We start from the raw sequence: 264,558 nt of genomic DNA on the forward strand, positions 1-264,558 counted from the left end.
AGAGAAGCAATAATAAGCCCCTTGATTAACTAATTTGAATATCTTTGGAGAACAAATTCTGAAATTTCTTTCTATTTTCTTTCCCGCTATTGTCACACCACATGGCACATCTGCTGGGGAAAGGGGGATAGAAATGGCAGTGGGCGTCATGTGTGAGCTGGCTCCTTGTCTGGGGTCCTGGGAGGAGGGGACTAGACGTGTGGGGGTAGCCAGCCAGCCAGCCTGAAGATCTCATGATGGCTGGAAGGTAGTCACCTCTGCCCCCCACCATTGGGTAATTGGGGGGAGTGGCTCCAGCAGGTCAGACGGGGCCGGGGGGACGCATCTGAGAAACAGCGCAGATCCTCCTGAAGACCTTCCGGGGCCAGCTGGGCTGGGGCTGTCCCAGGGTGGAGCAGACAGTGAGAGAGACCTGCATTCTGGTTCTAGCCTTGAGGTCCTCCCCACCCTCTCTTGGAGCTGGTTTATAAACAATGGGGGTGATGAATCTGGAATGCCAAGGACCCTCATTTCCAGAGAGTGCCAGTGGCCATGTAGCTCTTGTGGTCAAAACGAGGCTCTGGCTCAAATCCAGCCGTGCCATCTCAGCTGTGTGACCTCGGGCAAACGACTTAACCTCTCTGTGCCTCACTGTGCTCCTCTGTATAAGGGAAAGTAGAGCAGTGCCCACCCCAGAGGGTTGTTTTAGCCCACGGCCAGGTACATCATAAGCGCACTGTAAATGGAAGCCAATACTGTTTTATTCCCTCCATCCTGTGTAATTAGCCGGTTAGGCTGGTGTCTGCAAACTGGCAGCCCAGGGTCCAAATCTCCAGTAAATCTGTTTTGTTTGGCTACATTGTTGATTTTTTCCCCTAAATTTGTGGTCACCAATTAAAAACTGAGAGATTTTCAAATTAAAAATCTGGATTTGGACTTTTCTGTAGAATCAGGCCCTCTGACCCCAGTGGGCCCACAAGCCTGTGGGGCACGGAGCCAGCCAGAACTGAGTATTGCTGTCCCCTTTTAAGGGGACACTTGCCTCCCATTCTCCATGCCTCAGCCTTGACATATCACCTGCCAGGGCCTGGCTTCCGCCTGTAAGCCCCGGGAGGTCTGCCGGGAACACGGCCGCCCAGACCCCTGATGGCAGCGCTTAAAGCACAATCGAGTGGATGTGCGTTCAGTGAGAGTCCGCCCCCCGCAGCGGCCGCTCTGAGGCCCAGTGCACAGGCCGCATACCACCCCGTGGCCGGTACCCACGACCACTGGTCTGATGAATGAGACATCTCATTCAGACAAGACCTTCTTTATATTTAGTTTGAAGCTGTTCAAAAAAATAGAAAAAAAAATAAACCCTGTCTGAAACCACCTTTAAAATTCCTCCCTCCTTCCCCCACCCAACAACTTTTTTCCCTCCCTTGACTGTTCCGTTGCTTAAAAATGGCTTAGCCGATTTGGGTTATTTTTAGAACTATGCCTGGCATGTTGGCTGACAACCTGTATTCTAAGTTTCAACCTGATACAGAAAAGACAGAGTTTATAAACCCCTGGGGGAGAAAAAAAGAAAAAGAAAAAACGCAAAATACTGCTTCAGAATAGAAATCATCTGAAACTGACCCCATGGTTCCCGGCCAGCAGGGCGTCAGGTGACGCAAGGGACGGGCACCAGCCACCAGCTTGCGATTTCAAGGGCACAGAATGAAGTTTGTTCTTCTGGGCTTTCACCAGCGTCTCTGGGAGAACTGGGTCCAGTATTCTGGGGACTGGGAGAGGAGGGACAGACGAGACACCGGCTGAACTCTGGTCCCGCCACACTCTCTCTCCTTGAACCAGAAGTACCTGCTCGGAGCCCTCAGTTTCGCCCTCTGTGACACGGGGCTGCTGGGAACCACTTCGGGTAAAATGCTGACCACAGAGCCTGATGCCCAGGGACACCCAGCCACTCGTCCATAGAGGTTTGTTAGTGTTGTTACGGTCCGGCGGAAGGACAGAGCGCTCTGGGAAGGAAGCTAGCGTGAGCTGTGTGGGCTGTAAGTGGCCACTGAGCATAGCTTTCCCTGCCTCCTGTTTCTTTGGAGATTTTTTAGAACAGCTTTATTGAGGTATCATTTACATGTGATAAAATCTGCCTCTTGTACATGAACAAGCCACTGTTTTTAGTAGTTCCGGGGTTGTGTGACCATCTCCACAATCCAGCTGTAGAACATTATCATCACCCCACAAAGATCTTTGGGGCCCACTCACCGTTGCCTCCTGATTCCGCTCCCAGTCCCAGGACACCACAGATCTACCGTGTAGGTCTGTAGATTCCCTGGTCATTTCACGTAAATGGGATGATACGATACATGCTCTTTTGTGTCAGCTTCTGTCACGTGCTGTTATGTTTCCAGGGTTCATCCATGTTGTCACAGGTCTGAGTATTTTTGTCCTGTTTTTATTGCTAAATAATATTACATTATGTAGAGAGACCGCATTTTGTTTATTCATCCGCAGGTGGGCACCCGGGGTGTCTCCCTTTGGGGCTCACGTGAAGAGTGCTGCTGTGAGCGTACGTGTACAGGTCCCGGTAGGAACACAGACTTCCGGTTCTCTTGGGTAGAGGAGTGGAAGCGCTCCGTCCTAAGGCAAAGCTACATTTACCTGTGGAAGTAACTGCCGAACTCCCTTCCAAGGTGGCGGCGCCAGTTTTCATTCCCACCAGCGGTGTCGGCCGCTCCAGGGCTCCACAGCCTGGCCGGCGTCTTAGTCACGTCTCCTGGAGACGGGCGCATGCCTCTGTGGCCCGGCTTTGGTCAGGGTTTGGTCTGGGACCTCTGGGAGCTGCCTGGGCTTGAAGCGGTGAGTGGCAGGCGGGGGCACGGGACGCGTGGTACAGAACCGCACGTCTCGGGCGTGGTGAAGCGGTGCTGCGCTGTTGAACGTCCCGTGGAGATGGGAATGCTGTGTACCTGAGCCGCGTGGCAGGGGAGCTGTTGGCGGCTGAGGAACTGGGTTGGTCGTTGTATTTCGTTTTCATTAATTTAGATGCATTAAATTTCAATAACCACACAAGGCAGGCGTTTACCTTATTGGACAGTACAGTTCTACAAGTTCAAGATCCCTGTTCAGTGTGTTCAGGGTCCTTGATGACTCTTTCTGAGGATTGATCAGAACTCAGCTCTTCTCATTACAGAGAGCTGGGGTACCCCCAGGGCTTGGGGGCTACAGGTCTGCATGTGTCCCAGGATATTAGGTATAGATAGTACACAACGCCTCAGGATGGAGAGGGAAGGACCATAAGTTGCAATTCTGGGGATTTAGGTCGCAATATGTTGTGACCTGGGATGGGCGACCCATTCTCTCTGAGCTTCTGTTTACTCATCTGACAAAGGGCTTAGTGACATCACTTTCCAAGGTTGTTGTAAGGCCCAGAGAAGAACTGTCGGTCCCCTAACACAGTGTCTGTCACTTAGGACATGCAGAGCAGTATCAGCTTCTGTTATTATCCGTATTATTGTTACTCTGCCTGGTCTCCGGAAGTGTATAAGTGCCAGGGAACCCCAGCAACACGGGCAGAGACCTTGTCTGCTGCCCCTGCTGGATCCCCGGCGCCTGGAACTGCCCCCGGCACCCAGCAGGAACTCAAATAAGTGCTTCTTTGATGAATGAATGAATGAATGAATGAATGATTCCTTGATGTGCTTCCCCTCCCCCTTTTAACAGAGGAAGGTGAAGAGCACAGAGAGTAGTTGTCCAGCTGGACCAAATGCATTAGCCCTAACAGGGTGCACAAGGGATCCCCAGCCCCTCACCCGACACCCACCAGAGTGGGGGCTACTTCATTTTCTTGGTGCCACAAGGTTTTACATTCTGAGAACTCTGGAATATAAAACAGCAATCAAGGGCAGGAGGAAGGGATCGGATGTGGCTCCTGGTTTGTGGCAAGATAATTAGGTGTTTGATTGGCATCCTCTCTCAAGGACAGCCTCCGGCAGCAGGCCCAGGGTTGTTTTCCTGCCTGGTGCTGGCATGTGGGCTTGGGGCCCTGGTGGTGGGGCAGAGCCCTGAGGTGCGGACAGCTGGAGGGGGCGGGGGTTTGGGACACAAGTTGGCTCACCCAACTTTTATTTGTTCATTTAATCATACACTCATTCATTCAGCATGTATTGAGCACTCAAGGTGTGTCGAGCATTGAAGATGGGTGACGTCAGTGACCCCAACAAAGTCTCTGTCCTCTGGAGCTGACCTTGCAGGGGGCAGGCAGGGAACTTGCAATAAACAGAAAGAAACTCTATAAACATGGTAAGAGACAGGCAGAGAGAGTAACAGGTGTGACAGGAAAGGGCACTTGTTGTTTTAAACAGGATGTTAGGACAGACCTCTGTGAGGAGGCCACAGACTGAGACTCGGGAGAGACAAGGGGCAAACCTGCTGACTTCGGGGAAGGGGACGGGGGCAGGGGACACATTTCAGGAGGAGGGAGTTGCCGGTGCAAAGGCCCTGTGGAAGGAGTGTGCCTGCTTGATGTCTTCAGGAGCCAGCAAAGACCCTGTGTAGCTGGAGAGTCAGCGAGAAAGGAGTAGAAGAAAGTGAGGCCAGAGATTAATCATGTGGAGCTCTGATGCCCTGTGAGCTCTTGAGCCTTGATGCTGAGTCAGGTGGGAATCACTGAAAGGTTTGAGCAGAGGAGGGACAGGATGTGACTTGGGTTTCATAACAGCCCTCTGGCTGCTTCGTGGGGAAGGGACTAGAAAGTGAGGGTGGCAGTGGGAAACCCAATAAAGAGGCTCCTGTGTCACCCAGACAAGTGATGACAGTGGTCTGGCCCAGGGTGGCAGCAGTAGAGAGGATAAAAAATGGTTGGATTAAGCTCACAGCATGTGCTGATGAGAACAATGTCCCCACTTCAGTTTGGGGTCTCAGGACTGGCAGTGGCCCCAGTCCAAGCACCAGACTTGGGCCCGGTGCATCCCACCCTTCCAGACACCTCTTGCCGCCTGGGCCCCTGCCAGCCGCAGGTCTCCCATTCCTGCCCGCACTGCTGAGAGTGAGGGGTTGCCATGGCCCCAGTTAACAGGGCCGGATCCTAGATGCAGAGGCCGAGGGTCTGCCCAGGCTCATGGAGCCGGCAAGTGAGAGCATCAGGCCTCTGACCTGCGCTTTCTGCCAAATGCCGGCCTTTGGCCTGCCTCCAACCAAAAGCAAACTGCGGCCTGGGTTTTCTGGAAGCCAGAGCTGGGGGAGCTTCTAGCCTGATGGACCACAGCCGTGCTGGTCCGTGTGCTCTGTGAGACCAAACACTTTATGTGGGCAGGACCCGAGTCTGGCTTGTTCTGGCAACATTGTAGGCACTGAAAGAATAATAGAGTGAATGAATGGATGGATGGATAGGTGGGTGGGTGGATGGATGGACGGACAGACGGATAGACTGGCCAGTCCCAGTCATGCTCCTGCTTTTCAGGACGCATGAGTCCTTGTTGAGAACAGACAGGTCCTGGAAAGGTGGCCCCATTAGTATCTGGAAGAAAGAATCCAGAAAGACATAGGTTCAAATCCCAATGTAACTTTCCAGCTCTGTGACCTTGGTGAGTCACTTTGTGTCTGCAGGTACTGTGTGTAAAATGGTACCTACATCATAGGATCGTTCACTTGCTCCCTCAACAGACGTTCTAGAGAACTCACCGCAAGCCAGGTATTTTTGGGAGAATTAAATAAACTTTTGTTTGCCAGTTAGCATGGACAGAACATATATAATAAGCTCTACGGGACAGTTATATGAAGTTGGCTAAGAAGTTGTTGGCAGTCTCACCCACACCCCCAGGCCTCAAAGTAGGGCTCCTTGACCTGAGTGTGAACTGTGTCACCCTGGCCCAGCTGATGGAATGCAGTAAAGCCAGCTTGGCTGGGAACTGTGTCTCATAGACACCGCCCCTTGCCCTGGCCTCAGATAATTGGCCCAATACATCTCGGCATCTGAAATTTACATACGGCAGCACCGGGAGTGATGGATGGCTCTGCAGCCCGGGCTGCCTCTCAAGGCGGCTCAGTTATCCATCTCCGCGGGCTGCGGAACCATCCGTCTTGTCTTGCCTCCTTGCTCGTGGTGGGCCAGCATGTGCCCTCTAGCCCAGGTCATCCCTCCAGCCCCTCCCAGAGGCGGCCTCTGAGGCCCATCTGAAGGCAGCGCTTGTGCTGTGCCTCACAGCATCCTCTGAAATCCCCTCCCCGGTGTTTGCCTGGTATTCTAATGGCAGAGCCCTGAGTGGCTCCATGGACCCGAGATGCAGAATGGGACATCTGGTGCCCCACAGGGGCCCCCACCTTGCCGCTGCCACAAAGGATGGCTCATGCTTCTGTCTACTGACAGTCATTCCTTCACTGCTGTGCAATGAGTGCCTCCAGTGCGCCCGGCATTCGGTTAGAACAGCTATGGCTGGGAACAAGACAGGCGCAGTCCCCACTCAGAGGGCCTGTGCTGGACACTGTGCCAAGCTCTTCACCTACTTACAATCTGGTTCGCAAGGAATCCTCTTAATAACACATTGAGGCTGAGTCACTTGTCCAAGGTCATGTTGCAAAGTGAAATGTGAAAGCTAGAATGTGGACACAGGCCTGTGGTCTCTGAACCATGTCATTGTTCCCAGACAGACCAGGCTCTTTCAGGGCTTCTGATACATAGCATTTATTCACTCATTCATTTGACCAACAGACATTTCTAGAGTGCCTGCTATGTATCAGGAACTGTTCTAGGCACTGAGTATATAAGGAGGGAAGGACCAGACTCTCTGCCTTGCTGTCATGGAGTTTCCATTATCACATATAAAATAAGTGAGTAAGACGCATAGGTGTTTGGTGGTGTTACGTATTAAAAAGAAGAAAGCTAAAGACAGGAATAGGAAGACCAGCTAGAAGCTGTTGCGGTTTTCCAGTCACTCTGCCTGGGCTGCCTGGCTTCTTCATCTGACACACTCATCCTTCTAGACCCAGGTCAGATGTTCCCCGAATCACAGGAAATCACGATGCTCTCTGTGTTCCTTTCCTACTTTACTTATACTTTTCATATTTTACTTAGACACCCAGCGTTAGAGTTCACCTGTCTGTCTTCTCCACTGCACTGTGAACTCCCCAAGGACAAGGAGTGAGTTGGTTGATTTCTATATATCAATACCTAGCACTGTCCTGGCACGGAATTTGGACTCAGTAATTAGTTGGATGGATAGCTGGATGGATGGATGGATGATGGGTGGATGGGTGGATGGATGGGTGGATGGATGGGTGGATGCATGGATGATGGGTGGATGGATGGATGATGGGTGGATGATGGATGGATGGTGGATGGTTGGATGGATGGTGGATGGATGGATGGATGGGTGGATGAATGGATGATGGGTGGATGATGGGTGGATGATGGATGGATGGTGGATGGATGGATGGATGGTGGATGGATGGATGATGGATGGGTGATGGGTGGATGGGTGTGTGGGTGGATGGGTAGGTGAATGGATGGTTGGGTGGATGAGGGTTCAACACCTCTGGTTGCATCTCCCTACAGTAGAGAGAAAGCAGAGTTCTGCGTTTGTGTTTGGGGAAGTTGGTGATTGTATTAGAAACCATAACCACTGCTCATCCTGGTCTGCCACACTTATACTGAAACTTCAACTGCCACTTCACCCACGAATCCTTACAGGGAATAATATACATAAAATGCTTAGTATAGTCCATAAATATTAGTATACGAGGTCTGTCCAGAAGGTATCCAGCCATGTAAATGAAAAAGAGACACTTAAAGAAGATACAAGAAACACTGTACACAGGACAATGACACCTCAGTCCCCTTCAAAGTAGGCACCTTGGGACCTCACACAGTCCTCCCAGTCACCATTAGCCGCCATCAGCTATTCTGTCGTATTTTCCTGAATCTCATCCACAGTCTGAAATCTCTTCCCTTTCAAAGGTGATCTTAGTTTTGGGAAAAGCCAGAAGTCGCAGGGCACCAACCCTGGGCTGTAGAGGGGCTGAGTCACCTGGGTGAACTGATGTTTCGCCATGAAGAGGCACATTATCGTGGCGAAGCTGCCAGTCACCAGCCATCCATAGCTGTGGCCTTCTGAAGCATCTACATAGTTTCCATGGAGGAATGTTCAAGCTTAACGTAAAATCTGATGCAGATTGGTTTCTTTACTCGCTCAGTCACTTTGACTGCAATGGCCACACAGTACACGTGCTGTCTCAACAGTGTCTGCCACCCCCCTGACTAGTACAGTGAAGTCATCACTGTTCACATGTGCGCATTCCAGTCCCCTCTCCTCGGCTGCTGGGTTATAGCTATGTCACGCAAACTGTTCTCATATTAACAATCGCTGGACTTTCTCCGGACAGACTTCACTGTATATATAATAGACACTCAGAAATGTTATCTTTGAGGTCTTGTTTTCTATAAGGAACTTCAGTGTAAGATTTCACCTGAAGGAAAGGTTCTAAGGATTTAAAAAATAAAATCTGAGGGCAAATATCAGGAAGGGTTAACAGGGGCACAAAGGAGATGCCCAGGATTGGAGGGGAGGGTCCAAGAAGCCTTCCTGGAAAAGGGGACATTTAAGTGAAGACAAAAGGATGGCTAAGGTCAACTGAAAAGCAGAATGAGATCATCTGGATGAGGGATCAAGTCTGTGGGGCCATGGAGTTGGGACACCTCGGTGCATCTGGGTTTCTACAAGGAATTCAGTCTGGTTGGGAAGGAACCGAGGAGAGGAGAGAATGGGAGGGGCTGGAAGGGACCCGGTGATGCCTAAATCGAAGTGTGGGAATTGTCCTAGGGCAGTGGAGAGCCCTAAGTGAGTTTTAAGCAGGGGAGGGACATGCTGAGGAAGAGCTGTTTGCCCTTATGAATCCCTTCAAACCTTGGAAACACCTGAGGTCCTCGCTTCCCCAATCCCTGACAATAATGCATTCTTTTTAGAAGGTCTCTCCTCAGAGTTGGTATTAAGGGGATGTATCTGAGTGTGGGGGTGCCTTCGGAGCTGAGGAGAGTGTGGACATACGTTTGGGGGACTGACACGCATACGCACAACTCGGGTTGTGTCGTATGTGTGTCTCCCCAATAAGAACACAGCCTCTAGCTCAAAACTTTGTACATAGTTGACGCTTTGGGATCAGGTGTTAAATTTCTTTCAAAATTATGTATTCTTGTAGGAGTCCCAATTCCTCCTGGTTGGGGAGACAGTTGAACTAAGATGGTTTAACTTGCCTCCCCATTGATAGCCAACAGTTTTCCTTTCCCACCCAAAACCCACCCTCCCCTCTGAAGAAATCCAACCTCTTAATCAGCTGTGAGGCGTGAGCAGGTAGCCTAAGTTGTCTGCTCCTGTTATGTCATCTTTAAAATGGGAGAATCACCCTGGCTGCTGTGGCTCAGTGGATTGAGCGTCGGCCTGTGAACCAAGTGTCTCTGGTTCGATTCCCAGTCGGGGCACATGACTAGGTTGCAGGTCAGGTCCCCAGTTGGGGGCACGAGTGAGAGGCAACCACACAGTGATGTTTCTCTCCCTCTCTTTCTCCTTTCCCCTCTCTCTAAAAATAAATAAACAAACAATTTTTTAAAAAAAGAATGCATCCAATAGCTCCCATTTAAAAAAAAAAATGGGAGAATCAGATTCGATTAGTGTTTGCTGAAGTGTGGGGCATGCACCCCCTGACCGGACATGAGGTGATTGTTAGCAGTAAGCAGATTGGCTGTAGGAAGGACTGACGTGCATCAGAAGGATCCTTGGGTTACACTGCCCACTGCCCTTCCGTTCTTTCTCATTCTGACACCAGCAGAGTCTCCCTTTGGTGCCACACCACTGTCAGCGCCTCTCCAGCACTTGGTCACCAGCCTTCTTTTCCAACAATGACAGGCATCAGTGCTTTGTTTTCACCGTACTTTTATTTTAACAGCGACAGTCTGTTTGTGGCATAGGATTCTCTAGTCATCAAAACGTTTCCTTTTCAAACGCACTTATTTAGGTTTAAAAAAGGAGGGGTTCTTTATATAAAGATCAAGAACAGACAAAACTTCTCTTTGATGCTCGGGTAAGGAGAACGGTTGCCTGTAAGCAGTACTCACTAGAAGCGGGTGTGAGGGACCCTGTGGAGGTGCTAGGAGTATGAGCGTTCTGTACCTCGATCTGGGCAGCGGTTACAAGGACGTGCACATTTTATCTGAAAATTGAACTTAAAGCTTTACATGTCTCAATCAAAAAGAAATAGAGTCGTCTTGAAGATATAAATATTAAGTAAATAGAAATTCATGGGGACTATCAGTCTGGCAAAATATACGCAGAGGGGTGTGTGTGGTTGAAGTTAGGCCAGCGATGGACTGGGCGACTCAGAGGCTCCCGCTGGCTCAGATGTCCTGAGACTCTGGTGCCTTGGAGGTCTGAGTCCCGAGGTTGTCCAACTTGTCCAACACCCAGAGTGAGGGGCATTGTCCAGGCACTGGGCGCTCACAGCAGGCTAGGCCGCTGCCATCAGAAGAGCCCTTCCTTGCCCCCCCAGCTTTTCCCTGCTGCTCCTGGCCCTGGTGCAGCTCAATCCCAGCTTCCTTTCTCTCTGCACATTGGCCCGAGCCTCAGCTGCATCCATCATCTGCTTCAAGCTCATTAAAATTATTTCTTTTTAGTTGCAAATGGGCTGTTTATGATGATCATTATTTGAATGGTCTGCGCCGGGCTCCGGGCTGTCTGTCTGCTGCTGATGGCCGGTTAATCAGATGAGTCTCCACCCCGCCTGGGCCTGGCCCGAAGTCTGGGGCTGTGTTAATCATGGCTCCCTGGGGCTGGGGCTGGGGGTAGGGGGCTGGGCTGGGAGAGGATCCTGAATTCTGCTTGATCATCAAAGGAGAGGCTGGCTGAGTATGTGCACGGTGGTTCAGACATTCAGTTTTAAAACTTCAGACCAGTTCTGGTTTATGTGGATGAGAGGGTTTTTGTTCGTTTGTTTTTGTTTTTCCTGTTCCTTCAAAATACAGTGCTGTGAGCTTTTTTATTTTAAATGTGTTTATTTTTAAAGATTTGTCAATTCTGTCACTGGCTCACTTGTCTTTGTTGGTGTTCAAATATCCTATCTTTTAGGATGGGAGAGAGTGGTTTTTAATGCCTTTGCTTGATACAGTAAAACTTGGCAATATCCTGTCGGTCTTACAGGTTTTTTTTTTCTTTTTTGGTGAGATTTTTACTGACCTGTGAAATGTAAAACTGTTAGAATCACTCATCTAGTGTGGTGTTGACGGAGCTTTCAGTTTATCTAAATAGAAGATTAATATCAGCCAACCTTGATTGAGCACTTGGTACTGTGCTTGACACTTTTCACTTTCACAGCATTTAAAATGAGCTCCCTGAACACCCCCCCAGCTCGTGGGGAAGTGGAGTAGAAGCCCTATGAAGAGTAGGGCATCACAATTTTGCCTTTATAATCCACCAAGGAGCTGATTCACACCTGAATGATTAGAATAGACTAATTTATTTCTTAGGCCCTGATTGAATCACCTAACAGACACATTAATGTGCTTGTTACATGAGATAATGTTTGCAAGGAGCTTACCATGGTGCCCAATACATGTAAGCACCCAGTAAATGATAGTTGTGATCATTATTATTGTTGTTGTTAGTGAGCTTACCATAGAAATGCGGCAAGAATTTAGGGTTGAAGAATGAGCACATTTAGACAAAGTTGAAAAGAACATTGGTCATAGGTCATATCGTCTGCGCCTCTAGGGCCGGGTAGGAAAGATGCCAAGATCTGGGCTTACTCGGGGCCAGGGCTGGGGCCCTGCTGCTATTTCCCAGGCTCATCTTGCCCCTCCTCTGTCTGAAATGTGGACGCAGCAGACGGATTCACACCCACCAGCAGCCTTGGAGGTTTGGGTGGAGGGAGCCGGTGTAGCCATGTCAGGCAGTTGGGCTTACCCTGCTCTGAGATTTCCATTCAGAGCCTGGTTTGGATGTTCTGAATGAGAGGTCCACATCCAGCCCCCACCAGATATATTGGTTGCTGTGGTGCAGGGAGGGACAGTGTCCCAGAGATGAGAACATGGTGTCACATGTGTGATAATCCCAAACCAAGTGATGTCCACTCAACACCCAGTTCTGACTGACCTCCATCAATGTAAAAGTCACATCTTTGTCTTTAGAATGGACAAGGAAAATGAATAACTGTGAGCACTCTGCCACAACCAAACTGACCGTGACACTCCAGGTTCTTCTCTCCTGCCAGGTGAGGGCTTCTGTCCACCTGGCCACACCACCTCGTTGGTGTTCGTCTCCCTTTTCTTTGTCCTGTTGCTGAAATTACAGATCTCTTCTCAGTCATTCCATTTTTTGGTTGTGGTTGTTTGTAGTTTATTGGAAACATTATCTTTAAATGATGAGAAATCAAAAATCTCCGTTTTTTCCTTCCTTCTCTCATTTTGGCAGATTGTTAGAAACTGTCTCTGTTTCTCTCTCCCATGGCACCTTGTTCCTCACCTGGCTCAAAGTTCCATGGGGCATTTGGACCCTAAGCTCCCGCTCCCTCAGGTTGGTGTCCCCACTACGGAAGTGCAGAATTGGTTTCAGAACCTTGGAGAGCGCCACAGGCCCTTATTTCCGTGCCACTCCGTTTTAATCGCTACCTTTGTCCCAGGACCTTCTCCCTTCTAGTCTCCCAAATCTCCAAAGAGGTTAGACATTTATCCAAAAATATAAATTCTCTCCTTGACTTCTCCCTAAGGCTCCATAGACAGGTACACTTATCTTGGGTTTGGGGTAGGCTTTCCAGCTTCCAATGGATGTGAGTTTTATGGTGCTTTGGCGAACTGCTATTGAGCAGATTTACCTACTCTCAGACATGATATAAGACAATTACTGTGCATTTCGTCTCTTGGAGGGAAAAAGATTTGCAGCGTTTAATAGTACTTTTATTTCATTATCTAACGGTGAAAGTGTTTCATTGTGTGTGCGAGATGAATGCATATTAGCGATGACAAATGGGGTCTTTCAGCACGGTGCTGGGCCTCATCATACATATGTTAGATTAAAGAGTTCACCCTAGAAATACACTCTTGCATCTGCGTGTGTGTTTTTAATAAATCTGATTGCAGAAATTTATTGCATCACCGGATTTAGGAAATTATAGGGCTTGATTGCTGCAGATATAATCGGGTGATAAATACAGAAATGCTCTGCGAGTTATGGTCCAGGAAAAAAGCCCATCTTGGGATGTTGCAAGAAAGCAGCAGACACATAAACAGGGTTTCTTGAATTATGCAAATGAAATCCATGACAACTCCCGGTGAATTGTACTCCCCTTGTGAAACCACCACCGTTGAAGTGGAGAAAGCCACAAAAGGAGTGATCAAATATACATGTGCGGCCCGCAGACATTGTCTGTGATGTGTGTGAGCCGGAGCGTCCCACTCCGTCCTTCACTCTTTTTCCCTCAACGGTGTGTCCCGTGAAAACCTGGTCTGACGCCTTCATGGCGCATAAGCAAGGCGCCTCCTAATTCATTCCTTCTGAATCCAGGAGTCTTCAGTGAAATACTTCTTACACTCGAAGTGAACCTTACATGATTTACTGCAGGATACACAAAAGGTCAGCTTGCTGCTTATTGGCACCTTCATTTTTCCAAAATCTACTGAAATTAAAAAGCCATCTATATCTTAAAAGGCGTATTTATGAACCCTTAAGAGTACGTAAGTCATCGTTGGAGCCGTTCCCACCTCTGATACATGAAAGCTGTCGACAGCACTAACTCGCGCTATGATACGCCCATACAATATGTCGCGCTTTACTATTTTGACACGGTTGGGAGATGTTTTTCTACAGTTACTGACAAGCTTATGCCATCAGTCCTTTGGAAATTTAAGAGGTGGGGCGAGGGGGTGGGAAAGAGATGGGGAAAGCAGCTCCACCCGACTTTATGGGGGATTATTGATCTGGCCCGACTTCAGACTAGCAAAAAGAGCTGTCCTGGGTTTTTTCTTTTTTTTCTTTTTCGGTTGCTTTCCCAGTTTTGTAAATTATTCATTTGTGCCAGGAGTTAATATCTTGTCTTTTCTCAGCTTTGTAAGTTAAGAAAACTTGTTCGGAATGCTGTTTTGTATGATGATTAAAAAGAAAAAGGAGGGGAAAAAATCTTTTTCTTTTCTCTCTCTCTTTCTCTCTCTCTTTCTTTTATTGTTCCAGAAGGAGCTTAATTCCGTCGCTTCTGAGCTGTCTGCACGGCAGGAGGAGAGTGAACATTCTCATAAACATTTAATTGAACTCCGCCGGGAATTTAAGAAAAATGTACCTGAGGTACAGTATATTTGCTGTTTCAGAATTAACTCAGTAGGAATGCAGATTTTTCTCTGTTCAAACTGTATTTTTGAAACTATAGATGTAAGTGATTAACAGGAAGAGAAGCTGATTAGCCTCAGAGAAAAATTACAGCCCCCAGCCTTCCAGGGTTTTGGGGTTTCGAGCAGGCTGCTTCTCCACTGAAGTCATCATTTTCGGGGGCTCTATAAAACATCCATTTTCTCCCACGTTCCTATAAGTCCAATGCTTGGCCTTGATGGCAAAAGCTGTTTGTCTAGAGTTCTTGGTTTTATTTTGCTTTTCCCTTGGCGTCTGAGAGATGACAGCCATAGCCACCCCTGCGGTCCTTCCCTCCAGCTCTGAAACTGCCTCCCACCCCCAGGTGCTGCCTCATTCTTCCCTCCCACCCCTTCCCTGACGCTCCAGCCACCAGCTTTTGTCTTTCCCGGCTGCCAGGAGGGTGGGCCGGATAATGACCTGCCCCAGCAATGTAAGGGCCCCCCAGGAGAAGGGACTAGAAAGGACTTGTTTCCATTCTTTACAGGGTGAATGTGTGAATTCCTTTCCCTCCTCTAGCAGGCCTCCTGTTGCTTCTCAATTTTTTTTTTTTTTTTTTTTAGTGCTAAAGTAGACACAAATAGGAGAAATAAAGCCTTCTGACTCCATGTGATGTTGGCAGTTGGGTGGGACCTCAGGGCCATTATGAGAAACAGAGACCCCCAGCCACCCCCAAAGCAAACGGTGCTCTGAGCAGCAGAGGTTAGTTGAGTTGTCTGTCCACACCGCCCCCCTCCCCAGGTGGCCTGGATTCTGGAGGGGGCTAGAGCAGGATCCAGCATTCTGGGGGTTTCAGACCTGGAGGTGTTAGTTCCGCTCTGCCTGTTGGAATCTTCCAGGGGTCCTGCTGCCATGTGGCTGAGGGCGGAGGGGTCCATGGAGAGAGAGAGAGGAGGCAGGCCTACCCAGGAGGCGGGCCCTGTGGGCAGTCTCTTACCTGTGAAATCCTCCTCACTCAAGTCCTGAAAATCTTTGGTTCCTCAAGGCAAGAGCAGGAAGTAGGATCTAGCTAGACCGTGGCCACGGAGCAGGTCTGGAAGGCATCTCGGGTTTGAGGGCTTAGGGAAGGGCAGGAGTCTCAGATCTGCCTTCCGTGTCGTGCTTCCTAAAGGCCAGACCCAATCCTGAGCTTGACTCCGGGAGCTAAGACTGGTCAAGCTGAGCGCCTTTCCCTTCCCTATTAGAGCAGAGCCTAGCTTGGTATTTAAATTGATGTCTCTGCCCAGAACGAGTACCAGAAGCTCTGCCTCTGCCTCTGCAGCCCCCGGGAAGCAGAGATGAAAGGGCCCCAGATCTTCGCAGCTTCCCGTCTTGCCCCCCTTCCCCGAGCCCAGGTGAGGAGGGGAATCCAGGCCAGGTTTTAAGCCTCGAGTTTGGCTTACATAATTTTAATACTGCATAATTATGCAATTATGTAATTAGGAAGAATAAGTTTTCCATTCCTATTATAGTCCTGCCTCGGAAAATTTTCATTTTTGGAACTAGTCTCCCCTGACAGGGAGAGTCATGCCAGGGCTTTACTTAAGAACACCATCCCGCTGCCGCCCAGCTCAAAGCCTACTGGGGCCTTTGCCCATCTTCCCCCAGGGGTTCAGCAGGCAGGGCATCAGCCCAAAGCCCTGCTGGGGCCTCACTCCAACTCACATCCCCTAAACTCGCTTGAGTGTGGGGGTTGTGGGAGGAGCCTCTTCGGGGAACCGGTTGGCACACATCAGATTTCAGCCGTGCCACTCGGGACCCTGAGCGAGCCAGCCCCCGTTGGGGCCTTGGGCTCCTTTTCTGTAAATTCAGGGGACTGGGGAGTCGGTTCCTGAGTCCCTTCAGGCACTGTCATTCCTGAACCTGAGCCAGAGGTTTCCTGCCCCAGTGTTTTATTGGTCTACAAATTTTACAGTAAGTTACCCATGATGAGCATCTCAAGATATTTTACCCCCAAACCTGGGTCTCCAGCATCTTTGAGACTACTTGGTAGATCCAGCCACACAGAGGCTCCGTGCCCATGTGACAGTCACCACACACCGCTGAGCAACTGCCTCCCGCATTAGACTTGTGTTCCCTCCAGAGACTTGCCACGGGACCTCGCAGCCCGCCTCCCTGTCTGACTCCCTGTCTGACGGCACTTGGGTTCACAACCCTTGACCTGCATTGTCTTTTCCATTGCTCAGCCCTTGTGCCTGTGGCTTCTTGGGACCAAATCCCCGAGGTCCCCATGCACTGTCCATGTCCCCTCTGAAGATGCCCAGCATCCGTCTGTGCATCCGCGGCTCTGAGAAGCCCTAGGCACAGCCTGTCAGTGAGGAGGGGAACCCAGGACCCAGAATAGAGGGGAAGCCATGCAACCTTATTCTTTACCTGAGCATAGGTATCCTTCTGCCCATCTCTTTTCTTTCCTGCTTCTCTCTGCTCCCCCTCCGCCCATGCTCTCAAGTGCCCCCAGCTCCTCCTCCCAGGGGATTTCTCGTGGGCCGTGGCTGACAGTGGTCAGGCAGGTCACCAGCGGGTCTCACAGGAAACTGGAGCACTTAGGGTTGGGATCTTCTAAAAGCCTCTCTCCTGCACTGCACTCTGGGGAGAACTCATGGGAGTCTATCAGGGGAGCCCTCAGGGCTGGGAATCTCAAGGTCACTTGTGAAAAGCAGGGAGTTAGGTTCCGGAAAGAGGAGGCTCCCTGCTAAGGCAGCCCATTGCCATAGAGGTCATCAGACCTTCCCAGGGCCCTTCCTGAGCTGGGTGCCGCGAAGGGTGACCCAGCCAAGTTGCCAGTAGCCACGTGTCCTGCGGAGGAAGGAGAGGTGAATACGCTGTGACATTGCCGAAGAGCTGGGTGGGGGAGCAGAGAGGCAGCCTGAAGGAGACAGCCCCCGGGCAGCACCGAAGGGACAGCAGGTTTCCATGAAGGGACTTTGGTGCCATAACGCTGGGCATGGAGGACTGGGGCCACCTCTCCAGTCCCCGCTCCAAAGAGTATGTCCGTGGCGGGCCACCAGTCACACAGGTACTTTGCATCAAAGAGCATTCATTCCGGGATCAGATCTGTTTGGGAAAAATGCTGCTTCCTCTGTCCCTCCTCCAGAAAGCCCCAATGTGCGCTACAGTAAAGGCTCCAGAGCGTCCTGCAGGGAGGAAAGCTGATGTTGACATGATATGCCCCCTTGCGTGTGTGTGTCTGCGTGTAGCTGTACATGTGAGGAACACTGACAAAAAGCCATTGAGTGCCGGGGCCACGGGACACATTCGGGAAATGCCGAACTAGGGGACAACAGTGAGCTACAGTCAGGGGTCCCGTGGTTGTCCCAGCTGGCACTGTGGTGAACTCTTCACTGATCTCTTTTTCAGGAAATCAGGGAGATGGTGGCTCCTGTATTAAAAAGCTTCCAAGCGGAGGTAAGACCCAAGGCCCGTGGCATATCCCAAACCCAGTTCCCTGTCCTACCCAACCTGGGGTTGCCGGAGGAGGCCAGCAGCCTCTGAAAGCTCGGGAGGAGCTTCTCCACCCTGTTCCCTCTAGATCAGCCAGTGGGGCTGTGACAGGCATGGGTTCTCTGCTGTGTTGGATGGGACTGCTGTGCCCCGTCCCAGGGAAGCCCTCTCCTCCTAGACCATGCCCAGCCTCCCCCCAGCTCTGTTACGTACAGTATCTGTGACCGGAGGCGGGCCGCCTCACCTGTCAGGCTGCTTTCTCATTTTTGGAGGTTTGTACGTGCTACACTTTACTCTCCCTGGGCCTTCTCCCCTGCTTTGATTCTCTCAGACAGCCTTGCAGATCAGTCCAAACACTTACCAGCCTGTCCTGAAATCCTCTCCACCAACCTGTCCTCTACGTGTACAATCAACACTGTTCCTACGCTCTCCTGCCCGCCCGTGAGGCCCCAGGTCACCCGGCACCAACTGAACTGTCCTCGGCCAACTTCACTGCCTTCTTGGAGGCTGGGCCTCCTGCATTTCTCCTCTTGGCTTGACTTTGTGACCAAGATTCTGAGAATGGCCGCTTGTCTGGTTGGCACAAGAGGTGGCTAGGAAAACAGTGAAGTTACACTGAGGTAGGAGAGGCCACTCCTCACACGCCCCACCTGCCCCGGGAGGCCTGGGCCTTCTCCTCGCTCGCCTGCAGAGACGCGTTTTCAGTCTGCTGTCCGCCAAGCGCCCCATTACTTTAGAGCTGTCTCGTTGGAACTGCATAAGCACATGCGGCGATATTAAAGTAAACAGTAACTGGATTTACACAAATGTCGCTGATTTCCATATTTTTCATCCCTTCATTTTATTACCGAGTTGACTGGTATGCTTATTTATTTATAGGGCCATTCAGTATTGATTCATTTGGTTGTGAGGTGCCTGAGCTGGAAGGGAGGGAAAAAAAAATAGAAAGACTAATAATGTTGGGAATGTGTTGTCGTAGCTTTGTGTGTTTTTAAGAAGGGGCCCCCATCTGCTAACGCCTGCTCCCATGAAGGGCACTCGGCACACAAGCCCCTCTCAGGCAGCTGATCCCTCTGCTCAGCCCGAAGACAGGCAGTGAGTGTTTTGTACAGAGCGTTACCTTGGTTGTTCCATTGCTTGGGTTGGTGTGGTGGAACTTCTCTTAGCCACTTTGAGCCTCAGTTTCCATATCTGTTAAATGGGCATAAGGACACCACAGATTTTTTAAATTTATTTTTTCATGTTGTTTTGAGAGTGAACTGAGCTATGATATAATGGAGGGGACGGGTTTCATGTAATGCCTGGAGTGAAGAGCACAGACTCCAGAGTCAACCTGGGTTCGAATCCTGCCTCTTCCAGTTACTGGCTGTTTGGTCTTGAGCAACTTGCTTGACTTCTCTGTGCCTGTGTTTCAAAATCTGTAAAACTGGGTGATAATTATACCTACTTCATACGGTTGTGATTGAGGAAGAACATAGTTAATGCCAATGGCGCACTTAGAAAATCGCCTTGAGTGTTAGAAGTCTTGGTTGTTCTGTTATTCCTATTATCACTGAACTCCATCGTAGGCTTATTTAGCCTTCACTATACCAGGGCTGGACTCTGCCTCTTTCTTAAGTGCTCAAGGCTTTTTATGCAAAAGAAGGAGCCTTTCTGTCCCTTAGGAAATAGAGATGACTTATATCATCTTTTCAATAGAAGTAAAAGTTAAACATTAGGTTTGGTTGATGTTCCAGAGAAGATCCAAGTGCAAGGTGGTGGGAAGCAAATGCAGACGCTACTTAGACTGGTCTGGCTTCAATCTCAACCCTGCTGCTTGTGCTGGCTGTGTGACCTGGGGGAAGTTTCATAACCTCTCTGGGCTACAGCTCTCCTTCTCTGGCAAACGTGGCTCACAGTAAGGATTTAAAGAACCGAGTAGAGGCAGTTGACAGGGTGTCTGGCATGCAGCTGATACTCAGTAAGTGTTGGGGGAGAGACAACGCTGCATTCTCATTTCCAAACCTGTTCAGCATGTTGAATAGACAGTTGTAATAGCTGGGGATCTTCAAAGAACTTCATTAATTTTCTTAAGATGGCTTCCCATTGTCCCTTTAATGTACCAGAAAGACTGCATTTGTCTGGAGTTTGGTTTCTGAACCCTGCTTTCCTCCTGATCTGCTGACTAACCCACTGCAGCAGCCATTGCCTCCCCGCACCTCTGGGGAGACACACCGCCAGAGAACGGCGTTGTTAATGAAAAGCGTCCCCTGCATCCGCACGGATGGCACACGCACAGCCCGTTCATGGTCCAAATTTGATTTTCACTTTAACTTTTTTAGTGAGGGCTCACCCTTTATGCCACTTCCCTCTCATGATCCGCCAGGCTCCAGACTCAGAGCTGAGGATTCCCAAGTGAGTATTAATCATGGCCCAAGAATATCCCCCGAGGCAAACCCCATCCCTAGTCACATAAACCAGCCCATAAAATGCCAACGGGCTGGATGGCTATCCTACCAGCATTCCATCTTCCCCAGTGCAGGCCTCTTTTTGAAATGTAACATGTTCAAGTTCATCCCTCAATTTCACTCTCCCCGCCCTGGTGTATACAGAATCTGGGTCTTTGATTTCCTTATTTTTTAGTCTGTGTGTGTGTGCTGGTGGGAAGGGGGCGGAGAGGAAGTGAATTTGTCCCGCTGTGAATCAAGGAAGCCTTTCCTCTCTGCCTTGATTGCTTACAGGCCAGCCGTGATTCCCCCTGCTCAGGGAAACAAAGAGCCAAAGAAGGTGGCTTAATGGGGACAGCTTGAAATGGCCAAAGTTTGAATATCCTTGCTCACAGAGAAAAGAGCAAGACGAAAGCCCCGCTAATTACAAAAGTTGCTTTATGAAAGATAATTCAAAGCAATAATTTAGCAAACATAATCAAGTCGCACAGATGGGGTTGTTGATGGATGGATTGCAACATGCAATTAGCAGTTCTCGCAGTTACATATCATTAACCCTCCGAGCACAAAAATTATTTTCTCATTATTAGTTGAAAAGGTAAAATTAAGCTGACTAGACAGTAAAGGAACAAACTGCAATTAATTACCTTCATTTATTACAGTCATTATTTTAAACTTATTTTTACTTGAAGAGAGAGATGAAAACATCTAAATTAAAAGTTGTGTTACGCGAAACCAGAGGTGAAACTTTTCTGAGGAGCGTGTGCAGCGGCCCAGCCAGGAAGTTGGCAGGGCCGCCACCAGGTTTTTTCTCTTGTTTCCTTCTTGCACCGTGAAGGCCTGTGTGGCCCGCATGACAGCAAACCCTTTGGGTTGAGTTGGAAAAGACACATTCACCTGGGCCTGACCAAAACACAGCAGTTTGGGATCCAAGGGTTCTGACCCCCCAGGGGAGGCGAGAGAGCGTGGTGGTCAGGAACCTGGGTCTGAGCTCCGCCCTAACATTGCTTCTCTGACTCTGGCAAGTGACTGCCTGTCTCTGAGCCACTGTGTCCTCGTCTGTAAGTTGTGGCAGCTCGCGGGATTGCAGGAGATTCTGGGACATTTCTCTGTCCAGTGGCCGGTGGTGGGTGGGTATGGTGGCCTGGGCCGAGAGGGAAGCTCTGGTGGTGTGACCACCTTCTAGGGGCTTCGAGAGGAGGCCAAAACACTAGTTACTCATCATCACTTGAGTCCAAGCAATCATTTATTCACTCAACAAGCATTTATGGAGCCCCTCCTACAGAGCAGGGGGTGTTCTAGATGCTGTGCCTAGTGAAGGTCACAACCTGTTGTCAACTTGACCCCTTTCCATGTGGGGGAGGACAATCATTTGTGCCCTCCCGGGAGGGCCACCCTTTTACCTGGCACCTTGCAGGTCCACTCAATACGTACTCATGAGACGCCTACCGTGTGCCGGGCTCAGGTGAGGGCTGTGGAAGGTCCACAGCTGGTGGGACACCATCCCCACCCTCAGAGAGCACCCCTGGAGTTCATCCCTGTGACTGAAACAACTCCCAGGAATCACCTCAAGAGCTTGTGTGAGGCCTGTAGGTTTCCTCCCAGAAGTTGCCCTTGTTGGCTGAGTTTCACATCTGTCCCCGTGACGGCTGCCCAGCGGCTCCCACCCGCGCACATCTGCATCATGTCCTGGCACTCTGCCATCAAGAGATGGAGCTGGGTCTCCATCCTTTGAATCTGGGCTTGTGTCCACTTCAATCGAATGTGGCGGAAGTGAGCCTGCACCACCACCAGAGGCCTTAGCTGGCCTGGCAGCTCCACACCCTGCTTCTTCCAGCCCAGCCTTCCGTAAGAGGTGCAACTACCCTGCCACCACTCTGCTGGGAGCAGCGCAGCCCACAGGGAGAGCCCTGGTGGGTGAGAGAGGAGCACCCAGGAGCCAGACACAGGTCAGGGAGCGTGCTGGCCATGGAACCCCACGGAGCCATCAGGTTGCTGCAGCCCGGGCAACCCAAAGATAGAGGAGACAAAGTCGTCCCGAGCCTCTGTGCTGTGGGTAGCTCCTCACACTGCAGTAAAGCTCCAGAACACCCCAGTTTTCAGCCGGCTGGTTCTTCCTTCTCCTTCCCACTTCTCCTTTGCTCTCTCTCCCTCTCTCCTCTCCCCTCCTTTCTCTTCCTCCTTCCCCTCCCTCTTCTTCCTCACCCCGGCCCGTCTCTCGCAGCCTTGAGGCAGAGCTCAGCCTTCTCAAACATTCTCTCCCTGCGCCAAGTTGTTAGTCTTCCATCTCTGAGCAGAGTGCAGCCTCCTCCCCTCCTCGTTCCCGAGGCAGAGTGACAGGTGTCCCTTTGGCAGAAGCCAGTGCCCACGGATACAACGTCCTCAGCTCAGGCCTGGCCTTGCCCTCCCTGGGCCCAGGTAGGGAGTGTCAGCAGTTCTGAGGCTTTTGTCTCTTCTCCTTTGTATTCCTTCTGACGGGAGCAGGTGCATCTCTGAGACAAACCCCAGTGGCTAAAGGGGGCTGAGAGTAGACTCGGTACAGATTCTGTTTGTGGGGGAGCAGAGAGGCAATGCCGAAATAGGGATTTGGATGAAAGCAGAAGATGGGGTCTCGCTGTCCCCCCTGCAGGTGGGTTAGGCGGCAGAGCGCGGCCCGGTGCCTGCCAGCTTGGCAGCTCCCCACCGCGGGCGTGCCTGTCGGATGAGTGAGTGACTCGGTCAGTCGGCAAACAGAAATGTGTAACCCTAGTTGAAACACTTAGCCCCACCGTGCCGTCTGTAAGGTGAGGTGAGGATACTTCGCCAGCCTGATTCATGTGGGTTTCGGGGTGCCCCTTTGGTCGAAGATGGAAGACATCATGACCGGCTGTGGCCCTAGGCATCCCAGAGTCTTCCCTGCAGACCTCTCCAGCCAGGGGTGCCAAACTCAGTCCGCCCGGAGTCCCTCTCGCGTTCAGGTGAGCAGAGAGCTGCAGATCCCCTTCTTTTGCCCCTGCCCCCCCTGCCAGGGCCCTGATGGTTCACTAGACCCTGGGCAGACCAACAAGAGACAGGAAGAGAGAGCGAAGGCCAGGGTGCCCACGTGCCAGCCCCTGAGTGGGGAGCCCTGAGATTCCTCAGGTGTCCACCTTGTCAGTTCATAAGCAGTCAGGGCTGGCACTGAAGGCGGGCCCTGCCCTTCGTAGAGAAGCCTCCTGAAGGGACTTGTTGCGTGCCTGCTATGTGCTGCGCACTCTCTGGTGATGGTTTCATGTGTTCCTCACCATATTGCTCTCTGGGAAAAGGTCTGTCATCATCCCCTTTTTTCAGATGAGGAAACTGAGACTCAGAGGTGAGGGCTGGCATCTCTCCAGGGCCCGGGTCTGTCCCTGAGGCAGGGGAGGACTCAGGCCCAGGAGGGTGGACAAATCCCTGCGGGCGGAAACCCAAGGCCAGCGCTGCCCGCACCTGCCGCCTCTCCCCTCAGCCCGCAGGCGACCCAGCTCACCCACCGCCTGCGGTTTGCACCTGCTGTGCGCGCTGCCTGGAGGGCTCCCCTTACCCTCACTGTCTCCTTGCCTGATCAGCTCCTCTCAGATCCTCAGGGAGCGGGGAGTGCTTCCTGACCACCCCTAAACCTGTGGTCAGGCTACCCGGCAGTCAGCCTCGGCCACCTTGCTGTGTCTGCCGTAGGGGAGGGGCACCAGACCGTCCAGAGCACGGTGAGCGCTCTGGCGGTGCCTCCGGGTGAGGTGGGGGCCACGCGGGACTTTAGGGCAGAGGCTGGACAAACTCGAAAGAGGTTTCAACAGAATCCCTCTGGCTGCTAATCGGGTGGCGTGGGGAGGGGTCTCACTTCTCAAAAATGACCGAGAGAGGGAGACTGCACCCGTCCTGCCTCCCACTTGGACCCCCACACCCCCACTTGAGCCTCTTCTCACTGCCCACATTCAGTACGTCAGTTGTCTTCCCCTGCCGCCTTCCCCGGCCCAGACACTGAGGACCCCCCAGCAGTGGTGGGTGGGAAAGGGGGTCCTAACCCGGGACAAGACGCCCAAGGGGTCGGTTCGTGTTCCTGCAGCAAGCTGCCTGAGCAGGGCGTGGAGGGCGTCCTCACGGCCCAGGTTACCTGAGACGAGCATGTGCCTCCCTGTGCGCCCGGGGTCCCCTCCTGCCCTGCCTCTGCCCGCAGGACTCCTACCCTTCCCTTTGAGCTGCAGTTTAATTACAGGGCTTGTCTTTTTCTGCCGTTTCACCTTATTCGCTCTTTGATGCCGTGCTTTTCCCGCCCCCCAGGCCGCCCCTCTCTGTTGCTCCCAGCACTGATATAACCATCCCCTTAGGACCATGTTAGACACGTGCAGTCCCGACCAGCCTGCAGGGCCAGGGGGTGGGGGTGTGTAGTGGCCTCACTGGCCAGTGGGACCCACTGGGGAAGACAAGTGGGGGCAGACGTGGGCTCTGAAGTCACATGGGCACAAGCTCGCATCCTAGCTCATCCCCTTCCCAGCTGTGCAACCCTCTGCAAGTACTTAACTTCTCTGGGTCTCAGTTTCCTTGGCTTCTGTCTCCCTTTGTTTTGAAGTCTAACTTACATACAACATGATATTAGTTTCAGGTATGCAACATAATGACTCAATATTTATACGTACTGCGAAATGATCAGCACAGTAAGTCTAGTTTTCAGTGGAGATAACAGTGCACCCCTCATAGGGCTGGTGTCAGAGCTAGCTGGGTCGATACTGGAAAACCCCAAGAACAGAACCCAGCATGTAGCGGACACTCCTTGAACTTTGGGCGGCATTCCTGGCAGAGGCGCTGGGACCTGCCTCATTGCATTGGTTCCTCCCGAGAGCCCCATGTGGAAGCTTCTGCTCTCGTCCGTTTCTCTGCTGAGGTGACTGGGGCTCAGCACGCTGCACGTGGTGGTGAGCGGGGACTCGGGCCGGGCCCCCGGCCAGTGACATTTATGGAGTGTGTTCTGATGCTTCGTCAGCCTCACCACCTTTCACCAACACGGGAAGGGAGGTGCTGCCGGCACCTTGTTTTACAGGTGAGAAGCCAGAGCTCAGAGAGGTAGAGTGGCTCACCTAAGCTCATGCAGCTCTTCACCAAAGGAGGTGGTGGGAGAACTTCCCTGTGGAGGGCTAAATGGGGCCCCTGGAGGAACCTGGGGCTGCAGAAGTAACTGAGGACATAGATTCTAGACTGAGGGCCTAAACTGGACACTTGCAGGTGGCTAGGGCTGGAGAGGACCTCATCACTCAGCCACACCCGTGCCTTTCAGGGGTTTCTTTGCTGAGTTTTTTTAGCTGGGATCTTCCAGGGAAGCCCAATGCATGCAGGGAACTGGAATGCGAACCCTGGTCTGCACACGCAGCCCAGGACTTGCCGTATAGTAAGTGCTCAATAAACAGGGTGTTGTTTGCAGCTTAAGTCAGAGGCAATGAGAAGGACTTCTGTCCCTCCTGACTGCCTCCTGCGAGCCCGTGTGCGCGTGCACACTCCCTGTACCTCCTCTTGGGTGACTTTGTATGTCAGTGGTACAAGTCTTCTTGGCTCCTGTCACTGGGTCTTGCCCCTCTGGCTTTATCTTGCCCAGCTTGGGGTAAAGCTTAGAATGAGCTAAACGTCCTTCTGAATTCCATGTGCAGAACCCACCAAAGCACGTTGAACCTGTCACGCCATATTACCACCAGATTGGGAACCAGCCGCAGCCCTCTTCCACTCAGTATCATATGCCTTATAAAGTAAATAATTAATGCTTTCCCCCCCAGTTAAGCAGTTATTTGCAGTTGTTCCGGGTATTTCTCATTAGAAATAACATCATCTAAAGAATGATATTGATTGATTTTTTTAATCTTGGAATCATGGACGTGAAGCACATATTTATGTGACATTCCCTTTAACTAGAATTCTCATGCTTTATTTTTATATTATTGATCTTTTTGACACGAATTGCTTTTTGGCCTCGTGCGCACGTTGTAAGCTTTCCGCCTGCAGAGGAATGGGCTGAGCTGGGAAGAGTGATCGTTCCGGCGGCGTGGAGGCACCATTCCCGCACATTTAACAACAATTAGTCTATGCTGACGCCACGGCCGGCTTTCGTGTATGAAAATTTACAAGGCTTTTAATGGACTGCATTATGGAAGGCCATGCGGGGCCAGTTGGTGGGGAGACGAGGCCGCAGGGAGCGCATCCATCTCGCGCCACTGTCGGCCAAGCGTCTCTTAGCTCTGTGTCTGCCTGGGCGTCGGGCGGGGGAGGAGGGCTGGCAAAGGCAAGAACTCGGGCCGCAGCCCCGCTGGTGTCGTGGGGCCTGTGGCCATGCGCGCAGTCACTCATGCACTTATTAACCCGTAGATGTTTGCTGAGCACCAACTATGTGCCAGGATGGTGCCGGGGCTAAGGTGGTAAACATTATTATTTACTCATGTGTTTGAGAAATAGTTGAGCACCTACTGTGTGCCGGGAACTGTGCTGAGCAGTGAAGGTAAGAGAGTGAACATGACTGCTCACTCGTGGGGCTCCTGTGGGAGAGCGGAAAGGGCATAACACACCTTGAGTCACACAGGCCTGGGTTCACGTCCCGGCTCTGTCCTTTGCCAGGGTTTTCAGTGAACCCCAGTTCCCCTGGCTGTAAAATGGGGATGGTAACAGTCCCTGCTCCCTGGGAGGATTCACACAGGTTAAGCGCTTGATGTCATGTAAGCCTCCGGGAGACGGGGCCGTAGGATCCTGATTGTTTAGTGTTGTCGTGCCTGTCCCACCAGCCAGCTCCCCTAGAGCACAAGTGCACACCCCTGCTTTTGTTCCCCTGCTTTTCTTCCCCATCCCACTGACACCTGCTGTGTACCAGGGTGAGTGTCGGCCTCCAGGGATGTGGCAGTGAGCAGCCCCAGGCACTGTTCCTGTCCTCGTGGCACTCACAGCCTAGTGGACACATCCCGTCCGGTACAGTGACAGTTACAGTTACGATTTAGTTTCAGTGGCCAGAATGAGGGGTGAGAAAGATGAAGCCAGCCCACATTTCTAATTCAGAAACTCCTTCTTGAATATGTGTAGACCCCGTGCAGGGCCTGGGGAGACAGCAGGGAACAGGACAGACATGGCCCTGTCCCTGGGGAGGCTGTATGTGCAGTGCTTGGGCGCACAGTCTGAAGCCAGCCTGCCTGGGTTCAAATCCCAGCTCTGCTGCTGAGGCAAGTTATTTTTCTCTGCGTGCCTGGTTTCTTTATGTGTAAAATGGGGCTCCTAGTAGCCCCTAACTCTTAAGGGGAATGTGAGCATTAATGAGGTAGCAGAGGTAAAAGCTTAAGACAATGCCTGGTGCAAAGCAAGTTAGATCCGTGTCAGAGGCTGCGATTACCCTGATTATTATGATTATGATTGTGAAGTCATCCATGGTATATTAACTAGTGAGGGATGTGCTGAATGCTTCCAGGGCAGAAAGCAGTCACACCCAGAAAGAGCCCGTTCCTGCCTTCCCTCTGACCTAGCTTAGACTGCATGACCCCCGCAGGTCCTTGCCAAGGCGGAGAGCCTGAAGCCCATCCCCAAATGTAGGTACTGGGGAAGGAACCTTCTTGGATGTGGGTGTTCTGGGTGAGGCGGGCCCTCCATCATTCAGTATCACAGTCAGACCCTCCCTGTGCCCTGACTGGCACAGTGAGGCCCAGAGGGGGTGAGAAACCCACCTAGGGTCACACAGCCAGGAGAAGGAAGGACCTGGATGCTATTTAGAGTCAATACAATCCCCAGACCCAGATCACGTGAATGCAAAGGAGCTGGATCTGGAGTCTCAGAAAGCCAGGCCTAAGCCCCGTCACACTCCCTAGCTGTGTGACCTTAGGCCGGTCGCTTTACCTCCAGCCCTAGTCTCCTGTCCTGTGAAATGGGTTCCCGTAATACCCACCTTGTTTATCCGAGGGGCATGGGTGCGGGGAGGCCCCATGATCACCTAGCTGAGCTAGAACTGAAAGGTGAGTTCCCAACTGGGGTCCGTGGGCCAGCGGCATCCACATCACAGTTGAGTAGAAATGCAGTTTTGCTCCCTCACCCCCGAATCTGCAGTTTAATGAGGTCCCCCAGCTATGGGGTGATTTATGTGCACGTGGCAGTTTGAGACGCTACCTTAGACAAGCCTGCTGGCTTTGAAGCCTGGCTGCTCAGTGGAATCTCCTGAGACCTGGGCCCACCCCACAGTGTCTGACAGTCTCAGCCTGTTGTGAGGCCCGGGCATCAGGGTTTGGAAAACTTCTGCTGGTGTTTCTCAGGGTTGAGCCCCTCTGCCCTAGAAGCTCACCATCTGGTGGAGGAGACAGACCCCGAATCAGCCAGAGGTGCGGGGAAATGCTGAGCAGCTGGCTGGGCGGAGAGGGGGGCTGATGTGTAGCATCTGCCGATGGTCATGGTGTAAGTGCCCCCATCGTGGCAGTTTCAGGCTGCCCACGTGGAGCTGAGAAGAAACGGGCAGGGGTAGCACCTGCGGCACGGCCCACACAGACAGGAGAGGTGTAAATACCCACAAAGCAAAGAGAGGAGTGAAATGCAGTCAGATCAGTAGGAAGCGATGAGTGCTGAGTATCTCCCCTCTTTTTCAATTTTTTTTTTTGTGTGTGTGTGGAAAAATACACATAATATAGAATTTACCGTCTTAGCCATTTTTAAGTGGACAGTTCTGTGGAGTTAAGTACGTTCACACTGTTGTACGATCGTCACCGTCCTCCACCTCCAGAACGTTTTTCATCTTCCCAAACTGATACTCTGTACCCCATAAACACCAGCTCCCCACCCCTGGCAACCACCTTTCTGCCTCTTGTCGCTGCGTTTCTGATGGCTCTAAGGACTTCACGTAAGTGAAATCCCATCAGAGTTGTCTTTTGTGATGGACCATTTCGTTCAGTGTAATGTCCTCAAGATTTATCCATGTTGTAGAACCACTATTTTTAATATAATTTATTTATTATAATTACAGGCTTATATGATGTAATTTTTAATAATGACTGTGTTTAGCAACCAGCTTGCAAAATTCCTAAAAATCCAACAATGAGCTTTTGCAAGCTGCTGCAGGCCAGCGCCCAGCATATGACTGGAAGTAATCCTACTCCTGGCACCACGTAAGAACCATGTAAGAACCGAGGTGCAAATGGCAGGCTTTGGGACAGGAATCAGCAAACAACGGCCCTCAGGCCAAAGGAGAGCTTCATGGGAATACAGCCATGCCCACTCACTGACGTGTTGCCTCTGGTTGCTTCCCTGCCGCAACAACAAGGCAGAGAGGCTGCAACAGAACCTGGGTGTCCTGCAAAGCCAGAAATAGTTACTATAAGTATATGGCCTTTTACAGGAGAAGTTTGGTGCCTCCTGCTTTTCTGTGTACAGGGAATGGGACAGATTGAATTGACTTAGTCATTCATTTATTCATTCATTCATTTACCAGTAAATATTTACAGAGCACCTTCTGTATGCCAGACACTTTTCTAGGCCCAGGAGGAAATAAGATAAAGTCTGTTGCCTCCCTGAGCTGACCTTCTAGGAAAAACAGCTGTAATTCAGACACACACACTACAGGTAAATATGTAATTACTGTCTACATCAGGGACTGTGACAGGAAGCTTCATGGGGCTATGAGAGCATCCTGGGATGTCAGGGAGGGCTTCCAGGAGGAAATGACCTGTAAACTGAAGCAAGACTAGGAACATACAAGCCACAGGAAAGGTGGAATGGCATGCCAGGTAATTGCATGCAAGTGCTCTGAGGCCAGAGAGAAGGTGGGAATTGCAAGGGCTAAAAACCAAGGAGAGGTGGCCAGAATCCCCAGGTCCTCACCTGCGCCCAGCCTCTAGCCCCCAAGACCCACCCTCCAAAGACAGAATCATCTTAAGCCAGGCTCACCCCGCCATGCCAGATTACCTCCCCACCCTCAGAGACCACCTCCAAAATTCCCTCCACCATCCTCCTTCCTGGCCCTGGAGCCCACACTGCAACGGACAAAGGTCTCTTATTTCCTCTCTGAGATTTAAAAACTCCAGCCCTGTGATAAAATTATTCCCAGCACAAACACAAAATAATAACATTTAATTAAAATGCATAAAACTAGATATTAGTGGGGGCAAGTAAAGATTAAAGTCAGCCAGATCCTCTGTCCCAGAGCTAAGCGGAGGCCCTGCCCTGAAACAGTTGGTGAGGCCAGGGGACAGGTGTGCTTTTCCATATTTGAGCCACATTCGGGGAAGGAGGAAACTGAGACTCAGGTTAGGACATCAGGATCACACAGCTAAGGAGGAGAAGGGCTGGGATTCCAGCCTGCGAGGGCCCACAGCAGTCAGTGCGGCAGCACCACCAGCACAGCTGGCGTTCGCTTCTCTTGTCACAGTTCCTGCTTGTTGGTGGGGAGGGCAGCGGGGCGGCTGTGCTCCACAGTCATTCAGGCCTCCAGGCGTCTCCCGCCTTCTGCCTCTGCTCTTCACTGTGCCCCAGAGTCCCCTTCGTTCTGTCAGTATGTGAGGAAAGGAGGAAATATTGTGGATCTCATGGGAGGTTCCCGAAGGCCAGACCCGGAAATGGCCACATCCTTTCTGCCCACACTCCCTTGTCCGGAGCTCAGGCACGAGGCCACGCCCAATTTCAAGAGAGGCTGGGATATAGTGTAATGTTGTGTGCCTAGAAGGGGGCACATAACCCTGCCTGCTGCACTTGGATTCCCCGAGGGTTGAAGCACCCACCTCATTAGCTGTTGGGGACGGAGCTGGAACACAGAGCCTTTTACACAGTAGGGTCCATACGTGTTGGACAAGTGAACAGGAGATGGAATTCAAGGGGTCTGCCCAGTCCAGGGGGCAGCAGAGCCAGAGCAAGGAAGGATTTTCATAATTTGGCAGGTTTTATAAAGCTCCTACTGTGTGCCCAGCCCTGTTCAGGACTGGCTAAGAGAAGAAATCAGCTCTGTCTGACAAGGAGGCCAAGTTCACACACCCACTGTTCACTAAGAAAAAGGTAAGATCAGGGAAGACGTCATGGTGGAGGTGAAGTCCCAGCTCAGATAAGACTTGGGCAGGACGGGACATGGAGAGGGATATGTGGTGGTAAGAGCACAGGCCTTGGTGTCAGGCAGACCTGGCTGTGAGCTCCAGTTTGATCAATAGCCAGGTGATCTTGGGCAAGTCACTTCCCCTCTTTTTGAGCCTCGGTTTCGTCATCAGTCAGATGGTACAGGTTTTTCATGAGGATTAAATGGGATAGTTGTGTGTGGAGTGCTCAGCTCAATGCACAGCACACAGAAAGCTTAAAATGAAGACTAATTATTCTTCAATGGGGGTTTTGTGAGCTGTGTCAGTAAACCTATCGCGAGCTGTGATATGTGGGGGTTTGGGGAGAAGACAAGGCCAGGAAACACATTTGGGCAGGACAGAGGGCCTCTGAGTACCAAGTTAAGTCTGAAATTTGTCTTGTGGACAGAGGAGGTGCCACAAGTCTTTATATATGGGGACAGCATGAGCAGCGACTGCCTGTGCTAGAAAGACCCCTCTGGAGCTGTGCGGGGTGGAAAGGGGTCGACTCAGGAGTCAGGATTTGGAGCACTTGAGGTATGCAGCAGTAAAGGTGCCCTGGCCTGAGGAGTAACAAAGAGAGGGAGCACTTTGTAGACCGTTGTGCTCCCAGGTCGCTCATGGTACCTGACATGCAATAGGTGCTGAATAAATATTTATTAAATGAATGTTGACATGGTAATCTTGGCAGACGTTGCTATGGCTCTGGCTGTGTTCCAAACAGCATTCTAAATACTTTACAGACACCAGCTCGTTAATCCCTATGACCACCCTGTAAGGTAAATGTTACTATCAACATTACAAATGAGAGGGATGAGGCACAGAGAAGTTAAGTAACTTACCCAAGGTCACACAGCTAGTAAGCACCAGAGATGAGATTTAAACCCAGGAAGTCTGGCTCCGGAGTCCTTGCCCTTAACCATTATTTATTAAGTGTCTTAGATTTCATATAAATATGACAAGAATCCCACTCATTTCCAGAGAGGTGGCTTTGTTTACAGATGCAGGTGCTAAAGCACAGAAGTGCTTAGACCCTGACCAAGGCCACAGCCAGTTGGTGGTGAGACCCCTCTTCATTCCAGGCTTTCATGCTTACTGCTACACCCTGTGTCCACGGGGTAGGGACACTTTGACAATTTAACCAGTCAATTATAATAATATTTTTCTCTTGGAATATTTAAAAGAAAAAAAAGTTGGCTTGCTAAGGTATAATCATGGCTCAGAGGCCAACCTGACATTAGTTATTAATTAGGCCATTATGCATTCCACAGTGATAATTGCTTTGCTGCAAAGTCACCAAGCATGAAACGGACCCAGCACAGAAATGCAATCTATCAATCCGAGAAGTCGCAGCCCAGTTGTGTGCTCTCTCACCTTGAGCCGGGTGTACGCCATAGTGGGAAACAAAAAAATTCATGATACATTGATAGGCGACAGCGGGGAGGACCCTTCCCGGTCACCCCCTGGAATGAGCGCGTGCTCGGGTGCAGGGCCCGCGTTTAAGCCAAGTTCATCAGCAAAAGTGGCCATTTCTCTGATCTCCCCACTAGTGGAAATCTGTTCATCTTCTTTCCTTTTCCCCCCTCATCTTGTTATTTGGGGGCAGAGGACAGAAACCGTCTCTCTCCATCTGTTCGCCTTGCCTGTTGCTTCTTGCAAAGAGTGGGTAGGGGACCAGCAACTGCCTTGGCTGCCCGGGCCATCGGGAGCAGCGCAGCACCTCTCTCTGTTCTCTCTCCAGCTAGGTTCTGTCTCTGACCTTGGTGCGGGAACAAAAGGAGACCCCCAGCCCCACAATTAGTCTCCAAGAGGGAGGGGTCAGTGCCAAGGGCAGCTGGAGGTTCACCTTAATAAAAATTCCTGGGTGTAAGAAGCAAAAATCTACCCAAGTTAGCCTACACAGGAATTTATTATAATATTAGCCAGGTTGACATTTGTGGGGCATCTGTTATAGGCCAGATGCACAGGTGTGTCATTTAATCCTCACAGCAGTCCTGTGAGGGCAGCATTGGTATTTTCCCCATTTTACAGATGAAGAAACTGAGGCCCAGCAAGGTAAGATGCCTTGCCCAAGGTCCCACAGCTTGGTGTGGGGCTGGGGTTTGAACCCAAGCTTATGAGCACAGCTCTCTTCTGAGACCACCGAAGAGGCCCAGGAGTATGCAGCTGCGCTTCCCAGAGGGTGGACCAGGAACCAGGACTGCCCAGAAGCAAGGAGGCGGCTCTCGCTGCAGGAAGAGAAGTCCCCTCTCTCTAGGCCAGATCAGCGCTGTCATGTGGTAGATGGAGGGTGACCCCCCATAATGGCTATCTCAGCCCCCAGTTTTACCCCACGGTCCCTGAAACTAATAACTCTGTCCAATCAAAATCGGCCAGTCTCAAATTCAAAATCTTGGGATAATGAAGACATTGGCCTCGCTCGAGACCAGTGTCGGCCACGGATGCGGTCAGCCATGGACAGGAAGATGCCTCCGTGCAAATGTCATCCTCTGTGTCCTGTCTCGGGGAGATCACAGGCCTGCAACCTGGCCGTTGGCCCCGTCCAGCTTTGTCCATTCATTCTCCCCACGGCCCTGCCTCCCCCCTCATCTCACCCCTTCGATGGACTACTCCACACGGTGCGATGTCTTCCAGGTTCCTGCAGGTATCTGGGGTTTTGCTCCCAGAGGAGTGATAGATTGATTCTCAGCAAACAGAAGGGGTCAACAGCCATCTACCTCAGGGTCTAGACCTCAACCAGCCCAGTTGCTCATATTTTGCCCAGAATCAAGATAAGGACATTTATGCTGCTGAGAATGGGTTGCTTCCAGCTCTTGCCCACGAGCCAGGCTCTGATGCCATGTTGTTCCATTCTTCCATGTGATTTGCTTATGCCAAGACCTTTCATAACGCCCAGGTTCTCTGCAGAAGGAGACTCGGAGCCATTGAGCCCTCCAGTGGTTGAGTTTATTTCCAGTCCAAACAAGGTGAAGACTTCCCACACCGGGTCAGCTCCTCCGTGGCGCCTCCAACCCATGTTCCAGTGTCTGGCCAGTCCCTTGAGAGGGCAGGTGGAGTGGTCTGCTGCTGTTGTAACTTTGGTCCCCAGAGCTTGGGATGGCCAGCTTCCCTGGACCACCCCTTGGAGCAGCATTCTCCAAGCTTTTTGGCACCAGGGAGCAGTGGGAGACACTTTCTCCACAGTTGGGGGTGGGGGAGGCAGACAAGAGGCGGAGCTCACCAGCTTGGGTTCAGATCCCACCTCTATCACTAGCTGGGCAACCTTGGGCAAACCACCTGGCCTCTAGCTGAGGCTTTGCTGATTGCATCCTTGTGGCATGGTTTACTTGTTCCTCTGTCCCTTGCATCTGCTATGCACTGGCAGTTGGGTCTAGAGGCTTGATCGTATTCAGGTTCCATGTTTCTGAGAGGCCCACTCCTAGGTGGTGCTGGGCACTTCTATGACAAGGTGTATAATGTACCTGCCAGTTAGCTCCAGGATGGGGTAGGGTCAGCTGGAAGCAGGGACCAGCCTGATTCGTGAGAACTGGGTATGGCAGCCTGGGGACACCGAACCCCCCTCGCCGAGCACGTCAGGAAGCCTCAGCCGATGTCCTCTGATAGTTAACGTTCATCATTAATAACGGAAGCAGAAACCAAGAGATTTCATAGCTGTGCGAGGTAATTAAATTACTTACATGAATCTATTCACGCTTGATTATTTCCACATTTCTTACCAAACATATGCCTTTCTCTCATGTGTTGCTGTCCTGGGCTCTCAGCTGGGAGAATGAGGGTTGTGGGGGCTTCGCAAGGGCTGCCTGTGTCTGAGAAAAGAGCAAGGAAAATGGGGTTCCCCGCCCAAGTCCCCTCTCCTGATAAATGGAAGTGCCTTCTCCCAACAGAGCATACGGGACGCAGCGGCATTTCCATTTCCAACCTGAGGTGAGCTGGTTGTGGTCTTTGTTCCCCTATAAATCATGTTTCCAAGTTGTGTTGTATGGGACGGCAGGCGGGGAAGAGGGGAACAGAAAAATTGCTTTCATTAAGTTGATGCTGTTAGTACTCCTGGCAAAGAGAGAATAAGAAAAAAGGGGGGAACATGTGGACTAAAAGGTTTGCTGACATTTTGTGTCACGCGCTAAGGGAAGGGGTTGGCATAGAGAGAAAGGAGCTGGTTCTCCACCACCCAGGCTGCCTTCTGTTTGTGTCCAGGCACCTGGTGGGGTTCCCAAAAGTGGAGAAAAAAGTCAGGGCCAAGGTGACATTTCATAGTCGCCCACAAGGGCCCTGCAGGGTAGCTGAATGAGCAGCACAGACACAGATGAGGCAACAGGGAGGAGTGGGGACTGAGAAAAACTGGGACCGTGTGCCCCCTGAGGAGTGGCCTCTACACAGCCGGGGCAGAGTAGAGCGCGCTGATCTTGTCGGGGCTGAGAACACAAGCTCCGGAGTCGGGATGCCTGTCTCAGATCCCTGCTCTGCCTGACTCTCCTAGCTGTGTGACCTTGGGCAAGTCTCTTGACCTCTCTGTGCCTCTGTTTCCTCATCGGGCAAGTAGAGTTGATAACTGCACCTACCACTTTGTGCCAAAGAAGCTCATACAGCGAATTCCACTGTCAGGGACAGTTGGTAGCTTATAATCGCCGCGGTGGGAGTACTTAGAACACGGAAGTTGGCAAACACAACAAATCGGGCCTTTTCTTTTCCACCAGATAACCAGTTGTTAAACCTGTACCAGCACATCACTGCACCCCCGCCGTGGGGCTTTCCTGAGGACTTTTTAGACTCGGTGTGTGGAGCCTGGCAGGTTGACTCAGAGTTTTCTGTCATCATGGCTTTTGCTGTGAACGCTATTGTTATGCAAGAATATGAGCGCCCTGTGGCCACGTTTTTCAGTTTCTTTTGGGAAAGGCTAGAAATCTCCATTGTTATGTAAAATCTAATTTTTAAATGTTGGCTCAAAATAAACAGTTTTTTAAACCTGGTAGAGGGTGGGGAACCTAAGTGCACGTGAGGACTTGGACCAGGGGCCCAAAGTTTGCAACCTTGGACTTAGAGGGAGGGACAGTGAGTGTTGTCCCATTACACCAGGCCTCTCTAACCTCCCACCTTGCCACATGCCACCTCTCTGCCCACTCTGCTGATCTACACCCTCCTCCTTTTTTGTAAGCCAGTGCCACCTCCTCCTTGAAGCCCTCCTCTAGCCAGGGCCCTGCAGGATAAACCACTCCCTCTTTCATTCTCCCTCCTCAAATGCTGCTTGCCCTCTGCCCTTCCTTGGTCTCTCTTTCTTATTCTAGAACTTATGGTCTGGGGCCATGGTTATTCATCTCAGGATAGTGCTTTGCACATTGAAGGAGATAATAATTAGTAATAGTAAAAATCAACACCTATTTAAGTGTTTCTTTGCCAAGCTGTGTGCTAAGCAATTTTTACGCATATCACTTTTAATTATTATCATATCACTTTTCACCTTTGTCATAATTTTCAGAGAAGGCCAGTGGCTGCCTGAGACCACAAAGAAGTGGGGGGACTGGGAATGGAACCCTGGCACCCAGTTCAGGAAGCCGAGAATCACAGCCGGGAAGGTAGAGGCAGAGGGGTGCCCCATGTCTCTGGCAGCGGCCCTCATGGGGCTGTCTTGAGCCACACTCCACAGAGTCCTCCGAAAAGACCACTGCTATCTTTAACAGCCCGGGCAGGGTTGCTTGCGTGACATTTGGGTGGCTGCCTCTCCATAAAGGCCACGTGTGCTCTTTTAACTCCACTCTCCTGGGCTGGCATTTTGGAGAATGTAGGGGATGCCTCAAGAGGGGAGGCTGTAGCGACCTGGGACCCCTACAGCTCTCCTTCCAAGGGCAAGGACGCCAGAGCATGTGGTCGATAGGACATGGGACAGCCAGAGCTCAGAGGCCAGGTCAGGGCCACCCAGCCAGCGCAGGGGGCAGCTGGTATCATTTGGGCCTGGCCCTCAGACCGCTGGCGGCCCAGTGGTTCAGAGGGCGCTAGTTGCAGGAGGGGGGGATTCTTGGCGTCACTGACTTCCTGCCCACACTCCACGCTCTGGCGATTTGAGTCCAGCCCTCGCAGCCCAGTGGCTTCCACCTGTCACGTCCCCCTTGGGTATTACTGATGTCTAACACTCGTGAGAGCCTTTGCCCAGAAATCCAAGAACCTTTCATGGATTGCCCCACCTTGGCTCACAGTTAACAGTGAACAAAGCATATCTTTTAACTACTGGTGTCTGACATCCAAGCTGGGGAAACTGAGGCACAGAAAGGTCAAGGGTGTTCATTCACTCACCCCACGCACACCCATGAAGTGCAGGCCAGGCGACAGTGTGCCAGCTGCCTTACCTCCGTGCTTTGATCCAAGCAGCTCTTCACATCACAGAACCCGTTTTCCAGCCGAGAAAGCCGAGGCTCTGAAGGCTCAGCCACTTGCCTTGAGTCACACAGCCAGGGGCGCAGGCTGCAGGCCTCGGCCACGCCAACCTGACTCCGAAGCCTGGGTGCTTTCCGGCCTTTCCTTGAATCCCCAGCTGCAGGTGCTCCTGTGGTCTCCCCCGCAACTCTCATCCACTCACCCCTTTCCTTCGGGATCCACCTTTCTCGCTCCACCTGTCCCATCGGGACACACAAAGTGCCAGGCCCCGCTGGGTCCTTCTCAGCTTTGCCTGCAAGTCTCTCATCACCCAGGAAGGTGCAGAATCATCCAGATGCTCTAACCGGCCCCTTTCTCCAAGCCCAGATGGACAAGGAGTTTTAGGGCCCAGCCGTTCGGTATTTGTTGCAGCTTGGAAAGGCGCTTTGCCCGCCACAGGGGGCTACCTGGAAGCGAGAAGTCAGACCAGTTAGAGACACCCCGTCATCACTCCTGTTTTTCATCCGGCCTCGGAAATCGCTATTTGGAGGAAGGAAGGCGCAGGAACTGGTACAACTCAAGGAGAGTAGTGGAGAACAAAGCCCTGGAAAAAAGGGTGTCTGCAAAGGCCTGAGAGAAACGCCAGTGCTTACCGTGGGGCCTGGACAGGCCCACACTGTACTGCAGGTGCAGGGGGTCCTGGGGTGACCTGCCAGCCCCAGCCTCTCTCTACAGGAGGCTGCTCCTGGGCTCCAGGCAGGGGTTGGTAGGATGCAGGCTCAGGGTGGCCAGATCCTCTGATTTTCTAAGATAAGCCAGCAATTTGGATCTCTTCTGGTTTTTAAATGTTGGCTCAATATGGGTGCACATATTTTCACGCTCACAGTGCTTTATGGAGGTACAAATTTACATACGGCAAAATGCGCAAATCTTAAGCATGTAGCTTGGTGAATTTTGATGGCTCAAATATTTTTAAAACACGAGAGGGTCCAAGAAAATATGTCCATGGGATGCATCTGGCCCCGGATCCATTGTTCACAACCCCTAGACTAATGCGCTTTGTGACACCCATGAACGGAATGGACACACACAGGACCGTGTCCTGTGGGGCAGGGGCAGGCTTTTGGTGACAACCCACAGAAAATCCCACTCTCACTGCTGAGAGCACAGGTTCTGGAGCCCAGGGTGTGAATCCTAGCTCGGTCACTTGCTGTGTAGCTTTGGGTAAATTACTTGACCTCTCTGATGTCTTTTTTTCCCACCTAGTAAAATCAGTAAGATAATGATACTGTCCTCACAGAGCTGTTGTATCGATTAAATGAGTTAATGGGATAAACACTTAGGACAGTAACTGAAACATAGTAACTTCTTTACACATTCTTGCTACTGTCTTCATTTTTTTTTTTTAATTAATAGGCTATTTTTTAGAGCAGTTTTAGGTTTAAATAGAATGTGAGCAGAAAACACAGAGCCCCCGTGTATTCCCGCTTCCTTCTCCCCACCACCCTATTGTTGATGTCTTGCATTTTGGTACATTCGTTACCATTGCTGAACCAATATGGATACGTTAGTATTAACTAAAGCCCGTCATTTACATGAGGGGTCATTCTCTGTGTTGTACACCCTGTGGGTTTTGACAAATGCGTCATGTGTATCCACCATCACAGTGTCACTCACAATGGTCTCGCTGTTTTAAATGAGGACTCCTTGTGAGTCCTACCATGGAGAAAAGACCGGCTGTGGCTTAGGACAGCCGCTGGTGGGCTAGCAGGAACGCTGTTCCTCACGCGCCTGTTCGGGACAGCGCAGCAGACTCGGACACAGGAACGGGATATTTCAGGGGTGAGCCTGCGCCTTTTCTAATTTACCCCACGTGGAAGCTACTCTTCCACTTCAGGTGGGGACCCACACAAATTCCAGCTCCCAATTCCCTGCCACACAGCTGGCTCTCAGACCAAAGACACCGTTCACAGCCTACCTCGGCCCCTCCTCTGTGACTTGGGGCCGCTGTGTCAGCCTCTCTGGGCCTCTCACCACGATCCTCTCTGCGCAGGGCCAGCCCCTGGGAGCATGTGGAGATTCAGATGCACTTATTCCTGTGAAAGGTCTTTGTGAATGATAGAAAGCTCTAGAGTAAACTGGAAGCTGCTAAGAGTACAATCAGTTTTACAGAAAACCCGAGCTCTTGTCAAAGTGGGCCTGACCTTCAGCAGCTGAGCCGCAGGAAGCTGGGGGCATGGAGGGGCTCCGTGGCGGTCATCTGTGGCTTGTCCCTCCAGAGTGAGGTAACCAGGAGGTCAGACACGCAGCCAGGGCACCCATTCCTGGGTTGTTTCTGCTCTCATAGCCAGTCGTGTGGAGCCACAGTCGCGGTATCCGCAGCCTCCCAAACAGGAACATGAACACAGGTGCTTCCAGCACCCATGAGCATGGATCGTCCCACTTCGTACACGGGCCCCGCCCCGGGCCGGACGGGAAACAGAATGTCTGTCCTGCCCGCATATATATATATATATAGATATATGCCTTGATAGCTTTTTGGCTCATTATATGAGCGGGTAGCTTTTTTTTTTCCTTCTCCCCAAAGCAAAATTTATTTGTAAGGCATTTTAAAAAGCCTCCTGTCCCTTTTATGCCGGGAGCCCTCGGAAGAGAAGGGAAATTGTGTATTCGCTGCTAAAAAAAGCCCTGGCTTATACAATTTTAACAATAGAAAAATGATCTTTGTGCTTCAGTGCATGGATGCTTAAAGGAAAACAGGCAGTCTGTTCAGGTGGCTGGTGAATTACAAATGAGTGGTTCGCCTTTGTTTTGAGTGACAAGCAATTTAAATGCAGTCTTACATGGAGGCCTGCAAATTCTTTTTCCCAGAAGAGAGCGAGAGAGAGCAAGCAAGAGGAAAAGGAAAATAAAGGAAAAGGAGGAGAAAAAGCTTTCGTTTTGAACTGAGAGATTATATGAGTTGCCACTGAGCGGAGGTGAAAAGTTAGAACTTTATTTGATAATTATAAAATCAGTAGTTTGTGATCGGGCGTAATTGATGATTATACTGTTGCTAATAGCAGGCCTGCCAGCTTGCGTGTGTGGGACATTCCATTTTTGCGCCACTTCCCAGCCGCGAAAGCCAGCCCAGTGTGGGGTGCCGCTCACGAGGTCTCAGGGAACCTGACAGACGTGCACTGGAGGGCCTGTTATTATGTGGGTTCGAACGTGTTCATTAATGCCGGCATTAGAAAGCACTTTGCTCTGTGCCCCATTTGTAGCCTGGAAATAATTACAAAGATTAGAATACAGTTGAACCATGTTTTTCTTCCCTGCTGGTCCGTCCGGCCTGGGGCCTGGGTGGGTCTGCTGGGAGAGAAAGGGCCGGCGCTGTCTTTGATTGAAACCTCAGTGGGCGGTGGGCTGATGTGTGGGGAGGTGAGTGTCTGTCTGTCTGCCTGCTTGGGGAACTTAGAGTCATTGTGCCACTGAGTTGGAAGGGGACTCAAGCCCAGCACCTTCACTTTACAGATGGGGAGACTGAGGCTCAGAAAGGGGCTGTGGCTTGCCCAAAGGTGAACAGGGGTGCAAGGCCGCGGCTGAAACCAGAACCCAGGTCTGCTCACTTCAGGTCAAGTTTTTCCAGTTTCCTTTCCTGCTGTTGGCTTCCCAGGGCCACGTGCCCAGGACCTCTGGGGCAGATCCTGCGGCCTGTCTCCCTCCCCACTGAGTTCCTCCAAAAGAGAGCTTGCAAGAGTCCACCTCAGAGCCTTCAAGATCGCCGCTCCGAGTGGGCTGCATGGAGGGTGTCGTTCTGTCGTGCCTTGCCACAGGTTTTCATTTAAGCTCGCAGTTCCGAAGGGTTAGCGCCTGTCACCTCTTCTCTTCCTTCCTGGGCACACTCGTTCCTTTGTTTGTCCGATCAGTGTGGGTTTCGTGGCCGCTGCTGACCTGTCATGTCCTGGACACTGATGGAGGGGAAAGCCACAGCAGTGGCAGCTCCAGAACGCCCAGTTGTTCACACCCCAGACCGCAGCGTCGCCGTGACTCCTCTCTTCCTCTCACCCTTCCCCACACCCGCTCTGTGTTCCTCAGGAGCCAATCCGGCTGCTCTCTGAGACCTTTACAGTAGCTGCCTCCCTGGCCTTCCTGCTTCCACCCCAGCCCCCAGCTCAGTCCCCAGACAGCCTCCCCAGGGGGCCTGTTAAATGTTTGTCAGATCAGTTCATCCTATGCTCAAACCCCGCCCATGGCTCCTCCAACCCCTCAGGAAAAAAAGGCCAAATCTTCACAGTAGCCTACAAGGTCCCACCCCTGCCCTTGGCCTCCCTGACCCCCTCTCCATCTCTCCCTTCCCGCACCTTCTCCTGCTGTCATACATGGCCTCTTTGCTGTCACTCAAGCCAGCCAAACACACTTTTGCCCCAGGGCCTTTGCACATGCGGTTCTCGCTGGCTACAACGCTCTGCCCCAGAACTCTGCACAACTCCCTCCCACCCCCGCCTTCCCTGGCCCCGCTAGGCAGTGCACGCCCTGGCCAGACGCCTGTCCTCCCTGCTTTATTTTCCTCTCCTGCACCTGGTTGCTTTCTCACATTCTCTGCTATGATTTATTTTATTGCCTTCCTCTGCCTTTAGAGCATCAGCTCTACAAGGGTATGGGTTGGGTCAGTCTTCTAGAAATGCTGAAAGCCTGGTGCCTAGAAGACTCCCATCTTCAGGAGATGCTCAGTAAATACCCACCGAGAAAATGAATTGGACATCTAAGATGTGTCAGGCACTGTGTTAACATGGCGCGTGCACTATTTTATTTCATTTTTTAAAACACCAGTCCCTGCCTCTGGTGCTCCCAGTCTGGTTGGGGAACCGGAACAACATCCAGGTAAAAGGTTAGCCTCAGCACAGGCCGAGAGCTCCCTAAGACTGAGTCTCATTGAAGTGTCCACCCTCTCTCCTCACCCCTGGCCCACCCCCTCCTCTGGCATATGCAGCCCGGAACACACCTGCTCCTCTCAACACAGCAGCCTGAAGGACCATCAGGGAACTGTCGATGGCCCAAGTCCGCTGCCCTCCATGTCTGTCCCTCCCCTCTCCCCCACGGCCTCCTCCTCTCTGTGCTCCCCTCAGTGCCTGGGGACCCCCAGGGCCTCTGCCTCCCCTGCTTTCCACGCCCCCGGCTCGTAGCTCTTACTCTTGTGCCCTCTTCTCTCTGTGAGTTCCCTCGTTCTTCTTGCGCCTTTTTGTTCCCCAGGTGTACCCCCAGATCTGCACATGCCAGAGGGAGAGCCAGGCTTCAGAGGGTGTTAAGGTGCCCCCCACTATCCTGGGCTGATTCCTTTTCTCCCGGATCTCCGTCCTGTGGCCTGGTCCTCAGAGGTGCTGACGCTGAGGTCCTGAGCACCTGCCTCCTCTCGGCTGCCCCTCCGCCTCGAGTTTCTTTGAGAACCCTCATTCAGAACCCCCACCCCCTCTCCCAGAACCACCATGCCCCGCCCTCCCCTAGTCCAGGACCCCGTGGGAAAGGGACGTTGTTATCAGAGTGCGTTCCCCGAAACCCAAGTTTCCAGGTTTATTTTCTGAAGGACAAAGTTCTGTGGCCAAATGCATTTGGGAAGACGCTGGCCTGAGCCTCGGTGAAGGGGCTCTCCTGCAACTCTTGCCCAAGTGTCTGATGCATTGATGTATTTTATACGTGTCCACTCAGAAGGTGCGTGCAGACTCGATCACAGATCCCCCTCTTCCCACCCGCGGGGGCTGTGCAACACACTTCGGGAGGCAGGGGTTTTCCAGTTGCAGGTCTGGGCCCTGGAATGAGAGGGTTCTGGGCTCAGATACCCCCTCTGCCACTAACTAGTTCTTTCCTCTTGGCTAGGCGGCTTGGCTTCCCTGAACCTCAGTGTCCTCCTCTGTAGAATGGAGATGATAAGCGGGCCCATGTCTTAGAGCCATTGGGAAGATTCCAAAGATATGGCACTGAGCACAGAGTAGGGTTCAGTGTCCGGAAGCTCTGACCGTTCCTTGTAGTGACCGCGGCATGGGGCAGTTCTCAGTAGCCAGCAGGTGTCACCACTCTCAGATAGTCATGGAAGCTCAGTCCTGGGGGTGGGGGTGGGGCTCCAAATTTGCCAGTTTTAACCACTTGATAGACAAAAGCCAGGCAGCTAGAACAAGCTTTGGCCTCTTTTCTGGCTTAACTGGTTCTGCACCTGTTTTTCATACAGGGGGGACCAAACACGTTCTCACCCCTTCTATCACAGCAGGCGGTGTAAATGCCGTGTGCTCCGTCAGACGCTAAGCTATTTCTGATGGTGACCTTCTTCGTGTCTGTAGCTGGCCGCCACCTCCTCCTCCTCCTCCCCTTCTCCTTCCTCCTCCTCCCCCAGATGGCCTTCAGAGATCTGCCTGTCACAGCCAGATCTGTCATCCCGGACACTTTTCTCCCGCCCTTCTGCGGGATAGGACCCAGCCGTGGTGCAGAAACACATGGCCTTTTATTTCTGCCGAGCTCACCTGTTGTGGGCACGTGAGTGAAATGCAGACCTTGGAAAAGATATCCTGTGTGGTTGGAAGAAGAATTGTCTGATGGATTAGAAAGCTTTATGCTGACTTTCGTGGGACTCTGCCACACGTTAGCTCATTCCTCTCCCGTAGCTTCTTAGGCAGATGGGAATTTTTCTTCCCATCTGATGGAGGAACAAACTGAGGCCAGCAGATGCTTAATGACATTCAGGCCCCGCATTAAATTGGGCTCTGAACTCTCAGAACCGGCCTTCTGGACACAGACGGGGTCATTGCTCTAAAACGAGGCTGAACGAGGCAGGATGTCCCGGTGGCTGCTGTCTTCCAGGCTCATACTTATCGTGGGAAGCCCTAAACTTAAACCGATTCTAACTGGGTGCCAGTCCAGGATGTTTTCTGATCTCTTGCTTTTGGAAATATGGTCCAGCTCTGACCAGTGTGGCTTGGTTGGTTAGGCAGCATCCTGCAAAGTGGAAGTTCAGCAGTTTGATTCCCGGTCAGGGCACGTGCCTGGGTCGTGGGTTTGGTCCCTGGTCAGGGCACATAGGAGAGGCAACCAATCAATGTTTCTCTCTCACATTGATGTTTCTCTCCCTCTCTTTCTCCCTCCCTTCCCCTTTGTCTAAAAATAATAATAAAATAAAATACTTTTTTAAAAGAAAATATTGTTCAGGCATTTTAGATAACCTCTAAAAAGGGGATCAGCAAACATTTTCTCTAAAGGTCCTGGCAATAAATATTTTCGACTTTATAACCTGGGTGTCTTGCATACCTATTGAATCCAGCCATGGTAGCATGAAAGCAGCCATAAACAATACATAAAAGAATGTCCCTCGCTGTGTTCCAATAAAACTCTATACAGAGGAAGGGCCATAGTTTGCCAACTCTTGAGCTAGACCAGCACTATCCCATTGAAATATAATGCAAGTTACATGTAAATTTAAATTTTCTAATAGGTACATTTTAAAAAGTATAGAGAAACAAGTGAGTTTAATTTTAATAATGTATTTTATTTAACCCGGTACGTCCAAAATGTAATATTATCATGTTTAACAAGGAATTGAAATGTATTGAGCTATTTTACAGTGCATTTTACATTCTAAGACTCGTAAATCCCGTATGTTACACTTTTAGCCCCTCTGATTCTGAAACAGTCACGTTTCAGGTGCTCGGCGGCCACATGTGCTAGTGTCTGCCACGTTGGGCAGCACAGCTGTCGTGGGGAGACCAGACTATAAGGAGACAGTCACGCGTAAGTGATACACCGTTATAAACTGAGAAGCGCCATGAATGGAAAGTAGAGGGAAAGGGAAACAGTAAAGGAATCTCCTGGCACTTGCCCCCGCTTCTGCCCAGAGTTCCCTTTTAGAAGTCTGTGGGACATGCTCCTGCCTCACCCCGGACCTCATCCACCACGTGCCCAGCGTGGGCGCCTGTAGAACGAAGCGTTCAGGCTTTCTGCTGACTGCTCTGACAATCCTGCGTCCAGGGATCCAGAGATGAAGTGCTTTCATTTCTTGTGGCTTTTCTTGGGCTCCAGGTGGGCAGCACACCAGCCTGTGATCTGGTACAGCCGTAGATGATGTCTCAGGATAGCAGCACCCATGTGGGGTCCTAGCGGCCGTCCTTAGTGTCTGGGAGGGCTTGTCTATCCAGGGGAAAGGAGCCGGTGTCTGGATTCAGAGCAGTAATTTGAACCTCCAGACCTGGTGTGGATCTTGCTGTATCACTTATGAACTGGGTAATCGCAGGCAAGTTCCTTAACCTCACTGAGCCTTGGTTTTCTCATCTGTACAATGGAGACCATGACAGCGGCGACCTTCATTGATTAGTCTACAGAGAGAGATGATCATGAGTAGTAAGAGCACCTGGCACATGGTAAACGCTGAATATTACATTTATTGTTATTCTAATTAGCCCATCAGGGATGCCCTCCAACCTGGATTACTTGCCCCCTCCGCATATGACTCTGGAGGCCCCAGTGTCTGAATCACCTCCTCTATCCCATGCGTGGCTCCTCTTGGCTGTAGCTCCCTCTCCCACGTAGCTGTGAGTCCCCAAAGCAGGAACTGTATCTGTTCAGAAAGAATAAAAATCTGCCCACACTTGGTGGTTTTCCCTTTGCCTAGATCTAGAACATTCTTTCTGTCTGACACCTTCTTCCCCTTCTTCAGGAGACAGGTCCTGGTGTTCTGCCCACCAAACTGAGTCAGGCTCCTCCACTGACACACTCTTGAGACCTCTTTGAAGCATTTAGTTCCTGTAATTAATGAATTACCTGGGGAATCCGCTTTAATGTCAGTCTCCACAGTGGGAGTCCTCTAAGGGTGGAGCTTGAGGCTGCACCCCTCATCGCAGAGTTCTCAGCCCATAGTACTTGGCACATAGCGGCGCAGGAAATGTCTGTTGAATGTGTGAGAGACTCTCATTCACTCTGGAAGGCAAAGGATCAGACGCTATTCTCCGAATAACCAAAGAACTAAAGGAGCTTGTAACTGACTTTTAAAATCACTTGCTCAATATCCACCATACATTTCTCTCTACCCCTCTTAAATAATGAGTTCAGTATAGGCCTTGTCAAACCTTCAAGGTGCACTGTTCAATAGAAATGCAGTGTGACCCATGAATATATTTTTACATTTCATAGTACCTACATTTTTTAAAAAGTAAAAGAAAACAGATGACGTAAATAATAGATTTTATTTAACCTATGATACCCAAAATGTTATCACTTTAGCATGTAATCAATATGAAAAATGTCAATGAATTGTTGTAAGTTCTGTGTTTTCATATTGTCTTTAAAATCCGGTGCGTATTTTGAACTCACACCACACCTGGATTTGGACTCATCGTGTTTCAGGTGCTTGGTAGCCACCTGAGGCTCATGGCTGCTGTATTGGAAGCCTCAGAGGAGAATCACTATGTTTTTCTAATTCTTCCCAGAGTGCACTGCTACCTGTGGAGGCAGCACCTCTCTCAGGTGCTCTCCGTAGGAGACCAGAGATGAGCGCAGCTGAGGTTTATCATGCAGCACTGGGCAGAGCCTGTCCCCATAATAGGGGGTTGGTCATACCGAGAGGGGACATATAGGACTTAATGCATGCCAAGAGTTTTGTACAGGACTTTATGTTTAAACCCCCAGTGTGGCCTTTTAATAACAAGAATAATAATAGTAACTTAATAACAGACTGCGTACCCTGTGCTAACCGCTTATATGCATCTTCATATAAGTTCTATTACTTACTCCCATTTTACAGATGAGGACACTGAGGATCAGAGAGGGACAGTGACTTGCCCAAGGTCACACAGCCAGAATGTAGCAGAGGAGCTGGAATGTGAACCTGAGCTTTCTAACACTATACTTTTAACCTTCATTTCTCTTCCCCCATCCCATGTTGGCACAAGAATAAGATGATCAAATCTGCTCGTAGACTCAGCTACCATGGTAACATGTGACTTTTTCCTTTTGTTTCTGAAGGTGGTGGCCCTTAGTAAAAGAAGTCAGGAAGCCGAGGCTGCTTTCTTGAGTGTTTACAAGCAACTAATTGAAGCACCAGGTAAGAAATGCTTTGGCTCCATAATTGAGTAAATAATGAGAAGAAATGGCCATTAGGCCCATTACACAGGGGCCTCCTCATGGTGGGATGTGGGGAGAGGCTGAGACTCCTGGGCAAGGCCGTGCCCTCCATGAGTGGGGACTGTGGGGGTCAGGGCCGCTCTGCCCAGTCTGGTGTGACATGCCCACGCGCCTCGTCCATCTTCTCCCAGCACCTTTCGATGTCAGCCAGGAAACTTAGGGGGGCTCCTGGTGAGCTCTCCCATCTGGACTTTCTCAGGAAGCCAAGAAGTCTGTCTGGCCCGCCAGAGAATAAATGTTGCCCAGTGCTTCCTGCCCGCAGAGCGTGCTGGAGGGAAGACCTCAAAAGTTTCCTCCGCCAACCTCAGGACTTTAATGTAGAACAAAAGTGGAACCCAAAAGAACACATACTCTATGACTCTTATTTACACAAAGCATGAAGGCAGGCGAAAATTAACCTGTCGGCACTAGTCACAGTGGCCAAAACGGGGAAACACCCCAAATGTCCATCAACAGATGATGGGTAAATGAACACTGGTCTGTCCCTTTGATGGAAGACGGTTCAGTCATAAAAGGAGTGAAGGGCCGACACCTGCTACAGAGCAGATCAACCTCAAAAACTTGGCGCTAAATGAAAGAAGCCGAACACAGAAGGCCACAATAGTGTAGGATCCCATTGCTATGAAGTGTCCCAAACGGGCAAATCTGTGGAGACCATAACTGGCGGTTGCCCGGGGCTGGGGGGAGCGGGGAATGGGGACCGAGTGTTTAATGAGCACAGGGTGTCCTTTCGCGGGGAGACAACGTCCTGGGACTAGATGGAGGTGGCAGTTGTGCAACATCGTGAAAGTACTAAATGCCACTGAAGTGTACACTCTGCAGTGGTAGCTTTGGTGTTAGAGGAATTTCACCTCAATTGAAAAAACATTAACCTGTGCTGTTAGGCATTGAGTGGTCACGGTTCCTGGGAGAGGCCTCTGGGGGCTGGAGATGCTGTTTGTTGTTCCACGTCTGTGAAAAGTTTGCTGCTGTAAAAATGGCCCATCCTTTGCCGCCTTCCCGTTTATCGATCAGAAAAGGGAGCCTAGAAGGTGTCGTGATTTGCTTAAGAATAGCGGAGCTGGGCAGAGAGCCCCGTACCCAGACAGCACCCTACTCCTTTCCCGTGTCCTTCCACGCAGCTGCGGGTATCGGTGCTCCGGGGGCTGACTGGGGGTGAGGGTTTATGAAGATCCCACCCCACGCCAAGCCGTGGAGAAAGGCAGTCACTTATATTAGAAACAAAAGCTGTTTGTGGGATCTTCGTGTTGAGGATGGGAAAGTTCCGTGTTTCATCTGTCTTCGGCAACTTTAGACGGTGGAATAGTGTCCTTCCAAAATTCGTGTCCACCCCGAACCTCAGAATGTCACCTTATTTGGAAACAGGGTCTTTGCAGACATGATCAGTGAAGGATCGTGAGAGCCTCCTGGATTTTGGGTTGGTTGGTGGCCACGTCACTTCAGTATCTGCCCGTCTTCACCTGGCCTTCTTTCTTGTCTCTGCGTCCCAGACCTTCCTCTCCTTTCTCTAATACGGCTTCAGGGTCCCTGGATTTAGGGCCCACCCAGATAGTCCAGGATGATCTCATCTCAAGATCTTAATTACATTTGCAAAGACCCTTTTTCCAAATAAGGTCACATCCGCAGGTTCGCGTGTGTTTTGGGGCCCCCGTTCAGCCACTACAGAGGCATCTGCAGCCCCGACCCCCTCTGCCCACGGGCTTTTCTCAGTGAGAAGGCTCGCCGGTGAGACTGGCTGGAGCTGGACAGCGCAGCCCTCAGGACCCCCGGGGACGCGCCCTGCAGCACGAGTGTGTCTGCTGCCCTGTCACCGTTACCCTGGGGAACACACCAGGTGCGTAGCCAGGAGGCCCTGTTTCTTGAAACCTTTTTATTTATAATGTCTCCACCCTCCTCAGAGTTATGTGGGGAATTTTTGGAAAAATATGTCCTCTTATTTCCCACTCTTTTCAGTCTTTCAAGACCCACAGTTCTCAGCAGCAAATGACATTGGAGGGTTGACTCAGTTACAGACCCCAAACCTGCCCCCGAGGAGTCCTCGCGCCAGACCCCTTCCCTGGGCGCCATAGTACCTGACCTGCAGCACTGATGCGGGCTGCGTCTCCGGGCTTAGGGCCAGGCCCTGGTGGGACTCCTGCCCGTACCACCTGCTCACTGGGCGACGGCGGGTGAACTCATTCGCCTCCCTGAGCTTCGTCGCCTCCTCTATAAATTGGGAATACCAGGGGGGCCGGCCTCATGCCGTTCTGGGAGGCTTCAGTGTGCATGGCACATAGTGGTACTTGGCTGAGTGTCAGCCACCCCTTAGGAGAAGTAAAATTCTCCACACCTGGGACTGAGTCATCCTGAATTTGTATACCCAGAACCCAGTACACAGTAGGCGCCTAATAACTGTTTAGTGAATGAATTAGAAATATGACTCAGATGCAGAAAGGGCAGAAGGGTTATTTGAACAAAAAGGTACTTTTTCAACGAGAGCCCTCTGCATGCCGCGTGTTTATTTACTCAGATAGCATTTCCTGAGTGCCTGCTGCGTGCCTGGCCCTCACCAGACCCGGGCACATGACGGGGGCTCACGATGCAGACGAGGGCCCAGCCCTCAGGAAGCTTGCACTGTGGTGCCAGAGGTGACCAGACCGTCCCTCACGTAACCAACCTGTTTCACACACCAAGGGGGACGCCAGCGATTCTAGCGCTTGGGGGTGAGGAGGGACTTACAACCCCTGCTTGGAAAAGAGGCATCATTTCTGGGGTTCACTATGGGACCCTCGTCTTTCTGGAGGTAAAGCCAGGCCTGCAATCACAGGGCCAGGGGTGCAGTGTCAGCCAGGGGCCTTGAGAGCTCCCACAACGGGCAGGAACTTCCCAGAATGTCCTTATGCCCTCTTGTCCTCTCCCCAAAGGGCCGTTCCAAGCCTGGTGCTGACTCCATGCTTCTGATTTCCTGACTTTCTCCCTGGAAATGGAGGGGCAGCAGAAACGTGTGTCCCCAGCTGTCATCGAGTTAGGGAATGAGGAGCCTTAGCTGATGGAGACGTACCCTAGAACAGCCCCTTCAGGGGCTCTAATTCATTCTGAGACATTTAAGAATAACAAAATGTTTTAATGATTTCTTGGGGGAATTAGGAAGACATATTTTTGTTCTCATTAAATTTTATCCTCAGACACAAGAACCAAATGTCAGATGTGTTGTCGGTGCTCAGAGCTCCCCGGCTTGCTGTCCCCCCTGCCCCCTCCCCCTGCAATGGCCCAACCCCCTCTATAAAAATAACACTCCTGGAAAATTTACCAGGATGCGCTCTCCTGCTTTTATATTTCTTGACAGGCAAATTATTTGTTGAAATACTCCCCCCCACCACCTCCGAAGCCACACAAGTCCTGATTCAACATTTTTGTTTTGAATGACTGCTGCCAACACCAGTCTCTGGCAGAGAATGTGCTATAGCCTGATTGCTCAGCAAGTATTTTGATAAGTGTGCAGCCTGGATGTCTGTAATTACGAAAGAAAACCGTAAATCTTTCGGATATTGTTCACACAGATGTGGCGTGAAGTGAGAAAAAAAGCAGTAAAACGTGTTAAAAGCATAATTAATGTCATTGTTGTGGAGGATGATTTGATTTAAACCTTTCTGACTCCTGGATCGGTGGCGGCTGATTTCTTCATCGCGCCCATAGAGTCACGAGGTACCGACCCAAGCTTCGGAAAGCTGACTTGTTAACTAAGTGACTAGTTAACAAAAAAAAAAAAAAAAAGGAAAGGAAAGAAAGAAAAGCAAAATGAGCAGAGAGCAAGTACCAGGGCAGGCTAAGGAGCGTTGCTAAAGAGGCGGGATGAGCGAGGTGAGTGCCCCAGAATGTTCTCTCTGCCTGACGCTGGAGATGGCAGCCCCTGACAGGCATTTCTCTCCCTGCTCCTCCCCTCAGGGGGCAGAAGGCTGGGCAGCACAGGTGTCAGAGCTCTGGCGGCAGACGCAGCTGCTGGGCCTATCAGCTTGGTATTTTTGAGCTGCGTAACCTTGGGGCAGGGGCCTGAACCTCTCTGGGCTCCGGTTTCCGGGTCTTTAGCAGAGAGATACCGATAGGATCCTCTCATAAGCTGAGCTGAGGATTTGCTAGGCTGTGCATGAAAGCGTTTGGAGGGTTTAGTGATCCGTAGCCCGCTGCAAATTTGACATCAGGGTATAGGTGATGGTGTGACAGGGGGTGGCTGCTGGTCTCACAGGGTTCAGCCAGTTGTTAAGGGTGCGAAGTGAGTGGTTTAGCCAGCGGGGTTACTGAGTCTGTGGAATCAGAAAATGCTTGATGATATTTAGGGTTTTTAAATTTTTTCTCTCCGATTATAAAAGTTGCGTGTGCACCGTCAAGTTCAGGAAGGACAGGAAGGTGGAAAGGAGGAGGAAGCACCACCTCCGAGAAAAGCAGTGGGCATGCTCTGTTGTTTCTCTCGCTGACCTTCTCCCCACGGGCTATTTCAAAACAGCCGTGCGTTCTGCAGGTGCCGTTTCGCACCCTGCTCCCCTTCCCCGGCATGAGCGTCCGCGCGTCCCCGTGTGATTGGAGACCCTGAGCCACTCTGGTCCGTCGTGTGCAGCACTCTCCCTGAGCACCCAGCCTGCCGGGGCTGTGCTGCGGTTCACAGGATAAGGAAGGAAACTCAGGAGAGAAAACACATCGCAGCCATGTACTGACGCCAAGCTCAGGATCCGTGGGCAGGCGGGATACGACTTCTTTTTCACCTTGATTTATTTTGCACTCATTTATGTATTGGTTACACTAAATATCTTTTTGTGTGTTGTGAACCACTCATATTTGCTCTTTCGTAAATCACTGGTTCGTGTACCCTTAGTCTGTTTTTCTATCAGAGAGATCTCTTTCTTATGGACTTGTAGATGCTCTTCGTATGTGGGCAGTATTAACCTTCGTCCTGGTAAATGTGTTTCCTGTGTCCTCCCCTGGTTTATCTTTGGTCTCTTAAGTTTGTTTACAGTGTCTCTTGTATATGGTACGTGCCGGCGTTCAAAAAGGAGGGAATCTTACTAAACTTTGCTTTGTGCTTTCTGGATTTCACATCACCTTGTGAAAGCCTCTTCTCAGCTCAAGGTTGTGGGCTTATTTAGTACTTTTATGACTGTAATTTTTAAAAATTTGGCTCTTTGAACCATCTGAAACAAATATCAGTATAGATAGTAGTGAGGGAGGCTAAGAACCAGCGTTTGTCCCAAATGACTGGTTCTACCGCCATCTAGTGGGGAAGCCCGCTCCACAGGTGACAGAGGTAAGGACTTCAGCATAACGGAGCCTGTCGCAGCCTGTCTGTCCCTCCTTCCCTTCCTCCCCGCATTTGCCTCTAATCAGCCGGTGCTGCGGGGGTCAGGAGAACACCGGAGGGAAACAAAAGAGTGTTTAAGCCATAAAAAGGAAGAGTTTAGTGACGGCAGATTTTCCCAAAGGTGATACATAACTTCAGAAGGCCTTGCCCGCCTTTTCGGGCCACGCCTTTGCCAAAGCCATCTCCTCCGTCAGGAGCAACCTTCCCCTGTGGCCACCTGTGTAAATGTTACTCCTCTTGGTAGACATGAGTTGGAGGGCTGTTAAATCTAAGCATCCGGCATGCTAGTACCCAGGAGGTACTCAGTATTAGGCTGAAGGGCCTGCTGCAGGAGGGGCCGCCCCCCCCCCGCCCCCCCCGTTCTGCCATGTTGCTTCCCACAACACACTTGACTTCTCTGAGCCTCGGTTTTCCTTGTAAAACATGGATAATGACCTCACCTAACCCTAAGCCTGTTGGGTGGGTTCGGTGAGAATGGGGAGCACCCAGCATTGTGTGTGGCACAGAGTAGTAGCCCCTGCAATCCTTTCAACAGGTGCTTGCCATCCACTCTGCTCAGCACCAGAGACACCACCCTGAGCCAAGCAGATGGGGTTCCTGCCCAGCTGGAACCCCCTGAGCAGCTCTGTATGTGGGAACTTTATTGTTACCACGGTGGGCATGGGTTTGAGTCCTGGCTCTGCTGCTCCTTGGCTGGATGACCCTGAGTAACTCTCTTTACCTCTCTGAGCCTCTGATTCCCCTTCTGGAAAAGCACTCTTACCTCCTGGTACCTCTGGGAGGATCAAGGAAGGTGAAGAGTGTCTGGCACATAGTAAATGCTCAGTAAACAGTGGCTGTCATTGTTATCGTTGGTGTTATCATTACCCAGTGCCAAGCAGGAAGACCCTCTGCAGTCTCTCCGTCCATTCTTAAGCCAGGAGACCCCACGAAGCAGCCAGCCCTGGCAGTGGCAGGAAGAAAGGGTGGGCAGACACAGAGCCCACCTGCTATAGAAAAATTGAGATTAAAGGATCAAAGTTATTCTCACTGCCGCCTCCATCAATAGCCTGGGCCTCCCACCCACACAGGAGCCCAGAGCTGGGGCCCAGATGGGAGAAGGCTTCTGTCTCTAAGTGTTTTGGAGGGACGCACGCATATTCTGCATATATGTGTTTCTAAACAGCCTCTCGGACAGACTTTATGATTCCAGCTTTCCTAAAAAAGCTCTGAACGCCACTTTCCTTCAGATGGACCCAGTGGGAGGAATGAGACAGCTTCTCCTAGATTCCTGACACCCCCCCCAACCCTGTAGATGCTTAAAAAGAAAAAAACCGAGAGCATGAGTTACTGATGAAAGGTGGAATAGATGGTGTTTTACCCATTTCATCCGATGGTGCCTTCGGAACGCCTGGTGTGGTATTAAAATATGACACATTTGTTGGCAGTATTCTCTAGGGGTTTAGATCCAGTGTAACCAAAATGAATTAGTCATTTTATTAAGCGGCTTATGCATAAAGGGCAGGTGACGGCTGTAGGACAAAGGCACGCTGCCTCCCAGCGGTGTCCCCTCCTGGCACGCCCGTCAGGACCTGTCACCTCCAGTGGTCCCTGTTTGATCTTCCATGTCTGCCAACGTGCTCCGTTAATTCAAGCAATTTGTCGTAGGCAGGCACCTCTGATTTGGGGTCCCCTGTTGGCGGTTTTATTAAGGCTGATCTCAGGTCGTCTGACTCCCTCTGCCCCTGCCCTTGTCTATATATCGATGGTCTGTATGTCACAAGAAGAAAGTGAGGGACATGGAAGTCCCCCTCATGGCTCTGGGCCGCTGCCGGTCTGGGCGGAAAGGTTTCCGGTGGAAGTGCTGAGCCGGGCCGACGCCCGGGCTCCCTGGTCCCGGACACGCTGTTGTGGCTGTTCTGTCACTTCCGACGCCGGGCTGTGAGGCTTGCCAGACGTCGGGGGACACATGGGTCGCTTTGGACACTGGGGACTCAACAGGACCCAGCCCGTCCTCATGTGGGGTCACGTGTCCCAGGGAGCAGCCGCGGTGCGCCTGGCATGGCACTGACCCTGACCACACTGTGTGCCTGGGGTCGCCCTTCTGCTGCCTTCCAGGGGGTGTCTCCGTCAGGGGCCAGAGCGCCTCAAGCGCCTGTGCGTCTCCCCTTTCAAGCCGAGGAGAGCGGGCCTCAGGTGCGAGGTCTCGGCCAGGCAGCGGCGTCTAACCAGATTTAACACCATCAGTTCCCTTGTTTTGTTTTTTTTCTTTGTGTTTATTTTTAGGGTTAAAGCACTTCTATTTATGATACAGAACACTAGTTACCTGAAACAAAACACTTCTTTAAAATAAATTTAAGTTAAAAACGTTGAATCACGTGAGGACACGTGTTAAGCTGGGCACCTTTCAGAGGCAGGCGGGTGCGGCAGAAGCTGTAACGTGAGGCCTCCAGCCCCTGGCATTTGGGCCACTCTGGGTTCCGATCCGGCTCTGCCTTTCTCTAGCGCGGTGACCTTGAGCAAGCGGCTTCCCTTTGCTGGGCCTCAGTTTCCTCCTCTGCCCCAGCCTAGCCAGTGTGGGTGCCCCTTCTGCACCGGGATGTGTGGCCACTGGGCTTTGGGAGATGAAAACCGGAAACTGGTGACGGGAGGGTGCCTGCTCTGAACCCCACCCCCACCCTCACCCCTGGCCGCTGTGCCCAGATTAGCCTCCAGGAAGGGGAGGGGAGCTGGGCCCCAAAGTCACCTGGTCCTCATCTGTAAAACGGGCCAGGTGTCTTGAAGATGGAGCTAAATTATGTTCCTGGGATGGTCACCCCAGAGAGTCTTGCCACCCTCCCTGGTCTGACGGCGCTATTTGTCCTGGTGTTGCCTGTGTCAAGATGATTCTCTCTCATTCCCCCACTGGCTCCTCTCTCCTTGGGGCTCTGCTCCAACATGCCCCTCATACCGCCTTCACGAGGCCTTCCCTGCGCAGGCTCCCCGAGTTAGCTCCGTTTCCCCTAGACACATACGCTTCAGCCACTGTCTCCTCCAGCCCCACAGACTGGATTAGTTTCCTATTGCTGCTGTAACAAATTGCCACAAGCTTAGTAGTTTAAAACAATGCACAGTAATTATCTTTCAGTTCCGGAGGCCCGGAGTCCAGAATAGACTGGGCTGTCGTCAGGGTGTCTGCTCGATTGTGCTCTGTGTGGAAGCTTGGGCGGACGGGGGCGTGGTTGTTCCCATAGCTTTTCCAGCTCCTAGAGGCCACTCACATTTCTTGGCTCCTGGCCCCTTCCCGCACCTTCAGAGCCACGTGGCATCATCGCTTTCTCTGACTAACTGCCTTCTGTCTGCAACCTTAACTCACTCTTCCAGGAAACACAACATACTCACAAGTTCTGAGAGTTAGGATGGGACATCTTGGGCATTATTCTGCCCCCAACAGAGACACCCCAAGGGAGGACTGAGGATTGAAAGCAAGATTCCCCCAGTCCGCCCCCCACAACCATAAGGTTCTCCGAGAACCCTCTTCTAAACACTTTAAAGATCTCTTGTCATTTCTCTCTCTTTCATTTTGCGTTTGTAAGAGTAGCCAGTGACATTTAGCTGATGCATCGAATGGCACCATCAGACAGGTAAGTGGGAAGCCCGTGGACTTGCCAGCCCCCGGGCATTTTGCCTACATGTCATTTGGTCGAATCTGCCAGTCTTCCAGGTGCTAGTGAACTTCTTCCTGCCTGACCCAACCCCAAACAATGTAGCTTAGGACTCTGTGAATGTCTTCCAGATGGGGAGACAAGGAGAGAGCTTACCCATACCCTGTAACACCTAGGAATTCCTCACTGTGTGCTGGCGGAGGGAATCAAGACTAGAAAATGCCCGGGAACGTAAGTGGCCATCGTTGCTGGGTACTTTTCAGAACAGGGACCCTGCTCAACCCACAGTCTGATTTCTCAGTAGCTAGAGAGGATGAACATGCAGGAGGATCAGAGCCCAGGACCTGCTGCTTCCTCTTTTAGATCAGGCTTGTCTCCCTGGACAACAGGTGAAATGGGTGCAACAGGAGGGAAGTGGGCTAGACCTGAGGGAGGACTTCCATCCTATGAGACTTGGAACCTTGGCAGCTCCTCAGTCCTACCTTTCTCACACAGTTTGTACCCAGTCAGTTACCACATGTTATGGGTTGAATTGCAAATGTGACTTTATTTGGAAATAGGGTCTTTGCAAATGTAATCAAGCTAAAAGGAGGTCATTTGGATGGACCCTATAAGAAGAAGAAAGAGCCCTGGCTGGCGTGGCTCAGTGGATTGAGTGCCAGCCTGAGAACTGAGGGGTTGCCGGTTTGATTCCTGGTCAGCGCACATGCCCAGGTTGTGGGCCAGGTCCCCAGTTGGGGACATGAAAGAGGCAACCACACATTAATGTTTCTCTCCCTCTCTTTCTCTGTGTCTCTCTTTAAAAAAAAAGGGTTAATAAATAAAATTTCTTTTAAAAAAAAGAGAAAGATGCAGAGAGGAGAAGGCCATGTGATTAGAGGCAGAGATTGGAGTGATGTCGCTACAAGCCAAGGATGCCAGCGATACTGCAGCCAGGAGAGGCGCATGGGACGCATGGAGGGGGTGTGGCTCTGCCGACACCTTGACTTGGGACATCCAGCTTTTAGAGCCCAGTGTATGAGTTTGCTGGGGCTGCTGGGGCTGCCATACCAAATTACCACAGCCTGGTGGTTTAAAACAATGAAAATTCATTCTGTCAGTTCTGGAGCCTGGAAGCCCCAAATCAAGGGGTTGACAAGGCTGGTTCCTTCTGGAAGCTCTGAGGGAGAGTCTGTCTCAGTCTGATGCTCCGGGAGGCAGATGAGTAGTCACCTGTCGGTTTGGGTCCTTGGGAAGCAGACCCCAGGATAGCGTTAGGTGTGCAGGAGCTTCCTTATGGGGGTGGTGATGCTGATCTGGAACCTGGGAAGGAATGGGGGAGGGGGGCGGGTAGGAGGAGCCACAGCCGGCAACACAGCTCTAAGAGTCTTAACCAGGCTGACAGGGAGCCCCAAAGCAGGAGGTGCTGGTCTCCTCTGGCCACCACAACCAAGTCTCCTGGACGGGGCAAGGGGCTTAAACAGCAGAATGTATTTCTGCCACTTCTGGAGGCTGGAAGTCCAGGATCAAGGCACTGACAGGTGGGTTTCCAGGGAGAGCCCTACGCCTGGCGTGCGGGTGGCTCCCCCTCTGGCTCCGTCCTCACGTGGCCTTTCCTCTGGGCACGGAGAGTGTGCTCTAGTGTCTCTCACATTCTTATGAGGACACCAGTCTTATCAGATCAGGATCCCCCCCCTTATGACTTCATTTAACGCTAATGTACCTCCTTAACGGTCTCATGTCCCAATGCAGTCACATCGGGGATTAGGGATTCGACTTTGGATTTGGGAGGTGACACAATTCAGTCCATTATGCGGGGGTTGCCTGTCCAGCATTGGCAGGAGCGGCCCGCTGCCCCTGGAGTGCTCCGTCGTTGGCTGGGAGCAACCCAAGCGAGTGTGGCCTTTGAGTGAGGGCTACGGGGTCTGGAGGTGCAGCCCCTGGAGACAGATGGTCACCACCTTCTCACAGGAGGATCTCTCTTGAAGGAGGAGCTGGGTGGCATGTTCCAGTGCTGCCACATATAATACGAAGGACAAGGACACACACCCCCAGGGCCTGCTAGTCCCGGGCCGTGGTGGGACTCGGCACGCTCCTGCCACCCCGCACAGCCCCGAGCAGCAGGTCCTCTGACCCCCACGGTACTGATGGGGAAACAGAGCCTCAGGGAGCTGAAGGGACTTTTCCCGGAGGTGTCACAGCCTGGCCCCCAACCTCTTTACCGGAGAGTGGCTTCTGGAATTTGGAAGCTTCACAGCGTTTGCACGTCTTGTGTCAAGTTCAGCCATGAAGGCGTTTAATAATCACCCTCCCTGAGCTTCCGGCCCTAAGGGGTGGGCTCAGGGCCGAAAGCACCCCTTCCAGCAGGACTCCACCTGTATCCGGTGGCATCTGGTGTTGGTTGTGTGCCCAGAACTCAGAGAGGTCTGGTGCTTTGTCCGAGGTAACACAGCAGGCCAGGGGCAAGGCCAAGAACAGAGCCCTCAGTCTTGTGCTCCTAGCCTAAGAGTAAGAGATCCCCCACGCCCTACTTCAGGGCAGCGGGCCCCCAGCAAAGAGTCACCTGGGTTCAAATCCCACTTCTGCCACTTCTGAGCTAGGTGATCTTGGGCACATGGCACCTCTTCTCTGGGCCTTCATCTCCGGTCTGGAAAATGGAGGTCGCAGCATCTACCTTTCCAGGCTTTGCCTTCACACATGCCTCGTGCCTCCGTTTCCCCATCTGTGAAATAGGGATGTGGCGGTTCTTACCTCATGGTGTTGTGGTAAAGAGGGAATGAATTCTAGAATGTTTCGAGTACTTTGGCCATTAGGGTTTGTCATAGCCTGACTGGCTGAGTCATCTGAACCCCTCCCCCCACTCCCTCCCTCCTGCCCGGGAGCCAGGAGGCAGGGTAGTGTGGGAAGAAGAGGCCCGAGGGCCGTCCCAGCTCTGCTACCAACATGTTGGCAGACTTCAGGGAAGTCACTGAACCCCACTTTTCCCCATCTGTGCACTGGGGTGTGGGCTGTTGGACGAGTTAACACGTTAGGTCCCTCCCCGGTGTGACTTTCTGAGCCCAGAGTAGCGTTCAAAGTAGGATTGTTTGATTCTGGAGTTCCCAGGGACTGATGAGAATATGAGACTAGATTCTGTCCCGAGATGTCACGGAGATCACCATGCAGACTGCTGGCCCCCAGGTCACACGAGACCCGAGTGCTGCCTCCTCTCAGCCGCCAGCACTGAGCGAGCCCCGCTGTGTGCAAATCTCTGTACACGTTCTCCTACCCAGTCCTCGCGGCTGCACGGGACATGTGTGGCCCGTTTTACAGGTGAGAAAGTAACGGTTCTGAGAGGCTCCAGATTCTGTGAGCTGCGCCACCCTGCTCTGCCCTGTTCCAGCAAATGAAGGGGGGAGAGGACCTTGGAACCTGCTGAATCTGTGTGGGGTGTCTGCCCAGTCCCACTCCCCCCGCCTCTCCCGGGCCTCTTGAGGTCAGCTGCCCCTGGACAGAGCGCACAAGGCAGCACCGAGTGACCTGCAGGGCCTCCAAGCAGAACAAAATGTCCACCCCCAACCCAGGAATGGCGTCAGTGACATCGCTTGTCACTGGAGTGTAATCTGGCCTGGTCGGGCCCCTGGCCAGCAAGCACTCAAGCCAAAGCTGGACCTTTTCCTCCCCCTTGGAACCAGAGCGAGCCCTCCACGGCGCACTCGGAGCAGCACCCTCCCGTGTTGGTCCGACTTCCCTGACCCTGGCAAGTGCCCGTAGCCTTTTTTCCCCCTTTCTCAAAAACCAGAACACAATAGGAAACGTTTCCTTGAACTTATTAAAAAACCCAGACTTGTAAATTAATTTGTCCGTGTTGTACAAAGGCAGTGCAGATGAACTCATTAGCATGCACACAACAAATAATTATAGATGAATTTTTAGCCAGCCTGCCTAATGCGCTCGCTGGGTTAATTATGTCAATGTATAATTACATCAGCCCGGGGAGACGTAATGGCATCCCCCGCTGAGCAGGCCCTGCCTAATGACGGGGCATAGGGGGAGTGCTGGCAGAGGAAGGCAGCGGCCTTCCTGCGCACCTGCTTACCTCGGCACAAACGGCCCTTGTCCGAGCCTCCCGCCACCTAAACAAACGGGCAGGAGCAGAGGGACCTTGTTCCAGCCAGACCTGAAGGCCCCACGTGGCAGTGCTATCCCGTTCCTTCCATCAGCAAGTATTTATTGGGTTGGACTGGGTGTTCGTCCACAGGGGTCCAGTGAATGAGCAAAAGCAGCTGTGGTCTTGTGCCTGCTTTGCTGGGGGCTTTCGGTCAAGTGTGCATTAATTAGGTGGACTTACAAATCAGTGAAAATCGTAAGTACGGTGAGTGCTGTGGAGGAAGGGTGTTGGCAGCTGGGAGAGCTCATATTGGAGGACTGACTGATCAAGGAAGGCTTTCTGGAAGAAGTGGCATTTGGGGTGCAAAGATAAAGCATTAATTAGCTGAAAGGGCTGGGGGGGGGGCGGTTGCGCAGGGTGTCCCTGGCAGAGGCTGCTGCCTGTACAAGGAAGGGCTCTGGGATGGGAAGGTGCATTTGAGGGACTGAGGGGAAAAAAGTCAGTGCGACTGGAGCCCAGGAAGGCAAGAATAGCAAGGGCTTCCATTTGTTCTGAGCTGACCAAATGCTAGGCACCACGCTGAGCACTTTGCCTGGATCCTCATCACACCCCCATGAGATGGGTACTTTGATAAGGAGGCCGAAACGTTCAAGTCTTTGCCAAGGTCACACAGCAATGCTGAGAAGCAAGTATGGATTAGACCAGGACCCAGGGGTCTGCCTCCAGGGTCCATGCTCTTAATCCTTCTGCCCTCCAGCAGAGAGCAGAGGCCAAGCAGATGCTGGCAGGAGACCCCGGTGGAAGGACCAGGAAAAGTGAGAGCTCTGGTGCTTTTAAAAGGACTGTCCGCCAGACCCAGGCCCCTGGATCTGGAGTGAGGAGGCCCTGGCTTTCCTGGGCCCCACGAACCCTCGCCAGCAGCTGCTGAGGTTGGAACGTCCACATCACTGGACAGCAGAGGAAGAGTCAGACTCAAATCTCCCCTCCACTCTTCAGCAAGTTACCTGGCTTTTTTGAGCCTCAGTTTCCTCATCTGTGAAAAGGAGTTGGATCCAGGCCAGCCTCCAGGGGATGCTGGGAGCCTCGTGGAACCTGTTCCAGCAGACGCCCACCTCTGGCGCTATCCAGGGGTTCTCAGTGCCTGCCCGGGCGGGAGTTTGGCAAAGGCACCTGGAAGAAGAGGCGCTGGGTTCTGGATCTGAAGAATGGAGGTGCTTGCTACGTGACAGTGGGAGAGGGAACAGAATTCCAGGCAGCAGGACCTGCACATTCCTCAGTTTTTAGCTCCTGGGAAATAGGGAGGCATCTAATATCCAGCTCTGCATTTCCAGAAAAGCCATTATTTAATCAGCCCTGTGTGTCAGAAACGACATCTGTTAGTCCAGGTCCACTGAGAAGCATCCAAGGATTCTCCGTGCAAGGGTGCTACTGGGAAAACGCGGGTGAAGGGAAATAGGAGACCTGGGTGGAAGCATCCGGACCACAGGCAGCCTAAGGAGGCCCTGGGCAAGGCCTTGGGGGAGTCCTGTGCCCCCAGAGCAGTCCCACGTCCCCAGGAGCAGGTCTGCGTCTGTCTTCGCCACCTGGGCAGGCTGGCCTCAGGCTGATGCATTTCAGAGCCCGTGGGGCTCGGTGACATTTCCCGTGGCTGGAGGCATGCAAGGCAGTCCCGTGGCCACCACAGATGGCATTGTGGAAGTTGGGAAGTGCAATTATGGTGACAGTTAGTATTGTTATTGCTGTTCCCAGCTGTGCAGGACACCCACCCCCGTGGGGACAGCACATGCTCCCCTGTGCCAGCGCCTGGAAAAGCCTGCTCCCTCATAAAGCAGAAAACCCATGTTGCTGCCCTAAGCCATCGGAGCAGCTCCAGGGAGCTCCTGTGGATTGTCTCCCACATCCCACCCCAGCTCCCCGTGGAGAGACCTTCCAGGCCCCGTGGCCTCATCCTGGCCATCCCACAGCCACCAGGCACCCCCACCCCCACCTCTGTCCTCCTCTCTCTCTGCAGACCCCGTGCCTGTATTTGAGACGACGCGCAGCCTAGGCGACAGACTGCAGCCCCCCAGCTTCGACCCCAGCGGGCCACCGCGGCGAGACCTCCACCCTTCGTGGAAGAGGCACCCTGATTTCCTCAGCCCTAAAGGTACTGATAAGGCCTTCACAGGACGCCCACAATAAACAGCTGGTCTGTGGGTCTGTGGCAGCCAGACTCTGCCATGGGGCTGGGGGTAGGGGGTGTGCAGGGAACTTGCTTTTTGTCATTTTAGGTACAGGATGGGTTAAGGGACATGTCTGCTGACACAGACCCGGCCCAAATCCCAGAGGCTTCATGTATTTGAAGGGGAATTGCAAGGGCTGCTCTACACAGTCACTCAGGGACTCAGGCTGTGGTGCTCCTGCCATCTTCAACATGTGACATCCAGTGTCGCAGTGAACACTGACAACCAGCCAGCAGGCAGAGAAGGAACGTGGGGGGTCCTACCAAAGCTTATGGGGTCCAGCCACATCCCACTAGCCAAAAAGTCGTGTGCGGTACCTGCTGCAAAGGAGGCTGGGAAATGTGGCCTGGCTGTGTGCCAGGAGGCTGTGGCGAGCATAGCACTGCCTCAGCCCCTGATGAGACAAGAAACCAGTAGAACTAAAAATAAGTTTAGGTGCATGTACATTGTGATTGAAATGTTTAAAAACCAGAGAATGATGAACAAAATTCAGCATGGTGGTTCCGTCTGGTAGGTGAAGTAGGAGATCGCTGTGGGCAGGGGGCAAATATGCAGTGAAAGCTGTTGGTGACCATTGAATTCCATGTTCACTGAGCTGCCAGACACTGTCCTAGGCACTGGGGACCCAGCCAGGAGCAAAACAGACAGAAATCCCTTCCCTCGTGGTGCTGACCATCTATCGTCAGCCAATAAATTAGTAAAATACATAGGATTTCAGGTGGTGAGAAAGGCTTTGGGGAAATAATCAGTGAAAAGGGGAAGAGTCAGGTGTAGGGATCCTTGACTAAGGGGTGAATGAGTAGGACTTAACTCTTACCTGGAAGATTACTCAGTGGTATGTGAAAGCAGCCACAGGAATATCTAAATGAGTCGGTGTGGCTGTGTTCCAATAAAACTTCATTTGTAAAACAGGTGGTGGGCCAGATTTGGCTTATTGGGGAGATAAAATGGACTTAGGCCAGTCAAATGAAAGCTGGATGCAGAGTCACTTCTCCGGAAATGTCCACTCTCCCTCCTTGCCCATTTCACAGCTCCCTCCCTATGTGCCTGGTCCTGGAAGGGGTCTTCTGGGGAAGACTTACGGTGAATAAAATATAGCACTTCGCTGACTCTGTTCCTGTACCCAGAATGCCCTTCCAGCCATTCCTCCCCGGCAAGCCAGGACTTGGCAGTTCTTCAGCCCCAGCTCACATGGAGGCACCTCTGTGGTTCCCCAGCAAGACTGTCACTTCTCCCTTTGAGGTTCCTCTGGAATTGGGTCATCCCTCTATAAGAATAATAGTTATCGAAACTGTTGCCTTTTGAGAGCATTTGCTCCGTGTCATGTGCCCTTCATACAGCATCCTGCTGTCTCCTGGTTCAACCTGAGGTGTCACCAGCTCCATTTTACAGATGGGGAAACTAAGTCTCAGAGGCAGCGGGTGGCCAAATGGGGATTCACACCAAGGGCTCTTGACCTCAGCCCTAGGCTGCGTCTCTCTTGAGGACACAGGACATTCTGCATCATGATGGTCAAACCTTGTCTTTTTGTTCACCGCCATGACTCAGCACCTGGAAGATTCCCAGTGTGTGTGCGTGTGTGTGTGCAGGTAAGAGAGAACTAGGCAGGTCCTGACCCCTGTGTTGGCCCTGCAAACCGCCCGGCTCTGCACTTCCCCCCTGTGCCAGCTCACAGCAGCTTAATAACCAGGACAGAGCTTCACCGAGTCACTGGGATCTAAGGTCAGGAACCCAGATTTTGGAATTCTTGAACCAGCCGCTCTCCACGGCTGGGCCCTGTGCACGCCTCCCCCCACCCCCTAACAAATGCAGGGCCAAAGGCACGCACTAATCCCTGCGATGGGTAGGCGCGCCTGGCGTGGGCCCGGCCCGGGTCCCTGCCTGAGGCAGGCGCTGATTGCGCGGCCACACGTGTGCTGGCGGTGGAGGGGGAGTGCAGCAGGTCCTCAGTCAGCTAAACCTAGTTATCCTGTGACCCGGCAATCCTGCTCCTGTCCCAAGGAGTTGGAAATAGGGGCGTAAACAAAAGCATGTGCACCGGGGTGAATTAGCAGCACTACTCACAATGGCCAAACAGTGGAAACAATCCAAATGGCCATCAGCTGATGAGCGGAAAAGCAAATGTGGCCTCTCCAAAAGATGGACTACTGCTCCGCTGTCAAAAGGGAGACGCGGGCTACAGCCCGAGTGGGCCTTGCAAACATCATAGGTGAAAGAAGCCAGTCACAAAAGGGTGTATGTTATGATTGTATTTGTATGAAATGTCCAGAACACATAAATCCACAGAGACGGAAAGCAAGACCAGTGGTTGCCAGGGACGGGAGGAGGGGGCAGGGGAGTGACCGCTTAATGGAGACAGGTTTTCTTTTAGGTGGTGACAGTGCTCTGGAATTAGTGCATATTGTGAGTATACTAAATGTCACTGGGTTGTGCACTTTAAAAAGGGTGGATTTTATGTTTTGTGTATTTTACCATGACTTGAAATAAAAATAAGGAGGATGAGGAGGCAGGGACAATCTGAGAGGGCAAAAAAGCCCCCGGGTGTGCTGTGCGGGGCTGGCAGGATGGGACCTTGACTTCTGTGCTCACACCCTCGCGGTGGCTGCTACCTGCTGGCCTCAGGGACACAGGCCCTGCCAGCTGCGCGCTCTCCAACGCCGAGTTTGGGAAATTGATTTTTCTCACAGCACTTCTGATCCATCTGGTTTGCAGAAAGTGGCTCTGGCTGTCACATGGCTCTCAGCAATGGGTATTTTTCCGTCTGTTCCTTCCTCCAGAGCAGAGAGAGGGGGCGTCTCCAGCTGGGCCCACGCTGACCGAGGGGAGCCGCCTCCAGGGCATTCCCAGCAAAGCCCTCCTGACAGAAACTTTGCTGCAGAGAAATGAGGCAGAGAAACAAAAGTGAGTGGGGGAGGGGCGGGCGGGCTCCTGCTGCCCCACCTGGCTGGGAGGAGGGAAGGGAAGTCACCCCGGTGCAGACTGGAGGTGGAGGCGCAGGCCTGCGTCTGAGCCCTGCCTGCGCAGCTCAGTGGCCAGCCCTGGGCAGGTGGCGTCGCCTCTCCGGGCTTCCGTTCCCCATCTGGAAAAGGAGGCTGATGGTGGTGTATCAGAGTTCTGCCAAGACACAGAACCAGTAGGGTTTTTTAAAGTTAATTCAGAGATGTAGTTCAAGGACTTAAATCACACAATTGGGGCCAGCAAGTCTGAAGAGGTGGAGCTGTCGGCAGGCTGGAAACCCTCAGGCAGGACTTCTTCCTCAGTTTTATTCTTAGGAACTTCAGCTGATTAGATGAGGCCCACCACACTATTGAGAATACAGCAGTCCCTCTCTATATCGCGGATTTTTTGCTATATCGCAGGATTTTGCGATACTGTACAGTAAATACTAAAATAAATGTAAGGTTCCTACTTCCTGGATTTTTACCTATCACAGGGGGTCTAGAACGTAATACCCGTGATAAGTGAGGGATCACAGTATCCTCCTTTACTACTGTCAACCGATTGTAGATGTTAACTACACCTAAAAGATACTTCACAGCAACACCTGCACTCGTGTGTGATTGGATAACTGGGTGTGGTAGCGCAACCACGTAGACATAGAACTCTTGACCGTCACAGGGGGTATCAACGCCTAGTCGGCCCCAGGAGTGAAACGAGGTGACTCCCGCACATGTGTAGCGGGGCGCCCACACAGAGGAATGTGTGTCAGCAAACAGTTGTCTTCACAGTTGGTGCAGTGGTAACAATATCGGGATCCTTGGGGTCCTCCTAGGGCAGTTGTAGGTAGTCGTTGCATGTATCCTTCCGTTTACTCTCTAGTTCATTCATTCCACATATTTATGGGGTCACCTCCTATGTGCCAGTCACTGTTCTAGAGACACAGCAGTGAATAAAATGTACAAAACACTGCTCTCCTAGAATTTACTTTCTTCTAGTGAGGAAGACACAAATGAATAATATAAATAGAATAAATGGTGTATTAGATGATGGTGGCAGGGGTTGTGAGGATAACAAAGCAGGGCAGCGTAGGCAGAGGGCTGACGCTGTGCATAGAACGCTGGAAGAGGCCTCAGTGGAAAGGAGGCGAGGGGCTGAGCCTTGTGGGAGACAGGGAAGGGTGTAACAAGCAGAGGGAATAGCTTGTGCAAAGGGCCTGAGGCAGGAGCATGGCTGGTGTGCTTCAGCAGCAGGGAGACAGATGCAGCTGGGGTGGAGTGAGTGAGGGGGCAGAGGCAGGACATGAGAGCCCAGGGAGAGGGGCCCCTCCCTCAAGTCTCTGAACCTGATGACAGAAGGCCCAAGCTTTGCCTCAGCCCTCCACCAGTCCAGGTAGTGCCCCTCTTTCTCTGCTTACATTACACCTGAGCTGGGCCCCAATGGGCCGGATGGGCATCCCGGACTCCTGCCAAAGGGAGGGTAAAGTGCGGCCTGGAGGCAGTAAGGGTACCTGATGGTATTGAGAAACACGCTGATCTCAGCACCCACTGAGGCAGATCCCTCAGAAACCCCTCGTCCTAGACCAGGAGACAGGCCCGGAGAGGCGAGGCTGCTGGCTGTAGCAGGCCCCCCAGAAATGCAGCCAGAAACTTCACAGGGCCAGCCATAATGGGACCACATGTCAGCAAAACAGCAGGGCAGCCAAGTGCCTGACTGTCGAGTTTGAGTAATGTGTTGTGTTGTGTGGAAGACAGAGGTGCAGGTTACAGGGAGTGGGCAAGGGGATAGGAGACCGGGGTTTGGCCGGGCGAGATTCGCCCATGCAGACAGGAGTGGAGCTGGCACTAGCAGGTGTGGTCTCTCCGCAGGGGCCTTCAAGAAGTACAAATCACTTTGGCAGCCAGACTGGGGGAGGCAGAGGAAAAGATCAAGGTCCTACATTCAGGTATGTATGTGGCACGTGGCCCTGGCTCTCGCCCGGCACCCTGGCCCTGTCAGACCAGGAAGGGGAGGAGAAGGGGGCACTACACCGTGAACACAGGCTCAGGTGTTTTAGAATCAAGATGGCAAGAAAGGCGTTTGGGAAGGGGAAGGACAGGCCTACACTACCCAGCAGGCCATACTACTGTGGAGGGAAAAGTTTCAGGTAGAATTAAAATAGGGGTGGCAAACAGAGCCTTCAGTGGCCCAGCACATAACCAAGCTGGTCAGGTTAGGGGAACAGTAGGGAAGGGTGGGGTCTGGGGCAAACTGGAGAAGCCAGCCTTTTCTAAAGAAGTGGCCACTGCTGAGCACCAGCCAGGTACTGCCTTATAGCCCCGTGTGGCCAATCCCTTCAATTTCCCCGAGAAATCAGAAATGTGGAATTGTATGAGAAATCCCTTATTTATTATAATACTCATTCATATACTTGTATCTGTTGAATTTGTTATTTCTCCCCATCTTCCTCACCTGGCAGGGCCAGACCTGGGGTGGTTGAACTGTGGGTGGATGGTCCTACCCTGGTCCTGGAGTGACCCAGGGGTGCTGGAGGGCTCATACCTAGGCCATGGGACACACAGCCCCCCGACCGGGGCCCTCTGAGATTCATAGAGTAATCTCATCGGCCCTCCCCACCGCAGCCACTCCACAGGCTTCCCACCAGCTTGAAGCTCCTCTAGGGCCAGGAAACACTACCTGTCACCAGTTCTAACCAAAAAAAAAAAGATCTTCCTTTACTACCCTGGACCTCATTCTGCCTTCCAGGCCCTGCAGGAGTGGGCTCCACCTCCCTGGGGGTGGGCAGCCTCACCCTGGCTCTTTGCTTTTTCCCAGCGTTGAAGGCCACACAGACGGAGCTGCTAGAGCTGCGGCGGAAATACGACGAGGAGGCAGCATCCAAGTAAGCGGGCACCTGCTGACCCTCCCAGACGGGCCGCCTCCTTCTGGCTCTGCCCGAGGCAGCCATTTCATTAAGCACCCTCTGCTCCCCACCCCCAAGGGCATATAGCTATTCACTGGTCACTGCTGTGCCACTTATGCACCACAGACTCTAAATGACATTCTGGGTCGCAGGCTAGGCAGGGTCTACTGGGCAGGGGCCTGTGCCTCACCCCAGCCTCCTGGGATAAATACATTCATTCGCAGAGACTACTGAGCATGTACTGTGTGCCCAACAGCATTCTGGGCACATGGGGAATGCTGTGAAGGGAAGAACTGGGAAGAGCAACAGGCAATAATGGGCGGGGGGGGGCGTTGGTCCTGTTAACCCAGGGTAGTCAGGGAGGACTTCCCTGAGGAGGTGACTTGCAGAGTGAGACCTGAAAAGTGAGCAGGAGGTGGCCACGTGAAGAACACTGGAAAGGGTGCTCTGAGCAGTTGGGAGAGCCTGTGCAGAGGAGGACCCTGAGCAAGCATGAAGCACATGTGGCTTTTAGTCACCACATGCTCCCCGACAGGTCTCCTGTGGCCCCCACCCCCTGCCCCAATGCTACAGGGAGGAAAGCTGCAGAATAAAGAATAACCACCATGGAGTAGTTGAGAGAAAGCTCCTAGGATCACGCTTCAGAGCCAGGTTTTGAAGCACAAGCCTGTTCTCTGGAGGCAGGCACCCCAGGCAGAAGGCACAGCAGGGGCGAGGTGGGAGGTGTAGCTCTGTGGCAGCCTCAGTGAGCGGACCCCCGAGAGAGATGAGAGGCCCCATTCCCAGTTCCCCACGGCCGGGTTCTCCTCCCGCGGCCTGGGTTCTCCGCAGGAGGGGCAGAAGGCAGCCTCCTCAGTCCTCCATTTCAAGACCCTTGGGTTCAAGCAGGGGCTCAGGGCCCCAGGATGGACAGGGGCGCTGGTAGAAGCCAGAATCCCTTCCTCAGGGCCTCTTCTTTCTGTCTCAGGGCAGATGAAGTCGGCCTGATCATGACCAACCTGGAGAAAGCTAATCAGGTGAGGGGGCATGTGCTGGGGGCCGTTCCGCACGCGGTGGGGTCTCGGGCCTGGAGGAGGAGGTTCCGCTCAGCGGGTATTTATTGAATTCCAGGCCATGCAGAGTGCCAGGGCTGAGAGATGTCTGGGACCCCAAGCTCCCGGAGGAGGGAGAGCGGGGTACAGACAGAACACCCAGAAATAGGATGATCTGGGCAGTGATGGTCAGGGAGGGGCTCCTGACCCAGCCTTGGGGGTCAGGGAAGACGCCTGGAGGGAGGGCCGTGGAGCTGGGGCCTGACAGATCAGTCCAGACTGTAAATGGCATCCCAGGACAGGACATGTCTTGGGCAAAGGCTGGGGGGCGGCCTGCACAGCAGGTGGGAGAACTCCAGGTGTCTTTGGACAGCAGGAGGGAGTCAGAGCAGTGTCCAGTCATCCCAGCTGACAGGTGTCTGTGTCCAGGCCAAGTTGGGACACAGGTCTGTCCCAGCCAGACTGAGTGACCAGGGGCTGGTGCCGAGGGACAGGCCTGGGGCTGCTTCTCTCCCTCCCTCCCCACCTGGGGTCTCCTCCAGCCTCCCACTTGACCCCAGCCGTGTCAGCCAAGCACTGCATGGCCCCAGCTGTCCCTGGGGCCTTATCTCTGAGTCCCAGCCTGAGTTCTTGCAGGCCCTTTGGTCTCCCTCAGTCTCAGTTTTCATGTTTATAAACGGAGTCTCTTCTCCTGCCTTCCTCTGGCTACAAGGGTATAACCATCTGGTGGGCAGAGCCGGGCAGGACTCGGAAAGGCAGCGAAGCCTGGCCACATGGCCCAGTCTGAGATCCTATGGCCCACCACATCTCTGCAGCAGCGGGGGTCACGGCCAGGAGGGGCCAGCCGTTGACAGGGGTCACTCCCCTGGGGGCAGCTGAGGACGGCCCCAGGAGGAGGACACCCACGGGGTTCTGAAGCCCCTGCGCTGTCTCTGGGCAGGCACCCCAGCCTCTGCAGAGGCGGGGCCCTGCTGCAGAGGAAACCTGGGCAAGAATAGCACTTTCAGGTTAACTTTTTGAACAGGTAATCCACTTACCTGGTTCAGAACCCCAAAAGTATATGAGGGCATCCCAGAATACCAGTTCCCCACAGTCTCTTTCCAGAGCTCCAATCACAAACCCATGAATGTATTTTACTTTTACCCCTTTTTTTAAACAAAAACAATAGCACACTGCCCACACCCTCGTGACCCTGAGCCTCCACTTCTTAGGGCTCATTCCGTGTTTGGATATAAAGCAGCTCCTTCTGCTGCATGGCTGTGTAGTGTGACACCACGGGATGCACCCAGGGAACAGCAAACTTGCTGCAAAGGTTCAGAGGCCAGATGATGTCCGCTTCGCAGGTCTCTGTCCCATGGCTCTGTTTTGCTGTTCAGAGTGGCAGCGCGGACAGGATGGGAACAAATGAGCACAGCCGTGTGCGGTAAAACGCGACTCACAGAAACCTGCCGAGGGCGGCGGGCTGCAGGCCCCGACTCCCCACTGGTCTAACCAGCCCCCGACTGGTTGGTGGTCCTTTATGGTGTCTCCAGCCTTTTACCACTGTCACCAGTGCTGCAGGGAAGAGCCACGTACAGACGTCACTTCATACGTACCCGAGCCTCTGTCGGGTAGATCCCAGGGTGGGGCTGCTGGGACTCGCATCTGTAATTTGGCAGATGTGGCCCCACTGCCCTCACGGTGTTGTGCTGACTTACACTTCCTCCAGCGGGCAGGAGAGGGCCCATCTCCCTCTAGCCTCGCCAGTACCGTGTGGCGTCAGACTTTTAGATCTTTGCCAGTCAAATAGGCTAAAGAAAAGGGATCTTAGAGTGTTTGTTTGTTTAATCCTCACCCAGGACATGTTTATTGATTTTAGAGAGTGAGTGGAAGGAAGAGAGAGAGAGAGAGAGAGAGAGAGAGAGAGAGAGAGAGAGAGAGAGAGAGAGAGAAGCATCCCGTATGCACCCCTGCTGGGGATCAAACCCACAGCCCAGGTATGTGCCCTGACCGGGAATCAAATCCGTGTATAGGATGATGCTCCAACCAACTGAGCCACCCGGCCAGGGCAGGATCTTACAGTAGTTTAAATAGGAAGCATTTTTTTTTAAAGATTTTATTTATTTTTAGAGAAAGAGGGAGGGAGAGAAAGAGAGAGAGAGAAACATCAATCTGTGGTTGTCTCTCATGCACCCCCCAACCGCGGACCTGGCCCGCAACCCAGGCATGTGCCCTGACTAGGAATCGAACCGGCGACCCTTTGGTTCACAGGCTGGCACTCAATCCACTGAGCCACACCAGCCAGGGCAGGAAGCATTTTTAATGTTATTTTTTCTGATTATAAAACTAAAGCCTGCTCATTATAGAAAGTATGGAGAAGAAAATAAATGTCATCATACTAAGTTTTTAATATCCTGAATGGGAACAAGGGGATTCTGGAGCGGAGCAAATCAATAATATTACTTATGTAGCAATAACCCTGCCAGGTTGCCCCACTTCCTACCTGGGGTGATGAGGTGAAATCCAGAGGTCACCATGTTGGTACTATAGGCAAGGAACCCCTGAAACGGGGATCAGGGTGGTTATGTAGGAGAGGAACCTCTGAGAGCAGGAGATGAATTTATCTTCTGGGCGTCATGATGCACAGAAGGAGGAAGTGTCCTGGGTTTTTAGCGTTTGAAATGCAAATGATTCTCTCGGGGGAAGATAAGACCGGGAGCTGGGAGCTGGAAGCCCAGCTTTACAGCCGAGGGGATGTCTCCAAAGCCTGGGTCTCATCTCCCCCTTGAACTGTAAACACATACCTTCTGGGAGGTAAATCTGTGGCGCTGTCAAGCTCACCAGTCATAAACTGACCTCCTGGGCTTTTTCAGCCCAGATCCCGAGTTTCAGTCAGTCACTTGCTCAGAAAGCCCTAACTGCAGAGACGAAAATATTTTCTCTGCAACCCCATACGCCCAAAACAAAACTGACTTGAACCTTTTCTGGAACAAGGCAGGATACCAATAAGTAAACAAATAAACACATCCATTAAAAAATGAATTAACAAAGTGTGCCCATGGACGTGTGTGGGTCTCCGTCTTTGTAGTGGGCATAGCGTCTTGATTGCCAAGATCAGTGTGTAAGATAAAAATAACCACTGTGGCCTGTGTCCCCAGCTGAGGGTAAAAATAAAGCTGCAGCTGTGTTAATTTTTCAATCAATGGCTCAAGATCTCACATACCCTGTTGATGTTAGTAAACCTAACTAGTTATAGACACATTTATGTGTGTCAGGCACCAAGCTAAGATGCTTAATGAGTTGTTTTACCAAATCACTTACTTAAAAAAAGCAACCCTAGAAGATAGTTGCTTTCATAATCCGCACTTTGCAGATAGACAAACTGAAGCTGGGGACGTGAAATCTCTTGCCCAAGGTCACACAGCCAGGTGGTGACAAAGTACAGATTTCTCTCCAAAGCCACAAGGCTAGGTTGTTGATGCTTAGATGCTTCCTCCCAAGCGTTTTCCCTCAGAAGTGTTTGAAGAGTGACGATCCCCCCATAGAGGCAATTCAATAAACTGCTTCTTCCCAAGTCAGAAGTGTTTCAGCAGACTCTGCGGGGGGGGGGGGGGGTCTCCCCCCCTCCACCCGTTTCACAGAAGGAAAACTGAGACCCAGGGAGGGGGAGGCACTAGCCCAGGGGCCTGCATCTGCTTGTGGGCTGGAAGCCACCTCAGCCAGTGTCCCATCCAGGATTTCAGTGGGAGCTGGGGACAAAGTCGCCCTCTGACCAGAGAGGCCTGAGGTTTGCTTGGCAGGCGGAAGTGGTGCAGAAGTGTGCGAAAACTTCATCCCCATCAAGACAGCCTCTCCCCTCCTGCCCTGGCAGATTGGGAGCATGACCACTCCTCCTGGAGTCCTGAGAACCCTGGGGGAACCAAAAGTCAAGTCAAGCGTCCAAGACCCCGAAAGAAGGAGCCCAGGCTCTCAGCGTCCTGCCTGCCTGGCCTGTGCCTGAGATGATGCAGGGTGACGCTGTGGGGCCAGGGTGACCCCCACTGTGGCCCCTCTCACCTCTTCACCCCGCTCATCCCATTCTCCTCCCCAGAGAGCTGAGGCTGCCCAGCGGGAGGTGGAAAGTCTGCGGGAACAACTCGCCTCTGTCAACAGCTCCATCCGCCTGGCCTGCTGCTCCCCCCAGGGCCCCAGTGGGGTAAGGATGGTGGGAGAGCCAGAGGGAAGGGTCGAGAAAGGCCGTGTTTGTGGGTGTGAATAGGCAGGTTGATCGCGTGCACCTGTGTGGAACTGTGCATGCGGCTGTGTGGGTCTCTCTGCTTACAGCGGGTGTAGCATCTTCATTGCCAAGGTCACTGTGTAGTTAAACGTAATTACTATGACTTGCTTCACCAGCTAAGGGTACAAATGCAGCCCCAGCTCTTTTAACTTTTCAAGCTCAAGCTGTCTTATATCCTGATTAACTGGAAGGCCAGTGCCTTCCTTCGAAGGTCCCCTTAGTCCCAGCTGTCCAGAAACGCCAGGAACCTACTCAGACCAGAGAGGGTCATTCCTGTTGTCAGGTGCCTGCTCTGCAAGAGGGCAGGACGGGGTGTGACGGTGGGTTTGATCCACAGATCTGGAGTGCAGTTTTGGTGATTGCCGCCGGGTGTCACTGTTGGCCACTGGGCTCACACTGCTTGGTGAATGCATGGCATCCTCCTAGACTCAGACCAAAGTGGGGCCACATATCAAGATCTGAGGTTAACGTTCCCAAAAACATCCCGGGTGATTCCAGGGTGGTTTCCCAAACAGCCACATGCTGTGAAGAGCCAATCTTGTCATTAACCCCGGCGTGTCTGTGTTAAGCCTGGTTGGTTAATGCCTCTTTCTTCTCCTGGTTGGCATCCCTTTGGGGTCCTAGGGTCATATTCTGCCAAGGGATTTAGTCAGAACCACCCCAGCCTAGCCCTCTGTCCCTCTCCCCTCAGAAAGCTTTGGGCTTCTTATGAAAATTGGTCCACCTGCTTACAGATCTCTGCATACAAGACATTCAGGTCACAATTCCTTACATGATAACAGGTCTGCTCCAGGGTGAGTTGCTATCTGCACCTGTGAACCTGAAGCGACCGACATGATTTTAACCTCACCTGACACCCTGATGCAGAGGCCCGTATGTCTGTGTCTGCCTCTCTGTTTGAATATTGGGATGTGTGTCTATTTGTGACCTTCGGAAAATGACTATATCTTTCATCTAACTGTATCTCAGTTTCTTCATCTGTACAAGATCTACATGGTAGGATTATTGAGAGGATTACATGTAAAGCACCTAAAATGGTACTTGGCTCAGTCTATGCTTAGTAAATGTTTTATGCTATTATTATTGTTGTTGTTATTGTTATTGTTGTGGTTTGGGTGTGTCTGGGGTTTTGCCCACAAGAGCATATGGTCTCTTTGAGCCCATACATGTCTCTGTGTGTCTGGTGATCTGGTGATGTCCATACAATGTGTCTCCTTGATGCCTGTGTATTTCTGTGTGTGTGCGTGTCAGCATGAGTTTCCAGGCAGGTGTGTGTGGCAGTGTGTGCTATGTGCTATAGGTGTGTCACCCTGTGTCTGTGCCCCGGGAGGCAGTGTGTACGTGTTGTGGGCCTGGATGTCTGCACGACACAGAGCGTGACCGCAAAAGAGAGCCCACACAAATACCTACAAGAAAGTTTGCTGATGGTTTTTAATTAACCCCCGTGGAACCCAGCAAATGCCTGTGCTAATCAGCCACAGGGAACTTCGCTGGTTTGGGGGCGAGCTTTTCTGAGCACAACAGTGGTACTCGATGCTAATTAACGTAATGTGTTAATGGCATCCGCTTCCTTTTTTAATTGTCATTTATCTCCATGGAAGAATACGGCGGTTGGCAGGGGTGGGTTTTTGTTTTGTTTTTATGTTGCTTCTTAGATTCACTTGTAACTGAGCTCAAAAATCTGCCTGACTTCAGGTTCCCTCAAACAGCAACCTCTTCATCTTCATCCAGGACAAAATGACCATTTCCTAGAACCTAGAGAAGCAGTGGGGCTTGGGGTTGGTGGCAGATTGGGAGAAGGAAGGGGCCACAGTCTCAGGTCCAGCCCTGCTGGTCTCGTACTGCCGTTGTGCTGTTCCCTCCGCTGGGAGCACCCTGTTCCCAGCACTTCCTCACCCAGCTATTTCCCTTTTCCGTTGCTGTTCCTATTTAACAAGTGTCTTACTGTACAATATGCATAAGGAAAATGTGCATATCATAAGTGTACAGCACATTGACTCTTTCAGAATGAGCAAACCTCGTAACCAGCATCTAGATCAAGTAAAATGTTCCTGGCCCTCAAGAAGCCCCCTTGTGCCCCACCCAGGGGCTACCCCCTCGGGCTCTAACAGCACAGATGGTTGTGCCCGTGTTTGTATCTGATCCTAATTGAACAGCACACACAACCCTTGGGGCCTGGCTGCTTTTGCTCCATATTATATCGCAGAATCATCCGCGTTGTGTTGGAGTAGCTGTAGATTATTCGTTTTCCTTGCTGTGCAGTACTGCGTGTGGGAATATACCACAGTCTGTCCACAGTCTCTTGCTGATGGACATCCGGAGGTCTCCGGCGGGCTGCCATGAAACTCCCTCCAGGTGTCCTGGTGCACAGAGGCCTGCATGTCCCCTGCACATCCACCAACGAGCGGAAGCGCACGTGTCCCCCTTTAGTGGGTGCTGCCAAGCAGTCTTCCAAATCCCTCACGTGTTCTTGAACTTCATGATGGGCTAGACACATCTCCCTCCAGAAAACCTTCCCTGCTCCCTGCCCCTCCCACCTGTTCAGTTTCAAGACAAGAGGGGAAAGCACCCAGGCTGGCAGGTCCAACCTGAGGACCGGCTCGGAGGCTGGAAGAGGGAAGCCACCGACGTGTCAGAGGGGCCGAGGCATTCTGGGGCGCTCAGCGCAGGGACTCGGGGGAGGGGAGGCCGGCCCTGCTGCCCCCCAAAGCCCTGCTCTGCCCTCAGGATAAGGTGAACTTCGCCCTGTGCTCGGGCCCGCGGCTGGAGGCGGCGCTGGCCTCCAAGGACCGGGAGATCCTGCGGCTGCTGAAGGATGTGCAGCAGCTCCAGAACTCCCTGCAGGAGCTGGAGGAGGCTTCCGCCAACCAGATTGCCGACCTGGAGAGGCAGCTCTCGGCCAAGTCCGAGGCCATCGAGGCAGGTCTTGGGGGCGGAGGTGGGCAGATGCGAGGTGGGTGTGGCACCGCCGGGCAGGACAGCCCAGCCTCACCATCTTCGTTGGCTCCTCTAGAAGCTGGAAGAGAGGCTCCAGGCACAGTCCGACTATGAAGAAATTAAAACAGAGCTGAGGTATGAGGCAGAGTGAGGCTCACAGACCCCCAGCCCTCTTCCCTGGCCGGGGGTCCCTGGGCAGGCGGCAGGGCCCTTGGCAAAGCCCCTCCCCTTCCTCTCACCACACTCCACTTTATGGGGCCCTTGTCTCCTTGCCACTGGTACCTCGGGTGTCCTGCTTGGTCCTTTGCCATCAAGAGCTGCCTGCAGGAGCGCATGAAAGGCAGCCTTGCTGCTGGTGTGGCTGGCGGGAGAGGGGGACGCATCGGTCGCATAAGCTCACGTGGGCCAGCGTGGGAGTCGGATAGCACAGCACCCCTCCCGGGAATGTCAGAGCCGGGTCCCGTGCCCGCTCCTGAAGGCCACTGTCACAGTGAGCCTAGCGTCATGCAGAGTCCGGGGCGGGAGGAGGGCAGTTCTCAATCAGGGAAGATGCCCCACTGGAAGCGCCTCCCCAAGGCCTCTCTTAAAGCCGGGGGCGCGTGGCTGGCCTCACACTCGCCCCACTTCCCCCGGCAGCATCCTGAAAGCCATGAAGCTGGCCTCCAGCACCTGCAGCCTCCCCCAGGTGAGCGCCCTGCCACCCTCCCCGTGGGCGGGCTGCCCCCGAGAGCCTTCCCCAGGCAGGCCCTCTCAGCCTGGCCTCTTGTCTCCTTAGAGCCTGGCCAAGCCCGAGGACTCGCTGCTCATGGCCAAGGAGGCCTTCTTCCCCACCCAGAAATTTCTGCTGGAAAAGCCTGGTCTTTTGGCCAGCTCTGGTAGGCAGGGGATGTTCTTGGGGCTCGGGGGCAGTGAGGGGCAGGGTTGCTGTGGGCCTTTGGCCTCCTCCATGCCCACGGACCACTGCCTTCCACTTAGGCAGGAGGGTGATGGAGAAAAGGGGAGCACGTTGATTGAGCATCTGCTGTGTGCGGGGCACTGAACGGGCACCATCTGCGGCCCCGCCAGCTGGCAGCTGTCCCACAAGAAGGCCACACACACACTCAAGGACATACAGCTTGTTCAGGCCCTCCAGATGCCCCCCAAAGCTCCACTCAGCCCCAGGCCTTCATGAGCAGTAGGATGAGGTCAGGGGTCAGGGAGGGTATTCACATGGCCCCAGCCAAACTCTGCTGCCTCCATTTCCTCATCTGAATAACGGGGCAGTGATGGACCCTACTTCATGGATGAGGCGGGTACAGTTGGGACAGGCGCCCAGGAAGTGGGATCTCCTGCTGGGTGGGATCAATCCAAACTACCCACCCACAGGCAAGGAGCTGGGCCTGTAACGAGTGCTCAGCTAATGTTCTTCATGGCGGGGGGAGGGCTCCCCAGAACAGGTATTGGACCAGGCCTTGAAGGGTAGGGATTTGAGAATGGGGGCGGGGTTGCTGCAGAAACAGTGTCAGTGCTGGACGCCTTTAGCACTTCTGTCTCCCTCTCCTGTCCTCCCCCTCCCTCCCTCTCCCTGTCTCTGAATTTCTGTCTCTGTGTCTGTTTCTCTTTCACTGTCCCTCTGCCTCTGTCTCCTTTGTGTCCCATTATTTCTCCCCGTTTCTGTCTTCCCATCATCATCTGCTTCTTTGTCTCTCGTTCTCTGTCTCTCCTCCCTCCCTCCGTCTGTCTGTCTCTCTCTAGAGGAGGACCCATCCGAGGAAGATTCCATCAAGGACTCTCTGGGCACGGAGCAGTCCTACCCGTCTCCCTCGCAGCTCCCGCCACCACCAGGGCCGGAAGACCCCCTGTCCCCAGGCCCCGGGCAGCCCCTGCTGGGCCCTAGCCTGGGCCCCGATGGCCCTCGGACTTTCTCGCTGTCCCCCTTCCCCAGCCTGGTTTCAGGGGAGAGACTGTCAGGGGACACACTGCTGTCCAAGCACATGGTGCCCCCGGCCGCATTCAAGGGAGAGGCAGGCAGCCTGCTGGTGTTTCCCTCAGCCTTCTATGGCACCAAGCCGCCCGTGGCCCCTGCCACGCCTGCCCCTGGCCCTGAGCCCCCCGGGGGCCTCGAGCCGGCTGACGGGGGCGGGGGCGGCACGGCTGGGGCCGGCGCCGACGAGGAGCAGCTGGACACGGCGGAGATCGCGTTCCAGGTGAAGGAGCAGCTGCTGAAACACAACATCGGGCAGCGGGTGTTCGGCCACTACGTGCTGGGGCTGTCCCAGGGCTCAGTCAGCGAGATCCTGGCCCGGCCCAAGCCCTGGCGCAAGCTCACGGTGAAGGGCAAGGAGCCCTTCATCAAAATGAAGCAGTTCCTGTCGGACGAGCAGAACGTGCTGGCCCTGAGGACCATCCAGGTGCGGCAGCGAGGTGAGTGCCGGCCGCGGGCCTCTCCCATGGCCGGGCCAGGCAAGCGGCTGGCAGGGGTCTGAGACCTCAGGCTCTGGGTTCAGAGCCAGGCTCAGCCGCCTCCCGCTGTGTGACCTGAGGCAAGTGGCTCTGCCTTTCTGTGCCTTACTTTTCCCCTCTGTAAAATAAGGAAACACATCCTCCTTCCCTCCTTCCTGAGGCCTGTGGCTGCCCTGCCCATTTCCCCCTGCCTGGCCCTCATGGGGCAGCTCCATAATGGTGGGAAAAGGCTGGGTCTCAGGAACTGCCCTAGCAGGTACCCCCTGAGCACCTTGAAGTCTCAGTTTACCCATCCATTGAGTGGCCTGGGTGACCACCAACCTGGTTGAACTTGATTTTTAGGCTGATCCATATGAAGGGCCCAAGCTCTGACCTCCCAACACCTGAGTTTGCCCCAGCTCTGCCCTTCATCCCTGGGGTGACCTCAGGGAGCTCTCTTGTGGTTCCTAAGCCTCAGCCTCCCCATCCATCAGCCTTTATACGTGAGTATAAAGCACATGTAACTGCTTGAGAACCGTGCGCTGTGGCCGCAGCTGCCATCATTGTCGTTCTTGCTATTCCTCCAAGCCAGAGGCACTGGTAGGTCCCTAGCCCCGGTCCTGCCACACACACTCACACTCACGGTCTGGCCCTCACTCCCCTGGCGCTGGGAGGAGGGGGCCAGCCATGCACCCCACCCAGCTCCAGGGACTGCCCCCCAACATGCAGGTCCCCATGACAGATGCCTCCTTGCCTCTTCCAGGCAGTATCACCCCAAGAATCCGCACGCCGGAGACGGGCTCGGATGACGCCATCAAGAGCATCCTGGAGCAGGCCAAGAAGGAGATCGAGTCACAGAAGGGCGGTGAGTGTGGCAGGCAAAGGCCTGCGGCCTCTGGAGCCAGCTCTGAGCAGGAGGCGAGTCTCAGCCCCTCCTTTCCTGTCGGGCACCCGGAGGGGCTTCCAGCTTCTTGGCCTCTTTCCCAGTCTGCAGCCAGGCAAGCTCTAGGCCTGGGAAGCGCCAGCTCCATGCTGTGCAGTTTGAAGCTACTAGCCACACATGTCTGTGTCCACTCAGATTAATTAAAATTAAGTAAAATGACAACTTCTTCGGCCACACTAGCAACATCACACAGGTGACACGTGGTGGCCGTGTGGGACAGCACCACTGGGCACGTCGCCATCAGTACACAGCTCTGACAGCACTGGTCAGTGTCCTCACCCCGACTGTCAGTGTCCCCGCCTTGCAAATGCACCTTCTGAGTCCCAAGGGGACACCGGTCCGGCTTCCTCCTGCCTCTCAGGCTGCGCTGTCCACGCCTTCCCAGGGGCTGCAGGATTCACCGCCCGGTACCGCTGTGAGCCACAGACTCAGCGGCTGGAACCAACACAGACGTGTTCTTACGGTTCTGGAGGTCGGGCGGCCGACACCGGCCTCCCAGGGCCAGTTTAGGGGTCGGCAGGGCTGCGTCCCTTCTGCAGCTCCAGGGAAGAGTGCACTTTCTTGTCTCAGGCTCCTCCAGGAGCCCTGTTCCTCACCTTGTGGCCCCTGCCTCCATTGCCAAGTCCATCATCCCAGCCTCTCAAGTCTCTCTCATCCCAACTCCCTCTTGTGAGCACCCTTGGGATTCTGTATGGCCACCCAGATAATTCAGGACCGTGTCCCCATTTCATGCCTCTTAACTTCAATCGCATCTGCAAAGTCCCCTTGCCATGTAAGGTAACATATTCACCAGTCCGGGATGGGGGCGTGGATGTCTTTGAGGGGCTGCCTCTCAGGAGTTTCAGAGCCACAAGCCAACCGCGGGGCATGTCCATCAGGGTCCCCACTGGCATCTCAAACTCAACATGTTTGAAGCGGAACTCATTGTCTTCCCCTGCCCCTCACTCACTCTTCAAAGTCACCCCTCAGGGCTGGCAACCTGTCACAGATGGTGCTAGGAACCCAGGGAGAGGTGAGGGACTATCCTTGACTTCTCACCCGTGGCAGCCAGTCAGCCACCCATCCAGGGGACTCTCACCCTCTTTAGAGTTTTTTAAGGCTTGTCTACCCCCACCCCAATTGCCACCAGCCTGGTGAGCCACCGTTGTCACTTGCTGGGACGGCTGTAATAGTCTCTCCATCAGTCTTGCCAATGACATTCTAGACCCCACTCCACCCAGACACCAGAGAGATCTTTCTAGAACACACACATCATCGTGTCACTACTCAAAATCCTTCCATGGCTCCCTGTGGCCCTTAGGATAAAATCCCAACTCCTCCACAAGGCCTATGGTCTTCGGACCCGCCCTGATCCTTCCACATCTCTTACATGAACTATTTATAACCATTCTCCTCTTCATGCCTTAATGCCGTTCTCATCCCGGACACCTGTCACCTGACTGCCAACTCATACTTGATGACTCAACTTAGAAGTCACCTCCTCCAGGCAGCTCCCCACCCCTGTACAGGTGGATTGGATGCTGCCCTTCCTTGGATCCCCCAGTATTATATATATGCTTGGTGCAATGGAGCCAGATATGCTTTGCTGCAAATTCTGGCCCTGCTGTTTATTAGCTGTGTGACCCTGGGCAAGTTTACTTAGCCTCTCTGTGCCTCTATTTTCTCATCTGTAAAATGAGGACAGTGTTAATAGTTCTTAAGATTGTGTGAGGGTCAAATGAGATCAGGCCTGGTGAGCACTCAGCCTGGGACCTGGCGTATAGAAGGTGCCCCTGAAAGGTTAGCCATTCTTACAGTTAACGTTACCATTATTATGTCTCTATTGTTGCATTTGTTTGTGTTACAAATGACCCTGCTGATGCGGCCGCCCCTCCCACTGGTCTGGGGGCTTCTTGCGGCCAGGGTCCGAGCTGCAGACCGGCACCCAGCACAGCGTAGCTCAACACGGTTATAACACAGTTGCTGACTTAGGACAGGTTTCAGCGCGCCCACTCTCTTTCGCAACATCTGCTGCCCCCTGGTGGTGACTCAGAGCAAATGTCCCGATTCCAGGCCTCTGCGGGCTGCTGGGAGCCACCAAATTCACAAGGGCCCTCCCTCCACCTGGTCCCTGGGAGGGCTTCCCCTGCTAGGACCCTACAATGCCCCTCCCATATAGTCTACTGAGCCCCTCCTGTGTATACACCAATTTCTTCTTGCTCAACTCCTGTAGCAAGAGAGAGGCAGTCATTCCGTGAACTTTTGCTGTGTGCGTGACACAGGTTACAGATGTGGGTGAAACACCATATTGGAGGAAAAACAACCGTGAGAAACAGTCCAATCGAACACTCCCGCTAAACAGACAGGACGAGCCATGCCCACAGTTCCAGAGACCAAAGGAGAGCCCAGGTCTCCTGGCTCCCTGTACAGGGCTCTCTCTCTCGACTGGGGCTTAGAAGCGAGGCAGCAGGGAGATTAAAAGGGCCATGTCACAGCAGAGGGAAATGTTCGCACAAGTGGGCCAGGACTGAGCGTTCTGTGGAGAGCTCAGCAAGTGGAAATAGGCCAAGGTTACGGCCCCGGACCCGACACAAATCGTTACTGAGCAGAGAGCCACTGGCAGCCCCCCCACCCCGGGGGGCGGGGGATGAGTGTGGCTGAGTGCCAACAGGGGAGCTTACTTCTGGGAGTCGAAGGGAATGCCCAGATTGGGCACAAGGATCTTTATACAAGATTTTCCTTCATCATTGTCACAATAGTGACAAACTAGAAACACCCTAAGTGTCCAGCAGGGGTCGGGTAGTAAAGCAGAGACTATCCCTTCAGCAGGGCATGCCGCCCTTAAAAATAAGAATGGAGAGAGAAACATCGATTTGTCATTGCCCTTGTTTATGCATCATTGGCTGATTCTTGTATGTGCCCTGCCAGGGACCAAACCTGCAACCTTGGCGTATCAGTGACAATGCTCTAACCGACTGAGGTACCTGGCCGGGGCAAGAGAACCTTTAATCATAGGGGGAAATAGTCATGTTGACATGAAATGGGGACAAGCCAGGCTACACTCCTGTGCCAAATGTGATCATCCCGTGCATGGAGTTGGAAAACAAACCAAGGAAATACATGAGACTATGTCGTGTACTTTCCTCTGGGAGGGAGATCAGAGGGATCTTTATATTCCCACCTTAACTTCTTGTGCTTCCTTAGCTCCCTACCATGCACATGTATCACTTTGTTTTCATCGAAGTAGGTCACGTAACAGAATTAACCTTCTGAAAGTGAACGATTGGGGGGCATTTACTATATTCACTCAAGATTACGTTAAGATTCATGTGTGGTTTTACACAGTGACTTCCTTTTTAATTGCTGTATAGTATTCCATTGTGTGTCCTTATCACTATTTATTATCTGTTCTCTCCTCCATGGGTATTTGGGTTTGTGCCGTGATTTTGCTGTTAGAATAAATGAAGCAGCCTCTTTTGTGTGCAAGAGTTTGTATTTTTCTTGTCTTTGGACATTTGCATAGATGGATCATAGCATATATAAAAGACACGTGTTTTTTTTACATTACGTTATTCCCGTGAGTACTTTCTGCACATATGCTACATCTTATCACCCACCTGACTTAATGGCTGCCTAATAATCTGCCGTGCAGATGGGCCGTAATTTACTTAACCAATCCCCAGTTGGTGGACACAGAAGTTGCCTCCAACATTTTGCTGGTATAAATACTGATGCTGTGGCCATCTTCACCCCGTAAGCCGTGTCCTGACGAAGGGCTTCTCGCCACCTTGTCATCCACCCCGCAGGTGAACCCAAGAACGCGACAGCCCCACTGAGCATCACCAATGGCACCGCCTCTGCCAGCACCTCAGAAGATGCCATCAAGAACATTCTGGAGCAGGCCCGCCGGGAGATGCAAGCACAGCAGCAGGCCCTGCTGGAGATGGAGGCAGGCCCCCGGGGCCGCTCAGTGCCTCCCTCACCCCCGGAGCGGCCCTCACTGGCGGCCGTGAGCCAGAATGGAGCCCCGACCTACGTCAAGCAGGAGGATGGCGGTGGCGGTGGCGGGGGGACCAGCAGCAGTGCCACACAGACACCCCTCACCGTCCTGTCCCCCGCTGCCTTTGTGCAGAGCATCATCCGGAAGGTCAAGTCAGAGATCGGCGATGCCGGCTACTTTGATCAGCACTGGGCCTCAGACCGCGGCCTGCTCAGCCGCCCCTACACCTCGGTCTCACCCTCCCTCTCCTCCTCCTCCTCCAGCTACTCTGGCCAGCCCAACGGACGGGCCTGGCCCCGTGGGGAGGAGGCCCCCATGGCCCCTGAGGACGAAGCGGCAGGGGGTGAGGATGAGCCCCCCAGGTTGGGCGAGCTCAAGGCCGAGGGGGGCGGCCCCGAGTCAGGCAGTGGAGGGAGGCTGGCCTACTACCCGGCATACGTGCCCCGCACGCTGAAGCCCACTGTGCCGCCCCTGACCCCAGAGCAGTACGAGCTCTACATGTATCGTGAGGTGGACACGCTGGAGCTGACACGCCAGGTCAAGGAGAAGCTAGCCAAGAATGGGATCTGCCAGAGGATCTTCGGGGAGAAGGTGAAGATGGTACAACGGCGTTGGGGGGTAGGAGTGGCAGGAAGCTCAGGGCTGTGGGACCCAGGGAGAGGGGACCACCTGAAGATCCAGCCCCCTGTGCTTGCAGTCTGGAAAGAAGCGTGTATGAGCAAGAACAGGGCAAAAGCAGGATTTGAACCCAAGTCTTTGCAACCCCAGAAGTCCGTTTTTCTATATGTAGCTGGCCCTGGGACCTGTGGGAATCAGGGGCCACGGCAAGGCTGACGTTCAGTTCTGTGGTCGTTAGTTCAGTGAAGCATATTTATCTGGTTGAAAACAACCACTGAGCGAGTCCCGCTCCTCCAGGATACTCCCTCACTCCACTGGTCCAGCCACTAAAGCGGTTAAGGTTCAGCCCAGCCAGGGGTCTCCTGATTGGTTGGTGCCCCTGCAGTACCAGTGGTTAAGTAGTTTTTCAATATCACCTTTGCCCATAGCAGAGGAGCAGACAAACAGGCGAGCCCATAGAAGGGAAAAGTGACCTAAGTGGGAGACACAGGAAGGCTTCCTGGAGGAGGGGGCACTTGAGGGGTCTTAAGGGCTAGGTTGGATTTTTACACGTAGGGAAATCAGGAAGGGTAATGCAGATGGGGGTACAGCCCAGGCACCTGGGAAATGAAGGCAGCCCTGGCCTCACAGGTAACAGAGTGAACAGTGGTGCCTAAGGGCCTTGGGGGGAGAGGGGAGGGGAGGGCCTGTGTCCCTGGGGCCTGCTGACACACCCTTTCTGCCCCACCCATCCCCAGGTGCTGGGCCTGTCACAGGGCAGTGTGAGCGACATGCTGTCCCGGCCGAAGCCGTGGAGCAAGCTGACACAGAAGGGGCGGGAGCCCTTCATCCGCATGCAGCTGTGGCTCTCAGACCAGCTCGGCCAGGCCGTCAGCCAGCAGCCCAGTGCCTCCCAGGGTGAGTGCCCACAGGGCTCTCTCAAGGGGTGCTGCCAGCCCCCAGCACTGCGGAGAGCCCCCACTCTCCCTCGGTGCGGCGGCACGTGCGTCTGCTTCACTGCCCGCATCTGTCTCTCTCTCCAGCCCCCAGTATGGCTCCCTGGGAAGACTGCAGTGCGCTCCTACCTGGTGTCCCTGCCCCCTTTCATCCTTCCTTCAATCGGAGGGATGCGTGGGTCACTGGTTTTAAACCTCTAGGTGGTGCCAGAGCAAATGGAAAACAGTTTGCATTGGAGCCCCACCCTCTGCCGGGTCAGAATAGCTGGTTGACATCTTTTTCCCAAGGGCCCAGCGTGCACCCTCAGAACCCTCCGCGCAGGGCCCTGAGCAGCTGTTGCCCATCCGCTAATGATACGCAGGCAGGTGGAGTTCGGACTTTGCTTCCCTGAGGAAACTGAGGCCCAGAGTTGCCCAAAGCCAAAGAGCCTAGGAGTGGAGAGAAGGGGCAGCGGGGGAGACTCTCCCTGGATGACCATGGGCAGGTGTGCCCACACACCAGTGGGGTGCCCGCCCGGGCCACGAGTGGGCATGACTTCAAGGACAGGACATCGGATCTGCCACTGAGGCCAAAGAAAGAAAGTCACGGACCTCAGTGCAGTCAGTTTGCCTGTCTGTAAGCTGGGGCTCGGTCCATAGGACAAAACCACATCTCAGGATCACAGGGATGTCACCCCTATGTCCAGGATCAGCCAATTTGGGATCAGGTGGGACCGCAGATTCCTTGAGACCCCAGACGTGGTCTGCCAGCACATGGGGCTATGAGGAGCTACTCAGAACCTGGAGGCCCCACTGTGTATCTCTCAGGGTAGGCAGGGGTCCCAACTGGAATTTATTTACTCAACAGACGACCCACCACCTCCTGCCCCCCAATCCCTGAGGACTCACCCATGACTAACCTGAGGTGTCTGCCTTCTGGGAAATCATAGTCAGTGGCTGAGGGGACAGATGTGGGTGTCAGCAGACCTGAGCTCCAGCCCTGACTTTGCCACTAATCACTGTGGGGCCCGGGGCATGTATTTTGAGTCTCTCTGAGCCTCAGGTCCCTCACCTACCTCCTAGACATGTTTCTGGTGACTTGAGATCATGAGCTGAAAACATGTGACACTAGGCTGGGCACGTAGTAAGTGCTCAATAAACGGAAGCTTTATTATCGTCATCATCGTTGTTGTCACCTGGTAAGGGAGGGATCCGGCACAAGGAAGAAATTATAGTGACGCTGGTTATTTTGTAGAGTGTCTCAGTTCGGCTTGGTCTGAGGCTCCCTCGTGATTGGACTCAGGCCGTGCCCTTCGGGTGGGAATATCACTGAAGCGATGCCGTATCCTTCTCAGCACGGTCACACCTCGGTTCTCAAACACCTCCCATCTCGAACAATTTGGTTCTTGACCAAGTTGTTCACAGAAAAAATGCCTCAGCTATCAAACAAAACTTTAGCTCTTGACTCGACAACACTTCCATGCTCGTACCTGTATGATCGGTCACGAGTCTCGGGCAACAAACAAAGAAGATCTGGTTTTCAAACAACTCGCTTCTCAAACAGCCTTCCCAAATGAACTAAGTTCAAGACCCAAGGTTCCACTTCCTGTCGTATCAGGAGGTACCAGTTGTTGATTTGGCCCTTGATTGGGGGTGTTACCTTGGATCCCTTGGTTGAGGTTGTATCTGCCAGCTATCTCTAAGTTGCTATTTTCCCCTTTGTAACTAATAACTATTCTGTGGAGGGATACTTTGCGACTACGTAAACTTTCATCTGCTCGCTTTTCCGTCTGGGATGGTCCCTGCCTGAGATTACTATGGTGGTTGCATGGTGGATTGTTGCCAACCCGTGACTCTACCAGACAAGATTGCCCAGCCCACGTGTGTCTGGGCCAGGTCACAGTAACCGCCTTCCCTGTCTCTCTGTGGCCCACAGCCAGTCCCACCGAACCGAGATCCTCACCATCCCCTCCCCCAAGCCCCACAGAGCCCGAGAAGAGCTCACAGGAACACCTGAGCCTGGCATTGGAGAACAGCAAGGAGAACCAGCAGCCGGAGGGCCGCTCCAGCTCTGCGCTGAGTGGGAAGATGTGCTCGGGCGGCCAGGCCGCGGGGGGCATCCAGGAGATTGTGGCCATGTCCCCTGAGCTGGACACGTACTCCATCACCAAGAGGGTCAAAGAGGTTCTCACCGATAATAACCTAGGTACGGGGTTGTGGGACGGAGGGATGCTGCCTCCCACCCCGGTTGGCTCCCACTCTCCTTGAGAAAAGTGCCCACAGTGAGATCCCAGGGCGCTGGGGTCCAGCCTGCAGGCACCGGTCAGTCCTGGCGCACCTCAGACCCTCTGGGAGGCATCGGACTCTGACCTGGGCTCCCAGAGAATGAAGATTTTTTAAAAAATTCACACCCCCTCAACCTCCCAGTCACAATCCAGTTTTTAGGTATCTCTGACACACTGTCTGAACACATACAAGAGTATATGTACACAAGTTTCTTCTTTTTTCTGTGTAGATGAATTTACACACGTACACATACTATCCTACGGCTTGCTTTTTAAAAACTCACACTGTGGACCCCCTTTCACCTTAGAATAATTAGGCCACCCGCGTTCTTTCTCACTGTTGTCAAGTGTTTTAGGCCACAGATGCCCTGCCTTTCTTACCCGGCTGATGGGCATGGTGGTTGTTTCCGACTTCCTGCTGCCTCTGGAACTCTGTCCCGATGCCTCTCTGTGCCCTGGGGCAGGGGTGCCTGGAGGATAAACGCAGCCGGCCCAGGGTGTGCACACTGGCATTTTGATAGAGGCTATCCATTACTCTCTGACAAGGTGATATTAACTGTCCACATGAAGTTTGCAGACAACTCAGGGGTCCCCTAGGAGGGAAGAACATCTAAAGTGGGAAAGCCTTTGTGGGTAGCTGTCTGCCCCCCAATCTTCTATTTTGCAGAAAGGTCCCCTCTAGACCCACATGGGTGTGGGCTCCCCTCGTGTCTGAGTTCGTGGAGACACCCCGGGTTCTCCGCTCTGCCTCTCCCGTTTCTTGTCTCTCCTGAGAGCACCTCTGCCAGGCCTGGGGTAACAGGCCCCTCCCTGTCCCCAGGGCAGCGGCTGTTTGGGGAGAGCATCCTGGGCCTGACTCAGGGCTCTGTGTCTGACCTGCTGTCCCGGCCCAAACCCTGGCACAAGCTCAGCCTGAAGGGCCGGGAGCCCTTCGTGCGCATGCAGCTGTGGCTCAGTGACCCCCACAACGTGGAGAAGCTGAGGGACATGAAGAAGCTGGAGAAGAAAGGTGAGCGCGGGCCCTCTGGGTCTGGCCTCCCCTTTTCCCATCAGAACCGTATCTAGTTGCAGCCCAGATACACCCAGGCCCCAGTGGCCCAGGCTTAGCCTGGCGTGGGGCCGCAAGGAATAGTGATCCCGCAGAATATGATTGAAAGCAGTTGAAATATTGCTACTTCCCCTGGGGACATTCCAGTCTCCCATCTTGGTGCCCTGCCGCATACCCATAGCTACTTGAAAGTCTTTTGCCAGCCCCACTGCCCATCCCACAGAAGGCCCCCTCTCCGATCCTCCGACCTCTGCATCAGCTCCCTGATGCGCCCATTACCCAGACTGCACAACAACGCAAGACTTGACCCAGCAAACAAGACGCCTTCGGGCGGGGGGCCGGGGGGGACAAAGAGCTTGCCGGGTCTTACATTGTCCAATATTATCTTTTATCCCTGAAAAAATGAGCTGGCGAGTGCCTGCTGTGTGTCCCCCCAATCTCATGCTGTGCATAAGGGATACCTGGACCTTCCTTAAAAAGCCCAGGGTCCAGTTGGGACATGAGGTACAAGGAGTTGAAGGTTGTCATCCAGGGCACCCCAGGGAGTTCATGAGGAGAGAGAGCTGAAGGTCAAGCCAGGCTGTGAGGGACACATGGACCAGGGCCAAGGCTGGGCTGTTGGCACAGATGACTTGGCATTGAAGAGCTTGGCCTGCCACTTCCTGGCTGTGTGACCTTTAGCAAGTGGGTTCCCCTCTCTGTGCCTCGTTGTACTTAATTTGAAACTAGGCATCAGCAGCATCCACCTCAGCATTACTGTGAGGATTAAGTGTGACTCTCATACCTTACATCCTCCATTCTGAAATGGGCTCCCCCACCCCCAGTTTGATGATTTGAGGTTAAGATGCATTTGCTGGGTTCCCTGCCCCTACCCCCAACAAGACCTTAGTGAATTTTAGCGACACTTCCGTGAATCAAGAGAATGCCTCATAGCACCCTTTTTTGAGTACTTCCTGTATGTGAGGGGTCCTGCCAAGCCCTCTACATGTGTTTAGCATTTTGGGTGCTAATGCCAGTCTTCAGAGGCAGGTGTGGCCTCTCAGGCAGGTGTGGGCAGGCGAGAGCCTCAGCGGAGGGGCGGGGAGGGGTGTGGAAGGAGAGCAGCGAGAGAGAACAGGCTGGGCGCGGCCTCCAGGTGTGAGGTGCAAAGGACTCTGAGCAGGGCCAGCTGATGGGAGGTTCAGCGGGGGAGGGAGCTCGGGGCTCCTGCTGCCCTGGGGGTAAGGGGGGGGAGGGGGAGGGGGAGGGGTGGGAGTACTGTCGAGCCTCGTCAGGCCCCTCAGACCTCCCTCCCTCCCCTGCCGCCCCAGCCTACCTGAAGCGCAGGTATGGCCTCATCAGCACCGGCTCAGACAGCGAGTCTCCAGCCACCTGCTCCGAGTGCCCCAGCCCCTGCCTGCAGCCCCAGGACCTGGGTCTCCTGCAAATCAAGAAGCCCCGCGTGGTGCTGGCACCCGAGGAGAAGGAGGCCCTGCGGAAGGCCTACCAGCTGGAGCCCTACCCCTCCCAGCAGACCATCGAGCTCCTCTCCTTCCAGCTCAACCTCAAGACCAACACCGTCATCAACTGGTTCCACAACTACAGGTGGGACGACAGTGGCGGGCCCTCGGGGGTGGGGGTACAGGGTCCTGGCCCAGCTTCCTGAGCAGGAAGTGGCTCTGGTGTCCGTGTGGTGCCAGAGAGGAGAGTCCGTCTGCGTGTTCAGGGGCAGAGAGAAGGCCTCTCGATCCCCCAGGGAGAAAGGGAAGGCGGAGCCTGGAAGGGTGGAACACCTGAAACCTCCCCACAGCCCAGGCACGGGCCTCCCACGGACCGGAGTCCAAGTCCCACCTGGGCTGTGTGTTCTGGGGCAAGTCACTGTGCCTCTCTGAGTCTCATCCCCATTGGGTATATAAGGAACCTCATGCCCGACAATGCTGAGCCAGGGATCAAATGAAACCCTTGAGGCATAAACACAATGTAAAATATTGCTTGTTATCTGGCTTGGAGCCAGAGCCTGCCAAACATCAACTGAAGCAGGTTTTTAAAGCCTCCCAGCCTCCTTCCCTCCCTGGGGGGTCTAGGGACATCCTCACCCTTTTCATTCCCCGCAGGAACTGAGCACTCCACTATTATCCAGGTAGTCACTCAGCCAGGGTCTGAGAAATGGGGTTCAAAGCCAACATCCCTGCCCTTAGGGAGCTTAAAATCACAAACCAGATAATTTCACTGCAACCTAATAAACGCTGTAAAGCAGGAAGGAAGGGGGGGCTGAGGAAAAAGGGAATTCTGCCTCCTGGTGAGGAGTTTATAGAAGAATTAACATTGGAGCTGGGTTTGGAAGGATGAACAGGAGTTTGCCCCAAAGAGCAGAGAGAATCACACTCGCAAAAGAAACCACTCTCAAAAAGTGTCAGTGTAGAGGAGTACATTGTTGCGTTTGGTAAATGTTTATTGAGTGCCTGTCTTACAGACCAGCGGGAAAGGGCTCCATTAAACAGCCCCTCCTGTTAATGTATCAGTAAAAGCTGCGGCGGACTCTGAGAAAGGCCAAGGACAGGGTGCTTTGAGAAAAATTACCACAGTGGCCGTAACAGATTTGGGGATCAGGAATTGCACAGACTAATTTATACTATAGTATGAATGACTATGAGCTTCATATTTATATTTGGTCTACAGTATGGAAATTCTCATGTTGGAGCTTCAGGCATTGAGCCAACCAAAACCACTAGGGCTACTCCCGATCCCAGCAGCTTTTAGCAGGGACTGAGGGAGACGGCAGGGTCCCTGTGCGGGGGACAAGGCCACCTTTGTGGAAGAAGTGGGGACTGAGAGAGGGACATGAACCAGATGATCCCTCACAGTCCCTCTAAGCCCAAGATCCTGGAGTGAGGCCTCATCCCCCACCTGGGCAGGGAGCCAGGGAGGCAGGAAAGTGTAGCCAGACTTCTGGGTTCAAAGCCCAATGAACTGCTTGAACTGGGCGATCTCTGTGCCTCTCTGAGCCTTTACTAATGATATGATTATGTCCCCTCATAAGGTTATTATGAAAAATAAATGAGATAATCAGCAAAAAGTACTTGGCCTGGTGCCTGGTGCATATAAGCACCTGTTATTATGATGATTATAATAATTAGAACGGTTATTATATATCAATAACATGTACTTTATTATTCATATAAGTCGTGGAAGGCTACAGCCTTGGAGAAGCTAAGGAAGCCCTGTTGCTTGATGACCTTGGATGAGTCATTTGACCTCTGTGGACCTCATTTGCTAAATAGGAAAATAATTAATGGGCTTAGACTCATTCCTGGCCCTTCCTGCTCCAAAACGTGACGGATGTGACTAAGTTTCCCTCCCTCAGCAGGGAGACTGTTGAAATGAAGAGAAAATGGGTGCTGGACTAGAATTTGAGGTACCCAGACTCTGACCCCAGCTCAGCCCCCTTGTGTGCCGTGGCGATCTGAACAGTTTCCCTTTCTGGGCTGACGGCTAAGAATCCCTTCAGGAAAGAAGCAGGGAGTTGTTGCCACAAACTAGACCTGAGTTTGACTTTGAGAAACGTACTGTCCAGCAGAAATATGATGCAAGCCACATATGTCATTGAAAATTTTCCAGTAGCCACATTTAAAAAAATAAAAGAAACATAAAATTCATTGTAGTAGTATATTTTATTTAGCCCGATATATACAAATATAACCATTTCAACATTTAATCAATATGAAAACTTTACTAATAAGATCTTTTACTTTTCTCCTTCACTTTTTTTTTCTTTTGTATTAAGCTTTCAAAATCTTACCCTTACATCACACCTTAATTCAGCCTAGCCACATCTCACATGCTCACGAGCCACGTATAGCCAATGGCTACTGTACTGAACGGTGCAGGTTTGGATCATGAGCTTTGGAGTCTGACAGTCCTGAGTTTTAAGTATTCATTCTGCCATTTACTGGCTGTGTGACCTGGGGCAAGTCACACTCAGCATCTCTGAGTTTTCTCCTCTGTGAAATGGGGATAATAATACCACCCACCTAGTAGTGCTCTGGAGAGGACTCACCAAGATGCCGCCTGTGAAGGAGCTTAGTGCCTAGTGAGCCCCCCAGGAAGTGGGTGGGTTCAAAATGACCTCCTTGTGGGGTGCGTCCAGGGTTAGCCGGTTCCCCTCCCACCCCTCGCTCACCGCCGTCTCTGCCCCAGGTCCCGGATGCGCCGGGAGATGTTGGTGGAGGGGACCCAAGATGAACCAGACCTCGACCCCAGTGGGGGTCCTGGCATCCTGCCACCAGGCCACCCCCACTCAGACCCCACCCCGCAGAGCCCCAACTCCGAGGCTGAGGACCAGAAGCCCCCCGTGAAGGAACTGGAGCTTCGGGAGAGCCCCGAGGAGAGCATCACTCCCCTGACCGCCCAGGACAAGGCCCAAGTGCGGATTAAGCAGGAGCAGGCCGAGGACACCACTGAGGGAGAGGCGGGCAGCCAGCTCCAGGACTCGGGGGGGCCGGACAAGGGCCGCGGCTCTCCCCCAGGGATGCATCCTGACCCTCCGGGGACTGATGGGCTCCCAAACGTGGCCCCAGGGCCCCTTCTTCCGAGCGGAACCACCCCAGACTGCCCCTCACTACAGCCGCCACAGGAGAGCAGGGGGGGTGAGCGACTGTACCCGGACCCCCTAAGCTTTAAGTCGGCCTCAGAGTCCTCACGCTGCAGCCTGGAGGTGTCACTGAACTCGCCCTCGGCAGCCTCCTCCCCAGGCCTCATGACATCTGTGTCACCCGTCCCCTCCTCCTCAGCTCCCATCTCCCCGTCCCCACCTGGCGCCCCCCCTGCCAAAGTGCCGAGTGCCAGCCCTACTGCCGACACAGCCGGGGCCTTGCAGCCCAGCGCCAAGGTGAACCCCAACTTGCAACGGCGGCACGAGAAGATGGCCAACCTGAACAGCATCATCTACCGGCTGGAGAGGGCTGCCAATCGGGAGGAGGCTCTGGAGTGGGAGTTCTGAAGGCAGGGGCCAGGGGCACACCCAGGCGGCGGGGCCAGGAGGGAGGAACTCAACCCCTAAGGTGTGGACAGCGATGTTATGCCGTTTACATTTTTGTTGTAATCCTACTCCTGTAAGTTGTGAGTGAGCAGGTGGGGGCCACTGCCTCCTCTCTTTGGCCCCCCCTGCCCCAGGGGGGGCGCCCTCTTCTCCACCCTGGCCTCTCTGCAGGACGCAGAAGCAAAGAAGCGCCACGTTTTCACCTGGAAACTCCAAATTCTTTTAGAAAAATAAATAAATATTTATAGACCTCTTTTAGCTATTTTAATAAAGGATCCTCTGGAATTTATTCCCAGCTGATGCTGTTTTGATATTACAGAGAGTTATAAAATCAGGATGCTGTCACAACTGTCGAGAAGTATACACTGAAGTTGTGTCGTTTTTGCCACTAGATGAGATTAAAAGAAGACGATTGTTCAAAGCCATCCCAAAACACTGTAAGACTGACCAAAACTTCGATGACCTTTGAACCACGGTTTTTTCCCATGTCTCTCTGAGACGTAGCGCGTCGCTGCTGCCCTTCTGGAAACCGTGCCGAGAAGAAAGTCCGAGGGACTCTAAATGAAAGCCTCGCGGCCCTTAGGACGCGTTTCACTCTGGTGGTCTGTCGTGCAACCTTGGTAACCCAGGATGCCCCGTGCTGTTGTAATTGTTGTGGCGATGTGGGCTGTGGCCTGCCATCCCAGCTGAGACGTGACAAGGTGCCAGAGGAGTTGCATACACACCCTCTGGTCAGAAGCCTCTGGCCACAGCGATCAGACGTGCATCTCGTCCATGTGTAGACAAGATGTGTTTCCGGATCCTCTGGAAGGCCAGGCATGGGGGCAGGCGATTGGAGGGTGGCGCTTGAGCCAGAGGGACCCCGTTCCCCAGCCTGAGTCGTGGCCACAGAGCAGAAGCGTCACCGCTGGTTTTCCAGAGCAAGACTGTGGCCGCCATCATTCCACTTATGTGTTTTAAGAAAACAACAGCGTTAGCCACCTCATCAGCACCCAGCGCCCAAAAGTGGGTCCCTCACACGGGAGACCCAGCTCCCCTTCTCGCCACCGCTCTCACGTGGCCCCTTGTGCTGCTTCTGGAAGGTGTCTGCCGCTCCCAGTCCACGCAGAACCCGTAGAAGGGCAGGCTTGCCACAGCGGGACTGGCACAGCCCCGCGCTCCGAGCCTACCCTCCCTCGCCTTCCAACGCATGACCTTTGGGGAGCAGACACTCACCCTCCAGCTCAGAGAAGCCTTTCCTCCAGCGTCTTCATGGTTCCTGGGGGAAGAGTCCCTACTCTGGATGGAACAGCCGCCATATTGGTTGTTGAAGCCCCTGTTTTTATTTCTTGTCCGTTTTCAAACTCTGCAGGAGGGCTGGACGGGGTGGCTCGGCAGCCGGATCCAGGCTGACGCCGAAGAGGTGGCCGCCATCCGTGCCGGCCCCTCACCTGGGGAGCGATGGCTGACGGGCTCCCAGGCTGCTGCGAGCATCCGGAAGTCAGGCCGGTGGGACCCAGTGGCCAGATGGGGACACCCGAGGGCCGCGCCAGCACCTCCACTCCCGTGCACGCAGCCCAGGCTGCCGCCTCCACGACACCAACGAAGAGCAACGCAAACCCTGTCGGAAGGTCTCCTTTTCCGTACACCCAGGCTATGCATCGAAGAGTTTTCCACTGTATACATTTTTATCCAGATGAAGGTATTTTTATATTTTGACAATAGGGAACAGTGACCAATTTTCAGAGTCATCAAACCTGGAACAAACAAAACATCTCTTAGTCACCGTCGTCCTGTCGCAATTAAGACAACCGTGGGGGAATACACCACTTTTGCTGTTGAAACCCACACGCCATTGAAATCCAGGCTTCCACGCAGACTACGCTCCGTACAAAACTAAAGCTGGCTTTTGTGTGACGGGATTTGATTAAGCACTTAGTGTATTGTCTTTTGATGAACATGGAAATCCTGTTGTACTTAAAGCTGGTGGACCCGCGAACAGCTTTGTCAGGGTCACGTCCTATAACGGTAAAAACAGAACACAAACCCACAAAACCGTTTCTATGAGAGATTGATGAACTTTGTTTAAAATTTTAAAAAAAGGAACACGTTCTGTAAATGCGTCGCTCAATACAGAATTGTATAATAATGTCTGGGTGTCCTGCTTGTTTTGTTCTGGAGCTGGGGTTGCAAGTCGGGGGTCAGAGCTGGCCCTCGGAGGTGTTTTACAGAAGGGTGTTTTTAAAAACTGGTTTTTAAAATTAATTTGCTGCCATTAAAATATGGAGAAATGTCATATAATAATTGCAATTACCGGCTTCCCTGGAAAACCAGTAAGATCTGGCCACATCAGACCCACCTTCCAACATGACAACAGCCAGCTGACGGGACACAGGCCCGTGATTTGCCTCGGTGCTCACCTGTGCCATCTGTCTGGGTCCTGGGGACAATCTCTGGGCAGCTGTGCTGTGGGCTCAAGCCAAGGAAGGTGGAAGGCTTGGAATCCATTTTCCACCAGTGAGCGGGGTGGAAATAGGTTAGACTCTGGGGCCTGGGGCCAAGGAGTCAAGGTCATGCCCTGCTCCCAGACCAGAGGCCACAGGCTGTGGCCCCCTTGGGGGGAGGGGCGGTGTGAGTGGCAGGAGCCCCGGCCTCCTGAGACCAGCACAGCATCGCCTCCTTCTCGGCTGCATGACTAGGACCTCGGTTTCCCCATCTGTAAAACAGGGCTGTTGCAGCGACCAGCTCAGAAAGTCATCGGAAGGAATAATCACGCGTGTGAGACATAGAAGTGTGGCACATAAGGACCTGGTGTGACTGCTATCGTGAGTGGGGACTGGGTTCTTTCAACCTGTGAGGATGAGTCTCTCTGTGCATCAGCTGCAGGTTTGTTTTTCCTTAACCAATAATGTCAGAGTCCCCAAAGTCCCCAAAGTGGCATTAAGCATTACTCACCCGTGAGCCAAGGCCACATGGTTTCCTAAGACAGACCTTTCCTCTTTGTCTGGAAACCTTGCGATTGGCCTAGTTTTATGCACATCCTTGCAGTGGGGGTTAAATGATTAATTACCTCCCCCTTGGGAAGGAAAACTAATTGCTCCAAATACAGCAGGACGCCCCTGGGTTGCCTGAGTACCCCATCAAGCTGGGGAGTGTAGCAGCAGATAGGGGCGAGGCCCCCTTGGCCCCGGGGGTCCTGAGCTGGCCATTAAGAGCGACATTGCAGGCAGGCCCAGCCTGGAGTCAGAGCTGGACGGGAGAAGGATGGGAGCCAAGAGCTCAGGATGTAAGGCCAGGCCACCTGGTTTCAACCCCAGCTCCGCCTGTTGGAACCATGTGACCTTGAGCAGATGTCTAAACTGCTCTGTGCCTCAGTTTTCCAAGCTGTAAAGTGGGGAATGATAGTAATAGCACCTTCCCTATAAGGTGGTTATAACAATTCAAATGAAGTAAAGCCAGGGGCTGGCCCTTTGGACCCTCGGTTCACAGCTCTGGAGAAGGTCAGAAATCAGAAATCCCCAAGATGTGGCCCCATGGTGCAGGTGGGGACAGGAGTGGAGGGCGGAGCCGCCTCTGACGCACATAAGCCACCTAAGAACTTGTGGAAGCGGGTGACCCTGGGCTGAGAACTAAAGCTCCATTCTGAGCACCGGCTTTGGTGTTGGCACTGTGTCTGCAGCTGCTGCCCATCTGAAGCAGAAAATGTAGCAAAAACACAGAAATGTGGAGTTTTGAACTAGGAACTGCGGGAGAGGAGGGAGTGGAAAGACCGGGAAGGCGTTACAGCAGGAGGCGGGTGTGTATCGGGACAGCGGAGAGCAGAGAGCTGAGTTGGGGGCAGTTTAGCGACTATTCATCAGGTGATGAGTACTGTGTGCTCAGTGTTTCCATAGTGGAAACACTGGGGCCATGAGAGCATGAGTAATGGGGCCCAGGAAGGCTGCTTGGAGGAGGGGACATCTCAGCTGAGGCCTGCAAGGCAGTAGGAGTTAGAGGAGAAGGGAAAAGAGGAAGAGCAGGTAGCCTGTGGGACAGAGAGACAGGAACATGGAGGAACAAGTCCAAAGGAGGGTGGAATTTGAGGTGGGGGTAGAGGGAAGGAGAGGGACAGGGCCGGATCCTGAAGCCCCTTGGGAAATACGCCTCTTCCTGAGGGAACCAAGTAGCCGTGAAGGTGTGAGGTAGGAAGTTGCTGCGGGCAGACTTGTGCTTTTAGGAGGTTAGCAGGTTTCCTCTGCCTGGGGAGGTGGTGGGCGCGTTCCCCTCTGGCCTACGTGTCAACGTAAGAAATGGCCAGACCTGTAGAGAATTTTTATAAGAGTCTATTTGTGTCACACTGACAACATGGGCCAGGAAACAAGATCTCAAAGGCTCCCAAGAATAACAGTTTTGCAGCTTCTTTTATTGTGCCTTTGAAATTAAGGAGGGAACGTAAGGAAGATTGCATGGAGGTGGGAGAAGGCAAGGCCGGGATCGGATCACAGGAGAGTTAAGATTGTGTGCTCTCTTGAGGGTTGATAGTCTGGTATTTCAAAGATGTATTAACCTGGATGCACAGACAGGGCTGGTTTGAAGCAAAGATAGGCCTTCACTGTAGACGTTACAGGCCTGGGGCGTGACCGCCCACCATGGCCTTCCCAGGCAGGAATTCACGATGGGGTCACCCTGGGAGGTTACATCCCTGCCCTCCTTTCCCTCCTGATGAAGCAACCCGAGTTGCGTCAGTGGTCCTGCGTGCTCAGACGCAGACCTCCGTGGCTCGTGACCACGGGGGCAACTACTAGGGACCACACGAAAGACCAAGCTCTCCATAGGCAAGGAGCAGGGTGTGTGTTGCTCTAGAAACTGGGCTGCCTCTTCAGGTACTCAGGAGGCTGGAATCACCCCACTAAACCCACGAGCAGTGAGTGCTGCTGGGCAGGGAGCGCCACCCCAAGGGACCTTAGCCAAGGCAACGCCTCACTCTGCTGGGTTCCCTGTCTGAGTAGGAGAAAACTGTTGGTCTCTTTAATGGTCTGTGACTTTCACTAGCTTCCAAGGGTTGTTAAAAGCACTGGCTTTGAACTCAACCTGACTCTCTGTCAGATAATCTAGAGCCCTTCAGTGAGACTCGGTTTCCTTATCTGTAAAATGGGTATGATCATAATAGTATCTACCTGTATTTGGTACCTATGGCTGCGTCACAAATAATGCTGAAACTTAGTGGCTTAAAAACAATAAACATCTCTCACAGTCTCTTTGGGTCAGGAATTTCGGAGTGACTTCACCGGATGTTTCTGGCTCCTGGGTCTCTCGTGAGGCTAAGCTGTCAGCTAGGGCTGAGACTGTTCTAGGGCCGGAGAATTTGCCTCCAAGATGGCCTCCTCATGTGGCTGGCAAACGGGTGCTGGCTGCTGGCGGGGCATGGCTGTTCCTGTGGACGTGGGCCTCTCTGCGGGGCTGCTTGAGAGTCCCTCACAACATGGCAGAGGCTGCAGTGTCTGTCTCCTGGAACCCAGAGCTGAAAGCCCAGTTGCTTCCACAGTGGCCTCCCGGCCACATGGTGTTGGCAGGGACTATACAAGGGCGTGGACACCAGGAGGCCAGGATCATTCAAGGCCATCTCAGAAGCTGGTTACCACAATGCCTGATAAGTTTCTTGGAAGATTTCCTATTCAAAATGCAGCTTCCTGGGCCCTGCCCCGACCTACTGACTCAGAACTCCTGGAGCCAGGGCCCAGGGATCCGCATTTTAAGAACTATCTCAGATGACATCACAGTTCTCAGTAAATGGAAGGCAATTCTGATTCATTTCATCGTCTTTGGCCCCATTGGGTGTGTGAGGCCCTGGGAAGGACGCTGGCAGGACGAGAGAATGGGAGAAGGAACAGATAGCCAGGGCGGTCTTCACGTAGTCGGGAACTGCTGGGTTGAATGACAGGGCGATCCTCTTACGGATGTGCGAGCAGTTTCTGGGGCTGGGAGGGGACCCAGGGGAAACCGGGAGAAGTCCAAAGTCCAGAAGCTCAGCTGGGATCCAGGGCATTGCCTGTTATTGATTCATATTCATTCGCTCTCCAAGGCCACCTCAGAGCTAACTTAACCTGTTCCCCCGATTCAAAACTCCCAGAGCCCTGATGGCCCAGCTCGTGTCTCAGGACCAAGTTCTGCCCAAGAAGCTGTAGGCAGGAGGAGAGGATTCCGTGAGCTGAGGGGCGGAGGGTGCAGTGACGGGCAGCTGTGTGCTGGGCCCTGGGTGCAGACCCTGTCCCTGCTCTCCGGGAGTGCCGTCTAGAGGCCTGGGGGCACTGCCCTGGGGTATCTCAGCCCACAGCTAGAGGACCAATGACAACAGGGTCCCGGACAACGAAGAGAGGGCGGTGGCCCCAATGCCCTAGGGCTTTCAGAGCTGTGCCTGGCAAGGGCAGCGGCAGCCACAGCCCCAAGACGGGCAGACCAAGCTAAGACGGCCCTGACCCCTCCGTCAGGAACGGCGACTGTTCTGAAACCCCGAGATAGAAAGCGTTCATGGGTCACCTTTTAAAAAGCCTTCAGCAGAAATCTGCAGCTGGGCTTAAGCAGTTTATTACTTTACGGCCTGGGAAGTTTCAGTTTTAGAAATCGGGACAAAGAGCAGGGCCTTTTGTATAACAAAGTTTGTGTGAGGTGAGGTAAGGTGATCTGGGGACGGACTGGGGAGAGCGGACAGCTGGCACCAGATCTAGCCCCGGAGTAGGGACAAAACAGCCCCTTTTAGGAACATACAAGGTGCGGGGCCAGAAGTACGGGCGAGTGCTACTCTTTTGATATTTGTTCACTCTTCCGAAACAGGAGAGATGGAAGGTTTCCAGCGAAAAGACGAGAAGCAGTGGCCCCTTTACAGTTCCAGGGAATCCCACTGTGGCCCTAATCTTCACCCTGCTGAGCCGGCAACAGCTACAGCCATGCCCCTTAGAGGGGGATAGCTACAGTCATTCAAGGTCATCCATCAGGACGCTGTGGCTGCAAACTACAAAAAAGTCTCCCTTAAAGCTTTAAACAAGGTAGTTTATTACTGGAAATAACCAGCCGTCCAGAGGTGGGGTTGATTGAGAAGTTCAAGGATATTTTCAAGTGTGTGCTGAACTCAGCAGGGGACACTTTCCTTAGCATGCCCTGTTTCACAGGCACAAGACAGCTGCCACAGCTCCAGGCGTTGGACAGAACTTCACTTTTAGGAGACAGTGGCGAGCTCATCATTGTGTCTCTTTAAAAGCAAGTAGCTGCTTCCACTGACACCACATTGGCCAAAATTGGGTTGCAGAGTCATTCTTGAGCAGCTAACGTTAAGCTAATTCCTATAAGTCAAACGGGAGCAGTACAACTGATTGAAGGGTTTTTATTTTTTTGTTTGTTTGTTTTTTAGTCCTCATCCAAGAATATGTTTTTTATTGATTTCAGAGAGAAAGGGGGAGAAAGAGAGAGAGAAACATCATTCGGTTGCCTCCAGTACATGCCCTGACCAGGGATTAAACCTGAAACCTAGGTATGTGCCCTGACTGGGAATCGAACTCTCAACCTTTTGGTGTATGGGACAGTGCTCCAACCAACTGAGCCACTGGGCCAGGGCTGAATTTGATTTATTGTTTAGGGTGGATCGATGTTGGGCAGCTAGCACATAACCTCTGGTCTGGTGGCCCCTTTCAGGTTCTCATCCCCTGCCCCAAGTGCTTCTCAGAATGTTCCTTCTGAACCAAAAGACTGCTCAGGTGAAGACAATTTTCTGTACTTTGTCATGCTCCTGGGACATTCTGGTCCTTAGACATGTGCCCTGAACTCATCCCTGGGTCAAGAGGAGACACATATCAGCAGGTGGACGCACAGCACTTAGCTATTGACCAGCTCGTCAGCCCCTCCCCATTAGGTTGAATTCATGGAAACATTCCAGCCCTGGGAAGCCCAGTGGGTGACCCTCTCCCTCTTGGAGCTAGCCGTCTCTCTCCTGCCACTTCCCCCTTCTGTGCCCTGTGGTGGCTGTGGTCACCAGTGCCACAGGCCATGCTCTGACTCAGCCTGTGTGGGGAGCGACTTCCCCAGTCCCCGTCTGTCAGCTGCAGCCCCAGGAGAATGGAAGGAATTACTCAGCATGCCCTGCGTGCTCACGAGTGGCATGATTCCCGGACCTTGAAATCTTTCATTTCTTGCTCTTGAACTTGTTCTACAGACCAAGGACTGTAGGTTGCTCATTCGAAACCACATTTTCCTCAGTGCACATGATTTTCCCAAGGTGACAAGGAAGACGTGTGACCCAAGCTCTGCTAGTCCATCACGCTGGGTGACCTTGGGTCAGCCCAGTCCCGCCTGTGGTCCCCTATTAGCCCAGCAGACATTCGGGAAGTCTGAGATGGCAGACGGCACGACCCCCACCCCCAGCAGACACCATTGCAATTGCGGGCCCTCCCTCTGAACTAGCACTGGGGCCTGATCCCAGCCGCAGGCCCCGGGCAGCCCCGTGAACTGATCAGTAAGCGCCAGAGTTTGGCTCTTCCGTTTGCCACCCTGGACATTCCTCCCAACAGTCAGGCCTTCCGCCCACAGCTGACTTTCTAATCCTCACCTTTCCCTCTGCCTCCTCCTGCCTCTGGAAAGGATCTGTGCTGTTTCCCCGTATGGCTCTGGAAGGCCCTGCCCCTCCTGCACAGCGTTCCAGAGATCTGTCCCTTCTCTGCCAATTTCCCGCTTCGGGAATGTAGCAGACTTCTTAACCTCTGCAAGCCTCGGCTTCCTCATCTGTAAAAGGGGGCTGGGATGTGCCACAGAGGTAGTGAGGATGTGCCTGGCAGAGCCTTGGCCATGGGGGCACTCACACTGACCACTTGTTCTGCGGGGCCTGTGCCTGGCTCTGCCAGGAACATCAATCCGGGATTTTGTGGGAAAAATGACACAACCAGCCATTACTTGACAAACTTTTATTTTATTTTAGCCTTTACGCCACCCCCTCCCAGGCTGTCTGATATGTCTGTCCCCACCCAACTCTGAAGGCAGCCGACCCCATCTTGTGCTTTGGGGGATGGGGAGTGGGAATGGCGGGGGATTGCCCTGGCCCCCGACGGAGACCGGGGCGCTGTACCTTTAGAGCTTGTAAACCTGCACCAGGGCTGAGGCCAATACCACGCCCACCAGCTGGGTCTAGGGAGCTCCTAGCACCCTGGAGACCCAGAGACTATGGACAAGAGCCACGCCCATACGCATGCACACACACACGGCTCAGGACCCGGGGACAGGAAACATACCAAGGCCCCAGAGGCACCTGCCACAGATCAGGGCTTGCCTGGAGAAGGCAAAGAAGCGGGGGAGATTCTTGAGATGCCTTTGTCCCCAGCCAAGATTCCCTGCCCGCTCCCTGGGGCGGGCATGCCAGCTGTCCTCTCTCACCCCCCGCCCCAGCCAAGCTGAGGGCCAGACACCTTGTCCCTGCCCAGCAGCCAACAAGAAACAGAAGTAATGAAAATGCCAAGCTTTGTTGCTTGGGGAAAAAAACACCTAAGTATCAAAAGTTAAATTAAAACGGGAGCCCCAGTCAACTGAGCCAGCAGTGAGCTGGTGACTGCAGGCAGACAGCATCCCCTTCCTTCCCGAGCCCCAGGGTCTCAAGGACAGCTGGAAGGGGTCTCAGGCCAAGTTTGTCACCAAGAGCGGTCTTCTGGAGAATAAAGGCTGGGGGAAGGTACCCTCAGGAGGTCCCCAGTGTGGGGCACTGAGGACTGTAAACATGACCCAGCCCCCAGAGTCTCCCTGGGGGAAGAGCAGCCACCCACTGGGACACTGGGGGTGCAGAGGGCTGGGCTGTGATGGTGGGAAGGTTCCAGAAGCCAAACCCGGCTTCACAACTGCCTCTTAGTCCCGACGGGATCAGCACCTGGCCCCTTCTGGGCAGGGAGTCAGCTGCGGCCACCCCTCCCTAGTGAAACCTGCTGGAAAGTCAGCTCAGGCCACAGCTGCGAGCCCTACTGGACCGGGTCAGACGAGCTCCCACGAGGCCTCGCCCCAGGAAGGAGGGGGAAGAGCTGGCTCTGGGAGAGGGAGACCGAGCGCGAGGACTGCTGGGAGCAGGCAAGAGCCATCCTGACAGCACAGGCTTGAGGCCAGAGGGTCTCTCCACACCAGGGGCACCACCCCAAGGCCTGGCTGAGGTCCAAGGCAGAGTCCTTCCCGGGCCCCGCCCCAGGCCAGGAGGCCTGGGGACCAGGCAAGCTCACCATACCGGTTACGCATTGAAACCTGCTGCCACCTTCTCACCGGCTGCTCTGGAGGCGGACCCGCAGGCCGGCGGGCGGGCAGCCTGGAGCCGGGCCAGCTCCTCTGGAGCAAAAGGAGGCCCAACCCAGCTGCGTGGCACACCCGAGCCGTGTCGGGGCCCCGTCAGCGACCAGGGCTGACAGGGCACTTGCCTTCCGGCCACAGATCCTTGTCAGGTCCCTGTCACCGAAGCCAGGACCTGATGCCAGCAACAGGCCTTTGCCGGGTGACGGGGCAGGGCCTGGGGCACACTTCCAGCCCTCGGGCTTCTCGGGGCTCAGCCAGACACAAGATTCTCCTTAGAAGCACGCACAATGGCCTCCTCCAAGGCCGAAAGCAGCCGTCGGAGTCCAGCACCTTCTCAGAGCTTCAGTCCCCTGAAAGCAGGGCCCCCAGGGGCCTCCATCTCCCTCGGGGCAGGGCGTGTCAGATCGTCAGGTCGCCTGCGATCGGCGACCGCGGGGCTGGCGTGGGCCCTCCCTCCTGGCGCAGGCCCGCGCCTTTCCGCCACGCCAGCACCCCTCAGGGCTGGGCCCGGCCCCTGAGCCACTGGCTGCGCAGGGCCCTGACCTCCTGCCCGTACCGCTCGTGCAGCTGCGCGAAGGAGGCCGAGTCGAGAGGCCCGTCGGGCGCCGAGGCCCGGCGGCGGGGCGGCAGCGGCGGGGGCTCGGGGCCAGGCCGGGCGCGGGCGGCGGCGCCCGTGGAGGCGGCGGGGGGCTCGGCGCTCCAGACGGCACAGCCGTTCTCCTTGGACAGCAGGGCGCGGGGCCGGCGCGGCGGGGGCTGGCAACCCCCCGCCCGCGCGGCGGCCAGCTGCTGCTCCAGCTCGCGCACCACCAGCCGCAGGTAGTCGAAGCTGGCCCGCGACAGCGCCTTCACCCAGCCCTCCATGGCGGCCTGGCTCTCGGCGGCCAGGACGTAGGTGCGGGCGCGGGCCCCCGCGGGGCGCACGGCGAAGGTGAACTCCTCGGCGGCCTCCACCAGCTCCACCGCGCAGCCCTCCAGGATGATGACGCCCACGGGCTCGCGGCTGGCCCGGTCCTCGAAGTAGAAGAGCATGTTCCCGCGCAGCACGAACCAGCGCCGGTGGTAGGCCGCGTGCCGGCTGCCCTTCTTGTCCAGGAAGCCCGCCTTGTCCACCGGGGCGTCGCAGGTGGCGTAGAAGGCCAGGCTGCGCTCGTTCAGCTTCATGGCGGCGGGGATGGGCCTGCGGGCAGCTCAGGGCCTGTCCCACCCCGGGTCAGCTGTCACTCGCGCGGCCACCACCACGTCACCGGGCACCTTGCCCTGACCGCCCAGCCACCCTCGAGCATCACAGCCCTCGACACCCCTCTTTCACAGATAAGGAAACTGAGGCTCAGAGAGCAAAAGCAGCCTGCACAGCTCTTCAGGAGCACGGCCAGGCCTCACACCCGGTCTGACTCAAACCCTGGCCCCAGTGCCAGAATCATAACCATTCTGTGTCCTTCTCCCCAAAATAATGTGGGGGATTCCTGCGTGCCACGCATTTTATATAGCTTCACTCGTCTTGCAACAAACACTAGTTGGCAGAGAGCAGCCTGACCCCCATTTGACAGAGGAGGGGACAAAGCAGAGGTTGGTCACACGCCCAGGGCCACAAAGCAAGTTGGGTGGAGCTGAAATTCAAACCCAGGCCTCATTTCAGGCCCTGCTGTTTCCATCATCCCTGGGGACCAGGTGGGCTGGCCTTTTGTGGTCCCTTTCAGGTCCCAGCTCTGGGGTTATAACTCAGCTTTGATCTGCCTGTCCATGGAATGACAACATGAACAGAACCTATTTCTAAGGGTTACAGGGACTTCAGTCATCAAACACTTATTAAGCACCCACTGTGTGCCAGGCACTGTTCTAGACACCGGACACTAGCAGTAAACCAGGCGGGGCGGGCAGCTCCTGTGGTGCTGGCACGCTAGTGGCCAGTGAAGAGGGCAGACGATTAACACACAGATAAAATGAGTCTGTAGAAAATCTAATATGAAGAAGGGGGTCAGGAGTGTTTGATTTTAATGGGTTGGGGGTGTCAGGAAAGGCTGTTCTGAGAATAACATTTGAGCAGAGGCCTGAAAGAGGTGAGGGAAGGAACCCCTGGGACAGGCCAGCAGTGGAACAGCAAGTGCAAAGGCCCTGAAGTGGGAACCTGCTTCTGTGCTGGGAGACCATCCAGGAGGCCAGCGAAGCTGGAGCAGAATGAAGAAGGGTGAGGCGGCAGGTGCAGCCAGGCAGACAGAAAAGACTGTGGTGAAATAGTCCAGGACAGGGGCCCAGAGCTTGGCCCACAGTTACAGGGAGGGGGCAGGCAGAAGACTCTAACCATGCACTTGGCTCAGTGATTTTATCTACCTTCCTCAAGGAGTCTATGATGGGGCAACACAGGGCAGGAAGGACTTCTTGGGAGGTGATACGTGGGCCCCTGATGCGATCACACCTCCCTCGAGATTGCCCATGGCTACCGTAAGGACCTACCTCCTGCTCCTGCTTTACAGCCTCACTCTATGTAGGACAGTAGGTACATTTTTCAAGAAACCAAGTATGTGAAATCCCTGGAATGCAGTCAGTGTTCAATTAATGTTCCTTCCCCAGCCTAGGTGATGCCTTACTCAGAAGCTCTCCCAAAGCAGCTCAACATGATCCAGAGTGGAGGGGGTGATTGCTCCCAACTGAATTCACTTCATTTCACCTGCCTAGGCAGTCAAGGATGGCTTCCTGGAAGAGGCACCACAAGCTGTGAGTTTGTAGCTGAGGTCAGCCTATCCTGACCTAGCAGCAGGCCAAAGCCAGAGACCCTGAAGTCTCAGCGTGTTTAATCCCTGTTCTGCCACCCTGAACTATGTGACTTCAGACAGGCTACCCTTCTCTGAGCCTCAGTTTCTTTTTCTGTAAAATGAGACTCATGCATTTCCCCCACAGCCCAACAACTCTGTGGGGACCCCAGCCCCACTTCTCACAGGAGCCACCCACGCCACTTGTTCCATTTCCCTCCTACCTCTCAGGCCACCACTCGCTTCCCTGCCCTCTGCGCAGTCTGCTCTTGGCTTGCCCTTCTCTGGGTTCAAATGTCAGCTCTGTACTGTCCAGGTGTGTGACCTCGGGCAAGCTTTAAGCCTCTCTGGGCCTCTATTTCCACATCTGTAAAACAGGATCATAAAAGCGCCTAAGTCAGTGTTGTGACAGTGACACTGAATTACACAGAAGGCACTAAGCATGGTGCCAGGCACGCAGTACCTGCGCAGCAGTGGCAGCTGTTGACATTCTTCTCGGCCTCCCCAAATGCTCCCCTCAGTGCTCTGTCTTAGCAAATGGCCTTTGGCTTCTCCCTGCACCCCCGCTCTGACCACTGATCAAGTCCACCTGATCTTCCTCCAAACACTTCAGATCAGCGGCCTAATCTCTACCCACTGTCCCCACCGCCATCCCCCATTCGAGGTCCCCATCGTTGCTCGCCTGGACGCTCTGGTGGCCTCACTGGCCTCTCTGCTTCCACCTTTGCCCCCTCCTTGTCCATGTTCTTCATGCTAAGAGCCCAACTCCTTCCAAGGCCCCTCCCCTGGCCCCACGGAATCCCATTCCCCACAGAAGAATCCTGTTGAAAACTAAGGTCCAGCCACAGCCCTCCGCCGCTCTGATGACTCCCTTCTCTTCATCAGAGCCTTCAGTCCCCGCATGGCCTGAAGGTTCCCTTCCCCTCCCTCCGTCCCCCTTGCTCACTCAGCACCGGCCAGCCCCACTCCTTGCTGCTCAAACACAGCAGGCGTGTCCCCACCCCAGGGAAGCAGTCCCTGACCACCCTCTACACCAGAGCCCCCCGTCACTCTCTTGTACCCCAACCTGAAACTGCCTGGGTCGTTTCTGCCCGTTCTAGGAGGGCAGAGGTTTTCTGTCTGAATTCCATTCCGGTGCCTGGCACGTAACTGGCGCTCAGATACCTGTAGGCTGAGTCAAACAGTCACCTTAAACCTCTCAGCAGCTCCTAGAGAAGGTGTCTGTTCCCCGTCACACACTGATAGGTGTGGAAACTCAGACAGAGTCTGAGTCAGGCGGCTCGCCCACAGGTACAGTGCTGTGCCCAGAATCGCATGCTCTAGACAACTGGCCCAAAGAGGCTAATCCTGGGGTCTCCCCACCCCTTTCAGGCCAAAGAAAGAGCCACTTCCCCCACACTCAGCAGCCCTCCTTCCCTCACTGCCCAAAACGGGGCCAGCCAGCTCCTAGGTCACCGGTGACCCAGAAACCCGCTCTGCCCGTGGTCCCTGCTGCTTCCAGCCCCAGCAAGAAGGAGGGCAGAAACGGGAGGGTCACGGGCTCCAGCCTCTGGGAGGACCTGGCCCCAGACGTGCCTCCCACACCCAGTTGCTTCTACCAGGTTCAGAGTCCACTGTCGGCGCTGCTCCTGACTGACAGCCCAAGGCCGGGCAGAAAGTGCTAGGTCCCGAGGCCACACTCTCACCTGGGCCAGTCCAGGCTGGAAGGTCTTGAGAAGGTCCCTTCACTTTTCCAAGCCTCGGTGTCCTCATCTGTCAGGTGGGCTGTGGAAAGGATTCAATGAGCTAAAATGAGGAAAGCCCGCGGGCCAACCAGGAACAAGGCACAAAAAGACCGCCTCTGTGAGCCGGAGTTTTCACCGTCACCTCTAAAATGAGGACATCAACATCCATCCCTCTGGGAAGGGCTGAATACGTTAATCCTGAAGAGCCATTGTGCAAAAACGCTCAGCAGGTACCGAGCAATCAGGAAAGTTATCCGGAGGCCAATAGTTAGCTCCAGGTCCCCCGGGGCACAGCTGGCCGGGAACCCCGGGCTCGGAGAAACGGAGGCATGGCGTTTGGGCACTCGACTTCAGGAGAGACGCCGCCCCCCGGGTCCTGGGGTGGAATCCAGCTGCCACAAGTGTCCCCTAGCAGTGGGCACGGGGGGGGGGGTGGTGGCAGGCAGAGGCAGAAAAACACGCGCCGCTGCCCTGCAGCAGGGCCCCCGGGACGCGCGGACGCCGCGCGCCCTAGCAGCCCTCTGTCCCTTTGTGTGTCGCGTGGGGAGCTCTTGAGTTTCCTGGGGGGCAGCCAGGGTCCCAGACGGGGTGGTCAACGACAAAATGTGGGTGCCAAGTGGAGGGCTTGTTCCCAGAGTTCCCCCAGAAGCAGACGCCCCTTATGGGGCGGGGGGGTCGGCGAGGCGGCCAAGTTCGCCCCGGACCGCCGGGGTCCTTAATGGGAAAACCGCTACTACCGTGGAGTCGCACACAGGCGGAGCCCCAGCAGAGGTCTCTCCCGCCGGCCGCGGGACGCCGAGGCCCACGGCGGCCCGAGCCCGGTCCCGCGTCCCCTCGCAGGTCCCCCCGCCGGGCGGAGCCTTACCTCGCGGCGCGGCCTAGGGCGGCGGCGGCGGGACGGGAGGCGCGGGGCCGGGAGGCAGCCCGGCCATGGCCCGGGACCCGCGCTCTCGGCGGCGGCGGCGGCGCTTTGTCTCCCGGGTGGCCCGGCGGGCGCAGCCGCGGGAGGACAGGGCTCGGCTGGAAGGAGGCGGGGCGGCCGGACCCGAGGCGACCCGCGGGCGCGCCCCTTTAGCCCTCGCGCTCGTCCCGCCCCCGGATTGGCCAGCCTCGGCCCGGCACGCCCCCGGGCTCTCCACGCCCCTCTGGGCTCGGCTCCGAACCACTCTTAAAGGGACCGCGACCGGGGCGCAATCTTGAGTGACGGGTCTCAGGAAAGTGACTGGGTCCCCGAGAGTCAACCCGTTTCCAGGGGTAAGGACTGGGGAGGACTCGCGCGGAAAAAGCAGCGGGGTCCTGTGGGGGGGGGGACCACTCCTAGTTCGGGCGTCCGAGCCCCTCCCCAGCTAGGGGTGCCAGATTTAGGAAATTTAACGCCCAACTAAATTGAAAAAAAAAAATCTTTATGCTGAAATTTTGTGATCTATTGAAAAAAGGAAAAAACTGAAAACAGGACGTTTCAGGCGTACTGACAAAGTCAGTAGAGGACTGTGACCCTAGTTCTTGCCCCAGGGGAAGAGAGAAAGTTCTGGAGGGCCTTAGAGAGATGGCCTAAGTTTCCTTATCTGTGAAACAAAGACAGTCAAGGTGTGTAAAGGTCATGCCACACAGTAGGTGATCTCAGCAAATAGCAATTTCTGTTCTGCACGAAATTACACTGTCCACCTCCCGGACCTGGGTTTACTTCCTGCTCCTGCTGCCTCCTCCCCACCCCTCTCCAGGGCTCAGTCACCCCTCCAGGCCTGGCCTGAAGGCAGGACACAGGTAGGATTCATTCTGCAGCCTTTCAATAAGTGGCTGCTGTGTGCCAGGCACTGTTGCTGAATCAGTCAACAAATCAAACAAATGAGATGAGTTCTCTAAGTGACTCGTGCTAGGAAGACAATTAGCCATGCAGTGGGGTAGACGGACTGTGAACGCGATTCTAGACAACACGGCCAGTCAGGGAAAGCCATGAGGAGCAGGGATCTGGGGGAACTGAAGGAGGAGCCCTGCAGGTGTCTGGGGGAAGGGTGTTCCAGGCAAGACGGAACAGCAGGTGCAAAGGTCCGGAGATGGGACCATCCCAAGCACATTTGAATGAAGAGGCTAGTGGGATTGGAGCCAAGTGAGCAAGGCCAAGAATAGTAGGAAATAAAGTCAGAGAGTCCTGGCAACGCCAGGTTGCTTAGGGCCTAGTGGATCATGGGAAAGATTTTGCATGTAAGAGGTGGAGAGAAATAGCCCTGGCTGGTGTGGCTCAGTGGATTGAGTGCCAGCCTGCGAACCAAAGGGTCTCCAGCTCGATTCCCAGTCAGGGCACAGGCCTGGGTTGCGGAGCAGGTCTCTGGTTCAGGGCTTGAGAGAAGCAACCACACATCAATGTTTCTCTCCCTCTCTTTCTCCCTCCCTTCCCCTCTAAAAGTAAATAAATAAATTTTTAAAAAGAGAGAGAGAGAGGTGGAGAGAAACAAATACCTGGTGGTATCTGATTTAGACCCCTGGCTCTAGCTGTACCTGATGCTGCTTAAATTCCTCCAGCAAGTCGAAATGTCCTCTTCCTCTCGGTCTCAGAGCCCTTCTTGCTGGATTCAAGGGTTGATGGTAGGTAAAAGGAGCAGGTGTTGGAGAACAAGAGCCTAGCTTTTTTATTTTTGTGAGTCTTTTTTTTTTTTCAATTGAGGTAAAATTCACATTAAAAAGAATAACCATTTAAAAGTGAACATAATGTATACAACAGTGACTATAGTTGGGAACACTATATTGAACAATTGAAATTTGTTGAGAAAATAGATCTTAAATAGTCTCTCACACACGCGTGCAAATATATATTCAGTATAAATATGTAAGGTGGCAGATGTGTTAGTTAACTAGATGGAGGAATCTTTTCACAACGTATATATATTTCAAATCATCATGATGTACACTTTAAGAATCTTAAAATTTATTTGTCAATTTTACCTCAATAAAACTAAAAGTAAAAGAGAAAAGGTACAGGCCCTGGCCAGGTCACTCAGCTGGTTAGAGCGTCATCCAGGGTTGCAGGCACGTACAAGAAGCAACCAATGAATGCATACGTAAGTGGAATAAGAAATTGATGTTTCTCTCTCTCTCTCCCCTCTCCTCTCTCTCTCCCCTCTCCTCTCTCTCTCTAAAATCAATAATTTTTTAAAAAAAGATACAGCTCCCAAACTTAAAAAAAATCACCAGTAAAAAAATATAAGTGAACAATCTAGTGGGGTTTAGTACATTCACAATGTAGTGAAACTCCTGCCTGTATCTAGTTCCGGGACATTTCCATCACTCCAAAGGAAAACCCCACATCCACGAGGAGTCACTACCTTCTGTCCATGTGGATTCACCTGTTCTGGACATGTCATACAAATGAACTCACACGACATTTATCCTTTTGCGTCTGGCTTCTCTCACGCAGCATCGCGTTTCCACGGTCCATCCCTGTTACACAGGATGTGTTAGAACCACCTCCCCGCGTGGCTGAGTGCGATTCCGCTGTGTGGAGGGACGGCATTTTGTTTATCTTTTCATCCAGCGATGAGCCTTAGGTTGGTTTCACCTTTTGCCTACTATGAAGAGCCAGGCATCTTTATGGCTGGAACTGTAGAAAAGAGTCAATGATTCATAGGGACTGGAGAGGGGAATTTGAGAACCAGAACTGGGTAGTGGCTACTGTTACCAAATCCTGACGATTTTACTTCAAAATCATGTCTTGAGTTTGCCACTTCTCCATTTCCGCTGCCACTTCCTCATTCCAGGCCACTGATCATATAGCTCACCAGGGGAGCTGCGGTAACCTTTGCTCAGGTCTCCCTTCTGCCACTCCAACCCCCGGATCCCCAAATCCATTCTCCATGGAGGGATCGTAGTAAAACTTAAATCAAGTTTCTTAAATCAGGCACTCCCTTGCTCAAAGCCTTTTCAGACCCACAACCTTGGCATATGGGGCTGATGCTCCAACCGACCAAGCTACCCAGCCAGGGCCAGGATACAAGCTAAAAAGACAGACAAGGACATGCATGTTCATAGCAGCACTATTTGCAGTAGCCAAAAGGTGGAAACAACCCAGATCTCCATCCATGGGTGAAAGGATAAGTAAAACATGGGCACTCCATGCAGTGGAATAGTCGTCGTCGGCAGCCGTCCGTCTCAAGAGACGATGGTGTAGCTTCTTAAGAGTCTATCTGCACCGCCGAGAATGGCTGTGCAGTCCGACTCGGGAGTGACACGGTATCTGTCTCCTCCCGTGTTGAATCAAGTGCGATGACGCTGAAGCTACAGAGCCTGGGCAGGGTAATATGGAGAGTCTGCTGTTGCCCATGCAGCAGACCCCCCCCTCTCTTCGCAGCTGAAGGGTCCAAGGGAAAGACGGAGTCAATACAGCTTGGCTTTCAGGTGCGCCGCAGGAGTTGCCGGTGTTGACTACAACGTCAAACCGCCTTAGGGACTCCGGCTCCGGATTTTCTGTCGGGGTTTACTCCCTTAGCCTTTCCCCTGAAGAGGTATGCCGCAAGGCAGCGGAGGTTTTTTGGAGTCAGAGTTTTCCTTCTCTGATGTACCCTGACTGGAAGATCGAACCAGCGACACTTAGCTCGCAGGCCGACGCTCAATCCACTGAGCTAAACCAGCCAGGGCTAGTGGAATAGTACACAGTCATAAAAGGGATGAAGTGCTGACACCTGCTTCAGTGGGGCTGAATCTCAAAGCCATGGTGCTGACTGAAGCAAGCCAGACACAAAGGCCACATATTGTATGATTCCGTTTATATGAAGTGTCCAGAACAGGTAAATCCTTAGAGACAGATGGCAGACTGGTAGCTGCCAGGCACTAGGAGGAAGGGAAGACAGTAAGTGAATGCTTAATGGGTAGGGGGTTTTACATTTGGGTGATGAAAATGTTTTGGAACTGGAGAGAGGTGGATATTGCATAGCATTGTGAATTCACTTCAAAATGGTTATTTTATGTCATGTGAATTTCACCTCAGTAAATTATTATCTTTTAATGACAGACAAGTGTTCCTGCCCTCCCTCACCAGAGGGAAAAAACAGTGAAGCAACATTCATGCAGTACATTAGATTGACGTTAGGAATCAGAGAGAAATAAAGCAGGGCAGAGTGTGTGCATTGTGAATGAGGGTGATGGAGTAGCCATTTTCACTAGGAGGATCGTACAGAAGGCAGCTTTTGAGTAAAGACCTGAGGGCAAAAGCCATGCAGATATCCAGAGGGAACAGCATTCCTGGCGCAGGGACTAGCAACTGTAAAGGCTCAGAGTCAGGAAGCATGTCAAGGAAGTCAGTGTGGCTGGCACAGAGAGAGCAAAAGGAGAAGAGAGGTGGGAGCAGGGAGCCTTTGGGCTTTTCTCCTAAGGCTGGGGGAAAAGGGGGACCCCACGAAGGAGATGAGGAGGTGCAGACAATGAAGTAGGAGAAAAACCAGGACAGGCCAACTGTAGGCAGCATAACTGGGTTTCGAGACTCTGTGCTAACCTGGGACACCCCTCCCCCCCCACCCCAGCTAGAAGGTAGGTCTGGGAGGGCAGGGAGTTTCATCTGCTTTGTTCGCTGTGGCATCTCCAGTGCCTGGCACTGTGCGTGGCAGATACTAGGTACTGGGTGACTGGGACATGCACGACTCGGGGCCTGAGCCAGTTCCTCCCGGGAAGGTGCCCACAGGACCTGCCATCTTGTATCCAGACCTCGGCCTCCCCACCCTTCCTAATGACCCCCCCCCCCCCACTTTGTTCAGCCACCAGCAGGGAAAGGCAGTGCTCCACCCCGGGGTCTGAGGGAGCATTTCATTCCACAGTGGCTGTTCCACCCCAGAAGTGGCTGGGACCAGCCAGCCCCAAGAAGGAACTGAAACTGTCCTCCACCACAAACACCCAGCCCAGGCCACAGGCTGGGAGGGACGTGGGGGAGGTGAAGTATAGGAAGGACCAGAGTCCCCTGACTTCAGGGTCCCTCCTCTGGTAAATGTTGGGGGAAAACAGGGTCCTGTGCACACCAGCCTGAGGGCCAGGTCCTGTGCGTGAGCGCATTTTGCTGAAGGTGTGGAGGCCAGGAAGGTCTCGCCAGCTCATTCCATAGCATCAAGTGGAGGGTTTGAGAGCCCTGCCTCAAAGGGTGGCATCGCCAACTCCTCTCCTCATCCCCTCCATCATTTATAGGGCCTCTCATCCCCTGTCCCTAAGCCCTTTCCTCTATCTTCTTCTGCAGACCCCCGAATTCCTACATACTTCCTCCCAAGGAGCAATTTAAACTTCCTCTGAGTTTCACCTGGTCCATAATAATAACCAAGATGTATTGCATATCAGCCCATGGTCAAGTTCCTTTCACACAGACCCTTACATTGATCCTCAAACCAAGGCTCAGAGAGGGTGAGTAACATGCCCATGGTCACACAGGAAGGGGCAGAGCTGAGGCTACAACCCAAGTCTATTGGCTATCAAAGACTGTATTCCTAAGCACCTAAGTGTCTCCCCTTCCAGGTACTCACTACCCTGGCAGAACCCACAAACCAATAGCCCCTCCTTTGAGATGAACCACATCCCTTCCTCTGAATGCCGGAATGGCTGCCTTTGGTATATATATTAGGTGGGATATGTTATTCTTCTTCCTGCTACATCAGTTCAGGACCTGAAGGGAGTCAGGGGTGGTGGGCTTGGTCCCTGAGCCACACCCAGGACTGCAGAAGGCCAGGAAGAGGTCTTTCATCTGCCACCTCATAAAGCAAATTGTAACCTTGCTTGGAGCTGAAAATTAATGGATTTAATATGCAGATTTGGGTTCCAATCCCCACTCTGCCGTTTTCAGGCTGTGTGAACTCTCGCAAGTCACTTCACCTGTCCATGCCTTCCTTCCTCATCTGTAAACCTGAAGAAATGACAGTCCTCATGTCAGAAGGATTTCCAGAATACTAGGTAACACTTACTAAGCCTTATTGCATGTTTTGCTTCTCATGACAACACTGAGAAGCGGCACGGATTTTACCACCCCGGTTTTACAGGTAAAGAAACCGAGATGAAGTGGCTTGCCTGAACTTAGCAGCGAGCAAGCGGATTCGAATCCCAGCAGTCTGGCGTGTGAGTCTGCACCTTGCTGCCTCTCCAGGTAATAATGCAAAGCCCCCAGCACAACACCGGCACATAATAACTGTTAGGTGTTCTTACCTTGTCCTGCTTACAAGTTTTGGTTGGAAGTTCAGACATCTTTGAATAATGGAAAAATTTAAAGACAACTAAGTCAGCCCTTAGTGGCTCAGTGGATTTAGTGCTGGCCTGCAAACTGAAAGGTTACAGTTCGATTCCCAGTCAGGGCACAGGCCTGGGTTGTGGGCCAGGTCCCCAGCTGGGGACGTGTGAGAGGCAACCGATCGATGTTTCTCTCACACATCCATCTTTCTCTTCCTCTCTCTCTCTCCCTTCCTTCCTCCCTCCTCTCTCTGAAAATAAATAAATAACATCTTTAAAACAAATGAATAAATAAATAAAAACAAATAAGCACCTGGGAAAATGTGGCACTTGGGGATTCAGAAAATCAAAATATAGGGCCCTTGGGGAAAACTTATAATTTTTAATTAAAAATGCTAATTAAAAACTGAAAAAGTTTTTTGGGGGTATAGCACAGACAAATTAACGAGTAATTGCACCTTAAGGGAGAAGCCGTCTCCCCCTCAGAGGCTTGCTACGGAGGAGGCAGCATCCCCAGGAAACCAGGGCAGGCTCCAGACAGAGGTTTCATTTCAGCTGGTTGTAAAGGATGCGTAGGAGCCGACCAAGCAGAAGAAAGGGAAAGTGAGACCAGTATTAACAAAGGTGTGGAAACACAAATCGGGGAACAAAAAGAAGTTTGGTGAGGCTGGAGTGCAGGGTATTTGGTGGATATTGTCACGAGCTGAGCTCTTTGTGGCTGAGACTGTGAAGAGGCTCGGAATGTCAGGTTGAGGTGTCTGCATTTATTCATAAGGAATGGGAACCATGGGTGATTTAGAGCCAGCGAGAGACATGGCACACAACGGGATTGTGCCTTGGAAATTAAGAATAATAATAGCACTTATTGAGCCCTTAGTTAATTTTCACTACAAGTCTATGAAGTAAGTTCATCCTTTATCCCCATTTTACAGATGAGGAAACCGAGGCTCAGAGCCCCGTCCCTTGCCCCTGGTGCACAGCCAGCACTGAAGGAAGAAGGCCGGTAAACCATCCCCCAAATCTGGGTGTTGGCCTTGGTAGCCATTTGACTGAGGATTAGAGGCATCAGACCTGGAGTGTGGGAGGCTCCCGGGAAGCTTGGGGGGAATCCAGGAGCGAGGGGCTCTAGGCAGGGGGGCGGCAGCGAGGCTGGAAGCTAAGGCTGCCCAGGAAGCCACTCCCAGCCCGCCTCCACCCGCGGCCACCAGGGGGCGCCAGAGCCCGCAGCGCCCGCAGCCTGGGACTCCGGCCAAGCTGGCGCCCTGGAAGCTCGTGCGCCCCACGCTGAACCCGGAGACCGCTGGAGTAACTAGGTTTTCGGTTCTCTGTGGAGCCATTAGGGCCTTTAATTACCGGGATTGGAAGTGAATAATTATCTGCGGGGCCTCAAGCCACTGAGTCACTTCCCCGCAGAAACCGGATTCCCCCAGCGGAAGAGGGGGTGGCTCGCAGCTCCCCGCTGGGCTCGGGGCCTGTGGGTGGGTGTGGGGTGCGCGGCCACCGGGCCAAGGGCACAATTCTGGAACCCGAGTGTAAATCCCTGCCGGGCCGCGCACCAGCCCTGTGATTCCGACGGACCACTTCCCCTCTCTGTGCCTCAGTTTCCTCCTCTGGCAAGTGGAGGGAAATGACATTCTCCCCTTCATGCAGTTGTTGGGAAGATAAGTCGTTAATCCGTGTAAAGCCCTCAAAATAGTGCCTGGTACATAATGGTCTAATAATGATTAATTCTGTTATTGCCATCATCGTTATTATTTGGGTAAAGGGCCGGAGTTCTGCGATCAGACAGACCAGCTGCTTCAGTCCCTTAGCCAGGTGTGACTTTGGACACATCCCTTCACTGCACTGGGCCTCAGATTCCTCATCTGAAAAATGGGGAAATTCATAGCAAACCCCTCCCAGTGGGGAGGTGGGGGGGGGTATAATATTGCCTGTGATGGTCTCAGCTTGGTGCACACTTCTGGAAACAGAGTCCAGATTATAAAAACAGTTCATCCTTTTCTTAGGCAAGGATGGGGGCAATTTTAGACTCAAATGTACTAGGAGGACAGAAAAGGGAATGAGCCCTGGCCTGGTAGCTCAGTCGGTTAGAGCATCATCCTGATACGTAAACGGTGTAGGTTTGATCCCGGGTCAGGGGACATACAAGAAGCAACCGATGAATCCATAAATAAGTGGAACAGCACATCGATGTTTCTCTCTCTCTCAAGTCAAAAAAGGAAAGGAAGAAGGAAAGAAAGAGGAAAAGAAAGAAAAGGGAACCAAAGCTGCAGGAAGCAAGCAAAGGGGCGCAGATAGCATCAGGCACCTGTGCTTGGCAGATGAGTCACCCCCCACCCTCCCCCACACCCCCAAGCCCAGGATTCCAGCCTGGAGAGCTCTGACTGCCCAGGTGGAAGGAGGAAGGGCCCAGTTATGGAATTCTTTTCTGATACCCTTTCCTGAGCCCCCACCCCCAGCCTCAGCTGGACCATTCATGGGTAGGGAAAGGGTTGTTTGGGCAACCCCAGAGCCATCTTGAACTCTTTATTAGTTATGTGCAATGTAATAATTTACTCCCTAACTTAGTGACCTCGAAGTCCAGTCTCATCTCAATCAGTTATGAGACTCAAAGTTCAACCATTCATTCTGAGGCAAATTCCTCTTTTGTGAAATCAAACATGTTATGTGCTTCTAAATACAATGGTGGGGCAGGCATAGGACAGACATCCCCATTCCCAAAGGGAGAAATGGAAAAGAAGAACGGAGCTCTCCGTCCTGAGGCTCTTTGGCTAGATGCTCTGCCCTCCAGGCGCGCTGGGGCTGTGGTCCTGCCTCGGGACCTACTGGGCTGCGGGCGCCCTGTCTCAGGAGTGTCTGTGTCCGGTCATGGCTTTATTAGGCGAGGCCCTGGGAGCAGGATCCCTGGGCTGAAATTGTAAGCAGGTGGCTCTACCAGCCTGGAGGCACGCAGGCTAGCCCCGCCCCCATGACTCTGCGGGTGGCGGGGGATTGCCCAGGTGGGGGCTCTCAGAGGTGCTCGTCTGCCTGGGTCGCGCTGCCCGCAGCTCCTCGGAAATCTAGGTGGAGCAGCCACGCCCCCCACAGTTTTGCGGGGCACAGCACCGGCCGCCGGGGGCCTGAGAGAGCTGTTCCTGGGGCAGCGGACCGGGCGCCTGAGCGGGGCTGCAGCTTCTCCTTTGAAATCCTCCTGCCACGCAAGCCCCTGTATGATGGGCCCGTGGCAAGAGGGAAGCTCTGCTGGTCGCCAGAATGCCCCTGGGGTCGTTCTCCCACCGTCTTGGACACCTTTTCCTGCAGCCAGCCTCTTCTCTTCCTGGGCCCTCCCGGGAGCTGCCCTTAGTGGTTAGTTCACCGCGATACAGGCTTTTTCTAGCATGTACCCCCAAACTCTTGCAGCCCCTACCCATTACCCAGTTCCAAAGCTGCTTCCACCTTTTTAGGCGTTTGTGACAGCAGTACCCCTGCTTCTCGGTACCAGTGTTCTGCCTGAGCCTGTTCCTTCTGCTTTAACAAAATACCACATGAATGGGGTGGCTTGGGAACCCCGGGAACTGATTTCTTACACTTCAAGATCAAGGGGTCAGCAGCCCCTGTGCCTGGTGAGAGCCGGCGCTCCGATTCAGAGATGGTACCTTTCAGCTGTGACCTCACAGGGCAGAGGCAGAGAGGGAGCTCTCTGGGGTCTCTTTCGTAAGGCCACTAACCTCATGCATTAGGACTCTGCCCCCAAGACCCCATCAGCTTTCAAAGGCCCCACCTCCTAACACCATCACCTCCAGGGTTAGGATTTCTACATTAATTTTAGGGGGACAGCAATATTCAGTTCTCTGTGCCAGCCATTGCCCAGCTAAGGGACAGATAGGCACTCAGGCCTCCTCACCAGTGGCCCAGACCTTGTTCCCAGGAGGGAGAGGACCAGTCTTCAGAAGTGTCTAGTAGAGGTGTGGACACCCAGGCCTCCACTCACTGGCTGGGCAAGTCTTGAGTCCCAGGCCTCGGTGCACTCATCTGTAAAATGGGTGTGCGAGTGTAAGGCCCACGGGGCTCCTCTCCCAGCCACCACCTCTCACACCCCTGGAGGGACATACGACTCGGCTCTTATACCCAATTATAGATGAAACCAACGTTCTTTAGCCCTGACCGATGTGGCTCAGTTGGTTGGGTGTCATCCTGCAAAGCAACGGGTCACAAAGAGTCACTGGTTCCATTCCCAGTCAGGGCACATGCCTGGGTTGCGGGTTCAGTCCCTGGTTGGGGTGCATACAAGAAGCAACCAATCAATGTTTCTCTCCCTCTTATTCTCCCTCCCTTCCCCTCTCTCTAAAATAAATAAATAAAATTAAACCAACATTCTTTATTGAGCATGTTTTATGTGGAAGTGCCACCCAAACTCCCCAGCCCTTAACATGAGTTTTCTCATCCAGTTCTCCTTTGACCAATGAGGTCAGCCCTGTGATTGTCCCCATTTTACAGATGAGGAAACGGAGGCTCAGAGAGTCCGAGTGACCAAACAGCTAGGAGGATGCTGAACCCAGAATTCTAACCCTATCTGGATGACTCCAGAGCCTTCATTCTTTTCTTTCTTTTTTATTTTTTAAAAGATTTTATTTACTCATTTTAAGAGAGAGGGAAGGGAGGGAGGAAGAGAGGGAGAGAAGCATCAATATAGGAGAGAAACATTGATTGGTTGCCTCTCATGCACCTCCAACCTGGGACCTGGCCCACAGCCCGGGCAGGTGCCCTGAGCGAGAGTGGAACGGGAAGCCTTTCAGCCTGCGGGCCAACGACCAACCCACTGAGCCACACCAGTCAGGGTGTCTTCCTTCTTAATTAGGGGCCCCCTCAGACAATGGCATCCTGTCTTTGAGGTGCGGTGAGATTCCACTCAGAGCTAATGACTTAACTTTTGAGTGCCTCAGTTTCATTATCATAAAATAGGTAGTAATGATAGTAGTCCCTACCCCAGGGCTGCCGTGAGAATTAAATGAGTTAACACGTAAAGTCCTGAGCTGGGCTGTCCCCTACAGCAGCCACTGGCCACCGGAGGCTATTTACATTTCAGTTCATTAGCATTAAATAAAGTTACAAAGTCGATTTCTCAGTGACACTAGCCACATTTCCAGTGCTCAGTTGTCTCATGTGGCTAATGACCATACCGAACAGCCCAGATAAAACATTTTCACCGTCACAGAAAGTTCCATTTGTCAGTGCTAGTATAGAGGAATGTCTGGCAACAAGCAAGCCTCAGAACCTGTTAATCAGCCCTGGCTGGTGTGGATCAGTGAATCCTGCGCCAGCCTGCCAGCCAAAGGATTGCTAGTTCGATTCCCAGTCAGGGCACATGCCTGGGTTGTGGGCCAGGTCCCCAGCTGGGGGCGCACGAGAGGCAACCACACAGTGATGTTTCTCTACCTCCTTCTCCCTCCCTTCCCAGCCCTGTGAAAATAAATTAAAAAAACCAAAAAACTGTTAATCATAGTATTAACCATCTATCTGTTAATTATTATAATTATAGTGTTATATCTGTCACTGTTAATCCTGTCCTAGCTTATTGTTATTCTTAGATTTATTATTATTCCTGTAACTATTAAGTGCTGTATTGTTAGTCCTAGAACTGTTAACAATGATTATATTCTTATTATAATACATTTATTATTAATATTATTACTAACCTATTGTTACGTTATATCATTATTAATCCTGTAACCATTAGCTTCTGTTATTACTATTAACTCTAGATCTGTTAACTGTTATTATCCTACTTATTATTACTACTGTTGTTATTTTATACTTGTCATTAACCCTGAAATCCTATTATTATTAATTAGACTCATTAACTGTTATATTATTATATTTATTATCAACCCATTTATTATTACTCTTGTACCACTTAACTTCCATTTTGTTATTGTTAATGTGAATTGTTAATGTTACTATTAATGGTATTAGTAAGTATTTATTAATATTGTCATCGACTATTGTTTTGTTATTGTTATTAATCCAGAGAGTCTTCAGCCGCTGGACCTTGGCAGACAGCAGGTGCTTTCACCCGTTGGAAGGAAGGGCGGTCCTTCAGACTGCCTTGCTTGTTTCCAGAGAATTCAAACAAACCTCCTTCTCTGTTGGGGGCCCGGTGCCCTGTGGGGGCAGGAGGAGCCACAATCGGTCAGCCTCCAAGGAGAAGATGAAATCGCTGCTCTGAGCTGTGATGCTCTCAAATCCAGGGCAAAGCAAGAAGATGGAAGGGGTGTTCCTTGTGACACTTTGTCTTTCTAAGGAAAACCAAAACCCAGAAGTGAGACGTCTCTGTTTCTGTCACAGAGAGCACTGGAACAAGAAACTGGACCCTTGGAGGGACGCTGGTGAGAAGAACTTAAGGGAGAAAGAAAACCACGTTGGGCCTCAGAGAAATCCGGCCCCAGAGAAGGCGTGCGCGGTGATTAAAAACGGGAAGAACCACAAGTCTCCATTTAAGTCAGCAGAACTGCTGTCCGGGCAGTGAGAGGGAAAGTGCTTGTGGCTGGCAGATTTCAGCAACCATTTGACAACTGCTGTGTACCTGGCTGCTCTGTTAGCATCACCTGGCAGGTGTTTGACTGCAGGCAAGTAACTACTCTCTCTGAGCCTCAGTTTCCCCAAGTGTTAATAAAGAGACAGTGATATAGGGTGAATGGTTAAGGCTTCCCTGATACCTTTCCCCCCTCCCCACCCACCATCCCTGTCCCACATACTCAGATAAGAGTGTGAACATCACTGGGGCACCTCCTAATGGGTTGCCAACTGCAGACTTTGAAGCTCGAATCCAGAGTTAAACAGGTCCTTCTCACAACACTCCATGGCTCCCTATTGCCCTCAAGAGAATTTCCAAACTTACCACCAGGACCTTCCGGTCTCCATATGATGGACCCACCTTTCCATTTTCCCATCTTTCCCCATCACCACTGCCTTCTTGACTTTCCTCCAACACAGCAAGCTTATTCCCACCTCAGGACCTTCGCATTTGCTGTTCCTTTGGTCTGGAATGCCCTTCCTTCAAACCTTATGCCTGGATGCTTTTTGCAGTGGGATGGGGCGGAGGTGTGGTCTCAGCTCCAATGTCAGCTCCTCAGAGAGGTCCTTCCTGAGCTTCCAGTCTAGGACAGCCTCCTCCCACTCTCCATCCCGTAACTGTTTTGTCATCTTCATGATACATTATCCCATTTATTTATTTATGCTCACCTCCCCCCCCCACCCCGCTCCATGAGGGCAGGGGTATTTGTCTTGTTTCCTGCTGTGTCCCCAGTACCTAGAACAGTGCCTGACGCACAGTAGGCATTTAATACATATTTGTGGAAAGCACATGTTTCTGGCCAGTTCCTTCAAGGTTATGGGGCTCCAAGGACCCATCTGGGTGGAGCCTGGAAATCCCCACCTTCCGAGGAACCCCTTCCTGTAGCTCAAGGGCAGGAGTAGGCTTGCTAGTTTCAGAAAAGACGTGTAGCCGTGTTTTCCCTTGGGCGAAGCCCCATGCTAACTGCTTGAACGCGTTAACTCATTCCGTCCTCGCAGGAACCCCGTGGAGAGGGTACTCGTATTGTTTCCATTTCATAGATGAGGAAATTGAGGTATGGAGAAGCCTAGTCACTTGCCCAAGGCTAGTAAGAGGGGGAGGCCATGGAATAAAGGAGTATGGTGTCTGGGAAGGGGCGGTGTGGCCCCGCAAGCTGGGGGCGTGAGCGAGTGGTTTCTTGTGTGGGAGGGAGGTCAGCGTGGGCATTCTTCTCCCTTCTCCTTGACGGGCTGGCTGGGCCTACGCTCCACCCCGGACTAGGGGGGACCCCATTGTCACTCTCAGCCCATATAAGGCCCATAGAGAAAGTGAAAGTAGTCCGGGGGAGAGCCTAGAGGGAGGCCCAGAAGACAGGGGAGCCAGGAGTCCAGGATAGCTTCCTGGGGTGGGGCGGCGGGCGCTCGGATACAGGCGGGCCCGTCCCAGCACGGGCTGAGGCAAGAGCGGAGCTGAGGGTGGGCACGGAATCCGAATGGGGGTGCTGCAGTCGTGGCGGGTCGGCTCAACAGAGTCGCAGATAGCCGGGGCCAGGTGGGGTTGGGATCCTTCCCCGGGTGATGATGAAAGCTGCGGTCGCTATTGCACTGACCGGCCCGGCGCGCACAGATAAGGCCCTGCAGGAGGGAGTCGGAAGGGGCGCGCCCCCTCGAGGCCAGGCAGCTGAGCCCGGCCATGCCCCGCCCACGCCACGCCCCTCCCCGCCTCATGCCCCGCCTTTCCTCCATCTGGCCCCGCCCCCGCTAGCTGAGACACTCGGTGGTCTGTGGGCGCCATGTGGGTGGGGCCAAAGTTGTCCCGCCCCTTGGGCCTCTCATTCCCTTCTTTAGGCTGCGCGATGCGAAATCGGGTGGGCGAGATGTGGGCGTGGCCTAACAAGGCCCCGCCTGTTTTCGAGCCCGCGTTGGAGATTCTTAAGTCCTGGTCAGCCTGGGAGAAGCAGGGTTGATAGGCGGGGCCAGGTCCGGCCCAGGCCCCCTCTCGCTGAGTCCGGCTCGAGGTCGAACAGGGGCGGAGTTCTTGAGGCCCCGCCCCGCCGTGGCCCCGCCCCAACCCCGCCTCTGCCATGGCCGCCCTCCCCCGCCGGGCTCCGCTAGCCCAGCCGGTTCCTCTTTACATAACGGCGCGGGGCGGCATGGGCTCGGGCCACCGCCTCCGCCCGGCGGCCCGCCCGGACTATCGCGGCCCGCGGTGGCGACGGCGGCAGCAGCAGCAAAGTTTCCCCGGCGGCGGCCCGGGGGCGCATCCCCCCGCAGCTGTCAAGCTCTGGCGGCGGAAATGATGAGACGCTGGCCATTTTCCGAGCCCGGGTTTCCTGCCTGAGCCCCACTTGAGCGAGCCGAGAGCCAGGAGCCGGCGCGCGGAGGGAACGTGCCCGGGGCGGGGGCCCGCCCGCCCCCTCGGGATTTCGGGGGGCCAGGGGCGCGCGACGCCATGGGCCAGCCGGGCCCGGACCCCCTCTCTCTCAGGTAAGCCCGCCTTCCCAGGCGCTCGCGTCCTCCGGAGACGGGGACGAGGAGGCCCGTGTCCAGTTCTGCCCAGTGTCTGCGCACTCTTGCAACAGCCTGAAATATTGTCCTGCAGCTAACTCGCATGGGGGCGTTCCCGGGGTGACCCTTCTTCCGCGCCCGCGACACCCTCCCAGTGACACCCCCACCCACACACGTGCCGGGGATGTAATGGGGGCAGCCGAGGCGGTGAGGGAGCCGCCGGGCGGGGGTATGGTCAACACCGCCAGTCCGCCTCTCAAGGTAGCAGCTCGTGCCTGGGGAGGGAGGGTCGGGGCCGCCGCTCGGCAGCTCGGTGCGTTGAAAGTGAAAGTACGCACACCGAGGCTGTGCGGATGCAAGAGCCCTCCAGCCGCCACTCACTCCCCTCTCTCCCAGGCCAGGCCATGTGGCTCAGAGGGTAGCACCCCGATTTGGGAAGCCCCTCTCCTCACTCCCTGCACTGTGGGGGTGAGCGGGGTCAGGCGCCCCCACGCCACTGAATGTGGAGGTTCACAAGGGTTCGTGCATCCTAGAGCTCAGGTCTCTTGGGCATGGACCCTCACAAGCAGGACCTGGGGCTCCAGGGGAATTTTCCCACCGAAAAAAGGGCTGGGGTGGGGTGCGGGGCCTTGAACTGATATCGGTCAGCAGAGCCGGGAGGGTATTTCAGAGGCCTTTAACGCCCGGTGAAGAAATCCCCTCCCTCCCGTTGGCCGCCGGGGCTTTTGGAATGATGGGGACCGCATTTGAGGAACTGCGTTTGCCTGTCCCGCTGCTTCTTTTTTTCTTTAGTTTCCTCATTTCCCTGTTTCTCTTCCCCATTCCCGGGGCCGCGATGATGTAGGTGAGGAGGTCACTGCCTGCAGCTGGGGGCCTCCAGGGAGGGGCATGGCCAGGCCGGACCTAGTGGGAGGAAGTGAAATTGGGGTGCGGGCAGGGGCTTCAGAGCAGAGGGCCTGGCAATGCAATGTCTGCGGGGCCAAGGTCCAGCTTCGGGGGCAAGAGGGACTGAGATCTGACCCGCACCCCCCCTTGCCTGGGAGGTGAGCATCCCCTGACACCCGCCAGCTGCCAGGCTCAGCTGGGGCCACCCGCCCATTCTGCGTTCCCATTTGTAGTTCAGCCACAGGGCCCCTGCCAGGGAGGTGGGCGCGTGGGTCTCCAGGATTGTGGGCTTGAGCTGTGTCTGGATTTCCCATCACTGACCTGGCTGCCAGAGCGGAAACAGCTCCGGAGGCTCCTCAGAGCCTGTGGGGGCTGGAGACCCGGCCCTGATCCGGGAGGGGGGCTGGGAGGGAGCAAGCAGAGGCTGCCTGGGCGGCCTGGGGTCAGTGAATGAGAGACCAGGGCCTGTTGGGGAAGCTGGAAAGGTTTTTAATACACTTTTTCTGAGCCTTTTCCCACAGCCCCCCTCAGGGAGGGAAAACCCTTCTGAGCCAAGGGGTGAACATTCCTAGAACTTACTGAAGTCCCTGCGGGCCACAGAGGCTGAGGCAGGGAAGGGGCTGGACTGACGTATCAACTGCTGGGGTCTGAGGACCTTCAGGGTCTCAGCAGTGGCAGAGAGGCGTCCCGGAGGCTTAGGTTCGATTCTCTTGTTCCAGTGGAGGATGGGGGCAAGTAACACTGGTGAGCCTCAGTGCCCCATTATGTTAAATGGGGTAATGACAGGTTTGTGGCAGAGACTTAATGAGCTGGTGTTGGAGAAGCACCTGCTGCCTGGCAGAGAAAGGTTCAATTATAGGTGGAGGTGGTGATTTTATCACAGCATCATGGGTGGCGGTGCCATGTGCGTTAATGGGCACCTGAGCACCTCCTGCATAGTCAGCTCTGGGGCTTCCTGAGTCTTGGGGAGTAGAATTCTGAAGACCCAGGCAGGTTGAGCAGATGGTGCTTCCTGGCCGTGAGGCCTTGCTTAACCACGCCCAGCCTCAGTTTTCTCATCTGTCAAATGGGAGTGTATCTACTTCTTAGGGTCCTCGGAACCATAAATGAGTGAATTCACCAAGCGTTTACAACTGTGTGATCGGGGGGAGGAGGAGTAATAATGAGGTTATTTCATACTCTTTGTCATGGATGTTACCTCTGCCCTCTTTTCCTGCCAGGTCCTCCCCGTCCCCACTCTTCTGAACACTGGGCATGAGCCTTCTCTGACAGAACTTTCTAATACAAGTCAAGCTGGAGAGCCGCTCCAGATGCGGAGGCTGCCTGGGCCCAGCAGATGCTGGGTAGGTAGCGCTGCAGCAGTTCAGCCTGTGGGGCCCCGTGGGTGTCTGGGCCCTGCTGTGCCACCCTGGGACACCCTCCCCCTCCTGGATGGACCCTCTCTTTGGGCAGAAGGCAGAAGGGGGCGGGGCTGGAGGCACTCGGAGGGACCTCCCACTGCCAGTCCTAGCACCTGCCCACTTTGAGTGGCAGAGACAGGGCGCATAAAGCACTTAGTGCTGGGCCTGGCACTCAATAATATATATATATATATATATATATATATATATATATATTATTATTTATTAAATGAGAGGCCTTTCCTGTTACGTTCCCAATTCTCCCTGGTAGCAGCACGGGCTTTGAAGCCAAATATGGACTCTGCCAGCTTGTAGCTGGGAGGCCTTGGGCAAGTTACCTGACTTTTCTGGGCCTCACCTGCCCACTGGGGGCCAAGAATTCCAGCCTCTCCAGGGTAATATGAGCCCGTATGTGGGCTCATATTCTAAATGTATGAGCCTGACACAGAGTGTTGGGAATAATTTCTATGGCTCTGTGACTTTACCCCCCTGAGCGACAGGTCTCCTCATACATGGGAGTACAGGTGACTACAGGATAAGGTGGTTTTGAGAAGAGGCAGGTACAGGGCCTGGCATACAATCAGTGCTCAGTAAGTGTGACTGCTGTTAGTGCCCCAGAGGGGGCTGGCACTTAATTGCTAGGTTTCCTGGGAAGAGGGTCTCTGGGGACCCTGGTTGTTCAGCATTTGGGGCTGGGTGGGGCAGGAAGCTGCTTCCATCTGGCAGGCCTCACAGAGTCCAAAGGTGTAATGCAAGTTGCTCGTTCCCAGCTACCCCTCCCTGAGGAAACTGAGGCGGGCAGGCCACCCAAAGGAAGTGACTCAGCTGGGGTCACTAGCTCAGTCAGGCCTAATTGGACCCAGGAGCCCTGCACTCCAGCTCCCTGGCTTCTGGGGGCCTGAGGTCCCTTGGGAACGAACTAGGCAGCTCCCAAGGCCACAGCTGGATACTGCCTGCTTAGGCCCTTAGGCCTGGGTGACCAGCTTTCCTTGGTCAAGGTTCAGGGTCCCCCTGGCCGCCGCTGGCTGCTCAGCCCAGCGTCCTTCCTCCCGGCAGGGACGAGGGGCACTTCCCCAGAACAGCAGGTCCCCCGGCGTCCCCCGGAGTTCCCTGGCCCGTCTAGGCCAGAGACAGGGCAGCTGAGCAGATGGCTGGGAGATTTTTCCTCCCACGCCACCCTGTCAGGGGTCGGCAAGGGGGGCTGGGCTGCAGGCTTCCTTGTGAGCCAGGCCCCGGGCCTCTGGGGGCCAGCCCGGATGTGCGCCCCCACCCTGGCTGGCCAGGGGGAGGCTGCCGCTGCCCCCAGTGTCCCCAGGGAGGCCTGGGAGGAAGTTTGTGCCCTGCTCACCGGTGGCTGACTCACAGGGCGCCTGACGGTGCGGGGTGGGGGGGACTGGCCTTGAGGGACCAGGGGACTGGAAATGTGATTGGGGGAGGTAGACACGAAAGGGCCTTTGGCAAGCAATCTAGCCTTTGCGAGCTGGCACTCTGGTGTCCTGTCACAGGAGGGGCCCAGAGAGGGTGATGAGTGTGGGGAGAGGCACAGGAGTGGGTGGGTTTGAGGGCTCCCCTTCTGAGTTCCCCCAAAACAGCCCCGCTTCCTTTCGTTGGGGTCTCACCCTTCTCCCCTCAACCCAGGAGCAGTTAACAAGAAAAAGTCAACAGGCTGGGACTCAGACGGGGTGGGGTTAGGAGAGTACTGCCCATCCTTGGGGGGATGGTCCCTGTCATTCCCCACCTCCCTGGCTAGGCCTGGGGTGTCAGTCTGGGGGCGGAGGCAGAGGAAGCAGAGGACATTTCCTGTCTGGCAGACTGTGCCGGCCTGATAAATGTCCCTGAGCACTAGGTGACCCAAGAGAGTGTATCAGGGCCTGGCTGACAGCCCAAGGGTCTAGGGCAGACCCTACCTCTCAGCCTCCCTGGGGCCCCAGAGCCTTTGTTTCCTACTTCCCAGGGGCTTCTCCACTGTCTTGCCAGCTTGAATGTGTGAAAGTGCAGTGTGTGTTGGAATCCCCCCAACTCTCTGGGCCTCCTGGGGGAGAGGGTCTCAGCTCCTGGAGAAGTTGGTGCTGTGGGTGGGAAAAGACAGAAATGCTCCCTGTGGCCTGGAGTCAAACCTGGAGGTCTCCCTAGAGGAGGTGTCTCTGAAGGTTTGAGACTTCCTGCCCAAACATCTGTGAGCTGGGGGCAGGGCTGCTGGGGACCTGGGGAAGGGTGGAGGCTATGATTGGCTCATTTTAATGTTATTTACCACAATTTAAAATATCCTCCCCAATCCTCAGTAGGCAGAATTCCCACAGGTGGACAAGGGCCTTCTGTGCACATGGGCCTGATAATTCAAAGGGAAATGGTAGCTTGCCGAGATTACACTACCCAGTGTGATTGGATGGAGGAGAGTGTGAAAGCCCCGATCTCTGGGGCTCTGGGCCCCACAGCTCAGAGCCAGGATTCCCAGCTGTTAAAGAGCCAGAGACCTCCCTGACTTGGTAGAGGCTTAAGGGTCCCTTAGGATGGATGTTCTTGAATTGGGGACACCAAGCAACAGGCTAAGACTTCAAGGCCCTCGCTAGGTCATGCTTAGCAGGCGATCTGGTGGACAGTTGTTCTGAGCTCGGGGTCCTGGGAGGCAGACCCACCCCCACCCTGCCCCTAGACTGGGCACGGAGGAAGCTGCCCCATGTCTGTGTGCTTGCTGTGCAGGTTTGGGAGTGGGGCACCAGGATGGGACCTTCCTGCATCATATCCTCCTTGTCCTCACCCTGCTGGGGGGCTGGGGGGATCCTGGAGCCCTCCCTGACAACTGGGAACTCCCTGTCCCAGTGGCCAGGCTGAGCAGGTGGGGGACCTCTGGATGTGCAGGCCCCTCTCTCTGGAAAGCTGTTCATCCCTCTGGCTGCCCAGGCTCCTGGCTGCTCCAGTCGGGGGGATAGAAGTGCCCAAAGGTCCCCCAACTCCTCAACCGCCTCAGCTGGGGTCTCCTGGGAACCCCCAGGTGATTAATGATTGCTTTCTGCCAAGAGCATTTTAGCCGCTGACCCCAGGGTTGGCATGATCAGATCAACTGCTCTTCTTCCTTGCCTGGCACATGGTAAGCGCCCAATACATGGCTGCCACCTGGGCCGAGGCCCAAGAAGGAGACTCTCTTGCTGCAGCCTGGCTGCCCACAGGGCCAGAAACCTCCCCGGCACCACCGCCTCCCTGGTTCAGGCCACAGCCGGCCATTTCCTGCCTGAAGCAGCCGCCTCTCCCCTGAGAAGGCCTTTTGTTCAGTTCCTGTGATGCCCCCACCCTGCCCACTTGTCCAGACTCTCCCTGTGGTTTCTCCTAGCAGGCAGGCCTGGCCTTCTCCGGAACCCGCCCTCCTCCTTTCTAACAATAATAGTAATAAAGTGGCAACAGCCACTCATTTCTTGAGCCCCGTGCCAAGCACCCCGCAGACATCAGTCCCTAGAATACTAGCAAACACCCAGAGAACATCTGCCCATTTTACTGATGGGGACACTGAGGCTCAGAGAGGGAAGCCCCTCTTCTGTAGCACCTGGCAAGGAGGTGACCCCAGGTGTGGTTGGTAGCTCCACCACGGAGAGCTTATCTGGGTGGGGTAGGGGTCTCAGTGGAACCCCACTGTCTGTTCTCTTAGCCCTTCGGGGTCAGGAGCAGGACCCCAGAGTGTGCCGTTTGCAGTGCATACCGACCCCAGGAGCTCGTTTATTCACACGTCCGGTATTTCCTGGGTGCCTGCTCTGGCCAGTCCCTGGGGGGCGGGGGGCGGCCAGGGATTGGAGGGCCTCTCCGTGCGCTGGCTGCACAGCCTGCTCTGGGGGAGGGAGGTGAGTGGCATGCAGTGGCACTCGTGTTTACTGAGTGGGAGCCAGGCTCTAATCCCAGCTCTGCCCCTCACTGGCCCTGTGACCCCGGTAGCCCACTCCTCCGACACCCCAGTTTTCTCAGCTAGGTATAATGCTGGGACTCTCCCTCCCATGGGGAGTAAACAAGGGGATAAACGCACGGTGCCTGGCACAGAGTGGGCATCACTTCTTTTTTTTAATAAAGATTTTATTTATGTATTTTTAGAGGGGAAGGGAGGGAGACAGAGAGGGAGAGAAACATAGGTGTGTGGCTGCCTCTCACACGACTCCAACCAGGGACCTGACCCGCAACCCAGGCATGTGCCCCGACTGGGAATCGAACTGGCGACCCTTTGGTTCGCAGGCTGGTGCTCAATCCACTGAGCCACACCAGCCAAGGCAACAAGTATCACTTTCTGATTTTATTTTCACCCTGTGGCTATTTTTCTGACCACATGGTGGGTTGGGGACCAAGAACTGAATGAGAGACCTTTATACCTCTTCCTGGATCACACTCATTCCTTCCATAAACACTAAGAGGAGTCTTCCTCGTGGTGTGCATTTGGGCCCCCATAGGCATTTTGGGGGTGCCTTCTGCATAGGGGTCTCCATTCATCCTTAGCTGTGGCACCTCTCTGTGCTTAAGTTTCTCCACCTGTAAAATGGGAGCAGTCATTGGTTTGACCTCCGAGTGCTGTCGTGAAGCTTGGGAGAGTTCATGTTTTATAAGGGTGGTTAGAAAAATGTGTGAGATGCAAGTGCTCAGTACACGTCACTCTTATGGAGAAACTGGAGTGGGGGCCATGGCGAGGGGGGTGGCCAGCCATTGCCTGGGAGTGGGCACAGCTGTTCCGAGAAGGCTCCTGGTAGGGTCTGGCCCTGCAGTTACTTTGAGACTGACACGCAGGGGTGGACAGGGACAGGTGTTCCAGGCAAAGGGACAGGCAGACAGAGGTCCAGGGTGCCCAGGAGGTGGGCTGGCCCGTCAGTGGGTGCTGGCTGCCACGTGTCTGCCGGAAGAGCCCGAGGTTGCAGATTCAGCTGAACTCTTGCATTCATTCGTTCAACGGGCATTTATCGAGCTGCTGTGCGCTAGGAACTGGGGTAGAACGGAGCTCCTAGCCTTGGGGAGCTCAGTCTGGTGAGCAGAGCTGTGGGATGACAGTGTTGCCGAGGACGAGGCCAGGCCGTGATATGGTTGGTGAGCTCAGGGCAGGCTTCTCGTGTGTGACGGGAAGCAGACTGAGAGCAGGCAGGGCTGAGGGGACGCTAATGGAGTTGTCTGGAGGCAGCTGAATAAGAGGGGGCCATTCCCAGAGGGTCCCGCAGGTGGGCAGCAGCCTAGGCCTGGAATCCGAGCTCTAGTCCCCTCGCCTGTGGCCAGGCGCTACGGCAGGGTCACCAACGCATGCCTTCAGCAACGGGGCTTGTGTTCTGAGAGTGTGATGGTCGAGGGCACAGGCGGGCCCCTCTCCCTTCCCTCTGTCTGGCCGCTTTTACTGACTGCCTACTGTGTGCAAAGAGCCTAATGTGCAGAGGTGCCCAGGATGCTGTGATGTGCAGAAATGGCAACTGTGTGCACAGCACCCTCCCAGCTGGGGCAGAGGCACCTACTCTGTGCTGTCCGGGGTGTCCTGCTCTGGTCAGCTGCAGCCTCACCCCTGTGGTCTGGAGATGGTGGGATGGCAGAAAGAACCTCAGTTTCTGGGTTCAGATCTCCCTTTGAGTTCCCTTTTTAGGGAATCCTTACAACCATCTTATGAGGTCAACAGATGAGGAACCCAGGGTTTAAAGAGCTCCAGTCAGGTGTCAAGAGGCCACATGCTGTGTGTGTGTGTGTGTGTGTGTGTGTGTGTGTAATGTAGTCTCAGGAGAGCGGGCATTTCTTTCTGCATTACTGCTGTATCCCCAGGGCCTAGCACAGTGTCTGGCACATGTAGGCAGGCAAATGAGCAGCCATGATTATGTGTCCCCAGTGAGGGCTCGAGCCCAGCCTGGTCCAGTTGGAAGGAAAGCAAATACTGATGGCTACTGAGGTGCTCTGGGGTTCAGCACCGCGGACAGCAGAGGGTGGGGGGCTTCTGCCCTTCAGATGTGCCTGAGGAGGGACCTAAGGGGTGGAACAGAAGAGAGCCCCAGCTGGGGCGCGCGGGCAAGGGTTGGCTGTCCTGACATTCCCCCATCAGAGCAGGAAATATCTTTGTACCTCCTGTGAGTCTCCTCAATGTATTCTTCTTTATTTGTTGTTTTATATTTATTGGCAGCAATACACTGTCATTGTAACATTTAAATAAAAATAAAAGCAGCCTACCCTTATTAAGCTTTTCCTAGTTTCTGAGGCCTTTACGTTAATTAACTTAATCCTCATAACACTCCTGTGAGTCGGGTACAGTCATGGCCCCCACTTTACAGATGGGGACACTAAGGCAGAAATTGAAAAGCTCACCCAAGGCCACACAGCTAGTAAGTGGGGGTGCTGGGATTTGAACTCAAGCTCCAGGGTCTGTGTTCTTTTTTTTTTTTGTAACGGAAGAAAAATCAAAGTTTGAATATATGTGCATGGGGAATTCACAAAAGCATGCCATTCCAAAGACGGCAAGGCCACACTGGGTATACAGGACATCTTGGACAGAAGAGAAGGGGCGTGGGCGGTAAGCGTCAGAAGTGAGAATGGGCGAGTTACAGGTAGTTGAGGAAGGGCCAGACACACCTGGCAGGAACATCCTCCCTGGCAACTCAGAAACCAGGGGACATGGGTGTCTAGCAAACACGCTCTGTGTTGTTAATCGTACTTTCTAGCAATAAGTCGTTACAGTCTTCCTTGGTCTCTTTTCGCCCTGCACCCCAATTCTGACCCCCCCCCCCCCAGAGGTTGCCGCTCTTTCTGGACGAGTTTGCTCCAGCCGCGCCTCTCTCGTCTGCGGGGCTGGAGCGAGTTCTGCACTTACATACATTTATGGACCCATCCAAATTGGCAGTTTGGTTTTGTGTGCATGGAAATAGGACCGCACAGTTTGCGTGGCTCTGTGGTTTGCTCTGTTGGCTTCATGGTGTCCCCTGGGGAGCTCACCGAGGTGGCGGTCTAGATCCCCCACGTCCTTCCCCACTGCTGCGGGATAGTCCAGCCTGCCGGGGCACCACAGTCTCTGACTGATGGGCACTTAGGCTGTGACAAGGAAAAATTCCGAGATGTTCTAAGTTAAAATAACAGCCTGAAAGTGAAAGAGACAGAACAGTTGTAGCCGTGGGCCGGCGCTGACCAATCTGCTCTCCTTCCTTGGTGTCTGTTGAAATTTAGGATTAATTTCCAAGTGGTTATCGAACCTCAGGAGCCTCTGCTTCTAATTTACACATGAAGTTTCCAATGTGCTGCCCACAGGAGCTAACATTTTTTCTTTTTATGTGTGTGTGTGTGTAGGGGGGTGTTTGCCTCAGCTTTGTCTGTCGCTAATGTAAATCCGTTCAGACCAGGCTTAACCTGCCCCCGAGCCCCCACACACTTGACGCGTGAAGCTTTCGGCCACTTCCAGGACCAGGGCCTGTCCCTTTCCTACCTAACCATGCTGCCCCAAGACCAGCCATCCACTTCTTCTTTTTCTTTCTTTCCTTTTTTTTCTTTTCGGCTAGCAATGGCCTAATAAACCCTTTCTTTTCAAAAGACTTTCAGCCACGGAAGTTGAATTTTTTTAACAGTTGTAGCTACCTTTTTCCTATTTTAAATATTGGGGTAGGAACCGTCTAGGGAGGGTCATCCTAAAATTTCTCTCTAATACTTAAAAGTGGAATTACTGGGCCTGAAAGCGGTCCTGCCGGATGGCCCCGTAGCGGAGCCCGCCGCTCGGCTGGGAGGCGCCTATTTCGCCGCCTCTTCGCCAGCACTAGGTGTTAGGAGTGCTTTTCGGGTTTTGCCATTGCGCCCGGTGAATGGCCAGCCCCAGCGGTGGTTTCAAGGGTCAGTTCTCACCCGTGTGCTCACCCTTGTTGCCTGTCCTCACCTGTCTTTCAGCCTGGCCGCTCCACCTCGGTCTCCGCCATGAACGGGCCCGCCCTGCAGCCCTCCGCGGCCCCCTCCACGCCCTCCGCCTCCTCGTCCACGAGCGCGGCCGCGGCCCCGCGGGGCTGGAGCGAGTTCTGCGAGCTGCACGCGGTGGCCACGGCGCGGGAGCTGGCCCGGCAGTACTGGCTCTTCGTCCGCGAGCACCCGCAGCACGCGCCGCTGCGCGCCGAGCTCGTGTCGCTGCGCTTCACCGACCTCTTCCAGCTCTACTTCTGCCGCGAGGTGCGCCAGGGCCGGGCGCCCGGGCCGCCGGCTCGCGACTACCGGGAGGCGGGCCGCGGGCCCCCGGCCAAGGCCGAGGCGCCCCGAGCCGAGGCGGGCCCGGGCCGCGCCGCCCCCGCCCTGCCCAAGGCCCGCAGCTCGGAGGAGCTGGCCCCGCCGCGGCCGCCCGCGCCCTGCGCCCTCCAGCACCTGCGCCACAGCCTGCGCCACATCATCCGCCGCCGCTCGGCCGGGGAGGTGCAGGCGGCGGGCGCGGCGGGGGAGGCCCGGCCCAAGGCCGGCCTGGCCAGGAAGCTCCTGCCCTGGGGCCTGGCTCGGGAGCCGCCGCCCGAGGCCCTCAAGGAGGCGACTCTGCGCTACAGCCTGGCCGACGAGGCCTCCATGGACAGCGGGCCGCGCTGGCAGCGCGGGCGGCTGGCCCTGCGGCGCGCCCGGGGCCCGGACGCCGGCGCGGACCGCGTTCTGGAGCTGTTCGACCCGCCCAAGGTGAGCGCCGCGTCCCGTGCTGGGCTCCGTGGGGGCGTGGGGGCGACAGAGGAGGGCGGGGCGCCTTCTCCAGCGGGGCCGCGGCGAGCCCCGAGGACGCGCACCTTTGCAAAACGGAACTTTTTCTTTGAGAACCCTCTGATGGACGGAGAAGGTGCGAGGCCACTGCGGAGCTGCCTGTGTGCGGCGCCCAGCGGCGCCTGGTGTGGACATTACTCCCTGCCTTCGTCATAGCAAAGGAACCTACGTCGCTCCTGCTCTTAACTAAACTTGGAGGCGCCTCTGGATTCGTTTTCCCCTAATGTCCCATTTCTGATCTAGGGTTCAGTTCCGTCGTTAGGCGCCTCGTGGCTGTGACAGACCCTCAGTCTTTCTTTTCTTGTTTTTGATGACCGGGCCAGTGCTGAGGAGGACCGGCCGGGGACTTTGTAGACTACCCAGGGGCACCGCATGTGGAGTCACCTGGGCTGTGGCAGGTTGGTCCGAGGTCCTTGGAAGCCCGGACCCAGACTGACAGTGACACATAGGAGGTGGCTTTGTAGGGGTTCAAAACCGCTGAGGGGTTCCGCTGTGCGCACACACACACCCATGCTTTGCAGGTGTCCTATTTTCTTTCAAGTTTTAACAGATTTGTCCTTTCCCTTTGCAACCGTTCAATTCCAGCTGTGCAGTTGAGACGGAACCTGGTCCGTCTCTGACTCGGGTGTATCAGGTTGGTGGGACGTTGTGTTTTCAGGAATTCCTTTCTCTCTGTGGTCCTGTTCGGTGCCAGAGAGCGAGCAAAGCAGCCGCGATCCCAGCCCCAGGGTCGCAGCCTCGGTCAGGAGACTGACAGTGATTTGTTCATGTGTTCAACAGACTGAGTGCCTGCTGTGGACCAGGCACCTGCTGGGTGCGGGGGGCACTGGGTGCACGTGGGGCTGTTGACAGAGTAAACCTACAGGTGGGCAGGGAATTGCAAATCCACACTGTGTTCTGGAGGCAGAGCAGGGGGGCCCCAGTGAGGGAACCAAGGGGCCCTAATGGGCGGTCGGGCCGGGGCGTTGTCAGAGTCCTCGTGTGTGAAGTGACCGTCTCTAACTTCACTGCGGCGTCACGTGCACACACTCAAGTGTGGGACATGCACCTGAGGCTCCATGAGTTGTGTGTGTGTAGGGGGCTCCCTGAGTCAGTAACCCCCACCGACATGTCTCTGTTCTTGAACTTCACGTAAGTGGAGTCCGGTGGCACAGGGTTGTAGAGACCGTGCGTGTTCCCGTGTGTGCAGCTGGTCATTGCTTTTCACCGCTGAGTAGCATTTCACTGTGGACACACCACGGTTGGTTTACCCGTCACCGGTCGGGGGACATTTGGGTCACTTCCGCTTTGGCACTGGGATGGATAATGCTGCCGTGAAAGTGGCGTGTCGGTCTGTGTGTGGACAAATGTTGCCGTCGCTCTGAGGGCGAGTCCTAGAAGTGCGTTTGCTAGGTCACACGGGAAGTGCGGGTTCAACTGGATGAGAAACGTCTAAACTTTTCCAGCGGGGCTGCCGGACTGTGGCCGTGAGTCTCACTTCAGCCCTTCTGGTGGGGGGGGGGACCCGTGTCTCCCGCCGCCTCAGACTGGTGCGTTCTCCCGGGGCCCCCGGACGTTAAGCCCCTTCTGCTGCGTTTGCTGGATATCGGGCCGGATGCCCGTGAAGGGCTCGTTGTTGTTACTGAGCTGTGCACTTGTCATTGATCTGCAGGAGTTTTTATATGTTCTGGGTACACCTCCTTTGTATTGTAGACGTCATCTCCCACCCAGTGGGTTGGTTGCTTTTCTCCACCTTTAAAAATGGAGCCTTCTCATGAACAGAAGTTCTCCATTTTAACGAAGCCTGGTTTATCAATTGCATTCCTTTATGGTTAGTAATTTTTGTGTCCTGTTTAAGAAATCCTTGCCTACCCAGGGTCGTGACGCCCTTCCTTGGCTTTTCTTTTAGCAGCGTGATTGTTTGGGTGCCCCCATTTTGAACCATGACCCACCTTGAATGGGTTCCTGCGTACGGGGTGTGAGGCGGGCGTGGGGGGGGGGGCACGATTCTTCGTGTTACGGTGCCATTTGTGGAAGTGCTGCTTTCCTCCGGCACCTGGTGTCCGTCTGTGTGTTCTGGACCCTTCTGTCCCCTTGGCCTGTGTGTCTGTCCTCGTGCCAACACCCCACTGTCTAATTTCCAAGTTTCATAGTGAGTCTTGAGAAGGTAACCGGACTGAGATCTGAACCCCGAGGTAAGACTCTCTGGGTGTCCCAGGCGGAAGGAACAGCGTCCGCAAGGCCCGGAGATGGGGAGAGCGCTTCGCGTGTTTTGAAGAAAGAGTAATAGGTGAAGTCGGTGTGGGGGGAGCGGAGAGAGAGGATGGGCTGTGGGGGCCTCTGTGAGGGCAGGGGTTCCCGTTGGCGTTTTATTCCAAACACAATGGGAAGCCGTTGGGAAAAACACAAGCGCAGACGAAAGCTGGGTTTTCGCGTCACCGCCAAAGCCTGTGGCCAGACACGCTCCCCAGCTGCCTGGCAGTGCGGGGTCCCTACAGAACTTCGCTCTCACCACTGCCGCTGCCTACAGTGAGCGGTCCCGGAACACCGGCTGTCAGGAGTCAGATGGGCCGCGCTGGAATAATGGGCTGGTTCTTTCCCGTCCTGGAGGCCGGGGGCGAGTGCCGTCAGAGTCCTGGGCCTCAGTTTCCTCCTCCGTACAAGGGGCCTATTCATAGCGCCCGCATCGTGCGGCTCATGTGTTAACTGGGAAGAGCATCTGCTGAGAGCCTGGCGGGGGCGGGGAGCGCTCGGTGTTGTCCCTCTGGTTGCCATGGTGATGACTCTGGGGCTGGGAACACAGATTTATAGCCAGTGTTGGTCCGGGTCCCGCCGAGGCTCCTGTTTCTGGGGCTCAGCAGCGGGGGGCTGGCCCTGGGGCAGCCGGGCCCCGGGGGAGGCACCGAGGTGTGTGCGGCTCGCCCCTCTGCCCATGCCGCCCCGGGCACTCTCCTAGGCTGGGCGGCTGCCGTGGAACCTGGAGTGTGGCCTCCCCAGCCCCTCCGCAGCGTCTGGCCCGACTGGGAGCTGGGTCCCAGCTGTGCGTCGGCCCTGGGCCGTCCCCTCCCCACTCAGAACCTCAGTCTACCCACCTGTAAAGTGGGGTCATTCTGAGGGCTGTGGTGGGAGGGGGCTCCTTGTTCCTAGGCGTGCAGGGGGCTGGCGGGGACCCCCAGGGCTATCTCCCAAGGTCCAAGGAGGGGGCGGAGCAGTCAGGGCGGCATCCCTGCAGGCAGACAGGAGGTGGGGTGGCCCTCCCTTCCCCTGCATGCTGGCCTGGGGGTGGGAGGCTGGGGTTTGCTTCCACTAGAGGGGGGTCGTTGAAGGCCCCTGGGCAGGCCGCGTCCTCAGAGATGAGAGAAGGTGGCAGTCTTAAAAGATCTGGGTGAGAGAGTCCCAGGCTGAAAGGCGGCAGGTACGCAGGCCCTGGGGGGAGGGGCCCGGACCAGGAGTCTCTGAGGAACAGCCTGACAGCCAGGGGTGCAGTGGGGCGAGCGAGGTGCGGGGACGTTGGAGGAGTGGCTTTCCCTGCGGCCGGCTGTGTGGGCGTGGGGACCGGGGGAGGCTTTGGGCCCCGAGGGGCTGAGACGCATGCTGCCCAGCCGAGGGAGGGCTGCCTGGGGACTCCCAGCCTCAGAGTGGCCGCAGGAGAGGGGGCGGGGTTCTGCTCCGAGCAGATCCTCTGGTTGCCTCGCTTCCCGTGGCACCTTCCTCCCTCTGCTGCCCCTGGTCCCGAGAGGTCCCCACTCCCTAGGCCCAGCCACCCTCCTGAACCAGCCGCCTCAAGCCGGAGGGTGCAGGGTGCCCGCCCGGCCAGGCCTGGGATGCGCTACCTTGCTCTCGGCCATTGAAAGAAAAATAAGAAGTGGGATTGGTTGCTAATATTTAAAAACACAAAATGGAGAGATTCCACGTAAAAACCCGGATTCCTGGTTTCTCTTACGGAATCGGTGGGTCCGGCAGCAGGGGGCCTGGGGCGCCTGGACACGCGGGAGGAGCCCACCTGGTCCCACCCTCACACGCATGTAGTCCAGCCAGGGAGACAGCCTGGGGGACTGGGTTTGTGACAAAAGGCAACCCAGGCCTCGGACCCCCTCAGCTCCCTGCCGTGCCTGCGGTCGGCCTGGCGGCAGGCCCCGCCACACGGGCAGTGGGTGCTCACGAGAGCCTGGGTGAGCACCTAGCAGCTCCCAGGGTGCCGGCCGTGTGGGCTCAGCCGCCCCAACGCCCACCGCGACCCGTCAGGGTTGACCCCGGCTCTGCGCCGACTTCGCCGACAGGACACTGAAGCAGAAGTGGCGGTGGCGGGGCCGCTGGGGCCTGCGCCTGGAGCCACCCCGAGTGTGGGAAAGGGGAAGCAGAAGGAAAGGGACGTCCGTCCGCTGGAGGCCCGGCGGTTTCCTCGAGGCAAGAGTGTGAGCAGGAGGAAGAGGAGGCGGAGGAGGGCCAGGCAGGAAGCCGCAGGCCGGGCGGCAGCTGCTGCGGCTGCTGCCCCTGCCCCTCTGGGTGGGAAAGGCTCTGCCCTCCCTCTCTGTGTCCCCGTTTTCTCCACGCCGGGGAGCCGGGCCCGGCACCGTCCGTCCCGCAGCAACGCTCGGCTGCTTAGTTATCATCACTTTTGTTAGTTGTTTTTGACGTGACATGTACCACATTTGACAGATGCCATGGAATCACGCCGGCCCGTGTGGTGTGGGGACAATGATGAGGCATCCCACAGGTCAGGAGACTGGGGCACAGGGAAGTAGAGAGACGTGTCCAAGGCCACACAGCTGCGAGGCGGCAGCACTCAGCACCGAGTCCTGTGTCTAGGTCCCCAAACGGGCAGAGACACCACCCCGCCCGCCCCCTTCAGCCTGGTGGCTCCTCATGGGCCACAGCCCTGGTGTCCCAGTGGAGAGACAGGGGCTTCCGAGGCCAGCGGCTCCCCAGCAGCCCCTCTCCCGGGAAAACCAAGGGCAGAGGCTTGTAGGGAGACAATGAGGTTCCGTCCTTGCCTGGCCCTGGCTGCTTTGTGGCCCACGCGGGTCCCTGCCCCTCTCTAAGCTGTGAAACGGGCAACCAGGGGGCTTAATCTTGGCCTCCGGGGCTGGTGGGGGGAGGCAGGAAGGGGTGCTGGTGGGCAGGGCTCCCCTGGGGCTGCCAGCCGCACGCATGGCCCCCCCATCTGGCCCTTATTGGGGTTCCACGTAAGATCGTTTTTGAAAACTGCTTTGCGCTGAGAAGAAGCCCGACCACGCAGAAGCCGCGGGCAGATGCTATCAGCGAGCTTCCTTTCAGCTTGAACCCTGTGAATCCGCAGACTAGAAAGGGCCCCGATTCCAACAGGGCAAGGACGGGGACGATATTCGTTTATTATCGTTTATTAAAGTCCCGGGCATCTCTGGGGGCTGTTCCACGTCCCCTCCTGCTCCGCAGGGTGTGTGTGCCGCTGCCAGCTAGCTTCTTGGAAATTGGTCTCCTATTTTTGTCGGTTTAGGGGACTGGGTCTGGGGACGAGACCGTCACTGTGCAGTCCGGGCTGCAGACCGGTGCCAGGGAAAGGTTCGGTTGACACCTGGGCCTCTCTGAGCCTGTCCCCCAGTCTGGAAAATGGAATGTCAGTCCTTGCCGTGCTGAGTGACTCTGAGTCAAAACAGGCCCAGGGAGGGCCTGGCACGATGTCCCCTCCCTGAGAGGCAGAAGAGGGGGCTTCCTGTGTAGGAAGTGGCCAGAACCAGAGGTGGGTCCCTGGCCGCCCTCCCTGGGATGGGCAGCCACCTGGCTGGCCTCACAGTAGCCTGGCCTGGGCACCAGCTGACAAGCCCGCAAGCAGGGCGGGTGCTGCTGGAAATCCCCCACCCACTTCTTTGTGAATGGAAAGGAAACCAGAACGCACAAGAAGAGATCTCGGGTTCTGGGCGGCCAGCCCTCACGGTTGGGGGGGGAGCTTCCTCCCCCAGGGCAGGAGGGGCCGCTTCAGCTTCCTTTTTGGGGCCCCACACCCTTTTTTCCTACGTCCCCCTGAGCCGGGGAGGAGGCCACCGTGTTCCTCCGGCCACGGACCTCAGCCTCTGGAACCAGTGTGTGCCGGCGTACCCCCGGGGACTCTGGTCCTCACTCACCGGCTGTTGCCTGGGATCGCCCATCACAGGCCGGACCTGAATCCCGGGGCGCGCCGAGCGAGGGGTGGTGGAAGTGCCCCCGCAGCGGCAGAGAGAGAACCTTCTTGGGGAGCCATCTGCACCTGGGGCCCCCCTGCTCTGCCTCATCTCAAAGCTCCGTGTAATCTAGGAAACTAACTTGCCGAGGGCCTCCGAGTTGGAGTTCCTAATATTTTTGGCTTTCTTTTTTCCAGTTAATAAAGCTCATGGAAGAAATTATAGAAAAGTAACTGAAACACCACCCACAACCCCACTACCCAGCGAGAACCAGCGTTTCCATTGTGGGGGGGGGTCTTTGTAATCTCTCTCTTCTAGTCCGTTGACTTTGCCCCCAGATTGCAGCGCTTCCGACGCCCTCTCCCCAGGCTGCGGTGCCAGGCGCCGGCTTTGATGCCGGAAATGCAGGCGGGAGCTTTTGGGCAATACCCCCAGCCCCTGGCACTGACGTGTATCTGCCTGCTTTTTCTCCACTCACGTGTTTTGAGCAGTTTTCTGTTTTCTTAAACATTTTTTCAAGAATGTCTTTAAAATACTGGCTGCCCAGTATTTCATTTATACAGTTAGGCTATGATATATTTATCTGTTATTACCTAGACTCCTATTTTAATAATTTCTAACGTTTTTGCTCAGAGAGCTAGCCCTGTGATGACCCTCGTGTACATAAACCTTGGTGCTCCTCTGATTATTTCCTTAGGCGAAGTTCCTAGAAGGGGCTTGCTGGCCTGCGGGGGCTACAGGAGTTCCTCTAATGCTTAGTGTTACGGAGACGCATTTACATACTATAGAATTAACATGTCTAAAGTGCACAGTGGTCTTTAGTGTATTTGCAGAGTTGTGCAACCATCACTCTGACCTAATTTTAGGACATTTTCCTCATCTCAAAAAGAACTCTGCAGCCCTGGCTGCTGCGGCTCAGTGGATTGAGCGTCGGCCTGCGAACCAAGTGCCGCTGGTTCGATTCCCAGTCAGGGCACACGACTCGGTTGCACGTCAGGTCCCCAGTTGGGGGCGCGAGTGAGAGGCAACCGCACAGTGATGTTTCCCTCCCTCTCTTTCTCCTTTCCCCTCTCTCTAAAAATAAATAAATAAATAATTAAAAAAAAACAACCCTGTGCCCAGTAGCAGGCGTTCCCCAGCCCCAGCCCAGGCAACTGCTCAGCCACTTTGACTCTAGATTTGCCTCTCCGGTTCTTTTCCCATAAATGGAATCAGATGCTATGTGATCCTTTGTGACTGTTTTCTTTGACTTAGGGTAGTGTTTTCAAGGCTCACACTTTTCTAGTCCATTCCTCTCTGGGTGAACGTGCGGCTCCCACATCCGGGCTGGCGGGAGCAGCGCTGCCAAGAGCACCAGCGAGTCACAGCCTTTTTGCCGGAGGAGGGTCGTCCCGCTCTCAGTGTGTAAGAAACGCACCATCCGCGTTCCGCAATAGAACGTGCCGGGCTGGTGTGTGGTCCTGCGTGGGCGTGAGGTCTTGCTGCTCCTGGGTCTGTGGTGGAGTTGCTGGGTGATGTGCTAACTCTGTGTTTAGTATTTGAAGAACTAACCAAGCTGGTTCTCAAAGCGTCGAAACATTTATACTTCCCCGCCCTCAATTTCTCCACCTTCTTGCCAACACTTGTTGCTGTCTGTCCTTCAGATTAGAGCCGTCCTCATCCTCAAGTGTTCCCATCTGTGTTTCCTTGCTGGCTGACGGCCTTGGGCGTCTTTTCATGTGCTCATTAGCCATTCCTAACGCTTCTGAGATCTCCTTTTCTTTCTTTTTTAAATTATATTTTATTGATTATGCTACTACAGTTGTCCTGATTTTTCCTTATTTGCCGCCCTTCACCCAGCCCCCACACTCCCTCAGGCATTCCCCCACATTGCTCATGTCCACGGGTCAGGTGTATAAGTTCTTCGGCTGCTCCATTTCCTATGCTGTACTTTACATCCCCACGGCTATTCTGTACCTACCTATTTCTACTTCTTAATCCCCTCACCTCTTCACCCTCACACCCCCCTTCCTATATGGCAGCCATCGAAACGCTCTCTGCATCCATGATTCTGTCTCTGTTCTTGTTTGCTTAGTTGTTTTTTGTTTAAATTCAATTGTTGATAGATTTGTATTTTTTGCCATTTTATTCATAGTTTTGATCTTTTCCTTAAATAAATCCCTTTAACATTTCATATAATAATGGTTTGTGATGATAAACTCCTTAAGTTTTTTCTGGTCTGGGAAGCTCTTTATCTGCCCTTCGCTTCTAAATGATAGCTTTGCTGCGTAGAGCAATCTTGGCTCTAGGTCCCTGCTTTTCATGACTTTGAATATCTCTTGCCAATCCCTTCTATCTAGCCTGCAAAGTTTCTTTAGAGAAATCAGCTGACAGTCTTATGGGAACTCCCCTGTAGGTAACAGCTTTTCTCTTGCTGCATTTAAGATTCTCTCTTTATCTTTAACCTTTGGCATTTTCATTACACTGTGTCTTAGAGAGTGGGCCTCTTTGCATCCATCTTGTTTGGGACTCTGTGCTTCCTGGACTTGCACGTCAATTTCCTTCATCAAATTAGGGAAGTGATCTTTATTTTTTCAAATAGATTTCCAATTTCTTGCCCTTTCTCTTCTCCTTCTGGCACCCCTATGATGCAAATGTTGGACCTCTTGAAGTTGTCCCAGAGGCTGCTTATACTATCCTCATTTTTTGGATTTTTTCTTCTTGTTATCCTGATTGGTTGTTTTTTTTGCTTCCTTATGTTGCAAATCATTGATTTGATTCTCAGCTTCACCCACTCTACTGTTGTTTCCCTGTAATTGTTCTTTATTTCGATTAGTGTATCCTTTGTTTCTGAGTAGTTTTTTTATGCTGCTGAGGTTCTCACTGAGCTCCTTGAGCATCCTTATAACTGTTACAGAACCCCTGGGCTGCTCCAATTGAAAACAAACCCACGGGCTCTTTAGTTAGGGGTCCCATTGCCTGCCGCCAGAATTACAACTCTTAATAGTTCAGTTGAGTGAAAAGAAAATTTGTTTACTTAACAGTTACACATATCCTTGCCTCCCCGCTACCAAACCTAGCCAGTTTTAGGAAGGTCAGAAACACCGTTTCCCTACTTCCCAAACACAGTTCAGCTTTACCAGCGGCTGCCAATCATTCAATCTGATTGGGGAGGTCCTTTCTGTGCTGTGGTGCCCTTCAGCTCTCAGTACAAAACCGTTGGGATTCTCAGCCTCCTTGCAAACTGTCATCTTTCTGTAAACCGCGTGGACCTCCTCTCCTTCTCCAGAGCACCCCTGCGAACACCCGCCAGCGAGGGAGACAGCCCCAGACCGCGCCATCCCCCAAAAGTGTTCGCAGCTGCCTATATATCCCTGACTGCGTCCTCTGACGCAGTGGGTGTTGCCAACAGTTCTGACCATTCACAGAACCCCACGTAGGCTCTGTGTGCTTTCCATACCGTCCCCTGGTCCAAGACTTCTCCCATCCACCTGAGGCCTTGGAAGCATCCAAGCAATTTTGCGTAATGAAAGACACCAGCCACCAGCCTCAGGCGTGTGGAGGCATTCTGAAAGCTGCTTCCTTCCCATCCCCCAGCCGCAAACTCCGGGGATTTTTGGACTCCTTGTTTCTGTAACATAACTAGCATTTTAAATTGTGTATCTGATAGATTGCTTATCTCCATTTTGTTTAGCTCTTTTTCTGGAGTTTTTATCTGTTCTTTCATTTGGGCCATGTTTCTTTGTCTCCTTATTTTGGCAGCCCCCCTGTGTTTGTTTCTGTGTATTAGGTAGAGCTGCTTTGATTCCCTGTCTTGGTCGTGTGGCCTAATGGAGTAGGTGTCCTGTAGGGTCCAGTGGCACAGCCTCCCCTGTCACCCAAGCTGGGTACTCGAGGGTGAGCCATTTGTGTGGGCTGAGTACACCCTCCTCTTGTAGTTGAGCCTTGGTTGCTGTTGGCAGGTTAAGAGAAGGGATTTACGCAGGCCAGTCAGCTGCAAGGACTGGCTGTGACCACTGACCACCACCCTCCGCCCTCTGTGGAGCATCAGCTGTGCAAGGTCAGGGTGCTGGTGCTCCGACGTGGTCTGTAGCTGTCCAATGGGTGCACAGGCTCTGGGGTTTCCTGGGTGGTGCAGGCCAAGGTGAGCCCCCACCTGTGTTCTGCCCGGGGGCACCCGGCCTGAGCTGTAGAACAACCTGAGATGGCTGCTACCCGTGCTGGGCTTGGAGATTCCCAGGTGAAGCCAAGCTGGGGAGCTAGGCTGCCTGCTGGCAGTCAGGCCTGGGGCCACTTAGCAAGAGGCACGGGGGACGGAGGCTCACTGCGGCCAGCTGGTGCTTGTTTGAGAGGATTCAGGACGTTGTGCAGCAGGAGCCAAGCCCAGCCAGTCATATGGAAAAGCAGCGTGGGTGGGCCCGTAAATTGCGTAGGGCAGAGTCTCTGGGAATCTCCAAGGGGGGCTAAACAGTGTCAGCCAGGTTGATGAAGACTCAGATATGGCAGCAGCTTGCCGGCTCAGTCTGGATGGATGAGGTTTCTTTAATTTTGTAGTTGTCAGACTTCCATTCCACTTAATTTCTGACAGTTGTGAATGATGACTGTCCTATATTTTAGTTTTACTTTTGATGTGGTTGTGGGAAGAGGCGAGCCATGCCTGCCTGGCCGCCATCTTGACTGGAAGTCTCAGTCATCACCCCTCTTTTCTTTTTTTAAAGATTTTATTTATTCATTTTTAGAGAGTGGAGGGAGGGGGAGAGAGAGGGAGAGAAACATTGATGTGTGAGAGAAACATTGACTGGTGGCTCCTTGCACACCCCCAGACCGGGCACCTGGCCTGTAACCCAGGCATACGCCCTGACCGGGAATCGAACCAGCGACCTTTTGGTTCACATGTCTATGGTCAGTCCACTGAGCCACACCAGCCAGGGCTTGAGATCTCTTTTTCCAACAGCTTTCCCGAAAGGTTATACCTACTTATCTTCTCAGCACCGGTGGTGCCGGCACTGGGTGTTGGTTAAAAACCGTGGCGAACTCTTCTAGGTGAAAAGTGGTTATCTTGTCCCCTCTGACGACGAGGGGAACGAGATATAATTCACGTGCCACAAAATGGACTGTGTTAAAGTCACCCCAGAGGAAAACCCTGTACCTATTAGCAGTCCCACTTCCTGTCCCCACACTGTAGCCCCTAGCAACCAGTAATTGACTTTCTGTCCTTACTGCTCTTGACTGTTTCTCTTATGCTTCTTGCTCAGATGCGCTTTGTTTTGTGACTTGCAGGCCACTTACCGTGTGTGCTCGCCTCCTGCCTTGTCTGCCTTCTTCTGGCTGCCTGGCAGGAGTTCTCGGCTCCCTGTCACGTGTTGCAGAGATTTCCCTAGTTTGCCTTCGACTTTTCAGTTTTGATCCTGGGTTTCTTGGCTTATGGAGGTTTTTAAGTCTGGACAGTGAAATACTGTGATCTCTTCCTTCATGGTTTCATCCTTTGCTTTTTCTGCTCAGAAGGGCCTGGGATCAGATAATCACTTAGGTTTTGTTTTTCACTTTTAATTATTTAATCCAGCTGGCTTTTATTCTTTGCGGCTGGTGTGATTCCTTGTTTTTTTGATGTCAGTGAGAGGCTGTGTTTAAGGCACATCACGCAGTAACTGCTCACCAAACGCAGGCTAAAGGCAGAACAGCCAGGCCAGACTGAGCTCGGAAAGGCAGAGAGTGTCAGTGTGGCGGCCGCAGCTGTGACCTCCTGGCCGGCTTCTGGGGCTCCTGGCCCATTGTTTCTGTCAACTCAGCCTGAGACGCGCCGACTCTGAGCCTCCTGGCGTCCCGGCGCCCCCTGCGCCCCAGAGGCCCTTGCTGTCACCTCTTCTTCTGAATCATCATTCTTCGAAGGCAGCCGGTGGCCACCGTCCAGGGCTTTTGGGGATCTTGGTGGTGACAAGCCCCCCGCTTCTCCAGCTCACCCCCCCCACCCCACCGAGGCCAGTGACAGAGGTTATTTGTTGTTTTTTAACCACAACTTTTTCCACCCTCTGCAGGCTCAGAGCAGATGGTGGGTCTGGCCGGGCTGCGTGCTGGGTGGAGGGGCTTCCCCATTCTGGTCGGGCTCGGCAGCAGGGCTGGAGGGCGGGCACCCTGCTCAGGTCCCTGGGGGCTGAGCAGCTCTGGCACCCCTCTGGCCCTATGACACCCACCGTGCTTACCTGCAGGCTTCTGTGGGCCCACCTGTTTTTCTGGGGTGTGGGGTCCACAGAGCCCACAGGAAGGGCAAGGGGGCAGTACCAGGTTTGACACTGGGCACGTCCTGTCCCTGCTCAGGGCCCGGGACATGTGGCATGGCCTCTCAGAGCCATGGCCTCCCCTGCTGTCTGGAGGGGCTGACCACAGCCCAGCCCTCATGGCCTGGAGCGTCCTGGGACTCAGGTGGCCGTGAGTGGCACTAGGAGAGGAAAGCCTGAGCTGGGTAAAGGTGTGGGTGGGGACCCGGCGCACTGGCCTTGGGGCTCTGGCCACATGGGGATGGTGCGAGGCAGGGAGGAGTCCTGGCAGGGACGCCAGGAGCAGGATGTGGTCACTCAAGGTGCGGGCTGGTGGCAGTTGGCTTGCAGCAGGCTGAGGGGATGGGGCCGCTCTGGGCCTGCTGGGTGCTGGCCGGCACTTCCGAGGCCCCGTGCCCACGGTGACGGTCCAGGCCTGCAGGCAGCAGGGGTCATCGAGGCTGGTGGCTGAGCAGCCTGTGACAGCTCCCTCTTCACAGCAGCTCAGCTCCAAGGGCCGGACGGTCGTTTATCATCGTCACCCTAAGCCAAAGGTTCGGCAGGAATGGTGGCCTGTGCGGAGGGGACAAAGGCGGGAGGCGTCAGCTTGCGGCCTGGCTCCCTCCTTCCGGCCCCACGAGGCCCTGTCCCAGGCCGACCCACCCCAGGTGGAGCGGGAATGCGGCCTGGACTTCTGTCACCCTGAGGGGAGATAAGATGAGCCGGTGAAGGTGCCGGTGGGTGATCAGCTCCTTGGTTCGCCTGTTCGGTCAGGCCCGTGGGACTTTCAGGGCTGGCTCCTCTTAAGCCACGGTCACCCCCACCTTGGGTGTGGCCCCCCATGGACAGGCCTCAGAGCGGAAGTGCAGGCTGGCCCTCCCAGCTGGCTCCTCTGTCCCAGGGCGCCACCCGCAGCTCAGGATGGGTTGAGTGGCTGTGGGATCCCAGACTGTGTGTGTGTGTGTGTGTGTGTGTGTGTGTGTGTGTGTGTGTGTAGGGGGAGCTGTCTCTCTGTATGGGGGTCTCTGTCTCGGGGTGTTTGTCTCGGGGGGGGCAGGCCACTCCAGCATCTGAGAGGGGCTTTGTATCCCTGCCACTGTGATTCTGTGTGTGGGGGGTGGTCTCCGTCTCTCTGAGAGGGGCTTTGTGACTGTGTCACTGTGAGTCTGTCTGACGTGGGGGGGGACCCTGATGGGCCTGAGGGGGACCTCCCTGCAGGTGGGGTTTCAGATAGGCCCCCAGCCCGGCAGTCCCAGCATCTCTGGCTAATTACCACCCTCAGCCTCCTTGGGGCCTCAGAGGGTCCAACGCTCGGTCACTCAGGGTGTGCACTGGGGTAGCACCTGCCCAGAGGAGGGAGGTGAGATGATGGGGAGACCCTGTCTGTGAGCAGGCTGGTTACTTTGGGGGGGGGGCTGTGTCTCCAGTTTTCCTGGGGCTCAGGGTAGGTCTCTGTTTCTGGCACTTGGGGGGCTCTCATTTGCCAAGAAAGGAGGGAAGCTGACTTGATTCATGTGGCTTTTCTGGAAGTTTCTCTCATCCCTTTCCTGTTCCTCTGTGGAAACAGCCCAAGGGGGAGATCTGGCCTGTGGGGATGGGGTGGCGGCGGGGAGGCTGGAAGGTGCCTGCCGTTCCGTCTCCGCTTCACAGATGAGTTAACAAAAGCACAGAGAAGTGATGTGATTTGCTCAGGGGTCAGTCACACAGAAAAAGCGAGGGGCCCGGGGGTGGGGGCCTGTGGCTCTGGTCGGGGGCAGAGGAAGGAAGGGACCCGTGACCTGCGTTTCCAACGTTTGTTCAGTCCCTGGAACTGGCTCCCTGCCTGCAGTTTGCCCCCAGTGGAGCCTGGGAACACGGGTAAGATAACTCACCACACCCCACGCCTGCCTCTGCTCCCCAGACATCTGAGTGCTGGGGCCCCAGGCTGCCACCCGGCTACTCCCCATGCATGTGACAGACCCTCTCTAAGGACCTCCTCTGACCCAGACCCAGTGCAGGGCCCCAGCTGGGAACGAGGCCTGGCGCCCCTTCCCCACCCTCAGAGGAACTCCCAGTCAGCCGGTGGGGGCGGCCGCACACCAGGAAATCGTGGCCGGGCCCGATAAGCCCCAGGCGCAGGAATCGCTCCGCCGCGGAGTGACCAGAGAAGGCTCCCTGGAGGAGGGGAGGTGTTCTCGGCTAGGACCTGCAGCAGTGGGAGAGCAGGACCCTGTGGCTAGACAGACTGAGTCCTGGGCCCGAGACCCCTCCTATCCTCCCCCTGCTCATGGGAGGTCAGCAGGGCTCTGTCTGCTGTTACCCACGTCAGCTGGGGCTGCAGCTAGTGCTGCGCCCACGGCCCTGAAGCTTGGGCTCGGTGCCGCCCAGATGCCAACTCGAGGGCCTGGCTGCCGTGGCCAAGGCGTGGGGCTTGACCCTAGACCCCTGGCTGTGTACTGTCCTACTTCCTGTGCCCCCGCTACTCTTCAGGGCCTGCCGTGGCCTGGGGGGGTTCCAGATGCTGGGTGCTCTCTCCTCTCGGCTTTCCCTCAAAGAAAGGCTTCTTCAGTGGCCAGGTGGGCCACAGTGGATGGAACAAGGCCAATGTGAGGGTCCGGCCTGCCCATACCATGGAGCCCCGTGCCAGGCCCTTTGCTGTTCCATGCAGAGGGGGTGGTCAGAGCGGGGTCTGGCCCCACGGGCAGGCTCGCTCCTGTCGAGGGCATCAGCATGAGCTCCCACTTCCCCACTCTGCCTCAGAATAAGCCCAAACTGACGCCCCTGGCCTCCAGACCCCGTGGGGACTTCCGGGCCTCCTGTGACCACCTCACTGTGGGACCCAAAGACACACGTGCTTCCCCACCTCAGGGCATTCGCAAAGGCCATTCCAGGGCCTGGGAAGCCCAGCCCTGTTCTTAATGTAGCCACGGGCACCTTCACCGCTTCCCACCTCTGTCTGGGCCCTCACTGTCTCCTCCTGCTGGGTCTCCAGCGCCCTTGGGACACCAGAAGCTCCACGAGCCCAACACTGGGTGTGTTTTGTTCCCGTTGGGGCACCGGCACCTGGAGCTCAGAGAGGGTTTGGCCAGTCCCTCTGTTGGGGCCTCAAGGGTGTGAATGGGAACAGGCCCCACTCAGGGTGCTTGTGAGAACATAGCGGAGTAGGGTGCAGCCCTAGCCCCTTGGGAAACTCTGGAAGGGCCGTCCCTGGCCCCTGCGTCTCAGCACACAGGGAGCAGCAACAGGCGTCGGTAGTTTCCAGGGAAAGGCAGGAGGGCAAGCAAGGCCTGGAGGAACAGGGAAGGTCTGATCCAGTCAGCGCTCATCCGCCCCTGCAGGCAGAGCCGAGGCTCAAAGCCTCTCGGGTGGAAGCAGTGGGACCCTTAGGTCAGGGAGAGGCCAGGGACCAGGGGAACGCATGGGTGGAGGCAGAGCTGTCCACACCACCCTCCAGAGACGACAAACCTAGAGCCAGAACTTGCTCTGTCTTATGCACAAGTACAGGGAAGCTTCTGCCCAGTTATTAATGTCTACCGCCCTCTGCTCCTTCATGTTCTTTACTTTTTAAAAACAAACTCAGAGGCACCCAGGAAGTTCATTGAATTCTCTGCACAGTCACAGTGAAATATTTTATTTTCATGTAAACGACATTGCTTATTTTCCCTTTATCTTAGGGGTATATATATAGGTCACATTACATGTGAATTTCACCGCGGGATGGTAAAGGGGCGCGTCAGAAGCAGGATCTGTGTATAAGGCTGGGAGAGAGCAGGTCTGTGCCTGGCCTGGCCACTTGCAGAAGGAAGCTGTAGTGGACTCACGCAGGCTTTACCCGCCTCGGCTGGCCTCACCGTACCAGCCCTGCGAGGACAGGGGCTAATAAACAGCTCCACCTTATGGAGGACAAGACTAAGGCAGGAGGGCTGGGCCCCTTAGCCAGGGCTATACAAGAAATGGGAGGGCAGAACCCCGAGGCCCAGAGGGATAAGGGAATTTTAAGGCCCAGATGAGGCTCCCTGCAGAATGCAGGCCCTGCTGTGGGGAGTGTCAGAGCTGGCCTGCGTCTTTGTCTCTGAGCTTCCTAGCAGCCAGAGCGAGGAAATGGGTTCTTCCCATTGGAGTCACAGTGGCCACAGAACGAAGCCAGCTCTTTGAGCGCCGTGAGCTGAGAAGATCTGCTCCCAGGAGTGGATGCAGCGGGCTGTGGCGGTGGTTCTGCTGCGTGCACCACAGCTGCCTAGAGTGGTTCGGCTGTTCTGATCACCCTTTAAGCAGTGCGACGCTGAGGTGGGTCCGGAGCGCAGCTGCTTGCTGGCTCGGCTTGTTCTGTAGGGCAGGTGGACTAGGGCATGTGAGAGAAGGGGGACCTGGAGCCCCCGATGTTCCTGTAGCTGCTGACAGAGCCCCAGGGTTTGGGTTCGCTTCTCTCCATCACGGTTCTTTGTCAGCGCAGCGCTCAGCCTGGACGGCATCCACTGGTCCCTCCACAGAGCGGCCAGTGCTTCCGAGTCCCGTCTTCGCGCTCCCGCTTGCCCCTGCAATCTGGGGAGAGCTTCTCCCCACTCGCGGGCAGCTGGAGTCAGGTCCACTGGTTCAGATCCTAGCCTGGCACCCAGCGCTGTGTGACTGGTGGCAGACAGATGGGCCGAGCGGGGAGCTGGGGAGAGCCCGCACCATGCTCCCCCTGCAGGCAGACGGTGGCCAGGGGGTACGCATCCTCTGTGCAGCGCAGGCCTGGGTGCGGAGGGGGATCCTCTCTGCACCACTGCCCGCCAGGTCAGCAGTTCCTCGGCTGTGGGGGTGGGGCTGGCACGGAGGGCCCCACACTCAGAGTGAAACCAGCGGCTTTGCTGCTTAATCTCTGCGCTCACTGGGGCTGGGACCGGGGCCAGGCCTGGAGCAGAACTGAAAGGGAGACTAGGCCTGTTCCCCTCCTGGCCTGGCCTACTTCCTCTCAGTGATCCCGAGGCCGGGAGCCAGGGGGGAGGGTGCGGGCCAGGCAGGGCTGACTGCAGAGCAGAAGGAAGGAAATAGCCCTCTGTACCTTGCCCACTTTGCAGACAGGAAACAGAGGCTCCGAGGAACTGGCTGGCTGTGACAGCTGCCAGGGCAGAGGCCCCGCTCCCCACGTGCGCCGGGGTGGCCGTGCAGGTACTGTGCGAGGCTGCAGTGCGCCCCACACTGACTCCCCGGCTGAGAAACTGGGGTGCGGGGGACGTGGAGGAGCTGCCAAGGTGAAAAGCGCCGGGGCTGGGACTGCCTAGCTGTGCCACACCTCCGCTGTAACGTCAGTGAGAAGGCGCAGGGAACCCCGAGGACTGTCAGTGGCTCCCAGGGCTGCTGCTGCTGTGCCCGATCACTGGGTCCAGCTACGAGGGCAGGACCGGGACCCCCAAGAGACCTGCCATGGGGGGTGGGCCTGGGCCAGAAGGAACCCCGGTCTGACCAACTCTCTCTTACCAGGCTGCCTGCTGGCTTCCCTGCCGGTGAGGAGGGCTCTGAAAGCAGGCGGCCCGCTCTGGGGTCACAGCTTTGTATCGCAGGTGCCTGTCAAGTATATGCCTGCAGGGACCAGCTCTCACGCCACCTCTAGCAGAGGCAGCTCCTGGCCAAGAGGGGAGACTGGATCCCCCTAGGCTGCCTCTTGTTCCCACTGCCCCACCCTGTGCCGGCTTGTTAGGGCCGGGCCCATGGTGTCCCTGCGTGCGCCTGCCCCCCCCCCCCCCCGCCCTCGGGAGAAGAGCTGCAGGAGGCAGGTGCGCCCAGCTGGGCCTCCTCTGCCTGATCCCCAGCTCGTCTCTGGCTCCTCCCACCACCCTCTCCTTTGGCCTGTGCTGGATGCGTGGTCGCACGATCCCTGGAGAAACCATCTCATCAGTCTTATCACAAGAGGACGTAGAGGAGATGGGGATGCAGGACTGACCCCCCTTTGGCTCCTGGGTTCTAGGGCGCCCCGAGCCTCCCGCTCCTTAGGGACAGGCATCGGCAGGGTCAGCCCCGGCTCCAGCACAGCTCAGTCGGACCTAGAAGAAAGGCCTCCTGCTGGCAAAGGGTTTGGGGACCACTTCCCCCCCCACTCTGAACCCTGTGTGTGTTGGATGTGAGAGGAGACTGCTGGGCCCGGGGTTTGGCGTGGATTTCAGCTGCCTGTGACCGGGGCCCTCAGTGCCAGACTTTGCCCCTCGGGGCGCGCTGGCAGAAGCCCCAAAGGCTTGTGGTTAAGCTACTCTGCCAACCCCCACTTTGCAGCCAGATCAGCCCCTCCTTGTCCTGAGACTTGAAGGCAGGACAGATTAGTGAGGTTTGGGGAATGGATGTTCTAAGCATTCAAAACCTGATCTTCTCTTCCTGAGCCAAGTGGCTTCGCTTCCAAGATTTGCGTTTCTTCCGTAAGATCTAGTGATAGTATCTGCTTCCTGGGGCCAACGTTAGGCCAGAAGGAACCTTTTACTAGTGGGGAACCAACGGCATGATAGAGACTTGGGTCCCCTGGCAGAGCCAGTCAGCACCCTCATGTCCCCTCTCTGGGCTTGTGCTGGGGGTCGTGACGTGGCCGCACGAGGAGCTCTGGGCTCCCCCGGGGGGAAGAAGAGTCAGCGGGCAAGCACGGATCAGTGCCAGGCTGTCCACGTGTCCAGGGGAAGGGGGCTGGCCCTCAGCTCACAAGGCCCCTTGGGCATCTCAGGGGGCGGGGAGTGCTTCAGAGGCTAGGACGACCCTCTCTGCGGGCTCCTGCGAGCCAGAATGCCAGACCTTCCTCCGTTCTGGGGTGCCGCTCGGCGGGAAACGGAGGCCGGGGTGGGCGGAGGGCCATCAGGGACGAGCCTGAGTCTCTCTGCCTTGGTCTCCTAGAGTTCGAAGCCCAAGCTACAGGCAGCCTGCTCCAGCATCCAGGAGGTCCGGCGGTGCACCCGCCTCGAGCTGCCAGACCACCTCTACACCTTCGTGCTGAAGGTGAGTGATGGGGCGCTCTGACCCGGGGGCAGCGCATGCCCCTCGAGGATCCCACACAGCTGCTCCCTTCCACCCCACCAGGTGAAGGACCGGACAGACATCATCTTCGACGTGGGAGATGAGCAGCAGCTGAACTCATGGATGGCTGAGCTCCGGGAGTGCACAGGCCAAGGGTGAGGTCCCCCCCCCCACCTCCCCACACGGCTCTCCCTCCAGCCCCGATCTGCCCAGAGCCTAACCCCAGGCTCTTCTCCAGCAGGCTGGGGGGCGCAGACCCGGAGACGCCCGTTCCCTCGGCTCCGGAGCCCGGCTCGGCCAGCTCTCCCCGGGGGAGCACGGACTCCCTGAGCCAAGGTGAGTGGGTCTGGGCCGCTGTGCTCTGGCGTGTGCGGCCCCGGCCCCGGCCCCAGCCCAGGACGTCGGGCACCCACACGGGGTCACCATTACCACCCATCTTCCCTAGCAGGGGCTTCTCCTGGGGGGTTGCTGGACCCAGCCTGCCAGAAAACAGATCACTTCCTGTCCTGCTACCCCTGGTTCCACGGCCCCATCTCCCGAGTGAAGGCGGCGCAGCTGGTGCAGCTGCAGGGCGCTGACGCTCACGGAGTGTTCCTGGTGCGGCAGAGCGAGACGCGGCGTGGGGAGTACGTGCTCACGTTCAACTTCCAGGGCGTAGCCAAGGTACGGGGCCGGGCGCGGAGCGCACCCGCCCGGGGCGAGGCCCCGGAGGCCCCGCCTGAGCCGCCCCTCCCCTCCCCGCCCCGCAGCACCTGCGCCTGTCGCTGACCGAGCGCGGCCAGTGCCGCGTGCAGCACCTGCACTTCCCGTCCGTCATGGACATGCTGCGCCACTTCCAGCGCTCGCCCATCCCGCTCGAGTGCGGGGCCGCCTGCGACGTCCGCCTGTCCAGCTACGTGGTCGTGGTCTCCCAGCCCCCAGGTGGGAGCCCCGTGCTGCTGGGAAAGGGGGTGGCTGGCCCGGGGCCCCAGAGGTCTTGTTCTGTGTCCTTCCAACACCTGCCTGCCCGGTGAAGGCTGACAGTGTGGCCTCTCTGTCACTGTCCCCAGGTTCCTCCAACGCTGTCCTGTTCCCCTTCTCCCTCTCCCGCTGGGACTCGGAGCTGGGCCTCCCCCACCTTAGCCCTCCTGGCTGTCCGCGGGGGCTCGGCCCAGAGGGCCTCCCAGGCCGGGCCTCGCCCCCGGAGCAGATCTTCCACCTGGTGCCTTCGCCCGAGGAGCTGGCCAACAGCCTGCGGCACCTGGAGCCCGAGCCCGCCAGCCGAGCCCGGGACTCGGACTACGACCTGGACCCCTCGTCCCGGAGCCGCCTGCGGGCCATAGACAATCAGTACACGCCGCTCTGACAGGCCCCGCGCCCTGGAGGAGCGAGCCCGGCAGCACAGACGGGGCTCGTGAATGTAGCGCCCTCTCCTCCCTCCCGGAGGGCGGAGGGACCCTGTTAACTCGCCTTCCGGTTTGGATGTGACCCTTCTATTAGGCCTGTTAAAGGGCCCCCTAAGTTGCAGCCTGGCTTTCTCTTTATTGTTTACAGAGGTAGTTCTTGTCCGCAGATGCCGCCGACCCGGCCCCCGCCCCTCTCAGACGAGGTGGCGGGCGAAGGGCCAGAGCTGGCAGTAGAAACTCATTCTCTCTTTCACTGACACTGTCACAGCTGATGACGGACTTTCTGCTGGGGGTGGGGGGGGCATCAGGAAGCCCAAAACACTAACAAGCCCTGGATTCTCACGTCGTTTCCTGTTGCAGCTTCGGTCCACGTGGCAGCTGTGCGGCCCCCAGGTGACCTCGCCGCTCCTGCTTCAACACTCAGCCTTACGACTAAGCTCTGGCAGATGGACAGGCTAAAGGTCAAAAATGGTTTTAAACATTTTACCTCAGATAAATTTTTCAAAGGATTCAGGTCTCAAAACGAAACATTGCTTATTTCATTGTACTGTTTGAACGAGTGCCCATGGTCTTTGTAGTCAGACAGCTATGCAAACCCTACCTGACCGGCTCCCGGCCGAGCCAGCACGCTGGCTTCCTTGTCTACTGCAGCCTCAGGACAGTCACCTGCTGCTGAGTAGCCGCTGTCCTTCCTAAATGTGGAGAAGTGAAGTGTGTCACCCTTCCAGGAGAATCCAGGCAGTTACTGAAATAGGGTGGCAAGTTATAGTTCTACCCTGGTGCCTTACGAATAAAAAAAACTGGCTTCTGCTTTTATAGCAGCTTTGTGGCGAGACCTGAACGGAGGGGTGAGGGAGGGGTAAGCGAAAAGGGAAGAAGGGCTCCCGGGCCTTCCCGGCGCAGCCTTCCCCAGCAGCGCCGGCTCAGAGCTCCCCAGCGTTTAAGGCCTATTAACTTATCCTGCAGGGTTTTAGGCTCGTTCTTGAGCCAAAATGGAAGCTAGGACTCAGGCGCCGCAGCGCAGGAGGAACTCCTTCAGCAGCCCCGGCAGGGCTCTGTCCCAGCTGGTCGCGCCTCAGAGGACGAAGAGCCTGTGTGCGCGCGTGGGCACACGTCTCCAGCACCCGGGGAGGTCCTGCAGCCTGCGCTCCGTCTCCGCTTCCCTCACAGTGGGGCGGGCTCCCCCGCAGAGAAAGCTCGTGACGCCAGGGAGCAGGGACAGACTGAAGTCAGGGCTTCTGGGGCCGGCAGAGCCAGTCAGTGCAGCCAGGCTCACCGCAGGGGCTTCTAGGGACCTGGGGCCCAGCACAGTGCTGAGGTGTACAGATGCCCATCAGTTAAGAGGCTAAAATTAAACCCTGGCCTAAAACTACCTACTGACGGCCTTATCTGGGCTGAGGGTTTTGTCTGCTCCCCCCAGCCATATTCTGTACTCTAAGAGGTCAGACTTTTGCCTCTAGAATTTAATTTTCTGGTGGTGGTGTTATTTTGGGGGGGGGGGGGGGGCAAGTAGCCACCTCTTCACTTTTCTTTTAAAACCAACAACACTCCTGGGTGTTTTCACAGGTTGTAAAGCAGACCCAACCCTGATCCAGCTTTTTGGTCGTTGCTAAGGACACATTTCATACATAGGAAGCAGGTGTCTCTAGGTAATGAGTGATAAGCAAAGGGTGAACCAGATGAACAAGCACTGTTCTGACTTTCTCTTTTAAAGGAGAAAGCTCATCACAGAAAGTCAATGCTGACAAGTCACTGGTGCAGACAAGGGGTCAAACACAGACAATGAACCGAGCCAATCCCCGCCCTTCACAGCTGGGCTGTGACATCTTCGAGCCAGGGGCGCTCACTGCTTAGCCACCTCTCAGCACAGACTCCTCAGGCAGCACCCAGAGGCGTGCCTGACACAGTCAACTAGCAGCGTTGCCCCTGGTTACGAAGTTCAAGCTCAGACTGACAGAGTATTGGAAGTCACCCACCTGCATGTGAAATGTTCAAGAAAAGCATTTTTTCTAAACTTGTCCAAGCTACCAGGACAACGTAAATACACTCTGACAGAAAGCCCTGGCCTGGCCTGGGAAGAAGGGACGTGGGACCAGTGCCTCTCCCCTCTGCCAGAGCAGGTCGAGCTGGAAGAGGGGGAGCAGTGGGGCCCTCGGCCAGATGCCCTCGGAGTCACCCTGCTGGCTGCAGCCAGCCCACAGCGTGACAGCACGTGCCACCCTCCTTCCAGTCCTGAGGTGACCGCTGCTGGCAGCAAGAGGCCAAGCCAGCAGCCTCCACCGAGAGCCCACACTCTTAGTGCCAAAGGGACGGAAGCCCCACGAGCTCCCCAGCTATCTCTGATCACAGACACCAGGACAGCCTGGCCACTCCCAGCAGCATCGCTTCCTTAATCTGTCTGTAACAAACTAACAGTCACCAGCACCAAAGAATTAAGTCAACTAACCTGCCTTGAATTTTAGACCAGCAATCCATATGGCTTTATCTGGTATAAATCTTCTGCCTTTGATCATTTCTGGACCGTGTAGGAAAAAGGAATAGCAATCATTAAAATCTTAGACCTGAGAACACTATTTTTATATTAACAGTTTCTTAACCTAAAATCAAGGCCTCGAACCCTTCCCTTCCCTACGAGTTTGCCTGCGGTTTCTTCCTGCTTTCCTTCAGGGCTAAGCCTCTTGTCGCAAATGTCACGTGAGCGCTGACATCTCCCACAGGCTACAGGCACTTGTAGTGTGTCATCCCCTGCCTCTTAACAAGGACACATCTGACATCCAGTGTTTGGTTGGAATAAGAGCACATTGTAACAACACAAAACATGGACTCATCTTATATCATTACAGGCAGAAGGTATTGGGCAAATTTTTATGTATTGTTTATGTACTGTACAAGTAACTTATTCTTGAATAATGCAAATTTTGCTATAATGTACAAATTGCTACATATGAATTAAAAAGTTTTCAGAACCTTGACTTGTTGCCAACAGTATGTAAAAGCTCTACCCATCACGGCCGTGGCCCATGAAGTCCTTGCCTTGCTGCTACGCTCGCCTTTCCCTTTGTCCCCCTCCCAGCGAGGGGGGACGTTAACAAATGCTTAGGAGTCTGCAGCCATGAGCTGCTCGGTACCTCACTGAGCTTCTGCCTTCTGGGTTTCTTTATCACAGCCCCCCCCTTTAAATGAATTTTTATTTTTCATTTACAATCGACATACAATAATTATATTAATGTCAGGTGTATCACAGCTTTTTAAAAAAGTATCTCCTGCCCCCTACTGGTAAACCAGACAGATGCCTGAATCAGGACTACTCACAACACAGTCCTCTGGGTCCCGGAGGTATTAAAAAGGACGCTTACAGAATCAAGTGTCAGGCTGAGGACGCGGACTTCAGCGCTGCCCACCTCTGGCCAGCCTTCCTCCTTCGGAAGCAGATCTCTGTCCACCAAAGAGAATGCGTAAAAGAGTCTTGTCTTTTTCTAGAGACCTTGAACCAGAACTAAAGGTGAAAAAAAAGCATTTGACACCTAACCTTCTAGAATATGAAGGAACCACACTCAGCCCTCCTGCCTTGATATTAACCAGTAGCTTACACAAACACACACTAACTGGATATCAGTTTTTAAAACTTTTTTTATTTTTTGATTTTTTTTAAAGTTTTTATTTTATATTATCTACAAAGTAAAAGTTTTTCCCTTAACTTAAAAGTTGAACCACTGTAGACAGTGATCACTTCATCAAACTTGATTTATAAATAATAATCCGTCAGTTTGACGGTAAGAATTTACTGAACCTTTGTCAAGTTTAGTAAAAGGGTGTTCCAAGTCTTGATTTTTTTTTTTTAGCAGTAATAGCAGCAAGAATCACTCTTGTTACTTTTGCTAGCTGATGTGTTCATGACTTTTGAGGGTCATTAAAAAATAAATAACTTCCAGTTTCAGCAAGCAGAGCTGGGGTACTTGCAGGACTCTGAGTCAGCGCATGGGGTTACGGAACAGCCCACAAGTTCCTAGATGCCTCTACTCGGTCCAAATATCTTCCACTGCAAGTGAACTGTTAGCGTTCCTATCGGATGTTACAAGAAATCAACATATATTTTTAAAAAACAAAATAAATGAAACTCTAGTTTTCTGTGCTTCCAGTTGGTAGAAGCAGTAGAAGGGAGGAGGGAATTGGGCCTTTCGGTTCCTCCAGGGCAGCCTTACAGCTGCTGTGGGTGGTGGGCTTGTACTGTAAAAAAGAAAAGCGAATGTTTAAACAGAAAACTGGCAACACCGCACATCAGCCTAGTGTCTGCAGCACACGACTGTAAACTACCCTTGTGCTAGCTGAGCGAGATGCAGAACTTGGTTCACTTCCCCCCTCCCGTCTGCGCCAAAATGGGGAGGGGGAGGGGGTAGGTGGAAACAAACCGGTCAGACATAAAACCACTTCAGATAAAACTCCCACAAGGCTTGTCGCTCATGGGGTAGAAAAACAGGCCTTAACTTACCCCCTCCCCGAATCCTAGCCACGCACCAGCGCTGCCCCCACGGGAGCGGCTCGGCTGAGGCCGCACCGTGGCAGCCACCGAGCAGCAGAGCGCAGCCCCGGGGCCTTCTCTCCCTGTCGGGGCGGGGGCTGGGGCTGCTACTACTCTCCAAACCAATCCACACACAGCACTTGGTCATCAGGAGCCTTCTCCAGAGCTACAATCAAACTGTCGTGGCGGTCACCCCCCACGGCAGACTTTGGGGCTCAGGAAGGAAGACGCTGCCCTGTCCAGCCTGCCGTAAACCAGGAAGGCCGCCTGAGTCCTAAGCGTGCGTCAGCCCCACAGAATGCCGCGCTGCCGCCGCCCCTCACGCCAAACCCTGGCCCATCCGAACACACACAGACTCGGCTCCAGAAGCCTCCGGCCCTGCCACTGCCTGGGCGTCACAGTCCCTGCGGTGCGCACTGGCGGTCGTGCTCGGTCTCGACCACGGGGCTGGAAGCGCTGGCCCTGCCTGCCCTCCGACCTGTGCGAGCACAACGCTTCGGGGTGCCCGGCGGCCCCTGCACACACACGCCTCACCTGAAGGGTGCGTCATATAGGGGAAATGCGCTGTAGTCGAGACTGGAATGGGCTGTAGTGCACTTTGAGCGAGGGCGGCCTGGGGACCGCCGGGTGGCTGTGTCGTCATTAGCATCATTGGCGCATGGGCAGTTGGATGAGAAGGAACCATTCCTGACTGTACATGGGCCTGAAACAGAGAGCTCTTTTACGCATACAGGCAACATCTCCAGCTTACACGACACGTCAGCTGTGCTCCTTTCGGGGCGCTGGGGCTCTCAGGAAAGGGCAACAGTGGCTCTCGGGGCCCTTTCTCGTCTCCGGAGACACTCCCTAGGGGAACACCAACTGACCTACAGACAGGCTGCACCCTTCAGCAGCTCGATCCTGCACGGCTGAGGGAGCACGCGCCCAGGGAGCCTGGGCGAAGCCGGGGCTGCAGTGTCCTTGCCTTTAACGTTTCTGATCACTGGGTTCTATGAGTGGCAAGGTCTTGACAGAGATCAGGTCCCCGACCCAAGGGCCACATGTTCAACTTAAGACGCAAGATGCAATCATCAGAATCTGGCTTCCGTGTGGGGCCCGAAGCCGTCTTACACAGGACAGAAAGCAGACCATGGCCTTAGAAGAGGGACCGTCCAATTCTGCCCCCCACCCCGCGCCCGCCGCGCCCTGCCTGCTCACCAGCGCACCTTAGTGAAGCCCGGGTCGGGGCAGAGCGAGGGGGCCCCTGGGCCCCCACTGCTCACGCACACACTGGTGCAGCGGGCGGCCGGGCGGGGCGACAGGACAAAAGCCGGGCCGGCCCGACCCCCGACGCCCCTGTACCAAGCGGCAGCGAGCTCTAACGGGTCTCACTGTCAGGCCCGGAAGGCTCCCGCGGGCCCGAGGGGGCAGACGCCAGCCCGCGGGGCCACGAAAAGCCGGGTCCCCGCCTGCCGCACCGCGCACAGCCCCAGGCCACGGCGCGCCTCGGGGGAGACGCTGTTTTCGTTACCTTACACGCTCGCACGGGCCGCGGCACCCCCGGGCGGCCCTGTGTGGGTCTGTTCTGCCCGGTCCGCACAAAAGCACAGAAGTGAGGTTTGAGGAACCCCACCCCGTGTGACTTCACACGCCGCCTCAGCCACCAGCCGCTGCCAGCCACCTACAGGGCCCGGCCCGCAGCGGCCGCACCGGCACCCGCCCCACCGTCCAGGGCGCGCGTCCGCTGCAGCGCGCCACACCGCGGACACGTCCCGGAGCCGGGGAGCCCCGTGACGAGGTCACCTGAGAGCCAGCGCCAACTGAGTCGCACCTCTAGCCCCCACCGTGCCAGGGCCTCGGCGGCACCCAGTGCCACGTGAAGGGGGGCTCAGCGAGGCAGCCCGGCTCAGAGCCGCCCACGCGGGGTCACGAGCGCAGCAGAGACCCCGGGTCCCGCGGCCCCGGCCCTCACACCCCGCGCGGGCCTCGGCGCTGCGCTCCTCACCGCGACAAGCCCGCTGGGACCCCCCCCAACCCGCACCGGGCCTGCATCAGCAGCGGGTGCAGGCGGCAGCCACACCTGTCACCCCGGGAGGCCTACACGGGGGCTGCCCGTTAGGGGGATGTGAAGGCCTGGGTGCTTTCGGCTTCGTTACCCCGCACCAGCGTGCGGGGCCAAGCCTCTTCAAGAAGTACAGCATATTCCCAAAGCCGCTGTGCGGGTAACCAGAGAAAACGAGAGATTTCTCTGGAATTTATGTGACACACATTCAAGCTGACAAGCCCAGGGCAGTCAGAGACCTGAAAATCTGTTAGGGTTCCCCCCTCCCTGCCACACTTCGTGTGTGCATGTGCGAGAGAGAGAGAGAGATGATCTATCTATAGATGTCCTTATCTATATGTCCATACGTGGACATCTATAGACACATAATCTCTGGAGCTACTTAAACACAGCAAAGGAGACACCGGAGGCAAGGAGGACAGGGCTGCGTTCCCGAGTCAGAGATGTTTACACGGCCTCAGTGGGAAACGTCCAGGGACTGACCACTCAGCCACTTCACTGATCCCATTACAAAACCACACGAACGTCCATTTAGGGCCAGATCACGTGTATTTGAGCGGGAAAAGGGAGACAGGCAGATCACACACAGGGTTTCCTAGCGTGGAGAGCATCCGGCGCTCTGCCGCGGGTCTGAGCCTCCACGGCCTACCTGTCTTCACAGAGAGCTGGCTACGGCTGGTTTACCTGAGGTACGTGGGCCATGTGGGGCGGGGCGGTGTAGGCCGGCTGAACATGGGAAGGGTGGATCGTGAAGACCGTCTGCTGTGCTGCTGGGAAACTGCTCTGCGGCGACTGTGTGCTGGAGGCGGGTGGCATGGAGGGCGGGGTCGGGGCCAGCCCCGCGTGGTAAATGGCCGGCTGCTGCTGCGGACTGGCCAGGTGGAGGGCCTGCGCGGCCTGGTGCTGATGGTGCTGCCAAGGGACAGGGACACCGAGAAACCCCTTCGTCAGTGAAAAGCTGTGCGGGGCCACACACACCCAGCTGAGCTCCGCGCACGGAAACCAGCTTCCCCTGGGCCCGCCTGAGACGAGGGGCCGGCTGGCCAGGGCGGGGTGGGGCCTGCGCAGAGACCTCCTTTCTGGGGTCCAAGGCCCATTCTCAGCCTGGCGGTTACAAGCCCCCAACCAAGCAGAGCCTGTAAAGCAAGACCAGGGCCCCAGGGAAGTGACAGATGTCAGGGATCCTTAGCCGCCTCTGGTAACAGGTGAAAGAAGTTACCAGGAAAGAACACTTATCATAGAAATATTAGGGATGGAACAGAAAGTTCCAAGCAAATTTCTCACTCTATGTTAAATTAATTTTTTAATATTTATGTTTACAGAACTTATCCAATCATCTTATTCTTTTTTTCCATTTTTAATTGTTTTTCTGTTACGGTTGTCCCATTTTCCCCCACTGCTTCCCCCCACCCCCTTTCCCACAGTCAGTCCCCACCCCGTTGTCCCTGTCCCTGGGTTATTTATACCAGTTCCTTGACAATCATCTTATTCTTAATATGTATCTTACTGTGACTTAAAACGAACCCCAGGGGCCCAGTCTGCAGAGCTGTGTGCTGGCCCCGGGAGGCAGGGTCTAGGGGTCTCGGTCCCGCAGCACCCAGCCTCAGCCTGGCACCGAAGGGCACGCTCAGCAAGGAGAGGAGGACGCAACGCTGGAAGGCCTCTGAGCCTCTCCTTACCTGGACAGGGCTCGGTGCGGGGTGGCTCCCACCGTGCTGGCTTTGCTGCTGTCCGGTGGGCGTGGCTGAAGGCTGAGGATGTGGAGTGTGTGGGTGCAGGGTAGCATTAGGGTGCGCATACTGCTGAGCAAGGGAGCCGGTGGAAACTGAAGTGAAAGAAAAAGGCAGCGTGTACAACCGACACATGTGATGCCCTGAACGACCCCTCTCTGCCTCGTCAGCTGGTCTTCTTGCAGCTCAAGGCCTAACTTATGCTGTTACCAGTCTCTACATATGACTCCATTTAAACCATCGATTTTCAATAAAAACGTGAGTGATGTTATTGCTTAACAATTAGACTAGTATTTTATTCATATAATACAGCTGTATACATTAAAATCTAATTAAACTTACTCTTAACAGTAACTAGATTTTCCTGAAAAGGTAACTCAACACAGGCATAAACATTTCAATCTCTCTCTCTCTCTCTCTCTCTCTCTCTCTCACACACACACACACACACACACACACACACACACACACGGCCGTCATCTGGCTAACCTCACCATGATACTGCCCTGGAGCTGGTGAAGGGCCCTATGGGCACAGACTAAGTTGGGGCTGGGGATAAGGGACTGGATCAGGTATGTGACAAGATCAAGGTCGTATCTTCAGGGTTCAATGACCACAATTTTTCTCAGCTGGTCACAGAAGCCACCTAGGCTCTCCCTGTTCAAGGGCGTCTCACCTTGCTTTATAAAACCTAGTAGGTGTAATTATCTAAATTATGTAGAAAAGTGAACTTTCTTCAAAGCATCTCAGCCTTTAGAAAGAATTTTACTAGTTAAGAGTAACTTCAAAGGAAATACGATAAGCCGGTTGAAGTAAAAACGTGTTCATTAAAGATAAGAAGCCAAAGCCAATTCTTTGTGAATCTAATCACAGACCATACCTTGGTATAAAACAGGGAGATTAGGTATAGTCTTCCCAAGAGAGCAATCTGAGAATCAAAAGCACAATAACACGGGGTCACTGCCCCCAGTGACTATCAACAGCACACTGACTCAAAGCCACCCGCGATGGAGCAGCGAGCCGCGGCCAGCGGCCTAAGCAACCTGTGACTCTCAGCCTTCTCTCCAACTACTCCTGAAATCTTTAAAAAGCTCAGTCCAAACGTAGAGCCATGGAGAGGGCTGATGGGGAGAAGCCAGCACCACTCCGAGACCAGGCTCCCTAACTCAGCAGTTTAGAAGGCAAGGCTGCCGAGGATCACCGGAACCAGTAACTCTGGGTGAGTCCCGTGTCAATGCTACACAGAGGGTTAGGCACACAAAGCCGTTGTGTGATGCCTGACACTGCAGCGCCAAGGGCCTCCAACACTCCAGCCGGGCTGGTTATCTCCCCAACTGCTTACGTATCTTTTAAAAGACACAAGGCAAAGCCAGTGCTAGGGCCACCTGTGCACCCACCGCTCACACCCAGAGTAGGTCTGAGAAAGCGCGCCCTGCTTTACACGCCGAGAAGCCCCCGACTTGTAAGCGTTAACACCCCCTGAAACGTACTAGCACGGAAAACCGCGACAACTCTTGTCTCTCGGGTGTTTTTTTCCCCAGTAAAATTTTTTTACTTTAAAAAATTTCAGCATAGTTGGTATACAACATTGTATTTCTCTGGGTGTTTTTAGTAGGAGTCAGTGACTATTTCCTGGGAGCTAGGAAACATAATGGGCTGACTGCCTTCACAGTTCCGTGAGTCTGTGAGAGGACTCGGTCTTTCTTCTCCTTTACTGGCTTATTAAAAGGCCTTTCTTCACCATCATGCTCATCAACTTTTAATCCCTTGAACTGTCTAGGCGATGACTTAGTCTAAAACATCGGACAGAAATTTTGAATCTTGTTCTTGTAAAGATCTTATTTATTTTTCAAACTTATTTTTAAGTAATTAAAGCAGCCAGCCGCACGTAGCACAGTTTCATCACCACAGAAGGTTCCACGGGATAGTGATGTCTAGAGAGTCATTCATGCTCCCTTATTTCAAACCATTGGTATTAAAATACTCCCTACCTCCAAGCTTCTTAAATGTTTCATTTGTAGCAGCTAAATTGGTCTGGGGAAAAGCAATTCTCAAGTTTCATAGAGTAGAGAATCTCAGGGTTTCTATATTTTAAAACTTTATTTGTTCAAAAAATTCTTGTATTAACAAGTTTAAATTTCACTTTTAATTATCTTATAAGCAAAGTATTACGAAAATAAGTAACAATAAATAAAAAATAAACTCTAGCTGGGTGCTGGATTAATTTTCACACAAGATTAATTGTGCCCGTGAAGTCTCATAATTGTTATTCAACAATTAGAAAAATGTTAAAATCTTCAAATTATTTGAAGAAAATTAAAGATGAAATATTTTTCACTATGCGGTTTTAAAGGGCACCTCTGGGAGAGGTTACCAATAGTCCAAGCCCATAAACCGGAGGAACCTGAACCTCATCCGCATTCACAGGACCAGACGTCGGGTGATGTCACCTGAGCGCACCAGCACAGGCTGCTGCTTAAGGCGCCCGCCGTGCCCCGGCCCACAACGCCGGGCAGCCGCAGCGCGTTATACGGAGGACCACACAGATGTAACACACAGTTCATGAGCTGCAAGGAAACCTTACGGCAGCTTTAATTAGGAGTACTTCCCTTTGTTCACTGTCCTGCTTAAAAGACATAAAGCAAATACATTCTCCAGGAACCCTTTCCCTCCTCAGATACGGAAACCAAGTGGCAGGCTAGTTAAGTCAACAATAGGAACGACAAAATATAGTTCGGTTCCTTGAAAGGCCTGAAGAATGAGACAAAAAAAGGTGGGAGAGAAGGAAAATTAAATGGCTGGGTGGGTGGGGGTGGGGGGCTGGGAGGAAAGAAAAGAGCGAGGAACCCATACAGAGTAAACAAGGAAAAATCAGAGAGACTAGGGGAATAAGAAGTGGGGAGCAAAACGCTGTAAATGCTGAGCTTTAGGGAGTATCATCTAACCGCTTCTATTAAACATGCTCATTAATTTAGCTAAAGATTTCAGACAGGTTAACAATAAACTGAATTTTCTTCAAAAGTCTGATTTAGCTATTCATCAGTTAAACTTCTATTTATAAGACTTAATTTGCCTTCATGGGATCTAGTTTAGGTCAAGCAAATCAGATAAGTATTGCTTTTTGGGGCCAGACCTTGTCCAGAAGTTTCCTACTCGCTGTGTTCCTTGCTTGATAGGAATGTTTAAGACTCTAAACACATGATTTTTCAAATCCTTCTAACACTAACCACATTCAAAAAAGAGCTTCCTAAGCCATGATCTTACTGAAGCCAATTCGGTCCATAAAGCTGTGTTTTAATTTGTAAGTAGGTTTTTTCCATTTTGGCCTTGGATACACAAGTCATGAGGGACCACCACACTGCAAAGCTTTAAAAATGAAACAAAGCAAAACAACCCCCCCCAACTTTTAAACTTGATGTTAAATTTATAAAAAAAAAATGAAGCGAACGAAAGTTGAAAGCTATTCAAAAGGGGAGCAAAAGGCAACTAGACGGACCCGTGACAAAATGGCTTAGAAAGGGGGGGCGGGGTCGAAGCAGCAGATGAAATGACAACTAGCAGCCCCCAGTCAGCTTCTTCGGAAAAGCACTGATGCTCCTTTTCAAGGGAAGCTGTAGGAAGGCCGCTAGTGCTCCGGCGTGATGGTCAGGGGCCTTCTGGCTACTTACCGGGAAACACCTCCAAGCGGAGCAGAGACAGTAAGATGGTGAGGGTAACTACATCTGACACCTCCACGCGAGTGCGTACCCACAGCAATTACTGACGCCGGCTTTACACACTACTGTTCCACATACATCCTCTCCCTTTAACAGTATTTATATACAGCAAGACTCCTTTTTAAAGAGTATCTATTAAAGGATTAAATTTGTTAACATTTCCTAGTACCGCATAAATAATATTGATACATTTATTTTTGGATACCAAGTTGTGGAATAATTAATGACACTAAGTCAAAATGTTTTCTAAATGCTTTTTAAAATCTGGCATTTAGTAGATTCAGACATTGAGTCATTCAAAAACAATTCAAAATTTAGTCTCTAAAATAAAATTTTAGTCCTTAATATCCCCAAGAATATAGTATTTCACATAAAGTGACACATTACTGGCATAAATTTTTAAAGAATTTCTACAAGTTAGTACCGTTCCTATTCAAATACCAAAAGTCCACGACTAGCTTTCTTTAAAAAACTGACCTACAAATAGAGAAAACACACCTTACAAGTTCATTTCCAAAAGAAAGCTCTGTCCAGACTCTGTCTTTAGGAGCGATCATTTACCTCTCCACTGGTGGCGAGAGGGGCCGGCGCTGCCCAAGATAACCTCTGGCAGGTCCTGCTGTCCTGCTTAAACCCACATATTTTACACCTTCGGTCATGCAAAGACTAGAAGGACAGAAATATTTCTCCCCCAGTTTTTCAGTCTTAATCAATTCAAAAATCCTTGTAAGAATAAATTTCTTACCAGGATAGTAAAAATACTAACTTTTAAAAGTATTTTTATACTAAGTGTGTGGCGTGGTTAAAAAAAGGGCTATTTAGGAAAAGTCTGTCACACAAGGAAACTATCAGGCATTTCCAAAAGTCACATGTCTGCTTGGTATGCAAAAATTAATTTTTGAAACAACTCTATTTTTAAACTCCAGCTTTCTTAAGCTGGGTTATATTTCTTTTTTTAAAACTCTGATTTACAGATAGATATATTTTTAATAATTTTGTCTGGCACAAGGAAAATACTGCTTAACAAGTCTACTCCCTTAACATGTATTCTTTAAAAAGTGTTTTACTGCTCAATTAAAATTAGTATAAAAAACCCAACTCACTGGCAAAGTAGAAAGAAGGGCTTGTCTCCTTGTTGTATGGTAATTTGGGACATGCTGAATTTGGGAAACAGAAAGGTGAATTAGCCTTCTGAGGTCTGCATTTTCCTAATTTTCTGGAAAGGTTTACATATTTAGTAATTTCTTTCTGTATTCATGCATAATTCATTACTCTTATTTTACAAGAGATGACAAGCACTTTAAAACACTGCTACAAAATTAAGAGAGGGTTGAACAAAAAGACTTTTCTTCTGTACTGGGGTGTCAAGTTCTGCAGGTTGACTTGCTTAAATGAAAGGAATAAAATTATTATCTAATGAACAGAGCAACACAGCACTCCACTAATTAACCTTGTTATCAAAAATGTACCAAAACAGCCCTGGCTGGTGTGGCTCAATGGACTGAGTGCCAGCCTGCAAACCAAAGGGTCACTGGTTCGATTCCCAGCCAGGGCACATGCCTGGGTTGCAGGCCAGGTCCCCAGTAGGAGGTACAAGGGAGAGGCAACCACACCTCGATGTTTCTCTCCCTCTCTTTTCCCCTCCCTTTCCCTCTCTCGAAAAATAAAATCTTTTTTAAAAAAAGTACCAAAATAAAATATTTGCCAAGTTTAATTCAAAAGACAAACAATTTTGTAAATCACAATTAATATAAACGTCATTATTCTATAAGATGTTTATTAGGTGTCTGGTAGTGGATCCCAAAATTTGGAAATGTAGTAATAGCAATATTAAACATGGGTATGATACCATTTTTATTAAAATGACTACATAAAGGGGTGTGTGGGGGGGTACCTGGAAGGATATGCACCAAGATGCTAATAGATGCTGGTGAGCGGAGGGGTAATGGGCACCATCTTAAACCTTTTGCCTACTTCTTTTCTAATTTATCTGCATTGAACTACCAAAAACAAACCAAAACAGGATTGTAGACCTAAGTCTTCCTGATGGTTTTATGTGAAAGTCCCATTGCCACTATTTCTGAGAGGGTGGACACCGCCGCCATAAAACCAAGCAGATGAATTAGAAAACTAGATGTTAAGGGTGGAAAGTAACTTCTTTGGAGGGAGGATGCAGAGGCAATAATGGAAGTTAGATTAAGACCAAAGCGATGAAGTTTGTGATCAAAGTCCTTTTTAAGAGATATTTTAAGATAGTTAGAAAGAGAACAAGGTCAGCAATTACTCAGAATGTGTGTATATCTCTCCCAATAATTAAACTGTTCAGTTATCTGTTAGCATGTTTATATTAAATATACCAAAAATTTGAAAACAGTATCAGTTTCTTATTTTATAGTCATTAGTGGTCCTTTCTATTCTCAAAGCCTTTGCTATTAACCCATCAATTCATGAATGACAAAAAGGTGACATAATTGTCACCAACATCTGGGTGCATATTTCTTTGTGTACATAAAGTTTTTTAAGTCTATAGACAGGATGTAGCTTAAAAAGAAACATAATTCATACTCGAAATATTTGCTTCCTTTTGGAATACGAAATATAAATTGTTCAAGAGAGACGAGTATACAATTAGCTTTCTATGCAACATTCTTGTCTTAGTTCAAAATAATGTATTTAAAACTTGTCATATTTGGCGTAAGTAGGATTTAGAATATCTAAAATAATGAAAACAAATTACTGAAGCATTAACGAACTTACTTTAGCAGATTAAACTATGGTTTATGACAACAAAGAACAAAAGAATTCCCTAGTGTTCTTTTTAAGTTATTAATTATCCAAAAGAACCTCAATTAGTCAGCAACGATCATACCAGGCCCACAGCCGTGCCCTCGCCAGCCCTCACCGGACATCAGTAAACCCAACCTGAGTCAAGGGCAGGAGAGCAGTCTGCATTTAGTTGAGCAGCTTGCTCCTGGCACTAAAGAGCGGGCCCTGATGACGAGCACATGAAGTCCAGTGTTCTGCTTTGTTTGCAGTATTTCCTATTCACCCATACTTAAATGGACTTCAGGGTCCAAGGTCAAGTGCTTTTCAAATGAAAATGTTCTGGGAAGGTAGTTATAAAAGCCACTAGTGCCTCAAATAACAGTATTTATTGTACAGGCTGTTTCACACTGACGAGGCTGTTTCAAACCAATGAACATCCATCCAACAGACAAAGCCAGATGCTGGCACGGAGGAAAAAGATCCTGCTCAACATCACAGTATCGCCACAAAGTCTCCAATCATGGGTGCACAAATAGCTGTTCTCTAAAAGCCATGGAAATTTTAGCTCAAATTTTCAGATCTTATTCCAGGCGGAGCATGCCAGAAAATGGAAAGAAATAATCGTTTTTCCACTTGTTAAGTCATGATGTCTTCACCAGAAATATAAAACAATCATAATGAACTTTTCACCTACGCTTTTAGCAAACTAAAAAATTGTTGAAATGTATACAAATTGCATAAAAGCCAGAGTGAAGAATCAAAGGTGCCCTCTGACACCTACTTAGTCCTGGTGAAGACAACCGAGGCCAAGCCAAAGACACAAGATCGTAACCAAAATCTAAGTCAAATCAGTCTGTCGGTATGTTTTTTTAATTTATTGATTTTGAGAGAGAGAAAGGGAGAGAGAGGCGTGTTGTTCCACTTATTTACGCATAGCCTGGCTGATCCTCGTCTGTGCCCTGACTGGGGATCGAGTTGCAACCTCAGGGTATCGAGATGATGCTCTGACCAACTGAGCTCCTGGCCAGGACTATACTCTTGAAAGAAATGCAGTTAATTACATCCTTTTAATCCAAAGGGCGGAATCCACTACAGAAAGGGTTAAGCGATAATGCTGACATGAAGATCAGACTTGAGCGTTCCGTGCACTCGGCCTGGGCGGCAGGAGCTCGGCCCCAGGAGGCAGCCAAGGCCGGGCTGCGGAGACAGGAGGGGTGACTGCCACTGCCGAGCCCCACTCCTACTGACCCACAAATGTTAGAGACCGCGATCTAAGGTTAAAGAGTCTCTGCATGCTCTGTCATTCAAACAGTTTAAAGATTAAAAATGAAACGTCCATGTAGCGACACGTCCCTGGGGCTTCATTCTCACAGTGGGATTCTTTCAGAACTTCTCTCCTCCCGCTCCAAAAAACTGAAATGCCAAAACCTGAATGACAGCACAGGGGTTCTCGGAAAAGTTCAAAACAAAGCCTACATCTTAATAAAACTGGCACTAAAGGTGCCTTTTAAAAACATAAATATAGGAAAACCCATTAATTCTGTATTACACTAGATATAAATGGAATTCTTGTCTTAAATTCTCAACATTGAAAACCATATTATTTTAGAACTTCAGACAGCTGCTAAAGTGACCTGTACCAAGTTCTCTGGCTTTAATATTAAGACAGTAATATTTTTTTGCTTATTAGTTTTTCTTACATAGAATTTTATATAGAATATTTTTTCATTTTACCACTGTTTATAATTAAAGTGTAAATGTCTAAAGCATATCTAATATAACATAGTTTTGACCACTTAAAAATACAGCATGATGCAGAAACACAATAGCATTATAAAAAAATAGCAATAAAAACATGCAATGCCAGTCCAGAGCAAGAGAACTGCTGGCAGGACGCTTCTGCTGTGGTGACATTCCGTCGCCTGCCTTGCACAGGGCACACCAAACGGCAACACTGACCAGGAAGAGGAGAAAGATACTTTCTCCACAAGAGACGCTTGCTTTCTGTTACACACGCCGTTACATTAACCTCAAGGACAGACAGCTGAACAAAGGGCTTGCAGAACGGAAGTAGAAATCAGTGGCCAAGACTTAAAAAAGCAGGTAAGAGACAGAAATGGGTCCATCTTTTCTTTCCATTCTTTAACCTCAATGTCATAAAAGGCCGCGTTAATTCTTAAACAAAGTATCCTTTCAGAACTTGACAACGAATTCCTAGCCACACATGAGGAAAGACAAACACAGCGCGTCCTACCATACATCGCGTGTGTCTGCTCGTGCGCCCCGTACTGAGCCGCTGAAGAAGACACTAAGCCGGGCTGGGCGTGGGCTGCTGGTGCCATCATTCTAGCGTTGCCCTGTATTACAGGACTGTAGACATGAGGATGCTGTGTTCAAAGAAAAAATAAAGAAAAAACACTCAAATATCATAGTCTCACTCAAGCGGATTTTAGTTAGACGTCTTAACTCCATGGCATCTAAATTTCCAAAAACAACTCTGAGAAATCTAAAACTTTTCTTGGCTATTTCTTTTGAAATACTTAAAATAATCAACAACCTTCTCATATATATTAAAAAGCTCCCCCCTCTCTCCAATCCTTAGCTATCAACCGCAGAATTAATAAAGCACAGATACAAGAAAAAAACCCTATTAAAAAGCTCAAATTAAAAGTTAGTAAGCCCTGACCATGGTGGCTCTGTTGGCTGGGCATCGTCCCACAAAGTGAAAGGTCACCGGTTTGATTCCTGGTCAGGGCACAGGCCTGGGTTGTGGGTTCGGTCCCTGGTCAGGTCAGGGCACTTACAAGAAGCAACCAATCAGTGTTTCTCATATCGATGTTTCTCTTCCCCTCTCCCTCCCTCCGCCATTCCCCTCTCTCTCTAAAATGAAATAAAAATCTTAAAAAACATTAAAAGTCATTTAAGTGGAACAGAGACGATCAGCCTTACCTGAGACTGGTAATGTGGCACGTGCTGAACGAGAGGCTGATTTGGAAACTGCTGAGGACTGTAGGCCACATACTGTGTGGAATAAGCTGGCGGGGTGGCCACGATCGGGGGGCCCGCCGCTGAGGCAGGGTGCATCATGGTGCTCTGATGGTGCTGGTCTTGCCGCTGCTGGGGCATATTTGGTACTGCAGGGGAAGGGGGTCTGCTAAGGAAACAGCGTCTCCACGGCACAAAATACACGAACCTGGTCCATGAGGCTCTGCAGGACCTGACCCTCCCGCCTGCCGTCCCAGCACCATGATGGCTGTACCACCCCGCAACCACTTCGGCCCCTCTGGGCTGTTTTCCTAGCACACATGCCCCCCCCCCCCCCAGCCTCAGACATCGATTCCCCACTCCCAGCTTCGATAATTCTCACTCGTCCTTCAGATGTCAGCTTGAAGCAACTTCCTAGAGACCCTCTCTGACGACTGCGAAACTGGATCAAACTACGAAATGTTTCCTTCCCACTCCTTCTCAGATAATCCGTTTTATAACACCTAATCATGCCCCTTGCTAAAGGGTATTAAACTTATTCAAATAAAAACAAACGTACAACAAAAAAAGCCAAGAGACCCAACACTAGTCTACTACACCTTTCTTAATTTCCTACCACTGAGTTCTCCAACGACTTGCTCTTTCTCAAACACAGAATCACACACTATCACCTAGCAGGTTTCCAAACAGCTCTTTTAAAAAATTACTTTGTGTCCATACAGATATCTGCTACAGTCCTCCCCCGTTAAGAGCTACCCTTGAGGTTTTTTGCTCAAATGTCATTTTCTCTATAATGTACTTCCCAGTTCCCCCAAGAGAGCTGCTGCGAGCTCGGGGTGCCTTTCCCTCCCACGTCTATTATAGCACTGATTGTTTTCCGTGATGGGTTTATGGTTAAACAGCCACTTGAGGGAAGGAATCATAAACCACTGCTTACATCAGGTATAAGACACAAAAAGATAGAACAACTTTGTATGTTCCTAAAATCATCAGAACTATTTATATAAGTAGCTGCTAGTTTAGGGACAGAATTTGGTTTTTATTTTAAATATTTGAAATTCTTTGCTAAAAATGTACTAACTCTTGCTGAAAGTTAGAAGAGCCCGTTATATACTGTTTTATCTATTTAGAAAAGCAAACTTGAAAACAGAAGAAACCAATACAGTAAATATTTTTCTGAATTTAATCTTAAGATTCCCCACATCAAAAAAGCATCTCCTTTTAGTAAAGATACCCCAAAATCAAGCATCATTTTTTATCAAATGGAAGTCTAATTAAATTCACTGGGTTTAACCTATTCACTACCATTATTTCCTTTGATACATATTATAACTCTTACATATTAAAACAGACTCAAAAAGCTGTTAGTTTACTATCCTTTTTAAAATTAAAAAGTCTAGTTACAAAAAAATGCTCGAATACAATTTTAAAAGATAAAAAGTTCAGCCCTGACTGTGTGGCTCAGCGGATTGGGCGCCGGCCTGCAAACCGAAAGGTCGCCGGTCCAATTCCCAGTCAGGGCACACGCCTGGGTTACAGGCCAGGCCCCTGGTTGGGGGGGGGGGGGGGGTGTGAGAGGCAACTGATGGATGTTTCTGTCCCTTTCTTCCCACTCTCTAAAAATAAATAAATAAAATCTTTTAAAAGTATATAATAAGTTCAGCAACATAAAACTACCCCTCTAACATCTGCATAATGTTCTCCTCCAACAGCAACCGCTTCCAGACCATATTCTATGCATTTGCACACACACACACAGAGATATACTCGGTTTCATGGTGGTGTATTGTTTTTCCAAATTGACTCTACCTTAATCTTTACTTAAACTACACTTTAAACGAACCACCCTTCAGCTACTTCCTTATGTTGACGGTTTTCAAGTGGGGGAGTAACACTGCCTTTTAAAGGACATTTGGCAACGTCGGGAGACATTCTGGTTGTAACAGCTGGGGGAAAGGGAGGTTACCACCAGCATCTAATGAGGAGAGGCCAGGAATGCTAATAAATACCCTACAGTGCACAGGGCTCTCCTCGCCACATCCGGACAAAGAATATCTGTCCCAAAATGTCAATAGTGCCAGGGCTAAGAAATTCTGCTTTGACAAGTCCTTGACTTTGGCATATTTTCAAACACAATTCAATTTTCCTCAAAGATTGCAAAAAAGATAACACTGCATTACGTACCAAGAAGACAAAGGCGGTTTTGTGCAAAGGCCCTACTATCACGCAGGGAAGGTGTGTCATATACAGCCCATGGCTGCATTTCAGAAGCAAGTCCTTGACTTTTGTTATTTCAGAGTACAGAGGTAGAATACAAAACTAATGTAAGGACAGCAATAACCTTTATATACAGTACTTCATGAAAACTAACTTCGTACATAACTACTTGGCAGCTTGCAATGGAAACGCTGACCCGGGTTTACATTAAAAAGAAAACAAGGAAATAGGAAATACCTAAGGCATAAACTGAAGAAACACACAAACCTTTCAGAGAGACTTAAAACCATTACTGAAGCTAGAGAAGCAAACTTAAACAAGGGGAAAGCACAGTCTGTTCTCAGGTAAGGAGACTCAATATGAAGATAGCAATTCTCCAGTAAGTTAACTGATAAAAACTTAATGTGATGTTAATAAAAATGCCCACTGTCCAATTGGATGTTAAAATCCATGCGTTCTGCCCTGGCTGGTGCGGCTCAGCAGACTGAGCGCCAGCCTGCAGACCAAAAGGCTGAGGGTTCGATTCCCAGTCAGGGCACGTGCCTGGTTGCAGCCTAGGTTCCCAGCTGGGGGCGTGCCAGAGGCAACCAATCAACATTCTCTCTCACATGTTGATGTCTCTCTCACTTTCTCCCTCCCTTCCCCTCTCTCTAAAAAGTAAATTAATAAAATCTTAAAAAAAAATTTTTTTTTAATAATCTGTAAGTTCATACTGATAAAACAACAAAACCCCTCAATGGTCAACCTTTAGAGGATAATAAGAAACCAAATGACAGGAATTTTAGCTGTCTTTCTTGCACAAACTGTACTTCATGGTAACGAAATTCCAGCTAATAATTAAGGAAGGACGACAGGCTGTCATCGTGCTGCACCTCTGTGGAATACCTGCTCGGGGGCTAGACGATGATCATTCACGGCTGCTAAAACTAACAGAGCTGGTAAGGAATGCTTGGTCGGGTTACTCTACTATCACAAAAGAAAGAGGATAAGACATTACATGACTCCTAATGAAAATATACACATTATCTACGCAGCAGTCCAGACGAAGTTTAAAAAATCAAAACAAAACAAGCCCATCTTTCCAAACCTCCCTTATCTAGTATGCGTTTATGAGGGGACAGAGGACCACTTTACACGGCACCGCAGCCTGCAATCCACAAAATTCAGATGGTGGAAAAGAACACAGGATTTTAAATAAAATGTTAAGGGGAAAAAACTCGGGAAAACCATAAATCAAGAAAGACTTATTAAGAAAGCGATTAGCAATCAAATAAAAAACATAGACACTGGATTATGGCTCAACAAGCCAACTAGTTAAAAAAATGTGTAAGACAATATGGAAAATTTGTACCCTGGGTATCTGATGAACAAGAAATAATTGCTGATATTTTTGGGTGTGAATAATGGTACTGTTAACTAGGATTTTAAAAAGAAACATTATAACTTAGAGATTCACACTGAAGTAGAGTAGCCCCCCGTCATCCACATGGGATCCGTTCCAAGGCCCCCCGGTGGGTGCCTACAGCCGTGGATAGTACAGAGTCCTCTATGAACAAGGCTTTCTCTTATATATACATACCTACGATAAAATTTAACTTACAAACTAGGCACAGAAAGGTATTAGCAGCAATAACTAATAATAGAACAGAACAATTATACCAATACAGTTGACCCTTGACCATCATTGGTCTGACCTGCAGATCCACTTATACACAATTTTTTTTTCAATAAATATGATAAATGTATTTTCCCTTCCTTATGATTTTCTTAACACTTTTTCTCTAGCTTACTTCATTTGTTAAGGATACAGTATTGTAATACATGTAACATACAAAATACATGTTAATCGACCATGTATGTTATCAGAAACGCTTCCAGTCAATAGCAGGCTACTAGTACATAATCCCTCTCTATATCGTGGTTCACTTATTGCGGCCTCACTGTACCGCGGGATTTTAAAAAATATTATATTTAATTATTTATCGCGGATTTTTTGCTATATTGCAGGCTTTTGCGGTACTGTATATGTATGTTGTTAAAGTGACGTAGGTTTAAGTGTGTAGAATATGTTTAAGAACATAAGTAGTGTTTATAAACGTGTGGAAAAGGTTAATAAGGAACTGGGAACGGTTTATAAGTGTGTGGGAAGGGATTATAAAGCCTTAAAACCTATAAATACTAAAATAAATGTAAGGTTCCTACCTTGCAGATTTTCACCTATTGCGGGGGGTGGGGGGTGGGGTCTAGAACAGAATACCCGCGATAAGTGAGGGATCACTGTACTGAAGTTCTAGGGGAGTCAAGCTACATGTGAATTTCCAACTGCACAGGGGTCAGCACCCCTGACCCCTGCGTTTTTGAAGTGTCAAACGTATACTATAATAAAGTTACGTGAATGGGGTCTCTTGCTCTCAAAATATCTTATTGTACTATATTTACTGTCCTCCTTATGATGATGTAAGATAATAAAACATCAAAAACTATTCCCAAATCTGTCTAACCGTCCCTTACCTGAAGCAAATGGCCCGGTGTCACTTGTTTCAGGGGTCCCCTTGCTAACGCCTCTGTAGAGAGCCAATGCTTTCTGATGCAATGTGTCGGTCAGAACACATTTCCTGTTCACAGCTTCCGACCACAAGTTTAATGCCTTCTCTGCCCTAACTAAGCACTCACCATGTACTGTGACCATGACTTCTGGAGTTCGTGGCGCAACAGCAAAACTAAGCACCAGCTTCTTTTCCCTTTTCCACAATTCCATAGATGAAAGATTTGCTCCTAATGTAGAGGTCAGCGACCTCAGCATAGGGGTTTTTCCTTTCCTCAGTAAGTTGAAAACTTTTATCCTTTTCACATAAAGCAAGCACTTTAGCCCTGGCCAGGTAGCTCAGTGGTTGCAACACCATCCCAATATGCCAAGGTTGCGGGTCTGAGCCCCAGTGAGGGCACATGCAAGAATCAGCCAATGAATGGATAATTAAGTGGAAAAACAAATTGATCTCTATCCTCTCCCTTCCTCTCTCTACAATCAATAAATATAAAAAAGAATTAAAAATATAAAAAATACTTTAAGACTCCTTTTTGGCATACCCAAACTGTCAACATCACTGCCCTTGAGCCTTGGGGCCATTGTGAGGGAAAACAAGACCGACGTGAACACAGCACGACAATACCATGACAGTCGGCCTGATGACCGGGAAGCAGCTACTGAGCGAGGCGGGTGGGTGGAGAGTGTATACGACACGGATACACTAGACAGAGAGGTGACTCATGTCCTGGGCAAGAGCTAACGGGACTGCACAACATTCATCATGCTACTCAGAACAGTGTGCAATTTACAACTTACAGGCTATTTACTTCTGGAATTTTACACTTAACATTTTTAGACCACGGCTAACTGGATGGGGGTGGGGGTTACTGTATTAGAAAGCTACTGTACTGTTAAGTCTTTTAATGTGTGATAATGATGTTGTAGGTGTTCTATGTTTGTTTTTTAAAGATGAGAAAACACCCCTCTAGTGGAATTGTGATGGCTCTGGGGGAAAATTCTATCTTAGCATAAAATTAGAATGTCAGGAACCTTGGTAATTTAGAAAACCCTCTTTTCAAATTTAATACTGAAAGCTTCAAGAATCGGTTATTCTTTTTGAAGAGGATCTTGAACTATCACAATCGGTAAGTATTTCTTCTCCCATTTTGTTTATAAAAAATGTGCCTGAACACCTGACGTAATAGGCTGGTAATCACAAGTCCGAGCTGACCCACACGCATCTCTTCGTTATAACCCGAGTCACTTAATTCATGCAGCATGCAGACGACAGGCACACACATGCAGGATTATTCTCACCTTTACCTGCTCTATATGTCTTGGCTTGATTCACTGGCATGGGCGTCATAGGTATAGGGTATAAAGGCTTGAGGGATTAAAAAAAGAAAAAAAGAAAGATTAGGCTCTCAGGATAGTAAGAGCGCACCTCACTGCCTTCTCTGTTGTACCCTACCGGAGAGCTAGCTCGGAGAGTTTCCTCATTCTCTAGGAGTCATTAAAAACATTAAAATACCCACAGCTGGAAGGCCAAAGCCCGACCACGTAAGCCTGAACCATCTTTCCCACCAGGAAACCCTCTCAGATTTAGGGCTTCACACCAACACCACCTCATGCCCCCCCTTTTCCAGTACCCCTGTGACCCCGTCACCGCCCTGAGCCACTGCACCCCGACGGAGGGCTTGCTGTCAAGTACAAACACCCCGGGCGAGGGACGACATCAAACTCCGTGGCTTACTTGCACGCCTGGGCTCACTGGGACGGGATACATCATATTTGGTGCAAAACAAACAGGCTGAGTATAGACCGGAGTTGGCTGCTGGTGGCCCACCATGGACGGGCTGGGCTGTGCTTGCGGACGGGGCGAGGTCGGGGTGGTGGAAGGCTTTGGCTGCAAAAGCGAACGTCAGCGGTCTCAGGGCGGGAAGCTGGCTGGTATCGCAACCTGAACACGAATTCTCCCCATCTTTCTAAGTTTTATCTGTTTTTAATTGTCCCTTTCAATGGAAAGTCTTATAGAAAAGAAACTTCAGCCCTGGCTGGTGTGGCTCAGGGGACTGAGTGCCGGCCTGCGAGCCAAAGAGTCGCTGGTTCAGTTCCCCATCAGGGCACATGCCTGGGTTGTAGGCCAGGTCCCTGGTTGAGGGGTGCGAGAGGCAACCGCACACTGATGTTTCTCTCCCTTTCTCCTTCCCTTCCGCTCTCTAAAAATAAGAAAAATCTTAAAAAAAAGAAAAAGAAAAGAAACTTCACACATGCCAAATAAGAGAAAAAACACTGGTAGAAAGTTAAAATTTTGTCAACTAATAATACTATTAAAAATAGTAGCAGTGACTTCTAAGAAACTCAAAAAAGTGTTTTAAAAATTAAAAAATAAATCTATTTTCTTACAAATTCAGTAGAGTGACAACAACAGTACGTCTAAGAACCTGCCAGCCTGCCAGCCAGCCAGCTTCAAACTCGGTCAAAAAGATGGAACGATTCCCCCTGAGAGCATTTAATTGGTAACAACACAAGGATCTTCCCTAGGGCTCAAACATGCTCATTAGTTACCATAGGAAACCATAAGAAAAGGGAACTGTCAGGTTGTTTTAGCATACTAACACTGAATTTAGATGTCAGGAATGAAAAAAAGAAATAGTTCCACTACTAATAAATTTAGTTTTTTGGAGGCTAGATTACTTCAAAGAGGAAATAAATTTACCTGAGAAAAAGAACGAGGGTTGAACTCCTTTGCATTGGGGTTCAATGTTGATTTCCTCACTTGCCTAAATCAGAACAAAAATATAAAGGCCAGTGAAATCTGCATGCAACTTATGTGTCTCTAAAGTCTTCTTTATCTGACAGTCTTTTTAAAAAAGATTGCTAACCATATATTACATTTAAACAATTCTCACTAGAAGATCATTAATCCACTTCATTAAAACACACACACACACACAACTCCTTGATCTGATAAAGACTGACCAAAAAAGGACAAGTTTTTTTAAAAAGTATAATGCATAATGTTTCTCTCAAAGGCAATCACCAGATACTTTAACTGAAAAGACAGCAGTAGCCCCTTATAAAATGTCCTGAAATGCAATCCTTAACATACTAATTCTCTAGCCTGCACTATTTTTTCAATGTGACAAAGTGTTTCTCACATGACATACCCTGGAAAAAAGTATGACTAATAAAAAAGATTTTTTTTTTGTCTCAAATCAAGAATACGCACTCCCCAACTTATCAACGAGCTACATTCCAGAAGTTCAGCTGTAACTGGGTCATATGGGACCTAGAGCAAATAAGTCACCGGTACCTAAGTCAGGCTCTGAGGCCAGCCCATGAAAGTCCATTTAACTGGTAACACAGGGGTAGGCAACAGTAGGTTTACAGCGGTGAGTACGTGAGTTTATTCTTTTATTATTCTTTATTAATACTGTATTTGTCTATTATTATTTCATATCCTTATTTATCATTTATCTTTTAAAGTAATTATGGCTGGTAATTTAACCTACTTTTGTCCATCCCTGTATGAGGAAAGACACAAATAAACCTGGAATTTATTTATTAAAAAATCGTGTATTTATTCTTACATGTTTATACTTCAGTCATCTTCAAATACAATACACCTACTGAGATTTTTTTCCACAGCTCAGAACAGTTTTTGAACTCGCAGATTTTGGTGCCTTTTAATGCTTCTGCCATTTTTCTGTTTCACCTTTTCCACATCAGTAAAACGTTTCCCTTTGAGGGCTTTTTTCATCCGGGGAAACAAAAAACAAGTTGCTTGGAGCAAGATCAAGTGAGTAGGGAAGGTGGGGCATGAGGGTTATGCCGTTTGTGGTCAAAAACTGCCGGACACTCAGCAGGGTGTGGGCAGGTGCGCTCGTAAATCACCCACCGTGAAATGGGCAAAGTGCTGACAGAGTTCAAATTTCCCTGAAGCCAGACGCCACCTCTCGCAACAACGCCAGCTGGTGCACAGAGACGGACGGGTTCCTAGAACCCCGACCCAGTGGGGGAAGCCTGTGCTACAAGGGGACTATCTCTCAGAAGGTAATTCCGGGTTGTTTGGGTCCCCTCTCAAATATTGGATGTGCAAAATTAAGTCTACTTTAACAAATCTAACCATTAATTAAAACATTGTTTCTGACGGGAAATGGTGAATTTCAAGTAGGGACCCCCGATACTTCTCTCACTTGCTGGCAGTGGCAGTTTTCACTCCTGGCAACAGAGCCAGAAGGTAGGTACTGACTTAGGATCCTGGGACTATAAGTCCCAAAGCCAGTAAGTTTTTAATTCCCTGTGCATCTACAGAAAAAGCCTTTCTTAACTTATACTTAGGGGTGTTATTTATTTATTTATTTATTTTTGCCTTTGGGTAAAAAAATGGGGGAGAAAGGAAGAGTTCAGGGTGAAATGACCTATTTACTTAAAATGTCATCTGTTTAGCCAAGTTGTTTGTAATCTGAAAGCTACTTATGAAACATTCTAAAAGTTCAGATAAATTCTTGAGTTGGAAGGCCATGGACATCTTAAGAAAAAGTTAAGTAACAGGATATGCTAAATGCCAGGTTTACTCACTCAGCTGCGTCTTTTTTCTCCTCTTTGTCGTCTTTCTCCTGTTTACATACTGGACTGGAAGTCTGAACCCCCTGGGAGGTGACCTCAGGCCCCCTCTTGTGCTCCGCGTTACTGAGGATTGAGGGGGAAAGGCTGGGGCTGTTTGGCTTGCTGCTGCCACTGGTGCAGTTGCTGCTGCTGTTTTCAATGAAAGAATCCTTAGCAGTTGGTTCAGTTTTGTCTTTCATCAAATCTCTTGATTTTTCTCCCTCTCTATTTTTGTTTAGCAGTTGATCCATAGATTCAGAAGTAGAACTTGGCTGTAACTAAATAAAGGAAATAATTATACTTCAGTATTTTAAGTAACTCTAGTAATCAATTTCCTCCATAAGCACAATCAAGCTTATATTATGTTATTTGTAAGCATGAACTCTACGGAGTAAGGCTTTTTCGTACTTCCAGAGTAATGCCTTTATTATAAGGCCACATACGACCGCGGTCATCTACGCGCTCGATGTCCTGACCTCGAGTTAAATATTTACTGACTGCTTACCATGTGTCAGAAACCGTGCCTGCTGGGGGTGGGAAATATTAAATAGTACCCATCCCCCCAATGCTTACCATCTGCGTTAAGATCAGACATTTAAACAAAATACATTAAATACTATGGGATCCTACAGGAAAAAGCAACTTACAGAAAGAGAAGGTTTCTAGGCAAAACAAATATCATGTTTAAAAATGCAGGGGAAAGCAAGAAGATGGCCCCACTGTGAAACAGAAGGGCCCTTGTGCCCGGAGCAAGGGTAGGCGCATTGGCGTGAGTGAGTCAAGAAATGACAGTCACCCAAGAGGAGCTTAGAAGGTACAGGAGCTTGAAAGCTATGTTAAGGACTCTTGCTTTTAATTTTCAGCTTAACAAGAAGTCGCTGAAGAATTTTAAGCAGGTTACAGTGTTGAGCAGAATTTATAAAGATGAGCACAGTGGCTTTGTGGAAAACAAACTGGAGGGAAGCAAGTGGGAATGTAGACACCGTGACCGAAGCTGGGCTAAGACCAGGGCCCGGCCTTGGGACGCAGTGGCTTGGACGGCCAGAAGCAGGCGGATTTCTGAGGAAGACCGCATTAGACACGTTGGTCCCTAAGACACCTGCGCAGACCCTCTAACCTGTAAGGACAGAGGGAAACCACAAAATGCAAGGACCAACCAGCAAGAACAGAAGGCAGAAAGTATTAGTGAAGTAAGTGACGGGGTTTGCAAGTTTGCAGAACAGAAGACACCAATGCTACGCCTGCCTGAAGATGTTTAGCACGTCGGGGGTCACACCCCACAGAGGAAACCGGAGACAGCGGAAGGAAACGGCGCGGAAAAGGGGAGGGAAAAGGGCTGCAAGTGGAAGCGGAAAAGGGGGAAATGAGCACAAACACAGCAGCAGCCGGGGCGCTGCGCGGAGGGGAGGCCCCCAGGATGGAGCGCGCTGGGGCCTGGGCCCCGGGATGGGCACCACAGAGTCTGAAGCGCCACTGCGGGGCCCCTGGCACCCTGGCAAGCAGCACCGCGTGGCTCAGGGGCATCCCAAGCTTCTCGGCACCGCCCACGTAGCTGAGGGAGAAGGGTGACAGGACATTCATTTGGACCCGGTAACAATTTAAGTCACAGTATAGGCACTTAATTCTTAAGCCAGCATTTGCGCATAAAAATCTTCAGCAGTGGCTAGACAGACCAACTGTGTACTGCAGTGTTTATCACAAGGGTCTTTCAGTGATGCAGGACTGAGACTCCCGCGATTATTCACATGACGGTGAACACACCTGAAGTGCTCGCTATGGGCTGGACACTGTTCTATCTAAGCGATTTCTAGGCCCGCTCCGTGGTCCCGACAGCCTTATTTGATGTAGATGCTATCACTGCCATCCTACAAATGGGGAAACTGAGGCACAATTAACGCCTTTGAGCGTTCTCCCATGTTTCCTATCTGCACTATACTAAACCAAGATTCTTTCCCCACCAAATAAAACCACCGTTTAAAAATTCAGATATAATTGACACTTAGGAATGTATTAGTTGCAGCTTGCATTATAATGATCCGATGTATTACGAAATGATCACAGTATGTCTAGTTAACAGCCATCACTACAGTTATATTATTTTTCTTATGATGAAAACTTTTAAGACTATTATTATCTTAGCAACTTTCAAATATACAACACAGTAGTACTGACTACAGACACTGTCCTCTCTCTTCCCTCCTCTCTAAAACCAACAAACATATCCTCGGGTGAGGGTTAAAATCAGTATTAAAAATAAAGAAGCAAACGAAGAAATAAAACACACTAACTCCAACTGAGACAGCCCGGCCCTGGCGTGGAAGAGAAGACGCAGCGCCCTGTGGAGGAGAACGAAGAGCTCAGTAATAACCGTCCGCACCTGCAGCCACCCTTCAACAAGGGCACAGGGGCGCACGGCCAGTCTAATTCCATCCATCTTCAACCAATGGTGCTGGGACAAGTGGTATCAACACGCAAAAAAAACTGGATCTGGACCCCTATCTCACGTGACATTCGGAGGTTACTCAAAAATGAGCCCAGCCCTCAGTAAGACTCTTAGAAGAAAAGAAGGGGAAATCTTTGTGACGGTTACATGTGCTGCTGCTGAGACTGTAACACAGTACAGTTGCTTTGGCAAAGAGCTTGGAAGTTTTCCTCAAAAAGTTAAAAATAGGTACCATACGACCCAGAAATTCCACTCCTAGGTATATACACAAGAGAAATGAAAACATATGTCCACACAAAAACTGTACACTAATGTTCATAACAGCAACCCCAAGACACACCAACTGATGAACAGATAAACAACGTGGTCTATCCGTCCACCGGCGTATGATTCATCCATAAACAGGAACGAAGTACTGATAGATGCGCCAACATAAATGAACCTTGAAAACATTATGATAAATGAAAGAAGCCAGTCACAGAAGGCCAAATATTGTATGATTCCATTATTATAAAATGTCCAGAATGGGAAAAGCCAAAGGGACAGAAAAGAGATTATTGGCTGTTTAAGGCCTGGGGGACACAGGTATTTGATAGCAATTGAGGAGTGGCTGCTAAGGGTATGAGGTTTCTTTTTGAGATAAAGAAACTGTTCTAAAATTGAATGTGGTGATGGCTGTACAACTCTGTGAATATACTAAAAACCACTGAACTGTACTATCCAAAATGGCTAAACTGGCCCTGGCTGGTATGGCTTAGTGGGCTGAGTTTCTGCCTGCGAACCAAAGGGATGTGAGCTCGATTCACAGCCAGGGCACAGGCCTGGGTTGCGGGCCAGGTCCCCAGTTGGGGGCGTACGAGATGCAACCACACAGTGATGTTTCTCTGCCTTTCTTTCTCCCTCCCTTCCCCCCTCTCTAAAAATAAATATTTTAAAAATATATATTAAAAAATAAAATGGTTAAATTGTAGAATACGTAAATTTTATCTCAATAAAACTGCTTAAAATAAACTAACTCATATGCTTCAGAGCAAAAACACTTGTGTCCTCCACCGTATAATGAACCCCAGTGCGCTCTAAGAAGGGCCTGAGGAAGTGACTGTCAGAACTAACGCCGAGGGGATAAGGCAGACGGACAGAAGCACCTACAGCATGGCGCCACTGACATCGAACTGAAGATCACGCAAACTACTATCATCTGCGGCTTTGGGGTCGCGTCACGCGCCGGAAAAGGAAGGGCAGCAGCGTGCAGCGGGGCAGGACCGAGCACACAGGAGGACGCTGGGAAGGAAAAGGCTGAAAACCCGACCTTGCCCTCCAAGAAGCTACGCTTCAGGACGATGTCTTGAGCTGGTCTCAAAATATACCTTGACACGCACAGTATATTATAGTGAATATTATGCAAAAGAATGAAACAATTATTTAGAAGAGACTAGAGTGTGTTCAGCAAGTCCAGCAAAGGTCTCTATCACAACGTATTTGTGCACAAAATGGAAATCTGCAGTATGTCAGAGCCCCGGGGCGCCGGGCATCTTCTACTCGCCAGACCGCGGCACATAATTAACGCCTTGGGCTTGCTCTGTTCTTCAGTGAACAAAGTAATCAAATAAACATCAAATAATAACTTATGGTAGTTTCAAACGTCAAAATTACATTCTCTTTCATTTGGTATCTGTATTGTGCTGATCAAATCTCATGATTTTAGTTACCCTACTTAAAAGTACAGGCAAAGACACGCGGTTCATTGTTTGTGGTTATATTTATCATCCGTTTTTGTAAAATGACCACAAAATAATTCTTAGTAATGTTTAATATTTATGTTTGAAAATTCCAATGCAACACTTACCCTAAAATCATTCTTAAATTTCTTTAAGTCATCAATCTGTTTTCTATGCTCGGAAACAATTGGTGATATACCTGTAAAATTAACACCTATTAGATACAGATTTATTTCTAATTTCTAACTTAACCAAACTCTTTTAGGATGGGATGTTAGAAGTGGAAATAAGTTCTGTTACCCAAATAATAAAAATTTTAATATATTAATTACATACTTTGGCATTTGTCAAATTATGCTTCTAATTATACGCAATATTAGGAAAAAGGGTTGACCAAAAATACTTTGCATCAGGCATGAGATTAGACAGACGCCTTCATGTTTCTACAGTTACACCTAAACACTTTTTAAAGCTCTAACCTTTATTTTCAGCTTTTGAGAAGCTAGGTGAGGTCTCATTAGGCTTTATATTTTCTTTATTCCCTGCAGGAGAGTTCTGCCTCTGATCTTGAAGCCTGGAATCCTTAGCTAGAAGATAATTTTAAAAAAATTCAAAGTTAGATACATGGTGGAAAAGTAAAATGGGAAAATATGCAACAATTTTGATCTATGTTTTTAGAAAAGATTATTTCCATTTAAGAAGGCTTTTCTTCTTGGACGTATGAAATACCAGTAATTTTATTTTATATTAGTATTGATTACTCAGTAATGTAAACCCTAACAAAAGTCATTCAAGACTAACATATGTGAAATGAGCGGTATTACTTAAACAGCTAACTTCATTTACATAAAAACTCCAACGCTCACACCAGCACCTCCCTCCGAATAAGCACAGCGCTTCTCCCACAACGCCCAGCCCTAACGCTGCCCTCTACAAGCGACGCTGCGGACCGGCAGCGCTTTCCTACGTACCCTCAGCAGATGGGGTGACAGCTCTGTTGGACGCAGGACTGGCAGGCGTGGGCGATGCAGCTGGAACAGGCATAGCGACTGCTTCAGCTGGGATAATACCAGCCTGGGGAGAAGCAAGAACTGGTCCACTAGGAGAATTTCCAATACTGTTTTGTCTGGGAGACCTGGGTCTGTGAGTTTTGGGGGATAACCTTGGAACTAGAAGAAAAAGAAAAGTTATTCATTACATTCTCAGCTCGAATGGCACCTCCTCAAAGAGGCTTCTCTCCAGATCTCGGTAAAAACAGTCCCCTCCGACCCCCATTCCCAGTCAGTCTTCTCACCGCCCTGTTTTCTTCCCAAGGTCCTAGGAACAGTGGCGGTGACTGAGAATATGCTAAAACCTAAATGCAGCTGTAGTTTTCCTTTTAACTAAATATATTACTTCTGAAGACAGTATATTAAGTGAAGTTAGAAACTGGATTTCTAAGGCAAAATAGAGGTCACTTTTAAAAAGAGAGCAATATTCTCTGCTAAAAAGTGCGATGATTTCTTTTCAAGAACTGCATGTGGGGGACCCCTAAGAAACAGGCTTACACTTTTCTCCTTCCGATAACAGCCTCAGACGCTTACAGTGGCTGTCAGCACATTCCTCAGGCTATTCACAGATAAAGCGTGAGCCCTCGTGTGTGTTTAATGTTCCTTACAAGGGAAATAGAGTCAGGGACCAGAACCATATATAGATGCTACAGAAACACACGGCACTATAAACGCCAACAAGAATGGAAATACAGTCCCTGCAAACTTTGTTACATTCTGTATTTGACTTGTATTTCAGTGATACTTTATAAAAAGTATATTCATACTTATGAGTAGTGTATGAATCTCATCACGAGTCCATACGGTAGACCAGGCAAAAATTACTTTACTCACTGAGAAAACTGAAATTCAGAACGATCACAGGATTCACTCTAACATACGATGAAGTTGTGGAGCCCAGAATAAAATCACACATTTTCCAATTCCTGGGTGCGTCCTTTTTCATATACACACTTCCCCTTCCCCACACAGCACGAGCTCAGCCCTCTTCAGAACCCGCAGTTACAGAGTGAGCACTGCCGTCACGCTCTCAGCCAAGCGTTACTTACCCCCGCTGACCACTGAGGACCAGGTGCCCCCTGCGGGACTGGTCCTCGCTGCTGGAGGGGCAGTGGCTTCACTTGGCGGGGTATGGGACACAAATTCTAGGCCACTGGAAATGGAACCCCTCCCAGCAGAAACTCTGTGATTTCGAGGGTGTCGCTGGGCCTTTGGGGACATCCTTGGAGGCCCTAAGAAAGGAACAGTGAACATGACATAAATGCCACAATGTCCATCAGTGCAGCTTTTCTGCTAACTAACCCCCCACTCACACATATTCCATTCACACTCATTCAGTCTCTCTCATTCTTTCTCCCTCTTTTCCTCGGGTTAAAAAAAGGGGGTGGGGGACAAGCCATGCATATTTTTGGTATTCTTTCAGAGTTATTTTGTAGAATGCCACAATGTTTTATAAATAAATTTTATTTCTCTTTATTTTTAAAGTTGGTGGTAAGAAACCAAACGATAAGATGTCAAAGCTTTTCAAAGATTTTAGCCATGTGTTTAACCTATATCCATTATTTGTAAGCATATAAAAATAAATATAATAAAATGTTAAAGGAAGTTATGGCTACATGATGGAATCATTTTTATTTTATCATATACTTTTAATCACCGCCCCTCAAGTTTTCTATATTCTAAAATTATAAAAAAAATATTGTAAAATCAAAACTATTAATCCCTATATATCTTTGCATTATTAAAATTTATGTACACACTCTCCTTAAATTTCTTTAAAATCTTAGTTTATCTCCCTCTCCTGCCATGGCGATCAATTTTACAACCCACGGCTCAAACACCCCTTGCCTATGAGCAGTTCCTCAGACTCGACAGGCTATAAGCGGAACACAAAGCAGACCTCCTGTTAAGGCACGACTTTTAAAACCGGAATAGTTGCCTTTTAGGGAAGAAATCTGCACTACATGTATTAGCAAAATTCTGCATCATTAATTCTGTCATCCTATTAATGACTTCTATTTCTAAAGAAATCTGTGCTTTTGTCACACAAAGGAGGTGACAACGGGATGGAATGGCCTCATCAGAGAAGCCCAGTAGTGCCACACTTGGCAAAACTCACTCTCGATGTCACAGCCCAGGCTCCTCACCCTTGCCTGCTGCCAAGCTTTTTATACCGTCGAATTAATTTGCATCCTCACTAGGAATTTAATCATTGATACCATCTTTAAAAGAATCTTAATCTTGCATATTATAGTTTTTAACTGGGGACTTGGGTCATTTATATTATTAAGAATTGGGTATTTACAGATTTTTACATATATATTTACATCTCCTAGAAAAAGACCAATAAAGGAGAATTGCATAGCTAAATAAAATCAAACCACAACTTTAAAAGACTCATTCTTTTTGGTAATATACCAAATACTTACAGAAACAAAACATACTCCCCTCCCCACATTAAGCACAGAAAACCACTATATTTAATAGTTTTAATTTTGACGTTCACGCTTAAAAAAAAAAATGCTTCAGTGTAACGTAACTACATGACTACATAACCCATTTTAATTAAAATTAGAAAGAAGAAACTCTGAATGCAGCATCCCTGAATCTGCAGAAGGTATATTTCTGCATGAAGAGTCAGCTCACATGCAGTCCTATACCTTACTGTAGTGAAGACATTCACACACACTAAGGAGACCTGTTTCATCTACCATATTCCCATGGTATGAACATCACTGATTTAAACAATGGACCGTAACAAATACCTAGACAGAAGCCAGCTTTCTGTGCAGTGGCCACCCATTCAGGCCCTTTTGAGTAAGGAAGTCACCTTGGAGGTCAGTGCCATGTGCTGCTGAAGGTTAGCCACCTTAGTTAAGAACACATGACCTCCCTGACTGGATGGCAACCAGTTACTAAAAATCAGCCAAAAGCATTTTCTCCAGGGAAGCACTTTATGCCAGAAAACCGTATTAGTCTCAATGGCAATTTTAATGAACAAATCAAATTTAAAATTTAACCCAAATATCTGAATATCAAAAGGATATTATTCAGAACACAGATTTTAAATTTATGCACCGCATTTAAGTTAAAATGTGACCTTCCTACAACATATCCATGTATTTGATACGTAGCAATAGTGAATTAACAGCAAATATTGAATGAGAATTCCAGGCTTTTAGTCTTTTTTTACAAGGGCAACAAAATACTTAAAAGATTAAAATTCATACGTGGTTTTAATTAGATCAAGAACTTCTTCCAGATTCAAGTAGACTTTCATTATAAAATATCGCAAAGCTAATTTTTTCAGTTCCCCCAACCCAAACCCAATGCTACTGTAATCTAAGGGCTGACACCCAAAGGCAGCTCCATGGAACGTCCCTTTCAAAAAGCGCCCCTAAGTCATCGCTCCTGCCAACGGCCCACAGGCAGGCTCACTAGCACCTTGGCCAAGGAGCTGTAAGGCGGCAGGTTCTACAGTCCACCCAAGACTGGGTGAGGTCAGTTCATTGGTCACCGGGAGCCACCTATACAGTGTGACCTCAGTGGGGAGGGCCCCTGGGGCAGACCACGTTCTGGGGCCGTAAGGGAGCACCGTTACCGGGCCGAGACAAACCCCCATTCTTACAGTTCAGGACAGTTCCCGCTTCCACACAGCATTTTACCAAATCTCTCTCTGACGAACACAAGGTTAATAGAAATAGCTTCAATCAACTAAAGTTAAAACACGGAAATTATAGGTTATCAAATAATGAAGAGGAACCCTTTCTACTCATAAACTCACACAGGAGTTAAACAAAGACAAACAGAAACGTGAACAAATCGTGGTATTGTACCTTCTGAAGACATGCGTTTGGGCACAGTAGAGACAGGAGCTGGAGAACCATGAGCAGAGGGGTGAGACGGGGGCCGGGACGGCCGCGAGGGGGGCCTGGAGGGCGGCCGTGTGGGGGTGGCTGCCCGAGGCGGAAGAGAGGTGGGACCTGACTGGTAGCGAGAAGGTGGGCGAGAGGAAGGAGATGGGCAGGGCGATGGCCAGGGGACACCTGACAGAACAAATGATATGAAGGAAAGTATAAAAACTAAAGAAAAAAATGAGGGAAAAAGTAAACAGAAAAAAAAGTAAAATGACAAAAATGATTTCTTGCACATTTTAACCCTTTGAGGACAGTCATTTGATTTGTGATTAAGTTTTAGCATAACTTAAACTGACATAAATTCACATTTTACTTTAACCTCCTTAAAAGTAAGTCTGTTTAAATGAACACACGTTCCCAAAGGGTTAATTAGGATCTACACATACTACTGAAGAAGACAGTTAAGACTTTGCCTATTAATCCTGCTTCTGTAACCGCTTCTCAGAAATCAGTAGGTTAAAGGAGTATAACATATACTAGATAATTTCACACAGTAAATCACAAAAACTCAGGACTAAGAGTTACATTAGTTTTAGCTTCTGAGACATAATGAAAACAGGCAGCAGCTAAAAATCCCATTAAAAATGCTAGTTTCTTAGAACCATCTGTGATTTTCCTCCAGTTTACACGTAAGGTTCAGTCTGAAATCTCATTAAGCAAAGTTCATTTAAGTAGAATTAAGACATTACTTTCACTATTTTCTAGAGTCACAGGACTCACTGGGGTTAACAGTCATTGTCTTTTCAAAGAACATTTTAATCTTAACAAATTAGGGAACGGGGGCCTTCTGTATGACCGTGCAGGTTCTGCTTATCTAAGAGATAATTAACTTATCTGCGAGACTGCTTTGTAAACAATGCAACCGCAGAGCAGTCGTCAGCAGCACTGATGGACGTGCTCAGGTCAGAACCCAGCTACGCGCGAGCGTGGGAACCCAGCACAGCACTTACCTGACGCACGAGACAGCCCAGGCCTCCTCTCCACAGGCTGCCACACACTTGAGTATCACCCATTTCCCAGCCCCCTTCAGGTTTGTTATTTTTGAAAATTCTGTTAATGAACAACTGCAAGTCTTTACTCAGTGAGCAAAGACACTGCGCCCCCATATTGCTAAGTGTCAAAATACTCAAGAGTGGTCATTTGGAGAGGAATTCTGGAGGAAGACTCAATGAAAAGAAAAGAAATTGGAAACTTGGAGTTCTCTGTTTTCCCTCCTAACTTTCCAAACTTAAGGACCTAAAACTGACAGCCCACTTCCCTGCTAAGTCAGTAACGCACCATCACTACTATTAATTACTGTATTTCCACACGCCCCACGACATGCTGTTTAGTACACAAGCGTCGAGTGAAAGGTCCATGACCTACAAGGTACAGCCAATCTACCCTTGGAGAGGAGAGAAACACCTTCCTGCTAAAGACGAAGCTTCTTTTCCCCCACGTGAGCTGAACTACAATACCCGCCGGTACACGAAGAGCTGGTCTAACTGTCTTTTAAGCACATCCCATTCTTCACTTCCTTCATGTGACTCGGTCATGTCTTATGTGACAAGTCACCCCAAAACTTTCTTGAAGTAAGCAGAACATAAATATGTAAGCAAACAGTAAATAAAAATACATCTATATTAACCACTGTTTCACACAGATTAGAATTTTCCATTTAAATTTTGTATAAATAATTTTATCAAGTGTTTTTAAAATTGAGAACCTACCCAAAGTTTCCAATTTCTTTACATGTAGACGTTTAAAAAAATTATTATTTTTTTTCCAAGTGAATGTTTCTGGTTAAATTTAGCACTTTCTCTTAATATATGAGTATTTCTTCATGTTAAAAACATTCCAATGACTTATACTAATTTTTACTAACTTTACTAATTTGATATCCACCAAGGTTAATTTAAATAATTTTTGAAGTAACAACTACTCCACAGAAATTAAAGGTATGCACATTCTTATCAATATGCAAATCTGTAACTATTTAGAAGCTATATATTTGATCAATGACACTGACAAATGTGGTCAAAATACTTGCCTCCATTAACTACTCTTTGGTCGGTACCAGAATTCGGGCTGAAATCTGAAGTGTGAGAGGTGGATCTTGACGGCATGGAGCTCGAGCCAGGCTGGCCCATCCGTGGAGAATTCTGTCTCCCGCTTCCCCAGGAAATGACTTCTCTATTTCTTTGACCAGGAGGAATATACTTATTTTCCCTGAAAATGAGAGATCCCTAAATTATTTTATCCCGATAGGTACCAGGCCAATGAAACGAACCTCTAAGTAATTCAGGGGGAAGGGAGTCCTTGTCATAAAAGGTGGAAGTGCTAACCCAAATGGCCTCCCCCCAACCCCCAAGAAGCCCCTGCCCCGCCCCTGCACCCTGGGTGCCTGCCCGCCCCCCCCTTCCCTCCAGACCCTCCCTCCGCAGCACGAGTCTCAGCTGTGTGTCCTTGCTAAGCTGCTTGGCCTCTCTACGTGGCGGAGTCTATCAGTCATGGTCTATCTTCCTGGAACTTCCTTCCTCCTTGGCTTGCTCTTTCGTCTTCTCTGAGCTCTCTTCCCTCGGTGCCCATCCACGGTCTCCCGGCTTTAACATCAGCAACGCTGATGAGTCCCGACCCCCACTGCCAGGCTGCCGTCTCAGCACAGCCCAGTGAACACTCACTCCAGGCGGAGACTAAGCTCTGAGTGCATACGGGATGCACACCTCACTCGGCCAGGTGTACAGCAGGTGCTTTCCACACACGTGTGAAGAAATAAACGAAAGACCCGTGAGACCCTCAAATGCAATAAATTGCACGAGTGGACTCACTGTCTCTCTCCTCAAAACTGCCCCACGTTTTCTAGCTCCATTATCAGTACAACTTAGTCCTCAAAGAAACCTCAGAGTCATCGCTGATTTTTCTAACCTTTCTATTGCTAGTCCTGGTCTAGCTGGTTACAAATTCCTCACACTTGAACTCTTTCAAAACACTCACTGATCTCCAGGTTTCAGCCAGTTCTCACTGTCCCAGCCCCTGCCTACAAGGCGCTCGTTTAGTGGGACATGCGAAGTCCTTCATTACCTCAGTCCCTGTCACCAGCGGCCACTCGCCCCGTGTCCCAGACACATGAAACACTAGCCTCTTCCTCGGCTGGGCGGGTTCTTTCACCCACGCTTTCACATGTGAGGAATTCTTCTCCCTTATTTCTCTTTGGGTGGCAGACACATCTCCCACCCTATCACAGAGTATCACTTCCTCTGGCCCTACAGGTGATGCTAGTCCCCCCGCACGCTGGACGTTCCCCGTGCTCCGAACACACCTCTGATCTAAACGAGCCCTTCCAGACCTGGGCTTACTCATCGTGCGCTTCCAACACTCGGCTCCAGAGCCGATGCTCTAAAAACCATTTTCCAAGATTACTACAGTCTTTTCTCAACGGAACCTTAAACCAATTCCATTTGCATTGTCTACCTAAGCTACTTTGTCAAGGAAGATGAAATACAATAATAATACACCTTCTCACACAGACCTTGAGTTGTGTATCCAAAACACTGCATCATGATTTCCTTTAAATACCTAGTGTTTATGCTGTGACCCTCACGTTCACTGGAATTTCTCTGAACTGCTGTGTATTTTTCTTCCTCACTCCTATCATCATTCTCCAGGGCTACCCGGGCTTTGTACTGGGCACTTGACTCAATTTCTTCTGCTAACTGGTTTGCTCTTGCTTCTCGTTTTAAAAATTCTTCTGAATTATCCCTTTCTAAGGGCACCCTGAAACATGAGGAAAAGAAAAAGCAAAGTGAGTGTTTTAAAGTTATAGTTTATATATCTGTCACATTCAGCTGTTAAAGGAATTCAGAGTTTGAAATGCTGGCAAAACTATAAGAGTTACAGTGATCTAGTTATTTGCAAATCAAAACTTAAATTATGTTATCTTTTCCCTAGAGGAATAGAACATCTCCAAAACTGGTTAAATTGACTATTCCCCCTTAACCTCTACACTTGCAAATTTAGTTTTTATAACTTAAAACAAACAAAAATAAAATTCCTTTAGAGCATAAATTTAGAGTACAGGTAACTACATTTATTCCCTGTTTTAATGGGGATGTATCATCTTAGGCAGTAACAGGATAATGCTTTCAGAGAATTGTTTCATTTAGAATCCAACAGAAACATTTACTCAACATCGTAATTTAAGCTGATGATAATCAAAGACAAATGCACTAAAATAAAAGCAAACTTTAAACTCACGTATATGAAGATAAACTGCTATCATATGTAGACACTACACCATAATTTTCTTCATTGTATCGGAACATATCATTGGGGTCCCATCCATTAGACTAGAAGAAAATGAAGCTCAGTTTTCAAAATGACAAAGTATTTGTCTTCTTTCACTCAGTTATAATCAATATCTGCATTAACAATATCTATCATACTATACCAACAAAACCCAGCAAATTAAAAATACAGGTAAAATTTTCCTTTAGAAATGTTTTTTTTGTTTTGTTTTTGTTTAGAGAGAGGGGAAGGGAAGGAGAAAAAAGGAAAGAAACACGCCTCAGGTGCCTCTCGTACACGCCCTGACCAGGGACTGAACCCACAACCCAGTCACGTGCCCTGACCAGGGACTGAACTGGCAGTCCTTCGCTTTGCGGGACAACGCCCAGCTAACTAAGCCACACTGGTTAGGGTGAGACATGCTTTAAGGAAAAACTTGCCTTCTACCTCAACCCCTACAAGCCGGTAAATAACTATATAAAACAATTATTTGAGGGGTAATTAGTAAAAGTTTAGAACACTTCAGTTACTTCATAAAATATGAGCCATTAGGTCAGGATTCTCTCCTTTCCCTATTTTATAGCAGCCATCTTTTTTTCTTTTCTTTTTGAGAATAAAGCAAGTTTTATTCAGGTTGAGAAGGAGAAAAGAGGCCAGGGGATAAGTGCCACCGGGAAAGAAGGGAAAAGTATGCGTCCAAGTGGGTGCAGGTGGTATTCTCTTGACAGCAAAAAAACCTTCCCGGTGTTTTGGGGGAAGGCAGGGGAGGAGCCAAAGCTTCCCCGCTGCATCACTGCTTCAAGGTGGAGCAGGGTGCTAGGTCCCTGCCACCCTCCCCCTTCTCCTGGGCACGCTCAAAGGGAAGGCAGAGTGACCAGAGTGAACACATAACCACTGGACAAAGTCACAAGAGGTGACTAGGTTTTAGGACTAGCTTTTGCTATTAGTAGCTGTGGGTCATCAAGAATGAGATTTTAGGCCTTGGTGCCCTACCTGTAACCTCAGTGTAGATAACTCTACAATTCTAAGAGAACACTACCATTCTCAAAAGCTAAGCTACATTCTTTAATCTATAAGAATCAACCAATCAGGGGCAGAGGTGGGAAAAATCTTCACTGGTGAATGTTAATGTCTGGGTGATCACTTTTCTCTCTATTGTTTCAACTCCTCCTTTAAAGCCTGACTGATAGAAGAGGCCAAATACAGCAGACAATCATTATCCATCTCAGAAGAGAGAACACAGAATCATCTAAGCAATGCTGATGGCAACTTTAACACGGAAGATTGCCTCTAAGGTCACCCATCTACTTTGGGTCATCCTGTGTTACTCCAGATAAAACTACAACGTAATTCTACCATTAACGCAACTCCTTAGGACCAGCACATAGATAGGAAATCAGCTACCTATGGAGGATTTAAAATTACTTAAGTAGCCCTGACTGGAGTGGCTCAGTGGATCGAAGGCCGAACTGCAAACCAGAAGGTCACCGGTTCAATTCCCAGTCAGGTCACATGCCTGGGTTGTAGGCCAGGTCCCCAGCTGGGGGCATTTGAGAGGCAACTAATCTAAAAAATTTACTTTAGTATATGCTCAACATAAAAGTTCTAAACTGTGCAGAAAGACATCCAATAAAGTTAACATCTTCCAATCCCAGTGTGCATAACCACTGTTAACTTCTTGGGCATAATCCAAACAGTCTCTGTGCACATAAGAATATAATCAGCTCTCTCTTTAAAAAAAAATTTCAAATAAGATCTTCTTATTCTAAATCTTACTTTTTCTTTTATTAAGTCTTACATAGCTTTCCATACCAGAATACTGTTTTTAGTGGACATATAGTATTCCAATTGAATGGAGGTACAATAAATGTACTTAATCCACTTCATAGTGATGGACCGTGAGGATGTAACCAATTTTTCACTAGCAGAAGCAGCTGCCCCCAAAATCCTCATACATAATTATCTGCACATCTTATAGATATATTAGGGCAAAACTAGATTCTCAGAGGTAGAAATGCTAGACCAAAGTCTCTGTGTATTTTAAATTTTGATGGATACTGCCTGAATGCTCTGCTTTCTAGAAAGCATCTATCAATTTTTCTGCCTCACTATCATTAATAAAAAGGAGTGCCTGCCTGACTGGGTCACTCAGCTGGTTATAGTGACATTCGGATATGCCAAGTTTGTGGGTTTCATCCCCAGTCAGGGCACACACAAGAATCACCCAGTGAATGAAGAAATGGGTGGAGCAGCAAATCGATGCTTGCTTCTCTCTAAAATCAATTACAAGAAGAAAAGGAGGGCCTGCCTCTCTACACCCTCCACACGGGATGTGCTGCACAGACCTGAGAGCCTTTGCACTAGGTTACATAGGATTCCTTAAAGTTTGAAAATCAATAATAATGTGCTGCCTATGTATTTCCAAATATTGACATTTCCTTGTATTTATGAACAATGACTTAAAGATAAAACACAGACTTGTTATAAAGACTTCCCTGTAATAGTCAATGGACAAGTCTTCATTCAATTTAAATTTTGATAACTAAACACTCATTTTTAAGAAACTTTGTTTTCTATCTCTACAGTTTAGAAAATTAATTTATAGAATCCTAAAGACAGTCTTTATTAAGCATTTGATTTATAGCTGATGTGTTATAGGAAAAGTAAAAAATTTCCAAGGGGCTTTTAGAAATATATTTCTTTTAAGGATTTTATTTATTTTTACATAGGGAGGAAGGGAGGGAGAAAGAAAGGGAGAGAAACATCACCGTGCGAGAGATACATTGATCAGTTGCCTCTCGCACACCCCCAACTGGGGACCTGGCCCGCAACCCAGGCACGTGCCCTGACTGGGAATCGAACCAGTGACCTTTTGGTTCGGAGGCCGGCCCTCAATCCACTGAGCCACACCAGCCAGGGCTAGAAATAGATTTTAGTGGAGAATGGTCCTAATTTAAGACCAAGAAATGTACCTGCTGCTTTAATTCTGTTACCGAACTATATACCTTAATAATCAGCACTTCTTCCTCAGACGAGCCTAGTTGTCCTCAGACCTCACCTAAAGCCAACAGACGAGTAAGATGCCACGCGCTGCCGTGGACTGCCTTACTGGGGCAGAGCGCTCAAAGCAAAACATTCTGGCATTTCCAGTTTCCCACGGTTTCCAATTTAGATTTGTAAGTTGCTTATTATGACTTACTTTAAAAAAAGAGAAATAATTTGTAAGCATCCCACAGAAACATTTTTTCTGTACTTACTGCCCTGGGCTGGGGCTGGGGCTGGGGGGGAAACAGAGACGACAATCTGTATTTTCACAATAAAACTGCTGCTTTAAATGTACTTATAACAACACACTGAAGTTCAAACCAAGGGACAGGATGTCGCACCACATCGCATGGCCACAGTCTGATACTAAGCCAAAGATTTTACTTACGACGTCATTTTCCAAAGCTTCTAGTTCCTCACTGGTAGAGAGTTCACCTGCATCCCAGGGTTCCAGGTCCTTCTCTTTGTGTTCGCCATTCACTTTAGCACTGATAGCAGAGTCAGTAAAAGCATCTGCAAAGGATGTTTTTGGTTGAAAGATCATACAACCAACGGGACAATGGACTACACTATACACACATAAATTATCAACAAAGATGTATGCTAAGAAATAATTATGAAAAGGGAATTTCTAATACAGAAAGAATAATACTTACTAACAATATGCTTTCAGATGTGTAATGCTTCTAATGCTATATATAGCCTTCAAAAAACTTAATTGATATCATAATTATTAATGAAGGTATGTATTCCCATATAATTTTAAGCCACATAAAGTCATTACATTATATTAAAAATAAATAGTCTGTGCTTTAGAAGTTATCCAGACATTTCTATCCATGCACCTCGAACAAGATCTCTTGTTTAATGAACCCAGCACTGTGAGACGGCCGGCGCTCCTGCACCAGACACAAGATTTGTTAACTCCCTGAACCCGTGTCTATACGCAAGCATCGGCATCCTAACACACTCTTGCCATTAGTAACTGAAGCTACTCTAAGTGACCCGTCCCTTCACAGAGCTCACTTTTCTCTACAAAGTTCAGGCCCTCGGGGTCACCTGTCCCCAGAAGGTCCAGGCGGCAGGCCTGTCAATTCTTTCTCACGTGGGTCCTCTTCTCCTCTGCTAATGCTACTGAAGAGGACTGGCTTGTGGAAGATGGCATCGGTATGTTCAGTGACAGGAACTATCTACCTATAGCTGCTACCCAGCAAAGAAAAACTTCCTCTAGCTGGGAGACAGGACCCAGCTGAATAAAGGCCCACTCTGGCGATGACGGCACCAGAAAACGATTTGGAGATAAAGGCCTGCGCGTAAGTGGCTGCACCCACAGGGTGCCCTCCAGCACAGGGCCGGGCACGGATGCTTCTGCTGACCCGGCTCTGCGAGAGGGCTGGGCTCCCAGCCCCTGCGCCCTCGTGCCAACTGCCAGCTGCCACCGAGGAAGAGAGGAAAGGGGAGAATCAACATCTGCGTCTCCTTCCAGCGGGGCTTTCGATTTGGTCCTGCTTCTGTAACTACCATCCATCTGCTCGCTAATGGGCAAAGTGATGACAAAATAAGAAATTCGAGCCAGGAAATTTAGGGATGGCGTTGCAAGTCTAACTAGCTCTTACCACCCCTCATCCGGAACCAGGGGTGCATGGCAGTGCGCGCACACACCGGGGACAGGAGCTACGTGTGCCGGCCCTACCGGCAGCACGCCTCGCGCTGCTAGCAGCTGGCAGAGCCGAGAGCGCACCGAGCGGGGTTCCCGGGCAGCACACCTCCGCTGGGACTGAGATGGAGTCTTCACTGGAAGAGGACTGCGTTCTGGAAAAGCCTTCTAAGAGCTTCTGAACGGCTGATGCTGTCTTCATAAGGCCATCTTCAGCTGAAAGCTGCTGATGGTCCTGAAAACTTGGCTTTGCATGACGCTCACCTGCGTCAAGCCCTACTCTGCATCACCTTCAAGTTACACAAATTCTTGGTAAAAATTAATTTTCCCATGTGTATTTTCAAGCATGTGAAATGCTCCAAGAACACATTACATAGTAACTTATATTAAGATGCTAAAATTCCCTACTTTAATTTTCACAAAACTAGAACAGAAAACTAGACTACAGGAAAATTCCAAACCAGTCATGTTATCTTCTGCAAGAAGCAATGGGATTATTAATTTATAGTCAAGATCCTGTTAATGTTTTAATCACAGAATTTCTGAGAAGCATATATTGATGTGAATAAAGCATATGCTTAGATGGAAATCCAGCATTAAAAATAGCATTCTTTTTATTCACAGAAGTAAAGCTCAAGCAGCAGGATATTTTTTTTAACAGAACCACATAAATGGACTTTTCTCACTGCAGGGGTGCATGTAGGGCAAAGTATTCAGGAGAGACTAAATATACAAGAAAAACTGCTGACGTAACTTTCATCATAGGTATTATTCTCAACGCAACAGAAAAAGGCTCCCTCGGCAGGAGCCGAGGTGAAAAAGCAAACCCCACTGAACCCAGTGTTACTCTGCTGATCACAGTTTAGGCTGTAGTATGAGGCCATTAATTAAATAACCGATTTCTTTCAATACTACATTTTTGCTTTAAATTGGTTTACAATATCAAACTTGTAAAAGGAACTATTTACATGTTTTTACTTAGCATTATGGTTTTCTTTCAAGGCAGAAATGAGGAAAGGGAAAATGCAAAAGGGTTTCTCTTAATAAAAAATGATATCCCTTTTAAAATACTGCCCAAATAAAGTCTCTTTTTAACAATGAGTAAAGAGTTTCGGGGACGACGTGCAGAAGTGGAACCAGCACGAAACGAGGCTGCAGTGTCAGGGTGCTGGGGGGCACCTGGTCACAGATGCTTCATTTCAGATCAGCGGGGCGTCATCAGCTAGGAAGAGAGACCTGGCTGCTCTGTTCTGCACTGTCAGCAACATCCACGACTGTAAGTTCTAAAAATGCTGTTTCATTAACAGCCATGTTTCAATTTTTGAAAAACAATGTTGGTATTACATAGTACATTGTTGTACACAGAATTTCTGCGAAGTTCAGAAAACAACGGGCTGTAATCTAATTGCAATTGCGGGAATTTGCATATAGTTTTTTCCGGTGCCATAAGTCAGAGTATATTAACTTCCCATTATCCTCTACGGTAAGAAACAAAAGCATTATAAAAACAAGATGCAAGAATACAAAGTGACTTTTAGAAAAATGTTACCTGTTTCTGAAGGAACTACAGGTACAGAAAGAAAAAGAAGAAAAACAATAAAAATTATCAATGAAATAATAGATATAAATTCACATGTGCTTCATTCCCTGCTATAGAAACATTCTATTTACAAAAACCTCTGAACCAGAAGGAAAAAGGGGTACGAGCTTATCTGCCCCCCCCCCCCCCCCCCATGCTATCCCCACAGCAGGCAGGCTCTCACAGCCTTATTTCCATTCTGATTCTGGGCAGGAACCCAGTCCTTCTGGGCCAATGGTGCCACCTGGTGGCAACTGGAAATAAACGTCCCAGCCAATACGGCCCCCTTCTCTCACGGGATAACCCCCCAGCCCCAAACCCAGGAAGCAGGATAGGTAGGTGCTCTCCCCCTCAGGTTTCCCTCTTCTCCTTTTCAGTCAGTTATGCCTCTGAAAAAGCAGACTTGTCAGAGAATAATTTAAAGAGCCAGAATAGTGGTGAAATTAAGTTAAATGCTAGTAATATACTGTAAATATAAATTAATTAAAACTACAAAACGACATAAAACTAGATGAAGTTTAAAAATCATTATCAGACTTAACATCAGAAACCCTCAAATATACTTCCAGAAAAGTCTTCACCAAAATCCTCAAACTATCCATTTTCTGTCAATTAAATCTGCTTTTTCTCAAACACTGAAATTCTACATAAAAAATGTTATTTCGATAATTCTGTTTTGAGCTATTACTACAGTGACTTTTTCAATGATTAAAAATAATATTTCCTCATCACATACCATCAGTCATACAAGGGCCAACACACACGCAATGGAACCTCAGTTACAGTGGGTTCGCTGAGTATCCCCGAGTTTGGAGGAGCTGGGGATTCATACGTGACTAAGACACAACAATGTCTGCCTTTTCCTGCACGAGTTGTGTATAGAAGAGGAGCTGCGCATGTGAAACACATCTTCTAGGATCAAATGGGGAAAATGCTGAAGTTTAAGAATACAGTTCTGAGGAGAACTATAAAAGCAACAGCGTGAGATCAGGACGTCACACGCACAAGGAGGCCCTGGCCCCACAGCTCAGCTGGTTAGAGTCTCCTCCCAACACGCCAAGGTTGGGGGTTCCATCCCTGATCAGGGCACGTACAGGGAGCACCCAGTGACTCCAAGAACAGGTGGGACAATAAATCAATGTCTCTGTCTCCCTGCCCCCCCTTCCTCTCTAAAATCATCAATAATTAAATTTTTTTTTAAAGCAAGAATTAAGTAGGGAAAGTAAAGCAGCTGTAACTGAAGTAGCATTAAAAATAAAATTTCTCCGAAGGTACACAAGTCCATGGGCAAGGTTCCCTTTGTATTTTATGTTCACGTTTTTGTGCACTTCCACACTGTACGCATATACTGAAGCGTGTGTCTTACTACAGCGTTAATGTTACAGAAGACAGCAGAGAAGAACATCAGAAGAAACGAGGTGGGGCCAATGAACACACGAGGGCCTGGGGGTGTGGGCACGAACGACAGAACCAGGGGCAGTGGCGGCAGCGCCAGCAGCAGGAGGGGACCCGGACAGAGAGGACCGCAGGGAGGCGGGGCACATGGAGCCCCTAGAGGAGGCATTTTAAACCTTTCTTCTTTGATCCATGTATCCTTTTGGTATTTGGGGGGGAGCTTAGGGATTTAACTGCATAAAATACACAGGAAATCGATTATACTGAAATGCAGTTATCAGAATCTAAAAAACCCAACCTGGGCCACTGTACTATATGCTTCTTTATTAACGCAGTGAACAGTAAGCTCTAACAGCAAATCTAGTAACTCCTGTAATTTTAAAGAGGCGATGAGCATAAACATTGTTTTGAGATATTGGCATACATACGAGGGATACAAAATTAACTAGAAATAGGTGCTGGGGCACAGACACTGCAACTGCGAGTGCTTTGCGGCCCACATTAATGGAGAAAAATGGTAAATTTCAATTAAGGATTAGTAAAGATAAAAATGAAATATTTTCCCCCATCCAAGTTCACCGATGCCCTGACTCCACTTCACAAACCATTAGGGAATCCACGGACCCAGGCTAAGGACTCTGCCTGTATGTTCTAAAGAGCAGGAAGAAAGCACTGTGCTGTGGGTAAAGGGAATGAAGTGGACGGAGAAGACTAACAGAAATGGTCATCAAGGTCACAGACACAGGGAAAAGAGAGGTCCGCGGTCTCCTGAAGCTCCAGCATGGGCCAGAAACCCAGCATTCCTATCCAACTCACCAGCTTCACAGAGGCGTCTTCCCCAGCCACGCCCAGCAGGCTGTCCACGGGAGCAGACCGCGAGGAGTTTAAAAATGGGAGGCCAGAGGAAGATCACACAAATGACCCAATTTCTTCACTTAAACAAACGGAAGGCCAGGGAAGGGTCCGAGCACCCTGAGAGGGGCAGAGAAGGAAGGGAGAGGAAGAGTGGAGGTGAAGGTGGCCCTGGTCAGGGTACATCTTGGAAGGCATTCTGGAAAGCAGGCTGCCAAAAGGGGGTGGGGATGAAAAGCACCTAAGTAACAGAGCTCAGAAGGCTAACACGTTTCTGCAGAAATAGTGTTCTGTTCCAAATAACCAACTTGAAAATAAATTCTGTAAAATCCACCGCCTGCAGACCGACATTTGAAAGTATCAGCATCCCAGCCACAGAACTACTTGAGAGCCTCTGTTCTAAATGCCGAGAAGTTATAGTTACATGACAGAATACAACAGACAAGTACTTGCCTATTTAAAAATACTGCTCATTTTGAATGACCACAGCTATTTTCTAATTGTAATTCCGGGCCTGTCAAGCAGAACTAGTTCATATTTAAAATATCAGAAGTGGTTTGTTTGATATGCCAAGTCTTTGAGGTTAGATCCATAAGTCAGTCCTGAAGTTTCTCCTTCAAAGAAAATTTTCTTGGGAGAGAATAAATCAGGAAGACCTGGTATAAAGTCATAAAAACATGACATAGGTCATCCCGAATTCACACATGGTAGGGGTGGGACAGAAAACCAGGATTCATCTCTGCAGCACATGTACCCCCGAAACAGGCAACAGAGCCCTCCCTGCTTGTAATCTCTTCTTGTCCCAGCAGCTGAAATTCTTAAATAGAAGCCAGCAGTGGCAAAACCCTGACTTCCCAGCAGATGGAGATGTCCCCATTAAGAACCCGCTGGTAAGCAGTCACGGGACCCAACATCATTTCATAAGACAGGACAGCCCAATACAACAAAATTAAGAACAAAAGGCCAACCTCCTGCGTTCTCACACTGTATACATAATTTTAAAATAATTTATCACCTTAATAGAAAAAGATTTTATTTTTCCAAACAGAGAACCATCTACCTAATCACATCTTTGCTTCTAGGGCACCTGAATAAGGAAAGTGAGTTTTGTGAGCTTTAAGTAGAAAGGGGGTTGTTTTTACGCTGGTTAGCACTAAAATAAAGTAAGTGTATGAGGTCTGTCCAGAAGGCATCCAGCCGTGTAATATAAAAAATAGAGACATTTATTGAAGACACAAGATACGAGAAACACTGTACGTCGGACAATGACCCCTCCAGTCCCTTTCACAGTAGGCACCTTGGGACCTCACACAGTTCTCCCAATCGCCATCAGCTATTCTATTTTCCTGAATCTCATGGATGGTCTGAAATCTCTTCACTTCCAAAGGTGATTTTAGTTTCGGGAAAAGCCAGAAGTCGCAGGGCGCCAAATCTGGGCTGTACGGGGGGCGGGGGGGCCACAAGTAATCCGGATAATTTAATATTTCACCTCAAAACTCTGCACAAGACGTGATGCATGAGCAGACGTGTTGCCGTGATGAAGCTGCCCATCACCGGAGGCCCACAGCTGCGGCCTTCTGGGTCATCTGAATAGTTTCTGAGAAGGAATGTTCAAGCTGAACGCAAAATATGATGCAGATTCGTTGCTCTACTGGCTCAGGCATTTTGAATGCGACGGCCACACAGTACACGTGCCCACTGCACAGCATCTGCCACCCCCACTGACTAGGGCAGTGGGGCCGTCAGTGTTCACGCACGCGCACTGCAGTCCGCTCGCCTCGGCGGCCAGGTTACGTCCATTTCCTGTTAACTGTTCTCGTTATCTTCACAACGGCCGGACTGTGTGCGGACAAACCTCGTTTCTCTAAGGTGTGCTAGCCTTTAACCCTACGATTTCAAACTGAACGAAATAAAGCTGGTTCCTTACTGGTCTTCCCAAAGGAATCCGTTAGGTATGAGGTAAAAATTCAAGCCTGTGCGCGCTTCTAACGCACAACAGCTAAGGAAAATTAATTAAGAGTCTTAAACAGCTTGTACATACGCTTTGATACTTCTCTCCCTTATCTATGCTTCTGACTGCTCTCGCATGTATAAGAATCATCTGGGGGCTTCTTTTCTTTCTTTTTCTTTTAAAGGTTTATTTATTGTTAAAGAGAGAAGAAGGGAGGGAGAAAGAGAAGGGGAAGCATCGACGTGTTGCCTCGCGCGCGCCCCCACCAGGGACCAGGCCACACCCCAGGCCTGTGCCCTGACTGGGAACTGCACTGGTGACCTTCAGCTTTGCTGTATGATGCCCAATCAACTGAGCCACACTGGTCAGGGTGGGGGCTTATTTTCAAAGGTAACACTTGGGATTTTGTTTTTCGTATTTCAAAAGTATATTGAAATGCCTACCAGAAGCAACTTTCTGTTAGAAAACAGACTCCGGATACGCCATACTTAGGAAAGCTGTTTTTAGATTTGGCTAGAAATGACTGCTTTCCTGAGTTTCCTATAAATGAGTGGTAATTATAATTCTAATCATCTATGGTAGTATGTCTATGTAAAAAAAAAAAAAAAAACAACTACTTTTCCCCTGGTTTGGTGCAGTGAGTGTAAAAATATATAAAAATTTAAAAATGTCTGTTGAAAGAATAAATATATTTTGAGTATCTACTATTTGTAAGGCATTATGCTAGACACCATGGGGAGTACACATCCCTAGTTTTATAAAAAGGATTTCTAAACTCCTGAACATTGTAACATGTGCAGAATGACAAAATACAAAACGTACTGGCAAAGGTATCACACGCTGCGTGGTGCAGCCCAGCATTCGGGACGAGGCGGACGCCTTGGTCTCCAGCTGCGCTCCAAGGAGCCCTAGTTTAAGGAGACCCCGGAGACAGAGGGAAAGCTGCACACGGTCACGGGACACCTCCCACTCCTCTCCTCCACCACCGCTTTGTTTTAACCGGGACTCAGCACGAGATTTCAGTGGGGGCAGAGAGAAAGAACTGTATTGCGCTAAAAATAAAACGCAGTCAAGTGTAGTAGCTGTTGGTATAGGCTTAAGTTGAAAAAAGAGAAGTTCCACTGGGAAGGGCCCTGAAGGCCAGGTATTTATCCAAACTTATTCTGTAAGCAATAACGGCCACTCTAGATTCTGAGATGATGTAATAAAATCAATGCTTAAAATTTCTTTGTGTTCCAGGCAAGGTGGAGGCATAGGAAGACACACTTTGCCTCCCTGTGCAACCACAGAATTACAACCAGATCTCAAAAACAAGTAACACCCAGACCCATCAGAAAATCGAGCTGTATGGAAGTCCGACAACCAACAATTTAAAGGGCCACACTCCGCCAGGCAGGTAGGAGGGGTGGAGTCGTGGAGATGGGGTAGAAAGGCGTGTGGCATGGAGGACGCAGCGTAACGGACAGTCCCACGTTCACCTGTGAAGGACAAAAATCGGGAGGGATACCTTGGGAGCGAGCAACCCCAGCCCCAGGCCAGGCTGCACAGCCCAGGGTTTCAGCTTCAGGAAGATAACCCCCATTACCTCTGGCTGTAAAAACCAGTGGGCGTTGGGGAGGTGGAAGACACTTTCAGCTTTTTGCAACTTAAAGGGTCCATGTGGGCTTAGAACACACGCAAACCCCATGGCAGCGGCTGGAAGGGCACCGATTGCATACAGGAGGTGGGTGAGGTGACTGGAAGTGGGGCAAGTGCTGAGCAGGCCTTTGCCAGGCACCGTCCCCTCTCCGAGCCCACCTCCCGCCCCACACACAAAGAGCCACAGGGCCCTGAAGTGGGTTGCCTCTCCCTGGCAACTACCTAAGGCTCCGCCCCACACAATTTACAGGTGCCTTTGCTACACAGGCCACGCTTCTAAGACAGGAGTAAAAGCAGCTCTACCTAATACACAGAAACAAACACAGGGAGGCTGCCAAACTGAGGAGACAAAGAAATAAGGCCCAAAGGAAAGAACAGAACAAAACTCCAGGAAAAGAACAAAACAAAATGGAGAGAGCCAACCTATCAGATGCAGAGTTGAAAACACTGGTGATAAGGATGCTCAGAAAACTGATTGAGTGCAGACATAAAATAAAGAAAGAAATTAAGGATACACTGAGCGAAATAAAAATATACAAGGAACCAATAGTGAAGGGAAGGAAGCCAGGATTCAAATCAATGATTTGTAACAAAAGGAAGAAATAAACAATCAAACAGAACAGAAAGAAGAAACAAGAATTGAAAAAAAAAGGAGAGGATTAGGAACCTCTGGGACAACTTTAAATGTGCCAACATCCGAATCATAGGGGTGCCAGAAGGAGAAGAGGAAGAGCAAGAAATTGAAAACTTATTTGAAAAAATAATGAAAGAAAACTTCCCTAATATGGTGAAGGAAATAGACATATAAGCCCAAGAAGCAGAGTCCCAATCAAGTTGGACCCAAAGAAGACCACACCAAGATACATCATGATTAAAATGCCAAAGATTAAAGACAAAGAATCTGAAAAGCAGAAAGGGAAAAGAGAGTTACCTACAAAGGAGTTCCCATAAGACTATCAGCTGATTTCTCAAAAGAAACTTTGTGGGTAAGAAGGGACTGGCTAGAACTATTCAAACTGATGAAAAGCAAGGACCTACAACCAAGCTTTCATTTAGAATGGAAGGGCAGATAAAGTGCTTCCCAGACAAGGTGAAGCTAAAGGAGTTTATCATCACCAAGACATTATTACATGAAATGTTAAAGGGACTTATTTAAGAAAAAGATCAAAACTATGAACAGTAAAGTAAAATGACAAAAAACTCACATCTATCAACAACTGAATCTAAAACAAACAAACAAACAAAAAACCTAAGCAAATGACCAGAACAAGAACCGAATCACAGATATGGAGATCATCTAGAGGATCATCAACTGGGAGGGGGAAAGGAGGAGTAGGAGGTGCAGGGACTAAGAAGCATAATAGGTAGGCACGAAACAGACAGGGGAAGTGAATGATAATACAGGAAATAGAGAAGCCAAATAACGTATATGCATGACCCCTGGACGTGAACTAGGGTGGAGGGGGAATTCAAAAGTTAAAGAATAAGAAAGGAAAAAGGAAATATAAAATTTTGTAGAAAATTTAGGGCAAAAAAAAGTAAATTCAGAAATATTCAGGAATCAAAAAATGAAATTTAGAAACTAAATTACCAGTACTATTAGCCAACAAAGTAGTCTTTTAATAAAAACTTACTCTCAAACCTGTAGCAAAAGTGTTCAGAAATAGGTAAAGAAAAAGTAAATGAAGTGAATTCCAATTCTTACAGCTAGATGCATGCCTTTCTGTTTCCTAGGTAAATATATAGAAGTTTATAGATTCAGGCTGTTCTTCTCTAATATAAATTAGAAGAACAACTGTTCACATGCACATGCTCACTTAAAACTCCTTGCCAGGGCTGATCTGGATAAAAAGCAATCAGTTTTATATTTAGTCCGATGGAGTAGAAATTAAAATGGAGACAATTCGCCCACATTCTTTTACTGCCCTGCTTTATTGCTAGTTTCAATGTATTTGCTATTCATAAGACTCCAGTGAGGCTCTGCAGAGCACGAGAAAATAAACCTACAACCAGAGAGAAACCGGGCACACCAGCATTACAACACAATACTACCAAGTAAACGGTCTTCCTGAAAATGCCCTGGGATCATTTTGAATTAACCACTAGAATTTGACAACATAGAGTATAAGTTATTTTCTGAGTCCCTCAATTTAATTTTTTATAATCAAATATTTCAATATTTTCCTTTATGAATTTTGCCTTGATGGCAGCACGCTTATAAAGTCCTTCCCCATCTCAGAAGAATATAAATTCATAGATTTGTTCTAACTATTTAGGTTCACTTCGGTGATTGGTGTGAGTTATGAATCTAATTCCCCCCAAATGTCCCAACACCATTTACTGAATAATCTACCTTTTCTCCATATTTAAGTATTAACTTTATCACATATTAATAAAATGCCCATATAAATTGTCTTCTTTTGGATTCTCTATTCTTGACCACTGTGACAACTATGATTTTTTTGTTTTTCATCCTCGCCCAAGGACTTTTCATTGCTTTCAGAGGGAGAGGACGGAGAGAGACATCGACTGGTTGCCTCCCGTACGCGCCCAGACAGGGGACAGAACCCACGACCCAGGCACGTGCCCTGACTGGGGATGGAACCCACAACTGAGCCACACGAGCCAGGGTGATCACTGTGTTTTAATTCTAATACATTTTACTGTACGGTAGGGCAAGTCCTCTTTTGTGACTCCTGTAGAAAGGAATTTCCAAAATTCTTCTATTAATACATATTACCTTATAAACTTTAGAATCATTTTATCAGTTTCTACAACACAAAGATATTATCTTTAGAGATTACTTTGAGGAGAACAGACAACTTAACAGTGTTACATATTTCCAGTCAAAGTACGGAATATTTCTCCATTTAGTCAAATCTTTTAGGTTCTTCCAGTGTTTTTATGGTCATCAGCTTATCCACATATATTATGTTCATTTGTACACACTTTAAGTTCTGTTCCTATTGTGAATGTTTTTATTTTATACTGTCTAGCTGATTAATGCTATTAAATAAAACTGAAATCATTAGTCTCTATACATATCCTGAATCAGACTACCTTACTCTTGTTAGTACTAAACAATATTTTAATTTTGTCTAAATAAAATTCTACTTTATGCTGTAGGTTTTTGTTTTATATTCTTTTGTTTTTAATAAAGCATTACTGCTTTGACCTCAGCATACCACTAAATACAGCAGAGAATTTCTATATGCTATAAAAATATATAAACAAAAATTTTAAGAAGGCAGCCTTATTTTAATAACTATGCAATACTTCCCTGCAGTGTATCTCAAACTGCTCCATTTAGCTTTCCCTCGCCTGTTCCACCATACCTTTTTATTTTTTAAAAATCTCAATAGTCTCTGTGCCACCTACACAGTGACCCCAGTAAATGCCAGCCTACTTGCCCCCAGCACGAACACATACTCTTCTTTTACTAGCTCACAGCAAAGCCGAAGCAGTACCTTCGTAATGGTTCGGTTTTGACAAAAGAATATCAGAATATGGAGTTACTTAGAGCTGGCTCACTAGAAAAGCTACTCCCCGAAGCCCCCAAGTCCAAGCCAACGCCCTACAGGGCTTTCCCACCAGTCCTGGACAGTCCCCGGCCACCAGGCCACCTGCCTACCCACTACCCCACTGCCTGCCTACCACGGGGCCTCTCCTCCCTCCTGCCCAAAGTGGGCAGGCCGTGGATCCTGATCAACCAGCTTCAAAGCCGACTGCCTGTCCGACGTCAGCACTTCCTGCCCGTCTATAAAGCCGACTGCACTCCTAGCTCCAGGAATGTGCCTACCCAGCTGCAAGGCTGTGGCCAGCCCACCTTACCAGAGCGCTGACCATAAATGAATCTGAAGTTAAGTTTAAACTCCTCCGAACCCGAGGCTTTTCCCAGGCTCTCCCGCTCTGGGGCCTGCCTCTTCCTCAGGCGGCCGCCACGGCCCCCCTAACGTCCCACCCTTCAGAAGGGACCCCTCTGTCACTCACAGGGCCCTGCCCTATCGGACCTGCATGGCAACCGCAGGAGAACACGGCAGTGCAATACCAGAATAGAATAATCTGTAGGAGAGCTCACACTGCTCTCCAACCACACATTACAGCCCAGCTCAAGTGCAGCTTGTCTCTGAACTCCCTTTGGAAAACAATGCCACCAAGTTCAACATCCCATTTTTCTTGATTTCTTTCACATGCCCTGGTATCTTCAACTCTGAAAATACCTAGAAAATGGCTTCGTAATATGGAATATATGCACTCCCTAGGGAACTGTGAACACCATGGAATTAAATGTAGAAGTCTCTGTGTGGGTTTTTTCTAGGGTGAAGGTATACAGTTTCACTAAGTTCTCAAAAGGGACCCAAAATAGATTAAGTCTTGAATTTCTCCGTACTGTCCATAGTGACAATGAACACAGCCCACGGCTCGGTGGAATCTGGTGGTGGGCTGTTCACGTAACCCACGAACAGCTTCCTCACTCTCTACATGAAGGCTCTACCTTTATTCATTTGAAAGACATTTACATTACACCTATACTGTAGGACAGAACACTATACTAGCCTCCAAGGGTTTAAAAAAACAAATACAGTATCCACATACAAGAAGCTCAAAGTATAATAATGAGGTAGACAGAAACATATAATTATAATATATGTTATATGCAAATGATACAGCCATCACGGGGAGGCGCTTACTCATGCTAGCTGAAATCAGGGAAGTATGCAAGCAATCGACACGTGGTCAGCGGAGGGCAAAGGAAAACCCTGGAACACGAACACGTTAAGGGCAGCGTGGTGAAAACGAAGCCCAAAGAGAGAGTATTAAAGGAATGATGACTGAGACACACGAGAAGAACGGCTTCTGAAGCAGGAACCAGCAGTGTCAAATGCAGCAAGGGCTGAGAAAGTACAAAAATCCAAGCAATTAGGGGTTCCTGGTAGCCTCAGAAGCTCCCAAGTTGTGAGTATAAAAGGCAGATTATAATGGGATGAGAAGTCAGTAGAAAATAAAGAGTTAAGAACTTTGGATAAGAAAGGCAGAAAGACAGTACAGTCACTAGAAGAACTGAGGATAAAAAGGGATCCTTTTAGGATGAGAGGGATTTGAATAGGTTTTCGGGATAAAGGGAAGGAGTAAGTGGAAAAGAAGAGGCGAAGAGTCTGGAAACAGAGAGGTGATCGGAAAGAGCAAGAACCCAGAAATGGCAGCATGGACAGAACCAAGGGCATGACTGGAGAAGCTGGGACTGAACGGGAAGTGAGACATTCCCGCAACTCCAAACCAGAGGAAGAGAGCAGTGACGGCAAGGGGGCAGATAAACTTGGAGACAGGGGAGGGACAGACAGTTGGTGATGGAGAGCGTTACCAACAATCGCACAGGGTTTTTCACTTACTGTGACAAAGAAGCTGATAAGCAAAGTGGTTCTTCAGGATAAACCCAATGTAAATGGTCACAAGCAAGGGATTCTGGGAAGGCACACAGCATCAGGTTACAGCTGAAGCAGGAGTTTCGAGACCAAGGACACGCTGTGTTACTGCACCACCACCAGTGTGGTGGGTAGTTCTGATCAGCCCTAACAGCCCAAATGCAGCACAAAAAATGATCCAGGACTAGAATAGGCAAGCCTTTTCTGTAACGGGCCAGCTATTAAATACCGTTTGGGCCCTGGCTAGTGTGGCTCAGTGGATTGAGTGCCGGCCTGTGAACCAAAAGGTCGCCAGTTCGACTCCAAGTCAGGGCACATGCCTGGGTTACGGGCCAGGTCCCCAGCTGGGAACACGCTAAAGGCAACTACACATTAATGTTTCTCTCCTTCTCTCCCTCCCTTCCTCTCTCTCTCTAAAAGTAAATAAGTGAAATCTTTAAATGCTTTCTGGCTTTGCAAGCCGTATCATCTCTACGACAGCTACTCAACTCTATCACTGGAGCATCAAAGCAGCCACAGATGATGCATAAAGAAATAGGCATAACTGTCTTACAATAAAACTGTATTTACTGATGAGTGGATGTGGCCCACAGGCCTTATTAAGCGTAGTGACTCCTGTTCTCCAGGCTGGGACTACTACACTGGGAATACATAAAGCAGCAGAAAGAAACATGAAAAAAAATGGAATAAGGAAGTAGAAGAGAAGCCCCAGAACTAAAAACATAGTTGAGTTGGGGTATTAAATCAAAGAACAAAATATGAGTAAGGAGGAACAACAGGGGCGCAGAGAGAGGATGAGGGAGAAGAGCAGCTAGAAAGGGACCCTGGGAAGAGACCAGAAGCCAGTGAAAAGCAAGCGGGAATGATATGCCAATTTCAAGGTAAACAGATGCAGAGACAGAGGCATCTGAAAGCTTGAAAAAAAGAAAGGCAAAATGAAGAGAAAAAACGAAAGCATCCCAGATCTGTTTGCAACAGAATTCAAATAAAGTATAAAACACGCTAATCATGTGTGTGCAAAAGGAACCCGCAGTTTACAAGATGTAAAGCTGCTTTTCATTTTGCCCGTAAATCAAACTGGTACATGTGTAGCATTCAGGAAAGCAACTGGAACTTACCACATCGTAACAAGATCATCAATTACTTCTAGGACTTTTACTCATTCGCATTTATGTGTATAAATACGGCAAGTTTTAAAATCTATTGACATCAATGAAGTTAGCGTTAAGAACTTAAAAGCCACACTGACCTTACTAACTTTAAAAAGTTTCTCCAAAAATAAAGCCAAAGACTTAAAAAAGATAAGAATCTTGACCCATATAAAAATCTGAACTTTAAACAATGTGAACATTTTGGTTTTTAATTTTGGTTTTATTTATGGGGAAATCCCTTAAGGTAAATTCAGATTTATTGGCACGGCTCATCTGAACAAGAAAGCAGACCGCCTAGTGCGTGTCGCTACGGTACAACATTTAAGAACATGACGTGGAGTAAGAGAATGCTGAGTTTCTGCCTTCACTTTACCCAGCTGCTTAAACTTGTGTCTCAGTCTCCTCACCTACAACACATGGAAAATTATAATCCCCACTTCCAGAGAGAAGCTGTAAGGATTAAATGAAACCAATGCAGACTTCCGGTCCAGATGACAACGCAGGCAGGCATGGCTCGCCTCTTCACACAACCACAGGAAAAGTGCAACTAAATTATAGAACCATCCCTCAGAACTGTCAGAAATCAAGTGGAATGGAAGTCTGACAACTAGGGATTTAAGAAACCACATCCATCCAGACTGGGAGGAGGGTCGCAGACACAGAATGGGCCAGTCCCTCACCCTCGTGTGGTGGATAAAAATTCAAGAGGGATATTTCGGGAGTGAGGAGTCTCAGCCCCACACCAGGCCCCCCTGCCCAGGGTTCCAGTGACAGGAAGATAAGTCCCCACAATTTCTGGCTGCTTAAGCCAGTGGGGAGCCCTGGCTGGTGTGGCTCAGTGGACTGAGCACCAGCCTGCAAACCACAGGTTCACCGGTTTGATTCCCAGTCGGGGCACGTGCCTGGGTTGCAGACCAGGTCCCCAGTTGGGGGCGCACAAGAGGCAACCACACACTGATGATTCTCTTCCTCTCTTTCTCCCTCCCTTCCCCTCTCTCTAAAAATAAACAGCAGGGATTGAGTCAGTGGAAGAAAACTGCTGGAGCCCCAAGCAGTTCCTCTTAAAGAACCCACACACGGACTCACCTGCTCAGACTCACCCCCTCTGAGCTCCAGCACTGGGGTAGCAGTTTGAAAGGCACCAGTGGTCTAACAGGGAGAAAATGAAGTGTCTCACATCAACATGAGCACAAGTCATGGTCCCTTTTCTAAACCCTCCCCCCAGAGAGCTGGCAAGCTGGTGCCATATCTGAGACTCCATCATCCTGGCGGACACTGTCTGCCCTGCCTCAGAGATCCCCCGAGACTGGGCCCAGGCAAGCTGCTTTTTCATATGAATGGCTGGTCTTGGCTCATGTCTCACAATTTCCTGAATCCCATGGAACAAGCAAGAGCTGGCCTCAGTGAGCCCCAGGCCTTGCCACTACCAGCAGCCCACCTAGCTTCACAGCTTGGCTTCACCTGGGGATCTCCCAGCCCAGCACAGGTAGAACATCTCAGATTGCTTTACAGCTCAGACAGGGTGGTCCCAGGCAAAACACAGGTGAGGGGCGAACCCGGGAAACCCCAGGGCCTGCACACCCATTGGACAACTACAGACCACGTCGGAGCACCAGCACCCTGGCCTTGCACAGCTGATCCTCCACAGAGGGCGGAGGGTGGTGGTCAGTGGTCACAGCCAGTCCTTGCAGCTGACTGGCCTGGGTAAATCCCTTCCCCCGACCTTCCAACAGCAACCAAGGCTCAACTACAAGAGGAGGGTGTACTCAGCCCACACAAATGGCTCACCCTCGCGTACCCAGCTTGGGTGACAGGGGAGGCTGTGCCACTGGACCCTACAGGACACCTACTCCATTAGGCCACACGACCAAGACAGGGAATCAAAGCAGTTCTACCTAATACAGAGAAACAAACACAGGGGGGCTGCCAAAATGAGGAGACAAAGAAACATGGCCCAAATGAAAGAACAACAGAACTCCAGAAAAAGAGCTAAACAAAATGGAGATAAGCAAGCTATCATATACACAGTTCAAAACACTGGTTATAAGGGTGCTCAAGGAGCTTAGTGAGGACCCCAGCAGCATAAAAAAGATCCAGTCAGAAACAAAGGATACACTAATTGAAATAAAGAACAATTTACAAGGAAACAGTAGAGTGGGTGAAGCCAAGAATTAAATCAATGATCTGGAACATAAGGAAACAAAAACAATCAGGACAAGAAGAAGAAAAAAGAATCCAAAAAAATGATAGTATAAGCAGCCTCTGGACAACTTCAAGTGGTCCAACATTCACATCACAGAGGTGCCAGAAGAAGAGAAAGGGCAAGAAATTGGAACTCTACTTGAAAAATAACGAAAGAAAACTTCCCTAATTTGGTGAAGGGACTAGACCTGCACGTGCAGGAAGCAGAGTCCCAAACAAGATGGATGCAAAGAGGTCCACTCCAAGACACAGTGTAATGAAAATGTCCAACGTTAAAGAGACTCTTAAAAGCAGTGAGAGAAAAAAGTTAATTACCTACAGGGGAGTTCCCGTAAGACTGTCAGGTGATTTCTCTAAAGAAAATTGGCAGGCTAGAAGGGATTGGCAAGAACTATTCAAAGTCACGAAAAGCAGGGACCTCCAGCCACGATTACTCTATCCAGCAAAGCTATGATTTAGAAGCGAAGGGCAGATAAAGAGCTTCCCAGACAAGAAAAAAACTAAAGGAGTTCATCATCCCCAAACCATTATTATATGAAATGTTAAAGAGATTTAAGAAAAAGATCAAAACTATGAACAATAAAATAGCAATAAGTACAAACCTATCAACAACTGAATCTAAAAAACAAACTAAGCAAATAAGAAGAAGAGAGACAGACATGAACAATGGTGGGGGAGCTGCCTGAGGAAGTAGGGGTGCTGGGTGGAGGGGGCAAAGGAAGAAAACTCAGGACAAATGTAGTAGCATAATCAAAACATAATTTAAAAAAATGAAACCAATGTACATAAAACACATTGCGGAGAGTCTGACACAGAGAATTCGCCCTCAAAATTTAGTTAATATTATCTACCATAAGAATTTGACATTACTATTGCAAATAAAATTAAAAGATAAAAGCTCAGAAAGGAAACAAATGTCCTTCTTCTCACTCACCTCTATTAATCCTTAATAAAAAAAATAAAAATAAAACCTTACTCCATCTACCCATTTAAGATGCAGTATCAAACTAATACCAGTAGACTAGTCAAGACAATCTCCAATTCTGAGGCAAGAAGGCATCTATGAGGCAAGGAAATGAAGTGCAAACCTTCAGGACCCACAGAACAGAGCTGCTTCTAGGAGCTCACATGAAACCAATGGCTCCCATCTGCGTATTCCTCAGAAACACATGCCCAGAGCCTCTCCCAGGCTAATTACAATTAAGTCGGAATCCCTAGAAATGAGAACTAGACATTTTTAGAAACTCCATGGATAACCAGAATACGAACCCAGCATTAAGAATCAATGGTTAAACCCTACCTTTCTTTACTCAAGGGGACTGGAAATCTGAGTCTTTAGAACGAAACAGAAGCAGTACTAAATTCCTTATTTTTTCTAATTAATGAACCATGCCAATTAATTACTCTAAAAAAGTGTTCTCTATACTAACAACACTCTGTAATAACACCTTCATAGAAGGCAACTTCTGCCAGCATAGCGTTAAGAATCTGGCTTAAGAGACCAGAAATCCAAGACACGTGACCTAATACTATTTCCAGGACACTGCGCGCTGGATACAATCGTACAAGTCATTAAACCACTATAGTCTTTAAGTAAAACACCTGAAATTACTCCACTACTGGAGCTCCTCATCAAGAGAACTGTATTTTTATATACATAAATATAAAAATATATCCAGTCGCTTGCTGAGTATACTAAACACTGTCAGAGCTATCACTCTGATCTGTATTTTCTTGGCTTTCTACAATAAACACAAACTCCTCGAGTAATAAAGGCATAATAAAATAATAAACTAAAATAAAAATTTAAAGATATGAATTTTGAAGAGGATCAAAGAATGGGATACTGTATCTCCAACTGACAGTTCTGTTCCAAGTTTGGAAACGCCAGTTCACTTTAAGAACAAAAAACAAAGCATATTGTGAACGCCTGCTAGCTAAAGGGCCTGGCACTCAGTAGGACAGGGAGCACTTTGTTGTTGGGACCAACACATTTTCCAGAGTGCTATGTGCAAAATTCAACTTAAATTTTATTTTCCCCTTGGCTTATGATCCAAAGTCAATTTTCTTAATTTTAAACAGTGAAATACTTCAAAACAGTATAAGTATAAATGTATATCTGTGCTCCTAGGTATAAACAAGATCAACTCCAAAGGCAGCAAGTAAAAAAAAAAAAAGACTTGCTTTCTTGTCCGGGCCACGGAAGGACTCTTAGACAAAGAGCTACGAACCAGAACCACAGACACACCGCACAGCAGCTGGGGCACCGCACACTGCGAGCTTCCGGAAACGCACGCTCGCTGCTGTCGCGGCGGGACCCTTGTTAAAGGTCCAAGAGAAAGGCTTTAACTTTCGAGTGGCTTCTAACTCCTAAGTTAACAGTTTAGAAAATTAGCTCAATTAAAACAGCTGTACTCATAAATTGAATCATAAAAACAAAAAATTGTTGAGTGACTATTTGCAATAGAAGTGACTACGGAATGTGACCAAAAGGGAAAAATAAAATCAATTTAACAATTTTAGAAGTTCAAAATCGCCCAGAAGAGTTTTCACTGTTATTGACCGCTCAGCGCCGCAAAGTCTCCTCCCTAAACGAGTAACAGCAATTCCTACATTTTTCTCCTAAATGGACACCTGAAACCTATTACATTTTTAATATAACTACATCATCGCTTTTATGTTCTCAAAATGTCGTCCCACACGCTGTGTTTTCAAATGCACGTGGTTTACGTTACTATTTATCTTCACTAGATAATCGCCGTCTATCCACAGCTCTCTGCCTTTCTACCTCGCCCCTGTGCTTCTGATTTCTTTCCAGAGCATTTACAGAACTAAAACTAAAGCATTTATAGAACCACAAGCATAATAAAACTATAAGCATTATAAAACTAAAAAATGAGAACAAATGGGACAAGAAATTTTCAGTTGCGTATAATCAGTAGCATTCTTAACCATGAAACTGTAGAAAATCCTTTACAATTTTTTAATAAAACAAACTCTCATTATTTATCCTACTAAAAGTACCAAGGAATTGTCCATTAAAGTTTCAACTATTTTCCAACAAAAATGCATTAAAGTCCCCATTTGTCTTAATCGGATTATTTTTAAAAGCCCATATTTCGTTTTTAAAAAGTCTACAGAGTCTGCCTGAACAAATCTTATAAACCATGAAGCATATTTAGGAAAGGAAAACTCACCTCTTCTTGCATAACTGGAGTCCATATCTTTAAACTGCACCACCACGAAGTCTGAACACTTGAACAAAATACTCTCCATTATTTCCTCACGTTTCGGCCCTGAACTGGATTCTGTACTTTTCTCGTGTGCAGCATCAAGTACCAAATCACACTAAAATGGAAAAACAAGTAAATGTTCAAACACTTATAAAATCAAACTTGATGGAAATTCTTTAGCACCTCAAGGTACTATTCTTACATGCCTTTGGAAAAAAAGAATCCATCGCAAGAGAACTTGTAATTATACCTTTTTCTCAGAAATACAATGTTTTCCATTCCATCATTCAAAAATCCTATCACCTCAAAGTTGGTTCTTGCTACCATCATATGGTGTTCCCTCCCTTATCTCGGGGATTACGTCCCAGACCCCGCCTCGAAGTAGGAACCTTACATGTATTCTACACTCGTAAACCCACGTCACTTTAACAACGTGCGCATACAGTACCGCAACACCCTGCGGCAGAGCAAAACATCCACGATAAATAATTAAATATAATATTTTTAAAATCCCGCGGTGCAGTGAGGCCGCAACAAGAGACCCGCGATATAGCGGGGCCTGCTGTGTGTCTTGAGCACATTAATAGTAATAAAAAGGAAAACAAACCAACCACCCAATCCCTCCCTTTTCTGGCCCACAATGCTTGAAAAGGCCAAAATATTTTAATAAGCAGAGCGAGAAGCCTTTTTGGTTATATAGACCATCTACAAAATAATCGGTATTTGAAAGGGGCTTCGGAAAGAGCCTTAAAGGTAAAGCCCCGAGTGCACAGTGCGCACCTGGGTCGGAAACTGACAGACGCCACGGGGAAGCCACGCCAACACACGGCCGCCCACGGTTCGTGGGCTTCCACGGGTAACAAAAAGAAAGAGAGTAAAAATTACCTTAGGGCTGTATGTTTTAAAAACTCCTTCATATATGCCTCCATTTTTCACTTGAACTTCACATTTGGATCCCTGAAAACATAAAGCGAATTTATCAAAGAAACAGTGTGCTTCTCAGTCATGGAGGTAATTGTTTTCAATTTACTTTTCATTAGCTCATCAGGCTTCATTCAATGTATCTGGTGCTCACTTGACAGAACACTAAAAAAATCTTAGAACATCAACAACACAGAGGATCCTGCTCAGAAATACAGTATGAACTTAAATACCGAAGTTAAGTATTTCTGACTCCGGTTTTACTAGGTGACAAAATAATGCACTAAAAATCAACTAATATTATTATGTACACAGCAGGGTTAACAAGAATGCTTTTTACAGTGAAAGTTACAATAATTTTGGTAGAATTCTTATCTGTTTTCTAAATTATCCTGATTAAATATGACCTAAGAAATGTTACACAGAGAATCACTCCCCCACATTTTATAACTTCATAAAACTCCTTTATTCTACTCCAACAACGTACGACTGATTAACTTACCACAACTGATGTGAGGACATGAACCATCCTCATGTTTGCATAGATTCCATCGAAGGTAATCTGGAACATTAAGAAAACAACATTATGAGCAATCAGCACTTATCCTTGCATATATATTAAAGTTAACATTTACTTTGTTATAAATGTTTAGTTAGGTTTGTAATACCTCACATGCATAAAGGAAGGTTTACTACACTTCTTTGCTTCCTTAGAGAACAGAAGCTTAGGATTTCAAAAGGAAAACCAGTCATACCAACCAACAATGTTTCGACCATACATGATACAGAAAGCACAAGTGAACTTACATATATGAGGAAAGACGAAATCACAGGAACTGAGACAGATCAATGGTTGGGGAGTCGGGGGGCAGGTTTCACTACAAAGTAGCCTGAGGGATTTTTGGAGATGGTGGAACTGTTCTCCTATCTTAATTATGGCAATTTTATGGTTATAAAACTGTAAGCCTCAAAGCTCACAGACCTGCACACTAAACAGGATTAAGAATATCTTAATAAATAAGTGGGGCAGTTCCGCAGGCGGCTCTGTAGAGACGCCTGACCACACGCACTCGGCACACAAGAACCAACGGCAGCGCTCTGAAGGCGAATCAGCCCCACAACGCCTGCTCACACACCATGTACGCCCGTGTCCTCCGGACTCTCAAAAAGGAAAACGTGTCCAATAAAGACAACGCCTCAACAATTAGTGAGCTGCTCATTTATCTTATTCCATCACGTGGAACTTATACCTCCTCCCATCCAGGCCCAATTTAATTTCACTGGTAAAGTTCTGAAACTTAAAACCAAAAGGCCCTTTCCAAGGGAGAAAAATGAAAGGAATAAAAGATAGCACTGTAATTCAAAGTCAAAAACCCAAAGAGCTCTAAACTCCAGTTCTGGTGTTCCATTTACTTTTTAGGAGTTAGATGCGCCTTCAGTCATTTACAAAAAAACAAATGACATTACGATGCATGAAAAATATTACAGACAATTTCACCATTTATACAGTCACCAAAAACCAAATATAGCTAATAATTTTATACCGAACAGTATTATCTATAAAAGATATCTGAGCCCTGGCCAGTGCAGCTCAGTTGGTTGGAGCATCAACCCATAACCAAAGGGTTGCGTGTCTGATTTCCGGTCAGGGCACAGGCCTGGGTTGCGGGTTCTATCCCAGGTCCAGGCGTATGGGATCCCCAGTCCAGGCACATATGGGGTGAGCAACTGATGGATGCTTTTCTCTCGCATCGATGTTTCTTTCTCTCCCTTCCTCTCTCCCTAAATGCAATGAGAAAGCAAAGTCCTCAAGTGAGGATTTTAAAAAATTATCTATCTATCTATCTATCTGAGATACAATATTGAAAGAGAGGAAAATTTTTTTTTGCCTTGGCTATTGGTCTTTGGTTTAGAAATCACATTTTAGTTACCAATTTTTTTTAAAAATTTTATTTATTTATTTATTTATTTTCAGAGAGAGAGGAAAGGAGAAAGAGAGGGAGAGAAACATCACTGTGTGGTTGCCTCTCACACACCCCCAACTGGGGACCTGACGTGCCACCTAGTCATGTGCCCTGACTGGGAATCGAACCAGCGACACTTGGCGTGCAGGCCGACGCTCAATCCACTGAGCCTTAGTTACCAATTTTTCCAAACAAACAACATTCAAGTTACTCACCGTAGACTGAGGCAGTCCCTTGTTATTGTTTCGACCTCTGAAAAGATTAAATATTGTTTATTAAACTCAACAGGCTAAACAAGCAGAACACATTTTCACATTTAAAATATCTTATACTTCCACTCGAATACAGCACAGGTGCCCCATCTGCGGGGCGGGCTCACGGGCAGTACGTGCACCGGCCATCTGGGGGCCGCACGGCTCTCTCTGCGCTTGGCTGGCGCAGAAGCCCCGAACAGGTGTAGGTCATGAAAAGGCAGGAAGGAGGAAAGAAAGGGAATGTTATCAAACTAAAATAAATGAAGTAAAATCAACTCCTGGAAGAAATAACTAATTCTGAATACAATAATCTTTACTCCAAAAGTAGCCACTCTGTTATAGAAAGCTACTCAGGAGTAAAATATAGATTCTATTCCTGATGAGCTGACGTCAAGCCACCTTCCGTATTTTTCCCTCACCTCTAAAAATAAGCACTGTTTACAACTGCAGAAAAACACCCGAAAGTAAGTTAAATCATTCGAAGCACTTTCACTTCTAAATAATAAATGCCTGTCAGAATCGGTGTAACAGGTGCCTTTCCCCGCCACGCCCCCCCACCCCCAAAAAACAATGCAGTATACCAGCAAAGCTGGCTGTCAAGTAATTTCCAGTAATATGGACTCTATTTTCAAATTAATATAATTAAGAGAACATAATACCCCTCAAGGCTTGTTCCATTAGGAAAGATCAGGCCCCTTATGAAATGATAAAAACATTAATAAAATGAAATGTTATATTCCTCATAAACATTAGTTGCTCTGGAATAAGAGAACTGGAATCTCATTTTAATAAAATCACAACTCTCAAAGTAAGCCACAAACTTAAAACACTTAAAGGGAAGCACAATTCAGGTACAAAACGTCTAGCAGTATGAACGGTGCCAATTCCCAGTAGAGTAGCACTGAGCTTTGTACTGCAGGGCCAGCCGTGACCTTCTCTCATCTAGAAAATAATGCCTTGAACCAAGTCACCTCTGAGATTCCTGCATTTCTAACATTCTGATTCTGTAACTCTTTGCCTCACACAAAGAAAGAGAAATTCCTGAAGTCTAAAGAAGACAATTGATAATTTATCATCTACAGAACTGGATACAAACCAGACACTATACGGTAAGGATGACATCAAATCTCTCATCCCGATGTTAGAGGTGAGGAAACCAAACCTGCTTTCGCATTTAAACACCTTGACCAAAATCACCCAGTTCATGACCAGCAGAGAAGTATTTGAACCAGATGACCCAAAGTCCAGACTTTTCATTTCTAGGTTACTCTGTCTCTCTGAAATTGCATCGCAGGAAATAAACTAATCTTACAATTAAGCCTAACAAAAGTTGTACATTTTTTTCAAACATTATTTGAATTTACTAGATTTTTCTATTTATTTTTAGTCTGTAGCCAAAGGCTAAAAAATGGCTATATCTTGCTTAGAAGGATTATCTTCAGTGATTGTTGAGATCCACAATTGAAAGACTTAAGCAAATGCCACCAATTAAGTGATCTTAAACTCATGCGGCATCCCCACAAAGCTATATGAGTTCAAAACAAAAGACTCTTTTACAGTAGTCACCCTACTTTTTACTGATTATAATTTATATATTTGACTAATAAAAGAGAACAGATTGTTCTGACAATCCAGTTTACTTAGAATAAATAGTTCAACAGGGAAAACAATAGAGAACTCACCATGATATAAAACGGTACAGTGGGGAAACCACTGACCTCTCCTGATACACCAGGAGGTTGGACACCCAACGGGGATGTCACATGTCGTGGCAGCATTCTCTGAAACTGATAAAATCTCCCGTGCATTCTTGTTTTACTCTTTGTGCATCCACTCAGATTATGCTTTACTTTTCTTTCTTTCTTTAGTATTTTGAAACAAAGCATACTAATATTTCATATAGGAACAAAAAATGAATATTAAAGAAAAGATCACATTCTAGTCCTAAATATACTTATGATGAAATTGATCAGATTTAACAAAACTATATCTAGGTTTCTAAGCTTCCAATACTTATGAAATGAGGTTAAAGTGTGATTCGAAATGCCAAATTAACATCAAGAAATTTACAAAAATAGTAAGTTTATATTGCTTCAAAATAAGGCAGGTGGGAGGAAATAGATGGGGTTAAAAATTAAATGAGATGGCATGAATTGTTAACTGTTGCAGCGAGGTGACTGGTGACAATTTCCCTAATTCAAAAAAAAAGGTGCCTTCTGATGTGATGCAGTCGGAGCCTGGATTTAATCAAGTTTACAAATCTACAAGTTTACAAGAAACATGGGATAAAATATATTAACTGATATTATGAATTACAAATCAGTTAAATCCAAAATGTGGTAAATTCAACCTAACAGATGACAGTTTCTTCAAACATGAGAAGAAAAAACAGCATGGAGGGAGGGAAAATTATTATAAATTTCAAGTCACACAAAAGTTAAGTGTGGCTTCCCGATTTCAAAACTTATTACAAAAGCTACCGTAATCAAAATAGTGTGGTGCTGGAATAATGACACACATAAAAACCAATGGAAAGGAATAGAGAGCCCAGAAATAAATCCTCATGTTTATGGGCAACTGATTTTTAATAAGGGGATCAAAGAGCATTCAATGGGGAAAAGACAGTCTTTTCAACAAAACGATTCTAAAATAATGGCTATCCACACGCAAAACAATGCAGAACCATTATCTTACATGATTATACAAAAATACACTCAAAATGGATCAAAGACCTAAATTTAACAGCTAAAACTATAAAACTCCCAATAAAACAGAGGAAAATCTTCAGGACCTTGAATTTGGCAATGATTTCTTAACTGTGATACCAAAAGCATAGGCAACATTAAAAAAGTAAAATAAATAGAAGTTTATTAAAATTTAAAACTTTCGTGCAAAGGGCGCTATCGGAGAGGGAAAGGACAACCCACGGATTGGAAGAAAATATTTGCCTATCAGATATCTGGCAAGGAGGCTAACATCCAGAATACATAAGGAACGCCTAAGACAAAACAAAACAAAAAAACAAGCTTAATTTAAAAGTGGGCAAGACTTCAATAGACATTTCTCCAAAAGTAATGCGGTTTGCCTAAAAGCACATGAAAATGTGCTCAACATCACTAGTCATTAGGAAATGTAACCCTAAAACACAATGAGCTACCCCACTTGAGTCCTACGAAGATGGCTATTATTTAAAATCAAAAAACAAACAAACAAAAAAACATGAAAATAACATGCTGGCAAAAATGTGGCAGACTGGAACCCCCTTGGTGCGCCGCTTATGGAACCGTGAAACGGTGCGACTGCTGTGGGAAACTATAGGGCAGTTCTCGAAACGTTCAACAGGGAATTACCATGATCCATAAATATTTACACCCAAAGGAGCCGAAAGCAAGGATCTGAACAGAGGTCTGTACACCCGTGCTCACAGCAGCATTATTTACAAGAACCAAAATGTGAAGAAAAAAAAAAGAAACGTCAACTAATGACCGGACAGTGCGGTGCAGCCACACAGTGAAATGTTACCGCCTTAAAAACCACTGAATTCCGAGGGACGGACCCCGAAGAAATGCTCGGTGAACTAAGCTGCACACACAAGGGCAGCTGATCCCCGCAGAACTCACGGACGACAGAGGAGTGAGGTGAGCGACAGAGGCCGGCGAGTGGTCGGAAAGGCCGCACGCACTGCTTCGTGGGTACAGGGCTTCCCTCCGGGGTGAAAACGTTTGGAACTTAATACAAGCGGTGGTAGCACAATGTGAATGTGCTTAAGGCCACCAAACTACACTGTAAAATGGTGACACTACTCAGCCATACAAACAGATGAACTACTGCCGTTTGCAACGACATGAACGTATCTTGAGAGTGTAAGTCTAAGTGAAGTCAGCCAGCCAGAACGACAAAGACTGTATGATTTCACTCTGAGATGGGATCCGAAACAAAAAGCAACAAACGAACAAACAAAATAAGCCCGTAAAAGAGCCTCACAGATACAGCCAACTAAATGGTTCTATCCGGGGAGGGGGCAGGGGAGGACGAAGAGCGCAGAGGGAGGCAAACACCAGGTGAAGCGAGGATGCTGAGCACGAGAGAACGCGGATGCTGTATTTACTATAAAATTGTACACCTGAAGTTTATCTCAGGTTATTTGCCAATGCTATTCCTCTAATAAATTTAATAAAAATAATTCTAAAAAAGGGTTAAAATGGTAACTAACATGTTATGTATATTTTATTTTTAAAGTATATTTTATTGATTATTCTGTTACAGTTGTCCCAATTTTTTTCCCTCTGCCCCCTCCACCCGGTACCACCCTTCCCCCCGGCCTCCTTCATGTCCATGGTTCGTGCATGTAAGTTCTTTGGCTTCTCCCTTTCCTATACTGTTCTTAACCTCGCCCTATTTTGTTCCTACCAATTATGCTTCTTAGTCCCTGCACCATGTCCCCCTTTCTCCCTCTCCTCCCTGCCAGCTGATAACCCTCCAAATGATCCCCACACCTATGATTCTGTTCCTGTTCTGGTTGTTTGCTTAGTTTGTTTTTGTTTCTGTTTTTTAGATTCAGCTGTTGATAGTTGTGAGTTTGCTGTCATTTTAATGTTCATAGTTTTGATCTTCTTTTTCTTAAATAAGTCCCTTTAACATTTCATATAATAATGGTTTGGTGATGAACTCCTTTAGTATTTTCTTGTCTAGGAAGCTCATGCCTTTTATTTTATGGGAAAAACTAAATGCACTTTTTTGGCCAACCCAATACTCACTATCTGGCTCATTACCAAGAAAATTCTGCTGATCTCTGCGCTGAAAAAAATGTGGCCGCAATGTTAATAACTGCAATTTAAAAACCAAGACTGTTGCTGTTTTACATGAACCAGTACTTCTAAAAGAAACTTCTCGATAGCATTAAATACTTTTCATGAAAGTTTAATGTACATATAATCGAAAATGTCATGAGCCCTGGCTGGGTATCAGGTGGCTAGAGCATCGTCCCAATATGCCATGGTTGCAGGTTTGATCCCTGGTCAGGGCACATGCAAGCAGCAGCCAATGAGCGCACAGTTAAGTGGGACAAGAAATCCATGTTTCTCTCAGTGTCTCTCTCCCTATCCCCCTTCCTCTCTCTAAAAGTCAATAAAAAAAGATTTTTATTTTTATTTATTCATATTTAGAGAGAGTGGCATGGAGGGAGAAGAAGAAGGAGAGAAACATCGATTGGTTGCCTCTCGCACACCCCCAACTGGGGGTCTGGCCCGCAACCCAGGCACGTGCCCTGACTGGGAATCGAACTGGTAACCTTTTGCCTTGCGGAAAGATGCCCAACCCTCTGAGCCACACCAGTGAGGGCTGGGAGAAAGGCTTTACGAGCTTGGGTTAGAAAAAGATTTTAGGACAGAAAAAATACAAATCATAAAGGCAAAACACTGATAAATTAGACTTCATTAAATTTTTTTGCATATTTTATTATGTTGTTAAAATAGTTCCAATTTTTCCCTTTGCTCCCCTCATTAAATTTTTAAATAGTCTATTCTTTGAAAGACTGTTAAAAAGTCAATCCACAGACGAGGAAATATTTGCAAAAGATATTGATAATGTACTTACACCCAGAATATACAAAGAACTCATATAACATTAATAAAAAGACTGAAAAGCCCAATTAATGTGCAAAAGACACTCATATAACCGAGTAGGATCTCCTGGGTGAAATTCAAGACTGACAATAGCAACTACTCACGAGGATGCTGAGGAACTGAAACTCTCACACACGGCTGGCAGGCAGGGCAGACAAGACAGCCATTCTGGAAAAGTCTGGCAGTTTCTTATTAAGTTAAACATACAACCCAGCAATCCCACTCCTAGGTAATCATTCAAGAGCAATGAATGTGAATGTTCAAAGCTGGTTTATTCTTAACAGCCCAAATGTCACTATCTGGTGAAGGAGTAAACAAGCTGGGATGACACAGTCGGCCCCGTCTCAGCAGGTCCCGCACCTGCAGATTCAAACCCCCGCAGATCAAGAATACGCAGGGGGAGAAATGGCTGTTGCTGGCACGCACTAAGTACTCAGGCCTAGAATGGGTGTGTCCATACTGAACAGGTACTGATTTTTTTTCTTGTTATTAGTCACTAAACAATGCAGTACAACCACTATTTACACAGCATTTATGGGTACTAGGTATTATAAGTATGCGTGTGTTGACCGACTGTGTTTTTGGTAAGGCTTCTGGTCGATAGTAGGCTGTTAGTAAGCTTTTGAGGAGTCAAAAGTTACACGTGGATTTTCGACTGTGCAGGGGATCGGGCCCCTAACCCTTGTGTATTTCAAGGGTCAGCTCTAATTTCAGCATTCCTTAACTCCATCACCAGTTTTCTTCCACTGTTCTCACTTGTATATACCTTTTCAGAAATGATAAATACAATAGTAAGTCATTCCATCTCTGCTACTTTCTAGCTGAGTAGATTTAAACAAGTCATTTAGTCTCTCTGGGCCTTAGCGTCTTCGTGAGTAAATTAGGACAGGGCACCAGATTATCTAACAGGATCGTGTTATAATCAAGTGGGGGGAAAATCACACACACACACAATCACGTACATATATGCCCTAGAAGAACAGGAAGCTCATGATGTGGCCCACTCACTGTTTCCCCTCCCTTTCAGTCAGAACCTAGTAGACCTTCACAAGCTGATATCAGGAGGCTTCCCAAACGCACTGATCTCTGTGACTAGCCAGCAGCTATCCCTGAGACAGTAAAAGAAAGAAAACCCTTAGCAACATACTAGACCTATCTTCTGATGAACGCAGTCAACTCCCTCTCCCAATCCCCATCTGGAAGACTTCCTTCCATTATTTTATAAGACAGAAGCAAGCATTAGTAACTCAAACATATCAGAGGTGGCAGGGGCAGTTTGAATTGTCTGCCTTGTCTCCTCCATTAGTATTAAGCACCAGGGAGGAAGAGACCCCATCTGGCTTGTTCACTATGGTATCCCCAGATCCTAGCAAACACAAGGTACTCAAGAAGGGAAAAAAAGAAGTTTAACTATGGTATTCCTATAAAATAAATGCCACTTTCCTTTTGAGCTGACAGCTTTTCCTTGGCAGGGTAAACTCGTGTGCTTAATAATGAAGCCAATGCTTATGTAACCAATTAAGCGATTTACCATTTATCAAGTATACAAAGTTACACAAGGCACTTCTTCCTGTCCTCAAGATGCTCGAAATCTAGCCCTGGCTGGTGTGGCCGAATGGTTGAACTTCGTCCTGTGAACTGAAAGGTTGCTCGTTGGATTCCCTGGGTTACAGGCCCGGTCCCTGGGGACGTGCCAGAGGCAACCCATTGATGTTTCTCTTTCACATTGATGGTTCTCTCCTTCCCTTCCCATCTTTCTAAAAATAAATAAAATTGGGGGGAGGGGCTCTAAATCTAAAAGGAAGGCAATGCAAAAAGCACCTTTATATCCAGACAAGTTGGATTCCAAATAGTTTGTCACCAAAGAGGAGATACAAATGGCAAGTAAGCACATGAAAAGATCTTCAATATCATTAGGTATTAAAGAAATACAAATTCAAACCACAGTGAAATGCCACTACACAACCACTAAAATGACTGGAATTAAAGATTAACATACCAAGCGTTGCCAAAAAATTAGAGCAATTAGAAATCTCAACCTGAAACTAATAATAGTGTACGTCAACTGTAATTGAAAAATTAAAAAGTATTTAAAAGAAATCTCACGTATTGTTGAGGGGAATACAAATTAGTTCAGTCTCTTCAGCAAACAGTTTGGCAATTAATTTTACAATTAAATACTTGCCCTACAACTCAGAAACCCCATTTCACCCGTTATATTTCATCAAAAGAAATGTAATTGTTATGGTCACACAAAGTCTGCACAAGTATTCGTAGCAGCTTTATTTATAACAGCCCACACCTGCTGACTCCTGTGTCCATCGCTTGGTAGACAGACATGTATACAGTGGAACACTACTCAACACCCAGATGAAGAAGCTGCTGTTAACGCACATGAACTTCAAAGCATTATGAGAGAACTTAATCACCAAAGGCATAGAAACAGCACCTTAGAAAAGACAGAACTGTGGCAGCAGGAAACAGATCAGTAATGGCCAGGGCTGGAGGAAGGAGGGGACTGACCGAAAAGAGGCACAAGGAAACTTCATGGGGTCACAGTGTGTGTGTGGTGGTGGCCACATGGTTATAATGCCTGTTAAAACTCAAGAACCATCCACAAAGAGGGTGAACTTTACGTAAACTGTACCTCAATGCGTCTAACTAAGACAGCAAACTACCACCAGAAGGAACAACCGCCTAGTGATCTGAGCTAAATCACGGTGCACGGAGCCATGAAAAATGTTGTCTCTTCCGTACGGCCGTGTGTTCCTAAGCCCAAAACGGACAGGAGGCTATGCATCTTGCAGACCCAATACAGGAACATTCTATTGGGCATCTCTTCCCAAAAGGTAACCCCTCCTTCGTCTCTACACGAGTCACTGGAGACGCCGCAGAGCCCTTGCCGACGGACCGCGAACCGCGGCGCTGCTTGCAGGTCCCGTCGGAAGTTCCCGCGGTGGAGCTTCAGCGGCCTGGCCTCGCCCCAAACTTCTCCCATCCTTAGCTGCAAACTTCCAAGTCTTCCCACTTCGTCCATTTACTCTCTGCATTTGCTGATTACTACTGACTAAATAAAAATGGTATCTTTTAAATCCGTCCTTCAGAATAATTCATCCTGTCCCAAGCCATTATTTTCTTACTACTTACAATTTTTTAAATCTCCCATTTCAACCCCAATTAAATGCTGACACCGTCAACACTCAGTAGCGCTACGCTTGCTGAAAATGACAGCTTTAACAGCAAACTAAGCTCAAGCACAGTAAACACGGAGACTTTAAAAATGACAGGAATGTTTGTGCAACGACCATAAAGGAACAAGCGAGTGACCCGTGGGCATGGACAACTAAATGGGGACTGACTGGGGGAGAAGGCGGTGGTGGGTGGGGCAGGGGACAGCAAAGGGGGAAACGGGACCACCACGATAGAGAAGCAATAAAAAAAGAAAGAAAAATAAATAAATAAAACTTGCACCAAAAGAAAAAAAAGAAACTGGAAAGGCCATCTGTTGGGGGGGGGCACCCCACCACGTGCGTTCTGAGGTGTGGCTCTGCCCTCATCTCAGCCCTTAAGGACTTACGTTGAAGAGGACAGGATGACTCGGTTGGGAGAATGTGATTTAGGCTGGCGAGTGAACACAGCGCGTGCGGTCTGCAAGAGGGACTTGCCCATCAGGCTGAACAGTCCTGATCCGATTCAGCCGGTAACGAGAGCCACTACAGGTTTCTCAACAGAAAGAGGATACAACGAAAGATATTTGGGGAGATTGTTATGGCAGTGAAGTGTGTACAAGAAGTCTAGACAAGAAGTGACCAACAGAAGCTTGCCAAGCTACAGTCAGCAGATACAGTCTGGTACCCAGAACAGGAGAAAATCACCCACCCCCTCCTCCACTCACACCACTCCCCTAAAGCCAAAAGAAATCTCAGAATCCTCTATGTAATGCGCCAATCAATCAGAACTGGCATATGAGGCAAAACCTGTTTGCCATCTAGGTTAAGGATCAGAACAGGATACTCAGAGAGGAAAGAAAAGGAAAGCCTGGTAGGAACACTACAGTTAACTTTATTTTTAAAAAGGACAAAACACACTCTTCCTTTTGAAATGTATGTCACAGAAAACAAAAAAAAAAAAAAGCAAAGTGGAGCCTTTGCTAATTGTAACATTTAGAAAATGATTTTTTTTTCTGGCTGGGTTAGTATCTTTTCTTAGATTATTGAATAAAAATCAAACTTTGAAAACAACTCCTAAGAAATATGTTATACTAGGGAAAAAAGGGAACAAGATTCTAAAGCCAGCTATGCAAGCCAGCGATGGAAGAACACTGACAAATAACCTGTGGCCTCAGTTTCCCCACCTGTAAAGAGAATGAGAACCAAAAGTCACCAGAGCCACTTCCAACCCCACATCTGCACTATTCTAAACTACTGAGGACCTACTACATGCCAACAGTGGAATGTAACAAAAATGGAGTACCTTACTTTTGGAAAAATGTATTTTCTTCTTTTAATAATACAGAAACGGAGCCTGAGAGTGAGTGACAGATCCACTCCCTCACTCACACAAGTGACTCGGTGCCAAGCCTGTCCAGGGACGCTGGGAAACAGTAGTGAACAAAATCAAGTTCCCACCTCACAGTTAAATTTTTTTTAAAATTTTATTGATTGATTTGAGAGAGAGAGGAAGAGACAGAGAGACAACAGAGAAACACCGACTTGCTGTCCCACTTATCTGTGCTTGGTCCTTGTATGTGCCCTGCACAGGGACCAAACCCGCAACCTCGGCACATCGGGATAATGCTCCAACCAACTGAGCTACCTCGCAAGGGCTCACAAAGTCAAACCTTAGTTATCAAGGGGTGAACCTCGATTCTAGCCTAGACTGGGGTTGCCAGATAAAATAAAGGATGCCCAGTTAAATCTGAATTTCAGATACTTAATTTTGTCCCTTTCAATCTGAGACATATTTATTCTAAAAATCAGTCACTGTTTTTTAGAAATTCAAGTTTAACTGGGCATCCTTTATCTTTACTTGGTCAGTCTGGCAACCCCGGCCTAGACGGAACTGCAAAAACCCTTCCTCAATCCTGTTATTGCAGCTAAGGACATCTACATAGAGACTTTGACTGCATCCGTGAAAAATTACTTTATGCCGCAACACAGTGTAACACGAAATGAAAAAGAAATTCTTTAAAACAATTCTTAAGCCCGTAACAATGCAATGCTTTTTAACATCTTCCATTCTTTTTCATTTTTTTCAAAAAATGCGTGTCATGACCCATTAAAGTGGTTTTACAATCTAGTAAGGGGTCATGACCTGCAGCTTAAAAAACATTCCTTTGAGAGATATGAAAAACAAGTTAATCTTGTCTCACAAGTCACCCTTAGGAGCACACCAATGAACGACCCTGTGCTATAAAACGGTGATGCCTCTGGGGTCCACTAGGGCGCAGAGCTAAAAACTTATAGCCAACCGGGATGGTATCCGGTCACGCACCATGTAACATTCCACACTGCGGGGGACCGCATACATGACAGCGGACCTGTAAGATGATCATGGAGCTGAAAAATCCCTGGCACCTAATGTAACGTGTTATACTCACGTTTGTGTTGACGCTGGTGTAAACAAACGTGCGCTTCCAGGCATATAAATTAAGAGTGCGGACAATCACAGCAGGGGGCTATCCCATCTAGGTTTGTGTGGGGACATTCTAATTTTGCCTAACGACACGTTTCTCAGAACGTATCCCCTTCAATAAGCAGCTCATGACTACTTTTTGAGCTGGTGTCCTTTTTTCATAAGTGTCCCATCTCTTAACTATCTATGAGACCATTATTTCTAATGGCTGTCAATGTTTCCCTCTATAGAGTTTTACCTCTCTACTTCTTAGCAATCCGTAGATCAAAAAAGCAAACTACATAGAATCATATGCAAAGTAAAAGCAAATAAACTGAAGGATGCCCTGAAGAGCTCCCCTTTCTGTAATCTGCAAAGACTTAAAATCTTTTCTGTACCTGATTTTCACATGTTTCAGGAACAGTTAACTACACAAGGTCCACAAAAAAAATGTTTATGCCTCCCCAAAAGAAAAATGCATCATTTGGTTCAAAACCAGCCTTTTTCTTTTTTTAAACTACAATTATAATCAAGATCAATCTTGACTATTTACAAAGATTACTGTACTGCTAAGAATATTTTTTAACATCTGATTCATAGAAAGCAGTATGAACAAAAACTGGTGATCACAAATATTGACAACATTGCTAGATAAATCCTCTCAAGGTAATACTTACAAGAGGACAACACTCTAAAGTTCTGATACACTTGATAATAATAAGCCACACTCATTTATAATTACATCACAGACAAGCCTCATACCACAAACTGACAGTATTTACAAAAACTCCATTATAGAATGCCGTTTTATCTAGTTCCCAAAATGCAGCTAGCTATTAATCATGGCATGAAATTGGTATTTTATAGCCACTTGACTCAACTTCAAGTATAAGCAATCTACATAAAAATTTTTAAAGGAAACTTTAAATTTTCATATGCATACAACTGCAAATAATTTTCAGCAAATAAAACATATGGTTAATAATGGGTGTGGCAAATTTTCATAAACAGCCCAGATCCATAGCAATGCTAAACCATTAAAAATAACAAAACCAAGGACTTAACATTAAAGAAGACTTCATATCACATACATACAAAATTACACATATATTTTCAAAAGATAAGGAAGTAGACTTCCTATTTTACCAAGCCAAATTCAAGGTTACAGAAAGACATCCTGAAGGGCAAGGACGGTCTGTGGCCGTATGTTCTTTACAACACACAACATGATTCTGTCTATGTCCGTCTGCATTTACTTAAGAGGGAGGGTGTCATAAATCCTACAAATGTTACCCTAAGTCCCCCGACCTCTCAAAGCTTAGGGTTTCCCCCCTTCTAATGTAAAATAAAATGTTCTGTGATTTCTTCATGTTCTAACATTCTAGTTTTAGGGGAAAAAAATATTTAAAAAGATGATATATACATCGCAGGTATTACGTTCTAGACTCACCCACGCCCCTGCGATAGGTGAAAATTCGTGAAGTAGGAACCTTACATTTACTTTAGTATTTATATATATTTTAAGGCTTTATAAACCCTTCCCACACACTTATAAACTGTTCCCACTCCCTTATTAACCTTTCCCACTCCCTTATTAACCTTTTCCACACATTTATAAACACTACTCATGTTCTTAAACATATTCTACACTCTTAAACCTACGTCACTTTAACAACATACGTATACAGTACGGCAAAATCCCGCGATATAGCGAAAAATCCGTGATAAATAATTAAATATAATATTTTTTAAAATCCCACACTACAGGGAGGCCGCAACAAGTGAACCTCAATAGAGAGGGGCTACGGTACTGTTGAACCCGAAACAGTATGTAGCGTGTGATGCCATTTTGTCTGACATAGGTAGGCATCATGTATGCGTTAACAAAGCATCTGAAAGACATACAGCAAACTTCTAACCGTGGTTATCTCAAAGAAAAGATCGCGGGCAATTTTAATTTTACAGGAATCTGAGCTTTTTTTGTTTCTCTGCATTCTTACTTTTCTACAATGAGTATTTAAAACTGTTTTTCAAATTATATGAGACAGGACTTTCAAATATAACCAACATAGTACTTATCCAAAGACTGTCTCAATTTATTAATTTCAAGAATAAATCTGTTCTGGACACTGGTTCAAGTACATCTCTTTTCTCTGTTACACTATAAGCAGCTTAAGATCAGGAACCACACTCTGTACATGCCGCAAAGCTCTCAATCTTACATGTATGTCATCTATATTACATCAAATCTTTTGAATTGGAGTTTTAAGTTAACAGGGAAGCAGTTTACAACACAACTGCCTGGGAAACTGCAGCTCTGCTTCATCTGGCAAGCACCTTTGTGGGGAAAAGGAAAAGATACGGATTAACCGGTGCTAATTCCCAACAGTGCCATGAAACTACATAAAAGCTACCAGAAACAAACCGATCATAGGGTAGCAGCTAACGAAAAACACTTTGATGAATGAGGGAAGTTAACAAAACAACAAACCACCAAAAAGCTTTAGAACAGGTTCCTCAGGACTTGCATTCTTCTCTTCGGGAGAAATACCAACATAATAGATAAGAAGCCGTGTGTCCTCGTTAATACTAACAGTCACAGTTTTCAAAGCAGCTTCACACCTATTATTTCATTAAATCCTCAAGAGAAACCAAATTCAAACTCAGAAATAATCAGGTGACTCACCACAGCACTTAATAGAGTATGCACTGTGCCATAAATGTGACTTTTCCCTTGAAAGTCCCTCCCTGTGTCTGACAAACTACTGGAAACTTACACAACTGCTGGAGAGTAAGATGGCACAGCTAGCAGGAGCCATGAAAATCTTCAAGCCCTTTGACCTAGTAAAACCACTCCTGGGAACTTTCTCTAAGGAAACAGACTGAACCAGAAAGCTATTAGTATAAAGACGTTTATTGCACCATTATCTATAATAGCAAAAATGTGGAAACCCAATTCCCAACAATAGAACGGTTAAGAAGAAACTTTTAAAAAATGTCATGGAAAAAAAAAAGCTGAACACAAAATAACACACACAGTCACTAAAACAACATAAAAATGAAAAAGGTAAAAAGCCAAAATAAGGATTGGATTAAGGTAAAATTATGTTCAAACTTTAATATTGTGGTTACATTGTTCTAAGAGAATAAAAGCCAAGCCATTCAGATCCAGTAGTCACCCTCCCCCCAACAAACCGCCCAAAAGTCAAATATGAAGAAATGCTGCATTATTTAAAGCAGACGTGTATTTCCAGACTCTCAAGAGTATTTTTCTATCTCTAAACATGACAAAGCCAATGCTGCATTTTCTTGCTTCACCCTTGGTCCCAGAAACTTATTTAACTGCTGATACATTCGAACCCAAGTGAGGACACCCTAGAAAGTGTTAACTGGTTTATAAAGAACCCGGTAACTGTGGTTCAGAATTCAAAGAATTCTACAAGTACATTAACTAAAGACCTGCACAAGAACAGAATGGCATATTATATGAACCCAATACATTAAACAAAACCATGTAATTATCAAAAAGAATAGGGCTGCAATTTACGTCTCAAGTAAAAGAACTTAAAAGTCTAAGGAAAGCCAATGCAACTTAAAAAGTCTTAGTTTTAATTCTTACTTGAACAAGTTGACTGTATCTGCTAGATTTCTATGGGATCGATACCTAAGAAGGAAAAAACAATGCATCATCCTTTCCTAGAAAAAGTCTATTTAATTTTTTCCCCATTTTTCTCTATGGATGCCACTGAGGAGAAACAAGTCACAGAATCCTAGATGGATTAGCTGGGAAAACCGGCATGTCATTTAAATTAGTTTAGCTAGATAGAGCTCTTATAGCTATTTCAGAAGAGGGGAAACTGGGGGGGGGGGGTAGGAATAAAAAAACCAATATTCTCCCCCCCCCGCCCCCACACTGAAGGCAGCAGCATTCCAGTACTTAAAACTCTGCTCAGTTCCATCTTGATGGGCAACTGCTGCCATAAATGAAAATTCTTCGGGAACGGACTGCTGAAAACCTGTTTTCAAAAAGAAGTGAATGAAGAAAAAGCAAGCCCCTTGGCCCACCTCCCAACGCCCGGGGCGCCTGCCCAGCGGAGGGCCCGGCACGGAGACGGACCTGCGTGCCCTTGGTGCGCTCTGGCGGCGCTCCCCAAGTTAAGGACACCGGCCACAATGGAATGGAGTCTATTGACATTTGCTGCCCCGACTGAACACTAAGCATTTTCTCAGTTCGTGAAATACGAACTGACAGCCACCCCCCGACACACACACACCCCCCACGGGCCTTCCCGCACACACACGCGCCGGGGAGTGAGCCCCGGTTCCCTGAGACAGCACTGCGCCCCCAGTTTCCACCACAAACCTGGGGACTGGGGGTGGCGGAGACCACGCGAGTCAGCGCCCGCCCGGCCGCCTGCAGGAGCCCCACCATGTTCCCTGCTGCAGTCCGTCTGCCCTCGCCATCTCCCACGCGGGGGCGGGGGGCGGGGGACTGCGCAGCGCGCCGGCCCCCAGTCCCGCCCGGAGCCCCACGCACGCCCGGGCCGGCCCTCGCCCACCGCCCCGGATCGGCACTGCGGCTCGGCCCCCACCCGCGCCGGAGAGGCCCCGCAGGGCCCGGGGGGAGGCCGGGAGGGCGCCGGCCCCGCCACCCCTTCCTCGGGCGGGGGAGGGCGCGACGCTGCGGGGGCGCGGGAGCCCCCGCCGCCGCCTGACCTTTACCTGCGGAGGGGCGCAGGGCCCGCTGCCCGCCCACCGCCACCCGGGGCAGGGAGGGGGCGGTTAAGGACACTGGACAGACCCTCGGGCCCCCACATGTGCCCCGCGGCCGCCCCGCCAGCGGGGAGGGAGGGACGCTGCCCTAACTTCCCCCTCCCTCGTCAGCCCCCACTGGGGCGGGGGTCGGCAAGTTTCCGGGGACGGGACCGAACCCCCGAGACCCTCCCCCGGTAATATTTGTACTGAGGGTGGGGGCGCAGCCCAAGCACCCCCCGTCGGGGCGGAGGGGGCAGAAAGAAGGTGGCACAGGGGCTGACAATTGCGGAGACCTGTGAACCGCTCCCCAACACTTACACGGAGGGGGAGGCTGCCCGGTCCGTCCATCTTGACCGTTTGGGGGAGGGGGTGGGGTGTTGCAGGCGGCTGGACACGGCCTGACACTCCCCGAGGAAGCCCACGGCGCCTCCCACCCACCCCCCTGGGCTCGAGCCCCGGGCGGGGAGCCCCACCCCCACTGCGGGCCCCCGGCCCACCGCCCCCCCACGGCGGAGCCCGGCCGGTCACGGGGCGGGGACGGCAGTGCGGGCCGCGGGGGAGGGGACGCGAGGCCCGGGCCGGGCCCTGCCCCGCGCGGAGGGGGCTGGGGCGCGACACCCACCTGCCCAGGCCCGGCCGCCCGCCGCCGGCGCCCGCCGCCACCGAGGAGGAGGAAGCCGCGGCCGAGGACGACGAGACTGAAGGCGGTGACGGCGCGACGGCGGGCGACGTGAGAAGGCCGCCGCCGCCGCCGGGCTTGCGGGCATTGGGGACCGCGGGCGGCTGCTGCTGCTGCTGCGGCGGCGGCGGCGGCTGCTGCTGGGGCTGCTGCTGCTGGGGCTTCAGCGACATGGCGAGCGGCCCATACACCGGCCCGCACGCCGGGCGGGGACAGCCGGGAGCCGGGCGCGCCGAGGAGACAGCGGAGCGCGGCGGGGACGCGCGGGCGCCGAACGGGGAGGCGCGGGCTAGCGCGGCCGGGGGGGCCCCGGGGCCCGCCACGGGGAGGAGGACGACGACGAAGGGGCGGGGAGGCCCGCCGAGTCCGAGGAGCTGCCGGGAGCCGGGCCGGGCCGCGCCGCCGCCGTTGCCGTTGCTACCAAAACAGTGCGAGGCGGAGGGAGGCGAGCGCTGCCCAGAGGGAGGGGGGCCGGGGCCGCGCGGAGGAGGGGCGGCGGAGGGATACGGGGCCGGGGCCGCGCCGCCGCCGCCCCGCCGCTCCGGCCGCGGGAGCGAGCGCCGTCCGGGCCACCGCGGCGCGGCTGGGCGGCGGGGCTCGGTGGCCGCGGCCGGGCCCCGCGGAGCGGCGGCCGCCGAGCGCATCGGGGGCCGGGCGCGGGGACGCTCCCCGCAGCGCCGCCGGGTGGGCGCGGAGGCGCGGGACGGGAACTCTTTAGCGGAAGTCGGAAGGGTCGGACGGAAGCAGAACGTGAGGCGGCCCCAGGGCCGGGAGGGACACGTGAGGAGCGGGCGCCGCGCTGGGCAGCGCTCGCGGGGGTCGGCCCAGGGCCCGCGGCCGCCCCGCCGGGATCCGCCCTCCGCGAGGCGGGCCTGCCCTTTGAGGAGGGCGGGCGCGTCTTTGCCCGCCGGGCCGGCTCAGTGGAGAGGGCTGGAGGCAGGCGCCTCTTCCCCGCCCCCCGATATTGCTTCAAGGTCCTTCGCGTGCTGGGGGAACCCGAGATGGCCCCCACCTGATGCAGCCTAAAAAAAGGGCTGCGCTGCTGCCTTCAGGGCAGACATTATGTCTTGCGACGTGGGCAGCACCTTGAACGCCAGCATCCCAGCGTTCTCCTTGTACCGCGGCCCCCGGCACACAGCGGGCCCTCTCGGTGGCACTTGGTGGCTCTCAAAGGCAGGCCGTCCTCTTGCCCTGCCACGACTAATGGCCGGGCCGCGCACATCTGGCTGCCTTTCCCCCACTTTTTCCACCCGTGCCACACGGTGACCAGAAAACTGGCCATCTGACCGTCATGTGAACCCATTTCCCCTCACTTGAACTTCTTTTCTCCTCGTTTGGGAGACCCACAAGGAAGTGGACGTGACCGGGAGCGCCATGGAAAATGGGGTCTCCTTCGCTGGAGACAGAGCGGACCGCGCAGGAATGTGCGGACTTTAGACCTTGGCCCCTTCAGAAGTTTTACTTTAACTCGGGTTGCTAGCCAGCACAGTAGTCCGTTTTTCAAATGTGTTGCAATTAAACTGGAAGCAAGTACGATAACTTCTTTTTAAAAGTGAGGAATCTAGTTTTTTTTTTTTAAAAAGTGGAATGACTTCAGGAAATGATAGGAGGTAAACACCAAAATTCCCCTCAATACCCCAAATACAGACATAGTATACTGAGAGAATGATTAAGCCACGAGTCTCCAGTAGCCAAGCTGAAGAGAATCTCCTACTCAGTCCAGGCAGAAATGATTGCTATATTCCGTGAACACCCGAAAAGTAGGAAAATCGGCTTTATCTCCTGTCTGAGTAAAAAGGAGGCTGGGGGGTGTTGGCGGGGGGTAGTATTCTTTTAAACCAGCAGTTGCAAAATCCTTTAAAAATTAACCCTAGGGAAATGGAGAGTAAAAAACCAGATGAGGAAAAACAAAAGGGACCATAACAGAAATACAGTCAACTTTCTGTGGTTTAATGACTTGACAGTTAGCCATATCAAGGGCCAAGGTCCCAGAATTCAGTCTTAGGACCAAGTCTCAGAAAGAAGGGACGTGGAATACGAAGGCCTGACGTTGCCACAACTGAACTTGATTTCATTTATGCTGAGAAAGCTCAAGTTTTCATCCATTATCACTGAAAACATTTTTATCAGTCGTATTAAGCTGTAATTTACATGTTACAGACTTTACCCATCTTTATACCAGTCAGAGACTTTCAGTACATTCACAGAGTTACGCAGCCGCAGCCACGACACCGGCACGTTTCCCTCGCCCCAAAGGGTCTGTCATGCCCGTCCGGGGTGACTCCTAGTTCCCATCCTCGGCCCCAACAACTGACTTACTTTCTGTCTCAGTGGATTTATCTGTTCTAGACTTTTCAGATAAATGGAGTCTTAGAGTCGGTGGTCTTTGTCTGCCTTCTTTCTCTTAGCCTGTTGTTTTTGAGGTTTATCCGGGTTGCAGCGCGATCAGAGTTTCACTCATCATCGCTGAGTAGTACTTGGCTGTGTCTTTGTGTATCTGCTCACCAGCTGGTGGACGTTTAGTTTAGATAGTTTCACGTTTTGGCTATTATGAATAATGCTGCTGTGAACACTTGTAAACGTTGTCTTATGTTTTCATTTCTCCTGAGTAGATGCCCAGGAATGAAATGTTTGGTGATGCGGTAAATTTATATTTAACTTCTAACGATACTGTCAAATGTTTTCCCCAAAGTTACCGTGCCATTTCACATTCACACTTGGAATGTTTGTGGGTCCGTCAAAGTTGATTTATGCTTTCATATTGAGATGGAAGCCAGAGAAAACCACTACTGTCATTCTACCTTATACAATCCCCCACCCCATGCTCCTTCGTGGAGGGATTACCACCCCAAACCAAGGAATATCTCTTACTGTAAACTCTTCACCTGAATTCTAGACATCTGAAGTCATGGTTGTTGAACCGCCGCTGTGGTGTCAGAGGGCTGCACCTTATGGCAGGATAATGCACCTTATGACAGAAGGGGGTGGCAGGCAGCCTTCAAGAAGACCCCTTATGACCCTGTTCTGGTGTTCAGACCCCGTGAAATACCCTCTGCTTGAATATGAGCTGGACCTAGTGGCTTCCTTCTAACAAAAAGAAAATTGTAGGGGTTCGCACGTACAATACTAGGTTATAAAATACTGTGGCTTTTGTTTTGGGCTGCCCCTCTCACTCACTTGCCTTAAAGAAAGACATCTGCCACGTTATGATCTGCCCTGTGGAGAGGCCCACACAGCGCGGAGGTGACGTCCCCACTGACAGCAGTGAGGACCTACCTGTTGGCTGCCTACTGCCGTGTGAGAGAGACTGGAAGCAGATCATCCCCGGATCAGTCCTTGACGTGACCTCAGGCCTGCGCAGGGCACCCTAACCAGGCTTTGTGAGAGACCCTGAACTAGAGGTGCTCAGCTACACCACACCAGATTCCTGTTTCTCTTGTTGTTTAAGTTAATAAATTTGGGGGTTATTTGTATGCAGCAACAGGTAACTAATACAGATGACCAAAGAGTGATTTCCTGTGATTTCCATGTGCATTCAGAATTCTTTAAAGACAAATGCTGAACTCAGGAACTAATATTGTATCCAATAAGTTAAATTTTTGAGTCCTCCCCACCCCAAATGACTTGGGGGCACACATTTAAACAAAACCAGTGTCACTGGAGAGCTGTCATGGAAGGCAATGAGAAACACTGTCCTGAAAGAGTTCTGATATTAAGAAGTATTGTTAAAATTTATCTTCTAAAAAAGTGGTGGCCATTTCAACCTCTATTTCAGAAGTGAAAAAGTGTCAAGTGAGAAAGCATGTAAAGACTTCCAAACTTGGGAGTCTAGTCTTGTGGGTTCTGCACTTGCTTTCTGACTCTCGGGGACCCTCCAGCACGGCACGGGGCCCTCTGATTCCCAGCACTTCAATGATTAATCAAGTCTGGGGATTTGGAGATGAAAAACGGATGTCGCCATGCAAAGCAGAAATGCAGAAAATGATTTGCTATCACTCAGTACAGCAGCTCACATCCGATGATCCAGTATTTCCAGCAATTCATTTATCTGCAATCATTTCTCTTCAGTGCTCTTCATTTGATCATGTTTAATGTATGATGCTACATTATTCACTCAATACTCTTGATTTCACTTTCAAAAGCATGAAAATTACTTCAAATCAAAACTAACATGCACCACCCCCTGCCCCAAAATCCATCCTCTTGGAAGTTTTTGCAAAGAGCAATCCTCATTTTAAAAAAAAGAGAGAGAGAGCAGATGTAATTTCAAAAATAGGACCATGGCTAATTAAACCAGTGTTTTTTTCTAACCATGGTTACTCAGAATTCTTAGAGGATAATCTATTTGTAGACACTCCAAGAATCCCAAAAGACTGAAAGCAGTTAAAAGGGGGGGGGGGGTTGCTTCCAAGAGGCATTATTTATACACCTTGTGTGCAAAGTAACAACTTTCACGTATGTTTGGGGGAAAAAATAATAAAACGAGGGTGTGTGGTAAAGTAGTAGGGAACACAGCAACATTATTTGAAAAAGTTTTTAAATGAGCCCTTTCGTCCACACAAGCACACTTCTGGTGGTGGAGTTGCTCATTTTGTTTCACCTTGTGGGACAGAATAACGATGCAGTGACATTATTCACAAGGCAAAAGCTGGATGCCAGCTGAAACAGACACAGAAGAAAGAATTCTTTATTTTTCATTGGAAATGCTTGTGCTGTACAGAGCCAGAAATTTAAAGAAACTCGGCCTTTTTATTCTTCCTCTTTCTCCCTTTTTGTGTTCGTATGCCCCCTTTCTGGGGCGATTTTTGCAGGCAGCCTGTTGTTTCATGGGCCGTAGATTCACGGGGAGCTTAGAGATGATGTGAAGTGTGCCCCACGTGAGAAATCCAGGGGGGGGATGTGAAAGGGGTGCGCGGCACCGGCGACAGCTGAGCTCGCCATTAGCATGGGGTCTTGTTAAGTTTGCTACAAGATACCCGGAGCCCCTCAATGGAACCTCAGAGAGATCGGACTGTGATTAATACTGACATTGTTGACCTATGGCCTTAGAATAGGGACTGGAGTCTTATTCTGGAGTGGAATGGGCTTAACAATGCTCCCTGTCTTGCTCAAGCCCCCATATTATCAAGACTATTTATTTCCCATAAGGTAAGCCTTAGGGCTCAGGAATGACAATAATTGCAGCCCTTTCTATAGCATTTACTATGTACCAACTCTGTTTTAAGCGCTTTCTACATAATAACTCACTCATGTGGTCCTCACAGTAACTAACCCACTGATGCTCAATGGGAGGGCAGAATTCTGCCTCACCCTCAGAAGGCATTTGGCACTGTCTAGAGACATATTTGTCACAACGGAAGGGGAAATACTACTGGCATCTTGTGGGTAGAGGCCAGAGATGCTGCTGAACACCCTACAACGCACAGGTCTGCCCCCACCTTCCCAAACAGAACCATCCAGCCCTAAATATCAGTAGTGCTGAGGTTAGTTGAGAAACCCTGCAGTAACCCTATTAAATAGATGCGATTATTCTTCTCATCTGACTGATGGGGAGACTGAGGCACAGAGGGATTAAGTCACTTTGCTAAAGGTCACATTTATTCAATGGTAGAGCTGGGATTCGAACCCAGGCAGCCTGAAGACCCAAGGTGGCCCTCTGGGAAAAATAAACTTCTTTTATTGGTTTCATCAGATGCAAGCTTCTAGTGAGCTGGCACCACCGATGACTGCTTGTGTCTTGATTAGAGAGAGAGCTTTCTATTGTAAAAGTCACCATCTGCAGGGGACAAGCTAGCAGTGCCTATCAGAACTGAAATAGCACCTTCCCAACAAGGGGGAGGAACTGAATGTACAAGGATAATCACTGCAGTGTTGTCTGGCGCACAGAAAAGAAAGTGCATCCACAGGGGACGGTTAAATGCCTTGTAGTGCGTCCCAAATGGGATGGAACACAGAATGTTCTCAGCTGTTCAACGAGAAGGAGGAGATCTTTGCACTGATCTGAAAGGCTCGTTGAGGCCTGTTGTTTAAAAAAATAAAATTCCAAAGGTAACTACACGAGGGGATGGATGTGTTCGTTTACTGGGTTGTGGTAATCATCTCACAGTGTCTACAAATGTCAAACCACGTTGTGTGCTTTAAGTACCTACAATTTTATTTGTCAATTATACCTCAATAAAATTGGGCAGGGGAAAGACCTTTTTTTAAGCCAAAAAGCAGAAAATTTTAAAAGAAAATAATAGTAAATGTGTAGAATATTTTTACAGTATACACCAACTTGTGTTAAACCAATGGGAAGTATGAATGAGCATATGTGTGTGTGTGTGTGTGTGTATTTTTTACTATCTATGCACAGAATATCTCTAGATGGTGCATAAAAAACTGATACTAGGGAGGAGGAAAACTTATTTACCCTGTACCTTTTAACTGTTTGAAAAGGTACTTTTGAAAATTTATCTTACCATGTACGCATTACCTGTTCCGAAAATATAACAAAATAAAATCTTTGGACAGTGCCCCGTGGTTTACAAAACACTCTTACTTGCATTGTTTCCTTTGGCGCTCACCCCAGAGATGGCAACACCAGAGCAGAGGAGTGGCATGAGCCACCCAAGGTCACTCCCTGCCAACTCCCCCACGTGCTGCCTGTCCTCGCTTCCCACAGTCAGTTCAGTTCCTGTCTCTGTCACTTTAATTTTGTTTCATTCAATTGCAAGCTGCCATTCTCAAGGTCTAGGCAGTTCACCCTAGGTCACAGAAAGAGAAGACAGAAACCTGTTTGGGGAACTTTTCACCCCTGCGTCCTGTCCTGTCACATTTGTATTGTCTTCTGCTGAAATGCCATATTGGCCGAATGCAGGCGCTGCTTAAACAGGTTCTGCACTCCCACCGCCTGTACGGAGTCCGTCTGCACGTAATAGGCACTTAATAAACCTGAGCTGCTTTCATTTGATAGAGGTTAATCCTCAGTTTATACATGCTTGCTTATTTGAACCTGAAATGGCACATGCTTCCTAGTCATACCTGCTAATTGCTACCAGCCACGGGCTCCCGTGACAGGGCCAACATCCAAGGCTACCCCCTAGTGACCCAAGCATTTCCAGGCACTGAGTGGGACAGTTGGACAACTAGCCTTTCCTCCCCACAGGTTTCCATTACACGTGGTTTGGGCAGGGTTTGCCTTCAGCCCTGGATAACGTTTACTTCTCTTCCAGTTAATGTGGCCTTGGAGGCATTCGGGAAAGCATCCGTCTAGTCCATCAGAAGACACTGGAGCTAAGCAACTATGAGGGGCCTTCTGGGGAACTACTCTTAGCCACTGGCCTTCCGTAGGCCTACAGGGGGTTGGAGCGGAGGCCTGTGACAATTGGTTCCACTCTCCTTTGATCAGGGTTTCCTTCCATTATGTATGAGATTTATTTCTGTCCTCAGAGGGTTAATACAGGGCAAGTCTTCACACAGCAATAAGCAAATGCTGGGCTTCTAGTTTCCTGAAAATGACTCAGGAATCCTGACACATGCATTCTTTTTAAAGTTATAGAAGCCTTTTTAAGAACATCCTGAATATTTGTGTACCAGTTAGCATTTGCTGTGTAACAAACCACCCCCAACATATTGGCTTACAACAACAAGCATTATTCTCTTTCTTAAAATTCTGTGGGTCAGCTGAACAAGTAAGTCTTCCATTCTGGGCTGGCTCGACTGGGGCCGAATGGTCTAGGATGGCCTAGTGACATGTGTGGCAATTGGCTGTATGCCAGCTGGGGATGATAAAGACCGCTTGGCCACACGTCTCTCATCATACCAGCCTGGGCATGTTCACATGGTAGTGGTCACAAGGTTCCCAAGAGAAGCAAGAGAACACAGACCCTAAGGCATAGGCACTTTCCAGTTCTGTTCTTGTGTCCCATTTTCTAATGTCCCATTTAAGTCAAAGCCAGACACGTGGCCAAGCCCAGATTTGAGGGATAGGGGGATAGACTCCAAATCTCTTGATAGAAAAAGCTACAAAATCCCTTTGCACAGGATGGGCATGCAGGGAGGAAAGAATTTGTGGCTCTTTTTTGTTATATATCCTGGTGAGATGGGATGTTTGAAAATCAATTTAAAAACTCCTCCTCCCAGGTTTCAGAAGAGCTGAGAAGCCTCCTGTTAGCAGTCTGATGGCACTGAAGCCTGTGCCACCTCCCTCACGACTTCAAGGACCATCCCGATGAACATAGCAACCGGGGTGGTTTCTGCAAAGTTGGTTGTGAAGGTTAATTTTTTGTGTCCACTTGACTGGACCATGGGGTGCCCAGACATCTCATTACACATTATTTCTGGATGTGTCTGTAAAGTGTTTCTAGAAAAAAAATTAACAAGTTAATTGGCAGGCTTAGTAGATTGCCCCATCCAATCTACAGGCGACATCTGAACCACTGAGGATCTGAACGGGCCAAAAAGGCGCAGAGAGACCTCTCCCCCGCGGCACGACCACTTGAGCTGGGACACAGGTCTCCTCCTGCCCCCAGGCTGGGAATGATGCCATCAGCACGCCTTTCTCGAGGTCGCTGGGCTTGGACCAGGACTTCTACCATCAGTTCTTCTGGTGGCCAGGCCTGTGGACCTAGACTAGAACTACACCTCCAGCTTTCCTAGGTCTCCAGCTTGCAGACAAGCAGATTGTGGGACTTCTGAGCCTCCAAAATCAAGTGAGCCAATGCCATAAAGATGAGGGGGGGACCCCCAAAACCCAGCATTTATTCTTATGTTTCAACTCCAGTCACCTTCAAAGTCGTCTCCATTTGTTGTAATACACATATCTACACTTTTTTTTCCCACTGCTCAAAACAGCTTTTGAACTAGTCGATTTTGATGCCTTTTAGTGCTTCTGCCTTTTTTTTGTTTCACCGTTTCCACATCAGCAAAACATTTCCCTTTGAGGACCTTTTTTCATCTGGGGAAATAAAAAGAAGACCCTAGGGGCAAGATTGGGTGAACAGGGAGGGTTGGGCACAGGGTCAAGCCATTTTTGGTCAAAAACTGCTGGACAGTCAGCACAGTATGGGCAGGTGCTCTCGTAAATCACCCGTCATGAAATGGGCAAATGTGAGGAAAGAGCCTCCAAAAAAACTCGCTGAGGCTGAACGCCGCCTCTCACAACACCACCAGCTGGCGCACTGGTCCAGACGGGTTCCTAGAACACTCACCTAGTGGGGGAAGCCTGTGCTACAAGACGCCCGCCCTCCAGAAGGTAATTCCAGGGTTTTGGGGGTCACCCTTCCTATATCTTCTGTTGGTTCTGTTTTTCTGGAGAACCCTGACTACTAGAGTGGTTCTCCAGCAATGCAATCGCATGACCGTGTGAAAGTAATACTCCCTGCCCTTTATCGACACCGAGGGCTGTGGCAGCTGTTCCTGAGCTGCACAGGAGCTCTCAGAGGTGGCGGTGCAGGAAAGTGAAAGGCGAACAGACCGCGTGCTGAATGACGCAAGCCCTGCTCGTAGAGACAAGATAGCCAGGCATGGGGCCTAAGTTTTCAGCTTTCATCCAGCTTTCTGGCATGGCCTTTGAGTCAGTGATTTTCAGCTTTTCCTCCTCGTAGGCCTGATTAAACCCTTTGATCTTATTTTATTGGGCAATGCTATTGCACCACTTTACGAATACACCTTTTATCTCAGGCTGACCTGAAAACCCTTTCCTTTCCCCCATTCCTTGAAGGGCATTCATGGTTAGCAGAACACTCCACCCTACTAGATTTAAAAGGGGAAAAGGCATAAAGGAGGAGCTTGAAAATGTTCAAATAAATGAAGGCCGGGAAGAGAGGAAGAAGAGACAAATGGAAGAAGGGCAAATGAATGAAGAGAATCTGTTAACGTAGGATATTCCCTGAGATGTCCAACTTGGACTGTTCTTTTTACAGCTTTGTTGACATATAATTCATGTTCTATATCATTCACCCATTCAAAGTGTGTGCAATTCAGTGATTTTTGGTAAATTCATAGAGTTGTGCAACCATCCCCACAGTGTAATTTTAGAACCTTTCATAATCCCAAAAGGAAATCCCATCCCCATTAGCAATCACCCCCCATTACTCACCCTGTCTACTTTCTGCCAATCTCCTCACTTCTCCTCCTCCTCAGCGGCATCAAGTACATTCACCATGTCTTACCCCCATCAACACCATCCATCTCCAGGACTTTTCAATCATCTCAAACTAAAACTCCATCTGCATTAAACACTAACTCCCCATTCCCCATCCCCCAGCTCGTGGGAACCACTGCTGTACTTCCCATCTGTACGATAATTTTAAACAATTTTTTAAATTTATTTTAAGGGAGAGAGAAATTCTGGGAGAGAAACATCAATGTGTGGTTGCCTCTGGCACACCCCCAACTTGGGACCTGACGTGCAACCCAGGTGTGTGCCCTGACTGGGAATCCAACCAGCGACCCTTTGGTTCGCAGGCGGGGGCTCAATCCACTAAGCCATGCCAGCCAGGGTCCATCTGTATGAATTTGACCAATCTTAGGGTCGTCCTTCTCCCTTACCACGACTGGTGCAGGGACAGCCATGTGGCCCGAATCTCATGAATGAGGTGTCAGGGGGACCCGTGGCATGCTGGTTTAAGAAACGTGCCACAAATTCTCTGACATGCCTGTTTAAGAAGTGGAGTGTAATCCTAGTCCCCTGCTGACTGGGCGGGACTTAGGGACTGGCTTCAAACAGATGGAGTAGTTCAGAAGTGACAGACGGTATATCCCCTCCCAGGTTGGGTTGTTAAAAGTCTGTGGCTTCCCCCTTGAGCTGGCACGCTGGCTCTTTCTTCCTGAGATGGCTTACTTGGGGGGAAGCCTCTGGCCAGTTCATGAGGACACTTGGGCGCCTTAGGGAGACACCCCTGGGGCAAAGAGCCAAAGTCAACATGAGCTTCTGAGCGTGAGAAGAGCAGGTGTCAGCCCTGCACAAACCGTTGCCCCTCGGTTCCAAGGGGCACAAAAAGCTGGCACAAACCGGCTGAAGAGTGTTTTAGGTCCAGGGATTCAAACGATGCCATGGGGACCCAGTCCCTCTTCATCTCTCAGCTGTGCTATCACCTGTGTTGACAGCGTTCCCAGGCGGGTCCTCCCCCTGCGGCGGATGGCCCCCTAACGCGCGAGGCTTCCCTTCAGCCAGCTCAGCAATCCCAGGATGCAGGGTTCCGGCAGAACTCCCGGGGCCGTGCTCACTGGCAGAACGGTGTCACGTGCGCTCTCGTTACCCCATCACTGTGGCCAGGGAACGAGTTCCTGCTGACTAGCGGGGCCTGAGTCACATGGCCCCCAGAGTAGGCCCAGGCTGTGGATCAAGGGCTCCCCCAAAGGAAAACTGTGCTCAGGAGGAGGAGAAAGGGAAAGCGACAGATGTCCCCGTCACCTGCAGCGCCTCTAACTGCTTCCTCTAAACACGCCCAAGTCCCCTGCAAACCTACACACGAAACACGACAGTCTGCACCTCCCTTGAGCTTCTGCCCGTCACTCTCTGTCCTTTGCCGCTGCGCTCCCCACTCTACGGGGCCTCCTCAGTCCCGGGGAACACGGCTCTCAGCCCGCCAGTCTACTCCAGGGCTCCAGCCGCGGTCACCAATGAATGACCCAATGCCCAGTGCGGTGGCCTTCCTTCCTTCCCTGTCCTGCTTGGCCTCTTGGCCCCATTCTAAACCAGTGACCACCATGCCCTGTTCCCTTTGGAAGACTGGTTTCTGGACACACCTTCCCAGCTGGCCCTGCGGCCCCTCAGGCAACTCCCTCTCTCTGGCCTCTTCCCGCCTGCCATTGTTCTCCAGGTTTTGTCTCAGGCCCTCCCCGCAGTCCTACATTCACACTCTCTTCTGGGTCACTCTTTTACCCCGCCGCGGTGGCATCAAGATACAATAAATCTCCAGATCCTTCTTTTTCTGAGCTGCAGACCCATCCTGCCACCTGCCTGCTGTTCGTCTCCGGTTAGGCTTCCTGCAGGACCGTCAAACCCGCGTGTCCCCACTGTACCACGACCCTTCCGCCCCCTGGCCAGCATCGCTTCACTCCCAAGCTAGGACTGCCTGGGGTTGAAGGCCAGCCCTGCTCTCGCCTAGCCAGGTGACCGTGGGCGAGTTATTTCTCTTTCCCGAGTCTCAGTTCCCCCTTCTATGAAGTGGGGGTGATTACAGCGCCTGCCTGCTCGGGTCGACCGAGTGTTCTTTCCTGGCCCTTGCCAAGCGCTTAGCACCCGCATTGCCCCATGATGAGTGGTTTGTATCGGGCACGGACGTAAAGCAGGATGGAGATGGGAAAGGGGGCCCTGCGCCGGGCACTGGGTAACTAGCATGGGTGTCTCATTGATTAAAGTTAGAAAGAACTTTGCTCCTACCCTTCTGGCGGGCTCTAGCTCAGCTCACAGGAAGGAGCACCATGCCCGTGCCTGTGTGCACTGGTCACCTCCAGACCCTCTGACCCCCCATACAACCATGCTGCCCTCCCCACTCCAGCCCCGTCCTGCAGGGCTCCGTGGTCCAGCCTTCAGACAACTTGGAAACAGCTTCCCATCTGTCTCCACCCCTCCGTCCCCACTGGCCTAATCCTGACCCATCATCTCGCCTTGGAGCTTCTAGAAACCTCACCAGGCTTTAGCCTCTGGTCCCCACCCGCCCGTCCCCACCATGCTTCCCATGGCCATGCCAGAGTTCTCTCTCGGACACCCATCTAATCAGTCCCCTATTTCCCTGTCCTGGGGGGGAGGACATCCCCATTTCTTTGTTCGGTAGACAAGGTCTTCCTAACCTGACACTTGGCCATTGCCCATCCCCCTGCATGAGTTTCTTATTGCAGCTGTAACGACCGTCACGAACTCGGTGGGTTAAAATGGCGCAATTGTATTACCTTACAGCTCTGGTGGTCACAAGTCCATGATGAGCCTTATGGGCAAAGCTCAAGGTGCTGGCCTGCCTGGTCGCTTCCTTCTGGAGGCTCCAGGGGAGGGTGTCTCCCTTGTCTTTTCTGCCTCTGGACACAGTTCACATTCCTCGGCTCGTGGCCCCACATCCCAAGGCCCTTTCTCGTCCTGCTTCCGTGTTCACATCACCTACTGACGCCGCTCTCCTGGTCGCAGTTAGGGCCTTCCTAGGTAACCTGGGAGATCCCACTCATCTTAGGATCATTAACCTAATTCTCCCTGCAGAGCCCCTGCTGCCATATAAGCTAACATGCCCAGGTTTAGGGGATTAAGGTGCGGCCATCTTTGAGGGCCCACTGCCCCACCCAAATGCATGACACCCGCTTTAGCCAGCTAGGAATCCCCTGGGACTCTCGGGGTCCACCAGGTACCCCTCCTCTCTGTTCCTTTGCTTCTGATGTTTCCTCTGCTGAAGGACCCCGGCCACCCCTCCCCACCTGCCAGTCGCCCTACTTTAACTTCGAGGCTCAGTGCAAGAGGCAGGTCTCTTCCGTGGCCTTCCTTAGCCCCCACAGCCACTTAGAGTGCGTGCGTGTTCCCAGAGCACAGCACGTTACGGTACTGAACTGCCGGGTGCAGTTTACATATCCAGTCACATGTTCGAACGCGAAGTCTTTAGAAATAGGGACGTTTCCTTGATCGTGTTTGTTGCCCCAGCTCCTAACACACGGCTCATGGCACTGAACAGGGAGCAAGAGGCATTTCCCGAATCTAATGAAGCCCATTGAGAGTTTCTGAGGTCCCGGCTGGTAGCGAGCTGGTTTTACGGTGGATGCCGGTTGTCTCCTCTGCCCGGCTCTGCGTTCCTGGCCCCACCCCCTTGTCTGCGTAAGGGCTCCCCCACACAAGGTGCTTGTGAACACGGCTGCCCTGAAGGCCACAGCGTGTGGCCCACGGCACAGCGAGACTCAAGCCCTGGGCTTCTGCAGGGAAGCTCAAGAGGAGGGGCGAGTGTGCGCATCGGTGGGTGTCAGGAGCACCTGCAGCTGCGAGGCTCTGTGGCTCCCACGGAGGACGTCACCCTGGAGGGAAAACCGAGCTCTGGGCGGTTAGTGAGCTCCGCACAAGGAGACAGTGGTCCACAGGCAGCTGCACCCCGGACCTCTCTAGGTGAGAACTAAGCAATCCCCCGTTTTGCTGGTATCACTTAGGGTTGGATTTCTGACACCTGTGCCTGAATGAATCTCGATTAACACAAGTTTTAACTTTGTAAGAACATATATGGCAACCCAATTAAAAATGGGCTAAGGACCTGAAGGGACACTTCTCCAGGGAGGACATGCAGAGAGCCCGTGGGCATATGAAAGGATGCTCAGCAGAGATGCAAATTAAAACCACAATGAGATACCACCTCACTGGTCAGAATGGCCATCATTAACAAGTCAACAAACAACAAGTGCTGGTGAGGATGTGGAGAAACGGGAACCCTAGTGCACTGTTGGTGGGAATGCAGACTGGTGCAGCCACTGTGGAAATTTCCTCAAAAAACTAAAAATGGAGCTGCCTTTTGACCCAGTGATCCCTCTGCTGGGATTATATCCTAAGAATCCTGAAACCCCAATTCAAAAGACCCTATGCACCCTATGTTCATAGCAGCACTGTTTACAACAGCCAAGTGCTGGGAACAGCCTAGGTGCCCACCAGTGGATGAGTGGGTCAGAACACAGTGGCACATTCACACGATGGAGTGCTGCGCAGCAGAAGCAAAGAAGGAACTCCTACCTTCTGGGAGAGCACGGATGGAACCGGAGAGCATGATGCTTAGTGCAGTGAGCCAGGCGGCGACGGACAAATACCGTATGATCCCACCTAATACAGGAACCTAATGAACAAAACAAACAAATGAGCAAAACAGAACCAGAGGCACGGAAACAGGGAGCAGACTGACAGTGACCAGAGGGGAGGCGAGGGGAACGGTGGGAAGAAGGGGGAGGGTCTAGTCAGGGAACTAGTATAAATGACCCACGGACACGGACAATGGGGTGGGGATGGACTGTGGGAGTGGGGCGAGGCAGTCGAGAGCGACAGGCGAAAAATGGGACAACTGTAATAGAACAACAATAAAAGAGAAGTTAAAAAACAAAAAGAAACACAAACAAAAAGGACGTCCGTGGTCTAATGCTCTGCAGTGTAAAGGCCCAGCAGCAGGACCGTCCCAACGCCCTGGTCTGCCTCCCGCTCCCACCCCTCCCGCCCTTCTTCGGATGGAGCCCAGGACTCTTGTCAGTTAGGGTGCTTCGGTCCGCGTAAGGGTTAGAACACCCCCCTAACGGGACGTGAAGGACCAGGTTTATCTATCGCCTGTAACAGCTGTCTGGAGGTGAGCAGTTCTAAGGACACAGGCGTTTCTCGCCTGCTCTGCCGCCCCCGGCAGGTCAGCAACATTGTGCCGCGGGGTCACAAAGCGGCTGCGGGCACACCGAGCGCCACGTCCTCACACAGGCATCCTGAGAAGGAAGGCAGGTGGCCGGAGCAAAAAGTCCTATTTCATTTTCACCGCCCTGCCCCCACAGGGGACAAAATCTTTTCCAGAACTTTCAGCAGCCTTCTCTCTCCACCTCACCGGCCAAAGTCAAGTCCGCTGACTATCCCTGACCGCTCTCCTGCATAGGGAAAAGGGTTGATGTGATTGGCTACAGCTAATCAGGATTCCTCCCTTTGATGAGAACACGGCAGGAGTGTCCAGGGGTCCCTGGGTGGTGAGGCCCTTCCCCAATCGGTCATGGGAGGTGAGTCACGGCTGGCCTCATGGAACAAGAGGGAAAGTCCCTTGGGAGTGCTTCTGGACCGGGGCTTTGTTAAGGTTGCTGAGCCACTGGTGTAAGCAACCCAGAACTTGGCCTTGCTCCATTCCTACTTTGTGGGCTCATCGGTCCCCTCGTTGCGGAGCCGCTGTGAGTTGGGATTCTGTTACTTAGAGCCGAAGGCGCGTCCCAGATATGTTCCCACAACTTACGCAGAATTAGCTTGAGGCAGTACTCTCCACCTTGCCTCGGCATTCCAGAGGCAGAGGCCACAGGGCGGGCCGCAGCTCTGGCCTCTGGGCTCATCCCAAATGCCACCATGTCCCTGAGTCGTTCCTGGCACGCTCGGTCATCATCGCCTTGCCCTCCTCCGATCCCGCTGGCGTTTTGTGCATTCTTCTCATTGCCCCCATCCCAGTGTTTACAACAGCCCGCACATTCCAGGGGACGCGCCGAGGGCCAGCAGCGGGCAGGTCGCGGGGCCGCTTACCTGCCTTCAGCCGTGCAAGGGCGGTGTGGTTTGACTCTGCTGGCCGGTGTTCATTCCTTCATCCTGCCCAGCAGCCCTGTGAGGGGGGGCTTCTCTGGGCCAGGCCTTGTGCAGATGGAGGAAAATGGTCACCGCTTTCAAAATGCATGTCACTTAGCTGGGTGAGAGTGACAGAGATAAGCACAGGCGCCACTAACACAACCCTCCAGTGAAGGGCAGATATTACTATCATCCCATTTGCAAAACATGAAGTCTTTCTTCTGCTCAGAGATGACTGTCCCCAGATCACTAGTCAGGTAGTAGCTGCGCTGGGGTCTGAGCGCAGGCAGGCTAACTTGGGGCCTGGGCCCGAACCTCTGCCGCCCACGGCCCACCCACGCTCAGTGGTACACCTGCCACAACGCTGCCCGCCAGGGGAGGCCTGGAGCAGACCCTTCCCTCACAGCCCTTAGAGGACTGAGCCCTGGAGACCCCTGCATCTCAGACTTTTGGCTTTCAGACTGTGGAACAGTCATCTCCTGTTGTTTACATCGTTCACTGGGTGGCCTTAGCAGAGCTATACCCTGTAAGTCTCAAGGAAGCTGGGAAGAAAAAAGGAGAAGGAGAGCGATATGAGATAAGATTCAAAAGGCAGGCTGGGCCCTGGCCAGGTGGCTTGGTTGGTTGGTCTGATATACTCAAGGTTGTCGGGTTGTGGGTTTGATCTCTGGTCAGGGCGCGCACAAGGAGCAACCAATGAATGCTGTCCCACCCCCTCTCTCTCAAATTAAAAAAGAAAAGACAAGGCAGGTCAGGGCCAGCCAAATCAGTACAAGATGAGATTAGAAAGGCAGGTCAGGGCGAGATCACACAAGGCCTTGTAGGCTTAGGTAAGACTTAGGGTTTTATACTGAGATCCGGGAAAACCATTAACAGGCTTTAAAACTGTCTTAAGCGGAGTTTAAAGTCAGGCTAAAGGCATGAATAGGAGTTAGCTGGGGAAGAAGAGGAGCTGCCGGAGGGGACAGAAGCAAGACCAGTGCGTTCTTTTCCTACGATAAGCAAGTACCACAAGCTGGAGGGCTTAGAACAACCGAAGTCGGTTCTCTCTCAGTCCCGAGTCCAGAGTCCAAATCAAGGTGTTGTTTTTTTTTTCTTTTCTTTTTTCTTTGCACACAATCGACTGTGGAGGCATTCCCTGACACGCCTCCCTAAAAATAGCCCTGCTCTCCTGTCCCCTTACACCCCGTCATTTTTCTTTCTAGTGCTCATCATTACCTGAAGCTTGTCTGTTTGTAGGGTGGCAATGACTGGAACTGTCCTATCTGCTGCTATATCCCCAGCATCTGGACAGTGTGGCACTTGGTAGGGCTTCAAGTAATCACCGAAAAGAACAAATAAACCATATACAAACGATTAGGCACAGAAAATGCTGACAGAAACACACTAAAGTGCTAATGATTTCTTCTGTTGAGATAAGGGTGCTTTTAATTTTCCTCTATTTTTGCTTTAAAAATAAAATGTCCTACTTTTGGAGGAAGATGGAAATGTTCTACATCTTGATTTTGGTAATGATCACACAACTACATACAACTGTCAAAAACTCATCCAAATGAATGTTTAAGAGCTACATTCTATTATATGGTAATTATATCTCAGAAATAAAAAGATATAAATAATATACTTGTGTATTTTAAAAGATAACATTCTTGATAAAAAGCAAGGACCTACAACCAAAATTACTCTATCCAGCAAAGCTATCATTTAGAATCAAAAGGCAGATAAAGTGCTTCCCAGACAAGGTAAAGCTAAAGGAGTTCATCACCACCAAGCCATTATTACAGGAAATGTTAAAAGGACTTATTTAAGAAAGAGAAGATCAAAACTATGAACATTAAAATGGCAATAAATTCACAACTATCAACAATTGATCTAAAAAGCAAACTAAGCCAACAAGCAGAACAGAAACAGAAGCATAGATATGGAGAACATTTGGAGGGTTACCAGTTGGGAGGGGGAAGGGAGAAAACGGGGGAAAACGTGCAGGGATTAAAACGTACAAATTGACAGGGTACAGAATAGACAGGGGCATGCGAAGAACAGTATAGGAAAGGGAGTAGCCAGAGAACTTACGTGCATGACTCATGGACATGAGCCAAGTGGGGATTATGGGAGGGAATGGGAGGTACTGGGTGGAGGGGGCAAAGGGGTAAAAGTTGGGACAACTGTAGCAGCATAATCAATAAAACAATATCAAAAAATAAAAGAGAACTTTGTTGTTATTGTTTTAAGCATTTCGAATATATAATTGTAAATACAATAAAGGGAAATAAGTGGAAATAAGAGTTACATAACACAAAATAGGTATTGGATCTATTTTATAAATTAAATATGACTTGTCAAAATGTTTTTTAAAACAAGAAGAAACTCTTGGGAGACATCTGCATACAGCACACACACACCAGTTCATACCTGCCAAATTAACACTGCTTTATAATATCCCCCAGTAGTTTATAAAAATTGTGTTCTCGGCTTTCTCTTTCCCCTGTTTTTCTGTAATAAATTGAAGCCAGAAATTAAGCTGATCCCACCAGAATCTAGTTTCCACTTCACCTGTGTGTGCCTGTCTGTGCCTCTGGGGGCAGTAGCTGAGTCTACACTCTTGAAGAAAGGACTCCGTAGTCTCACAGTTTTGTTCCAGAAGCTAAGGAAGCACCTCGGCTACATGAAGCTCTACAGAAAAGGACGGAGGTGTCAGCTTGAGTGGTTGGTGTGGACCGGGCCCCAAGCCTCCCGGGGGGCAGGGGCCATGGCGGGCAGCGCAGTGATTCCCCAGAGCCAGCCCTTGGGTCCCGTGGGGAAAGTCACCGGCATTTTCTTCCTCCTTCACCGTCAGTTCTGGCTCGGGTCCCAGTGAAATGAGAGGGGACAGTGAGAAGTTGGAAAGTTAGTTCCCTGAAGAGGGTGGGTGTACAGGACTGGTTTCTTTACTCACACGAAGGTGGCCTGAACTCGGTATTCTGCAGACAGAACTCAGAGGACTCACGAGGTGAGGAGCCCTGACCTGGTGCTCAGACAGTGCTGAGACTGTGCACTACCCTGTCACGGAGTATTGTGACCTGAAGTCAACGCTGGCCGCGTCCGGAACTGTCTTCGCAGAGCACTGGCTTCCCGGTTGGTAGAATGGGGTCACTCTCCCGACCCCATCGGCTGGCGCTGAGGATCGAATGAACAGCACACGCGAGCACTCAGCAGTCCCTGTAGTTCTAAGCAGTGTGAAACGCAAGAAGTGGGGACTAGCATTGGGGTCACACGTGTCAAGACAGGACAGGACTTGTTTCCGTGTCTGATTCTCAGCAACGGCAAGGTGCTTGCCTCTGTCAGCTTTGGGTCCTACCAAATAGGACAGAGACTTTGGGTCCGCCCCTTTGCTTCGCCTACTTGGGGTAACCAGCGCCGGGATGGAGGTCTCTCATAGGACTGTTCTTCTAGGTTTTTCCTAGTCCACTTGGGCTCACACAAGTGACAAGTAATCCAGTCTGGGTTCTTTGGTGTCAGTTACTGTTCTTCCCACAAGAATGTTATCTCACAGGGTGAAAAGAACACTGGTTTTAAGAGTTCACCAAAACGCCCGACGGCTAACCAAGAAGATGGAGGGGCTTGCTTGGTGTGGGTTATCTTTTTCTAGATGATTCTGGTTCTGAAAAGCAGAGACGTTTACAACTGTGAAGGGCAGAGGGGCTGCAGGGAGAAGAGAACCCAACAAATAGGGAGAAAGGAAAGGAGAGAGCTTTAGAGTTACCCTGGCTCAGGAGAGCCAGGAGTCTCGCCAAAGAGGAAGTGCAGTATTGGCAGCAACTGAAAGACCCTGTGTGGACTTTTAGGAAAGATTTTGGGCCACAGCACGAGGCCTCCTCCATTGGGGCCAGGACAGTTCTGGCAGCAGCCCCCAGCCCAGGCATGTTCCCACATAATTGAAGTCGAATGTGCTGCGGGGGGGGCGGGGGTGGGGCGGGGGGGGGGGACGGAGAGGCGCAGCCGGAGGAGGCCTCCCGGTCCGGGTTCTTCCTGGCTGCAGCATCTTAACATTCTGCAGTTGGCCCTGTTTGGGATCCAAGCCAGTTCGTGTTGATTTTCCGCAGCATGGAAACAAATGCAGTGAAGCTGTTTTCCTGAGGCATGCACTTTGAAAAGAGGGTTTTAAATCAACCCCCCCGCCCCCCCCAGGACTGGGAGAGTGGGAAAGTAGGGGAGCCGTGACGTGGCTTTTCCATTGCTGTCCCTTTTGCAAACCCTTTCCGGCTCATAGTTTCCACGTAAGCATAAACTAATCAGAACGTGTGAGTGGGCAAAGCTCTGATGAAGGCTAAGTCTTTCACAAAAGATAATTCCTGGAAAAGGCTGCCGCAGGACCCTCTGGCTGAGTGTGATAAATCACAATGTGCTTGCTTTCCGCTGGAATATTTCCAAGACAGCAACTCTCCTTATTCCTCCTAAAATTTTCCGCTTACTCTTCTTCACTTCCAGGTTTTTCTCTGTGATCTGTTCTTCTGCCCAGAAATTAGTTTGTGTCTCTTCTTTTCAGTTAGCTCGCAAAGTCTCTGGGTGCTCAGCATTATGTTAATGATGTAAAGTGATACAGGCAGGATCCTCAAGCAGAGGCAACACCTCATTCCTTTAGTGGCACTCAGCTCCCAGTCCCTCTAGGGAAGGCCTGAATGTTCCGCCCATTGGATCACAACCATAGGACTGTAAATCCACAATCAGGAGTTGCTACAGCTGGAGGGGTCTCAGTGGGCTCTTACTTTTTTAAATTGGATTTTTAAAAATCCTCACCTGAAGATATGCATACTGATTTTAGATAGAGGGGAAAAGGAGGAGATGCAGAGAGAGAGACATTAATGTAAGACAGAAACACGGATTGGTTGCTTCTCTTAGGTACCCGACCAGTGACTGAATCCACAACCCAGGCATGTGCTCTGACCAGGAATCGAACCTTTCGGTTTATGGCACTATGCTCCAAAGAACTGAGACACTCCAGTCAGGGGTGGCTTGTCCTTTTCATTTATTTTTTAGTCATTTATTTATTTATTTTTAGAGAAAGGGGAAGGAAAAGAGGGAGAGAAACATCATGAGGGAGAGAAACATCATGTGCGAGAGAAACATTGATCAGTTGCTCCTTGCACGCCCCCAACCGAGGACCTGGCCCACAGCCCAGACAAGTGCCCTGAGGAATCAAACCCACGACCTTTTCGTTTGCAGGAGGGCACCCAATCCACTGAGCCACACCAGTCAGGGCTGGCTCTTGCATTTTAAATGAGGAGAAAAAGTACATGATTTGCTCTGGGACCTGCTGCTTCTTCCAGCCAAAGCTGGCAAAGGACACGGAGGCTGTCAGAATTGTGTTTCCCCGTCAACACTTATGCCCAGTGCTATATGCTTATCTTTTGAACAGAACGGCACCATCAGTTATGTGCTAGGGTAGATTTATCCTGGGTATTGCAGACCTTTATGTCCCAAGACCTTGCAGGTCATTTTCACTCTTTGACTGACTTCACCCACTGGACAGATCTCTCCGCATTTATTTAGAGAGGATGAATCTGAAAGGAGTCTCAGGTCAGGGGATTTAGAACATGGCCTGAAAAGAAGCAAAGCGGCTTTAGTTCACACTTAGTGTGCCTGGTAATTAGCGTTGGAGTAACGAATGTTATCTGCGCCAGCACAGCACCATGCCAAGTACCAAACTGCATTTTCCAGATGATTCCAGCAGGAAGTTTCTGACCCAAAGCAATCTGACATTAGGCCCCAAACACCACAATCATTTTGTAGAGAACAACAGATTGTTTGCCCCCTCCTGGCCCTCTTTAATGCAGCAGGAATGCAAAATCCCCTTTCATGCTCTCCCAAGCTTCCAGACTTACAGCGAGAGACTGCTCCAAAACTAAAATGATGCTGAAATAGTTTTGGCTTCTGGAAATAGTTTTCAAAACTAATGTTTCATAGAACCCATTATCGAAAATACTGTCTGAGCATTCCCAGGGCGGGCGTGTGAGTTTCAGGGATGCAAGGTAAGGGTTACCATTAATTTAAAAAATGAAAAGAGCATGTAAAGGAATAGATTATGACATTAATCAGGATAAATAGACCACAACCCCCTCCCTACCCCCCATAAAGAGTAAAAAAATAAAAGAAGCCTTATGTAACTTCCCTTAAGTCCCCTAACACACAAATGCAAAGAATGTCTTTTCATTCACTGACCGCAGTGCACTTGGGGGGAAAATCAACTTCAGAGGACACATTTGTCTTTGGCTCCGGGGTAAAACTTGGGGTTCCTGAAGGGAAAGGCTTCTCTCCTTATTACTACTTCCCTGTCCTTTAAAAATTTACCTTTAAAAGCTCCATCTATCGGTGAGGCCACTATGTAGATATTCTAGAACTCCCATTTCAGAAATTTTTGCAGGCAGGAATGAAGTCCGGCTGGTAGCAGAGGCATGCCAGGGAACACTCTACTTGGTGGCTTCCTGAACTTGCCAAAGATGATGTCTTTGAGTGGTTTAGTTGTCCCTTGGCGCCATTAAGGAGTAGGAGTCAGGGCTTGAGACTCCTGAAAAATTTCCCTTCTGCTGCCAAGAAAGAAGTACCACAGCAGAAACACCGTGGCCGTTAACTCAGTTCTAACCTGGAGAAAACCAAACAGCTTTCCTCAGGTGTTGTGACTTTCCTTTTTTAGATAAGCCTGTGGACTTCATCCCACCAGCTAGAATTTGTCACCAGCCGAAGCAACGTGGCATCAGGCACAGCAACCAAGTCTTAAGGGTAGTCTTTGTAGCTGCTGGATCCCGACTGCACTAGGAGAGGGGCTTCCGAGCCAGGACAGGTTGTACATTTGTGGTCTGACAAGTTCCCATTGGGCCGGCTCTCAGCCCTTCTGATGAAGACAGTTTCACCGAGCAAGCAAGGAGGGGCTGGTTGCTTCAGTGCTTTATCTTACCCAGTGTATCCCAGCAAGTCATATTTGTGAGTCTCCAAAAATAAATCTCAGCATGGTGCTGGGCCTGGAAAAAAGTCTTAGGTGTATAAATTCATTGCTTTTAGTTTATAAGAGTTGT

The 264,558-nt window shown here is 50.5% G+C and overlaps 4 protein-coding genes and 1 long non-coding RNA gene across 11 annotated transcripts; 3 read left to right on the top strand and 2 right to left on the bottom strand.

The window, feature by feature from the left end:
* Positions 1-14,171: 14,171 nt before the first annotated feature.
* On the top strand, positions 14,172-94,344 carry CUX2 (cut like homeobox 2). Its single transcript, XM_090292036.1, has 21 exons — positions 14,172-14,276; positions 17,673-17,720; positions 47,536-47,614; positions 62,727-62,861; positions 65,715-65,838; positions 67,743-67,819; positions 68,689-68,755; positions 69,744-69,792; positions 73,877-73,981; positions 76,790-76,981; positions 77,076-77,134; positions 77,636-77,684; positions 77,775-77,874; positions 78,734-79,402; positions 80,184-80,285; positions 84,149-84,933; positions 85,698-85,857; positions 87,811-88,080; positions 88,980-89,168; positions 90,518-90,791; positions 93,384-94,344. Exons 2-21 carry the CDS (start codon positions 17,685-17,687, stop codon positions 94,183-94,185), a joined length of 4,323 nt encoding a protein of 1,440 aa, XP_090148162.1. The 5' UTR covers positions 14,172-14,276; positions 17,673-17,684; the 3' UTR covers positions 94,186-94,344.
* Positions 94,345-95,646: 1,302 nt separating this feature from the next.
* Positions 95,647-110,009, bottom strand: PHETA1 (PH domain containing endocytic trafficking adaptor 1). 6 transcript variants are annotated; one of them, XR_016514162.1, is made up of 4 exons: positions 109,827-110,001; positions 108,923-109,001; positions 107,462-107,604; positions 95,647-95,960 (listed from the first exon to the last, which is right to left on the bottom strand). XR_016514162.1 is itself a non-coding variant. In XM_090292033.1 (4 exons), exon 4 carries the CDS (start codon positions 105,649-105,651, stop codon positions 104,983-104,985), a length of 669 nt encoding a protein of 222 aa, XP_090148159.1. In that variant the 5' UTR covers positions 105,652-105,685; positions 107,462-107,604; positions 108,923-109,001; positions 109,827-110,009; the 3' UTR covers positions 104,913-104,982. The 6 variants fall into 6 exon arrangements, 3 of the variants coding, with proteins under 3 accessions (XP_090148159.1, XP_090148160.1, XP_090148161.1); XR_016514164.1 differs by lacking the exon at positions 95,647-95,960 and adding an exon at positions 96,896-96,919; XR_016514163.1 differs by lacking the exon at positions 95,647-95,960 and adding an exon at positions 101,573-102,004.
* A 15,097-nt stretch (positions 110,010-125,106) lies between these two features.
* SH2B3 (SH2B adaptor protein 3) lies at positions 125,107-156,967 on the top strand. Its single transcript, XM_090290911.1, has 8 exons — positions 125,107-125,164; positions 135,325-136,083; positions 155,342-155,443; positions 155,525-155,616; positions 155,703-155,797; positions 155,910-156,124; positions 156,211-156,382; positions 156,511-156,967. The coding sequence occupies exons 2-8, from the start codon at positions 135,352-135,354 to the stop codon at positions 156,804-156,806; spliced, it is 1,704 nt and encodes a 567-aa protein (XP_090147037.1). The 5' UTR covers positions 125,107-125,164; positions 135,325-135,351; the 3' UTR covers positions 156,807-156,967.
* A 63-nt stretch (positions 156,968-157,030) lies between these two features.
* LOC149996803 (uncharacterized) lies at positions 157,031-159,818 on the top strand. Its single transcript, XR_016513953.1, has 2 exons — positions 157,031-157,307; positions 158,413-159,818. It is a non-coding gene; the product is annotated as an uncharacterized LOC149996803 (long non-coding RNA).
* Positions 159,819-160,983: 1,165 nt separating this feature from the next.
* Positions 160,984-241,928, bottom strand: ATXN2 (ataxin 2). 2 transcript variants are annotated; one of them, XM_090290913.1, is made up of 25 exons: positions 241,228-241,928; positions 224,575-224,611; positions 222,898-222,957; positions 222,360-222,431; positions 221,439-221,589; positions 200,782-200,906; positions 197,319-197,410; positions 196,641-196,838; positions 195,115-195,293; positions 193,005-193,214; positions 190,218-190,400; positions 189,091-189,288; positions 188,599-188,706; positions 188,248-188,318; positions 183,932-184,236; positions 182,067-182,130; positions 181,101-181,253; positions 180,671-180,731; positions 174,568-174,752; positions 173,873-174,005; positions 169,956-170,009; positions 165,086-165,231; positions 164,091-164,318; positions 161,900-162,068; positions 160,984-161,073 (listed from the first exon to the last, which is right to left on the bottom strand). In XM_090290913.1, exons 1-25 carry the CDS (start codon positions 241,926-241,928, stop codon positions 161,045-161,047), a joined length of 3,912 nt encoding a protein of 1,303 aa, XP_090147039.1. In that variant the 3' UTR covers positions 160,984-161,044. The 2 variants fall into 2 exon arrangements, with proteins under 2 accessions (XP_090147039.1, XP_090147038.1); XM_090290912.1 differs by having other exon boundaries at positions 180,665-180,731.
* Between the last annotated feature and the right edge of the window lie 22,630 nt (positions 241,929-264,558).

The sequence above is a fragment of the Furipterus horrens genome, unplaced genomic scaffold (genome assembly GCF_987537825.1).
Source record: "Furipterus horrens unplaced genomic scaffold, mFurHor1.1.pri manual_scaffold_11, whole genome shotgun sequence".
NCBI lineage: Eukaryota > Metazoa > Chordata > Mammalia > Chiroptera > Furipteridae > Furipterus > Furipterus horrens.

Bases quoted from the DNA above. Each gene is read 5' to 3' on its own strand.
- ATXN2 (XM_090290912.1), bottom strand. From the start codon at position 241,928: ATGCGCTCGGCGGCCGCCGCTCCGCGGGGCCCGGCCGCGGCCACCGAG. The intron at 188,707-189,090 runs GTACGTAGGAAA...ATTATCTTCTAG, and splicing joins TGTCACCCCATCTGCTGAGG to CTAAGGATTCCAGGCTTCAA. The intron at 174,006-174,567 runs GTAAGGCTGATC...CTTTGAACACAG, and splicing joins TGCCACATTACCAGTCTCAG to CATCCTCATGTCTACAGTCC.
- CUX2 (XM_090292036.1), top strand. From the start codon at position 17,685: ATGGTGGCTCCTGTATTAAAAAGCTTCCAAGCGGAG. The intron at 17,721-47,535 runs GTAAGACCCAAG...TTGTTTCTGAAG, and splicing joins TAAAAAGCTTCCAAGCGGAG to GTGGTGGCCCTTAGTAAAAG. The intron at 69,793-73,876 runs GTGAGGGGGCAT...TCTCCTCCCCAG, and splicing joins ACCTGGAGAAAGCTAATCAG to AGAGCTGAGGCTGCCCAGCG.
- PHETA1 (XM_090292035.1), bottom strand. From the start codon at position 106,145: ATGATGGAAACAGCAGGGCCTGAAATGAGGCCTGGGTTTGAATTTCAG. The intron at 105,668-106,065 runs GTGACCAACCTC...AGCTGCCCGCAG, and splicing joins TGCTTTGTGGCCCTGGGCGT to GCCCATCCCCGCCGCCATGA.
- SH2B3 (XM_090290911.1), top strand. From the start codon at position 135,352: ATGAACGGGCCCGCCCTGCAGCCCTCCGCGGCCCCCTCCACGCCCTCC. The intron at 136,084-155,341 runs GTGAGCGCCGCG...TTGGTCTCCTAG, and splicing joins AGCTGTTCGACCCGCCCAAG to AGTTCGAAGCCCAAGCTACA. The intron at 155,798-155,909 runs GTGAGTGGGTCT...CTTCCCTAGCAG, and splicing joins CACGGACTCCCTGAGCCAAG to GGGCTTCTCCTGGGGGGTTG.